Raw genomic sequence first — 288358 nt, 5'->3', positions numbered from 1 at the left:
ATCTAATGATGTTATAATATAGTGTCCCTTCAGGTTTTAACTTGATCTTTTCACATAGGTAAAAATAAATGTTAGTATATTGTATTTATGATTATAAGTTTTCCATTATATTTTTTGAGATAACTGTAGATTCACATGTAGTTTTAAGGAACAATATAGAGATTTATGCAGGGTTTACCCAGATTCCCCAATGGTAACCTTTAGCAAAACTGTAGTATGATATCATAACCATGATATTTACATTGATAGAATCCATGGAGCCTATCCTGCAATTATTATTTTAAATAAATTTAAGAGCTTAAAATTTAACCATTCTCCTTGAAGGATAACATAATCTGTCACTCCAAAATATACCATTTTGGCATAAGGAATCTTTTGAAGCAAAGGCAATTGAGAAGAAGCAGATACAAGAAAAGTTCTCTATGCCCATCCTCTATCTGCCTAAAAACAAGACTAAACTGTGCAAAACATAAGCAACAACCCTCGACCCTTATCAGCACCAAAGGACTCTATATAACAAACTACTGATTAGTCTTCATATTCCATCAACCACCCATATTTACCTTCCCACCATTTGCCACTCTAGACATTCAAAGTCCTTTTTTCCTTTGTCTTGTCACTTCTCTGAAAATTTACTGAATTTTGTTTGCTTGTCTAAGATGCTATATAAACTCAAATTCTACCCACACCTTTGAGTATTCATCCCTGAGGTTCCTCCATGACACATACACATTAATAAACTTCTGTTTTTCTCGTGTTAATCTTTTTTGTTACCGAGTCCAGATGAGAAACTAAAAGAATAGAAGAAAAAAATTTTTCCTCCCGTAGACCTTACTACTGGAAACTGAGATTGTTTCTAAAATTTTGCTATGATATCATCAGTGAATTTTTCAGAGACTGTGAATAATATGGTTAGGCAAGGGAAATGGATGCTAATTCAGTAATGGGTTGAAGAATTATATCAATGCAGTTATTCAACAAAAACTGAGTCATGAAAAATCAGAAGAGGATTTTTAATCATTCTTTTTATTTTCTGAGGGTTATTTTATTCTTTCCTTAGTTCCATTTGCTCTAATTACTTATATAATATATATACATTCTATATAACTTTTATAAAATTTCCCCTTCCATCTGAAACTTCAATTCCACTAATGCATGAATAACAAAATTGTGAAAGATCCTTTATTTCATCCTTATTGTACAGCAAACCAAAACAAGCAAGCATATCAAAAAAAGTAATTTGAGTCTAAGTTCTAAAACTTTTAAAAACACGGCTCGTGTGAAAAGCAGCATGGGAATGGGAAAATTTAAAAAAAGAAAAAATATGTTATCATTTTGTCTGTTCTGTATTCTATTCTTACTGCCTTTTTACTATGCTTTATAATTCAGATGGGGCTCTGGGTCATTCTGATGGGACTGTTAATCATTCGGCTTTGTCTCCCAGACACAGAGAAAGCACATAACCTTTTAAGCATAAAAATATGGACCACAGGAGATGTTGCCTAAAACGGATCCTGTACTTTTGAACTTATCAGAAGTCCATTTTTATGTGAAGAACATGTGCTTGAGAACAAAGCTAATATGATGAAAATGGAACGAAGAAATGGAAATAAGAGACAGACAAATTATTGCTTGAGCAACTGGAATCAGTTATGTTTGAAGGCATATAACCTCTAGACTTTTTAGTTATGAGAAAACAATAAATTATTCTTGTAAACTTCTCTTAAACTATTTTCAGATGGATTTCTAGTACTGATAACTCAAAGAGTTTGGACTTAGACTCAGAACTGAACTATAAAAATTAATTATGTTAATATACAAAAATCTAGCTATAGTTTTTATCTAACCAGCAGCATTCCTTCCTTAGGAAAATTGCATCTCCTGAATTCCAAATTGTTTTGATTGGGCTGTCAAAAACAGCACCTTCTCCTCACTCACTCTCACAAGTAGGCAAATGACCTAGGTCTGGCCAATCATAACGGCCTGTCCCTTTATCCACATGAATAGTTCAAGATGGACACATGACCCAAGTCTAGCCAATCAGTGCCTTTCTCTAGAACCTTTCATAAGTATGGTCACAGTAAAGGTAGGGGTCACAGTACAGGCAGGATGTGAATTTATAGTTGTCAGTGATCATATTCCTGCCACATGCGCCAAATCCATCTATAGTAAAAGAAGACCCAAGAGAAGCAGAACAGAATAAAGCGAAAGAGTCCTTTTACGTGGCCAAGGATCCCATAATGTTTAATTATGATCCTCTCTAGGATGATCCACCATATCCTAGAGAGTTAATGGTAAAAATAAATGTCTTTTTTTCCCCCTTAAGCTAGTATAAACTGGTCTCTGTTACTTATAATTTAAAAAGTCTGAACATGATGTTCTATTTATACAGTCCAATATGGCAGCCACTGGCCACATGGGGCTATTTAAACTAAGATGAAATAGAGAACTTCCCTGGTGGCCCACTGGTTTAAAATTCTGCCATTTTATTACAGGGGGTGTGGGTTCCACCCCTGGTGGGGGAACTAAGATTTCCCCATACTGCATGGTGTGGCAATAAATAAATAAGTAAAATGAAATAAAATTTAAAATTCAGTTACTTGGGTATACTAACCACATTTCAAGTACTCAACAGTCACATGTGGCTATTGACTATTATATCGGACAGTACAAATGTAGGACATTTCTATCAGTATAGAAAGCTCTATTTAGGCAACTCCATTCTAGCTAAATTTTTGTTAGCTTATTCAATGTGGAAAAACTAATTTCACAGTTGAAAGAATTACTATAGACAATAGCTATTCACACCTAAGTAAGATGTATGCAAGGATCAACTTAGAAAAAGGTCAGACAAAACTAACTTTGGGAAAGCAACATGACACATTACACAGTAAGAATAATACTGAATCAAATAGTGGGAGGGAAACCGGGAAATGAAAATATGCTAAGAGAATGTGTGCTAAAGTGATGTGAAGATATTTAAATTAGATGACTCAGTCAGCACAGAATAAAGAGTTGGAGGAAGAAGTTTGTCCCCAGTATTGTTCAGGCAGAGAATAACTAGTGGGGAAATACTACCAAAAGGGAAAGAGGAAAATAACATGAAAACATGAACGCTAGATTCAGAGTGTGCCACAGGATGTGCTGGTTGATGGAACACATGAAGTGGCTCTGGAGCATACCAGAACTCTAAAACAGATCACTACAGTCAAATCTAGATCCAAACTATGTATTTTTCATGGAAAAGAGGTTATTTTCAAGTAAGCAGGACAGATAAAAATAAACCCTTTGGTTAACACATGTTCCTTCTTTAAGTTTACTTTTTAATGTAGCCTGTGGTACATCAAAGCACCTTGATACAAAACACTCAATTCTTCTTCACTTAAGTTGTGAACCACAAAGAAAGTAAGAGGCCTAAAACCTGTATTCCTCTGAGAGTTGATTCCCTCTCTCCCTTTTTCTTTCTCTCCCTTCCTCCAGTATTTGAAGCAAACAACAATTCCAACAGGGGAATAGAAGAAGAAAAAAACTGAACAACTTTCTGCCTAATCTGAGTCAAGTTTTTACAGTACCATATATATCTGTTTCAAATACAAAAAACCTCACGTTTGAGGCACAGCCTTTAAGCTAATTATGATATGACTTGAATACAATATGAATGAAGGATAATTATTGTTAATCAATAAATCTGAGAGTACATGGCATTGCTACTAACATGCGATTTGAAGGGACTCCGTAGCTACAAGGGCAGTATAGATAGCTGAACACTGGCCTGGTAAGGAGAAGACCTAATTTCTAGTCCCAGGTCTGTCATTTTCTTGTTATATGACCTTAATCAAGGAAATTTACACATTTAGGATTCAGTTTACTTTCTGTAACAAGAGGAGACAGGGTTAGATGATTTCAAAGGTCTCTTCCCATTCAAAAGTTTTATGACTTATTTGGGAGATATTAAGCCAGGGGAAAAAAATTTTTTTTTCCCACAAAGCATCTTATAAACTTTGTGAGGCTTTGGCTTTGCTCTCTACAAAGGAAAACTTGGGAAAAACTTCACTTAGGAAGTTTTCTTAACTTTTCCAAGTCCGCAATTGACACCAGTACTGAATAGCTTTGCAAGTTATAATCCTACTAATTATAAGAATGAAAGGTGTTTCATCAAATCAGCAAAGGCTTAATGATACTTACTTGGAAGCAAAGTCAAAAAAAACCCCACAAACATCACATTGAAACGTCCTGTAGAGACAGCCCATGCAAACAGGTTTCTGATTTTTATTTGGCTCTCTAAGGTTTTTTCATGGGGTCGCAAAGAGATGGACATGACTTAGTGATGAACAACGGCAACAACAAGGTTTCTCAATCAAGGAGAAATTATACTGGCCAATGTTAAGTTTAGCTCACAGAGTGGTTACAGGTCTTCTTGAAAATTAATATCAACAGATCTTTGACATTTAACCAAGGTTTCAACTATACGCAAGCTTTACCAAGGACCATGACAAGAACATCATGCAGTTTTCCTGAGTTACATGTGAATCACTCAAAACATGAGGTTGAATTGTCAAGGGAATGGAGCTCAGCACCTGTAACTCGAGGTGGTGTGTTTTCCATCCTAACGTAACTAACACATTGGACCAAGGGACATGTCTCTTTGAGGGAAATGTTCCCTCAAAAGAAAAAAAACAACTATGTTGCTGATTAGAAAAGGAAGATGACTAGGAAATGGATGGTTTATTTGACTAACGGAATTCTCTTACTGATTTAAAATATGGAGTAGCTATAAAACATAGAATTAAAAAATTACACAATCGGCAAGGATCTGAAAGGGGTCCCTTTAATTTTTTTTCATTTATTCTTCTTATTTATGATGGATTATTTACTATAAGTTATAGTAATATTCTAGAATTTGAAGCTTTAGAAGTGCAACGTATCCCTAATAATATCTGGGTTTCTCATAATTAATATTCAGACTTAAATGAACTAAATTTAGATAGAATGAGTCAGTTAATAAATCTTTGGGCATCATCACCTCAGGTTTAGATATCCATCAAGATTTCAGATTTGTAGGCCTATGCAAACAAGCTTTGAGGGAAAGACTTTTAGTTAGAACTTCTTATCAAGTTAATACACATGTATTTCTAATTCTCAGCATAAATGAATACACTTAGTATATTCATAAATGAATATGCTAGTGTAAACATTTTGTCTGCAAATGTAAATTATTACCTTTTTGAAATGAGACATCCAGTTTGCCAAGGTAAGGTGGGAGTTCCTTTAAAAGATATGATTGAAAAAAGTTAACTCTCAAAAAATAAAAAGCATTTTAGCATCTTACATTAAGACATAAAGATTTGCTTCTTTGAAAAATACAAAAATGAAATCTACAAATGTTTATATAGTAAATTCTTTAGCAGAACAGCCCTGGCAGCAAATTGACCGTATAATTACTGACTTTCATGACCTACAGGAAATCTGTACTGATACAAACCATTTGTCAATAATAAATACACAAAGATCTCAGTAGAAAAATATCAGCAATAGACAATTCAAAGGGAAAAAAAATCACAAAGAAAAAATCTTCAAACTCATTAATACGGAAATGCTAATTAAATTTAATCTAGCAAATCAGGAAATTCTTTAATTATAGTGTCCCAAAATGGTAAGGGTGTGGCAAAATGGAAATTCTTTTAATATCAGATAGAAAAAGTCTTTTAAACACTTTTAAAAACCAAGCTGGCAACAGCAACTTTCAATATATTTTAAGAAACTATCGGGAATTCCCTGGTGCTCCCACTGGTTAGGACTCTGTGTTTCTGCCTCGAGGTCCTGGGTTCAATCATTGTTCAGGGAACTAAGATCTCACAAGTCACATGGCCAAAAAACCCACAACTATAATATTCCTAATTTTTTACCCAATAATTTCCCTGCTGAGAGTTAATTCGTGTGTGTGCATTAGTCGCTCAGCCATGTCTGACTCTCTGCAACCCCATGTACTACAGCCTGTCAGGTTCCTCTGTTCATGGAATTCTCCAGGCAAGTACACTAGAGTGGGTTGCCATTTCCTTCTCCAGGGGATCTTCCCGATCCAGGGATCAAACCCAGGTCTCCTGCACTGCAGGAGATTCTTTACTCTCTGAGCTGCCAGGGAAGCCTGAGAGCTAATTTGGTGAAATAATTTTATTTATTAAAAAAATTTTTTTTTTAATGTGGACTATTTTTAAAGTCTTTATTGATTTATTACAATATCAGTTCAATATCAGTTTATTTGGCTGCAAGGCATGTAGGATGCCAGCTTTCCAACCAGGGATTGAACCCACACTCTCTGCACTGGAAGCTGAAGTCTTAACCCCTGGACCACCAGCGAAGTACCAGGAAATAATTTTAAATATAGAGAAAACTTTATCTTTACAAAACTTTATCTTTACACACATATAAATAGATGTTCAGGGCAATGTTATTTCTAATGGTGAAAGCAGAACTAATTCAAATACCCAGCAAATTGGAATGGTTAAAAATAACAATATATCCACTCAGTATAATAACTTCAGTCCTTTGAAATGTTTATGAAAAATAAGCATAGAATCTGAAAAAGCTAAATAATGCATGATTCCAACTGTATGATACTTTGGAAAAAACAAAACTATAGAGACAATAAAACGACCAGTCATTGTCAGGAGTTGGGGAGCAGGAAGGATGAATAGCCAGAGGACAGATAATTTTTAGGACAGGGAAACTATGCTGTATAACATTATATTAGTGGATACAAGTTATTTTCATGCATGTCATATCAAGACCTATAGAATATACAACATGGAGAGTGAATCCTAGTGCAAGCTATGAACTCTGGGTGGTGATGACGTGTCAGTGTAGGCTCATCAACTGTAACAAATGTGCCACTAGGGAGCAGGATGCTGATAGTCGAGGGAGGCTGTACCTGTGCTAGGGCAGTAAGTATTTGGGAAATCTCTACATATTCTGTTTAGTTTTGTGTGGATATAACTCTTCTAAAGAACAAAAGTCTATTAAAAAAAGGGAAAAAACTTGTACTCACGCCATAATGTTAAAGTGTTTAAAAATACAATATAAATAATACACAATGAGAACACAACCATGTAAAAGACATTCAGAGTATATATACAGATAGTATCCTGTTGACATAAGTTTTCCTTAGGTGGTAGAATTAGGCATTGTTTTTCTTCCATTTATCAGTTTACTAAAATGACCATATAAACTACTAAAATCAGATTTTTTTAAGGGTTTTTTCCTATTCCCAAAGACTAAAACTAGTTCATATATATAATCTGAATCAAATAAATTGTAGATAGAATATTTGCAACATGTTGAACTTCAGTAGTTTTATATTTGAGCATTTCAGTAATTTTGTTGAAATATTTATCAAAATAAGTCTTCAAATGTACGCAATGAATACAAATTCTCACTGGAAATCAGAATAGTTTTTTAAGTTTCCTTTGACATTCATTAATCTTTAACTTTTCTTCTTATTTACTGAAGTGCTATCTGGCACTTACCATTTTAAAAAATCCTATTAAAATACCTATTAGTTATTAGTTTATCATGCATTTTTACTTACACAGTACTTGAGATCAGAGATGTTTACATTGATCCCTGTTGATCTCTTTAGGTTCTCATCATGTGACACTACAACTTGCTCATCTTTTGTGATATGGCAGTCCAATTCCAACATATCAGTTCCAATTGTAACTGCGCTGAAGAAATACAAAGAAAAATAATGACATTCTGAAACATAAGCAAATATTTAGGTTACATACATTAGATGAAAAAGATCAGAGTGACATCAAAATAGCAGAAAACCCCATAATACTAAAATTTCTCCTCAAGATTATTATTTATTATGAATAACTGATATGAAAATATTCTAAGTGAACTTAGAATAAATAAGAGACTCATGTTGCCTCCTTTCCATAACAAGCAATCCCTAATTTTGGCAACCCAAAATAAAGAAAATGTTTCCCTGGTGGCTCCTGGTAAAGAACCTGCCTGCCAATGCAGGAGATAGATGTTTGATCCCTAGGTTGGGAAGATTCCATGGAGAAGGAAATGGCAACCCACTCCAGTATTGTTGACTGGGAAATCCCATGGACAGAGGAGCTTGGTGAGCTACAGTTCATGGGGTCTCAAAAAAGTTGGACACGACTTAGTGACTAAACAGCAACACAAATATAAAGGAAAGAACGCTGGACCAGAAGTTGAGATTTGGGTACCAGTTCCTACTTGGCTAAGAACTTGCTGTGTAACTTTGGGTGAGTAAATGTCCCTCTCTGGGCCTATATTTCCACATCTATAAAATGAAAGCTTAAAGAACAAAAAAGGATGCCCACTTCAGCCACTTAAATTCAGCATAGGATCAGAAACTCTATTGGGGAAATTAAGCAAGGGAAAAAAAAAAGCACCAAAATTGGAAAAGAAGAAGTAAATTTATCACTATCTGCAGAGGACAAAGTCTCACATGTAGATACAAAGGTTCCACACACTACTGTCAGAACTTAAAAAAAAAAAACCCAGTGAATTTCAATACAAAAATCATTTTTATTTCTGTACACTAAGATAAAAATCTGAAAAAGAAATCATGAAACAATTTCATTTACAACAGCATCAAAAAGAATACAAACTTAGGAATTAACTAAAGAGGTGAAAAGCTTCTACAATGAAAACTACAAAACACTGTTGAAAGAAATTAAAGAAGATATAAATAAATGCACAGACACTCCATGTTCATGGACTGGAACACTTAATAGAGTTAAGATGTAAATACTATATTGATCTATAGATTTAATGCAACTCTTATCAAAATTTCAATGATTTTTTTGCCAAAATAGAAAATCCATCCTAAAATTCATACAGAAGCTCAAGGAAGCTCAAATAGCCAAAACAATCTTAAAATAGAACAAAGTTGGAAGACTCACACTTTCTAATTTCAAACGTACTACAAAGCTTCAGCACAATGTGGTACTAGCATAGAGACAACATACAGAGCAAAAGAAGACAAAGTCTAGAAATCTTTGCAGATATGGCCAAATGATTTTTGACAAGGATGCAAAGACTATTCAATAGGGAAAGGGCAGTCATTTCAACAAAGGTGTTGAGAAACCCAGATATTCAAACATGAAAGAATGAATTTGAATTCTTACCTAAAACCATATCCAAAAATAAACTTAAAATGAATCAAAGATCTAACTGTAAGACCTAAAGTGGAAAAAAAAAAAAAAAACTCAGAAGAAAACATACAGAAAAAGCTTCATTGAATTGGACTTGGCAATGACTTATTGGATATGACACCAAAAGCACAGGCAACAAAATTAGACAAATTGAGCTTCTTCAAAATTTTAAAAGTTTGTGCATCAAAGGACATTAATAAACAACTCACATCAAAAGGCAACTCACAGAATGGGAAAATCACCTATCTATTAACATCTACAATACACACAGAACTCCTAAAATGAAACAACAAGAAAAACAATCAGAGTGAAAAATGAATAGACATTCTGCAAAGAAGATGAGTCAATAAGCACATGAAAAAGATGCTCAATATCATTAGTCATTAGAGAAATGTAATCAAAATACTTCACTCCCATTCAGTTCAGTTCAGTCACTCAGTTGTGTCCGACTCTTTGCAACCCCATGAACCGCAGCACGCCAGGCCTCCCTGTCCATCACTAACTCCTGGAGTCCACCCAAACCCATGTCCATTGCATTGGTGATGCCATCCAACCATCTCATCCTCTCTCATTCCCTTCTCCTCCTGCCCTCAATCTTTCCCACAATCAGGGTTTTGTCAAATGAATCAGCTCTTCGCATGAGGTGGCCAAAGTATTGGAGTTTCAGTTTCAACATCAGTCCCTCCAATGAACACCAAGGACTGATCTCCTTTAGGATGGACTGGTTGGATCTCCCTGCAGTCCAAGGGACTCTCAAGAGTCTTCTCCAACACCACAGTTCAAGAGCATCAATTCTTCGGCACTCAGCTTTCTTTATAGGCCAGCTCTCACATCCATACATGACTACTGGAAAAACCACACCCTTGACTAGACGGACCTTTATTGACAAAATAATGTCTCTGCTTTTTAATATGCTGTCTAGGTTGGTCATAACTTTCCTTCCAAGGAGGAAGCGTCTTTTAATTTTATGGCTGCAATCACCATCTGCAGTGATTTTGGAGCCCCCAAAATAGTCAGCCACTGTTTCCACTGTTTCCCTATCTATTTCCCATGAAGTGATGGGACCAGATGCCATGATCTTAGTTTTCTGAAAGTTGAGCTTTAAACCAACTTTTTCACTCTCCTTTTTTACTTTCATCAAGAGTCTCTTTAGTTTTTCCTCACTTTCTGCCATAAGGGTGGTGTCATCTGCATATCTGAGGTTATTGATATTTCTCCTGGCAATCTTGATTCCATCTTGTGGTTCTTCCAGCCCAACGTTTCTCATGATGTACTCTGCATATAAGTTAAATAAGCAGGGTGACAATATACAGCCTTGATGTACTCCTTTTCCTATTCACTCCCATTCAAATGGCTATTAATAAAAAAGAAAAGAGGGAAGGAAGGAAGAGAAGAAAAGAAAAACAAATGCCACAATATTGACAATCCTTGCAGACACTATGCTAGGTGAACAAAAGCAAAACTACAAATATTTTTTTATTCTTCTTAAACAAGGTACCTAGGACAGTTTATTTAACAAAGTATAATGGTGGTTATTTCAAATGCTAAAAGATGATGTTCTTAAGTGCTACACTCAATATGCCAGAAAATTTGGAAAACTCAGCAATAACTACAGGACTGGGAAAGGTCAGTTTTCATTCCAATCCCAAAGAAGGGCAAAGCCAAAGAATGTTCAAACTACCACAGTTGCACTCATTTCACATGCTAGCACAGTAATGCTCAAAATCCTTCAAGCTAAGTTTCAGCAGTAGGTGAACCGGGACCTTCCAGACATCCAAGCTGGGTTTAGAAAAGGCAAAGGAACCAGAGATCAAATTGCCAACAACCACGGGATCATAGACAAAACAAGGAAATTCCAGAAAAATATCTACTTCTGCTTCAATGACTATGTTAAAGCCTTTGACTGTGTGGATCACAATAAATTGTGAAAAATTCTTGAAGAGATGGGAATCCCAGACCATCCTGCCTGTCTCCTGAAGCCTGTATTCAGGTCAAGAAGCATCAGTTAGACCTGGACATGGAACAATGGACTGGTTCAAAATTGGGAATGGAGTATGTCAAGGCTGTATACTGTCACCCTGCTTATTTAACATATTTAGAGTGTATCATGTGAAATGCCAGGCTGGATGACTCACAAAAGCTGGAATCAAGACTGCTGGGAGAAATATCAGTAACCCAGGGAGGCAGATGACACCACCCTAATGACAGAAAGCAGAAAGGAACTAAAGAGCTTCTTGATGAAGGTGAAAGAGGAGAGTGAAAAAGCTGGCTTAAAACTGAACATTCAAAAACAAAGATCATGGCATCCAGTCACATCACTTCATGGCAAACAGATGGGGAAAAAAATGGAAACAGTGACAGACTTTATTTTCTTGGGCTCCAAAATCACTGAGGACAGTGACTGCAGCCAGGAAATTAAGATGCCTGCTCCTTGGAAGAAAAGCTATGATAAACCTTAACAGCATATTGCAAACCAGAGAAATCACTTCGTTGACAAAGCTCTATATAGTCAAAGTTATGGTTTCTCCAGTAGTCATGTGCAGATGTGAGAGCTGGACCATAAGGAGGGCTGAGTGCCAAAGAAATGATGCCTACAAACTGTGGTGCTGGAGAAGACTCTTGAGAGTCCCTTGGACTGCATGCAAGGAGATCAAACCAGTCAATCCTAAGGGAAATCAACCCTGAATATTCATTGGAAGGATTGATGCTAAAGCTGAAGGAAGCTCCAATACTTTAGCCACCTGATGCAAAGAACTGACTCACTGGAAAAGACCCTAATGCTTGGAAAGATTGAGGGCAAGAGGAGAAGGGGGCGAAAGAGGATGAGATGGTTGGATGGCATCACTGACTCAGTGGTCATGAGTTTGAGCAAACTCTGAGAGAGAGTGAAGGACAGGGAAGCCTGGCGTGCTACAGTCCACGGGTTCTCAAAGAATCAGACACGACTGAGCAATTGAACAACAACAATGGTGGTTACCAGGCCTGTGGGGCGAGGAGGTTGGGAGTTATTTAATAGGTAGAGAGTTTTAATATGATATGATTAAAAAGTTCTGGAGACAAAAGCTACAAATTTCTAGATATAAGATAAATACATACTAGGGATGTAATGTATAGCATAATGAATACAGCTAACTATTGTGATGATATACAGCAAAACTGTCGAGAGTAAATCCTAAGAGTTCTTTTCACAAGGAGTTTTTCCTTTATTCTTTTTATTGTATCGATAAGAGAGGATGAAGGTTAGCTGAACCTATTGTACACAATATATGTAAATTAAACCATCATGTTGTATGCTTTAAACTTATACAGTGATTGTATGTCAATTATTTCTCAAAAAAACTGAAAAAAATTTTTGTAGAAATGAACAGTGGTGATGGTTGTATAACAATGTGATATACTTAATGCCACTGAACTGTACACTTAAAAATGGTTAAGATGGCAACTTTTACATTATGTACATTTTACCATAATAAAACAAAAATATTTTAATTGTCTTTCAAAAAAGAAACAACTTGCAAAGATCAGAACAGATAATTGCTAAGGTTTCTTTCCCCTTAAGATCTTATGACTGATACAGAAAGTATACCACAGTGGTTAAGAGAACAAACATTGAAAAGAAAAAATAAAAGGTAAATATGTGAGGTAATGGATGTGTTAATTAACTTGGTGAGAATCCTTTCACAATGTATACACACTTATCATTCATCACATTGTGACACTCTGAATACATTAAAATGTTGTCAATTATACTTCAATAGAGCTGAAAAAAAAAAAAAAAAGCACAGACATGGGAGCCTGTGTTCAAATCCTGGCTCTGTCACTTACTTGGGCGTTTATTTAGCTTCTCTAAGTTTATTTGCAAAACAGTGATAACATTAGCTCTCTACACCTCCTTCCTACCTTGCTCCTACACTCCAAGCAGCCCCATGCTCTAAATATTTATTTTGCCTGAAATGTCTTTCATAGAAAAACAACATACAATAAAATAACAGACACAAGCTTGAACAGGCACTTCTCGAGTGAGAATTTCTAACTGGCCAGTAAGTTTATGAACAGGTGTTCAACATAAAAATTCCCCAGGGAAACAGAAATTAAAACCACAATGAGACAGCACTATATACCCAACAGAATGCCTAAAATTAAAGGAATGATAATAAGTTAGCAAGACAGTGGTGCAATTGGAACTCTCATACATTGCTGATGGGAATGTAAGTTGGTAAAATCCTTTGAAAAATATCCACCTACCTTATGACACCTCTGGAGAAGGGAATAGCAATCCACTCCACTGTTCTTGCCTGGAGAATTCCATAGACAGGGAGGCCTGGTGGGCTATAGTCCATGGGGTCGCAAGGAGTCGGACACGACTGAACGACTTAACACACACACACCCTATGACATAGCCATTCAGCTTCTGCTAAGTGTGTATCTTCTGAGAGAGATGAACTCATTTGACCATTAAAAAACATGTACAAGATTATTTCACAACTCATGGATAAATTTTACAGATGTAAATTGAAAGAAAGAAAAGCCAAAGACAAAAGTATAAATACTGCATGGTTATATTTATGTTATCAGGAACAGAAAAAAGCCCATCGACTGTAATAGAAATTAAAATAATGGTTATCTAGGGGAAAGGAGCACAGACTGGGAGAGGCCACAAGGGTGCCCTCAGAGGTGCTAGAAATGCTCTATACTTTTATTTGGGTGGTGATCACAAGGGTGTATATATGTATATTAAAATTATTTGGGTTTGTGCATATTACCCAATGTGTATTATATTATATACATTATATTATACACACTACAGTAACAGTTTAAATAACAGTTTTTAAAAAATATTTATTTATTTGGCTGTGCCGGGTCTTATTAATACCTGCAGCTTGTGGAATCTAGTTTCCCCACCAGGGACTTAACCTGGGCCTCCTGCACTGGGAGCAGGGAGTCTTAACCAGCGGACCACCAGGGAAGTCCCACAATAACAGTCTTTAAAAAGTCTTTCTTCTTCCCCTTGTCTGCTAACTCTTACTTGTTCTCTAGGTGTAAACTAAGAAACTAGCACTCTAGGACACCTTTTCTAATCCTGCCCTGCCCCCAGCATCCCAGACTGGATTTTGTAGCCTATTTACCAATTATTTGCCAAATTGCCAGGACTTCCTGTACCACCTGTGTTTACTAAGTCAGAGCACCTACCACACTCTTTTGAATATACCTATTTATCTTCCCCTACTTGCCCAATTAGACAGAAAGGGTTTCTGGACCATGGCTCGTTTACTGTTGCATTCCTAGTGCCCTGGCACAGGGCGGCTCACAGCATGTACTGAATTAATAAATGAAAAGAGACAGCTCTCAGTATGTGTAAAAAGCCGACACAGCACTTTATGAATCAATTACCACAGATGACATTTTCAAGATGAAAAATAAAGTAAATGTAGGTGGGACAGGGAGAGAGTTTTAGGAAAAAAGAAACCTTTCCTTTTTTAAAAATTCAAGAATGGAAAGAGTAAGAGCTGAGTGAGCAGAGTGAGGAAGCAGGAAGGAAAAAACATAAAAGTAGGTAAATTACAGTTTGTATAATATATTCCCATACATTTAAATTGTTTCCCAGTGTTTGTGCATAAGGTCATGTCACTACAACTGGATACTAAATTCCTAGTGAGGAAGGGAATCTGTTCTATACTTTCCAATGTTCACAATGTTGGGTATGTTGCAGGTAACCACACATTTTTAAACAAGCAGAATGAAGCTATGTTTGGGTTATCAATATCCAACAAGTACCTAAATGTTCATCAGTGATGATCCATTGTTGTTGTTCAGTTGCCTAGTCGTGTCCAACTCTTCGTGACCCCACAGACTGCAGCAGGCCAGGCCTCCCTGTCCCTCACCATCTCCCAGAGTTTGTCCACGTTCATGTTCATTGCATTGGTGATGCCATCCAGCCACCTCATCCTCTGACGCCCTCTTCTCCTTCTACCCTCAATCTTTCCCAGCATCAAGGACCTTTCCAATGAGTTGTCTGTTAGCATCAGATGGCCAAAATACTGCAGCCTCAGCTTTAGCATCAGTCCATAGTGATGATCCAAAGCCACAATGAATTGCTTAGTTGCTAAGTTATGTCCGACTCTTTTTGCAACCCTATGGGCTGTAGCCCACCAGGCTCCTCTGTCCATGGGATTTCCCAAACAAGAATACTGGAGTGAATTGCCATTTCCTTCTCCAGGGAAATCTTCCCAACCCAGGGATCAAACCAGGGTCTCTTGCGTCTCCTGCACTGTCAGGCGGATTCTTTATCCCAGGGCCACCTGGGAAGCCCTAGTGAGCATCCTACTTCAAAGACTAAAGCATTCACATGGAATGGTATTGTGGATATCTAAATGAAAAAAGCAGGCATGGTATGATCCCTCTGATGTAAAATGAAGCGTGTGTGTGTGTATGTATATACTTTATATGCCTGACAGAATTTATCTTCAGAGCCAACTACTTGAGAATTATCTTACTTGACCTACCTCTGATAATCCAACCCCATCAGCACCCCACTCCAAAAGAACCAATGGCCACTTGCTGCTGTATGCCAAAGTCTCACACTGCTTTCCTATTTCTTAAATAATCTTTCCTTGTAGCGCTCTGATTATCACCAGCTGCTAAGAGAAACAAACCTGGCTCAAATATAATTCTTACCAAGACAGTAAATAACTGTTAACCATATGTGTCCTCTTCTAAAGAACATCCACCTTTGAAAAAGACTGTTTGCAATTGTGTGTTTGCTAGAACCACAGATGTGTAAAAATAAAATCTAAAAACAGGCAAAAATAGGTTTTAGGTTGGTAAAAGTATTTTTTTATATTTAAAATTTTCCTTAAATATTGTTATACTGTGTATAGCTTTTAGCTTTTTTTTTTTTTTTTTAAGAATAAAAGGGGACTTTCCTGGTGGTAGTGGATGGGAATCTGCCTGCCAGGGTAAAAGCAAGGGTTATCTATATTATCCTGTATTTAAATCTATATTTCCTTGTATTTAAAAATACCTATACATATTACCTAAGAAATCTTTCTAAGTATGAAGTTTGCCTTTAGCTGAAATGTTGGCTGTTTTTAGAAATGTTTAGGAATTATACAAAAAAAATTATTTATTTTATGCTTACCTCTTATTAAGAAGCTAATAATCAAAAATTTAGAATAACTGTAAGCGTATCTAGGACAATCTGTAAATTATTCTAATAAAGTCATCTCAAATTTGATACACAAATAGCTAGAACACAGAGAGAAAAGAAAACTATTTTTTAAAATCACTTTAGCCTTCAAACTTTTCCACAAATAACAATATGTATCTACTTAAACTGAAACACCAGACATTTTATAGCTGAATTTCTGATAAGCTGATGACAAACACAGAAAAAATTTAGGGAAGGCAAGGTTTCAATATTTTTGGAAAAAGAAAAGAAAAACTAGCTCTAAAAGAAGAAGTGAAATTACTTCAAACTCCACAAAAACTGTGTCAAAACTTACAACAGACTCTATGTTAAAGAATTCATTTGAATTTCATGTATTCCTCAAAACATTGAGGTTATAGTATTTCCACTTCAGAGATGAGATAATTAGTATTGTATTAATTAGACATTGTAAAAAATTTTACCATGAGAATCAGGTCACTGATTAATTAGTTTGACTGTCTGCCAACTTACGCTTCCAGCTATTGCTAATACAATTTGCTTCTTTCTTTTACCATTCATATTAATACCACAGGGATCAAACTGTCCTATGGGTATTCACAACAGCAGCCTGGTTTAATAACCTAGTTTTATTAGCTCTTAAGAACCACACTTTACATACTCAAGGGTTTATTGGCTCTGCGTGTGTGAGTGTGTGTGTCTTTGTGGTACAATTTTTCAGTTTTCGGTTCCATGCTTATTATAAATGGGGTTCTGCCTCTAACTTCTGTTAATAGTCAGCTTTGTTCCTGAGTGCTCCATTCCATGTGCCATTCAGTAATTGATTAGTGAGAGCCTATTAGTACCAGAGCTAGATCTAGGGACTGAGATCAATAAGGAAAATTCTTATTCTCAAAGAATCCCAGAAGAACCATATTCATAACTTAAGAAAGAAAGAAAGTGAAGTCACTCAGTTGTGTCTGACCCTTTGTGACTCCATGGACTGTAGCCTGTCAGGCTCCTCTGTCCATGGAATTTTCCAGGCAAGGATACTGGAGTGGGTTGCCATTTCCTTCTCTAATTCATAACTTAAGGTGTCTGTAAAATCATTTTTTAAATTTGTTTATTTACTTATTTTTTGGCTGCACTGGGTCTTCATTGCTGCATGTGGGCTTTCACTAGCTGTGGCAAGCGGGCTCAGTAGTTATGGCATGTGGGCTTAGGTGCCCTGTGGCATGTGGAGTCTTCCTGGACAGGGGATCGAATCTGTGTCCCCTGCACTGGCAGGCAGATTCTTAACCACTGGACCACCAGGGAAGTCCATGAAATTATTTTATAAGCCAGATTAAATAATTTTTTATAAACTGTGAAATAGAATTATTTCTCTTTGTCAGTACTAATTATTTCTTTAGCCCTACTATAATATAATAAATACATAATGAATTAATTTTCCATATACTCTTAAGGTCCTTTCAGTTTTCTAGATGTATCTTGTCCACATAACCTCATGTTTTAACCTCAAACATTTCACATTTTTAAAAGGAGCTTCTTCCTCTCCACCAAATGATAGCTTTTCTAGTCCTGATATCTTTTCAATTTTCTGATTAATTTTAACCAGGCTTCCCATACCAACTATTGATACTTTCTTTAATATCATCTTTACCTCCATGTCATAATATACATGCTTTTTCAATATACACAGATATTAATATATAAATAAGATTTAAATATATGTAACAAATAAGATCTAAGTTTTAGCTGCTCATTGTATTTTCAATATTTCTTCTTCAACTACTTACCCTATCAAGGATAAACTATACTTACGCACAGTGTCTGTCTTTTGCCAATTATAGATTATAACTGTTAATTTTTTTCATATACAATACTTTGAAAATAGTATGCGTAAAGTTTTTTCTTGTTATTCATGAAGTAGGTATATTTAAAAAAACCTTTCTAAGTGTCCTAGTGGTTAAATAAATATTTATAAATGAAAGTACAATTATAAAAAGTACTTATTGACAATATCCTGATGCATTAAACAAAACAAAAACCCAAATCATTACTATTACCACCACCATCAAAAATATTTTTTTAAGTTTAAAATTAAAGCCTATTTGGTTTAGGTTTTATATAAATTCCAAAGTCAGTTAGCAAACAGCCATACAATGAAAGAGTTACACAGCCTTAATATATGGAAGAGGTGCTTTCTTCTTTTAAAGTACCAGAAAAACCTCCAAAAAACTAAAGTTATAGAAAGCTACCACATGATAGAGAAGGCTGTGGTACTTTTCAATAGTTATTGCTTGAACAAAACAATATAAAAACAAACTGCTTTAAGACAGGAAATAAAATGTTGTATCCAGCAGGTAAAAATCATCTAAATTAGATATACTTTGAATATAAAAAATTTTTTCAGGGGATCAAAATCTTCAAAGATAAAAAAAATATTTAGGTACCATCCTTAGAAATAATGTATTATACAAATGCATCATCCTTAGAAATAGTTTATTATACAACTCAGTGTCTTAATTTCATAAATAAGAGTGGCTGGTAAAGATTTAGCAAAAATACATGAAGAAAAACTTATAAAATAACATATTTTTACATACAGAATGCTAAAACCACTCAGTCATGAGCAGTTTTTCCCCCAAGTAAAAATATATCACTACATCACAGGCAAAAAGGATCTGATAAATGATAGTCAATGTAGGTGTGTGTGGGTGTGTATATGTGTGTGTGAATCACAGTGAAAATTGTTCACATAAAATTAAATACATATTTTGTTACAGGAGCTAGCTATATAATCTCAGTAGAGAAGATAAAGTAATTTACATTACTCTGCTTCACCATCAGTGACAGGAGGAAAGAATTTGCATTTTAGAGCTATAAGAGACTTGAGATTACAGTCAAAAGGCATCATATTTTAGAGCAGGAAGAATAAGCAATGCCAAATATAGGAGGACAGGATTTAGACAAAATGACTATGGAAAAGCAGTACCTTGGGACCCGAAAACAGGAAAAAAACTCTCACGTGTCTTTGAATGATGAGAAATAGAACCAAACCTTAAGCCAAGTTATCCTGATTTATTAGCCCCAACTGTGTACATAAAAATGGCTAAAAATTATATAAGAAAATATTTTCCTTAGTAAATATGGATAGTAATGTTTTTCATGGGGGTTAACTTGCCAAGTTTCCTATCTTACTTTTCAGGGAAAAGAAAACAGTGTTCTCAGCATTACCACAGACTGATGATAAGCAATTACTTTAAGACCAAGAACAAGGTAGCAATCTGCTTTCGTTCTTGTCTCTCCTGCTGCTTCCCTGTGAGGTGCTCTAAAAGACCTCCATGGGAAAGATGAATAATTCAAAAACTGGAAAAAATAATTTACCTTTAAAAAAAAAAAAAAAAGATCAATTACTCCTAAGGCTTCAAAGAAGAAAGACCAGATAACAGGTCCAGGTCTGTGGAAGAATTACTGAGTAGACACATAATCCTACACATAAACAAGAGCCAATGTAGCAGTATTTTCCTTTTCTCTTTCTCTCTGAGACTAATTAGCATTATGCACAATATGTGCCTTGTTACAAACGTCTTCTTTCAGCTCTGGCACTATAGTGCCAAAACTCAAATCTAGTTTTTCAGTTAAGCAGAAGACAAACACTTGTTAGAACACTTGAGACTAACTAAAAAAAAAAAAAAAGATTTTAATAAAACAGAAACAACTATCACAAGCGGATGCTACATGTATACTATACTTACTCTGTGAATCATCACTTTAATGATAAACTGTAAAAGAATGCCTTTCTATATACTTACTGTTGAAAGGCTGCCATTGTATTCTCCAAATTTTCTCCAGCACCTGTGAAAACATTAAATTGAAGCTAATTTGAATATTTTATTTTTCCCCAAATTCACCTCATATAAGATATTTCAAGTAAATCATACATTTGGTACATATGAGATAGATATTACAAGTGTTTTAAAGAATGTAAAGGCATTTTGCATTGTTTCTAGGGGCACCAGGAAGAATCAGGGCTTCCCAGGTGGTTCGGTGGTAAAGAATCCACCTGCCAATGCAGGAGATGCAGGTTTGATCCCTGGGTCGGGAAGATCCCCTGGAGGAGGAAATGGCAACCCACTCCAGTATTCTTGCCTGGGAAAGCCCATGGACAGAGAAGCCTGGCTGGTTACAGTCCATGGGGTTGCAAAGAGTCGGACACACCAAGGGACTGAGCATAGCACCGCACCGCACAGGAAGAATCAAAGATCAAAACACAGTTACAGCAAGCAGCGGGTTAGAAGAACCTAAACGATTTTTAAATGCATTAAACAGTACATTAAAAATATGCATCCTTAAAATAAATTTATTTTTAAAATAGGCATCATAACTAATGGCATTAGATTCAATGAAACAGCGAATATTCAGTAAAACTAAAAGATTACTGCATTGTTATTCCACTCCAATCATATAGTAACTGGTACTTCCACTTACTGAAGTAATAAGTAATAGTGAAATTACAAAAAAGGGCACAGATAAGAAGTATCTAATTGCCTCTTTTAGCTAATATTAGAAACTAGTTAGAGTCAATTAGCATAAAATATGCAAGCCATAAGTTTTTAGATATTTTAAAACTAAAAGATTTTGGTATTATTAAATGATTAATGGAATGCACAGGAAAAATACTTTGGAAATATTTTTTCAAATATTTTGGAAAAACAGCCAGTTTTTTCCTAACAAAAATAAGCACTTCAAGTTTATGGTACTGTTCAAGTAACAGCATTACAATGTTTTATATACAATAACATCAGAACATAGTTGCAAGGGTATTCAATTTTTCTTCTTTTATATTGTTAGATTATATTTTTAACATAACCTAATTAATAATGAACAGAAACATAAAGTATGAAAAAATAAATATATTAACCAAATGTTCTAAAAATTCTATCAATTTGGTAGAGAGAAAGGGACACCCTTGTGAAAAAAGCCTCTTTGACTTTAGGTTCACTTTTGTAGAGTTGATGCATAACAAAAGACTGATGAAGCAAATATAGAAAATAAAGTTTTTTTCCAAAGTAAGTGGTCTTTTTGAGGTTAACTGATTTTTAAAAGTCAAGTCAGTGCCTATCTTAGTCAAGAACTATGGAAATATGTCATACACAGGTAATATTCAAGAACAAAGCACTCAAGAATACCACCAAAAAGAAAAAAGTACTAAAACGGTTATTCGTAGATTAGGTTAAACTACTGACTGATTGTTGTGACAGAAAGCAAGCAAGTTGATAGGACGCAGCAACCAATTTGAAAGAGCTCTCACTGGCCAAAGCTGAGACAATGTTAGAATCAAAATGATGACAATAACAGACTTTAAACCACTGAACAAAATAGGATATTCTGAACCCATTTTAAGAAATGGACTTAAAGTCTGATAAGGAGTGGGGTGTTTATGTAGGTTCAAAGTATCTTCCTACAAAAGTACTCATTACAAAGAGAAAAAGAGTAACTTCACAACCTTTAGTCTGGCATCTCCCACTTTCACTAAGTGATCAAAGTCATCATCATTAGTTCTTTCAAGCTGACTTCTGTGTCCTTTTAATTTCCTTGCCTTTGAGTACAATAAACAATCAGTATGGGAATTCCCTGGTGGTCCAGTGCTTAAGACACTGAGATTTCACTGCTGAGGGTACAGAACTAAGTTTCTGTAAGCTGCACATTGCAGCTTAAAAAAAAAAAAATTAACAAATCATTCAGTTATTTCCAGCAGCTGAGGTCAGAATACAAAAGATTTCTTTTCTAATGTACACTATTCTAGCCTTACAAACCCTTCATAATGACTGTGTATTACTTTTTTGGTCAATTTTTAAAAATGTATTTATTTTTAATTGAAGGATAATTGCTTTACAACATGATGTTGGTTTCTGCCATACATCAACATGAATCAGCCATAGGTTCCCTCCCCTCTTGAACCTCTGAGAGACTCAAAGCCTTAAACACATGCCATATCCCTCCAAAATTCTCTTCACCACAGCATCCCAATCTTCATCCTAGAATGCTAAATTCACTTCCCAACTCCTCCATGAAGCATTGTTTTTTATTCACTTAAGATTACAATAACTCTTTATTACAGTCAAGGGTTCATTCTTATATATTCAATGGAATATTACTCAGCCATGAAAAGAATGAAATAATGCCATTTGCAGCAACATGGATGGATCCAGAGATTGTTATATTGAGTGAAGTCAGAGAAAGACAAATATCATATGTCATTGCTTATATGTGGAATCTAAAAAAGGGGTACAAATGAACTTATTTACAAAACAGAAATAGAGTTACAGATGTAGAAAATAAACTTATGGTTATCAGGGGATTGGGGGGGTTTAAATTAGAAGACTTAAATATACACACTGTGTGTGTATGTGTTAGTCGCTTAGATGTGTCCAACTCTTTGCAACCCCATGGACTGTAGCCTGCCAGGCTCTTTGTCCATGGAATTCTTCAGGCAAGAATACTGGAGTGGGTTGCTATTTCCTTCTCCAAATATACATACTACTACGTATAAAATAGATAACTAATAAGGACTTGCTGTAGAGCTTAGGGAACTCTGTGCAATACTCTGTAATACTCTATATGGGAAAAGGATCTAAAAAAGAGTGGATATATATATATGTGTAACTGATTCACTTTACTATACAACTGATACAACACTGTAAATCAATTATACTCCAAAAAAATTTTTTTTTAAAGAGTTAATGCCTTAAACTAGCATTTCTTAACCATTTTGGTCTCAGGACTCTTACTGAGTACCTCAAAGAGCTTTTGATTATGTGGGTTATATCCATTAGAAAAGACCCTGATGCTGGGAAAGACTGAGGGCAGGAGGAGGAGGAGGTAAGAGAGGATGAGGTGGTTGGATGGTATCACTGACTTCATGGACATGAGTTTGACCAAGCTCTGGAATATGGTGAAGGACAGGGAAGCCTCGTGTGCTGCAGTCCATGGGGTCTCAAAGAGTCGGACACGAATGAGCAACTGAACAACAAATCCATTAATAACTACATATTAGAAGCTGACTTCCAAATTTTAAAAATTTATTTGAAAAAAAAATTTATTTGAAAATAATAATAAACCCATTACATGTTAATATAACATTTTATGATAAATAACTATCTGTCAAAAAAATTTAAGGAGTGGCATTTGTTTTACACTTTTGCAAATCTCTTTAACATCTGACAATAGAAGGTCGATTCTCATATCTGCTTCAAACATACATATCAACCTTCACATAGATAGTTGGAAAAGAAAGGTTCTTCTCTGATACTGTACCGAAATTCAACAAATGGTAGATTCTTAAAAGTTGGCTGTAACACGGAATCTGAACCATATCAATGACCTTTTCGTACTCCATTACATGAAAATCAATTAGTCCATCTTGAACTTTGAAATGATCTTTCACCCATGCATGGTTTTACAATAAAATGCATTGGTTTTTGGAAAATATTTTTTTTTAAATATTGATTTACTGAATCATGCCGATCTTCTAAATACTGACACATTTCATTTATACAATATTTTTTAAAAATCACATTTATTAATAACTGATATCAGGAAAATCAAATTGGAAAGCTACTAAGCTCACTATGGGTGACATAAGTTTTTCAAAAGTCTAATTCTTGCTTAAAAGTTCAAATGTAATCATTGGCACTGCCTTAATAGAAGGCAGCTAGATTATTTTTCTTCTAATGAAAGACTCACTTTATTAATTTTCAAGAACACAACTGTCCAATACTCAAGTCTAAATAACCAATGTGTCAGTTTTTTAAGTAAAAATGTTTGGCAGGGTTGGGGGGAAGGCTAATTCGGCTCAGAATTCAATCAACTTCGCAAGTGCTTTTCCTCAAGACAATCATGTACATACTTTAGTATGCAGCAAAAGTGTTTGTGTCATCCCCCACACACAAAAAAACATTTGTCACAGAATACTAAAAGTTACACATACTCAAGGATTGAACTTTAATAAAATTAATAACTTTCTAATACATCAAAGAAATTCTTATGTGAAACTGCCCTTTAAAAAAAAAATCTGAGTGCATGATGCTGAGGAATATAATGGCTACTAGTATATTTTGTACCAGTATTTTCATTTGTCCTAAAGCAACAGCAGTTTTACCCACTACGCCAATGTCACTAAGGTGAAAAAGGTAAGAAACGCCTTATAAAAATAGTGTTGACCTTGTAGGCCCATGAAAGGTCCTGGGGACTCCCAGAATTCCACAGACCACACGTTGAAAACCACTGTCTTAAACAGTCAACGATGAGGTAAGTCAGAGGAGTGGTCACCTCTGGCGATGGAGGAGGGTAGACGGGGAAGGGATTCTTATGGGATTCTAGAAATGTTCTATACTTTGATCTGAGTAATGGCTACTTGGATGTACACATACATTAAAGAAAATGAAGCTGTACACTTAAGGTCAGTGCTACTGTCGCTGTCGGTCAGTCGCTAGGTCGTGACTCTTTGCAACCCCATGGACTGCAGCACGCCAGGCTTTCCTGTCCTCCACCATCTCGTGGAGTTTGCACAAGTTCATGTCATTGAGTTGGTGATGCTATCTAACCATCTCACCCTCCATCGCCCCTTTCTCCTTTTGCCTTCAATCTTTCCCAGTATCAGGGTCTTTTCCAATGAGCTGGCTCTTTGCATCAGGTGGCCAAAGTATTGGAGTTCCAGCTTAGTGCTACTACATGTATGCCATTCCTAAAATTTTCTTAAAAGCTTTTACTAAAATTTATTTTCTTTAATTGGTGGATAACTGTTTTACAATGTTGGGCTTGTTTCTGCTGTACAACAACTTGAATCCGTCATAATTATAAACATATCCCCCTCCTCGGGAGCCCCCTCCCCCATCCTACCCCACTCCTTTAGGTCACCACAGAGTGCCAGACTGGGCTCCTTGTGTTATACAGCTGCTTCCCACTAATTATCTATTTTATCCATGAATATGTATATATGTCAATGCTACTTTCTCAATTCATCCTTCTCTCTCCTTCCTATGCTGTGTAAAAAGCTTTTACTCCTAAATCGTAATTTTTTAAAATTCTAGTACATTCACCTGAACCTGACAAGGCTTTTTGAAGGCAATTATCTTTTAAAATATTTATTTATTTATTTGGCTGTACTGGGTCTTACTTGCAGCATGAGCAATCTTTAGTTGTGGCATGCAGGGTCTTGTTCCCTGACCAGCGAGTGAACCCAGGGAAAAGGGCAGCTTTCATTCCAATCCCAAAGAACGGCAATGCCAAAGAATATTCAAACTATCATACAGCTGCACTCATTTCACATGCTAGCAAGGTAGTGCTCAAAATCCTTCAAGCTAGGCTTCAGCAGTACATGAACCAAGAACTTTTGGATGTACAAGTTGCCTTTAGAAAAGGCAGAGGAAGCAGAGATCAAATTGCCAACATTTGTTGGATCATAGAGAAAGCAAGGGAATGCCAGAAAAACATCTACTTCTGCTTCAAAACTGATCCATCACTTTGTGGTAAATGGAAGGGAAAAAAGCAGAAAAAGTCACAGATTTTATTTTCTTGGGTTCCAAAAGCACTGTGTACAGTGACTGCAGCCATGACATTTCCTTGGAAGGAAATCTATGGCAAACCTAGACAGCTTATTAAAAAAGCAGAGACCTTGGCTTCTGGTTCAAGACGGCCGAGCAGAAGGACGTGCACTCATCTCTTCCTGTGAGAGCACCAAAACTGAAACAAGCTGTTGAACCACCACTGACAGGAGGATGCTGGAACCCAACTAAAAAAAGATACCTCACGTCCAAAGACAAAGAAGCCGCAGCGAGACAGCAGGAGGGGCACAATCACAGTTAAATCAAATCCCATGCCCGCTGAGTGGGTGACCCATAGACTGGAGAACAATGATACCAAAGAAGTTCTCACACTATTGTGAAGGTTCTGAACTCCACGTCAGGCTTTCCCAGTTCCAACAAAGGAACTGGGAATTCTCAGGGAATCTGGCCTTGCGGGTTAGCAGGATTTGATTAGAGCTCTTCCAGGGGATGGAAGGAAACAGACTCCAGTCTTGGAGGGCACCAGGACCCAGAGGAGAGGAGCAGTGACCTCACAGGAGACTACTTTCTCATGTTGGGGGGCCCCCTGTGGAGGCGTGGGTCAGCAGGGGCTCACCACAGGGACAGAGGCACTGGAAGGTCCCCCTTGGCCTTCTTGGACTTCACCATTAATCCTCCCATAGAGCCTGTAGACCCCAGGTCTGGGTCACCTCAGACCAAAAAACTATCAGGGAGGGAGTGCAACCCCACCCACCCACCCCCACCATCACCAGAAAACTGGATTAAAGCTTTAGTGAGCAAGGTTCTGCCCACCAGAGCAAGACCCAGTTTTTCTCATGGCCAGACCCTCCCATCAAGAAGCTTACACAAGCCTCTTAGCCTCATGCAACAGAGGGTAGACAGAAGAAGCAAGAAGCACAGTCTCACAGCAGCTAAAACAAAAACTGTATTATAGAAAGTTAATCATGATGAAAAAGCAGAAAGTTATGTCCCAGATGAAGGGACAAGATAAAATCCCAGAAAAACAACTAAATGAAGTAAAGATAGGCAACCTTCCAGAAGAAGAATTCAGAATAATGATAGTGAAGATGATCCTGCTACTGCTACTGCTGCATGATCCAGGATCTCGTGAAAAGAATGGAGGCAAAGGTTGAGAGATGCAAGAAATGTTTACCAAAGACCTAGAAGAACTAAGAAACAAACAGGAATGAATAATACACTAGAAGGAATCCGTAGCAGAATAACTGAAGCAGAAGAACGCATAAATGACCTGGAAGACAGAATGGTGGAAATCACTGCCACAGAAGAGGATATAAACAATGAAAGGAAGTGAAGACAGAATGAGACCTCTGGGAGAGCATTAAATGCACCAACATTCACATTATAGGGGTCTCAGAAGGAGAAGAGAGTAAGGACCTGAGAAAATATTTGAAGAGATAATAGCTGAAAGCTCCCTGAACATGTAAAAGGAAATAGTCAACCAAGTCCAGGAAGCACAGAGAGTCCCAGGAAGGATAAACCCAAGGAGGAACACACCGAGACACATAATTAAACTGACAAAAATCAAAGGCAGATAAAATATTGAAAGCAACAGGGGAAAAACAACAAATAACATACAAGGAACTCCAATCAGGCTATGAGCTGATTTCTCAACAGAAACTCTCAAGCCAGAAGGGAATGGCATGATATATTTACTGTGATGAAAGGGAAGAAATTATAGTCAAGAATACTCTACGCAGCAAGACTCTCCTTCAGATTTGATGGAGAAATCCAAAGGTTTCCAGACAAACAAATTTAAGAGAATTCAGCACCACCAAACCAGCTTTACAACAAATGCTAAGGGAACTTTTCTAGGTGGGAAAAACAAGAGAAGAAAAAGACCTACAGAACAGAAAATAAACCCCAAACGATTAAGAAAAAAGTAATAGGTTCATACAGTTCAATGATTACCTTAAATGTAAATGGATTAAATGTGCCAACCAAAAGACATAGACTGACTGGGTGGATGAGAACATGTGTATGTATGCACCTCCACTTATCACATCACTCTGCCTGATCCCCCCAAATTGTATGTAATTATTTTATATTGTTAAATTAATCATGTTTCCATTATGGCTTGCAATTGTAATTATCTTTTATTTTTTGTCTGGCTATTGGTTGTAAAAACTGATAAAGCATCTTTTACTATTGTGATTATGTAACAATTAATACTGTATCATGATTGGGCAAGAGAAAAACAGAACTCTATATCACCAAACTAGGATCTAATAGAAAAACCTATAATCACTTTTAAAAATCCAGATACATATCAAAATTATCTTGAAATTTTTTGAAAAATACAAATGCTCACGTATTGCTTTTTTTCTCCAGAGTTCCAGATATGTTTCTAATGAGCAGTCATGTTTAAAAACAACTGGATTATATGATGATCTTTTACTTTTACCTAGTTTGTTTCACTTTTTCTATTTCATATTCAGTGCTCCCATTTCATTTAGTTTATGTTCTCCAATTTCTCCATCTTTTAATATTCTTTCTCAAGCCTTTATCAGGTGTAGTAGAAAAGCTTTTGTATACATATATATGTATAATATATATATATATATATTTTTTACAGAAATAAAAAGCAGAGACCTTCATACAGGTTTCTTAGGAGGCAGGTAAGGTGGTCTGATATACCCATCTCTTGAAGAATTTTCCAAAGTTTGTTGTGATCCACACAGTCAAAGGCTTTATGTAATCAACGAAGCAGATGTTTTTCTGGAATTCTGCTTTTTCTATGATCCAACACATGTTGGTAATTTGATCACTGGTTCTTCTGCCTTTTCTAAATCCAGCCTGTACACCTGGAAGTTAGTGGTTCATGTATTGCTGAAGCCTAGCTTGAAGGATTTTGATCATTACCTTGTTACCATGTGAAATGAGCACAATTGTACACTAGTTTGAACATTCTTTGGCATTGCCCATCTTTGGGATTAGAATGAAAACTGACCTTTTCCAGTCCTGTGGCCACTGCTGAGTTTTCCAAATCTGCTGGCATACGGAGTGCAGCAATAAATATGTGTACTTTGTCAGCATCATCTTTTAGGATTTGAAATAGCTCAGCTGGAATTTCATCACCTCTACTAGCTTTGTTCATAGTAATGCTTCCTAAGGCCCACTTGACTTCACATTCCAGGATGTCTGGCTCTAGTCATTTGTGATCACACCATCATGGTTATCCGGATCATGATAGAGCTTTTCTGTACAGTTCTTTTCTGTATTCTTGCCATCTCTTCTTAATCTCTTCTGCTTCTGTTAGGTCCTTGTCATTTCTATTTTCTATTGTGGCCATCTTTACATGAAATGTTCCCTTGTATCTCTAATTTTCTCAAAGAAATCACTAGTCTTTCCCATTCTATTGTTTTTTTCTATTTCTTTGCATTGATCACTGAAGAAGGCTTTCTTATCTCTCCTTGCTATTCTTTGGATTTAGATGGGTATTGGAAATGGCAACCCACTCCAGTAATCTTGCCTAGAAAATTCCATGGATGGAGGAGCCTGGCAGGCTACAGTCCATGGGGTCTCAAAGAGTCGAACATGACTGAGCGACTTCACTCATACTCACCCATGTTTCCTTTTCTCCTTTGCCTTTCACTTCTCTTCTTTTCTCTGCTATTTGTAAGGCCTCCTCAGACAACCATTTTGCCTTCTTACATTTCTTTTTCTTAGCGATAGTTTTGATCACTGCCTTCTCTACAATGTTACGAACCACCATCCATAGTTCTTCTTGGATCTAATCCCTTGAATCTATTTGTCACTTTCACTGTATGAAAGTGAAAGTGAAGTCGCTCAGTCGTGTCCGACTCTTTGTGACCCCATGGACTGTAGCCTATCAGGCTCCTCCACCCATGGGATTTTCCAGGCAAGAGTGTTGGAGTGGATTGCCATTTCCTTCTTCAGGGGATCTTCCTGACCCAGGAATCGAACCCAGGTCTCCCACATTGCGGGCAGATGCTTTACCGTCTGAGCCATAAGGAATTTGCTTTAGGTCATACCTGAATGGCCTCCTGGTTTTCCCTACTTTGTTCAGTTTAAACCTGAATTTTGCAAAGGGAGTTCATGATCTGAGCCAGCTGAAGATGAGCAGCTCTATGTAGGCAGCAAAAACAAGACCTGAAGCTGACTGTGGGTGCAATCGTGAGCTCCTTATAGCAAAAAAAACCTTAAGTGTGCAAACATTACTACTTAAGACCTCTGATCTACTTTATAAGTTTATGAAATAGCTGGTACTAAATAAAATATTAAAAAGGTGGTCAAGATATTAATAATTAAGAGAAGCTAGATACTGTGCTTAGTGCTCTCTACATTATTTCATTAAAATGCCCACAATCATGCCAAATATTACTATCTCTAGAAATAAGATTAGGTGAGGTCACATAAGCCAACAAGGGGAACTGAGATTCAAGCACAAGCAGTATGACTTCAGATCCCACTCTTTTTACTACTAACTATGCTGCAGTTTCTATGCTGGCAGTCATATACCTCTTTATTTCAGCTTTATAAATAAATTATTAATGTTGTCCCTTATTTCCATATTCTTATACTTGCTTGCAAAGCTTGAAGATAAATCCCACAACGATAATACCCACAAATTACTTGTTAGATTCATATGGTGAAAGCCTGGGGAATAACTAAGGGACTAATTTAAAAGTCTGCCACTCCTCTCTAAGGAATTATTTGGTGATAGCTCTTCTCTCATGAAGTTGTTTGAATTTCTTCTCTTGCCAATTATTGTAACATCATTCATAAGCATGCTTGCTATTAATTTTTCTTTTCCCTCAATAAGCAGGGGATGTCTGGCTTAATATCTGACTTTGCAAATAACCACTTTACATGGAAACAAGTTTAATTTTTAATTATGAAATGTAGCAGAGAATGAGTATATATTTTACATGCTGTTCTACTATAATTTGTTTATAATTTCTCTGCTCACATCCTCCTGCCTCCCTCTTCACCGGTTCATATTTTCTATTTCTTTGAGAAACCATCACTTTCCAACACTATACAAAGCTATACTTTCCAATATTTCATTCTATGTTAATTTTTCCTCTTATAGTGCTTCATAGTTGCTTTGTGAGTGGTTAATATCTGTTAGGATAGGAAAAGTAAAGGAAACTTTCTCTTTTGTATTTTTTGTTAGATGTAAATTCTGTAAAGGAAAGAAATATCTGTTCAGTTTCCTTTTTTACCTCCCAAATGTTTTATATACCAGTAAACATTCAACAAGGTTTCCCTGGTAGCTCACAGGTAAAGAATCTTCCTGCCAACTTAGGAGACGCAGGTTCGATCCCTGGGTTGGGAAAATTCCCTAGAAAAGGAAATGGCAAACCATTCCATTATTCCTGCCTGAGAAATTTCATGGACAGAGGAGCCTGGTGGGCTACAGTTCATGGGGTTGCAAAAGAGTCAGAGACAACTTAGCAACTAAACAACAACAACAACAAACATGCAGTAAATATTGTAGACCTGTTTAGATCTATTTTACAGTTAGCCTCCAATCACCACTACCATCAACATCTTTTGTATACATGCTATATGTGTGTGTATATGTGTGTGATGTTTATGAAACCGATGACAAACATGACAATGTGCTCCAGCCACAAAAGAATTTGCAAATTAAATATTTTTGGATACTGGAAAAGACAGTTTAGTGCAAATAAAACATTTTAATGTTGGAAGACATCATCCTATCTCAACTTAAAAAGGAGCTATTCAATAAATCAAGCAACAAAGCTGAGTTCCTCCACTTCTAAACTCACACATTAATTCAATATTTATAGTGCACCTTGGAAAGAGTACATATGATTTCTGTAAGAGTATAAAGAGCTTTTAAGGACTGCTGCTGCTGCTAAGTCACTTCAGTAGTGTCCAACTCTGTGTGACCCCAGAGACGGCAGCCCACCAGGCTCCGCCATCCCTGGGATTCTCCAGGCAAGAACACTGGAGTGGGTTGCCATTTTCTTCTCCAATGCATGAAAGTGAAAAGTCAAGTGAAGTCGCTCAGTCATGTCCGACTCTTTGCAACCCCATGGACTGCAGCCTACCAGGCTCTTCCGTCCATGGGATTTTCCAGGCAAGAGTACTGGAGTGGGTTGCCATTGCCTTCTCCATTTAAGGACTAGAGATGGTATATACAAAAGAACATTTCTCAATATGTGGGATCCCTGGAACACTGCAGAATTCTTTTTTTTAGAGAAAATATCAGCGAGATTTATATTTGCAGACGTAAGAAAAAATTTAAACACATCAGTAGCACAGAAGAATGATATTCAAAGTATATACTGATACAGTGGCAGCATTTACCAACTAATCACCTCACGTGTGCTCTTTTCAATGTGTTTTTTGCTATCTATCTGATTATACTTTCACATTTTTCTGTAACGACATTCAATTTTTCTAAGTTTGTATACAGTTTAAGATATATGTATACAGTTTAAGATATATGCACAGCCATTGCTGAAAATAACTGTGTACATTTTAGTCTACTTTATTAAGCAGGAAAATGTGTGCATGCTAAGTCACTTCAGTCATGTCCAACTCTTTGTTACCCTATGGACTGTAGCCTGCCAGGCTCCTCTATCCATGGGGATTCTTCAGCAAGAATACTGGAGTGGGTTACCGTCTCCTTCTCCAAGGGATCTTCCAGACCCAGGGATGGAACCCGCATCTCTTACATCTCCTCCTGCATTGGCAGGCGTGTTCTTTACCACTAATGCCACCTGGGAAGATAAAGGATGAATGATTCCACTGTTAGTAAGATATCAGTAGGAACAAGCGAGTTGGGAAAAAAGTCTTCACTGACAAGTAAGGAAGATTTCCCTGAAAATAGGAATGCAGAGAAATGAGAGAAGCTAAAAAGAACTGATACCATGCCGTGCAGAACATGTTTCAGGGTACAACTGCAGAATGTTACTTCTAGTGACACTCTGAGACTCAAACAGATGCTTCAGTTTCCTCCTTGAGGAATTATAGTTTAGGACTCAGAAGCAACCAGTGTCCCTCAGCAGTATTTACCCTCAGACTTATCACCTGCTAAATCAATCTGTGGCAAAATGCCCGATTTGGGCAGTACTTTGCCTTGTAACCATGGGTGAAAGATTAGAAGGTCAGGTGAGGATTTTATCAGTTGATTTTTTTAAAAATTCTTTCACCATTGAACCCTAGTAAACCCTATTGCTTAATTTAATTGGACCATAGAAATAGGTTAGGGAGTATGAGAAAGTTATTTCCATGCTATCCTAACTCTAGTTAACTTAGTGGGCATCTGAAATAAGTATATATATAGTATGATTCCAAGGGTAGTAAAATATGTACTTAAAATATGTACTTCAAAATGTTAACAGAGATTATGTCTACTGATGGTGAGTTTTAGGAACTACTTTTTTTCATTTCTATATTTTCTAAATTTTCTATTAATACAATGAACATGAATTACTTATGCAACTGTCAAAAATATTATTAAAATTCACAATTTCATTGAGAAACAATAAAAATAGCCTTTGAGAGTATGGCTTGCTCTTGATTTAATTCAAAGGGTATATCTTTGATCTTATTGATATTTCATTAATACACTGCTGCTGCTGCTGCTAAGTTGCTTCAGTTGTGTCCGACTCTGTGCGACCCCATAGACAGCAGCCCACCAGGCTCCTACGTCCCTGGGATTCTCCAGGCAAGAACACTGAAGTGGGTTCATCAATACACTGTAGTTACAAAAAGTATTCTTTGGACAAATAGATTAGGAAACACAGGGAAAGTACCTAGCACAAAGTAGATAATTAGCAGACAATAAGCTATTATTTTAAGTGTAGGTTACAATCTGTACTAGAGGCTAGAGACTCAAGCATTAGTAAAATCTAAAATCTGCTCTTGAGGAACTCATAGTCTAATAAGGGAAGCAGATAACCCATCACAATATAATGCAATACAACCTACGTGTTACGTAGGTAAGAACAAAGCAGGCCTATATCATTTAATTTTTAAAACAAAGCATTTTCTACTTTCAAGGACAATCAATCAGCAAAGAGCAAAAGTGTTCATTAAAACTTTGAAAACATTAAGTACACTGGTGATCTCTCTTTTTCCTCATTCAACTCAAAGTTCTATTGCAAAATATGAATGTGACCCCATGAATCCATGCTTACATTTCTAAACAATTTTATGGCATTCAAAGTGCTTTCTGTACACCTAATCCTCATAACAACCCAAAGGGAAGCAAGGTAAATGGTTTACATTTATAGATAAGGAAACTACAACTAAAGCTTATTCCCAAGGTTAACTAGTTACAGATCCAGAATCTGACTCAGGTGATAATGCTTTTATAGAGACATAACAGTATACATTAACAGTTTAAGTTAAAGCGATTCAGGTGTATATACTTTATACACCTATCATGATCAATGTTTCAGTCTTGGAGTGGTCATACACCTGGGTTACATGAAATACGTTATTTGCAGTTAAGATGATAGAGAATTAGACCAAATGTTGATGATACGCATGGAGAAATATGCACAGATAGCACCACTTGCTATTATCAGTGTCCAAGAGAAAAATAAAAAGCAAGTAGAAGCTGACTGCTTCCTAGTCTATTATTTTCCAGAAACTTACTATCTTGAGTTCCAAAGTGGTTTTTAGCAAATATATTCTATATCACTCTGATTCAACTGTATTCTTTGATATACATACTTAACAAAAAATATATTAAGCACTATCACGCAGGAACTTACTAAGTGCTTCAGGACTGTATACAGATTTCATATCCTACAGAGTTAACAAGATTATTTCTTCTGAAATAAAATCTAGATCACCCACAATGACAGTTTAGAAAGCTTTTTAAGACCTAGTTTTATTTTGTTTTGATTTGGGTTTTTAGTAAGCACACTTTTTTTTTAAATCAGTAAACACTGATTTACTGATTTAAAAATCAGTAGGTAATACTTATCTCCAGAGTAGGACTACTACCGGAGAAGGCAATGACACCCCACTCCAGTACTCCTGCCTGGAAAATGCCATGGACGGAGGAGCCTGGTGGGCTGCAGTCCATGGAGTCGCTGAGGGTCGGACATGACTGAGCGACTTCACTTTGACTTTTCACTTTCCTGCATTGGAGAAGGAAATGGCAACCCACTCCAATGTTCTTGCCTGGAGAATCCCAGGGACGGGGGAGGCTGGTGGGCTGCCATCTATGGGGTCGCACAGAGTCAGACATGACTGAAGTGACTTAGCAGTAGCAGGACTACTACCACTGAAAATACTTCTACAGGGACAACTCAAACACAAAAGTTGTTTTTTGGCTTTACCTACAGTTTACTTCTGTATCTATTAAAATATAGGTAAACCAAATAAGAACTAACATGTCGTTTAGCTGGTGATAGATCCCTTAAAATCTTTGACACTTTTCATGAATGGGAGACTAGCATAACCACTGAAGTCACTCTTTAGTACTCTGTTTATCTTCTTTTTCTCTTTTTTGGCACACCACAGGGCATATGAGATCTTAATTCCCCAACCAGGGCTTGAATCCACCCTCCCTGCATTGGAAGTGCAGAGTCCTAACCACTGGACCACCTGGGAAGTCCTATGTTTGTTTAACTGATAAAATTATACAGATTTTACAGCAGCGTGCAAATGTACTTCTGTGATATTTAAAACCTTATTCCTGGCCTGCAAGGAGATCCAATCAGTCCATCCTAAAGGGTGTTCCTTGGAGGGACTGATGTTGAAGCTGAAGCTCCAATACTTTGGCCACCTGATGCAAAGAGCTGACTCATTTGAAAAGACCCTGATGCTGGGAAAGATTGAGGGCGGGAGGAGAAGGGGACAACAGAGGATGAGATGGTTGGATGGTATCACTGACTCAATGGACAAGAGTTTGGGTAAACTCCGGGAGTTGGTGATGGACAGGGAGGCCTGGTGTGCTGCGGTTGAGGGGATCGCAAAGAGTCGGACAACAGTGAGCGACTGAACTGACTGACTATTCCTGGCCCATTTTTACTAAAAAAAGGAGTTATGGTATTAAATTAAAATTTTGACTGTAAACTCCTAGAATTTACCATTTCAAGTAAATTCCAAGCAATTTTAACCTAGTTCAACATTCGGCTCTAAAGAATAGCTAAAACTGAATGAAATAATCCAAACTTACAACATCTTATACATCATACTTGAAAATGAAAGCACATTATTACACAATAATGAAGAGGCAAAGATTTGGCCTGCTGTCTGAGAAACGAGAGGCTGAACTATCTAGGTTCCTTCTGGCAAGGCACTGTTTCAAAAGAAACTTCTTTGTCGTCTTCAAACAATACGGTCCTGTCACAAAACCCAATCTTTTTTTTGGGAAATCCACACGTCACTGCTGGGGTGCAAGGTGGAGTTGGGGAAAAAAAAAATAGGTGCGAGGTTTGAAGCCTTGGGAATCAGGACACCCCAGTTTCTTGTCCCAGTCCAGCTCAAACTCTAACTGTGACCTTGGGAAGTGTCCCCGGCTCGGGAACTTGGATTCCTCCTCTTCTCAGTTACCCTGCTCAGGAGGAGGGATGGAGGGGTGGAGAACTGGGACCGGCCCCCAGGGACTGCGGATGCCCGGGCTGCACCACGCTCCAGGTTCACGCAGCTCCTCAGCCCTGGAAGCAGTTCGCCCCATCTTCCCACAAGCTCCGCCACTGGCTAGTCTCGGAACAAGTCTGTTCCCGGGTTCCCCCGGCAGGGTACCCGCGGATCGGCCCGGGGCTCCCCACTGGTGCCTCCGCTGCTAGGAAGCGACCCGCGATTATCCTTCCCTTCGCCGAGAAGCCTCCCATCTACCGTTCATTCTCACCCCGGTCCTTCTTCCTTCGGAGAACCCTGGCTTCCCTGCCCCCAAGAGATCCCCACCTTGGCTCGGTTTCAAGACCCTCTCCTTCCTTCAGGCGACCGCCCCTTCACATTGTCTTCACCTTCAGGGGACCCTCAGTTCACACACGCCCATCCTTCCTCAGACTCGCACGTATTTCCACCCGCCTGCCTTTTGCCCAGGAGCCCCAGCTCCAGTCGCGGGGCCGGGGGGTAGGGTTGGGGGAGCCTCCCCCACTTCCGCCATCTGGTTCTGGGGACCCCTCTCACCTCCGCGGTGAGAGATGTGTTTACTGAGGAATCGTTGCTTCTTTCGCTGGTGCAGCAAGGTCGGGTATTTGAGCAACAAGAATGAAGTCACCAAGTACCCTCCCAGGGTGGAGAGGAGGTAAAAAGCCGCGGTGGACGACATCTCAGCCCCCGTGTGAGGAAGCCTCCCGCCGCCTGGCCCTCTGAACTCCGCTGATACGCTCGCAACGGCTGCGGCGCCGGCGGCTGCTCGAGGTCTGCTCGCCCCCAGCCGGCGCCCGCGGTGCAGCGCACTTGTCGGCGCCGGCCCACCGCGCACGCGCAGCCGGACTCGGGCCGCCGAGCAACAAAGGAGCTCCGGCACGCAGGCGCGCTCTGGTAGGAGCCTGCGGGGTCCCGGCGCGGGCATCTGTCACCTAGCTTTGCGGTCCGGCTCGCGGCCCTATAAAGGAGAAAGCTTGGAAACCCGCCAGTGCCTCTGCCGTCGTTCCCACACAAAAGGCTGTTCAAGGAGAGCCTTCAGGAAGGCCTGACGTAATTAGAAAGTCCACATCAGAAAAGAATCAGTCTGGGGCGCGTCGTTATCCTCTGCTCGAGGAAATGCAAAGAACTTTTACCGCAGGAGGAGTTAAGGCTTATTAAAGGAAATAATAAACATACCCATTTGTCTAGCCAAGAGAGAACTTTCTCTGTTGTCGCACATACCATGTGAGGTGCCAGTTTATCAGTCAAATATATGAGGGATGGCTCTTCTCACATTTCACTGTGAAATTGCAAACTTCGTGCCTCGGACATGGTCGACAGTCAAATATCTGTGGATTTTTGTTTGTTCAAAAATAAGGAAACGTTGACAGTGTTACAGGTTATCACTTCAGTCTTGGGAAGACTGGAAACTAAATTCCCTTTCATTCTACACATTCCAAACTATAATTCTAAGAGTCACATTTAAGTGCAAAAGAATTAACCCAGGGCTGAGGGAGAAAATTTGGTCATAAGAACAGATCTCCCACAGAAGTAGAAGGCAGAGTGATTATTTAAAATCACGTGACTCTGACCTGAAGCAAACTTCTCTGTTTTCTTATCTGAAAAATGAGGAACATTTTTACTAAATAACTTACAGCTCTTTCTGTTAATAATGACTTCCCAAAGATTCTTGTGTCCTTTAAGAGGAATTTAAATAAAATTTAATTTTATTTAATAAACTTAAACAAAATTTAGAGGATTCTTGAAAACAAAGGTCTTCTGTAGATTTTTACAAGTAGCAGAAAAAAGACTTTTACATCAGTTCACCATCATAGTGAGGCAGGAGGTAGATGGGCCCCAGGCTAGGTATTTACAACTGGTCCCCTGTTTACATGGGCTTCAGGCTAGACATTTAAAATTAGCCTCCAGTTTGCATTTCCTGAGACAGGAGATAGATGGGCTCCCATCTGCCCTCTGAAATGGAAGTAACATCACAAATAGAGTAAATAGCCAGGCTTTGTCTCCTGTGTCACCTTGATAGGCATGGCAGCAACAGAGAGGGGCTAAACCTTGAGTAAAGGGTCAGGACATCATATATTTCCCATCCCTGGGGCAAGGGAGACATTTCACAGGTGGAGAAAGGCTCCTTGGGGGTCGAAAAGAAGGGGGTACCACCCCATAATATGTGACGCTAAGGCTCCCACATAGGTCTCTGGGCTGGAATCCATCTTGGGAAAAAGTTGCATACACATGTTGGAGAGGGTGCTAAGGTAGGTCAGGTGTGGAAAAAGAAACCAGATAATTAGCCAAAGGTAAACAAAAACCCAGAACTGTCCTATAAAAATGACTTACCCACCTCTGTACTGCATGCCTCCGTGGGGAGGACACGCACACCCTTTCTCTCCAGGTGTGCATCTCTGCCTTGCCTCTATCTTAACTGTTCCTCTGTGTGCTCTCCCATTTGTTGTTGTGCTGTCTCTGATAATATACTTTGTACTGGCATTTACAGTTTTTGCCTCTGTGAGAAATGCATTTTTCACTGGGTACTAGAGCCAGGGAAATATATAGCTTCCAGCCTCTAGCCCTTGCTGGTCTGGTGGCTAGGATTTCTGGTTTTCACCCAGGCTACCCAGTTTCAATTCCTGGGCAGGGAATTAAGCTCTCACGTCATGCCACTGCTCACTACTGCTTCTCCGAGATCAATAGTAGTCTCATTTTTTGGTTTAACACCAGTATACCCAAAGAAATGATAAAGCCTTTATAGAAGAAAGAGAACTAAGTATAAAAAATTCCAAATACAAGCAAACTTAAAAACTTAAGGAAATGTTTTGAAGTATCGCATTTCACATTTAAGCCCTTGATACATCTGAAATTGACTTTGATGAAAGTTGTGAAGTAGGAATTTAATTTTTCCCCCCATATGAATAACTAGGTGTCCTCACATCAGTTTCTACGTTCTGTGAGTCAGTCCTTGGGCCCATACTACCTTGTCTTATTTAACGTGATCTTTATATATGTTATTGCAAGTTCCTTTTTTAAAATTATTATTTAGGAAACTCACAAGTTGAAAACTACTGCTTTGTTAGGAATTACGGAAAGTATCTGTTTAGGGCTGTCAAATTATATCCTATAGAGTAGCTGTGCTCATGTTTCTGTTTCCCTCTTCTAAAATGTCACTTGACACCAATTTTCTTTAAATTTGATGACTATTTTATGATTAGTACAGACATATGTACATGATTAGGGCTTCCCAGGTGGCTCAATGGTAAAGAATCTGCCACCAAACAGGAGATTCAGGTTCGAACCCTGGGTCTGGAAGATCCCCTGGAAGAGGAAATGGCAACCCACTCCAGTATTCCTGCCTGGAAAATCACATTGACAGAGAAGCCTGGCAGGTTACAGTCCATGGGGTCACAAAAGAGTCAGACATGACTTAGAGACTAAACAACAAGTATATGATAAATACTACCAGGAAAAAAATATGTAACTAAGACTAACCTTCAACTATAGAGGTACCAGTGGCTTAGCCAGATAGAGCTTTGAGCTTAGAACCTATAGACACAGCTATACCATTTACAAACTGAGTGGCCCTGGGCATATCACTTAGTTTTAGTCTCAGTTTCACATTTATAAAACTTGAGATAGTAACATCTAACCTCAAAGTAGTGTTTTGAGGATCTAAAGAAGTAAAATGAAAGTATTAAAAGTAACCTAGAGAGTTCCCTGGTGGCCTACTTGTTAGGATTCAATGCTTTCATTGTTGTGGCCCAGGTTCAATTCAGCAAGCTGCACAGCATAGCCAGTGTAAAAAAAAAAGGTGTGTGTGTGTGTGTGTGTGTGTGTGTGTGTGTGTGTGTGTATATCCTATATAAGTAAAGCATTATGTCAAAAGATAGAATTCTTTCCTTCTGTGGACTTAAAAAAAAATTCACAACATAAAAGTTGAAAGTTATGTTTTATTGGGGGTGGGGGATAGGGAGAAAGAATTTTAAGACTTCAAGCCTGGGAGATAACCCTGTGAGAATTGCTCTGAGGAGGGGAGGGTTAGAGCCAGGTTATATAGAAGTTTTGCCCCAAAGGGCAGGTAGTCTGAACCTCAAAAGAAAACCAGATATTCCAAGTTAAGGAATTCAGTGCCTTTCTATATATGGGAAGGTGCAAGAGTCTGGCTCACTGAAATCATTTCTTTGATATGTACCTCAGCTATCTGGGGCCAGTATCCAGTGTTTTCCAAACATCCTGAGTTTCCTCAGGGCTCACCATAAGCAGTGGCTGCAGACTGATGGCTGCTAGATGGAGGTATTCTTTCCTTCCTTTGTTCCCTCAGGGCTCACCAGCTCACCATCCACAGTGGCTACAACTGCCAATGACTGTTAACATCCTTTGTTTATTGATACGGCAGGAAATATTCCATTTCTCACTTCTCTAAAACATTACCAACAATTTGGAGACAGTATACAGAATTATTCAAAATAAGTAACCAAGCAGGAGTCCATATGCCTTATTGGAGGCCCAAAACTTCCAATGAAACATTAATGAAAGAACAAGCGAAGTATAACAGAAGAAAGGCATGTTTTAAAAATTGCACCAATATGACGAGAGAAGTCTTCCAAGACGATTGCTGTATTTTGATGGAAATTTATAAGGGGTGCCAAAATTAGTAAGACATCTTTTAAACCAAGAAAGGAAATGAGCACAAGAAATCAAGTGTCATGGGGGAAAATGTTGAAAAAGAAAAGAGTATCAGAAATCACTGACCTGTTTCACTGAGACGAGAAAACTGCTATGTGGATAGGTTAAGCAGTTTGCCCAAGACAATAAAGCTAGTGCTGATTGTTTAACAAGGTCACGAATCTTAACTCAGTTCAAGGGGCTGGATCTTCTAAAAGCATTGATTGTCTGAAAAATAAAAAGACTAGGAAAATAGTCTTGCCCTTTGAAGATAACATTAAGGAAATCCCCACTTAAAAAGTGTCTATTGAAGCATTTCAGAGGTAGCAGATCCAGGATGCAGAATAGTGAAAAGAACATTCATGCTAGTCAAATAACTCCTTAACTTGTCATTTCAACTCCACCTACAGATGCATTGCCCAAATTATTAGTGTTCTACAAGCAGATGCAATTGACTAGGAACATATATCATTGAGACCAGATGGCATTTACCCAAGTTCTAAAGGAACTGATAAATTAAAGTGTAATACTATTCTAAATAAGAAAACTGCCGAAACAAACAGCTAGCGTGCAAATGGGACACTGCCATTTGGATTCTCAACTCTGACAATGGGAATCTGATAGTACTAGGTTAGAGCATGGTTCAAATTTCTCCAGGGCAATTTAGCAATATACATCAAAATGTAAAATGTGTATATCCCTTGATGCATCAGTTCCAGTCCTAAGAGTTTACTCTGCCAAGAAAATTTCACAAGTATTAATAAAAGATGTATGCACCATGGTATTCCATGGTTCATAGAAATTCCAAATTTAAAAGAACCTAAATAAAGAACAAATTATATAAATCTTGATTAGAGAAAAGAAAGCATTCATTAATAATACTTTCATTTATTGACAAGAAAAAAGTCTACCACATACTGTAGAGTGAAAAAAAAAGTAAATTATAGAACAAGATATATTCTGATTGCAATTATATAAAACTGAATACACATCCAGGGAATTCCCTGTCAGTCCAGTGGTTAGAACTTCACACTCACTGCCAGGGACCTGGGGTAGACCCTTAGTGGGGGAACTACAATCTCACTACTGCATGACTTGGCCCCACCAAAAAAAAAAGAATACATATCCACAGGTACCTGTATATACGCAATGTTTAGAAGGATATTCATTAGAATGCTGCCAATGGTTAACAGAGCACTAGCAAAGCAGTGGAACTTCAGGTAACATATTCTTTGTTTAAAAAATAAATTCTTAATAACAGATACAATGACTACATATTACTTTTCCAAAAACAACAAAGGTATGTTCAAAAACAAAAATTTTTAAAGTGGGATTATAAACTAGTTTGGCACTAGTTTGGCTTACCAGGTATCACTAATGGTAAAGAGCCCACCTGACAAATAGATGGGGAAACAGTGGAAACACTGAGAGACTTTATTTTGTGGGCCTCCAAAATCACTGCAGATGGTGATTGCAGCCATGAAATTAAATGAAATTAAAAGACGCTTACTCCTTGGAAGGAAAGTTATGACCATCCTAGACAGCATATTAAAAACCAGAGACATTACTTTGCCAACAAAGGTCCGTCTAGTCAAGGCTATGGTTTTTCCAGTAGTCATGTATGGATGTGAGAGTTGGACTATAAAGAAAGCTGAGTGCCGAAGAACTGATGCTTTTGAACTGTGGTGTTGGAGAAGACTCTTGAGAGTCCCTTGGACTGCAGGGAGATCCAACCAGTCCATTCTAAAGGAGATCAGTCCTGGGTGTTCACTGGAGGGACTGATTTTGAAGTTAAAAATCCAATACTTTGGCCACCTAATGCAAAGAGCTGACTCATTTGAAAAGACCCTGATGCTGGGAAAGATTGAGGGCAGGAGAAGGGGATGACAGAGGATGAGATGGTTGGATGGCATCACCGACTTGATGGACATGAGTTTGGGTAGGCTCCGAGAGTTCGTGATGGACAGGGAGGCCTGGCGTGCTGCGGTTCATGGGGTCACAAAGAGTTGCACACGACTGAGTGACTGAACTGAACTGAACTGATGATGCAGAGATCTAAAGAGACATGGGTTTGATCTCTGGGTCAGGAAGATCCCCTGGAGGAGGGCATGGCAACCCACTCCAGTATTCTTACCTGGGAAATGTCATGGACAGAGGAACCTGGTAGGCCACAATGCATAGGATTGCAAAGAGTAGGACAGGACTGAAGAGATTCAGCAGTATGCACGTAAACAAGGTAATCTTGCTTTTATGCTGACAAAATAGCCAGGATAAAATAAAAGATAGAAGGCACTCAATACTCAAATAAGTACACATAACTTTGTAGTAGAAAGGAAGTAACAGGCAACTATGGTAACATAGTACTTTAAGAGTTTCTGGGGGGATTCCCTGATAGCTCAGTTGGTAAAGAATCCATCTGCAATGCAGGAGACCCCAGTTCAATTCCTGGGTTGGGAAGATCTGTTGGAAAAGGGAAGAAGTTACCCACTCCAGTATTCTGGCCTGGAGAACTCCATGGACTGTATAGTTCATGGGGTCGCAAAGAGTCAGACAGGACTGAGAGACTTTCATTTTGGGCTTCCCTTGTGGCTCAGGTAGTAAAGACTCCGCTTGTAATATGGGAGACCTGGGTTCGATCCTTAGGTTGGGAAGATCCTCTGGAGAAGGGAAAGGCTACCTACTCCAGTATTCTGGCCCAGAGAATTCCATAGACTGTATAGTCCATGGGGTCGCAAAGAGTTGGACACGACTGAGTGACTTTCACTTTCATGAGCGTCTGGAATAAAAAAGAACTATAGGATATAATTTACACTTCAGAAATCTTCCTTATAATTAGTCAAGCTGAAAATTATTACCATTGCTATACCTATGAATAGGATTATTTTCAGTATGGAAATGTTTTGGAAAAATTTTAAATCGTATTTAGGAAGATGATTAGATCAATACTATCAGCTACAAACAAGAAATAATAACCATCCCTTATACTTATGAAACAGTTCAGAGTTTGTAAAGGATTTCAATTAATGCATTCTTGAACTGTTTGAACCACAGTTCTTTGAGGTAGATAAGGGAATTATTTTGTCCATTTTACACATCAACACACTGAAGCTTTAGATGGGATACAATGTTAGGCAATGGAGTAAATTAAGATGCCAACCCAATGAGCTGCTGTGCCAATGTAGGAAAATAAATATTATTAAAGAGTATTAAAAGTTAAACAGACAATTAGCTGGCATTTGTGCAAAATTATGCAGTGTTCCAAAAACTGAGTGCAGTTCTATTTGCTACATCTTCAGTTCAGTCTCTTAGTCATGTCCGACTCTTTGCGACCCCATTAACTGCAGTACACCAGGCCTCCCTGTCCATCACCAACTTCCGGAGCTTGCTCAAACTCATGTCCATTGAGTCAGTGATGCTATCCAACCATCTCATCCATTGTCATCCCCTTCTCATCCTGCCTTCAGTCTTTCCCAGCATCAGGGTCTTTTCCAAGGAGTCAGTTCTTTCTATCAGGTGGCCAAACTATTGGAGTTCAGTTTCAGAATCAGTCCTTCCAGTGAATATTCAGGACTGATTTCCTTTAGGATGGACTGGTTGGATCTCCTTGCTGTCCAAGGGGCTCTCAAGAGTCTCCTCCAACACCACAGTTCAAAAGCATCAATTCCTTGGCACTCAGCTTTCATTATGGTCCAACTCTCACATCCATACATGACTACTAGAAAAACCATAGCTTTGACTAGACAGACCTTTGTTGGCAAAATGATGTCTCTGCTTTTTAATATGCTGTTTAGGCTGGTCATAGCTTTTCTTCCAAGGAGCAAGTGTCTTTAAATTTTACAGCTGCAGTCACCATCTGTGATTTTGGAGCCCCCCAAAATAAGTCTGTCACTGTTTCCATTGTTTCCCCATCTATTTGCCATGAAGTGATGGGACCAGATGATCTTAGTTTTTTTAATGTTGAGTTTCAAGCCAGCTTTTTCACTCTCCTTTTTCACTTTCAAGAGGCTCTTTAGTTCCTTGTTGCATCCTGCCATAAGGGTGGTGTCATCTGCCCATCTGCGGTTATTGATATTTTTCCTGGCAATCTTGATTCCAGCTTGGGCTTCATCTAGCCCAGCATTTCGCATGATGTATTCTGCATATAAGTCAAATAAGCAAGGTGACAATATACAGCCTTGACGTACCCCTTTCCCAATTTGGAAGCAGTCACTGTTCCATGTCCAGTTCTAAATGTTGCCTTTTGACCTGCATACAGATTTCTCAGGAGGCAGGTAAGCTGGTCCGGTATTCCCAACTCTTGAAGAATTTTGTAGTTTGTTGTGATCTACAGTCAAAGGCTTTGGCCTAATCAATAAAGCAGATGTTTTTCTGGAACTCTCTTGCTTTTTCTATGATCCAATGGATGTTGGCAAGTTGATTTCTGGTTCCTCTGCCTTTTCTAAATCCAGATTGAACATCTGGAAGTTCTTGGTTCATATACTTTTGAAGCCTCGCTTAGAGATTTTTGAGCATTACTTTTCTAGCGTGTGAGATGAGTGCAACTGTGTGGCAGTTTGAGCATTCTTTGGGATTGGAATGAAAACTGACCTTTTCCAGTCCTGTGGCCACTGCTATTTTCCAAATTTGCTGGCATATTGAGTGCAGCACTTTCATAGCATCATCTTCCAGGATTTGAAATAGCTTAGCTGTAATTCCATTGCCTCCACTAGCTTTGTTCGCAGTGATGCTTCCTAAGGCCCACTTGACTTCACACTCCAGGATGTCTGGCTCTAGGTGAGTGATCACACCATTGCGGTTATCTGGGTCATGAAGATCTTTTTTGTACAGTTCTTCTGTGTTTTCTTGCCACCTCTTCTTAATCTCTTCAGCTTCTGTTAGGTCCTTCTCATTTCTGTCCTTTATTGTGCCTATCCTTTCATGAAATGCTCCCTTGGTATCTCTAATTTTCTTGAAGAGATCTCTAGTCTTTCCCTTTCTATTGTTTTCCTCTATTTCTTTGCATTGATCACTGAGGTAGGCTTTCTTATCTCTCCTTGCTATTCTTTGAAACTCTGCATTCAAAAGGACATATCCTTCCTTTTCTCCTTTGCCTTTCACTTCTCTTCTCTTCTCAGCTATTTTAAGGCCTCCTCAGACAACCATTTTGCCTTTTTGCATTTCTTTTTCTTGGGGATGGACTTGATCACTGTCTTCTGTACAATGTCACAAACCTCCTTCTATAGTTCTTTAGGCTCTCTGTCTATTGGATCTAATCCCTTGAATCTATTTGTCACTTCTACAGTATAATCGTAAAGGATTTGATTTAGGTCATACCTGAATGGCCTAGTGGCTTTTCCTACTTTCTTTAAATTGAGTCTGAATTTGGGAATAAGGAGTTCATGATCTGAACCACAGTCAGCTCCTGGTCTTGTTTTTGCTGACTGTATAGAGCTTCTCCATCTTTGGCTGCAAAGAATATAATCAATCTGATTTCAGTATTGAACATCTGCTGATGTCCATGTGTAGAGCCATCTCTTCTGTTGTTGGAAGAAAGTTTTGCTATGACCAGTGCCACATTTTAGGACAGGCACAAAGTTGTGGGAGACAGCACAGAAAAGGGGCACTTAAATGGTCAAGGGGATTTGAGAGGATGCTTTATATAATAAAGGGCTTCGCTGGTAGCTCAGACAGTAAAGAATCAGCCTACAAAGCAGGAGACCTGGATTGGTTCCTGGGTCAGGAAGATCCCCTGGAAAAGGGAATGGCAACCCACTCCAGTGTTCTTGCTTCAGAATCCCACGGACAGAGGAGCCTGGTAGGCTATAGTCCATGGGGTTGCAAAGAGTCTGACATGACTGAGCAACTAACACTTTCACTTTATATAAACAGACTAACTAAAAAAAAAACCCCAAAGTCTATTTTAAAAAGACCGCAGAAAGATACAAGAGGAAAGGTGCAAGCCAAATCTACAAAGCTGCTGCATGTCCTAGTGTTTACCACAGGTAAACATACTACATGCGTGAGTGTAAGTCACTTCAGTGTGTGCAACCCTGTGACCCTATGGACTGTAGCCTGCCAGGCTCTTCTGTCCATGAGATTCTCCAGGCAAGAATACTGGAGTGGGTTGCTGTGCCCTCCTCCAGGGGGTCTTCCCCACCCAGGGATTGAACCCATGTCTCTTACGTCTACCTGCATTGGCAGGTGGATTCTACCTGGGAAGCCCAGTATGTATACTAGGCACTGTGTGAGTGAGTGAGTGAAGTCGCTCAGTCGTGTCCGACTCTTTGCGACCCCGTGGACTGTATGTAGCCCACCAGGCTCTTCTGTGCATGGATTCTCCAGGCAAGAATACTGGAGTGGGTTGCCATTTCCTTCTCCAGGGGATCTTCCCAACCCAGGGATCGAACCCAGGTCTCCTGCATTGTAGGCAGATGCTTTAACCTCTGAGCCACCAGGGAAGCCCCTGACTATAAAAGGTAGGACTAAAACTAACCAAGACTCCCAAACTATTAGTATTATGGGATACTTTTTAAAAATACGTTTAAGATAAATTATCATCAAGAATTCATCTATTAGGTGCTTTATGTATACTCCTTCAATCCTCATAACCACCTTTTGCGATAAATAATAATTATTACCATTCTCGAGAAAATAATACTCAAGGATAAGTAAACTGTCAGTTTTCTTTTAAGCGCTAAGAATTTCTTAAATTCTCAAGCCAATTCTTTTTGGCTTCAATCTACTATAGTGCTGTTTTATGCAGAAGAAAATATGGAACAAGAGAGGGTACAAGAATATAACGCTCAACAGTTTGAGAGAGAATCAAGATTTATACTCTTAAAATACACTAAGATGTTTAAGACTTTCCTGGTGGTCCAGTGGTTAAGAATCCACCTGTCAATGCTGGGGACACAGGTTTGATACCTGGTCTGGGTAGACTCCCCATACTTCAGAGCAACTAAGCCCATGAGCCACAGCTTTTAAGCCTGAATGTAGCAACTACTGAAGCTCATGGACCTAAAGCCTGTGCTCCGCAACGAGAGAAGCCCGTGCGCTGCAACTAGACAGCAGCCCCTGTTCACCACAACTAGAGAAAGCCTGCTTGCAGACTTACTTAATAATACATAATAAAACAAGTTTTATATAATACAAAAATATAATAAATAAGTTATATATAATAAATAAATAAGTTAAAAAAAAAAAGATGTTTGAAGAGTATCATACCTCATTTTTCTGACAGCAAAAACTCACCCATTCACAAGTCTTAAGACCAGAGTCAAATATTCAGTTGGAGAAATTGACATGCTATTTTTATTCTTACGTTTTCTACGAAGGCATAACATAGGAAGAGTACAACTTTGAAATCAGAGTTCTCAATTTCAATTCTGACTTTGCTACTCCCTAGGTATATGATCTTGAACAAAATTATTTAATCGCTTCAGGTTTTAATTTCCTGATAATATGGATGATATCTATCTTCAACACTTTGAGGATCAGAGGCAATGTATGCAAAATGCTTATTAAGTTACCTAATGAATGGATATTCACGAAATAGCTATTACATATCATTCAGTACACTGTTGCTGCTGCTGCTGCTAAGTCGCTTAAGTCATGTCCGACTCTGTGCGACCCTATAGATGGCAGCCCACCAGGCTCTCCTGTCCCTGGGATTCTCCAGGCAAGAATACTGGAGTGGGTTGCCATTTCCTTCTCCAACGCATGAAAAGTGAAAAATGAAAAGTCAAAGTGAAGTCGCCCAGTCGTGTCCGACTCTTAGCGACCCCAGGGATGGCAGCCCACCAGGCTCCTCTGTCCATGGGATTTTCCAAGCAAGAGTACTGGAGTGGGGTGCCATTGCCTTCTTCCATTCAGTACACAGTGGTTATTATTATTTTATTGTTATAAATCATGCTTCTCTAGTTCCATTTTTCTAATTTTATTTCCTGTTTCTTTATAGTCTTTTTTAGTCTTTAATTTTTTAACCTAAGAAACACATTCACTGCTTAAGTAGTGCAGGAGAATCTTAAAGTAAACAAACATGGGAAACCATTTAAAAATCAGATTAATTTACTTTATAGGCTTTATCATGCTGCTGCTAAGTCACTTCAGTCATGTCCGACTCTGTGCGACCCCATAGACAGGAACCCACCAGGCTCCCCGATCCCTGGGATTCTCCAGGCAAGAACACTGGAGTGGGTTGCCATTTCCTTCTCCAATGCATGAAAGTGAAAAGTGAAAGTGAAGTCACTCAGTCATGTCTGACTCTTAGTGACCCTATGGACTGCAGCCTACCAGGCTCCTCCATCCATGGGATTTTCCAGGCAAGAGTACAGGAGTGGGGTGTCATTGCCTTCTCCACAAGCTTTATCATGGTAGTCCTTTAAACAGTAAGCACTCTTGAATAAAATATGATTTACTTCCTAAAAATTTGAATCCTATACAACTTTTCAAGGACACACCAAAAGACATACAATAGGTTGAAGGATGCCCTTCTGTCCTAGTGAGTCTTAAAAAAAGGAATCAATTTGAAACATCTGCTGATATCTCAGAAAATCTACTAAGCAAAAGATAATGCAAATGCTGATACAGAAGAAATATAATTTCTTTAATAAAACGATAACTTTTGAAGTTTGCTGAAGTAAGGTTTGTATGACTAAAGAGAAAGGTAGTAAGCAATACAGATAGCATAGTCCACATTTCTCTAAGGCAACACCCTGTAAACCTATTTATGGACAAAAACAAGCATGAAAAAGTGCAGCAAATAAGCAAGTTATAAGTACAAACAGCATAAAAATCTTGCATTTACTAAGTGAAAGAGAAAGACAAATACCATATGATATCGCTTACAAGGCTTCCCTTTTGGCTCAGCTGGTAAAGAATCTGCCTGCAATGTGGGAGATCTGGGATTGATCGCTGGGTTGGGAAGATCCCCCGGAGAAGGGAAAGGCTACCCACTCCAGTATTCTGGCCTAGAGAATTCCATGGACTGTACAGTCCATAGGGTCACAAACAGTTGGACACGACTGAGTAACTTTCACTTTCATACTATACACACTATCACTTACAAATGGAATGCTTTCTATGCAGTACTTGGATGCAATCTCAAAAACGACAGAATGATCTCTGTTCTTTTCCGAGGCAAACCGTTCAGTATCACAGTAATCCAAGTCTATGCCTCAACCAGTAATGCTGAAGAAGCTGAACAGTTCTAATGAAGACCTACAAGACCTTCTAGAACTAACACCCAAAAACGATGTCCTTTTCATTATAGGGGACTGGAATGCAAAAGTAGGAAGTCAAACATGGACTGGCGATTCAATTCTTAGATGTTATGGGGAGGGAGGGGAGGGGGGCTCATGTTTGGGAACACATGTAAGAATTAAAGATTTTAAAATTTAAAAAAAAATTAAAAAATTAATAAAAAAAAAATTAGAAGGAAAAAAAAAAAAGTAGGAAGTCAAGAGATACCTGGAGTAACAGGCAAATTTGGCCTTGGAGTACAAAAAAAAGCAGGTCAAATGCTAAGAATTTTGCCAAGAGAACGCACTGGTCATAGCAAACACCTTTTTCCAACAACACAAGAGAAGACTCTACGTATGGACATCACCAGATGGTCAATACCAAAATCAGATTGATTATATTATTTGCAGCTGAAGATAGAGAAGCTTTATACAGTCAGCAAAAACAAGACCAGGAGCTGACTGGGGCTCAGATCATGAACTCGTTGCCAAATTCAGACTTAAATTGAAGAAAGTAGGGAAAACCATGAGACCGTTCAGGTATGACCTAAATCAAATCCCTTACGATTATACAGTGGAAATGATAAATAGATTCAAGGGATTAGATCTGATAAGAGTGCCTGAAGAACTATGGATGGAGGTTTGTGACATTGTACAAGAGGCAGTGATCAAGACCATCCCCAAGAAAAAGAAATGCAAAAAGGCAAAATGGTTGTCTGAGGGGGCCTTACAAGTAGCTGAGAAAAGAAGAGAAGTGAAAGGCAAAGGAGAAAAGGAAGGATATGTCCATTTGAATGCAGAGTTTCAAAGAATAGCAAGGAGAGATGAGACAGCCTTCCTCAGTGATCAAGGGAAAGAAATAGAGGAAAACAACAAAATGGGAGACTAGAGATCTCGTCAAGAAAATTAGAGATACCAAGGGAGCATTTCATGGAAAGATGGGCACAGTAAAGGACAGAAATGGTATGGACCTAACAGAAACAGAGGATATTAAGAAGAGGTGGCAACAATACACAGAAGAACTATACATGACCCAGATAACCATGATGGTGTGATCACCCACCTAGAACTAGATATCCTGGCATGTGATGTCAAGTGGGCCTTAGGAAGCATCACTATGAACAAATCCAGTTGAACTATTTCAAATCCTAAAAGATGATGCTGTTAAACTGCCACACTCAATATGCCAGCAAATTTGAAAAACTCAGCAGTGGCCACAGGACTGGAAAAGGTCAGTTTTCATTCCAGTCTTGCAGAAAGGCAATGCCGAAGAATGCTCAAACTACTGCACAATTGCACTCATCTCACATGCTAGCAAAGTAATGCTCAAAATTCTCCAAGCCAGACTTCAACAGTATGTGAACCATAAACTTCCAGATGTTCAAGCTGGATTTAGAAAAGGCAGAGGAACCAGAGATCAAATTGCCAACATCCGCTGGATCATAGAAAAAGCAAGAGTTTCAGAAAAACATCTATTTCTGCTTTATTGATTATGCCAAAGATCTTCATGACCCAAATAATCACGAAGGTGTGATCACTCACTCACCTAGAGCTGGACGTTCTGGAATGTGAAGTCAAGTGGGCCTTAGGAAGCATCACTACGAACAAAGCTAGTGGAGGTGATGGAATTCCAGTTGAGCTATTTCAAATCATGAAAGATGATGCTGTGAAAATGCTGCACTCAACATGTCAGCAAATTTGGAAAACGCAGCAGTGGCCACAGGACTGGAAAAGGTCAGTTTTCATTTCAATCCCAAAGAAAGGTAATGCCAAAGAATGTTCAAACTACCACACAATTGTACTCATCTCACACGCTATTAAAGTAATGCTCAAAATTCTCCAAGCCAGACTTCAGCAATGTGACTTCAGAATCGTGAACTTCCAGGATGTTCAAGCTATTTTTAGAAAAGGCAGAGGAACCAGAGATCAAATTGGCAACATCCATTGGATCGTAGAAAAAGCAAGAGAGTTCCAGAAAAACATCTATTTCTGCTTTCTTGACTATGCCAAAGCCTTTGACTGTGTGGATCACAATAAACTGCGGAAAATTCTGAGAGAGATGGGAATACCAGACCACCTGACCTGCCTCTTGAGAAACCTGTATACAGGTCAGGAAGCAACAGTTAGAACTGGACATGGAAAAACAGACTGGTTCCAAATAGGCAAAGAAGTACTTCAAGGCTGTATATTGTCACCCTGCTTATTTAACTTTTATGCAGAGTACATCATGAGAAACACTGGGCTGGAGGAAGCACAAGCTGGAATCAAGATTGCTGGGAGAAATATCAATAACCTCAGATATGTAGATGACACCACCCTTATGGCAGAAAGTGAAGAACTAAAGAGCCTTTTGATGAATGTGAAAGAGAAAAGTGAAAAAGTTGGCTTAAAGCTCAACATTCAGAAAACGAAGATCATGGCCTCTGGTGCCATCACTTCATGGCAAATAGATGGGGAAACAGTGGACACAGTGTCAGACTTTCTTTTTCTCGGCTCCCAAATCACTGCAGATGGTGACTGCAGCCATGAAAGTAAAAGATGCTTGCTCCTTGGAAGGAAAGTTATAACCAACCTAGATAGCATATTAAAAAGCAGAGACATTACTTTGCCAACAAAGGTTCATGTAGTGAAGGCTATGGTTTTTCCAGTAGTCATGTATGGATGTGAGAGTTGGACTAAAAAGAAAGCTGAGCGCCGAAGAATTGATGCTTTTGAACTGTGGTGTTGGAGAAAACTCTTGAGAGTCCCTTGGACTGCAAGGAGCTCCAACCAGTCCATCCTGAAGGAGATCAGTTCTGGGTGTTCTTAGGAGGGACTGATGTTGAAGTTAAAACTCCAATACTTTGGCCACCTCATGCAGAGAGTTGACTCATTTGAAAAGACCCTGATGCTGGGAAAGATTGAGGCTGGGAAGAGAAGGGGACGACAGATGATGAGATGGTTGGATGGCATCACTGACTCAATGGACATGAGTTTGAGCAAGCTCTGGGAGTTGGTGATGGACAGGGAGGCCTGGTGTGCTGCATGATGTTGCAAAGAGTCCATGGGGTCGCAAAGAGTGGGACACGACTAAGCAACTGAACTGAAATGAAGAAATGGAATCTAAAACATGATACAATGAACTTATTTACAAAACAGAAATAAACTCACAGATATAGAAAACAAATTTATGGTTACCAAAGAGGTAAGGGTGTACAAGAAGAATAAACTAGGAGTTTGGAATTAGCAGATACAAACTGCTATATATAAAATAGAGACTTCCCTGGAGGTGCAATGGTTAGGATTCTGCACCGGCTGCCGGGGTTCAATCTCTGGTCAGGGAACTAAGCAAAATCCCACAAGCCTTGTGGACAAACCTTGTGGTGCAGCCAAAAAAAAAAGCAACAACAGATAAACAAGAAGGCATAGCACCAAGGACTATTTCAATATCCTATAATAAACCATAATGGACAAGAATGCAAAAAAGAATATACACATACATTGACATATACACACATATATATAACTCTTTGCTGTACACCAGAATCTAACACATTATAAATACTTTAAATAAAGATTTGTATTTAAAAATGCTACAGAAATTCAAATTAGGGTTGCCTCTGTAACCAAATGTAATCAAGGAAAATCACTTTCTAATTTAAGCAGTAAAGTCGTTCAGTGTAGAATGACATTAGCAAGGAGACAAAGCAAAAAAGTCAGAGGTTTGCTCTTCTGAAACCTATTTGTTCTCATAAAGTACTTTTTTAAGTTCCTTTGACCTACAAGTTTACACAACCTAAGTAAAAGTCTTTTTTTAATAGCCTCTAAGTCAAGTCTTAGAACAATGGGCTTCCCTAGTGGTTTGGATGGCAAAGAATCTGCCTGCAATGAGGAGATCTGGGTTTGATCCCTGGGTTGGGAAGATCCCTGAGGGAAGGGAATCGCTACCCACTCCAGTATTCTTGTGTGAAGAATTCCATGGACAGAGGAGCCTGGCAGGTTACAGTCCATGGGGTTGCAGAGTCAGTCACGACAGAGTGACTAACACTTACTTACTTACAGAACAATCTAGCCATATTTCTCAAATGCAACAACCAAGAACTACAATTAATACAACAGTAGTTGGGATTTTTAAAACTGATATAAAAAGAATGAATGAATAAGGGAAAAGGATGAAAAATAAGGACGGGATGAAAAAATGTAGACTAACTTTCATATTGGCTCAGATTCTCCCCCTAACAAAACTACAGTAAAATAGGTATAAAAAGACACCTAATTAATTACAGTTTTAAATTGGCTGCTAGTTATATGTTTTTCTCTATAGGTTTGAAAATTTAAGATATAATCTAATCAAAACCTAAGTAACTGTTTTATGCTGGTCTGGTAGCAAGACGTGTTAATCAAATACTACACTTCATATACAGTATTAAAAACTCCAATTCTATTTGCTCAGTATTTCAAAACCAACGTGTCTAAGAAAATATAATCAATTACACTAGAATTTTGGTATACTAACTTATTTTGCACAACTTACCTAGTGATACGTCAGTGTCACTATTTTGATGGTGAAAGTTAATATTGATATGAACTGATAGAATTTGTATCACTTAGCAAACTGTTTCACAGTACAGCAATTTCCAATGAATAAAATGTGTACTAATGTTTTGGATAAACAGGTTTTAGTTATTTAAAACTTAATTTAAACATGGTATCTCAGACTTCCCTGGTGGCACAGTGGATAAGAATTCATCTGCCAGCACAGGGGACACTAATTTGATCCTGGTCGGGGAAAATCCCAAGTCACTGAACAACTAAGCCCGTGGCCACAACCACTAAGACCGTGTTCTGGAGCCCAAGAGCTGCAAACACTGAGCCCACAAGCCACAACTACTAAAGCCCACAGGCCTAGAGCCTGTGCTCCACAAGAGAAGCCACTGCAAGGAAGACTTGCCCCACCTCGCCACACGAGAGAAAGCTCTCGCAAAAGCACTAAAAACAAAGCACTAAAAAAGCCCAGCACAGCCAAAAATAAATAAATAAAACAAAAAAAAAATTTTTTTTTAAATATGGTATTTCATCAGTCCAAGAATAAAACGGTGAGAACAAAGCAATGTAACTCAGGCACCAAAACTATGAGCCAAACAATATAGGGAATTTTTTGCAATGAAGTACTCATACAATTACCAGATAACCTACTAGATCATCTTGTTCTGAAGATGATTTCAGGAGCAGTATTTTAACGAAAATCCCAGCTAAAACATCATTTTATTAAAAAAAAAAAAAAAAACTAAACAAAACAAACCTCTGGCTCAACATGATAATGCAATATTCAGTTATAACAGAAGTTATTTTTTATTATGGACAGTAAAACAGAAACAAGAAAATAGAGGTATCAACCATGTATTTTATGTCCTTTTCTAGAATAAACAATGTTTATTAAGAAGTTATACCCCCATTTACAATAAATATCAACAATATCACGAAACAGTGGAACAATTACTGTCCAAATACTGAACTTCTGTAACAAAACATATTTTGGGCTCAAGAAAACACAGTATTACACACCAAAAAAGATCCTGTACACACAAAAACCAAAACCCAGCTCAAATTCAAGACTGTACTGGCTGGAAAACACTTATTGTGTTACTGCTTTAAGAACCCCACGGAGCACCTTGTAACTCATCAATTGCACGTTTTCCTTCGGAGGGAAACAAGGTCCTCTCTCAGTCACGTAGGCGTAAGGAAACCTCAAAACCCAGAGGCCATCAGGTGGGAGAGTGATTTCTTGCTTTTCTGGGTAGAATACTGGACATGGTGGTGGGCCTGGCTGAACCTGAAAAACATAGGTTATATGATTATTTTAACATTTTTCAAGAAGAAACATCTGAAAGGGACTTCTCTGGTGACCCAGTGGTTAAGAATCTGCCTTGCAAAGCAGGGGATAAGGGCTGTATCCCTCACTGGGGAACTAAGATCTCACATGCCATGGGGCAATTAAACCCTTGTACTGCAACTAGGTAGACTATGAGCTGCAACCAAGACTCCATGCAGCTAAATAAATAAAAAAAAGAAAAAAAATCTTAAAAAAAAAAAAAAGACACCTGAAAGGTTAAGTGCCTAAACCAAGGATAGGTTCAAAGAGCACATAAGCAGGTACAACTCCTAACTTCAATCATATCTGATATTACATTAAATAACCACAAATATTATCCTGCTTTTCTACAGATTTTTAGTTTCAAGTTCTGCCTCTAACTAAATGATGTGAATTGATGGTGTGAACTGATTAACACACCTACAATTTATTTTTTAAGAAACAGAAATTAGTTATTAATGTAAGAGGTATTTAAAATTAAGACCTGTTTAATTAGTTTGATACCCTGTACTTTTTTTCAAACAATCAGAACAAACAACAAATATGACTGGCTAACAACACAAAAAGCTGTATTTCTTACCTGAGGCATTAAGATTATCTGCAAAGGAGCATCAGGAACCACAACAAAAAGCCTCATAAGTTGAGCATAATGTGGTTTTAGCCCTCTACCCTGAGAGGATGACAGAATATACAAGGGCATATCACTATTCAGGGCTTTTAAAGCTGATTCCTTGGGTCCACTTCCCATTACTTTCATTACTTTGTCAGGACCTGAGCACATAAATCTTCGACCTCGAGAGTCTTCGTATTCAAAGCCCACAAATGCTCGCGCTATGTCATCTCGCCGTCTTCCTCTGCCCATGACAACTGCACTTCTCTTACCAGGAACAGCCTTATTTGGAGCAGGCCAAGAATTCGTGTCTAAGTCTCCTTCATCTTCAGCTCTAGTCCTGATGACAATGTCCCAAGGCATAAGATAGTTTGTTCCTGGAATGAAGCCCTGTTGGTCCAAACCAGTATGAAAGTTGTAAGATTTAGCAGGGCCTAGTTTAACCAAAGACCAGCTGGAGAATTTGGGTAGGAGACCTTTGGGGCAATTTGAATGAAGCATGCCTGGGAGATATTCAACTGTGGATGCCTGCCGATCAACCAAGTTTGGTCTCTTCTCAGTTTTTACTTCACCTTGACCATGAACTTCTGGATTATCTCCTCCTGCTTGTGGATCAGCTGGATAGGTACCTAAACTATCGGTGGATTGGCCTAAACTCAAAGCTAAACTCAGGCTTGTGCTCTCTCCTTGGGTTTGAGGTTCTTTCTCTTTAAGTTTATCAGCATCAGCATCGGGGGGAGCAGGAGATGATTCGTTTTTGGCAGGAGCAGGATCTGGAGTACTTGGTTCAAATACTGGGAAATTGATGTGATCCAATTTTCCACAACATTTTTCTTCCAGAAGCTATAGAGGAAGGAAAAAAACAAATAAATCCTGTGAACCTTTCATCGAAAGCAAACATTCTTGGACTTCCCTGGTGGCACAGTGGATAAGAATCTACCTGCCAGTGTAGGGGATATGAGTTCAATCCCTGGTTTGGGAAGATTCCACATGCCGTGGAATCTAAGCCCGTGTGTCACAACTACTGAGTCCGTGTGCTGCAGTTACTGAAGCCTGTGTACCTACAGCCTGTGCACCGCAGCAAGAGAAGCCACCACAATGAGAAGCCCGAGCACCACAACGAAGCGTAGCAGCCACTCACTGCAACTAGAGAAAGCCTGCGCAAAGCAACGAAGATCCAGGGCAGCCAAAAATAAATAAAAGAAAACAACACATTCTTCACACTAAAAAGCAAGAATCAACAGTTAATGGGTAGGCAAATAAGTACATATATAAAGAATTTTCTCATCACATATCACACTGCAAGTGACACTGACTTATCTATTATTAGACATTTTGCTTCTGAAAAGATACATTTTACTCAGATGGTAGTTAGCAAAAGAGAGAGACAGAGAGAAGAGGAAGAAAAAAAAATGCAGAATCTACCTGATAAAAGTCATAGTTAGCTGCCTTGATATCAAAGGGATCGTCTCGGGGTGCCTGTTTCCTTCCACAGTTACAGGCACCAGTGGATCGAGCTCGGCTATTGTGATACAGCACAGGAGGATTTCTATCAGCCTCTGGTTTTTCTCCTGGAAAATATTAGTCACTATTAATTTTACACACAATGCAGACCCACATTTATTCTGCATTCAATTGTACCTAACCCTCAAATTTCTCCAGAGTTCTTTGGAAATAAGGAGGGGAAAAAACACCTCAACACCCACACACACCCACACCCACAAACACTTGATTAAACACACCTGACAGAAGAAGCAAGTGGAAATATATGGAAATAAAACATACTTTAAATATAACCTTCTAGAATTTCTAAGTAAAGTTTATCACCATCATAGTGACCATACAACTCATTCTGTTCATTTTAGTTAAACAAATGTTCCAAAGTAAAAACATTAAAATGAAATTCCTGAAACTCTGTATTATTTAACAGTTCTTTTTCACTAATACCTTAGGGTTCGTTCTTTAAATACAGTGTAATTAGCAGTCATAGCTGATTTTTCTTTTTCCAGCAGGTGAGGAAACTTAAATCTGATGCACCTAAATTTCTGTAGGGCTCTCTTTTTAAAATGTCAATACATAGGGAACAAACTGAAAACAAGAATACAAACACAGCCCCAAATTTTGACGTGAAATGCTAAGAAAACTTTAGCTACCTGATTTAGGTAAGGAGTGAAATTTATGTACACAGTGTTGATCAGTTAAACTCCTCTCCTCACAGAGCTGATGGCCATTGCTCCAAAACTTGTAGCAGTCTTCGTGTAACTGCATGGCATATTTGTGAAAGGCTGGACCCCTAGCATGTTGGCTGTACACTCGAAGAGCCTGGGCAAGCTGATTCTTGTGGACAGTCATTGTGTAATTATGAGGCAAATTTGACTGGTAGGCACTATGGGCCATCGGTAAAGCTTTTTGGCAACGGTTCTCTGAGAATTTTGTGTCAATATCCAAAAACCCTTCCAAGACTTTAATACTGCTTAGAATCTTAGATGTTAACTCCCCAGTGGGAGATGCTGGGTCCTCCTCTTTCCCATCAATAGCTACTTCATACAGTTTTGAAGCTGCTGAGATCCACTTCTGATAAGTAGGAAGTTCAAAATGGGAAGGCTGTGGGTTCCTGCCCACACTGTCATCAAAACCTTTCTTGCTTAGTACTAGCTCTACATGCTGCCATAGGAACTCTCGAAGCGTGAAATCCACTAGCTGCCCCGAAGAACTAGAACTGCCGGTGTCAGTGTGGAAAGAAAGCTGTTGTCTGCTGTGCTGCCTCATCACCTGGTATCGCCTGGACCCAGAAAGGGGTGCAGGGACCAACAAAGATTCAGGGTCTTTCACAGTACAATGACTCTTAAGTTGGTCCAGCAACATGCCTACTGGATCCTCCTCCTGGCTTCCGGGAACTATGTACACAAAAGCTTGATTGGCAGGTACAGTAAAGAGACAGTTGATACTCTGATTAGTCAAGACACGACTCTTCCGGAAGATTCTATAGATCTGGTCCTCCAGGGCATGCTGCAGTCTCCTTTTGGGAGAATGCTTCTTGGGCTTATCTGGATGAGCTGGGTCTTGGTTCCGAGGGGGTTCTACCTTGAGTGCTCCATTGAGTTGAAAAAGGAAAAGGAGTCTAGGTGGGCAAGGTCGGCAGTTTAGTTTCCAGTCTTTACCAACTGGACAATCCTTAATAGCTGTTTTGAGAAGGGGCAGTACTTTCTGTCTCAGTCCATCCAGGGCTCTGAATACTCGATCATAAGTGATGTCAAAGGAACAAGTGGGATGGACCAGAAGCAGTATGTGACAGACGGAGAAAAGGTAAAGGAGACTGAGGCACTGCAGCTTCTCTTGATGCTTCCAGAACTCGTGCGCTTCTGCATGAGGTAAAGAGAGGCCACCTCCAGCTTCCCCGCTCTGAAGGGCCCGACAAGCCCGCAGAAGCTGGGAATTGTCACAGATGGAAGTAAGAAGAAGGTACAGAACTTTGCTTTCCTGGTTGTAATAGGCTTGCAGAAGGCTATAATCCTGGGAACCTGGCTCAGTTCGGTTGCCTTCCGCGGCAGTTACACCTCCCCGAACTGGATCCCCGGCCCCGGTCCCAGCCCCAGGGTCTCCGGCTCCGCCAGCCTCCCCGACGGCCCCAGCCTCGGTCCTGATTCCAGGCCCCGAATCTCCAGGATCTTGGTGGCGAAAGAGGGGAAAGACCTGTCGGTCGCACACCGTGTTCACAAGTGAAAACTTCTCGGAATTCAGGCGCAGAGCCGTTTTGCCGAAGATTCCCACCACGCAGATCTCATCCTCCCGCCAAGGAGGCTCCGGTCCGCCAGCCGCGCTCCCACCACCCTCTGTAAGGGACCCCTCGGGACTCTCAGAGCTTGTCCAGGCTGAAGCGCCCATTAAAAGCTCTCTTAAGCTGACGGGACCCGCCATGGTGCTGAGGTAACTCGCGAGTTCTTCCGGTCCGTCCAGTAAACGCAACCGGCTCTCGTCCAGTGGTGAAATCCCTCCTCCGCGTCTTCAGTCCCTGCTTTCCTCTCACTTTAAGTTCCACCTCTTGCTTCTCCTGTCCTAGTTTTTCACCAAGGTTTTATCTAGTCCTACATCACTGCTGATTTAAGATTTTCCTTAATCGGAGACTCTAGGAATTGAAATGTCAGAAAAACACTTGTGAGCAATTAGGGTTTTTTGTTTGTTCTGCTTGATAGACAAAATGTTTAATGAGTTAAATGTTAGAAGTTGTAAAACACCTTAGTGAATAGAGTTGTGATTGTGACGATTCCAAACCGACAATAATTACATGTACGGTAAAGGCAGAAGCAGTGGTTTTGAAAGGGAATTATATTCATACTATGCTAGATTTATGTGAAATATTTATAAAGCATCTACAACAGTTTAATTGTTCTTACCATATTTAATCTCTTAATCGTTTTCTACATCATATTTTCTTTGACATACCACTACTCACCTCAAACTTTTTTTTTTCACTACCAGTAGTGGTTTTATTTTATTTTTATTGAAGTATAGTTGATTTCCAATGTTGCATTAGTTACAGGTTTACCGCAAAATGATTCAGTTTACATATTTTTTCTGATTCTTTTTCATTATAGCTTCCCTGGTGGCTCAGATGGTAGAGCATCTACCTATAATGCGAGAGACCCGAGTTTGATCCATCGAAGATCCTCTGGAGAAGGAAATGGCAACCCACTCCAGTACTCTTGCCTGGAAAATCCCATGGATGGAGGAGCCTGATGAGCTACAGTCCATGGGGTCGCAGAGTCGGAAAGGACTGAGCGACTTGTTTCACTTTTACATATTGTTTTCTGATTCTTTTCCATTATAGATTATTATAAGATATTGAATATAGTTCTCTGTGCTATACAGTAAATCCTTGTTTATCTACTTTACATATAGTAGTATCTGTTAATCCCATATTCCTAATTTATTCCCTCCCGCCCCCCACATCACCTTTGGTAACCATAGTTTGTTCTCTGTGTCTGTGAGGAGTCTGTTTCTGTTTTATAAATAAGGTCATTTGTATTATTTTTTAGATTCAACATATAAGTGTTAATGTTTGTCTTTTTCTGTCTGGCTTACTTCACTCAGTATGATAATCTCTAGATCTATCCATGTTACTGCAAATGACAATATTCCATTCTTTTTTATAGCCAAGTAATAGTCCATTTTATGTATGTATATATATACACACACACCTGATCTTTTTTATCCATTTCTCTGTTGATGGACTATTAGGTTGCTTGCATGTCTTGATAACTGCAAATAGTGCAGTTGGGGGTACATGTAACTTTTTGAATTAGTTTTGAATTAGAGTTTCCATCTTTTTCTGGATATGTGCCTAGAATTGGGATTACTGGGAGTTTTGTTTTTTTTTTAATCCCCACCCACCCTTCCTTCTTCCCCCTTGGAAATATTTTTAGTTTTTAAAGAAACTGCCATACTGATTTTCAATAGTAGCTGCACCAATTTTCATGTCTACCAATAGTGTAGGAGTATTCCCTACACACTCTAGTTTTTTTATTTTTATTTTTGGCCACACAGCATGTGGAATCTTAGTTCCCTGACCAGGGATCAAACCTGCATCCCCTGCAGTGGAAGCTCAGAATCTTAACCATTTGACTGCCAGGGAAGTCTCTATTATTTGTACACTCTTTGATGATGGCCATTCTGACTAGTGTGAGGCGATAACCTCATTGTAGTTTTGATTTGCATTTCTTTAATAATTAGCAATGTTGAGCATTTTGAAAGCAGTTAAATTTGTAGTTCACAAAATACAAAAATTCCACAGTGTCAAATGGCTCTATCAAAAGTAGACAAATAAGAATATTTTTCTTTAAGCTCTAGAACCTTGTTGTGCAAGGTGTAGTGCCAGTAGAGAGAGTGCATGCATGCTCAGCTGGGTCTGACTCTTTGCAACCCATGGATCATAGCCCACCAGGCTCTTCTGTCCATGGAATTTTCCAGGCAAGAATACTGGAGTGAGTTACCATTTCCTACTCTAGGAGATCTTCCCGACCTGGGATCGAACCACTGCTCCACCTGGGAAGCCCAGCAAAGTGTAGACTAAAGAAAGAACTTGTTAGAAATACAGACTCTTAGGTCCCACCCCAGACCTAGTAATCAGAACATGCATTTCAACTAAATCTAATAATTTGTACACAGTATAGTTTGAGAAGCACCACCTTAAAAACATCTTTCAAAGCAAGGTGAACAGATTTCTTTCTTGACTCATATCAGTGGAAAAAGAAAGCCAGTGATTTTGAAAGATTTGTGAGGTACAACAAAAAATTCTTAGGCTCAGAAGATTATACACCAAAATGTTTAAAACTTGTTGGGATTTATTGACTTTTAGAATTGATGCTTTTGAACTGTGGAGTTGGGGACGACTCTTGAGAGTCCCTTGGACTGCAAGGAGATCCAACCAGTCCATTCTAAAGGAGATCAGTCCTGGGTGTTCTTTGGAAGGAATGATGCTAAACCTGAAACTCCAGTACTTTGGCTACCTCATGCGAAGAGTTGACTCATTGGAAAAGACTGATGCTGGGAGGGATTGGGGGCAGGAGGAAAAGGGGACGACAGAGTATGAGATGGTTGGATGGCATCACTGACTCAATGGACATGAGTTTGAGTGAACTCCGGGAGCTGGTGATGGACAGGGAGGCCTGGGCGTGCTGCGATTCATGGGGTTGCACAATGAGTTGGACAATGAGCGACTGAACTGAACTGAACTGAGTGTTATAGCAAAAAATTTTAAAGCAGTTTTAGGGTTATAACAAAATTGAGCATAGAGAGCTTCCATATACCCTCTACACAGGCATATCTTTTTTACTATCAACACCAGGCTCCAGAGTGGTACATTTATTACAATATCTGAACCTACTTTGACAGATTATTATCACCCCCAAATCCATACATTAGGGTTTATTCTTGGTGTTGTACCTTCTGGGTTTGGACAAATGTAGGTTGTTTCTGCCATTTAAGAGTCTTATAGAAGTTTCAGTGCCCTAAAAATCCTATGTGCTCCACCTGTTCATCGCCCTCTTCCCCCAAACCCCTGATCTCTACTGTCTCCATAGTTTTGTCTTTCCCAGAATGTCATATAGCTGGAATCATACATACAGTGTGTAGCCTTTTCATATTGGCTTCCTCCACTTAGTAATATGCATCTAAGTTTATTCTATGTCTTTCATGATTTGCTAGCTCATTTCTTTTTAGTGCTGAATATTTCATTATTTGGATGTACCACAGTTTATCCATTCACCTACTGAAAGACATCTTAATTGCTTGCAAGTGTTGGAATTATGAATTAAGCTCCTGTAAATATTTGTATGCAGGTTTTTGGGTGAATATATTATTTATTGTTTTTTTATATTCTTATTTTTACATCTCTATTTTTGAATTTTTCTTTCTAATCTTAAAAGTTCTCTTGACAAGAAAAAAGCCTGTAACTATATGAGGTGACTGATGTTAACTAAATTTATTGTAGAAATCAGTTTGCAATAGATACATACATCAAACCATTATGTTGTATACCTTAAGCTAATATAAGGTCATATGTCAATTATATCTCAAGAAAACTAGGGGAAAAGAATTCTCAAAGCCCTTGGTCCTGGTGCTGATCTTTTTGATATATTAAGCTATATTGGGCTTCGGGAAATTCTTCTCAAGCAATACTTATTTGCTAACAAGAATTTAGAAAGGAGTGGAAGTGGGCTTTAAAAATTTTTGTCTGTTTGGTTTTTCACTTGTTTCCTTCTCTACTTCTATATGTCCAGATTCTCTCCCATTTCTAAAAGCCAACTAAAATAAGAAATTGTACATATTTATCCACATAAATTATGTTGTGATCCTCATCATGTACATTATTTGCTATGTTTAGTATGTGACTTTCCTGCTATAATATTAACAATTCTTTGACTTACAAATCCATAAAAAAATAGTATATATTAACCACATCACTTGTATAATTTCCCAAGTAAACAAAATGTTAAAAAACTAAGTTGAAAAGACTCCCTAGAAGGAGTTACAACTCTCATACTTTGCTGAAGGGACCATTGATTTGTACAACCACTTGGAATACTAGTTTGGCAGTATCTAGAAAACAGGCATGCTTTACCACCTAGCAGTTCCACTCCTAGACATACACATTCAAGTCACTCTTGCATAAATGTACATGTTCAAGAATGTTCAACGTGGCATGCATGGGGACTTCCCTGGTGGTCCAGTGGTTTAAGCCTCTGCATTTCCACTGCAGAGGGCATAGGTTCCACCCCTGGTCAAGGAAGTAAGATCCCACTTGTCTTGTGGCACAGCCAAATTTAAAGGAAAAAATTAAATAAATAAATCATAGCATTTAGGGATACATATTTAGGCCCAGCATATTTAGAGGGCAAAAGCAAAGAAAAACAAATAGATGAGTAGTTTTTTTTAAAAAGAACCCATTTTTGGCTTAAGCCTTTGGGTTTTTTTTGTTTGTTTGTTTTAATCAAAGAACATTTTTGGGTGCACTAGGTCTTCATTGCTGTGCCCAGGCTTCTCTTATTGTGGAGCACAGGCTCTAGATGTGCGGGCTTCAGAAGTTGCAGCGAATGGGTTGAGTAGCTGTGGCACCCAGCCTAAGTTGCTTTGCAGCACATGGGATTCCAGGGATGGAATCTGCGTAGCCTGCATTGGGAAGAGGATTCTCATCCACTGTACCACCAGGGAAGTCGAGTAGTAACTTCTTGAGGAAAGGTATTAACATAAGGGATGGAAACAGGTGGAACTTCTAGACACTTAAATGTCCCTTTCTTGGTGGTCCCATGAGTGTTTGATATTGTGTCTATTTATGTTTTATGTACTTCCCTGTATGTTATATTTCTAGTGAAAAATGTTAAAGAGAAAGACCAAAGTTTTGTATTGTTCTTTATTCAAAAACTGGATGCACCATGATTGTTCATATTCTCTGGTTGACATTCAGTCTCAAAATAAACAGTGGAAACATATGATCAGCAACAATTTAATGAAGCCGTAGCAGTTATTGGATTCTCAAATGGGTACAATATGAAACCTGTCATAAAAATTAGTAAAAGATACAAGATAGAACACATTTTAATACTGATACGATAGTAATAGCAGCTTTACAAATATTTAACCATAGGAGTCCTATAGCTTTTCAAAAAAATGAACCTTTATCTCACAAGAATGATAATCATTTAAATTGATACAGTACCCAATGGTTTATTAATATTATAAACATTATTAGATGTCCCATAGAATATTGTTACAAATACTCACCTGACTTCTCAGTGATCATTCCCTTTATTTTACTTAATATAAACATAGTAACAGGTTTAAAAAGTTTTTATTAGAAACAGATGTATTTCTTAACTTCAGTATCTGCTTAATTTTCATCCATAAATGTACTTGTGGGTCTCATCAAAACAAAACACTGTTTCCATATCTGCTTTCCGGCCTGGTGACTTTTCACAACCCTCTATTTGGTATCTCAAAGTTACATTTATCTGAGGGAATATAGGCATTTTGGCAAAATTAATAAAATATCTTTTTAGCCTAATCAGGGAATATTTCAGGGACATCATCTATGTAACTGCTTCCTGCCGGGTTAGAAAGTTCAGTGTAAAACTGACACTCCTTGATTCCCCTCTGTGAGGAGCCACTATCCGTATTTGGGAACTACAGTGGAAGTTATTAGCATCAGAGCTAATGCTGTGCCTTCAGAGTCTCACCCTAATGAGAGTTCCTCTTCTTTCGTGATATTTAGCACATTAGTGACAGGGATCTTGGCTGAAGCTACAGTAGTGTCTACTACTAAGCAGACATGACTGACAAAACCGGGGGCTCCCAGATATTGGCAACCTTGTAGGAGACTGACTGGTAGGGTTGCCAGATAAAACGTAGGATGTTCAGGTAAATTTGAAATTCAGAAAAACAATGATGTATTTTTTTAAGTATAAATATATAGAAGTGGTTTAGTTGCCAAGATGTGTCTGACTCTTGCAACCCCTTGGACTGTAGCCCCCCAGCTTCCTCTGTCCATGGGATTCTCCAGGCAAGAATACTGTAGTGGGTTGCCATTTTCTTCTCCAGGGGATCGTCCCGACCCAGGGATCGAACCTGGGTCTCCTGCATTACAGGCAGATTCTTTACCAACTGAGCTACAAGGGAAGCCCATGGCAATATTTAGGACATCGTTATACTTAAAAAATTACTCATCGTTTAATGGGTCATATATATGCTTAAGTTATTTGTTGTTTATCTGAAATTCAAATTTGATGGGGGTGTCATGTATTTATGGGCTTCCAAAGTGGCTTGAGTGGTAAAGAACTGCCTGCCAATGTAGAAGACAGGAGATGCAGGTTGGATCCCTGGGTTGGGAAGATCCCCTGGAGGAGGGCACGGCAACTTACTCTAGTATTTTTGCCTGGAGCATCCTATGGACATAGGAGTCTGGTGGGCTATGTTCATTGGGTCGCAAAAAGCTGGACACGACTGAAGTGACTTAGCAGGCATGTATTTATATTTGCTAAGTCTGGCAACCCTGAATTGGCAGGAAAAAGTAAAATCCTGTGATTGTGCAGAATTACTGTTATTGAATCGACAGGTGCTTGAGGACAGAGAATCAGGCCTCACAGTGAATCTGCTATGGACCTCAGAGAATCCCTGGTGGACCACTGTAGAAAACCCAAGGTTCATGTAGAGGTCTTCATGAAGTCTATGTTTAGCTTAGTACGAATTTGGATAGCAGATATCAAAGTAAGGAATATCCCAGACTTTAGCAAGCCTGATATTGTTACATACCTATGATACTAGAAATGAAATTCTAATTTTTAAGCTCATGTTGGAGCTTTTGCTTCAAATCCTTTTGGAATAGTTAGGTTTGGATGGGAGATGATCTTACCTAATTGCTTATAGGGAACGGAAACAAAATCTAGGGGGGGTCTTTCTGGGTTAAGTAGCACTTAATGAACGCATGAGCTTTACAGGATGAAATATTTTGCTGTTTAATTTCCTGAGAATACTCAAGATGAATGGGTACCAGGTTATTTTAATGTCATAACTGTACCTATAGACCACAAATTAGAGTTATCTAGTTAAATTGGAATAACCTTCCTAACTTAAATTGAGTAATTCCAGGATAAACATTACTTTGGGGATTACATTTTTCCATCTGTCCTGTGAACAATCTTGTAAACTAGAAAGTATTCTAATACCCACTTTTCATTACAGTATGCATGGGCTCCATACATATTTTAATTCTTCAAATGAATTATATATTAATATAATTATTTATACATATTATACTTCAAAAGGATTGGGGTCATTTTATCTGTACATTTAATGGATCATTGCTGGGAGTCAGGCAGAGGTGGCATCAGTTTTGTTCATCAAAGCTGCTTGTAGAAACCGGCAGAGTTTGAGTTGGGCTTCTAGGGTGAGCCAGCTACGCAAAAAACAAGAGGTCCCAATTATAACATGAATTATGTTCTTGTGGCCAGCATAGCTCTCCTTCCTCACTATCAGAACCCAGATTTTATGCAAGGCAGCAATGCGGCCAGATTCTAAAACTCACTTTTTCCAACTTTTCTGATATAATCAAAGTTCCTGGGTATCACCTGTTTTAAGAGATGAAGGGCAGTTTAGCTAGGATATCTTTTTGATCTTTCCCCTTCTTATCTTGCTTACAACGTAGACAAGAGGCTTTAGGAAGTGTAGACGTTCTGCACGGTAGGGATAAAAGCCAGGTATTAAGGTTGGAAGAGAGGTGGGGAATCTGCTATACCCTGTATCCACTGCCTATTTCCCAAGGCAATATGCAGAAAAGAAAAATAAGCCTCCATTTGCCTAAGCCACTATAGTCAGATTTCTTACCCACAGTCAAACGCAAAACCTAACTAATAGGAGTGGGGAAAGTTATTCCATGTCTAAAACAAGTTTTTACTAAATACCTTGTATCTTTGGCCACCTGATGCAAAGAGCCAACTCAGTGAAAAAGACCCTGATGCTAGGAAAGACTGAGGGCAGGAGAAGGGGGCAACAGAGGGCATCGCTGACTCAAGGGACGTGAGTTTGAGCAAATTCCAGGAGACAGTGAAGGGCAGAGAAGACTGGCGTGCTGCAGTTCAAGGGGTTGCAAAGAGTCAGACACAGCTTAGCAACTGAACCACCACCACCATCCTCTACTAAGTGGATTTTGGAGAGCACAACATATGGCAAAGGTCTCATCTGTGATATTTTTAAACTATTTATTTTTGGCTGAGCTGAGTCTGCGTTGCTTTGCGCAGGTGTTCTCGAGGTGTGGCTGGCGGGGGCTACTCTTCATTGCGTGTGCGGGCTTCCCACTGCGGCGGCTTCTCTTCTCGTGGAGCACTAGCTTTAGACCTTGGGCTCAGTAGTTGTGGTGCACCCTTCCGCGATTCCTTGGCATGTGCAATCTTCTTGGACCAGGGACTGAACCTGAGTTGTTCCCTGCATTGGCAGGTGGACTCCTATCCACTGCACCACCAGGAAAGACCTTCATCTGTGATTTTTGATGCCGTTGCTCAGTACAGGGGTTTGTTGCTCATTACATTTTTACATGCTTCCACATTAACCAATCCACTATAGTAGTTATAGGGTGGGGCAGGGACAAAAAAGACCTAGAGCTGAACAAAGAAGGGAAGGGTGGAGTTCCTTATGGTTAGGATTTGGTGCTTCCACTTCCAAGGCTTGAGTGCAATCCCTGGTCGGGGAAGCAGCACAGCCGAAATAAGAAAAAAAAGGAAAGGGCTTAGTTGTTAAATAATGCCTCTGCCTTCTGCCTCTGCTCTTCACAATTTACGGTATCACCAAGGAATGTGATCTGGGAGTGGACTCCTAGTGAAGGCTCCAAAGAAGGAACGGGGCATCAGGCCTCATCTGCAAAGAAGGCCACACAGTGCCCAGCAGGACAAGTTGATTGGCAAGAGGGAAACCAAGCTATCCTGCAAAAGGAACTGATTCCTTTTTTTGAAAACAATAATTGATTTACAATGTGTGTTAGTTTCAGGTATAAAACTTCAGATTCTTTTCATTAGAGGTTCCTATAAGATACTGAATATCGTTCCCTGTGCTACACAGTAGGTCCTTGGTTATTTATATTATAAAATAGTGTATATCTATCTACTAAATAGTGTATATCTAGTAGTGTATATCTGTTAATTCCAACCTCCTAATTTATCCCTCACCCCCCTACTTCTTTGGTAACCGTAAGTTTGTTTTCTATGTCTGTTAAGTCTGCTTCAGTTTTCTAAATAAGCTTATTTGTATTATTTTTTAGATTCCATATATGTGATATATAATATTGATCTTTCTCTGCCTAACTTCACTTAGTATGATAATCTCTAGGTCCATTTATGTTGTTGCAAATGGCATTATTTCATTATTTCTTATGGCTGAATAACATTCCATTTCATATATTCATATATATTCATATGAATTCATATATATTCATGTGTGTATACATATACATATACATATATATATGTGACATCTTTATCCATTCATCTGTTGATGGAAATTTAGGTCACTTCCATGCTTTGGCTATTATAAATAGTATTGCTATGAACACTGGTGTATGAATCTTTTTTATACAGTTTTCATCCTTTCTGGATATATGCTGGATCATATAGTAATTCTATTTTTAGTTTTTTGAGGAACCTCCATACTGTTTTCTATAGTGGCTACACCAATTCATATTCCCACTAACAGTGTATGAGGGTTTCCTTTTCTCTACACCCTCTCCAGCATTTATTATTTGTAGATTTTTAGATGATGGCCATTCTGACCAGCCTGAGGTGATACTTTATTAGGATTTTAATTTGCATTTCTCAATAGGTAGTGATGTGAATCTATTCATGTGCCTGCAAGCCATCTGTGTATCTTCTTTGGAGAAATGTTTGTGTAGGTCTTTTGCCAACTTTTTTATTGAGTGTTTATTTATTTGCTATTGAGTTGTATGAACTACTGGTATATTTTGGATATTAAGTCCTTGTCAGTCACATTATTCACACATATTCCCTCCCATTCAGTAGGTTGTTTTTGTTTTCTTTATGGCTTCCTTTGCTGTCTGAAAGCTTTTAAGTTTGATTAGGTCCCATTTGCTTATTTTTGCTTTTATTTCTTTCACAAAAGGCAAAAAATTCTCAACAAGGGAATGAACGAAGGGAGGACAGTGCTGGGGTGGGAAGAGTGTCTGCAGAGGAATTTGTGGTGAGTCTCCTGGGCCAGAGGGAGATGGAAATACAATCTTCACAGCCAAGAGGCCAGCAGCCCTGAGCCCCAGCACTCTAGCAGGAAGGGGCTGCTTCTTGAAGATCTGATGATAAAGGGGATGAGAGAGATGAGACAAATAGAGTTTGGAAGAAATCACACAAGAGCCAACTGATGCACTGGATTTTGGTGTGTGAGTCATACAGGCAGGTAACAAAGAAAGCTGCCAAGACCTTTTCCTATCAGCTCTGCATAGCTGACTCCTATCTCCATCTTCATCCCCGTCTCTCTGTTACAGCCTCACTGGCCACTTTCCAATTCCTCAGATAGACCCTGATCCCTCTCATCATGAGACCTTTGCCGATCTTATTCTTTTCGCCTGGGACTCTCCTCTGTGACATTCATGGTGGGCTCACGATACAGATACCCTCTCCAGTTAATGCCTATTCATCCTTCAAGTCTCACCTCATCACTTCCTAAGGGAATCTTTCCTAGATCATCCAGGTTGGGTCAACTTTCTCCAAGGATTCTCACTGAACCTTGTTACTTTCCTTCACAGAATTTACTTCAGTGCAAAATCACACAAATTGTGATTATTGATTACTGTCTACTTTTCCCATTAGACTGAAAGCTCCAAGACAGTAGATTTGTGTCTGTTTTTGCTTACCACTGTCTCCCTGGTATTCTGGCACAGTGTCTGGCATATAGGGACTGCTTAATAAATAGTTATGAATGAAATTAATAAAACCAGACATTCATTGCTAAAGTAGAGATGATAATCTTAGCTATTTCATAGCATTTCAGGAACCACAAACATGAAGTTCTTTATAAAGCATCAGTTCAGTTCAGTTCAGTTCAGTCCCTCAGTTGTGTCTGACTCTGCGACCCCATGGATTACAGCAATGCCTGGCCTCCCTGTCCGTCATCAACTCCTGGAGTTTACTCAAACTCATGTCCATTGAGTCAGTGATGCCATCCAACCATCTCATCCTGTCGTCCCTTTCTCCCGCCTTTAATCTTTCCCAGCATCAGAGTCTTTTCAAATAAGTCAGTTCTTCGCATCAGGTGGCCAAAGTATTGGAGTTTCAGATTGAGCATCAGTCCTTCCAATGAATATTCAGCACTGATTGCCTTTAGGATGGACTGGTATAAGGAACTGTTTAAAAATTACTACTATTATTAAGAAAGATGCTTTAGATTATGATTCTAAATTAAAGAGTTTGAAGAAAAGGAACCAAATGCTTTTCATAAAGGCTTACCTGAAATTTTCTCTTCAAGGCCCGGGTCATCACCGGGGTTAGACCAGTTCCTGTTTCCACATTTTCTTTATTAGTAAGTGGGGTTCCACCTGGGCTCCTGCAAAGGTAATGAAAATATTGTGAGCTGTGTTTTATGCCAACTTCTCAAATGAATTTAGAGAGCATAAAGATAGGAGAATGGATTACCTCTCCACATCGACTTTTCTAAGTAGTTTTCGTAGATCTAACTGACTTTTACCAGGAGTACTGATAAAATAAAAATCCAAAAGTTAGAGCTCACCAGACTGTATAATTTTTCTCAAAGTAAAGCAATCATTTCAAAATAGGCAACATCCTAGAAAGTAGTTTGTTACATTAAAAAATAGCAGTAGATGCTGATAGGAGCATAAAGTGATATAATGATTCTAATAATAATCAGAATCTAATACTTGAATAACTAATACTTTCATTTTATTATTTTTTTAAAATAAATTACTTTTTTGATGTTGTACTTACACTTGTAAGAATCCATCTTAGGGCAAAACTCAGTTATGCACACAGATGATGGACAAGGATGATTACTGAAGAGTTACAGAAATAAAAAAATCACAAACAACTAAATGTCTCAAAATAGGATTTTATCTATGAAGTTCACATATTAAAAAACTGCACCTATTGAAGAAGTCAACATGATTCTTTAAGCTAATTTTTAATGAGATAGGGGAAAGTTTATGACACAGTAATGGGAAAAGTTCTATTTGTATATATTGGGTTGGCCAAAGAGTTCATCCACATTTTTCTGTAACAGTGCACAGAAAAACCAAACAAATTTTTTGGCCAACTCAACATAATATAAATTACACATGGGTACAGACATGTGTATGTATGTATATACATATTTCATGCAATATGTATTTAATATACATATTTCATACACATATACCTGTAGTATGTATATTACATATACATATTTTATTGATTCCAAGACATTCTAGTTTTCGTATTATTTCTAAAACTGTGCTGATTTGAAAATTCCTGATGACATTTTATATTTTGCAATAAACAGTACCATGAACTGGAAATAATAGTGTATATGCCTAGAAAAAGACTAGAATGATAAACAACAGTATGTTAAGAGTGGCTGTCTCCAATGATATGATTATTTGATGATTTTTGTTTTCCTTAAACATGACTGTATATTTCAATTTTCCTATATGATCATATATAACTTTTAGAGTTAGAAATAAGCAAAATATTACTATTTTAAAGTAGCAGTAGAGTGTAATGCTGTGAGTTTCTTACATTAAGACATTTGTAACTCGAGTTGATAACACTTTGGACTTCGGTTTCAGGGTAACGCGTTGCAGGTCAGAGACAGTAACCAGTGGGTTCTGTGCCTTTGGTGATGGTACAAGCTTTAATCACAAAACGAGACATTATTAAAAACTGATTTAAAAGTATCATTCAAAATGTAAACATACCAAAACAACAAATCTTCGAGTGCTGAGTATATGTAAAATATATCTATTCAATTTTCATTCCAAAGCTTCAAAGTATATCTCTACCTTTTCAAGCTAATGGTTGGTGGATAAAACTGCTGAATTAAATAATTGGGGGATTTATATATTTTGTTGAGGAAATCAAAAATTACTCAAATAAAATATCAAATACTTTCCTCAGAACAGCTTTTATATCTAAGACTTATGCTTATTTTCTATTAAGAGACAATCAGATTAAAAAATGAAAGACCACATGTGTGGTCAATGATTTCTTACCTTCCTCCTTTCATCAAAACTCTGTGTCTTCTTTAATTTCACAGTCAGTAGATCTTTAACTGTTATCTGCATGGGTCCATTTTTTTTTAATGGTCCAGCCTTAAGATACAAGGAAAAATTAGAATTCAAACTGAAACCAGGACATCTAGTCAAATGCAAATCTAAATCTAGTTTTTAAAACCTCAGAGTTAAAAATGAACTCTTATTTCCCTGAGGAGCCAATCAAATTCTTTCCATGCCACCAAGAACTAATTCTGTTTTCAGTATCTATGGATGCTAAAGCTATTGAAAAATATTAATGAAAATGTAAGGCTTTGAAACTAAGTAAGAGCTAGGCTAGTTTTCTACAGCTACGCATCTTCCTTAGGAATTGTTGTAATAAGATGGAAGTAGAAAGAGTTCCTCTAATCAACGTGAAGTTTTGCCTAAATTACCTAAGAAAATGACACACTTGCCAGAAAGCAAGCACATATACTTGAAGAGGTATATATTAGGGCAACTATAACAGCTGACTCTGCATTTAATTCAGTCATTTTAAACCAAATGTATCTGCAGTAAAAAGTAATCAGCTTTTTAGATAGGGCTGTGTTAGTGGGCAGGTAAGTAGCTCTAGATAGCATATTGAAAAGCAAAGACATCACTTTGCCAACAAAGGTCTGTCTAGTCAAGGCTGTGGTTTTTCCAGTGGTCATGTATGGATATGAGAGTTGGACTGTGAAGAAAGCTGAGTGCCGAAGAATTGATGCTTTTGAACTGTGGTGTTGGAGAAGACTCTTGAGAGTCCCTTGGACTGCAAGGAGATCCAACCAGTCCATTCTGAAGGAGATCAGCCCTCGGATTGCTTTGGAAGGAATGATGCTAAAGCTGAAACTCCAGTACTTTGGCCACCTCACGCGAAGAGTTGACTCATTGGAAAAGACTCTGATGCTGGGAGGGACTGGGGGCAGGAGAAGAAGGGGACGACAGAGGATGAGATGGCTGGATGGCATCACGGACTCGACGGACGTGAGTCTGAATGAATTCTGGGAGTTGGTGATGGACAGGGAGGCCTGGCGTGTTGCGATTCATGGGGTCCCAAAGAGTCGGACACGACTGAGCGACTGAACTGAACTGAACTGAAGTAGCTCTAACGGAGACTGGTTCTCCAGTCCAATGGCATTACACTTTAGGATCTACTAGTTCTTTTTCTATTTTTTTTAATGTTTTTTTATTGTGATAAAAGTCACATACTAAATAATATAAAACATACTATCTTAGACATATTTAACTGTACAGTTCAGTGGCACTAAGTATATTCATATTGTGAAACACTGACCATCATCTATCTCCCGAATTTTTCACCTTCCTAAACTGAAACTCTGTCTCCATTAAGCACTAAATCCCTATTTCTCCTCCCAAAAAGAAAAAGGTAAGTCCCCATTCCCCCTCCCCACCTCACCCTTTGTGCTTTCTGACCCTATGAATTTGACTATTCTAGGTAATGGCGACCCACTCCAGTATTCTTGCCTGGCAAATCCCATGGACGGAGGAGCCTTGTGGGCTGCAGTCCATGGGGTTGCACAGTCGGACATGACTGAAGCGACTTAGCAGCAGCAGGTACCTCCTACAAGGGGAATCAGACAGCACTTTTCTGCACCTACTGTTGTTCTGACTTCACTCACTAAAGAGTCTGTTTTTAATTTGGTTTCCCAGAGAGATTTTCCTCTTGGTAAAAAAGGTATACCAAGAAGCCAACAGGAATCTCCCACCCTGCTGGGTTTCATTCATTTATCCTCTAAAAAATAAAAAAGCACTTTCATTTCTAATTCCAACTTCTGTGATTTCCCAGGGGACCATGTCTTTAAAAACAATAATTGCCATAAGCAGGAGATGGAATTAGAATAAAAGGTAGTCCTTTTGTTCTGTCAGAGCCCTTTGCCCAGCCTTAAGAAAGACACCTGGCTTGACTCCTTCCTTACCCACTGACCAAAACACACCTTTACTAGACTTTTTTTACCTGAAGTGCTTTCGTGAGAGCAGATTTTCTGAGCAGCAATGGTGCTGTTGGTGGTGCGGGTGGAGGCAGAGGAGGAGGAGGAGGGGGCGGAGGGGGCAGAGGGGGTGGAGGGCGACTGGCTGGCTGCGCTGGGGAGGGAGGACGGAGAGCTGCGGAGTCTGCAGGGCTGGCTGGAGCACCGGTGGGCACTTCTGGACGCTCAGGACCCGTGTGACACGCTTGACCACAGCTGGGACAGGAGGAGTTTTCTGAGATGGCCTGGAAGAGATTGCATTTGGCACCTGAAGAGCAGATTTATTTGCTTCTTTATTTATTTGAGCACTCATCCAAATCAGAGCTGCCACGTGTTGAATGTCTTCTCCGTACACCACGTGCGCTACAATATTCCCTCATTTGTCACAAGCTCATTCACTCATTCATCTATTTGTTCTGTGTGTGCTATATGCCAGGCACTGTGGCTACAACGTGAGTCCTGTCTGTCTTCCCATCCAGCTGACAGTCCGCCGAGAAACAGAGACCTCAAACATAATACAAAACACATTCGAAACAAGCCAAGTAATACTCTAACAAGAGCCAAGGCTTCCCTGGTGGCTCAGTGGTAAAGAATCTGCCTGCCGATGCAGGAGACACAGGTTTGATCCTTGATCTGGGAAGACGCCACATACCCCGGAGCAACTAAGCTTCTGTGCCACAACTATTGAGCCCATGCTCTAGAGTCTGAGAGACGCAACTACTGAGCCTGTGAACCCTAGAGCTTGTGCTTGCAAGGAGAGAAGCTATGGCAATGAGAACCGTATGCACCACACCTAGAGAGTAGCCCCTGCTCACTGCAAGTAGAGAAAAAGTCCTCCCAGCAATGAAGATCCAGTACAGTCATAAATAAATACACGATTATTTCAAAAGGGAAAAATAAGAGCCACAAAGTGTGCTGTGAGCGTGAATAGCTAGAAGTCTAGAGAGTATTATTTAGCCATGATCTCAAGGATGAATTTAGGCTTCTCAGGTGAAGAAAGGATATAAAGATTGAGGGAAGGGAGTTCCTGGCAGAGGGAAAAATACTTAATGCAGCCAAGAATATAGTCTGTTCAAGGAACTGAATAAAAAAAGAGTCAAAGGTTACAACCTGACTCTAATGGGCTGCATTGTCTTCCCCCAACCTGAACCCCTAGTACCTCAGTATGTGACTGTATTTGAAGACAGGGCCTTCAAAGAAGTGATTAAATTAAAAAGAGCCATTAGGGGGACTTCCCTGGTGGACCAGTGGCTAAGGCTCCGCACTCTCAATGCAGGGGGCCTGGGTTCAATCTCTGGTCAGGGAACTAGATCCCATATGCCACAACTAAGACCTAGCTCAGCGAAATAAATAGATATTAAACAATAATAATAAGGGGGCCATCAGGGTGGGATCTAATCCAATGTGACTTGTGTCCTTACATAAAGACAAAACTTGAACATATAAGAGAGACGCCAGGGATGCATGGGCACAGAGAAAAGACCAGCTAAAGACACAGAAGACATGCAGAGGAGAGAGGCATTAGAAGAAGCCAACCCTACCAGCACCTCGACCCTAGACTTCTAGCCTCCACAATTGTGAGAAAACAAATTTTGTTGAATAAGCCACTCAGTCTGTGCTACTTTGTCACGGCAGCCCTAGCAAATGAATACAACGACAGCCCTCCGGAAGTAAGAGGGCATAATAGTTCCTAGGGGCTGCTATAACAAAGTATTACAAAGTTGGTAGTTTACAACAAAGAAAAGTCATTCTCTCCCACTCCTGAAGGTTGGAAGCCTGAAATCAAGGCGTGCATTCCCTCTCAAGGCTCTGGAGAAGGGTCTGTTTCTTGTCTCTTCCAGCTTCCGCAATCTATTGGTGTGTCTTGGTTTGAGGTCCTATGACCCGAGTCTGTCCCTCGGTGGTCCCGTTGCTTCCCTTCCCTCTATGTGTTCTGCTCTGTGTGTCTTTTATAAGGACACGTCATTGGATTGAGGGTCCAACCAGATAATGAAGTATGATTTCCTCATCTCAAAACCCTTCACCTGATTATCTATCTACAAAGACCCTGGTAGATAAGATAATATCTACAGGCTTCCAGGGATTAAGACTTGGACCAACTTTTTGGAGGGCCATTACTCAGCCCACTACCGATGGTATCTTCCCCATTTTTATTGATGCAGAAACTAAGGTCCAGGTTGTGGGGTGATTTGCCTTTTCTCTTTAGGCTAGATCACCTTAAGGTACAAATTCTGGGAGTAGGGGTGTAGTCCCAGAAGTCTCTCTCCAAAACAATGAGCACAGTGTTTATTCTTTACATTTTAGACACTGAGAATAGGGGTCTTGCTTAGGGGAGTTTGGAGAGAGTGGATAGCTATAGTTTTTTTCCTGCCTATCTCTCAGTCAAGAAGTTAGAAACCCCGCTGAGTATTTAAAAGAGGGGACAGAAACTTCCCTGGCAGCCCACTGTTTAAGACTCTTGCCTTCCAATGCAGGGGGCATGAGTTCTGTTCCTGGTCAGGGAACGAAGATCCCACATGCCTCAGGGTGCAGTCAAAAATTAAAAAAAACCAACCTTCTTTGGAGAGGGAACATGTAATATGGGGAAGAGCTTCTATACTATATATGGAAGAGCTGAGAGGCACCCAAGGGACAGAGGCAGTGCAGTCATTAGCAACAGCAAAAGCCATAAACACCCTGAGACTGGAGGGTCAAAGGAAAGGGCAGTGTAACCAGATCTCTGGAGCTAGGCTAACCCAGAGAGTCAAGAAACATGGTGGACTTGACCTAGTGGGAGTGGGGCTGAGGCAGCAATGACAGCCATTGCTGGAGAAACAGCCCAACCCAGAGAACAAAGGGAAAAAACACCCCAGCTTCGCCTGTCTTCCTTGGGTCGGGAAGATCCCCTAGAGAAGAAATGGCTACCCACTCCAGAATTCTTGTCTGGGAGAATTTCATGGAGAGAGGAGCCTGGTGGGCTACAGCCCATAGGGTCACCAAGAACTGGACAAAGGCTCTGATGCTGGGAGGGATTGGGGGCAGGAGGAAAAGGGGATGACAGAGGATGGGATGGCTGGATGGCATCACCGACTCAATGGACATGAGTCTGAGTGAACTCCAGGAGATGGTGATGGACAGGGAGGCCTGGCGTGCTGCAATTCGTGGGGTTGCAAAGAGTTGGACATGACTGAGCAACTGAACTGAACTGAACTGAGGGGACTAACACACACACACACACACACACATATGTATATGTGGCACTAGTGGTAAAGAACCTGTCTGCCAATGCAGGAGATAAGAGATGTGAGTTCAATCTCTGGGTTGGGAAGATCCCCTGGAGGAAGACATGGCGACCCATCCCACTCCAATAATCTTGCCTGGAAAATCCCATGGACAGGGGAGCCTGGTGGGCTATAGTCCAGGGGCTACAAAGAGTTGGACATGACTGAGCAACTAACACTTTCATTTTTCTCACTCCTAGCCTCTCATCAGTGTTTCCCATGAGTGCACACTGGGAGCCAGGTGACACGGAGTTTAGGCAATGGCGCCTGCAGGGGTTAGCCCCCCTGCGATGCAGAGCAGAGCCTCTGCAGTTTAAGGAAGAAATCTGACAGCAAAAATGCCCAGAACTAGCACGAGCCTGTAGCCACTCCTCCTTCTAATGAAAGCACACTGGGGTTCCAATGCAGGACTAGCTCTTGCCCCCTTACCTAAATCTGGCTTTGTTTTTCATTTGATAATACTAACCTTCAGTGCTTCCTGGAGCTTGCATACTTCATTTTCCAAAATGCAAAACCGTTGTTTTAGACTACGAAGTTCTTGGTGGCAGAGACGGGATGGAAAGATGGTGTTTTTTAAAACTTCGAAACTCTGAAATTCACAAATAAAGAAGTCTGACTCCATTGAGCAATATGATAAGGACAATATGATAAAGAAAATGCTACAATGTATGTTTTATAGAAGTGAAGGCAACAACAAGGACCTGCTGTATAGCACAGGAAACTATATTCATTATCTTTTAATAATCTATAATGGAAAATAATGTGGAAAAGAATATGTATGTGTGTGTGTAACTGAATCACTTTGCTGTACACCTAAAGCTAACACAACATTGTAAATCAACCATATTTCAATATAAAAATTTTATTAAAAAAGTGAAGACAGACACAAACACCTGACTTCATATTATGTGAGCTAAGCTTGAGTGTCTACTTACCTGAGCACACACACGTGAACACACATACTAAGTGTGTAGAAAAACCATAATGCTGAAAAAATGTATGTCAAATCCATACCTGGGTCATACAGCTCCGGCACCAGCTGTATATAGACCATACTCTATTTGTCCAAAGCTTTATTGGATTTTTAAAACTGGGAAATCTGAAGTTCCAGGAGAGTCTTAGCCAGTTTCTACTAATGCGTATATCTGTTGAAGGAATAACCGCTCTGCAGGAAAGACAAAATCAAACAAAGCAAAAACTCCTGAGTTGGAATTAAAAGGCTCTAATTAAATAATTCTTAGTTTAGCACCTAAGAGTTGATGCTTTTGAACTGCGGTATTGAAAAAGACTCTTGAGAGTCTCTTGGATTGCAGGGAGATCGAATCAGTCCATCCTAAAGGAAACCAGTCCTGAATATTCATTGGAAGGACTGATGCTAAAGCTGAAACTCCAATACTTTGGCCACTTGATGCAAAGAACCAACTCATTGGAAAAGACTCTGATGATGGGAAAGATTGAAGGCAGGAGGAGAAGGGAATGAAAGAGGCTGAGATGGTTGAATGGCATCACCGACTTGATGTACATGAGTTTGAGCAAGCTCTGGGAGTTGGTGATGGACAGGGAAGCCTGGTGTGCAGCAGTCCATGGTGTTGCAAAGAGTTGGACACGACTGAATGACTGCACTGCACTGAACTGAATTAAATAGCAAGCTAGTTTTATAGTATGACTGAGAGGCAGAGATTACCAAAAGCCAAATTTTTCATTTACTTCTAGAATTCCCAGTTTGACTTGTATAACAAATATTTATTGAGTAAATAAATAATAATAAACCAAATAACACTAAATAAATATGTGTCAGAGATTCAGTAATGAACAAAATAGATAAAAATCCTGCCTTCATAGGCTTTACAAAGAGGACTAAAAGAAAAATATATGTAAGCTACTTGACGTTATGTGGCAGCCTGGATGGGAGGGCATTGTGAGTGAGAATGTGTACATGTGTATGTATAGCTGTGTCCCTTCACTGTTCACCCGAAGCTATCAGAACACTGTTAATCTGCTATATCCAAGTACAAACTGAAAAGTTTAAAAGAAAATAAATATATGTGGGTTGTTAGGTAGTGAACATTCATAACTGGACATTGTTTCTGCTTTGGCTCTGTCTCTTCATTCTTTCTGGAGTTATTTCTCCACTGATCTCTAGTAGCATATTGGGCACCTACTGACCTGGGGAATTCATCTTTCAGTTTCCTATCTTTTGGCCTTTTCATACTGTTTATGGGGTTCTCAAGGCAAGAGTACTGAAGTGGTTTGCCATTCCTTTTCCCAGAACAATACTGCATAGGAACCAGAGATTACCAAAAGCCAAATTTTTCATTTACTTCTAGAATTCCCAGTTTGACTTGTATAACAAATATTTATTGAGTAAACAAATAATAATAAGTCAAATAACACACTAAATAAATATGTGTCATGAATGATCCATGAATCAAGGTAAATTGGAAGTGGTCAAACAGGAGATGGCAAGAGTGAACATCAACATTTTGGGAATCAGGAAAATAAAATGGACTGGAATGGGTGAATTTAACTCAGACGACCATTATATCTACTTCTATGGGCAAGAATCCCTTAGAAGAAATGGAGTAGCCCTCATAGTCAGCAAGAGAGTCTGAAATGCAGTACTTGGGTGCAATATTAAAAACGACAGAGTGATCTGTTTCCAAGGCAAACCATTCACTATCCCAGTAATCCAAGTCTATGCCCTAACCAGTAATGCTGAAGAAGCTGAAGATGAATGGGTCTATGAAGATCTACAAGACCTTCTAGAACACACATGCAAAAGATGTCCTCTTCATTACAGGGGACTGGAATGCAAAAGTAGAAAGTCAAGAGACACCTGGAGTAACGGGCAAATTTGGCCTTGGAGTACAAAATGAAACAGGGCGAAGGCTAACAGAGTTTTGCCAAGAGAACACATTGGTCATAGTAAACACCCTCTTCCAACAACACAAGAGAAGACTCTACACATGGCCATCACCAGATGGCCAATACCAAAATCAGGTTGATTATATTCTTTGCAGCCAAAGATGGAGAAGCTCTATACAGTCAGCAAAAACAAGACCAGGAGCTGGCTGTGGCTCAGATCATGAACTCCTTATTGCCAAATTCAGACTTAAATTGAAGAAAGTAGGAAAAACCACGAGACCATTCAGGTATGACCTAAATCAAATCCCTTATGATTATACAGTGGAAGTGACAAATAGATTCAAGGGATTAGATCCAATAGACAGAGAGCCTGAAGAACTATAGAAGGAGGTTTGTGACATTGTATAGGAGACAGTGATCAAGACCATCCCCAAGAAAAAGAAATGCAAAAGGGCAAAATGGTTGTCTGAGGAGTCCTTACAAATAGCTGATAAAAGAAGAGAAATGAAAGGCAAAAGAGAAAAGGAACGATTTATCCATCTGAATGCAGAGTTCCAAAGAATAGCAAGGAGAGATAAGAAAGCCTTCCTCAGTGATCAGTGCAAAGAAATAGAGGTAAACAATAGAATGGGAAAGACTAGAGATCTCTTCAAGAAAATTAGAGGTACCAAGGGAACATTTCATGCAAAGATGGGCTTGATAAAGGACAGAAATGGTATGGACCTAATGGAAGCTGAAGATACTAGAAGAGTAAACAAGAATAAAGAGAAGAACTATACAAAAAAGATCTTCAGGACCCAGATAACCATGATGGTGTGATTACTCACCTAGAGCCAGACATCCTGGAATGTGAAGTCAAGTGGGCCTTAGAAAGCATCACTACGAACAAAGCTAGTGGAGGCAATGGAATTCCAGCTGAGCAATTTCAAATCCTAAAAGATGATGCTGTGAAAGTGCTGCACTCAATATGCCAGCAAATTTGGAAAACTCAGCAGTGGCCACAGGACTGGAAAAGGTCAGTTTTCATTCCAATCCCAAAGCAAGGCAATGCCAAAGAATGCTCAAACTATCACACAGTTGCACTCATCTCACACACTAGTAAACTAATACTCAAAATTCTCCAAGCCAGGCTTCAACAGTACATGAGCCATGAACTTCCAGATATTCAAGCTGGATTTAGAAAAGACAGAGGAATCAGAGATCAAATTGCTAACATACATCGGATCATCAAAAAAGCAAGAGCGTTCCAGGAAAACATCTACTTCTGCTTTATTGACTATGCCAAAGCCTATGACTGTGTGGATCACAACAAACTGTGGAAAATTCTTCAAGAGATGGAAATACTGGACCACCTTACCTGCCTCCTGAGAAATCTGTATGCAGATCAGGAAGCAACAGTTAGAACTGGACATGGAACAACAGAGTGGTTCCAAATTGGGAAAGGAGTACAACAAGGCTGTATATTTTCACCCTGCTTATTTAACGTATATGCAGAGTACATCATGAAAAATGCCAGGTTGGATGAAGCACAAGCTGGAATCAAGATTGCCGGGTAAAATATAAATAACCTCAGATACATAGATGACACCACCCTTATGGCAGAAAGCATAAAAGAACTAAAAAGCCTCTCAATGAAAGTGAAAGAGGAGACTGAAAAAGTTCGCTTAAAATTCAACATTCAGAAAAATAAGATCATGGCATCTGGTCCCATCACTTCATGCAGATAGATGGGGAAACAATGGAAACACTGGCAGACTTTATTTTTGGGGGCTCCAAAATCACTGCAAATGGTGACTGCAGCCGTGAAATTAAAAGAGGTTTGCTCCTTGGAAGAAAAGTTATGACCAACCTAGACAGCATATTAGAAAGCCGAGACACTACTTTGCCAGCAAAGGTCCATCTAGTCAAAGCTATAGCTTTTACCAGTAGTCATGTATGGATGTGAGAGTTGGAGTATAAAGAAAGCTGAGCACCAAAGAATTGATGCTTCTGAACTGTGGTGTTGGAGAAGACTTGAGAGTCCCTTGGACTGCAAGAAGATCAAACCAGTGCATCCTAAAGGAAATCAGTCCTGAATATTCATTGGAAGGACTGATGCTGAAGCTGAAGCTCCTATACTTTGGCCACCTGATGCAAAGAACTGACTCATTGGAAAAGACACTGATTCTGGGAAAGATTGAAGGCAGGAGAAGAAGGGGACGACAGAGGATGAAGACAGTTGGATGGCATCACTGACTCAATGTACATGAGTTTGCGCAAGCTCTGGGAGTTGGTGATGGACAGGGAGGCCTGGCATGCTGCAGTTCAGAGGGTCACAAAGAGTCAGACACGAGTGAGCAACTGAACTGAATTCAGGTAGTGAACAAATGCTAAGGAGAAAAAGATAAAACAAGATAGCGGGAATGTAAAATGTTGCCTATAGGTGAACATTTCAATAGGGTAATCACAGAATGTCTCACTGAGAAGGTGGCTTTTGAGAGCAAAGCTTAATGAAATAAACTAGCAAAGCAAATATTTGGGGAAAAGAACATTCCAGACAAGGGTAACAGTAAGTGCAAAGGCCCTGGGGTGGGTGCCTGTCTGAGGTGTTTGAGGAGTAGCAAGGAGGCTGGATGACTAGGGTAGAAAGAAGGAGGGAAGAGGATTAATGGATAATGCAAAGCAGACCATAAAGGGTTTGTGGATTATACAAAGAACTTTCATTGTAGAAGACCAATATGACATGATTTTAGTAGGCTCACTTTGAATGCTGTGTTGAAATACACTGCAGAGGGGGCAAGGGCAGAATAGGAAGGCCAGTTGGGGGACTTTTGCAACATTCAGGAGAGAGAGGAGTCAAGGATGTTATCATGCTTACTGATTTTTTGTCTGTTTGTTTCAAAATTTTTTCTGTAAAGAGACCTTTAAAAACAAAATGTGTAAAGTATGTTATTGTGAAAACTACCACCCTAGAGTTCTTAGACCTCAGAGTCTCTTTTAATAACACATTTAAGCCCTGAGTCCCAGAGAATAAACGACCAAACTTTATCAAAATGAAGGTTTAAGTTCCAGCTGTATACCCCTCTTTCATCACTTAGTTACCAGATTTATACAACTGAGTAGGAAAGTAGAAAATAGTTACTGTGCGAAGAGCCAGCTCATTACAAAAGACCCTGATGATGGGAAAGATTGAGGGCAGAAGAAGGGGACGACAGAAGATGAGATGGTTGGATGGCATCTACCTACTCAGTGGACATCAGTTTGAACAGACTCCGGAAGATAGTGAAGGACTTAGCAACAGAACAACAAAACCTCAAACACAATTCCTTGAGATGTTTTACTTCGTTTGAACTCTTTTTTTTTTTAAAAAAATTAATTTTTATTTATTTGGCTGTACCACGTCTTAGCTGCAGCACACAGGATCTTCCCTCTTCATCGCGATTTGTAGGTTATTTGCGGACTGTGAACTCAGTTGCCGCATGTGGGATCTAGTTCCCAGAACAGGGATTGAATCTAGGCCCCTGGAATCCTAGCCACTGGGCCACTGGGGTAGTCCCTCATTTGAACTCTTAAACTATGGTTGCCACATGAAAATCAGGATGCTCAGCTAAAATTTAATTTCAGATAAAAAATGAATAAGTACTAAAAAGTAATTTTTTGAGTGTATTTCAAATGTTACAGGGACAATACAAAAAAAATCCTTCATTGGTTATCTGAAATTCAAATTAAGTGGCGTTCTGTATTTTTCATTGATACATCTGGTGACTTGCTCCCAAACTGATCAGATTTTTAATACTTTCTCTGTTCCACATTATGCCTTACCTTTCTGGTGAGGGTGGCGGAGGAGGAGGTGTAACTAGCTTAGACTGGAAGTGAGAGGCTTCTTTTCCTTTGAATAATCTTTTCGCTTTGGCTTTTAGCTTTCTTCTTCGCTGTTTGAATTTGGGCATGGTTTCTGTAGAGAAAATATTTACATTTTTTGTTGAAGAATAATACACAGAAAAAAATATAATTTTTGACTCTATAGGTCAACGCATTATCACAAAATGAACACATCCCTGTAGCCACCATCGTGGTTAGCAAACCGTTCACCTCCAGCAACCCAGAAGTCTGCCTGAAGCAGGAGATAAAAGGACCCTAGGCTGAGCAGCTGGACTCTGCCCCCGGTAGACAGATATTACTTTTTTTTCCTTTTTGGCTGCACTGGGTGTTTGTTGTGGCACACGGGGGCTTCTCTATTTGCAGCAAGCAGGCTTAGTTGCCCTGCAGCATGTGAGATCTTAGTTCCCCAACCAGGGACTGAACCTGTGTGCCTTGCATTAGAAGACAGAGTCTCAACCACTGGATCACCAGGGGAGTCCTGACAGATGTTTCAAGATAAAGATAATGGCAAGAGCAAGGAAGAGTTGAGTCCTGTTTAGATAAAAGACAGAGACCACAGATTTCTCATTCTTGAGGTCTAGGAGGCTCCTAAGCTATGCGTGTGCAGAAAAGACTCTCAGGGGAAGGGGAGCCAGACCATATTATGCCCTGTAATGCAGTAAAGCACTAAATCCAAATTTGTAACTTCTCAGAGGCTCTTGCACTGGAATCCATTTTGGCTAAATGATGCACACACATACAAGGGAGGGCCCTGGTGTTGTTCATTCGCTAAGTTGTATCTGACTTTGTGACCCCATGGACTGCAGCACGCAGGGGATCCCTGTCCTTCACTATCTCCTGCAGTTTACTCAAACTCATGTCCATTGAGTCAGTCATGCCATCCAACCATCTCATCCTCTGTCTCCCCCTTCTCCTGTCCTCAATCTTTCCCAGCATCAGGGTCTTTTCCAACGAAGGGAGGGCCCTGACCCAGACTAAATAGGGACTCAAAGTCAAAGCAAGATGATTGGCCAGAGGACACCAGGAAGAACTGACCCTGTATAAGCAATTTAATCCACCTCGAAAGTGTGCAGCTTTCTCTCTCTGAGCCTGCCTGTGCTTTCTCTACATGTATCTTCTCTCCTAATAAGCACGTTACTTGCCTCACTGCTTTTCACCTCTTTGCTGAAATCTTTCTTCAAAGCAGACAAGTGCCAAGCTGAGCGCTGCGGCCCAGGTTCAGTCCTTGGTCAGGGAACTGAGGTCCCACTTCAAGGCATCATAGACTGTGGCAACCCCACGGCCACCTGAGACCACCCTGAACTGGGGGAAAAGTTAAACTCAGATCTAAACTATCTCTGAAAATACCTTGGCTTTGGTATTATGTTACTCTAATTTTGTTTTGGTTTTGTTTTGCTATTCTTTGTTCAGTCAAGTAAATTTCTTCATAATGAAATCAAGCAGGACCTTGCAGGGCCTTCCCAATGCAAAAGGCCTTTTTTGTCTCCTTTGTCTCATTTGTAGAAAAAAGGCTTCAGTCTCCCAGATGTCCCTCAAGTTCCAAAGAGCAGACTCAAATAGCTACTAATTAGAGAAGTGAGGGAATGCAGAATCAAAGGAAAAGCAGTCAAGCAAAAAAAGTAATAAGAGCTTAAACAATAGTTCAGAGATAAAACAGTCACAAAACTAATTCTTCCTCATGGGATATATGTAACAACTGATGCATATCTTTATGTTGTCTTGCAGAAACTAAGGACACCCCTGCACCCCGCCAACCCAGGTGAAAGATGGTGACTATATGCTGGCCACAAGCACTTAGACCCCAAACTGGTGAGAAGCATAAATGTTGATGATTAAGATTCCCTAAACATCACCTTATTACCTTACCACCAAGCAAACAGAAGAAAGTCCATCAGCTGAGCAGGAACCCTACGACCCTCAGCCTTAATGCTGCCTTGACAAATCTTTGCCTGGGTTTCCCTGGATGTTCAGTAGTTAAAGACTTTGCACTGCAGGGTGTGTGGTTTTGTTCCCTGGTCAGGGAATTCCCACATGCCATGTGCAGTAAGACCAAAAAAAAAAAAAATCCTTGCCTGAAAGCCAGTGAGGAGTTCAGATCTTTTGAGCATTAGCTGCCCTTTCTCCTTGTTTGGTATCCTGGAATGAACACTGTAGTTTCCTTCATCACAATGTAGGGTCAGTTGATGAGCTGGGCTCTGAGTTGGGCAAGTGGATCTCAATTTGGTTTGGTAACAATAACAGAGAAGATAAGAAGGCAACAGTTGGGCAGTGTCAGTTTTTAAAAGGAAGTAAATTTCTTTGCTGGTAACATTTACTGAGCATCCATGGAACTTGGCGGAGTTGGTAGTGAAAGAAAAACAAAACTAACCTTTTATTGGATGCCCGTTTACTTTTAGGCACCTTCACATACAATTTTTCAGTGAATCTTCATTGTTGTGCAAGGTATTTTCCCTGAGTAAGAGAATTTTCGTTACCATTTAAATCCGAATAAATCAAGGCTTAGAAAGATGAAATGATGTATCCAATGGAATGCACTGAAGCATTAAGTTCAAATCTGTACGTCTCCAAAGACCATGTTTGTCCTAGGTGATATACAAGATAATAACTACCCCAAATCTAAGATATGGGTGTTTCAAAACATTTATTTTAAAACACTTTTAAACACTCATATATTGATATCGGTGAGTGTTATCCCTGGTGGCTCAGTGGTAAAGAATCTGCCTGCAATGCAGGAGATGCAGATTCGATCCCTGAGTCGGAAGATCCCCTGGAGGAGGGCATGGCAACACACTCCAGTATTCTTGCCTGGAGAATCCCAGACAGAGGAGCCTGGCAGGCTGCAATCAATAGGGTCATATAGAGTTGGATACAGCTTAGGCGACTTCTCAGCACCGCATATTGATATCAAGGGGCGAAAGAGGGGTGGGAGATGAATTGAGAGATTGGGATTGACATATATACACTACCATGCATAAAACTGATAACTAATGAGAACTTTAGTTCCTCTAAAGGAACTCTACTCAAGGCTCTGTGGTCACCTAAATGGGAAGGAAATCCAAAAAAAGAGGGGATCTATGTATATGTATAGCTGATTCACTTTGCTGTACAGCAGACAGTAAGACAACATTGTAAAACAACTATACTACACCAAATTAATTAGAAAATAAACCCTAACTAGTATATTTAGATTTCAATCCAAATCCTTTTCTGAAGAAAATTAAGTCAGAGCTGGCCTGACGTGAAGAAGGGCTTCGCTGGTTTTAGCTGTTGCTACCTGAGGAACAAAGATGTCCTTATTCAAGCAGCAGAACTAAAAATGGTCTCAAGGGCTGGGCCTCCTTCTCTTCGAACTCACATTTGAATAGGAACAATTGGTCTTTAAAATACACATTCATTCCACATTTGTTCACCCTGTAACCCTCCAGCACTTGGTATGCAGCTCTAGGCTTGCTAAACTCCCAGATTCCAAGGACTGAAGAACCTCCCCCAGCCCCACTGTGGGTATTCAAGACTAAGAAATGCTTTAGCTCCCAAGAACGCTGGACTTACAGAGGCCACCCTTCATGGCAACAGGTGACAGGGTGTGTATCAACAACCGTTATAGGAGTAAAGATTCTTGATAGCATCTTATTTAACTAATTGCCAGGCCTCAGATTAACAACATTTTCCTTAATTGTTCTTAAAGGCTTGGGAGACATACCTCAAGATAGCTGATTTCACATTTATTATATCACTTTTCCTTTTCACTGAAGTAATGAAGGAAGGCTAAACAGGGATTGTTAAGCACAAGGGATGTCTAAAAGATTGATTAAAAAAAACCATAAAGCAAAAATACTCTAAATGAAGATATTTAGGAAAGCCTCAGGAAGCAACAAAAAACTTATGGTTGTTAGAAAAGAAGTTAAACCTCATCAAATCCATGGCCGAGACTATTATATGAAGAAACCTCTATCCAAGGCAGAGTTCACTGACTAGGATTCCCCTGGATCTGAGATTTCCATAGTAACCTCCCCTCGCTGTCTTTCAGCTGCTCTTCACAGCCCTCCCTCCTCTGTTCCTGTTCCCTCTCTCGCCTTGATGTCTTTCGTTAGGGATCAAACTGACAAAGAGAACTGGCCTCCTGCTTCCCTTTTTCCTATATTCACCAATCCCTCAGTTATGAAAACAGACTTTAAAAGGAGCTGGACATCCTGGTTAAACTCGGTGGATTGACTCTCTACCTCAAACTGTGCTTTAATGATGTGCTGGGATTGGTACTTGCTGTTACATTTTTAGAAAGTCTGTGAGCCAGTTGTTAAATCTACCATTTAAATTATATAAACATAATTAGGTAATTTAGATTTTAGATAATTTAGATCTTAAAAGGTATTTATAAGTATACAAAACTCAGCATTTCATAAAGGTTTTACTAATATGTATGCTCTTCATGTTTTTAACTTATTTTATCTATATAGTGAAAATGCTTTAGATATATTACTGCTCATTTCCTCCCAATGCCACATTCAAGGACTTCACAATGGAAACTTAAAAACTGGCCATGATGGGAGAATTTATACCATGGTTATCATAAAAAGTGAAGTCACTTAGTCGTGTCCGACTCTTTGCGAGCCCATCAGGCTCCTCCATCCTTGGAATTTTCTAGGCAAGAGTACTGTAGTGGGTTGCCATTTCCTTCTCCAGGGGATCTTCCTGACCTGGGATCAAACCCATCTGCATTGCAGGCAGATGCTTTACCATCTGAGTCACCAGGGAATCCCTATTATAAAACACTACAAATGTGGGAATCCCCTGGCAGCCCAATGGTTAGGATTCCACATTTCCACTGTAGGGAGCATGGCTTTGATACCCGGTAGGGGAACTAAGATCCCTCGAGCTTCAGGGTCAAAAAAAAAAAAAACAAACACAAACCCCTACAAATGAGGTCTTGATTTATTATTTTGTTCTTAACAGTAAGAAAGTGATGAGGACTTCTCAGGCAGCCCAGTGTTTAAGGCTGTGTTCCAATGCAGGGGGTATGGGTTTGACGCCTGGTCAGGGAACTAAGATCCCACATGCTGTGCAACATGGCCAATAAATAAATAAGTAAATGAGTAAAAAAAGTGATAAAGAACGTTAATAGGTCAGATTAAACTTAAGAGTATATCTTGTCTGTAGTCATTACATTTTGAACGGCAGAAAAATTGAGGAGTATTACTCCAGTATTTGAAAATGATTATTTATCAGAAATTGCTTACTGAAATGGAACTTCCACCATAAATCTTTGTGTTTCACGTTTGTCTTAGTTCACAGAGTAAATGAAAATATTAACCAAGATTCCTATCAGGACTAAGCTTGTTCACAGACTGCAACCATAGGTTGATTACAAATGAAGTCTATAAAAAAAATTCATAATAGCATTTTGTGAGACTCAACTGGCTATATAAAATTTATAAGAAAAGGTGTACTCCCTTCTGAAACATCATGAAAAAGACAGTAAAGGAATAAAAAAGGCATAAACTCATAGGACGAAGAATAGGAACAGATACTATAATAGATGATACGTGTGAACTGAATCTTAGAAAATGGAACAGTGGTAACTGACTTGGCAGAACAGAGGAAAGCTGAGGCTTGACTGGATGGTAGAGAAGCCAAAAGGAAGCAAGACAAGCCCAGAACTCAGAGAAGTTTCAGACTTGAAAGCACCAAGTCCCTTTGGGTAGGTTTGGCTGCTAAGTCACTTCAGTCGTGTCCGACTCTGTGCGACCCCATAGACGGCAGCCCACCAGGCTCTGCCGTCCCTGGATTCTCCAGGCAAGAACACTAGAGTGAGTTGCCATTTCCTTCTCCAGTGAATGAAAAGTGAAAAGTGAAAGTGAAAGTGAAAGTGAAGTCGTGTCCGACCCTCAGCGACCCCATGGACTGCAGCCCACCAGGCTCCTCCATCCATGGGATTTTCCAGGCAAGAGTACTGGAGTGGGGTGCCATTGGGCTTAATTGGATTAATTAAAAGTCTTAACGACTGGATAGGCCTTTGACGTCTTCCCTCCAGTCCATGCAGCTAGGCAGTGTCCTGGTTTTCATTTTATGGGCAAGTCTATTCTCTGGAGAAGTTAGAGTTGCTGAATTTGGGTCACCAGGCATAGTAGGGTCATGTCTACGTCACTATTCAGAAGACAGGGGATGGTCCTGAACTAAAAAGTGAGACACTCAATTCCTTTCCTCAGCTCAGCTCCCCAAATACAAGCCACCCAAGTTTAATTCCTGTCCTTAAAACCCCACACTTCTCATTCCTCCTGGAGGAGAATAGATTCTTCTCCAGGGAAACTGGCTGTAGCTTGACAATATCCACATCCGGTACTTTGAGCTGCCAACCAACTATCTTTTTTGTGTCTTCATTTGACATATAACAGCCAAGGATCATCAATCATTTTAGGAAGAGTCTTAAATATGAAGAACAGAGACCAAAATGAACAGAGAGGGAAATGGAAAGAATGTAGAAAGTAGAAGAAAACTTAAAAAAAAACAAAAAACACAAAACTTCAGAAAATGATATGGACAAGGATGGGGGAAAGGAAGGAGAGGGTGAGATGAATGGAGAGAGTAGCATGGAAGCATATATACTAACATATGTAAAATATACAGCCAAAGAAAATTTGCTGTATGACTCAGGGAACTCAAACTAGGGCTTTGTAACAACCTAGCGGGAAGGGACACATGTATACCTATGGCTAATTCATGTTGATATATGACAGATATCAAACCAGTATTGTAAAGCAATCATCAATCAATTAAAAATAAATTTTAAAAAGGATCAAGGCCAAAAAAAAAAATTGAGATCTTGCATCCTTGAAAAAGGAAAAGAAAAAGTTTTTTAAATTAAAAATAGTAGAAATTTTAAAAATGTAATAGAACAGTTTGAAGATTAAAGTTTTAGATGAGAACAGGAAAAAATGGAGAGAATTTTATCAAATAAACAATACAAAAATATTCCCTAGAACTGAAGGACTTGAATTTCCAGATTGAAATTATACTGAAATTACCCAGCATAATTTGAATAAAGATGCACATTGAGGCACGCCATCATTTAGAACACCAAAAGTAAAGAGGATATTCTAAAAGCTTCCAGAGAAAACACTGCCTAGATACAGAGGCCTGAGAATAGAATGACATCAGAGTTCAACAGCCATCCTGCGGTTCTGATGGAGAATGTTTACAATCCCATACCTGGCCAAAATTTCAGTCAAGTGTGAGAGCAGAAGTGAGATAATAATAAGAATTTCCAGGATAATGGTGACCATAAGTCCTTGGAAGACAGTTTTGCAGCGGGCCCAGGGCAGGGGTCAGCGAACCTTTCCTGTGAAGGGCTAGATAATAAATATTTTAGGCTTTACAAGCCATCAACCACTCAACTCTGCTACAGCCACTCAATTCTGCATCAAAACAGCCATGAACAATGACTACGGCTGTAATCCAATAAATGTTATTTATGGCTATTGAAATTTGAATTTCGTAGAGTTTTCATATGTCACAAAGTATTCTTCTTCTTTTGATTTTTTTCCCACCTACTACAAATTCTAAAAACCATTTTTAGCTCATGAGACCTATAAAAATACTAGTTTACTGACCCTTAGCCAGTGAAATAAGCAAGTGTAACAGAGGGCTTCAGCAGGAAAAAAAAAAAAAAAAGGAAATAGATAAATTACCTAGTGCATTTGAATATTCTGAGTGGAGTTTATTATTTTTCTGTAAAGTTTGGCCCAGGTTACTGAGAAGTGCTTAAAAAAATAAACATATAAACAATGACTAGGAAAAATTTGTCTAAGAAAATAAGTGAAATCATAGTTAACATGTAATCATCAGCTGTTACACAATATTTTATAGTATAAACATTGAGTATTTAATTAAAAATTATGACACAGGACACTATGAAACTCTTAGAGGAACACATAGGCAGAACACTCTTGACACAAATGACACCCAAAAATTATGACACAGTTACATTGGGAAGACAGAAGAAAGTAGCAATTAGCAATTCTCTAAATTTATACCGAGTTTAACCTGGGGGGGTTGGGGGGGAGAATTAGTACAATATTATAAACATATTACTTAGAAACATGGAGGTAAACACCAGAAAACAATCACAAAAGTGGATACTGTTGCCTTTGGGCAAATGGGAACCAAGATTACAGACAGAGGACTCAGAGGACTACCATTTCTTGTTTGTGTATTTCTTTCTAATAAGCCTTGGAGTAGTATTGGACACTTTACGTTTGCCATATACTATTAGCTGGAAAAATACCACCCTTCTGAAAGTGGGTCATCTCTTTCTAGCCATTTCCTGGTGGTTGTTCCAGTGCCTCTGCGTTCAGATTTGTAAAGAATTCTACATATTCCAATGTATATCATTTGGGAAATTATCTTTTGATGAAAAAAAAAAAATCTAGGAATGAAATAATATTTTCTCTTATCTCTTCCGTATGTGTGTGTCCTGGGCCCTGGGTCATTATTACTATCTAATAGCCTTCTAATTAAATATAGTAATTGACACAAGTAGAGAATGAAAAGAATATGTCTTATCTGTCAGGATAGAAAGATGCAGTCTGAGATATTTTCTAGATTAACATTGTATTAAAAAATCATCATAGCTTTTCCAAAATTAAAAGATAATGAATTCTCACCTCACATAGGACAGAGGATTCAGCAAGCTAAGGTTTCTTTTACCATCATTGCTTTATTAAAAGCTTTCGATACTCTGTAGAGGATAACTGTTCAATTAATAGCGCATATAGCAATCTTTATCTAGATGAGACATGTACTGTCCCCTTTCCAAAAGCGTAATGAGCCTTACAAATTCTTTTTGATAGATTAGGTGGGATTCCAACTGCTAACACTAGAGAGAAACTCATTCTTTCCTGATGACTCAAAGCATTTTTCTTATTTTTGTAAATTGAAAAATACACTTCCATTTTACTTACTTTGCTTTGAAAATAATTTAAGGTCAATTAAAAAAAACAAACAGCCTGTACCACAACATGATAAAAAAAAAAGTGAGGAAATAAGAATATTCCATTATAGAATAGACTATATTAAAAAAGTACTCATATACACGAATCAGAAATATTTCTCTAAGTCATTCTGTCCCTTCTCCTTAGCATTACTCCCCTTTCTGTCTTCTGTCTTCAGTTGATGTCACTATTCTCCCCTGGGCTCCCCCTTGTTTTTGTCTTTTGATATAGTCTATTTTCCCCTACTCTTTTTTATTTTTTGGCTTGTACTGGGTCTTTGTTGCTGCATAGGATTTTCGCTAGTTACAGACAGCGGAGGCTACTCTTGAGTTGAGAGTGAGGGCTTCTCATGGTGGTGGCTTCTCTTGTTGCAGAGCGCAGGTTCTAGGCACATGGGCTTCAGTAGCTGCAGCACAGGGCTCAGTAGTTGCTGCTCCCGGGCTCTGGAGCACAGGCTGAACAGTTGTGGTGCATGGACTCAGCTGCTCCTTTGCATGTGGGTTCTTCCCAATTAGAGATTGAACCCGTGTCTCCTGCATTGGCAGGTGGATTCTTTACCACTGAGCCACCTGGGAAACCCTCCTCTACTCTTTTTTTTTATATTAAAAAAATTTTTTTTTTACTTTACAATATTGTATTGGTTTTGCCATACATCAACATGAATCTCTACTCTTAACTTTGAAAAATTTCAAACCTTGAGAAAATTTATAAGAATAGCATAATTAACATTCATATCACTCACACAGATTCACCAATTGTTACTGGTTAGCTATTTCTCTTTATAGGGGTATATGTGTAATGTATAATGTATACTATAGAATATATATATATATATAACCACGTGCATGTGTGCTAAGCCGCTTCAGTTGTGTCCAACTCTTTTCGACCCTATGAACCGTAGCCTGCCAGGCTTCTCTGTCCATGGGATTCTGCAGGCAAGAATACTGCAGTGGGTTGCCATGCCCTCCTCCAGGAGATCTTCCTGACCCAGGGGTCAAGCCTGCTTCTCTTATGTCTCCTGCATTGGCAGGTGGGTTCTTTACCACTAGTGCCACCTGTGAAGCCCCATCTAACCATGTATTTATATATAATTTATGTAACTTTTATCTATTATATTACACACACACCCCTATACAGAAAAATAACAGTTGGTGTATCTAGGTGCATGATATATGACTGTTTATGATCCACTAGGTACTGTGGTAGGTAGGGGATACAATTGTGAAGAAGACCAACATTTCTTGTCCTTATGGAATGTTTACTAGATGTTTACATCACCTCTTCTGTGCCTCCATAGCACTCCTTTTCACACACCCTTATTGTGACATTTCCCAAAGAAAGGCAATGCCAAAGAATGCTCAAACTACCACACAATTGCACTCATCTCACATGCTAGTAAAGTAATGCTCAAAATTCTCCAAGCCAGGCTTCAGCAATACGTGAACTGTGAACTCCCTGATGTTCAAGCTGGTTTTAGAAAAGGCAGAGGAACCAGAGATCAAATTGCCAACATCCGCTGGATCATGGAAAAAGCAAGAGCGTTCCAGAAAAACATCTATTTCTGCTTTCTTGACTATGCCAAAGCCTTTGACTGTGTGGATCACAATAAACGGCGGAAAATTCTGAAAGAGATGGGATTACCAGACCACCTGACCTGCCTCTTGAGAAACCTATATGCAGGTCAGGAAGCAACAGTTAGAACTGGACATGGAACAACAGACTGGTTCCAAATAGGAAAAGGAGTACGTCAAGGCTGTATATTGTCACCCTGCTTATTTAACTTCTATGCAGAGTACATCATGAGAAATGCTTGGCTGGAAGAAGCACAAGCTGGAATCAAGATTGCCGGGAGAAATATCAACAACCTCAGATATGCAGATGACACCACCCTTATGGCAGAAAGTGAAGAGGAACTAAAAAGCCTCTTAATGAAAGTGAAAGAGGAGAGTGAAAAAGTTGGCTTAAAGCTCAACATTCAGAAAATTAAGATCATGGCATCTGGTGCCATCACTTCATGGGAGATAGATGGGGAAACAGTGGAAACAGTGTCAGACTTTATTTTTTTGGGCTCCAGAATCACTGCAGATGGTGACTGCAGCCATGAAATTAAGACGCTTACTCCTTGGAAGAAAAGTTATGACCAACCTAGACAGCATATTCAAAAGCAGAGACATTACTTTGCCAACAAACGTCCGTCTAGTCAGGGCTATGGTTTTCCCAGTGGTCACGTATGGATGTGAGAGTTGGACTGTGAAGAAAGCTGAGTGCCGAAGAATTGATGCTTTTGAACTGTGGTGTTGGAGAAGACTCTTCAGAGTCCCTTGGACTGCAAGGAGATCCAACCAGTCCATTCTGAGGGAGATCAGCCCTGGGATTCCTTTGGAGGGAATGATGCTAAAGCTGAAACTCTAGTAGTTTGGCCGCCTCATGTGAAGAGTTGACTCATTGGAAAAGACTCTGATGCTGGGGGGGATTGGGGGCAGGAGGACAAGGGGACGACAGAGGATGAGATGGCTGGATGGCATCACAGACTTGATGGACGTGAGTCTGAGTGAACTCCGGGAGTTGGTGATGGACAGGGAGGCCTGGCGTGCTGCGATTCACGGGGTCGCAGAGTTGGATACGACTGAGCGACTGAACTGAACTGAACTGATTGTGACAATTACCCCACTCCAGTACTCTTGTCTGGAAAATCACATGGACGGAGGAGCCTTTAAGGCTGCAGTCCATGGAGTCTCTGAGGGTCAGACACGACTTCACTTTCACTTTCACTTTTCACTTTCATGCATTCGAGAAGGAAATGGCAATCCCCTCCAGTGTTCTTGCCTGGAGAATCCCAGGGACGGGGGGAGGCTGGTGGGCTGCCGTGTATGGGGTCGCACAGAGTCGGACACGACTGAAGTGACTTAGCAGCACCGTAGTTTTTGCTTACACGTTTGTCATCCCACTGGACTGTGAGATATTTCAAGGGTAGGATAAATTTTATTCATCTCTTTCCTCAGGATTTAAAGTATAGCAGGCATTAAGTAATGTTTCATTCAATAAATGAATGGAAGAAATCATTCCCGCTGTGTTATCTAGCAAGTGTTCTCTATTTTGATTAAGAATATACTTTATCCTGCATCGAACCTAGACTGGCGATTAGTTTCTTACATGATATTATACATGTTTCAACGCCATTCTCCCAAATCATCCCACCCTCTCCCTCTCCCACAGAGTCCAAAAGTCTGTTCTATACATCTGTGTCTCTTTTGCTGTCTCGCATACAGGGTTATCGTTACCATCTTTGTAAATTCCATATATATGTGTTAGTATATATACAGGATACAGGATGCTTGGGGCTGGTGCACTGGGATGACCCAGAGAGATGGTATGGGGAGGGAGGTGGGAGGGGAGTTCAGGATTGGGAACTCATGTACACCCGTGGTGGATTCATGTTGATGTATGGCAAAACCAATGCAGTATTGTAAAATAAAATAAAGTTAAAAAAATAATAAAATAAAATTACATTATGGTGTATCAAGCACCCACTGTTAGCCACCAGCCAAAAAAAAAAATAGAATATACTTTAATACAATTCTGAAAAATCTCTTGGTGAAGGAGTTTTTTAGTTCTTCAAATCATACCACCTTCATATGGTTAAAGGATGGGTCCAAAAGTATTTCCAGTACAAAGATGGAATCAGTAGTAGAGAAAGAATTACTCTCTTCCACAAGAGCTGCTGCTGCTGCTGCTAAGTTACTTCAGTCGTGTTTGACTCTGTGCGACCCCATAGACGGCAGCCCACCAGGCTCCGTTGACCCTGGGATTTTCCAGGCAAGAATACTGGAGTGGGTTGCCATTGCCTTCTCTGCCACAAGAGCAGGCACTGCTATTAAAACTCCACCCTGTGATACAAAAGAATGCTTTTGGTCTGGGGGTACTTTTAAAGCATGGCAGCAACGGAAATGGAAATAAAGTACTATGTCTAATTTATAATGAAAACGAATGTCTGGTTTTTTGTTCTTTTTCTTGTTTCTCTTTTGGTCTAGCCCAACAATAAGTAATGAAAGTCAGGTTCCTTGAGGCACAACTTTTCAGATAAACACCACTGTTCATCTGCTGTTCTGAATTATCTTCCAAGGTAAAATGACTTTTACAGATTGTATTGATACAGACCCCAGGGACCACAGACGACTAAAGACCCCTAGACTGCAGACAATTAAGATGATTAATCTCAGCTCCTTTGTTCTTCCCCTTTAAAAACCCAGAACTCAGAGACCGAGTTGGAGTGAATCTGAGACTTGTCTCCCACTTCCATGCTCGGCTCCCTACAATAAAACCCTTACTTTGCGGCAAACTCACCCAGTTAGAGTTTGGCTTTCTGCGCTGTAGACACAGGAGCCCTTCGTTCGGTTTAAAAATGACAATTGCGTTTCTTTAACATCTTCCTAAAACACATTTTAAAGGGAAAATGTGTTTACACTCCCATAAACAACTTGTAGTCAATCACTTTCCATTATCAGTTCAATTGATTCCTCTTGAGAATCCACAGGGCTATTTTTGGTACTTGCTTATTTATGTTGTGCAGCATTGCTATTTGTTAGCTTCCAGTCTTGTTTTTCTAAAGAGGGTGCGGCTCCCTAAAGCTTAGCCCGCACATTACTAGGCACATAGAAAACAGGATACACTTTTAAAGCCGATACTCTCACAGAACATAGGGCGATATTAAGACTATATCGAGGAACACCGTATCATTCCTTGTCAAAAAATGTACTTTCTCAAAGTGCATAGGAATCAGGGGTCTTGTTACAATGTATATTCTGATTCAGTAGGTCTGGGCGGAGCCAGGTAATCTGCATTTTAAATAAGAACCGAAGTGATGCCCATGCAGTTGGTCCGCGAACTACATTTTGAGCAGCAAATACATGCACAGGAATGTGCAAAAGGAAGGCGGATACTTTGCTCCAAAACATATTTTTGCAGAGCGTTAATTAAATATAATTGTGATTAGAGCCGAGCCAGGTGGAGCACTTCTTACCCAGCCTTAACCCTCCTCTTTTCCAATTCATCTCCTCTCTGAGTCCAGCCAAAGTTCCCACCTCTGCAAACCGTTACGAACGCCAGCAGCAACAGATCTAGCTACAAGAGAAGCGAGCCCAGGTAACGTAGGAAAACAACCCTGCACTTACTAGTTTTAAGAGTCCGGGGATACGATGGAGTCACCTCAGTGGCCTCTCCCTTGCCATAAAGGAAAATTCAAAATTAAAACCATATCGCGGAGAGACCAATCGTAGCCTTGGTCTTTCCACCATTCGCTCTCTATTTAGTGCCGGGAGCACAGTCTGGCTTGTGATTGGCTGAAGCATCACGAAGCTTGGGCCAATCAGGAATGAGGCGCTTCTTGTATGAATAAGGGGAAGGCGGGAGCGAAGTGGAGGGGAAGTCAGAGAAAAGGCGTGTCACGTCCCCTTTGCTGTTTGTGGAAGCTTTGGTGTAATTGGTTGGCTCTTCTTCCGACTGCACCAATCGCAAGCTCTCCTCTGCAGAACCCTCGCTGTGAAATTAAATGCCGAGATACGGCTGCAGCCAATGGGAAAAAAAAAGATGTAGGAGCCAATCCTCCTGCGGCGTTTTGTGTCCTTGCCCAACAGGAAAAGGTGTTTCATGCGGAGGGGCGTTTCCCAGCCTCCAATGGGCGGGCGCCGGTGAAGCGGAGGGACCAATCAGAACGAGACGTTGAATGACAGCTGTCCAATAGGGACCCTCAGTGCTGGTAAGGTTTGCGGCTTAAGCGCCGCAGCGGTCTGAGGAATGTCAACTATTCAACATGGAGGCGGAGGTCGATAAGCTGGAACTGATGGTGAGTGTGAAGTGAAGGAGGTCTACTGGGCCGTTTATTTTTTCCCCGATGGCCTCCAAGTTGGAACGCGATTTGGAGTCGCCGGAAACCCTAGGCGGAGGAGGCTGGACTAGGGCTCGAGCTCCCTCCTCCTGCACCAAAGGGAGTCGCCGCCGCCTGGTCTCTTTTTAACCGCCGCGAGGGAAGGGGTTACATCCGGGAAACTCGTGAGGGAAATGGCGGGAGATGCTGAGGGTGCGGGGCCTTTGGAATTCCTTTTTCCTTGCCCTCAGCTTTGCGCCCCTCGAGGAGCTGTGGTTGATGCAGACAGCGTTCTGTGTATTTCCACCGAAAAGACCTGACAGAAATGGTCTCTAAACGCCCCTAGAAGGGGAGAGGTCGTTCACCCTCCGAGAAAGAGGGGATAGAGGGTGGGGTGGGAAATACACCGAGAGGGGCGGAGAGAAATCCCTTTAGGGCTGAAGCGTTCAGCAGGCTGAACAAGTCTGAGAAAGGATGCTCTACTCGCGTGGACAACTTCTTGGCGGCTGAAGAAGCTCCTAGACCAGTTTGGCCCTTCGGTTGGGGAGAGGTGTGAGCCTTGGGAATCTGAACCACGAGTTCCTTTGCTGGAACGCGGGCGGGATTGGGATGTGGATTGCACTAGTGCTCTGGAGTTGCCTAGCTTCATTCATTGTGAATGTAGGGGGCGGGGGCGAATAATTGGAAAGGACTCCCGCTGCTGCTAGGCTTCTTCGAGGGCGCCAAACTGGAGGGCTTGTCCTAGTTTTTTCTTTTGGCTCCTTCCCTCTCTTGTCCTATTTATTCTCTCCCTCCCGTTCGTTGACTAGTGGCTAGATCGCCCGCGCTTTTTCCTTAGTTCTCTTGTTCTGTCTACCCCCCAACCCTCCACCCCCTACTGCATTACGAGTGTTCGGATTGGGCTGGTTTCCTTTAAAATGTGGAATTTGGAGGACGCACCCAGCATTGATTGATCTCCTGTTCGTTTTTTGTTGTTGTTGTTGTTGTTGTTGTTGTTGTTAAAAATAACAAGGTTAAGTAAAAAAGCCAAAATCTCCATCACAATCCGCTCCTCTTCTCCCTGCCATTCCCTGGCGTTATCCTAAAGTATCGTTTGTACCTGTGCTACCCTCCCCGAGCTCAACCTTGGTCTCCTTAATATCCGCAACATGTAGTGGTCTTTTAAGAAAAACTGTACGATCCTCACCCCCATTCCCACCTCCAGAAAATGGGAGACCTTGATAGATCTTATTTTCGTTTTCTTCTGATGTATTAATGAATTGAAGTGCCTCTAATATATTAATACAAAACCGACTTTCATTTGCTTTCAGTTGCTTCTAACGTTTTCAATTTCGATTTTCTTTGTGGGGTGTGTATGGAAATTGGGAAGGCGAGAACTGGCAGCAAAGAAGGTAGAATTTAATGCAGCTTTCAAAATCTGTAATAAATGAACTTTTAGTTAAAAGTTTGTTATTGTTATTGTTAACCGTCTTTTAAAAAAATCCTAGGTTTTTCCTCCATTATGAATTCCTACCTCCAGATGGATATTTCTGCCTAATTGTAAGGAGCTAGATGATACTAATTATGCTTTTAACAGTTTTTTTTCCCCTTCAAGTTGGCTTTTAATTCTGAGGTACCAATGAAGTTTTTTCTGACTTTGCATTGGAGTCAATAGTCTCACAGGACATGGTTTAGATTGAACACATTTTAAGGGGAAAACAATGATGTGTACAACTTGAAAAAAAATAGGTTTTAGAAAACTATGAGGTAGCCAGACTCTTAATTTAAACTTTAGATGTTTGAATGATGAGGTAGTTTTTTAAAGTTCTTTTTATGAGAGAAAGAGAAGAAAGCAAGTCTTCTAGAATTCCTTTTAACTGAGTCATAACTTTTTTTGCTGTTCAAATTCTTTGTTTCCATAATCACAGAAAAAAAATTGTTTAAAAATTGTATTTGAACTATTACAGTTGTATTATTATTGCTTTGTATTGATTGGGTAGTATAAAATAGGATAGCTCATCTTTAGATTTGCCATGTGCTTTTAGAAAAAAATGTTTTATCTGTGAATGGTTTATTTTCTAAGATTCCAAAGGTAAATGATTTCCTGTGCAATCCTCTGATTTTTGGTTTTATAATGTATTTGTTGAGGAATCAATGTTGACTATTTAATAAATGAAATAGAATACATATTATCTAACTTTGAAAAAGAAGTACTTAAGTTTTTAAGACAAATATCCTCATCTTTTTTTTTCCCCCCCAGGGGTTTTAACTCCTGATTCAGGAAATTAAACATTTGTTTTTAAATACCTTTTTTAAAAGCCTGATGCTTGGCTAGCAGAGTTGAAATACTCCAATATCTGAGATATGTGACCTAGGATTTGAGGTCAAGACACTCATGTTCCAGCTGTCCTAAATTTAAGTTCCTTTCTTAGGCCCATCCAACCAAGTAGCTGACCTGGATCACTTAAGGGAAGGTTGGTTAAAAATAATGGAAAGTGTTTTTGCATCAATCCTCATTATTAATGGAGGAATAAGCTCATTGTAGGGTAATCTTTGTTCTCTAACTTTCTTCCCTTCACTTTTTGCTTTAGTATTATTTGTCTAGGGTCCTTCTTTTGTGATAAGGCTAGTGATTATGCACAAAAGGTATTATAATACTATGATATTATTCTATTTCTGGGTGGACATCTGACTTCAGAATGGTTTCTTACCATTTTAAAGGTTAGGATGTTAATTGGCTTGAATACAAGGAAATCTGATTCTTAAATCTCAAGAGTCTTCTCCTCCCATTACTATTTTCTCTTTGGTTTTTCTCAGCTTGAAGGAAATCTTATATTTAAGATGTTTTAGGGGTTTACTGAAATGTTAAAATTCCCTTTCATAGCATTCAGTTAAGTAGTGCTAATAGTATCCTGTTTATGACATAATGATTTCCTGAAAGCCTGTAAACTCTTGAGATAGGCAAATGCTTTTTGTATTGTAGTTTAGATTCCAGAGAGATAGATTGGGTTTATAGAAATTGGGAAACTTATTTTACTTTTCATTTGTTTTCTTTGGTAATCTTATTGTTTCATGTGGCAGTTCATCAGTCAGTTGCTATGGGGGCACTAACCAATACCTCTCAGCAGAACAGAAATATTTTCACAACTTTGCCTTAGTAGTAACTATAAGCTGTTCTGTTAATACCAGTTCTAAGGTATTAACAACACTCATGTTAATAACTTACACAGGTTATGACTTATTTACAAAATCCCTTTCTATATCTGTGCATGTTTCAGTTTGAGTATTAATCATAGGTTAGTTGTAAAAAAAATACCACTTTGATATTTAAATCCTAGTCTTTTTTTTTTTGACATTGATATAAATGTTCTTAGGTTTTAGATATCTTCTGTCCAAAGTGGCAACCCTTGTTTGTATTCTCACACTGAAGCTTCAACTGATGCAAGATGCTTTTATGTCTTTCCTACCTATTACTGCTAACGAATGCTCTGACTTTATTGCACTACTGTACTTTACAGCTAGCAGTGCAATAGTATTGTCAAAGCATCTGAAAGCAGAACATACACCAGAATTTTGATTCTTGCCTTACATCTTTCTTCAGTGTCTGTGAGTAATTTACCACAACCTGTGTTGCTGAAAACTATAACTTTATTACCAAGAGTATATGTTTTAGAAAGTAATACTTTGAAAAAATAAATTTTCAAATAATTAAAAATTCACCACTGTAATGCATTATGAACCACATCGAGAAAATACATTTTACAGCTAATGTCGTTATGACTTGTCTAAACACGCAGTACTTTGTTATTTGATTCTTTCTGTTATAGATTTGGATAGGTTCTGCCCAGTCTCAGGTTTTATTGAGTTTGAAGGTGAATTAGTAAGCGATGAAAACAATCTCCATTGTATATTTCCTCTGGTAACCTGCCTCATCTTAATTGGTGTTAATTTTGTGTATTGTTTAATAAATGCTTGAGTTTAAAACTTTAGAATGCATGTTTTAAGGTTCTTTTTGTAATTGTGAGATACAATAAAATGTGAATCTATCACTTCTTTTTTTGTAATCAGTTTGAGATATAATTACATAGAGTAAAACTCAACAGTTCTAGTTGTACAGTTTGATGAGTTTTGACACATGTATAGTCATGTAACCACCACCACAGTTATGATATGCCATAAAAATTACTCTTATAACCCTTTGCAATAAACCTCCTCCCAAACTCTCTGGCAACCACCTATCTCTAGTTTTGTCTTTCCTAGAAGTTCATAAAAATGAAATTATATACACAAAGCGTCTTTTGTGTCTGGCTTTTTGCACTTAGCATAATGCTTTTAAGAATCACCCATATTGTATGTATGTGTTAGTAGTTGCACCATTTTTATTGATGAGTAGTGTTCTGTTGTTTAGAATATCAGAAATTATTTATCTGTTCACCAGATTATGCCCGTGATTTTATTTCCAGATTTTGCCTATTATGAATAAAGTTGTTTAAACATTATAATACAAGTCTTTTATGGACATAATGTTTTTGTTTCTGTTGGGCAGCATCATAAAAGTATGATCTTATAAGAAACTGCTAAAATCTTTTTCAAAGCTCTGTCTTAGGGTTCTAGTTTCTCCGAATCCTCACCAACATTTAGTTAATATTGTCAGCCTTCATTTTAGCCGTCCTAGTAAGTGTGTAGTGGTAACTCATCGTAGTCCTAATTTGCATTTCCTTAATGATGTTGAACATCTTTTCATGTGCTTATTCAAAAGTTGGTATATCTTTAGTGAATATATGTTAAAATCTTTTGTCTATTTTTAAATTGTTTTGTCTTTGTATTAATACAAAGTTCCTTTAATTTTATCTATTTGCTTTCTCGCTGTCTTAACAATATTGAATCTTCTGATACATGAACATTCTTCTGATACCCTTCTGATACAGGTCTTACTTAATTTCTTTTATAGCCTAGTGTGATTTCTATTGGTGTTCTGTATCTTAAAAGTAGAAGAAGAACAGTAATTATATAATGTGTGTTGTAAATACATTGACTTTCAGAAAAAAATTAAGCTGTTTGTTAAGCAAATATCCTTAAAAGATGGCTAGGAGAATAGATACCAGGAAAGAAAGATACCTGAGATGTTAGGAGTGAATACAAGGACATTATTTGTAGGAAATGAAGAACATGATTGCTCACATAAAATCACTTTATTCTAAATTTTATTTATAAAATCTCTTTCTGAATTACCTTACCTGGCTTCAGGTGTAGCTGTTTTCCTCTTCTTTGGCTTTAATTTCCTGCTGGTCACTCGTGGGCTCTTCGAGCAGTGGGTGGAAGTGTGTGCTTTGTTTGTCTTGGCCATGCTGCGTGGCATGTGGGACTGAACCTGTGCCCCTGCAGTGGAAGTGCAGAGGCTTAACCAGCAGACCTCCAGGGAAGTCCTAGAATTTTGTATATTTTAATAATGAAAGATATTACATGGGGAGGGACTAAAAGACAAAACTGCTAATTTGAAGACTTTTCTTCTTCCTTGGAGCAAAGTAAAAGTTTTAAAACATACTAAAAACTTTGTTAGTCAAACATAAGCAAAGATTCATCGTTAAGAATATCCCAGATACGGACTTCCCTGGTGGTCCAGAGTCAACGGTTCTGCACTCTCACTGCAGGGGGCCTGAGTTTGGTCCCTGGTCAGGGAACTAAATCCCACATGCTGAAATTAAAGACCGCAACAAGGACTGATGAATCTATGCCTTGTGACTAAGACCTGGTACAGCCAAATGAATAAATAAATATTTTTTAAAAAGAATATCCTAGATAAAATGTATTCTTAATTATTTCACAAGGTTATACTTCTAATTTATCTTAATGTATAGCATTTAAAAGTTTAAATACGTTAGTCCTTGGTTCATTGTTTTGTTCTCATTTTTCCAAATTTTTATTTGTCTTTATTATTGACTGTACTGGTCTCCATTGCTTTGCATGCACTTTCTCTCTGGTGCCACGAGTGGTGGCTTCTCACGGTTGTGGAACATAGGGGTGTAGGCTACAGTAGTTGCAGCACGTGGGCTCAGTAGTTCTAGTTCCAGGAGGTACATTGGAAAGAGGCACCTAACCTGGTATCTTGTTAGAGGTGAGATATAATCTGAGATTGGAAGGATGAGTAGGGATTAGCCAGTGAAGGGAACGGGAAATGTTCCAGGCAGAGGAAACAGTGCATGTTCAAGTCCAGAGGTGCTACCCACGTGAGGGAGACTGCACATGGGTCAGTACAGTGTTGAGATGGTTGAAATGGGGAGCAAGAGGGTTGAGATGAGGAACCAGTAAAATAAATTGTAGCTATTAAGTTGAAAACCTTCACCACGCTCTATAACATTCCTAAACATCTAAAATTATTAAATATTCATGTTCTGTGGTAATCATGAACCTGTGTTCCTTAATTTTAAAAAAATTTCCATATAAACATCTCCGGTTTTGGGTAAATTATAGGGAAATTTAGTGCCTTCTGACCGAATCATTATATATTGATTTTTGTGTTCTATAGTCTTTATTGCCCTATTTATTTATAAGGCTTGTTCAAGGTGGATGTATGACCTGGAGTGAAATCTTACCAGGCAACTCACAGAACTACAGTCAGGAAGAGAGTCATCAACTTAGCCCAGCCTAGAGCACTTGAACCCAGTCAAGCGGCAGATTCATGAGAATAGATGATTTGTCGTTTTTAAGCCACTGAGTTTCAGGTTCCAGTTTTGAAGTATGCTCCTTTAATCTAGGCCGCCAAAACTTATATCCTTTTGCTAGCATGTTGTCTCATCCATTTTTAGCAGTGTAGTCTGCTGCTGCTGCTAAGTCGCTTCAGTCGTGTCCGACTCCGTGCAACCCCATAGACGGCAGCCTACCAGGCTCCGCCGTCCCTGGGATGCTCCAGGCAAGAACGCTGGAGTGGGTTGCCATTTCCTTCTCCAATGCATGAAAATGAAAAGTGAAAGTGAAGTTACTCAGTCGTGTCCGACTCTTAGCGACCCCATGGACTGCAGCCTACCAGGCTCCTCCATCCATGGGATTTTCCAGGCAAGAGTACTGGAGTGGGGTGCCATTGCCTTCTCCGCAGTGCAGTCTAGTTGTGTGTTAATATTATCTCACAAGTAAAAGAAGCATTGTGTTTGACCTTAATGAGTAACCAAGGGTAAAGCATGTAAAGGGATGGTTCTGTGCAAGTTTCTCTTTCTGGTCCTGAGCTTGATGACCTTTAGGGATACCTCAATTTAGGGTTGTCAGACTTAGTAAATGAAAATATAAATTGTCTGGGAATTCCCTGGTGGGCCAGTGGTTAAGATTCCATGCTTTCCAAATGAAACAACTGACAAAGGATTAATTTCCAAAATATATAATAAGCAGCTTATACAACTATTACCAGAAAAACAAACAACCCAGTCAAAAACTGGGAAAAAGACCTAAACAGACATTTCTCCAAAGAAGACATACAGATGACTAACAAACACATGAAACGATGCTCAACATTGCTCATTATTAGATAAATGCAAATCAAAACTACAATGAGATATTACCTCACATAGGTCAGAATGGCCATCATCCAAAAGTCTACAAACAATAAATGCTAGAGAGGGTTGGAGAAAAGGGAACACTTTTGCACTGATGGTGGGAATGTAAATTGATACAGTCACTATGGAAGACAGTATGGAGATTCCTTAAAAAACGAGGAATAAAAGCACCATATGATGCAGCAATCCCATTCCTAGGCATATACCCTGAGGAAACCAAAATTAAGAGACATATGTATCCCATTGTTCATTGCAGCACTGTTGACAATAGCTAGAACATGGAAGAAACCTAGATGTCCATCGACAGATGAATGGATAAAGAAGTTGTACATATACAACTGGAATATTACTCAGCCATAAAAAAGAATGCACTTGAGTCAGTTCTAATGAAGTGGATGAACCTAGAACCTATTATACAGAGTGAAGTAAGTCAGAAAGAGAAAGATAAATATTGTATTCTAACACATATATACGGAATCTAGAAAAATGATACTGAAGAATTTATTTGCAGGGCAGCAATGGAGAAACAGACATAGAGAATAGACTTATGGACATGGGGAGAGAGGAGGAGAGGGTGAGATGCATGGAGAGAGTAACATGGAAACATTACTATATGGAAAATAGATAGCCAACAGGAATTTGCTGTATGGCTCAGGAAACTCAAACAGGAGCTCTATATTAACATAGAGGGGTGGGATGGGGAGGGATATGGGAGGGAAGTTCAAAAGGGAGGGGATATTTGTACACCTATGGCTGATTCATGTTTTGGTTTGACAGAAAACAACAAAATTCTGTAAAGTAATTATCCTTCAATAAATAAATAAATTAAAAAAAAAAAGATTCTGTGCTCTCACTACCAAGGTCCTGGGTTCAATCCCTGGTTGAAAACTGAGATCCCACAAGCTGTCTGGCCAAAGAAAAAAGAAAAAATGCCCAGTTAAATTTGAATTTCAAATACGCAATAGGAAATTTTTTAGTATAGTTATGTTCAAATATTGCATGGGATGTACTTAGAAAATTTTTTTTATTGTTTATCTGAGATTCAGGTTTAACTGAGTGTCCTGTATTTTATGTATCAAACGCCCTTTCAGAATGCATTCTCGTACAGTTATGAACAGAGTACATTAGATTGTCATATTTATTGGTCAAATAATTACCAGTTATGACTTCTTATACCTACTGTGCATGAGGAACTGTGCTAAGCAAAGTTTAATATATGAGCCATGAGGAGAGACACATAAATCACAAAAAATCTACATGAAGCAAGAAGCACAAGGTGCTGTGTCTGAACAAATATAATCTTTGTCTTCTATAGTCTTTTAGCCTAGTACATAGATAATTCAGATAAATACATATATTTATGTATGGTGGGTGAGTGGGAGGAGGTAGAAGATAACTTCAAAAGAGATTCCTCTCATATAAAAGCATATTTGTTATGAAAACTTGCAGAAATCCAGATTTAATCTTTGTTTTATTCCCTGGGGAAGGGACAATTTATGACTACAATTTACTAGAAGTCGGCACAGATGTAGCTGACAAACTTATGGTTACCAGGGGATAAGGGTAGAGGGAAGCAATAAATTGAGAGATTGGGATTGTCATATACACACTATAATATATAAGATAGATAACTAATAAGAATTTGTTGTATAGCAGAGGGAACTCTACTCAATACTTTGTAATGGCCTAGATGGGAAAATAATCTAAAAAAAAAAGTGAATATAGTATAACTGATTCACTTTGCTGTACACCTGAAACTACTGTAACATTGTAAATCAGCTATACTTATGATAAAAGTTTTTAAAAAAGGACTTTGTAAATCAAAGTTAAAAAGAAAGAGAAAAGGGACAGTTCTCTTGCTTTTTATATGTTCAGGCAATATGCTTAGCATTTGGATCTCAAAAGCAATGACTTTTTTTTTTAAATTAAAGCAGATTATCTCTAGGAACTTAGATACATACTGTACTCAGCCCCTCAGCCCCAATCTTTAGGAGTTCACAGGTTCCGTTTAGTTGGCAATCTACTTTGTTGCTTTATCGTTGACACTAAGACAAGCTACAATTTTACAGTGACAGTTATTCATTTTTTTTTTTTTCTTTAGGCTATGGATCCTTAAAGGAGCTTCATCTCACCAGAATAATGTAGACAGATACATAAAATTGCCAAATATCAAGAGGGGATTTATAGAACCTTGCTTCAATAAGATCACGGGATATCTGCTATTTAGAGGTTGAAGTGATTTGACATTAAATGATGAGACATCATTAATCTTGCATCCTTTTATACAGATTGTGTAAAAATTGCTACCAAAGATATATTCCCTCAAGATTATACTAAGTTTTTGCCATAGGTATTTACATTATTCTAACTATGGTCTGCAATTTAGGAATGTACCTGTTTTGTCATATTTGATGACATTCTGACTTTATACTCTGAAGACAGTATATCATGAATATTTGATATATACATATTATATGTATATATCATGTATATATATATTATAACCCATTACACAGTATTATTCTCTATATATTACATATAAATATATATTTAAGACATCACCAACTCGATGGACATGAGTTTGAGTAAGCGCCGGGAATTGGTGATGGAGAGGGAAGCCTGGTGTGCTGCAGTCCATGGGGTCGCAAAGAGTCAGACACGACTGAGCTACTGAACTGAACTGAAGAGCATGCTATTTACCAGGCGCTGCTAGAGAGTAATGATTTTTAAAAATAAGTGAGGCAACTTTCAGGCAGACCAGTGGTTAAGAATCTGCCTTCCAATGCAGGAGACGCAGGTTCCATCCCTGGTCAGGGAACTAAGATCCTACATGCTGAGGGACAACTAAGGCATCCTGCCCACAGCAACCAGAGAAGCCTACAAGCTCTAGAACCCTTGTTCCACAAGGAAGACCCAGAGCAGCCAAAGTAAAACAACATAAAGTGATTGAAAAACGTAAATTACCAAAAAAAAAAGCAGTGAAATTTAGTGTGGCTGCGGTGTAAAATGGGAAGTTTCAGTGAGAAAATTTAAATTTTTTAAAATTTTATTGGAGTATTTACTGATTTACAATGTTGCATTAGTTTCCCCTGTACAGCAAAGTGAATCAGTTATACATGTACATATGGAGAGTGTTAATTTTTGCTAAGAATCAAACTAAGAGTTGAAAGTAATTTCACAGGCATTGAGAAACTAATAATCTTTAAGAATGACAGTATGCAGAATGTGAGTGCGTGCATGTTTAGTCACTCCATCGTGTCCAACTCTTTGTGTCTGCAAGGACTCTAAGCCAGGCTCCTCTGTCCACCGGATTTTCCAGGCAAGAATACTGGAGTGGGTTGCCACTGTTTTCTCCCGGGGATCTTCCTAATCCAGGGATCCAACCCTACACCTTCTGCCTTGGCAGGCGGATTCTTTACCACTGAGCTAACTGTTACACTTAAAAAAATAGTTATTATACATGTAATACATATTCATTGTAATTTAATTAGAAGACAGATATGCAAAAGGAGAGAAAGACCCGACAATTCCAAGACAATTAAGACTATGTTGTAGGGGCTTCCTTGGTGATCCTGTGGTTTAAGAATCCACAGGGGACTAGGGTTTGAGCCCTGGTCTGGGAAGATTCCGCATGCCGAGGAGCAGCTAAGCCTGTGTGCCACAACTTCTGAGCCCACGTGCTGCAACTGCTGAAGCCTGTGTGCCTAGGGCCTGTGCCCTGCAGCAAGAGAAGCCAGCACCCTGCAAGGAAGGGTCGTCCCCACTTGCCTCAACTAGAGAAAGCCCGCGTAGAAGAACAAAAGACCCAGCATAGCCAAACAATAAATAATTCTTAAAAAAGACTATGTTGTTTATTATTCTGTTGTAGGTATATTTTTAACTGTTTTTTTTCTAAACCAGGTTCATTCTATATATTATGAAAATCTGTTCCTTGTAGTCCAGTATATGTCCATAGCACAGTTAACATAAATAACCTAAGATCCTAAAAACTTAAAAAAAAAGTTCAGTAGACTACTTTAACTGATAAAATCAGCCTTATGTGTACTACCCTTATAACTGTCCCATAAAAGCGTGCAGATCAGGAACTGATGCGCCTGAAACTTCATGCTTGCTTCTGCTTTGATGTTATTTGCCTGAAACAACATGTAACTGGGTGCTTGTGCATACTGCTGCTTCTCTGTTTCAGACAAGCATAGACATGTGTTTGTTCTGTCTGGAAGAGACTGGATAATAGCTCTCTAGCAGAAATAGACAACAAAACAATTGTGATTGTGTAGACATTAGAAGTGGCCCTCAACTTGTTACGAGCTTGAAATATTTCTTCTTAAAACAGGCTTTAGAGGGTGGTTGGATTCCCTGGCTATTCTTTCAAGTGAGTGAACTTTAATCTGTTCCCTTTTGTCATTGAACATTGGTCTGTATGTTAAAAACTCGGCATATAAAAGTGGAAAGACAAGGGTCTTGCCAGCAAGAGACTTGAAATCAAAATGGGGACACTGCCATGCAAACAAATGATTGTAATACAAGACATGAAACGAGAAGCCTCAGCCGTGAAAAGAAAAATGAAAGTAGATAAAGGTGTTTCTAAATCTACTGGAGAGAGGAGAATGCAAGGAAAGGCGTGCTTTAAGCAGATTCTTTGGTTGATAATACAGCTAACCTACATCTAGGAGTATTAAGATACCTAATTCTCCCTTAAAACGTGTCTAAGGAAAATGTATTTCTAAGCTTAGCTGCTGAGTCCAGAATATACCTCTACCAACTCCTCTCATCATAGGCAAGACCCTTTGTTTTCCTGTGTTTTGATGATGTTGAGACAGGCTTTCTCACAAGAGGATGTGTTTGGAGCTGGTCCTTCTGAAAGGAAGCATTATTGTGGCAGTGGGAATCTGTGGGTTGTTTGTAAAGAGGAAATATTTTTTAAACTGTACTGCAATTATATCCTGCTGTCAAATATTTTAGTGGTATGTAATATAGTGTGCCTTTTAACTAAAGCCTTAAGCTGGACATAAAAACCAGTGCTACAGAATGTTATATACTTGTGAAATACAGGGCATGCTCTTTAAAACTCTAAATTATTTCCTAAATTGTTCTTTTACTCGTTCATATGGTTTCTTCTGTACAACTACAGTCTGTTTCCAAGGATATCCAGTTGTCAGGATGTAATTTGGTTGTCTTTGGGGCTTAACATTGATTTCCATGGACTTTTCCCAGCTAAATTGCCTTTTTTATTTACCACTTTTGGGACTGATATAAAACTTTTCCCATTTATTTTTATTACTGAGTTAGAGGAAAACTGTGAATATGAAATATGAATGTCTTGGGCTTTAAAAAAATTCATGTTTTATTTTAAATATTCTAATATGCCTAAAAATAAGGCAGATAGCTAAAACTAATTAAATAGCAACTACACTGTTTTTCAAGACTTCCCAGAATATAATTTATAATTGAGGAGGGTTGTGAATGAAGTTCAGCAATATCATTTTGTTCTATTAATCAGACACTAATGAGTTTTGGAGGCTGTCATAATTGGTTAGTAAATTTCCTACAGTGTAACTGAAAATTTTCCTGTTTATTACCAGATCCTAGAACCCTATCGATATTGTCTCTGCTGTGTAAATAGCTCTGAGTAGTGCAATATTGCTTATAGGGTTTTGGTGTTTGGAAAGAACAATGGGCAGGTTGCAGAAACAATGTAGCTGAAACTGAAGCAACAGTTGTTTTCGTTTAGGAATAAAATAGTAGAAGCTAGTTTTTAATACAGACATTAAAATCTGAAACTAAAATGTTGAATTTTTATATATTAGAAGAAACACTTCTCTTGATTTTAACATTTTGATAAACCTTGTTTTATTGTAGTATAATGAAATAATAGAATTTTATTGTTGGAAGAGAGTAGATTTCCAACTCTCTCATTTAACAGGAGAGACTCAAAGCGACAGAAGATACTGGAGACCACATAACTGTTAATGAGACCAGGGCTAGAATTTCTGCCATGTATCTCAATCCTCTTATTTTCTTTTTTTCAGTACCATACTAGCAGGTTGTATTTAGAGAGATTTTTTTTAATGGACTAAGTGCAGATTTAAAACAAAAAACCCAACTTTCCATTTAATGTTGGGTAGTCTTTACATTTCCCCCCATCTATGTGATTCTCTTTGGCTTTGATGTCATGTATAACTTTGGTCTAACTACATAAAAACAAGAGTAATGAAAATAGAAGTAGAGGGAAGTCACTTAGACTGTTTTCTTTGTTTATAAAATGAAGGGTTCAGGTGAGAGAATCTTCACTGTTTTTCTGTTTCTCAACATTGCTTTGACATACTTTTTCCTTTTTTGTCCCTGCTTAATCTATAGCCTGGGCTTTCCTTGTGGCTCAGCTGGTAAAGAATCTGCCTGCAAGGCGGGAGACGTGGGTTTGATCCCTGGGTTGGGAAGATTCCCTGGAGAAGGGAAAGGCTACCCATTCCAGTATTCTGGCCTAGAGAATTTCATGGACTGTATAGTCCATGGGATTGCAAAGAGTTGGACATGACTGAGCGACTTTCACTTCACCAGCCATAGTCCACTGACTTGCTAATAAGTAAATACTTCCCCTAGGTATTGTCACAAAATATTCTCTTCAGTTCTTCAAGGAGGGTAACATTCTACTCTCAAACCATTGTTTTTCCTGTATTTTAAAAAGAGGTTTTGGACTTAGCTGGTAGTCCAGTGGTGAAGGTCCACGCTTCCAATGCAGGGGGCACTGGTTCTATCCCTGGTCTAGGAAGACCCCACATCCACGTGCCATAAAGCACGACCAAAAACCAAAACAAAAGTTTTAAAATTGTGGTTAAATACATATAACATAAAATTTACCATTTTAACCACTTAAAATGTGGACTCAAAATAGAACTCAGCAGCCTTATGTACATTCTCGTTGTGCAACCATTGCCACCATCCATCTCCAGAACTTCATCATTGTTAAACAAACTCTGCGTATGTTAAACAATTCCCCCTATTCCCTGCACCCCCTGTATTTAAAAATCTGTTTAAAATTCCTTTTGTTCTCTGAAATATTTTCCAAAGAGAAGTATGGGCATATTACTTAAAGGGGAAACGGAAAAAAAATTTAAAGACTCTTTGGAAGCAGTGATGTACGTATAAATGCAGCACTTGTGTGAAAGTGGGAAGTCCTGAATTTCAGCATTTGCCAGTTTTCCTGTTGTGTGTTTTTCCACCCTGTCTGATTCCAGGTTACCAGCATGATGTCAGAGAAAATGGAGCTGGAAAGACATGCAGTAGTCGCATGTGATATACTCCTCCTGTATAGATATGATAGGCCTCAAGAGCATAGATGAGTAAAATATAGTAAAACTAGGAAATTGTGGGGTTTGTGTATATATTTTTTTCAATAATTTAATTGTACATTTAATAATTTAATTTTTAGTGATGCTCTTGTTTAACAATTGGCTTACAAGAATTCCTAAAAATTTAGCTGGCTCCATCGTGCCGTTGATTGGAAGCGTACTCTTTGGTATCTTATTAAAATATGAATTACTTAAAAGAAGGAACACTTCTTTTAGGTACTATTTGGTGGTTTTTAGTACCTTGTGGACCCCCAGGCATTACATGAAGCCATAGCTGAAACCACTCTTGAGGAGAAGACTTTGTAAAATGGACTATGGGATTATGCCAGTTAAATTTAAGCAGAGCTAAACTGTCAAGTTGAAAAACATATAGGCTTAAGAATATCAGGTTAAGGGCTCCTAGAATAGAGATTCTATTTTAAGGTAGCCCTGGAGTAACAAATCCCATAATCCTAAGAATTTTGTAGTAACTATTAGGTTAGTTTAAAACAGTTAAAAAAACTTTTATTTAAAGTTATGCTTTAGAATGTTGTATAAGACCTCAAATTATACATAAAGCTACAGAACTGTGGTCTATTGCAGCAATTAGATCAGGTCTTCAGTGCTTAGAGCCTTTGCTTAGTTGATGTGTCCTCCTCCCACTTCCCCTACTCTCCATCCACATGTGAAGGAAAAGTTAATTCTTGAGCATATTTTAATATGGGAAATTATACCAACAGGAATTTCTTTACATATATACATATATTAATACATATATAGTAATAGTATGCTTAAAGAAGTCTAATTATTGATTTAATCATGGCAGCTAATGTAACAAGTATATAAGACAAATGAAATGCCTCCACTTTTGGAAAATATTTTAAATACTTTTTAGGCAAAGAACTAATACATTGGTTTTTCTGACTCAGCAACTCCTTGATGTTAGAGATGCAAATCAGACTGATTCCTGGGAAATTTTTTAAAACAAAAACTAACTTTTTTCCCTTCTATTTCTACCCTAAAAGTTTTTGGTTGTAAAAATAGAATGTTATTAATTGAAAAGTTTTCCGATCAAATTTAGGCCAACGATGAGAAATTATTAGTGATGGAAGATTTAGTTTATCTCTTTCTGAACTTTGTTCAATAATGAAAGCTTCTGACTTTCAAAGCATTTTAACTTCTGAGAACCTTTTTTTCTTATTCTACATTCCAAAGTAGAACCCTTGGTTTACTTTTTGTGTAATAAAAATATCTGTATAGCACTTCTCATTAGATCTGAGAATTACTTTTTGTTGGTTTTACCCTTCCCATTAAGGCTTTACATTTTCAAGAAGCAATCTTTAGTCCAGAGCTTAAGTTGACAGAAAGGTCTCCCTGTCTCCCTAAAGCAGTCTCCTCAGCTGTGTGCTAGGAATGGAAGACCTTCCCTGAGGAAATCACGTTTTACCTTTCAGAGTAAACTCAAAACCGTTGTTTCCCTGATAAATTCAAGGCAGTACATGCTTTAAGATCTTGTAAAAGATGTAGAATTCCCCCAAATTAAGAATAATTTGGAGACTGTGTCACATTCAGAGATAAACCACTTTTAACAATGATATATATGCTTCCCAACTTTTCCATGTGAACACACATGTATTTTACAGCCTATGGCAGTTTTCCCCCCTTTTCTCCCTTAGAAGTTTATTGCAGATCAAGGTTCCACGCTAGTACCCAGGTTAAATAAATTGTGGTCATTTGGCCTGCTGTGCCATTATGTCATATGTAGCTTTTCTTGTATAATTTATGGCTCTTTAAGCCTTCTAGTTTTGGCCTGTGTGGCACATATTTATAGTTCTTTGGTTAATAGGATTGCAGATTGTGTTAACAGCCTGAGCATCCCTAAAAATAAATTTGTTCTGTGCTTTGCCTTGAAACCACATATCCTTCCAGAGGTAGAAAAACTGCCTAATTGATGAGTGTGGTGGTAATTCCTGAAGCCATTGTTAGTTCTTAATAGAGCATGGGTATTCTAGATGATGGAAGTTTAATATACTTTACTATTTTCCTATTTTCAAAATTAGTATATATAATATTAAAAATATAAAGAGAAAAGAAAGAATAGCTATAGTATCATGTTTTGTGAAATGTCTTTTGGTTCGTGAACTAATGATCTATGCTGATCTTTAGTTCCAGAAAGCTGACTCTGATCTGGACTACATTCAGTACAGGCTGGAATATGAAATCAAGACTAATTATCCTGATTCAGCAGGCAAGGTAATCTGCAAAAGAAATATCTTTTTAACAGAATATTTTATTAAAAGATTTTCTGATAGTATTTCTAATAGTAGAGTATAACAGTTACATTATTAAGGATTACATTCTTAGAATCCTTTTGTGTTGGAAGTTTGGTCACAGAATATTGGAGAGATTATACTCATAGTAAAGGAAATTTGTGGCTCCTCTTTTTTTTTAACCTGTAACCAAGAATTATTGAGTCTAGATGTGTAAACAACTGTGGAAGCCTCTGAAATTGTGAAAGAATATAGATACCTTTAGGGCAGTGGTTAACTAAGAGGAGAAATCCTAGCAGTCATGATATTCTCTGAGGAAGATGATGATACACTATTAAATTTGTTACATGGACTGTTTGTATAAAATTATGTACTTAGTTATTCTAAGTTTAGATTGATTAGAAATACTGTCTGTTTATAAGTCATAGTACATGTACACATGCCTATAGAGATAAAGCAATTTTTAAGCCTTGTTTGTTAACATTAATTTAGCATGTAAAACATTAATTTATCACTTTATGGTACTCTTTTTTTCTCATAGCACTTGCTAGCAGATAAGAAATATCATATTTTACTCTTTCTTAAAAAAATTATACAATTAAAATTTCGGGGGAATTGTGTAAACTTTCAAATTAAAATGAGATTTTAAATAAAATTGGGAAAGCACTGTGAATGTTCAGTTTTTACCGCTTAACGTGAAATAATGGAATGCCAGGATTGTATAGGAGTATAGTTTTAACTATTCTACCTCCTTAACTGTCTTGACTTTGTCCTTCCCTCTTTTTGCTCTTACTAAAGAAAACCAACCCATTCTGGTCAAGTGGTACCCCAAGTAATTGGCCAAAGCACTCATCTCAGTCAGTATATTTCAAGTACTATCTGGAATACATTTCGTGTGGGGCTTCCACGTTTCTCCCACCTTCTATCTCTCATTTTTATCACATTTCCGGTTGTTTTATTCTTCTACAACTTAAAAAAAAAAAACAGCTTTACTGAGCTATAATTCACATACCACAGAATTCACTCTTTTAAAGTAGATAATTTAGTGGGTTTTAGTATGTTTAGTTTATTTTAATTTTTAGCAGTTTAGTATATTGTATGGCCATCATCACAATAAATATTTGAGTATTTTCATAACCTCAAAAAGAAACCCATACCTATTAGCTGTTTCTCCCCATTAACAACCACTTCCCCCTCCCCTGGCCAGCTTCCAGCAACTACTAATCTACTTCCTGTCGCTATACTCTACAGATTTGCTCTCTGAACATTTCATATAAATGGAATCACACAATATGTGGCCTTTTATATCTGGTTTAGTATTTTTTTTAAAAAATTGAAATATAGTTGATTTACAGTTTTTCAGATGGAGAGCAAAGTGATTCAGTTATACATACACGCATATATATACACACAAAAATATGTGTCTGTGTGTATATATTTTTCAAATTCTTTTCTTTATAGGTTATTACAAGATACCGAGTATAGTTCCCTGTGCTATACAGTTGATCCTGTTGTTTATCTATTTTATACATAATAGTCAGTCAGTGAGTTCAGTCGCTCAGTCGTGTCTGACTCTTTGTGACCCCATGGACTGCAGCACGCCAGGCTTCCCTGTCCATCACCAGCTCCTGGAACTAGCTCAAACTCATGTCCATAGAGTCAATGATGCCATCCAACCACCTTATCTTCTGTCATCTCCTTTTCCTCCTCCTGCCTTCTATTTTTTCCAGCATCAGGGTCTTATCCAGTGAGTCAGTTCTTCACATCAGGTGATCACAGTACTGGAGTTTCAGCTTGAGCATCAATCAGTCCCTTTCAATGAATATTCAGGACTGATTTCCTTAAAGATTGACTGGTTTGATCTTGCAGTCCAAGGGACTCTCAAGAGTCTTCTCCAACGCCACAGTTCAAAAACATCAATTCTTTGGCATTCAGCTTTCTTTATAGTCCAGCTCTCACATCCGTACGTGACTGGAAAAACCATAGCTTTGACTAGAGGACTTTGTCAGCAAAGTGATGCCTCTGCTATTTAATACACTGTCTAGGTTGGTCATAGCTTTTCTTTCAAGGAGCAAGCGTCTTTTAATTTTGTGGCTGCAGTCACCATCTGCAGTGATTTTGGAGCCCCCCCAAATAAAGTCTTTTACTGTTTCCATTGTTTCCCCATCTATTTCCCATAAAGTGATGGCACTGGATGCCATGATTTTAGTTTTTTGAATGTTTTAAACCAACTTTTTCACTCTCCTCTTTCACTTTTGTCAAGAGGCTCTTTAGTTCTTCATTTTCTGCCATAAGGGTGGTGTCATCTGCATATCTGAGGTTATTGGTATTTCTGCCTGCTATCTTGATTCCAGCTTGTGCTTCATCCAGCCCAGCATTTCTCATGATGTACTCTACATGTAAGTTAAATAAGCAGGGTGACAATATACAGCCATGAAGTACTCCTTTTCCGATTTGGAACCAGTCTGTTCCATGTCCGGTTCTAACTGTTGCTTCTTGACCTGCATACAGATTTCTCAGGAGGCAGGTAAGGTGGTCTCGTATTCCCATCTCTGTAAGAATTTCCCACAGTTTGTTGTGATCCACACAGTCAAAGGCTTTGACATAGTCAGTAAAGCAGAAGTAGATGTTTTCCTGGAACTCTCTTGCTTTTTCAATGATCCAACGGTTTTGATCTCTGATTCCTCTGCCTTTTCTAAATCCAGCTTGAACATCTGGAAGTTCACGGTTCACGTACTGTTGAATACATAATACATACATAATAGTATATATCTGTTAATCCCAGATTCCCAGTTTATCCCTCTCTCACCCCATTTCGCCTTTGGTAAGCATAAATTGACTTTCCACATCTGTGAGTCTGTTTTTGTTTTGTAAATAACTTCATTTGTATTGTTTTTCTATAAGATTCCACATGTAAGTGATATTGTATGATGTTTGTCTTTCTCTTTCTGACTTCACTTGGTGTGAAAATCTATAGATGCATCCATGTTGCTGCAGATGGCATTATTTCATTCTGTTTTATAGATGAGTGGTATACATATACCACATTTTTATCCATTCACCTGTGGATGGACATTTAGGTTGCTTTTATGTCTTGGCTATTGTAAATAGTCAGTGAATATTGGGGTGCATTTATCTTTTCAAATTGGAGTTTTCTCCAGATATATGCCTAGGAGTGGGATTGCTGGATTATGTAGTAACTCTATTTTTAGTTCTTTGAGGAACTTCCATACTGTTCTCCATAGTGGCTACACCAATTTACATTCCTATGAACACTGTAGGAGGGTCTTTTCTCTCCACATCCTCTCCAGCATTATTTATACACTTTTTAATGATGGCCATTCTGACCAGTGTGAGGTGATACCTCGTTGTAGTTTTGATTTGCATTTCTCTAATAATTAGCGATGTGGAGCATCTTTTTATGTGCCCCTTGGCCATCTGTATGTCTTCTATAAAGAAATGTTTATTTAAGTCTTCTGCCTATTTTTTGACTGGGTTTTTGTTTGATATTGAGTTGTATGAGTTGTTTATGTATTTTGGCAATAATTAAGCCCTTGTTGGTCCCATTGTTTGCAAATATTTTCTCCCATCCTATAGAATGTCTTTTTGTTTATGATTTCCTTTGCTGTACAAAAGCTAAGAAGTTTGAGTAGGTACCATTTGTTTATTTTTGCTTTTATTTCCACTGCCCTGGGAGACTGACCTTGGAGAAGGCAATGGGAACCCACTCCAGTACTCTTGCCTGGAAAATCCCATGGACGAAGGAGCCCGGTAGGCTGCAGTCCATGGGGTTGCTAAGAGTCGGGCACGACTGAGCGACTTCACTTTCACTTTTCACTTTAATGCACTGGAGAAGGAAATGGCAACCCACTCCAGTGTTCTTGCCTGGAGAATCCCAGGGACGGCGGAACCTGGTGGGCTGCTATCTATGGGGTCGCACAGAGTCGGACACAACTGAAGCGACTTAGCAGCAACAGCAGGGAGACTGACCTAAGGAAACAGTGGTATGATTTATGGCAGAGAATGGTTTGCCTCTATTCTCTTCTAGGAGTTTTATGGAGTCATGTCTTATATTTAAGTCTTTAAGCCATTTTGAGTTTATTTTTGTGTATGGTGTGAGGGAGTGTTCTAAGTTCATTGATTTACATGCAGCTGTCCAGCTTTCCCAACACCACTTGCTGAAGGGACTGTCTTTTCTCCCTTATATACCACATCTGTATCAATTCATCTACTGATGGACATTTAAGTTGCTTCCATGTCTTGACTATTGTAAATAGTGCTGCTGTGAACATTGGGGTGCATGTATCTTTTCAAATTAGAGTTTTCATCTTTTCTGGATATCACTTAGCATGTTTTAAAGGTTCATCCTGGTTGTAGCATGAATCAATACTTCATTCCTTTTTACTGCTGAATAATATTTCATTGTATGGCCATACCACGTTTTCTTATTTATTTGATCAGTTAATAGTTTGGTTGTTTCCTTTTGGCTGTTATGATCATATTCCCATAAGCATTCATGTACAAGTTTTTGTATGGATGTTTGCTTTCATTTCACTTGGGTATATACCTAAGAGTGGAATTCCTGGGCACATGGTAACCCTATGTTTAATATTTTGAGGAACAACTACATTGTTATCCAAAGCAGTTGTACTATTACACATTCTCAGTTTTGGGTTTTTTTTTTTTAAGTTGTAAAATATGTAAGATAAAATTCATCATTTTTTTCAGTTTAAAGTGTGCAATTCTGTGGTTTTAGTACATTTATATCATTGTGTAGCTATCACCACCATCAATCTCCAGAACTCGATTTCATCTTTCCAAATTGAAACTGCATCCATTAAATAATAACTCCCCATTTCCCCCTCTTCCCAAGCCCTGGCAACAACCATTCTACCTTCTGTCTCTATGAACTTTACTACTCTAGTGACCTCATATACACAATTTTCCAGACTACACATTTGGTGTCATCTATTATTTCTTTGCCCCTATCAAACGTACTACTAAGTTTTCTTAACTTTTCTTTAATACTATCTCTTTTCTGTCCTTTTCCTACTTCTACTGCTCATGCTGTAGTCTTGATCACTATCTGTAGAATTAACAGTTTTTAAATTAGATTTTTTGTTCTGATTCATTCCTGTTAGAATTATCTTTATTTATCATTTCCATCATCAAAAGCTTAGCAAAAAATCTCCAAGGAAGAAAGGAGCAGAGGGCCATGAACTGAGCCTCTGCCTGTAGCCATAAGGTAGGGTCCACAAAGGAAATATTTGAATAGTGAGACAATAATCAAGATAGTATAGTTCTGTGCAAATCAAGAGTTCATTTTAAGATTAGAATAGGAAGGAAATAAAGAGAGTCAAAAAGAGGGATATCAAAATTACAGGGCAAGTCTGACTTTTTGATTGTTATAGGGTGTGGAAAGAAGGTAACCCTCCTAACTATTGGTGGGAATGTAAATTGGTACAGTCACTGTAGAGAACAGTATGGAGTTTCCTTAATAAACTAAGAATAGATCTCCCATATGACCCTGCAGTCCCACTCCAGGGCATATGTCCAGAGAGAAATATAATCCAAAAGGATACATGCACCCCAGGGTTCATTGCAGCACTGTTTACAACAGTCAAGAAAGAAGCAACCAAAATGCCCATGGACAGAGGAATGGATAAAGAAGATATGGTACATATATACAAGAGAATATTACTCGGCCGTCAAGAAGAATGAAATAGTGCTGTTTGCAGCAACAGGGATGGACCTAGAGATTGTCATATTGAGGGAAGTAAGTCAGAGAAGAAACATCCGACGACATCCCCTATCTGTGGACTCTAAAAAGACATGATATAGGTGAACTTATTTACAAAACTTAAACAGATACACAGACTAGAGAACAAACTTATGGTTGCCAAGGGGAAGGATGGGCGGAAGGGTTAGGGAGTTGGGAATGGACTTGTATATACTGCTATGTGTAAAATGCATAACCAAAAAGGACCTACTGTATAGTACATGAAACTCTCCTCAGCGTTATGTGTCAGACTGGATGGGTCAGGGGCGTTTGGGGGGAGAATGGATACATGTATGACTGTTCACCTGAAATTATCACAACATTGTTAATTGGCTGTACCCCAATAGAAAATAAAACATTTAAAAAATTTATAGGACAGGTCTGACTTTTTGATTGTCTAAAATAATTTGGCAAAGGATTAGTCTATGGGCTATTAAACTGAGGAAGTATATTATTATAGGACCTAGAAAGTTGGTGGCAAATGGAGTGAGAAAAATGACATTGGTTTTCAAACAAGAGTCAACAGGAGTTATTTTCCCCTCAGGGTAGGGACAATCTATGTATAGTTGAAGTCTGTATAAAGGGAGATATGAAAAGGTTATTGAAATATAGGAATGTTGCGGTTCTGGAGGATTTGGGGAGGAGACAATAATAGTAGTAGTGTTAGGAGCTGAGTAAGGATCAGGGTAGATGTTTTCATTTTCAGGTGAAAAGGCAGGAATAGAAACTCCCAGGTGTTTTCTGTCTTCTCAGTAAAGTAGTTGGGGTGAGATATTCTGCCAAGAATGAGTGGATGGGTACTGGTAGGAATGGAGAAAGTTTGGAATACCTAGTATTGGAGAGTTTGCTAAAGAACCACGAAGGAATGAGAAGAATCATTAAGTGGCAGAAATGTCACTTTTGAACTCACAGTTGAAATGTCTTTCATGGAATAGTGGTTATTTACATTGAAAATTAATTTGAAAAACTAATATAATTTATAAATACAGTTGCTTGAGTTGGCATGCATTTTGTATAGTGAGGTATGCCTTGAATTGGTACTCATACATACCTTAGCCCCATGACAGTGTATTTAAGAATTTTATGATAAGTGGTTTCAAGTTGTCTTTTCTATAAGAACAAGTCAAAATATTTCCTTCAATACCTTCTGAATAACATTTAGGATTATGTCTTAGAAGTACTGTGTAATTATTATGAACTATACATCAAATATTATGTATCTAATGTAACATTATCTGCTGTTTAATATTGCTATTTTGTGTGTGCTGCTACTGCTGCTAAGTCGCTTCAGTTGTGTCCGACTCTATGCGACCCCATAGACAGCAGCCCACCAGGCTCCCCCATCCCTGGGATTCTCCAGGCAAGAACACTGGAGTGGGTTGCCATTTCCTTCTCCAATGCAGGAAACTGAAAAGTGAAAGTGAAGTCGCTCAGTCATGTCCGACTCTTCGCGACCCCATGGACTGCAGCCCATGAGGCTCCTTCGTCCATGGGATTTTCCAGGCAAGAGTACTGCAGTGGGGTGCCATTGCCTTCTTCGATTTTGTGTGTGAGAAGGGTTATTTCTGTACCTAGGCTTTAAATTCCTTGAGAATAGTATCTAGGTCTTATACTTCTCTCTTTCTTCCCCTCCTCCCATTCTGTCACATAGTTGTGTAATTGTTTATAGTGTTCTATTAAATGGATGGTAGTATGTGTTGTATACATTTTAATTCTTAAAAGAAGCTTTATTTTTCCTTTCCAGATTTAATATATATTAATTTTTTTCCTAATGTAGAAAAATCCAGTTACACTTGTAAAGGAATTGTCAGCAATAAAGTCTCGATATCAAACTTTGCAAGTTCGCTTTAAACCAATTGCTGTGGAGCAGAAAGAGACTAGGAGCCGCATTTGTGCTACTTTCAATAAGACTATGACCTTGATACAGGAACTGCAGAAGCAAACAGACCTGGAGGTAATGCTTTCTGTTGATTGGCTGCATTTGTAGAATTTTAATTCTGAATTTCTTACTGAAAGATAAATCCCCAGTAACTCTCATTTTGAAATTCAGCAGTGTGAACTATTGATAAAGAATGAGATTTTCTTGATTCCCTGAAGTACAAGATCTCTTATCTCCTTTTATTTTAAAATGAGCATGTGGAATTGACATGGTTAGTGAAGAGGCATGCTTTCTTGGATTACCTAGAACAGCAGAAGAAAAAACTTGCTAACACTTATTGTATCTACCAGTTCTGCTGGTTCCTATGAGAACTAATGAGACTGAGAAATCTAGAAAGCATCTATACCAGTGACTGTTTTCATTCTCCTTTTCTTCAGTTGGGATGATTAGCTTGGGTAGGCCTAACCTTCATTCCTGGTCCTTCATTCTCCAGCCTCTTCTCATCTAGTATAAGGATCTTTCTAATTGTGAGCCTCTGTCACTGATGTTTAAACTCTACAGATATGTTAGAGTAGGAAAAAGAATATGAGCTGTTAACCTAGGCACGAAGATCTTGAACAGCCAATTGAAGAGATTGGCAGCATTTTCATTTACTGTTAAGCAAAGTTGGGGGCTTTTGAAAGAAAAGATAGCTTAATGTAGATGAAATCATAGAGTTGAATTTAATTATCTGGACAAAAAATGTCCAGTAGGTTTTAATTTCTGGTGCTTACTCCAGTCAGTTAACTGGTAATAACTACTTAGAGTGCTGTTTAAGGAGCTGTGTTTGGGCATGGCCAAAAAGTTATCTGCTGTGGAGTGTTGATGGGGCAGCATACGTGGTATTTATTTGCCAAGTCTGAAGTAAATTATGGCTTAAGATATTTGAATTATGGGATCTAATCATAGGTTGATTAGATCAAGAATTCTTTGTATTACCAATGGAAGAAAAGAGAACAGTGCCTGGTTAAAATCATAAAATGAGATCATAAATGTATCTGTCATGGAGAAATGAATAGTGCAAGAGGGGAGAACAGTGAAAAGGGGCACAGAGGGAATAGAGAGCAGGCATTTAAACAGTATGGGTGGTGTTTCGTCACCTGCTAATTAATAAAATGCTAAAAGGAAGTATGTATGTGATAACCTTTTATAAATAAAACCAAGTCACACATTCTTCATTGTATGTGATCAGAACTTGACAATAGAAGTCCATAAATTTGTTCCTAGGAAACAGATCTTGAAGAGAGATTAAGTGTAGTTCTGAATGTACACATCAACATGTATATATAGAAATTCATGAATTAATTGAAGCATGGTAAATTTGGGTGACTGAACAAAGAGAAAAATGATTTTTTGAACACTTACTAAAAATCGTCATTGGATACAATAAATAGATGGCATATTTCTGAGATTTAAAAAAGTGGTACAGAAAAGTAGTAATGATATTGATGTATATTAGTCACTCGGTTGTGTCCAACTCTTTGCAACCCCATGGACAATAGCCTGCCAGGCTCCTCTGTCCATGGAATTCTTCAGGTAAGAACTGGAGTGGGTTCCCATTTCCTTCTCCAGGGGATTTTCCCAACCCAGGAATCAAACCCCCTTCTCCTACACTGCAGGCAGATTCTTTACCTTCTGAGTCAGGGATGTCAAATCATTTGAATATCTGTAAAGGTTTTCATTTAGTTATCTGAAATGAGCAATAATTATATCAAAGGTAGAAAGCTAAGGGAACTTTTTCATTTTGGATCAGATAATGACAAAAAGGAGAAATGGAGACTTCCTGGCAGTCCAGTGGTTAAGACTCTTCACTTCCAATACAGGGGCTGCAGGTTCAGTTCTTGGTTGAGGAGTTAAGATCTCATGTGCCTCTTGGCTTCTCAGCCAAAAAACCAAAACATAAAACAGAAACAATACTGTAACAAATTCAATAAAGTCTTAAAAAAAATGATCCACATTAAAAAAATAAAGGAGAAATGGCTAAAGGTAAAGGAGGTCATGTTTTAGAATCAATGATAGCCAAGCTGGAAAATGTTGGATATGATTGGTCTTGGGCCTACTAGTTTAAAAATGAGATAGTATTAATAGTAGAAAGTTCAGAGAAAAGTTTTATGATTGAAATGTGGAAGAAAAGGGAAGGGCATCTATAAAGAGTTATATAACGATAATTATATGGCTCAAATAGGTCTATGAGCCCAGAGTTTAAAGAACATGTAAAGGAATTTCATGTATAAAAGAGGTATATTAAACATAGGGTCAGAACTGTGAGAATAGTTAAGAAAGCCAAAGGATTTTCAGCTGAGGATTCTGAAAATTTCTAGAGTAACGGAATGGGCTTTTACAATTATTTGGGGAACATGAAGAATAAGAAAGAGATGTTTACTTAGAGCAAATGGTCCATTGTTTATAAACAACAGAATGCAAACAGAAAGTAAAATGGTTCTGTTATTATCTTGCAATGATTTTTATCAAGGTGAGTGGTTTTTCATTTGGAAGGGTAGAAAATATATATTTGAATTGATAATACTAAAAAAAACCAACTTGAATTGATAATAATAAATAGGGAGATGAGAACAGAAAAGGAGGTGGATGGTAGGGAATACATATTAATTTCCTGATCTTTTTAGTCGCCATTAAGACACTGACATTTAAATATAGTTAGTTGTAAAGGTGACTATCAAAAGAAGGACCAAATTTGTTCCAAATAGAAAATAGCAAAACAGTCCCCCCACCAAACAAAAATATAGCAATAAATAGAAAATTCAAAAGGCATTAAACATAGAATGTATGTTATTCCATCAAAGCTCTGAAACATTTGTATTAAAGAAGAAAAATTTCTGTGTATTTTAGAATAGTTAATTCCTGGAAAAACTCTTTGAAGTCTTATTAAACAGATGGTCTGAAATCTCTTGAATTTCAGAGATCACAAAGAGAAACATGGAATCATGGAGAACAAAGTCTTGCCAGAATAATATCATTTCCTGTTTTTCAGATAGAAGAGGGAAATTTTGTCACTATTTGAGTTGCAGTGTTTTTGTTTTATCCATGTGAAGATTTTGGACAAATGGTTGGCTTGAGGAGCCAAACCAGGTGGGGTCTCCAATACAATATGTGGCTATATATTAATGAATTAAAATTAAAAGTAACTAAATTAATACAGTCCTTCATCAGTGCAGATACAGAATATACCCAGGATCACAGAAAGGTCTATTGGACAGCGTTGTGTTGGAGATTCTGATTCTGTGGGTATGAGGTGTTCCCGATTTGACAATCTCTCTAGAGATGACCTATATAGTTAGGCAGATTTGTAACCATGTGAGTGATTCTTCAAGTCCTATCTCCTGTTACTTCCTCATTAACTCTTTGTTTCAGCTAGCCTATTTGTGGGTGCTCTGTGAAAGCCCCTTCCAACTTCCCTTCAGCTTCTCTTCTCCCGTTTGGTTTTGCTGCTCTTACCCCCTTTTGTGGATTCGGTTCGCTGGTTGTTTTCTCAGCATGTTCTCCCTTTCTGTGTAAGAGATTACTGATTCTCTTGAGATGTGTGCCATTCCTCACAGATGCATGCCTGAGGTAAAAGTGGCACTATCCTTAGCTTCAGGGATGTGCCTGATGGGCAAGGGGAACGGATTTTCCTTTAACTAATATTGGGTCAGGAATGGGTTTGTAACCCAAATGGTATGTGAGGAGGGGGAGTCTGGAAATAGGAAGTGAGAGAGTTTCCTCACTGCTGAGAGACCCCTGGGAAGAGAAAGCTTTACTTGTTCTAAACATTGTGTATAGATGTGATACCTGGAGCCACTTTCCTGTCAGCCTGAGAATAAAGGATATCAGAGCTGTTAGATGGAAGAAACCTGAGTCCTTACATTGTTGAGCTGCTTCATAAACCAGCCCTGAAACCTGCCCTTCTTAGGTACTTATTGTGCAGTGATAATGCATTTTATTTATCCATTTTCATATGCATCTCTGTTACTTGCAGATAAAAGCATCTTAATTATCCTTCAAAATTTAACCCAAGTCTCTACTTCTGAAGAAACTTCCAGACTATTTTTTTTCACACTTCTTTTTCAAAATACTTTTTGAATATATTCAGATGTGACTTCTCTGGTTCTGTTACAGTCCTTAAATTGTTTGATTTCGTTGTCTTGTTTCTTCAATTTAATTGTGAGTTCCTTGGAAACTCAAATATCAAAGTAACTTGTATGTACGTAGCTAATATGTATTTTTTCCTTGCCTTTATAAATTTGTCATTATATACCTAGTGTGAACTTGTGGAAACATTTACTGGTGTTACAAAGCAGAAATTAGTATAACAGCCTTTAAAGATTTATTTAACTTTTAAAAAATTTATCTTATTGAAGTATAGTTGATTTACAGTGTGTTAATTTTTGCTGTGCAGCAAAGTGATTCAGTTATACATCTATATATATTTTTTTCATATTCTTTTCCATGATTTACCACAGGATACCAAATATAGTTCCCTGTGCTATATAGTAGGACCTTGTTCTTTTAAGCTGTTCTGAAATACAGATTCTGTCTTTTCTAGTTGTTACCACTGACTGAAGAAGAGAAAACTGCGGCAGAGCAATTAAGAGCTCACCTGTCAGACTTATGAGGAAGAAATGGACTTGCAAAAAGGAACTCTGATGGGGAAGAAATCAATCCCATACATTTGGGAAGATGTCTTATTAACATTGATGACTATTGGTCGGGAGATGACAAAGGAGATTTGGTTTGGGTGACTGGATAGTGATGCCTTCCACAGAAGAGGGGGATACAAGAGAAGGGCAGATATTGTATTAATAAAGTTCACCCAAAGGGGCAGAATGGAAATAAAGAGATTTTTAAAATATATGCACACATGCTTAGTAATTTCAGGCAAGGAAATCCCAACACCATTTTGTATCTGTTTTTGTGTAACTGGGATAACACAGATGTCCTGACTGACCTATTGCAAAAGAATATTACATACTATCAGTCAGTCAGATGTGAATGAACATGCTTGGGAAATTAAAGGTTAGAAAAATATTTGTACTATATTATACATATGTAAATAATTTTATTGTTGAAAATTCTGATCGCAGATGTGGTCACCTTATGGTGAGACTGGTAATATGTGACTTAACAGTCTCCCACAATACCTAACTTAGTAGAAAGCTGGCTTTTCTGTGACAGCTCACTTTTATTTTTGTCCTGTTCCTTCTGCCTGCCAATGTTGAGCATGAGCTCTGCTTTCTAATGCTGTTTCTGATTGTCCCTGTCACATTTCAGGGACCTGAAATATACCTTTGTTCTCCTCTAGTCTGCATTACTGTACTTGTTCAGTTCATTCATTGGAGAAGGAAATGGCCAGTACTATTGCCTGCAAAATCCCATGGACAGAGGAGCCTGGTAGGCTACAGTCCCTGGGGTCACAAAGAGTTGGACACGACTGAGCGACTTCACTCAGTTCATTCTACTGTAAATCTCTATATATGAACCTTCAAGTTGTGAACGTTCGAAGACGTAAGCATGTGTTTTCCCCTAATCACGTGAGTTAGCTCTGTTTGAGGAGGCACTGTTAGATTTTGAGGCACAGGACCCGAATGTAGGATGGAACATGAAGGCTGCAGCAGCCATTCAGAATGTAATCCAGTGCTACTGTGGCGTCTATGATGAGAAAAAAAGAGCCACCACTCAGACATTACTGGATTGTTCTTTCAAGAAGATAGACAGAATTGAATCCAGCAAGGAACCAGAGCCTGTGCCATTAACTGCAGGTATGAAATCGCAGCTTGCCCTGTCTCCTGTTGCTGATGCCCCTTCAGCTCTACCATCTCCCACCTCCCCTCCCTCTCTAGTCAGTCACTCTTGCCTGTTCACTCGATGCCAGCCCCTGTTGTCCTGTCCTACTGTGCTTTTCAAGATACTGTACTTTCAGATTAAAAATGTTTCATTTCTTTGTGTTTGTTTCATATGTATTATTTGTGTGAAAACTATTATAAACCTATTACAGTACAGTACTATATAGCTGACTGTTAGCTGGGCACCTAGGCTAACTTTGTTGAACTTAACAAAAGAAGCTGGACTTAAGGGACATACTCTCAGAATGGAACTTGTTCATATGTGGGGGACTTACTGTATGTGAAAGCTAAGAAACTGAAATGAGAGGATTGTTGCAACTACTGTTTGCCAGTTTTGTGTATATGTGTGTGTGTGCACCAATATCCTTATTTTATTTTTTTATTAAATGGCAAGTATGGTATATACTAGGAGGTCAAGTTACCAATAAATTATCACTGGTAATATTCTGGGAAATGCTGAAGCTATGCTAAAAAGTTGAGAGGAGAAGCAGATATTGGAGATGTTAAAGCAGGTTTTAAATTCTAGCTGTACAAGCCTGAGCAAATCACTTAACTTGTGTGTGTCAGGATGATTGGAAGTACAATGAGATGGTGAAGTATTAAGGTTTGATATTTGGTAATTCAATAAATATTTCCATATATGTAATAAAAACAAGATACTGAAAGACCAGGAAAAGTAAATCAAATGTTAATTTGCAGGATACAGAATTATACTTTTATGTAAATAAGAATTTTTTCTGTTATGTTATTAACAAACTTATAATAGCTGACAAACAGGGTTGGAAGAGTAGCTTCAGTTAAACTTGTCTATTCTGAATATTTGGAGAACAGAAACTACCCTAACCTTTAAATTACAAGTAAGTCACACTTTAGTAATATATACTACTCTTCTTCAGTACTCAGGCAAGTAATATTGAGGAAGTTCCTGTCATGATATGTCTCTGGGATGCGATGTTGATTGGTGGGATTGAAAAATGGTGGTATCACAAAGAGGTCTTAACAAGTTACTGGAGTTAAAGTGTTTTGTTTGCAATTAGGGAAAAAAAAACACGATGTTTTTCTTTTGACTTCCTTCACAAGTTACCTTAAAATATTGGTTCTTCCCCTCATCCCTCTTAAAATTGTTCTTTCTGCACTTTGTATATTCACTTATTTCCTAGGGTTCATTTATTGCCTCTTTGGGGAATGATTTCCAAGTATAACTTACTCCACTAGAAGTGAAAGTGTTAGTTGCTCAGTCTTGACTCTTTGCAACCCCATGGACTGTAGTCAGCTAGACTCCTCTGTCCATGGAATTCTCCAGGCAAGAATACTGGAGTGGGTAGCCATTCCCTTCCCCAGGGGATCTTCCTGACCTAAGGATCAAACCTGAGTCTCCTATATTGCAGGTGGATTCTTTACTGTCTGAGCCACCACGGAGGCAAACAATAAAAACCTTGACCTGAATATTCAAACTGAATGTGTCCAGAATACATAACTGATTTTATTTTGTTACTAGCCACTACTCTGTTAGCTGGAATTAAGGTTTGCATCCATTTCTTTATATTGTTAGTTAATAAAATCTGTACCTTTTGAAATGTTTATTGTATACAACATTCATTTTCCCTTCACTCTTCTACCTAGTTTAGACCATTTTTATTTCTCATCTGGATGATTGTTTTCTCTTATGTGACTGTTCTCTTAGGGCTTCCTTGGTGGCTCAGACAGTAAAGTTTTCACCCGCAGTGCGTGAGACCTGGATTCGATCCGTGGGTTGGGAAGACCTGGAGAAAGGCATGGCCACCCACTCCAGTATTCTTGCCTGGGGAATCCTCATGGACAGAGGAGCCTGGCGGGCTACAGTCCACGGGATCACAAAGAGTAGGACATGACTGAGCAACTGAGAACAGCACACATGTAACTATTAGTCTTTTTATGTCCTTAGTATTAGGTTGTATTTTAAATACAACTTTAAGAAATTAAAAAAATAAAAGTATGCCTATTCTCCCAAACAACTGCAACTTTTTCAGATGTTTCTATTATATATACAAATAAAAAATCATTTTTAAACAAAAATAGGCTAACAGCTTACATTGTACTATAGCTGCACTTTTTTTTTTCATTTAAAATATAGCTTCATGTCACACATCTGTTGTTCTTTTGAGCAGCTGTATGTATGAATTTACCATAATTTTTTTCACCAGTTCCTCACTGATAGGCATTTAAGCTGGCCCCGGTAAAGAATCCGCTTGCAGTGTAGGAGACACTGGGGACTTGCGTTCCATCCCTGGGTTGGGAAGATCCCCTGGAGGAGGAAATGGCAACCCATTCAAGTATTCTTGCCTGGAAAACCCCATAGACAGGAGTCTGACAAACTACAGTCCATGGGGGTCACGAAGAGTCAGATTTGACTGAGCATGCACACTCCAATAGACAAATTAGGAGATGGGGGAAAGCGGAAAAGAGGATGGCAAAGTATGCCCTTAAGGAATTCTAATAGGGCTGACCACAGGTTTCCCAACCACACAGGGTAGTTGAGCATCCTCCCAACGAAGTTTTCTTCTTGCTTAAGTGCGCCAGTATCTGACTGCCGACAAGCAATGACCCCTCATTAGTTGTTCAGGTTTTCTAATTTTCCACTATTGCGAACTATTACAATTAATCTTAGACAGTTTGGGGCTCTTGGGCAGATACATCTATTAGTACAAGAACCTATTTTAATATTTATCACAGATTGTAATTTGTCTTTTTTGCTTTCTGCTCTACAGGGTTGCAAAGACCTTTTCTCATTACTCTGAATCCCGAGTAATTTAGTACTGTGTCCTACAAGTTTTTTCCCCCACAGGTGCACATATAGTTTATTAACGATTACATTTTGAAGCCAGCCATTTTGATCCAGTATTTAAATAAGCTGTTTAATATTAAAGTATTTTTAAAATTTGAGATAAAAATTAACCGTTATTAAAATGTACAATTGAAGGCATTTTAGTATAAAAGATGTACAACTATCACCTCTATGTAGTTCCAAGGCCATAAATAATTTTTGGTGAAAGGATTTTTCAGGCATAATTATTCCTAAATTATATCTTTGTCCATGGCTCCTGCCATTAAAGAAAAAATTGTTATGCCCACTACTTACGAGAAAGTCCAAATGCCTTGATATTTAACAACTTCCCAAATTATTACTGATTCTGTTCAGGTGCTTTCAGTTAAGTGTAACAATTTGCAAGAAATTGGAAAGGAACATTTTAGTTCAAATGAAGGAATTTATATCCTTTGTCTCGTACCTTCAATTCCTGCATTTTTTCAACATTTTTTTTACCTAGGAAACTGTAGAAAGGAGACGCCGATACAGGAAAGCTGAACGCAGGTGAAACCGTTGCACTTTCCAGTCTTAAGGCGCTAGCTCACCTTAAGCCCCAGGCAATGTAGGGCGGCAGTGGTTGTATGGGGGAGTCTGCCGGCTACACAATACAAGGGCCCATCTTCCCACGCCCGACAGTGCAATTACCGCTCCGGGCTTCACAATCTGGAGCTTTGCTTCAGTAGTTGGGGCGGAAGTCCTAAAAATCAGAATCTGGGTTTGCTTCTCGAGCAAGAATCACCAGCCTCTACACCACAGTTTTGCAAAATGCGGGCTACAAGCCACCTGCAGCCCAATCAGCAGGAGTAGAAAAACGCTGATTTCCTGGAGCCCTACCCTAGAATCCGAATAAGTAGGGGTGTGGCTCCAGAGTCTGCATTTCCCCCAAGCCCTCCAGGTGGCTCCCGCCTTTGGCGCTCAGGAGTTTGAGACGAGTGGAGCCCCGCCCCTTCCCGAGAGGGGCGGGGTGCCGCGCTCTCCTCCGCCTGCGCTAACCCAGACCGAAGGCACGCAACCCGGCGGCCTCGAACGGCCAAATCTCGTGTGCGCTCCCGCACCGCGGGAACTAAGCGCCTGCTTCTGGCCCGCTCCCTCGGCGCAGCGGCCTGCGCGCATGCGTGCGCGCGCGCCGCGCCTTTCCTCACGCCGCGCCTTCCGCTGCCCTGGTTACCGTTAGTGTTTGCGAATTCCCTGCAGCACCTTCTTCGCGGGAGACCAGCGCCGCTGGACTCCGGCAGCGGTTCGATACGCGCGCCCCTGCGTCACGTGGGCCGAGGCTCCCTCGCGGTCGCTGGCGAGCTGCTGAGCCGGGAGGAGAGGAGCTGCGGGCTACCGCTCACCCTCCCACCGCGCCCAGGGGCTGGCGCCCGGATGAAAATGGCGAAGTGGGGGTAGCTGGCGCGGAGCTTGAAGCTATGGGGCGCGCAGGTGTGGCGGCCGTCGGAGCCCCCTGAGGCGGGCGCCTGGCGGTTCTCCGGGGCAGTTTGACCTGGCGACCTCGGGCTGGCGCCTAATCGGTCAGATCACGGGCTCCGCGGGTCTCCGAGGGCCCCACCGAGAGAAGGGGGCAATGGATGAACAGAGTGTGGAGGTGAGGGGGCTTGAGGAGGGTGGTGGCTTAGTCTCCCTCGTCACCTTCTGAGCGTTGTGTATTCGGGGCGCCCCGTCCTAGTCCACCCTCTCGTGGGGCACCCCCACCCCACTGCTGCTGCTGTGGAGGGGCTGACCCAGTGCGGGGGACGCGGTGCTCGTCGTTCCGCAGCCCTCAAGGGCGCCGTGTGCTCGGACAGTTCCTGCAGTCAGGTGGTGCGTATTCGGGCGTTTTCAGGATGTCTTGGCACTGGTGCTCATCCCCACGGGGTTTTTGCAAACTACAGCCTTTTCAGCGCAAAACTGCAAATTCTTTACATGGTCCTGCCCTTGCGACTCGCGACCAGCTCTCAACGAGTTTCTGAGCGAATCCGAATCTCCCTCCGAATGGGTATTCATTCCCTTCTCCGCGGTACATTCTGTAGACATCTGCCCTTCCCAGACTGAATGAGGATATACTATCCTGTTTGATTGTAGTGTTCTAGAGCAGCCTGTTCTTTTTATCTGAGTCTTGTAAACGATGTTTTCAAATGTTTGGGATACTGACTTTAAGGCTAGGAACATAAAAAAAGATTGCTTATTGGACATAATTATATAATATTAATAGTTGTCAAAATTTGAACCTTCCAATTACTAAAATAATAAATCCTTGATTTTAATTAGGGACAACTATATTAGTTGGGTACTCCACTTGAAACTAGTTCATCCAATGGTCGTTTTGTGTCCCATCTCCCCACCCCCCAGCGTCTTCATCTCACAGATTCTGGTCCTGCAGAGTCATGGTTAGACCCATGAGTAATTTTCTCCTTAATTCCTCTTGTAAAGTATTATAAAGGTTTTGTAACCGCACCTTGGTTTTTAGAAGCGTTTTAATTCCTCTGGAATGGAGTAAAAATAAATGTGAGTACTGTAAAAATAAATTTACAATATGTAATAATCTACATTTAATTATATCTGTTTTCTTGCCAGATACTTCCTAAATTGATTCATCTGAAACTAGCAAACATAATATTGTTCCTTCTATTTATGTAACTTTTTTTTTTCTTCCCAAAGCCTTCATAGAGCTGCCACCAAAATTCTCAGTACAGGCAGAATTTCAGGCTCAAATAAATTGCTAGTTGGTTTGAACATCATGGCAGAAATTCAGATTTCTGGATTCTGAATTACATAGGTTCCCTCTTGATCAAAGTATGCTGCCATTAATGGATCTTTTTATACTTAAAAAACTTATAAACACAATCCACTCCCCTTGGGAAATTTGCAGAAAAAGCTACAAGTTCATAGTGTTCATTCAGTCATACAGTTTGCCTTTTTTTGTTACTGTTATACGTCATAAGGATTTTTTTTACCATAAACTTCAAAAATATTTCTAGTAGCTATCATACTCTATGTTAACTCCTGTGATTTAATATTTTGGCCTTAGCCAGATTCTTGCCATTATTATTGTTTCAGTGAGAATGTTTGTGCAGAAGTCTATGTCTGAATTCCATGTTCTTTACTTATGCTAAGATCATTGTGAAGCTTAGAAAAATGGAGGCATTTTTTCCCTCAGGAGATAGATGTTCTGAGGTACCTGGACCTTGAATATAGTTGAAACGGAGATGTTGTGAATCCAAAATAAATGTAAATGTTGAATGAATTATTGCAGACATGCTTTATACTCTTGATTCAGTAGCCTAATCTGGTGAGCTTTAACATCTTTTTACTGTTTTCAGAGCATTGCTGAGGTTTTCCGGTGTTTTATTTGCATGGAGAAATTGCGGGATGCGCGCTTGTGTCCCCATTGCTCCAAGCTCTGTTGTTTCAGCTGCATTAGGGTAAGTGACTCTTTTTACATGCATTTAGCATATATAGGGTATATTGTAAAAATTAACCATTTTTTGTATCTTTTTAAAATTTGATATTGCGTGCCCTTTAAAAAATGTCTTAAATGAATGTTCCTTAATGGAAGATTGTCAATGTATATTGTTAAGCTCTGTGGAGATGAGTAATCAAATGATAACTGCCTTGAAATGTCTGGAAACCAAAGCCCTGTGTAACTGTAGTATATTTACATTATTAAATCATTGCACATTTAACAAGTACTTATGAAGTGCTTACCTGCATTGTATTTGGGGTTGAGGATGCCAAGATAAGTGATGGAAGCGCTTTCCCTGCAGGAGTTTAAATCTAATTAAGAGAATGGACTTTGTGTTTATATTCAGGAATGTGTAGTGTCATAAAGAGGCACTTACAAAGTGCTGTGAGACTCAAGAGGGAGAGTTTATACTTGTTTGATGGGTAAGATAGAGAAAAAGCTAGTAATGGGTTCAAAGGCATAGAATAAAGTCATATAATCTTATAGTTTAAAGAGACCTTAAAGGTGAATATAATCTGGTGGCTTTAAAAAATTAATGTCGGTGAACCCCACAACAAAATTATGAGAAAGCCTAAGATGTAAAGCAGAAGAACTTATTTTGGTTGTATGTGGCGATTCAGTGCACATCTGTAGGCCATAGCTGAAAACTGCCCTGCCCACATTAGTCTTAGTAGATAATTTCCTTTATTGAGAAAGTCAAAGTCATCTAACATGCTCTTCATCTCTAACTTTCTCTGTGATTCCTTGTTCCTGTCCGAGGAAGGAATATCCCTTTGTCAAGAGTAATATCTGAAACACTTAGATCATTTGCTTCTAGTCACACAGTCAGTAAATGATAGAGCTGGATTTGAACCCAGGTAGTCTGGCTCTGGAGCCTGTGATCTTTGGTACTGCACTAATGTGCAGAAGGCCTAGGTTACATACCATGCTGGTTCTCCCACTCATAAACTGAGACACTTGATCTTTGCATTGTTTTCTCAAATAATAGAATGTGGATAACAAGATCTGTCCCACAAGATGGTTGTGGCATTAAATGAGATAAGTAATCTAAAAGGTTTAATTTAGAAACTAAAATATACTCTCCACTTGTGCAATTCTATGGTATTCTAAGAATAGCAACTCATACACATATAATGTTTTATAAATGGTGTAGCTGAAGTGAGATAGATCTAAGTGGCCTCTGTCACTGTAGTTAATTGATAAAGTGGATCTGGATTCACCTCTTTTGATGAAGGTCTAGTGTACATGGACATTTCAAGTGGCGCAGCGGTAAAGAATCCGCCTGCCAATGCAGGAGAAGCAGGAGACAGGGATTTGATCCCTGGGAAGGGAAGATCCCTTGGAGTAGGAAATGGCAACCGTCTCCAGTATTCTTGCCTGCAAATTCCATGAACAGAGGAGCAAAAAGTCAGACACGACTGAGCACAAAAATACAAAGATACAAATACCACTATATAGATGACCTCTGGTTATTATCTTATACTTCACTGGTCCTTCATTTCTTCATTTTTTCCTCATCTTGTTCCTTAGAAGAGTGTATTTCTTAAATATTGTACTGGCATTTTCTTTTATGAAGTGTCTGGGAATTTTTCATCTACTTTGAGAAATTTGGTTTACTTTTGCATGGCTTCTAAATCTTCCTTCAACGTTGCCTTATAAATGTCATACCTGATTGTCCTTCCAGCATCTTGAGACTTGCTTCAAATCAAATTCTTCCTGTTATTTTCTCAAGTTGACTCTCTTGAACTTTTTTCTTTGTTTCTTCTTTTCTACCAGGAGCTCAAACTTGAAACCTCTTGACACCAATGTTTTTAAGTTATTATCTCCTAGTGTCATTTATATTTGTCCTGCCTTTCCATTCTTTTTATTACCATCCTAATGGGGCTTCCCTGGTAGCTCAGACGGTAAAGCGTCTGCCTACAATGCCGGAGACCAGGTTCAGTCCCTGGGTCAGAAAGATCCCCTGGAGAAGGAAATGGCAACCCACTCCAGTATTCTTGCCTGGAAAATCCCATGGAGAGAGGAGCCCTGGTGGGCTACAGTCCATGGGGTCGCAAAGAATTGGACACTACTGAATGACTTTACTTCACTTAATAGAGAATTGCAAATACTTATTACCTCATGCTTCGATAATTACAATTACCATCTAACTGGTCTGTCTTAAGTGTTTAATCTGTAGTCCATTTCGTATCCTGCTGTTGTGTTGATGTTTTCCAGTAATGCCCATTCTTTTTTTTTCCTCCCAGAAGCCTCAGATTTATTGCCTGAAGGAAAGTTCAAGAACATTAACCTTGTATTCAGACCATCTGGATAATTTGGTTCTAACCTTTTTCTCAGAGTTATCTTGGTTCCCAAGTACACCATCCATTTGTTCATTCATTCAACAGCTATTAATTGTATGCCTACTTGGAGTTAGGCATTGACTTCTCAAGGAGTTGGCTTGTTTCCTAGTTAGGATATATACAAAAAAGTAAATAGCTATGTTGGATATCCTTCATAGCATAAAGAAAAATGAAATTGGTTAAGGGTTTAGAGTAGGGACTTTGAGAGGACACAGGCAGGTTGATAGCTACTTCAGGTTCGGTAATCTGGGAATGTCTCTAGGTATATGACATTTGAGCACGGACCAGGATGAAATGGAAGAGTGATGGAAATATCTGAGAAAGAAGGTACCAGGCAGAGGAATCACAAGGGGCAAAGGCCTTGAGAAAGAAATATGTTTAGTGTGCTGAGAAATAGCAAAGAAACGAGTGTGGTTGGAGCAAAGTGGACAGAGGGAGAGAGGGAAGGGAAATGAGCCTTGGTAAAGACCTTGGATTTTATTTTAAGTGTGCTGCTATCCATGGAAAGCTTTTGAGTGATTTGAAGGAGCTGATGCTCTGAAGGCTTTCACTCTGGCTACTGTGTGGAAAGTAGACTATTGGCAGGTGGTTGAGTGAAGAGAACAGTCAGGATGGGCTTCATTAATGAAAGGTGAGTGGTCGTTTAGACCGGGATCGGAACACCAGAGGTGGTGAAAAATAGGGCTTTTCTGTTGTTCTGAATGTAGAATCAGTGAGTTTTCATACAGATGGGATGTGAGAATAGTTTTTTGTAGCATCTGGATGAATGGTTTTCCATTCTAAAGCAGAAAAAATGGGAGGAACAGATTTGGGTAGGCTATAAAAGTTGTGGGTTTTTTTTTTTTTAACTTTTAAATTGTTTTAGTAACAGTACAAAAAACATTGTTTTTGCTAGTGAGAGTGATATAACTAAATATAGTTCTGTCTTAAACCAATTTGTGACCATGGTACTACTGTTCAAAAGTTTGGACTAAGTTCAGTTTATTATAATATTTGTATTTTTTAAATCTTAAAAAAACTGAGATATAATTCACATACCATAAAATTCACCCTTTTAATGTCTAAATAAAGTTTTTCTTTTAGTATGTGAAGTTCAAGGTGGTTATACATCTAATTGGAGATGTTGACAGTTGGAAGTATGAATCTGGATTTGAGGAATGGATTGAATTATTGGCATATAGTTAATATTTAAAGGCAGGGGACTAGATGAGATCACCAGATTACTTCCAATGGGAAGAGATTTTTAGGTCTGAACTCTGGGTCGCTCAACGTTCAAATGTCAGGGGAAGGAGGATTCAGCAGAGTGTATTAAAAAGGAGCCAGGAGTGAGACATCACAGAATTCAGGTGAGAAACATGTTTCAAAAAGGAGCAATTTAGCCGTGTCATATGGTTGTAGCCTGGGAATTGACTGTTGGATTTGAGAATAAGTAGGTTTTTGATGACCCTAATAAGTAATTTCAGTGGAACAGTGGGGGAAAATTTGATGTCAGAGTGGGAGGAGAAAGACACAGCAAGTATAAAAACTGTCAGAATCTTACTGTAAAGGGGAGAAATAAGGCAATGAATTGAAGGGGGATGTTGAGAGTCACCTTTTGGGAGAAGGTTTTAGCTTGCTGGGACTAAACCAGTAGAAATAAATAATGATACTAGAGAGACGAGGATAATTACAGAAGCAAAGTCCTTGAGATGTTGAGAACTCCACACAACCAAGTTGTAATATTATTTATTTGAATGCCTTCCCTTCTTTTCCATCCCATCTCTGTTCTTTTGAACAGAACTTGAACTGTCTCTGACAGTCCAGATACTGGTGTCATTTTAACAAACGAGCATTCAGGTGCATGAATAAACTTGTCCGAAGTCAGCTGGTAGTCGGTGAAGGACTGAGAGTAAACTTCCTCCCAGGCCAGCACTCTGCCTAGGACTATCTGGGGCCTCCACACATGCACCAGACGGCAGGAACATTGGCTGTGTTTTCATTTATCTCCTTGCACTCAGCTGATTTTTTCTCAATGTCTGTTTCTATTTTGTATTTTCTCCCCCCCACTTTTTTTTTTACTGACATCTTCCTCAACTAATTTTTAAAATTTATTTTTAATCCCCTCTTGATTTTTCAGCATTGGTAGCAATTTGTTTGCCTATAATTTTGACATACAGTAAACAGCACATATTTAAAATATGCAATTTGATAAGTTTTGGCAAATGTTTACATTGAAAAGCCATGCCTGCAATCAAGATAATGAATATGTCTGTAATCCCCCAAAACTTCTTTTTGCCTCTTGGTAATGCCTCCTTTTGCTTGTTTTGTTCTCAAGCAACCAGGAATCTGCTTTCTATCACTTTAGATAAGTTTGCATTTTCTAGAATCTCATACAAATGGTACCTTACAAAATGTACTCTTAAGGGTTTGGCTTTTTTCACTCAGCAAAAATTATTTTGAGATTCATCCGTGGTGTTTTAACAGTACTGTTCCTTTTTATTGCTGTAAAGTGGCATTCCATTGTATGCACAGCCATAATTTGTTTATCCATTCACCTATTGATGGACATAAGAGTTGCTTCTAGTTTTTGGTGTTTACAAAGAAAACTTCTATGAACATTTGTATACAAGTCCTTGAATGGACTTAAGCTTTCTTTTCTCTTGGGTAAATAGAAATGAAATGGCTCAATCATATGGTTGGTGTATGTTTAACAAATTGTCAAACTATTTTCTAAAATAGCTGTATCATTTTACATTCTTACCAGCAGTGTATGAAAGTTCCAGATCTTCCATGTTAATGCCAACACTTAGTATATTCAGTCTTGAATTTTAGCCATTCTTACAGGTACGTAGTAGTAACTTAACTTTTCCCTTGAGATCAAGAAAAAGACAAGGATGTGCACTTTTATTACTTTGGACCATTATACTCTCCCCAAACCTTTGGTAACCACTATTCCTTCTTCTCTGGAATCCGGCTAGTCTAAGTACCCCATATAAATGGAATCAAAGAATATCTGTTCCTTGCTGTTTATCTCTGAGCTCTCTATTCTGTTTCATTGTCCTTACGTCAGAACCAGACTGTTTTGATTTACTGTAACTTTGTAGTAAACATTGAAATCAGGAAATGTGAGTCCTCTTAACTTTGTGAGAAGTTTTCAGGTTTTCACCATGGAGTATCATGTTTGTTGTGGGTTTTTTATGTATTGTTGTTGTTCGGTTGCTCAGTCGTGTCCAACTCTTTGCCACCCCATAGACTGTAGGAGGCCAGGCTTCCCTGTCCTTCAGTATATCTCATTATTTGCTCAAACTAATATCCATTGAGTCGATGCCATCCAACCATCTCGTCCTCTTTTGCCCCCTTTTCTTCCTCCCCTCAATCTGTCCAAGCAGCAGGGCCTTCTCCAATGAGTTGGCTCTTTGCAGCAGGTGCCAGAGTATTGGAGCTTCAGCTTCAGCATCAGGCCTTGAAATGAATATTCTGGGTTGATTTCCTTAATGATTGACTGCCTTGATCTCCAAGGGACTCTCAAGAGTCTTTTTTCCATCACCACAGCTCAAAAGCATCAATTCTTCAGCGTTCAGATGAGGCTAGAGAGGTGTGGGTTGAGACTACCTCTGGAGGAGTGCTGTGACTTTAGCAGAGCATTGTTTGGGGGAAAGAAACGTGACCTAAATCTGGCTTTGCTCAGGGACCAAAGAAATAATGTTCAAGGTTTTTAAGAATGGAATCCTTTACCATCTATTTTCTTTTTCTTACAGCTTTATTTTCTGTTCTGTGAAGTAGATTTTCCCCCTATTTATCTTCTGTTGTTCTTCAAGGATTCCTTGGGAATTTTATTTCTGAGTTATTTGACTTTAAAAAACTTAGATTCTTTCATAGAAACAGGAAAGAATAAACAGAAATAGCGGATATTGGGGAGTATATAGCTATTGGATTATATATTTATTTACCTCAGAACCTATTAACCAGGTAAGTAAAACGATATATTTAACCACGAAGCTATTGTTTTTGGAAATGTATTCAGGAAATCTTAGCATCTTCTTTGTAGATGGTGTAAAACTGCTCCCTATCCAGTAATAATTAAAATGGTATAGTAATAGAATTTGAGATTTAGTAGAGATATTATTCTTTTATAAAACCTTTTTATAATCATGAGGAAACCAGGATATGTAGATGTTCAAATTGTTGAACTGTAGAACTCTTAAGACAGTTTTGCTGTATTGCTTATTTTATATTTTTCTAATTTTATATTCATAGTGCATATACTGTACTATTTTGCTTTTCAAAAAGGAATTTAGTAGTACCTTAAAATTCCTTGGAGATTTTATGATGAGTCAATTAGAAGTAAATCATCATAGTGGCTTGTTTTGGGGTGTGGAAGTGACAGTGTTGTTATTATTTTTGTGGAGATTATTTTATCATCCCTGTGAGATCCAGACTCCTAGGATCACTTTCTTTTCCTTGAGAGAATAGCTTCTTAATAATTATTTTGGGATGAGTTCTGTCCCTTTGAAAATTTATTCTTGTCACGATGATAATGAGGAGACAGATTGCCTGCTATTCTGTAAGTATCTCTATAATTAATGCAGACACTAGAGAGGTAAACTCATTAATTTTGGTATGTAAGTACTCAAAATGTACAAATTAATGGTGTTTCTGCAATCAAAATCTAATTCTTTTGCCTCCTTAGCGCTGGCTGACAGAGCAAAGAGCCCAGTGTCCTCATTGCCGGTAAGCATTTTACTATGATTGTGAATTTGGAAAGTAGTGAGGTGATGGGGTCAGAGTGTGCCCTGATACTCATAAAGTTCTTTCTGCAATCTGCTACATTTATTCTCTTTTTGAATACAGTTGAAAAGAATATAAGCAGTCTATCTGTCTGAAGAAGTGCAGACCAATTTATCTGACATAGAATTATATAGAATATATTACATTGTTTACCTTCTTTTGGAAAATCATTGTGTAACTTCTAAACTTGCCTTTTGTAACTATAAAAAATAATAAAGTTTCTGTTAAAAAAAATCCATAGCTGAATAAAAAGGCTTCTGATTCTGATACTCCCCAGCTAATCTTTTCATAAATTAACACTTTGAGAAGAAACTGTTAGGTTTGGTTGGTTTGTTTGTTCTTTTAGACATCTATCTATGTATACTGATATGTGTACCTAATAATTTTTTCTTAAAACACAAAAATGATATTTTGTTGTTTGCTTCTTTTTTCCATGTAAAATATAGTGGTGCCTTTATTGATGGTATGTACACATATGTCATTTAAAATCAATGTTTGAATAATAATCCACTATAAGATTATATATTTATTTGAGCTTATACTGGAAGAAATTTAGTTTGTTTCCATTTTTGGTTATTTCAGATGATGCCAGATTCCACTGAAGGAAAAGGCTTTTTACCATTTTATGTTACTAATAATAGATATTGAAAGTACCTTTTCATTACATCCTTGCTAACACTGAGTTACTAGTCTTTTTTTCTTTTTTGTTATTCTGCTAAGTGAAAAATGGTTTCTTGTTTTTAATCTGCTTTAAAAAAAATAATTGGAACTGAACATCTGTTAATATTTTTAGCCATTTATAATTAATTTTTTCTTAAACTGTCTCTTTATATCTTTTGCCCATTTTTCTTCATGTGTTCTTATTTTTCTTATTAACTTTTAAGAAGATCGGGACTATCAAATAGAACTTTCAATGTGATGGGAATGTTCTCTAGTGTTGCTGTCAAATGTGGTAGTTGAGCATTTATAATAAGTCTAGTATAACTATGTAATGAAATTTTTTAAGATTAATTTGAATTTTAATTTAAAGACATATGACTAGTGGCTACTATTTTGGACAGTAAAGCTTTAGGCTAAGGAATTGAGAATTAAATTTGTAATCTAAAATTTTTTTATTCCTTTTTAAAAAAATAAATAGTACATTATTATAAAAATAGGCTGCAAACCATACTTTTTATTATGTCTTTGTTACTATTTTGATAGTAATTGGTATCAATATGATTGTGAGCTCTACTTTGAGGAAAGTGTTTATTTTTTCTTGATTGATAATTAATTTTTCCAGCTTTCCAGCTGAGATATTAATTGACAAAATTTAAGCTATACAATTCTGAAAGGATTCCTCCCCATTGAGTTAACACATCTGCCACCTCAGTGTTTACCTTTGAAATGTGTTTTAGAAAATGATCTTAAATTCCTGAATGAGAGTATATGTATGTGTATATATATATATTTTTTTCCCTCCAGTGCTCCACTCCAGTTACGAGAACTAGTAAACTGTCGTTGGGCAGAAGAAGTAACGCAGCAACTTGATACTCTTCAACTCTGCAGTCTCACCAAACATGAAGAAAATGAAAAGGACAAGTATGTCCTCAGTTTCTTTGTTCAGGTGTTTCATAGGTTGTGCTACATGCCTTTTTAAATGTCATTACTGAAAGATTGCTTTCAGTTTCATAGGTGAACATTAGGTCGGTTTTCTTCTGGTGTGGGGATCTCTGTTTGGAAAGACCCTCTGACAAGCAGGGGCTCCTCTGGGTGCAGCGCACAGGCTTTTCATTGTGTTGGCTTCCCTGCTGTGGAGCAGGGCTCTAGGGTGCGCGGCTCAGTGGTTGCCGCTCATGGGCTCTAGAGCTCGGGTTTAGTAGTTGTGCGCCGGCTTAGGTGCTTCACAGCATGTGCAGTCCCCTCAGTTCAGGGATTAAACCTTTGTCCCCTGCACTGGCAGGTGATTCCTATCCACTGTGCCACTAGGAAAGTCCTTTTTTTTTTATGATGGCCATGCTAATCAGTGTGAGGTAATATTGTGGTTTTGATTTGCATTTTCCTTATGAGGATGTTGAGCACCTTTACATATCCATTTGGCCATTTGTGTATATTCTTTGGAGAAGTTTCTGTTTTGTATTTTGCCCGTATTTTAATTGTTTCTGTTTGTTTGCTTGGCTAGTGCTAAGTCACTGCAGTCATGTCTGACTCCTTGTGACCACATGACTGTAGCCCACCAGGCTCCTCTGTCCATGGGATTCTCCAGGCAAGAATACTGGAGTGGATTGCCATGCCTTTCTCCTGCTTGGCTAGGGTATTTGTTTAATTATAGGAATTCTTTATATAATTTGGATATTAACTCCTTACCAGCTACAGAATTTGCAGCTATTTTCTTTCCTTCCATAGGTTGCCCTTTTACTCTGTTTATTATGTTGTCTGGTATACAGAGGTTAATTTCATGTAGTCTGATTTACACACGAGCCATGGGAGTTCATTCTATATTTCCTGATATAGTCGTTTAAAATTGACTGACTTATTTGCCCAAACTTAAGTATTTGTTGTGGTAACTGTGTTCCAATTTTAATTAATTTATAGCTGTACTTTTTTCTATAACATATAGGTGTGAAAATCACCACGAAAAACTTAGTGTATTTTGCTGGACTTGTAAGAAGTGTATCTGCCACCAGTGTGCACTTTGGGGAGGAATGGTAAGAGGAGCAAATTCAGCATATTACTTTTAGTTAGAGTCTTGAAAGCACTGACATTTTTGTTTGATTTAGAAAGTAATATCATTTTACTCTGTTTATAGAATAAAATTAAATGTATCTGCTTCATAGCAGAATGTATTGTATCTTTTGTTATTCCAGAAAATTTTCTTTTGTGGGAGATTTTGATGTTGATGTTCATTCCTTACATACATATTTTAATTGAAAACCTGTAAAATGTATATTTATTTGCAAATCTTCTGCTGTAAGATCAAGGTCTTTTCCTTAATCTGATACACTGGTCAGTTGATCTGGTATCCTGGCTGTGATTTCCAAATCTAGTTTCTTTAAAATGGAACAACAACTTTATAGGCATTTGTGAAATAATATGAATGTAGACATTTAGATCTTATGATTTTTTTTTTAAATCTTCTTTTCTCAAGTACCTTTCTAATTTATTCATTTGTTTTAGAGACTGGGGGTTCAGTGATGAACGCAACAGATATCAAACAGCTAGTTCTACACTCACTTGCTGTTGTGAAAAATATTAGAAATAAGTATACAGTGCTAATGAGAGTGAGTGACCATGGGACCTAACACTGTAAGCCTGAGCTAAGTTCCAAAGGATGAGTAGGAGTTAAGTGGGTGGAGAAGTTGGAGAGGGTGGAGGAAAGAGAATTATTTTTGGACGAGGAGTTTCTTTGGCAAAGGGCTGGCGGGAAGAAGTTTGAGGACATAGAAGAAGGCTAGTACTGACCAAGAGAAGAGTAATAAATCAGGTTGTGTCAGGTGGTTTTGGCCATGATTAAGGATTTTGTTTCTTTAATGAGTGAAGATTTCTAGATAAATAAACGTTTTGCTAAAGTCCATTATCTAAAATCTTGAAGGATTTTTTTCCTGCATGGGCCAAGTGATTTTAAGCAAACTCTGGCCTGTTGTAACAAACAGGCAGAAGATAAAATTCAGTTGAAATTATTTACTAGTTTATAGTATCTGTAGAATGTTAAGAAAGGAATGTAAATGTAGATGAGATACATGAAAATGTTCTAAAACTACTCATTAATTTAAATAGCATAGTGGACATACCTTTAAACCTTTGGCGGAAATTTATGAGCAGCATGTTACTAAAGTGAATGAAGAAGTAGCCAAACTTCGTCGACGTCTCATGGAACTGATCAGCTTAGTTCAAGAAGTGGTAAGACTACTACTACTAAAAGATCATTATTTCTTTTATAGTTTATAATATGTGTACGTATATATTTTTCTTTTCTTTTTATTTTTTTGCCGCACCATGTGGCATCTTAGTTCACCAGCCAGGGATCCAGCCTTTGCCCCCTGCATTGAAACAGCATTCTTAAACCACTGGACCACCAGGGAAGTCCCTATGCTAAGATATATATTTTTTATAATATAGATCAATCATATGTTGAACTCAAGATTTGAAAATTTGATAAGATGTATTTATAGTTTCTCTCACTAACTTCAAACCAGCTGAGGAATTGCATCCAAAATTCCTTGCCTCTTCTGAAGTTGGAGCCAGAGAATTGCCTGTTCTTACACAAAAATAGGGAATCAATGAATAAATTCAGTGAGCCTATTTGTTACAGAGTCAATTACTGACTTCTGAATAGAATCAGTATTGACATTTTATAGTCATTAAGTCATTTATTCTTTGGTAGAGTTTCTGCTACCACAGAATGAACTGTTTCTGATCTTCTGAATTAGAACTGCAAAATTGAAAGAGTAATATTTAACACTACTCTTTAGATATTGTCTGGGTCAAGAGCTGTGGTGACTGACTTACCATTTGTGATAATATTTCTATGGGAAAATATAATAAGCATCAAACATTTAAGTAGAAAATACACTTTTGGAGTTTATTTTGTTTAAAGTTACCAGAATGACAGTTATTAGTGAGGTTTGTGGACCATTCCTAACGTAAAGATGTTTTTATTTTACTCATGCACGAATCAAGATAGAGATTATCATTTTTATAACATTCTTTATAGAGAAAATGTTTTTCAGTTACATGTATGCTGCACAAAGTCATTTTGGACTATAAACAAGTTGCATGTCTTCCATTTGGCTTTTATTTGTCTACGTTTTTTTCTATTGTTTTCTTTTGATGACATTTTAATTTGAGCATTAAAGAAGGTACTTTGTTGGTAGTTTGACATTCTTACTGCTTTTGCTTATAATAGTAAATGTAGGAAGGATTACTTTTTATTTTTGGTGGTATGCTATTTTAAAAAGCTATACTATGCAGTCTTTAAAAACCTTATTTTTTTCTTTCTGAGCTTAGTTGTGAAAAAAATTTAAAACTTTGTAAACTAGAGTAGATACGGTTTTTCAAATTTTTCATTTGTTTTAGGGTGATGTGAACTGACCTCAGTGTACTTTTTGTTTTTGAACAGTGATTTCCTATATGGTTAGGTTTTGTGCTTTGTATGTGTTACCTAAAGCAGTTTTTTGTAATTACATATCTTTTCTGTTTAACTGCTAAAATATTATGTACTTTATTATGTTTTAATTGTTTAAAAATTTTTTGAGTTTCCTGTTGTATTTGAACAATTAAAAAGTGTTATTGGCTTATAGTTTTTAAAGAGGAAATTAAATGACTTTAAGAATTGCAGTGATTATATTAAAGTCCATTTACTTCTGTTTGAATAATTCAATTAAAAGTTTTTACCTGTTTATTTTCTAGGAAAGAAATGTAGAAGCTGTAAGAAATGCAAAAGATGAGCGTGTTCGGGAAATCAGAAATGCAGTGGAGATGATGATTGCACGGTTAGACACACAGCTGAAGAATAAGCTAATAACACTGATGGGTGAGTTTTCTTGTGTACGTGGGGCTTTGAACCTCCTTGAGATTTGTCTTAGAAGAGCAAAAGTTGATAAGTTATAGGTTGGGGAAAGATCGCTTTAAAAAAGAATTCTTCTATTAATTGTTCCCTTGTGTCAGTTAACATTACACCAAATTGATATGATTTCTGCTAACATCATGGGATATGCTTCCAGCTCCTCAGACTTTGTGATTTACAAAGAAAATGGTCTGATTTGGCAAGTATGCCTGTACTATTATCTTTTTTTTCCTTAATCATGTAAAGCAGTTTCTTTCTTCCTTTACTATAATAATAATTCATTTATCCCTCCATGTTTCCAGCTTCTTTGAGACTGTTTTCCTCTCTGGGCATTCTTTTTCATAGGTTTCTTTTTATTCAGAGAACATACCTCTTGCTGACATTTAATATATAAATGGTCCACTTACTACATTCTTTTTAGGCTGCTCTTAAATTTGGGGGGAGGAATTATTTCAGAATGGTTGATTGATTAAATACTTTTGTACATCTTTATATTCCTTAAGAAGCAATAACATTAATTTCATTACAGAGTATTTGTCGTCATATATTTCTTAGAAGGATTTAATAGAATTACATTGCATTTTGTCTGTTACTGTAGTTAGTGTTGGTTCTGAAATCCTCTTTTCAAAAATACTGTAGTTAAAATTCTGAGAAATTTTTTAAGATAGCTATAATGAAGATGTTTTGCTTACTTGAGATTGATTTCTTATTGAATATGTTCAATTAAAGTTAATTTCATTTTCGAACCAATAATGAGCCTGAATGTACATCTTTTGCTGTTTTTAAATAGGTCAGAAGACATCTCTGACACAAGAAACAGAACTGTTGGAATCCTTAGTTCAGGAAGTAGAGCATCAGGTAATGGAATATTAAATGACATGAGATAAAGTCTTTATCCTTTTTTTGTTCATGTAGTTGAAAAGTTTTTTGGTTTTGTTGTTTTTTGACAGTTTATATAAGGTCAAAGATCTGTGGATCTGTGTGCTATACTAGGGATTTTTATGAAATAAGAATCAGCTGATTCAGTTTCTGCATCATGTTTGGGAACTAGGTAAAAAAGATTTTTTTTTTAAATACTTATGTGTTGGTTGTGTTGAGTCTTAGTTGCATTGTGTGGGATCTGGTCACATAGATTCTCTAGTTGTGGTGTGCAGAGTCAGTAGTCTGGCCGGCAGGTTGGTTACTCTGTGGCATGTGGAATCTTAGTTCCTAAGACAGGAATCAAACCTGTGTTCCCTGTACTGCGAGGCAGATTATTAACCACTGCACCACCAGGGAAGTCCCAGTAAAATAAGATTTATTTTGTTTTTGCAAAAATGGAATTATTTTTACGGAGAATAGTCGATATGAATCAAAATCTATAGATTAAAGTCTTCTGACATTGACTTAATTGGTGACTTCAAGATACAAAATTATTGCCAATTACTAACATGTTGTGATCCTTAGGCTAAAATTAGCATTTTTATTTATGAAGAAAATTTTTATTCAATACCAAATAGGTAGTAGGCGTTGTTTTAGATGCTTAGAACACAGCAGTGAACAAAATGGCAAAAAGAAAAAAAAGTCTGTCCTCAAAGACTTTATAATTTTAGATTCAGGGTAAGTGGGGATAAAGTCTATAGTGAATGAATAAATAAAATGAATTAAATGTATAGACATTTGATATATTTATCTGTCTTGAATTTGGTTTTTAACATTCTTTAATTCTTGTGATACACAGCTGTCTCATGCAATTGTTCTCTTAATTATCATCCTGGGGATTCCCTTCATTTCTGTTTTAGGTTAAACCCTGTGTTTCCTGATTTCCATGGCTTCCTGCTCCTGATTTACACATTTGTTTTGGAATCACACTTCCTCTGTGGCTTTTATGAAAGAGTAATCAGAATAAATTTTTTGAGACTACATATCTGAAAATGTTTATTCAATCTTTACACTTGATTGACAGTTTGGTAGAATTCAGTACATAAATATTTATTTATATATTCTTGTTTTTCTCTTCAGTGTTTCATGCTGCATCGTTTGCGGAGTCTTACTTTACTGAGCAGGGATTGAATGTGGGATGTTGGCAGTGAAAGCATGGTGTCTTAACTACTGTAACTACTGGCCTGCCAGGAAATTCCCCAGTATTCCAGTTCTTAATTGTGCATGTTGTTCTAGAGAACAGAGATTTTTCTCTCCAGAGAATAGTCAAATAGCCATCTGCTGGAATGATGGGACAAATTTTTTAAACCACATGTAGTGAAGTAGGGGTGGGATCTGAGATCTGTGCACTTTTTTTTTTTTCTTTTAACAGTGTTGTTGAAGGATAATTGACCAAAAAAATAAGCTGCATGTATTTAAAGTGTGCAATTTGGTAAGTTTTGACAAATGTATACCCCTGTGAAACCATTACCATAGTCACAATAGTAAGTTTATTCCTCCAAAATTCTTTGTGCCTCTTTATAAACTCTGGTTCTGCTTCTTCCAATACTTCCCTCTCCAGGTAACCCCCAATCTACTTTCTGTCATAGATAAATTTGCCTTTTCTAGTGTTTAATATAATTGGAATCTGACCTAGGCTCGATCGTTGGGTTGGGAACATCCCCTGGAGGAGGGCGTGGTAACCCACTCCAGTATTCTTGCCCAGAGAATCCCATGGACTGAGGAGCCTGGCAGGCTGCAGTCCATGTGGGCACAAAGAGTTGGACACGACTAAGTGACAAAGCACAGCACACACGTTTGATGTTTGATTTTTTTACTCAGCATTATTTTACAGTTCATTCATGTATCAATCAGTCAGTTCAGTTCGGTCACTCAGTCGTGTCCAACTCTTTGTGACCCCGTGGATCGCAGTAGGCCCGGCCTCCCTGTCCATCGCCAACACCTGGAATCCACCCAAGCCCATGTCCATTGTGTCGGTGATGCCATCTAACCATCTTGTCCTCTGTCATCCCCTTCTCTTCCTGCCCTCAATCTTTCCCAGCATCAGGGTCTTTTCAAATGAGTCAACTCTTTGCATCAGGTGGCCAAAGTATTGGAGTTTCAGTTTCAACATCAGTCCCTCCAATGAACACCCAGGACTGATCACCTTTAGGATGGACTGGTTGGATCTCCTTGCAGTCCAAGGGACTCTCAAGAGTCTTCTCCAACGCCACAGTTCAAAAGCATCAATTCTTCGGCGCTCAGCTTTCTTTATAGTCCACCGTCACATCCATACATGACTACTGGAAAAACCATAGCCTTGACTAGACGGACCTTTTTTGACAAAGTAACGTCTCTGCTTTTTAATATGCTGTCTAGGTTGGTTATAACTTTCCTTCCAAAGAGCAAGCGTCTTAATTTCATGGCTGCAGTCAGCATCTGCAGTGATTTTGGAGCCCAGAAAAATAAAAGTCAGCCACTGTTTCCACTGTTTGCCCATCTATTTCCCATGAAGTGATGGGACCAGGTGCCATGATCTTAGTTTTCTGAATATTGAGCTTTAAGCCAACTTTTTCTCTCTCCTCTTTCACTTTCATCAAGAGGCTCTTTAGTTCTTCCCTTTCTGCCATAAGGGTGGTATCATCTGCAGATCTAAGGTTATTGATATTTCTTCTGGCAATCTTGAGTCCAGCTTGTGCTTCTTCCAGCCTAGTGTTTCTCATGATGTACTCTGCATATAAGTTAAATAAGCAGGGTGACAATATACAGCCTTGACGTATTCCTTTTCCTATTTGGGACCAGTCTGTTGTTCCATGTCCAGTTCTAACTGTTGCTTCCTGACGTGTATACAGGTTTCTCAAGAGGCAGATCAGGTGGTCTGGTATTCCCATCTGTTTTTATTGACTATGCTAAAGCCTTTGACTGTGTGGATCACATGTATCAATAGTTCTTTCCTTTTTAATTGCTAGGTAGTATTCCATTGTATGTGTATGCCACAATTTGTTTTTCCATTCAACTATTTATGGTCATTTGTTTTGCTTCTTCTTTTTTTTTTTCCTATTGGCATATAGCCAGTTAACAATGTTGTGATAGTTTCAGGCGAATAGCAAAGAGATTCAGTCATAGATAGACGTGTATCCATTTTCCTTGATTTGCTTTCTGGTTTTGACTTTTACAAATAAAGTGGCAATGAAGATTCATTTACAAATCTACATGGACATATATTTCCTTTTCTCTTGGGTCCGCCTAAGATAGAATGGTAGATATATGATTCAGGTTTTAATAAAGGCCATCTATTTTCTTGAAGAAATTGTATCATTTATATTTCTGTCAGTAGTCTTTGAGAGTACTAGTTTCTTTACATTCTTGTTAACGTGTGATATAGTCAGTCTTTAATTTGAGGTGTTCTCATAGAAATGTAATAATATTTCATTATTGTTTTATTAGGTTGGGGCAAAGGTAATTGCAGTTTCAGACCGTGATTTTTAAATCATTATAACTAGGTTCAAACACGTTTTTATTAATTAAAATAGAAACCATTACAATCAGCACATTTTTGCCAACAAGAAATAAGTTTATTTCTGTAGTGTAAAAATCTGTGCTTCAGTATTCAATGAACTCCTGAAAAGCATTTTCTGCCTCCTGTTGGTTGAGGAAGCATTTTCCCTGCAAAAAGTTGTCAAGATGTTTGAAGAAGTGGTAGTTGGTTGGCAAGAGGTCAGGTGAATATGGTGGATGAGGCAAAACTTCATAGCCCAGTTCATTCGACTTTTGAAGCGTTGGTTTTGTGATCTGCAGTCAGCATTGTTCTGGAGAAGAATTGGACCCATTCTGTTAACCAGTGCTGGCTGTATCATTGCAGTTTTTGGTGCTTCTCATCATTTTGCTGAGCATACATCTCAGATGTAGTGGTTTTGTTGGGATTCAGAAAGTTGTGGTGAGTCAGACTGGGAGCAGACCGCCAAACAAGTGACCGTGATCTTATTTTGGTGCAAGTTTGACTTTGGAAAGTCCTTTGGAGCTTCTCAGTCCACCCACTGAGCTGGTCATTGCCAGTTGTATAAAATCTACTTTTCGTCGCACATTGCAATCTGAGAAGTGGTTCGTTGTTACATAGAATAAGAGAGAATGACACTTCAAAAATGACCATTATTTTGATTTAAGGTCAGTTCATGAGGCACGCAGTTATCAAGCTTTTTCACCTTTCCAATTTGCTTCAAATGCCAAATGACTATAGACTAGTAAACGCTGAATTCTTTAGCAACTTCTCTTGTAGCTGTAAGATCAGCTTTGGTGGTTGCTCTCAATTGATTGTTGTCACCTTCCGATCGCTGGCCACCCATGCTCCTCATCTTCAAAGCTCTCATCTCCTTTGCAAAACTTCTTGAACCACTGCTGCTCTGTACATTCGTTAGCAGTTCCTTGGCCAAATGTATTGTTGACTTTGCAAATTGTCTCTGATGCTTTATAACACAACCCATTTTGAACTCGAATAAAAAAATCACTCAAATTTGCTTTTTGTCTGACATCATTTCTGTAGTTTAAAATAAATATAAATTGCAATAAGTCATTAGCAAAAAAAAAAAAAACCAGAAAATGAGAAATGAGCATTAAAGTGATGTGTAGCATAATGACATTTATTTAAGAATGTATTCCAATATCAGATGATAAAGTTTAACAGTACAAAACCACAATTACTTTTGCACCAACCTAAAAATTCTCCAAGCCAGGCTTCAGCAATACGTGAACTGTGAACTTCCAGATGTTCAAGCTGGTTTTAGAAAAGGCAGAGGAACCAGAGATCAAATTGCCAACATCCGCTGGATCATCGAAAAAGGAAGAGAGTTCCAGAAAAACATCTCTGCTTAATTGACTATGCCAAAGCCTTTGACTGTGTGGATCGCAGTAAACTGTGGAAAATTCTGAAAGATGGGAATACCAGACCACCTGATCTGCCTCTTGAGAAATCTGTGTGCAGGTCAGGAAGCAACAGTTAGAACTGGACATGGAACAACAGACTTGTTCCAAATAGGAAAAGGAGTACGTCAAGGCTGTATATTGTCACTCTGCTTATTTAACTTATATGCAGAGTACATCGTGAGAAATGCTGGTCTAGAAGAAGCACAAGCTGGAATCAAGATTGCCAGGAGAAATATCAATAACCTCAGATATGCAGATGCACCGAAGAATTGATGCTTTTGAACTGTGGTGTTGGAGAGGACTCTTGAGAGTCCCTTGGGACTACAAGGAGATCCAACCAGTCCATTCTAAAGGAGATCAGTGCTGGGTGTTCTTTGGAAGGAATGATGCTAAAGCTGAAACTCCAATACTTTGGCCACCTCATGCAAAGAGTTGACTCATTGGAAAAGACTCTGATGCTGGGAGGGATTGGGGGCAGGAGGAAAAGGGGATGACAGAGGATGAGATGGCTGGATGGCATCACCAATTCGATGGACGTGAGTTTGGGTGAACTCCAGGAGTTGGTGATGGACAGGGAGGCCTGACGGGCTCCAGTTCATGGGGTTGTAAAGAGTCGGACATAACTGAGCGAGTGAACTGAACTGAACTGAATAATGTACAGTTGGCTTGTGACTAATGATGCTAAGCATCGTTTCTTAAATTTATGTGTCATGTATCTTCTTTGTTGAGGTATCTGTTCAGATCTTTTTGTTGTTATTCAGATCTTTTGGCCATCATTTTATTGCCTTGTTTGTTTTCTTACTGAGTTTTGAGACCTCTTTATATAGAAAACAAGATCTAAGTTCTTTATTAGATAGGTGCTTTGCAAAGATTTCCTTCAAGTCTATGGCTTGTCTTTTCATTCTCTTAGAAGTGTCTTTTGAAGGGAAGTTTTAAATTTTAATGAAATATAATTTATCAGTTTCTTCTTCTGCTGTAATAGCTAAGAAATCTTTACCTAGCCCAAGATCACAAATGTTTTCTCATATGTTTTCTTCCAGAAGTTTTATAATTTTGGGCTTCATATTGAGGACTGTGATCCATTTGGATCTATTTTTTGTGTATGAGGTATGGATCCAAGGTAGTGTTTTTGTTTTAATTTGTACATGTATGTGACCATCCAGTTGTTCTAGCACCATTTGTTGAAGGCCAGACTTTCTTTACTGAATTGCCTTTGCATCTTTTTCAAAAATTAATCCATATATATGTTACTTACTCATTTGTTTTATGCCACCACTGCACTGTTGCTTTTGCTTTTTATAATAGTGTTGTAAAAAGTAAAAAGATTAAGAAGATTACTGTTGCTTTTTATAATAAAATAAAGTAATAATTAAATAATAAAGTAATTAAATAAAAATAAAAGTAAATAAAAAGTAAGTAAAAGTAATAAAAAATAAAGGAATAAATAACAAAATAAAAAGTAAAAAGATATGAAAAGATTACTGTTGCTTTTTATAATAAAATCAACCCTGAATATTCATTGGAAGGACTGGTGCTGAAGCTGAAGCTCCAATATTTTGGCCAGCTGCTGTGAAGTGCCAACTCATTGAAAGACACCCTGATGCTGGGAAAGATTGTGAGCAGAACGAGAAGAAGGTGACAGAGGATGAGATGGTTGGATGGTATCCCTGACTTGATGGAGGCGAGTTTGAGCAAACTCTGGGAGATAGTGAAAAACAGGGAAGTCTGGCATGCTAACAGTCCATGGGCTTGCAGAGTCAGATATGACTTAGAACTGAACCACAACAAAAAGTGTTAACTCTCTAACTTTGCGCTTCCTTTAAAAAAAAATTTTTTTTTAATCATCATATGAACTTTAGATTCAACTTTATAGAGATTAACATTTCTACCAAAAAATTTTTTTTTCTTTAAAACTTATTTTTTTAGCTGTTTTGAGTCTTAGTTGCTGCAGGTGGGCTCAGTAGTTGCCGAGTGTGGGCTTATGGCACATGGGATCTTAGTTTCCTGACTAGGGTTAGAACTTGAGCCCCCTCTATTGGCAGGCAGATTCTTAACCCCTGGGCAACCAGGAAGTCCCATGTTTTGGGGTTTGGTTGGAATTACAGTGGATCTATATAGCAACTTGGGGAGATGTGGCATTTTAACAATACTGAGTCTGTTTCATGAAGGAGGCTCCATTTATTTCAGCAGTGTTTTGTAACTTCTCAGGGCACAAGATTTTCACATTGTTGGATTTTTTGGTATTTCAGAATTTTTGAAGATAAAAGATGAGTTTTTTCCCCCATTATTCTTATTATTTAGGGGATATAGTTGCTGTACAGTGTTGCATTAGATTCTGCTGCACAGCGAGGTGAGTCCACTATATGTACACATATACCCCTTCCCTCTTGGACCTCCTTCCCATCTGGGTCACCACAGAGCGTGGAGCAGAGCTCCCTGCGCTATGTACCAGGTTCCCAGCTGTTATACAGACACATGTATCAGTCCTAATCTCCTGCCTCGTGTCCCCTGCCACTGGTGTTCACACATCTGTTCTCTATGTCTGTCTCTATTTTTGCCCGCAGCAAGGTCCATCTGCACCATTTCTTTAGATTCCACATATATGGGTGATACCTCATTGTGGTTTTCACTTGCATTTCTCTAATAATTACTGATGTTGAGGATCTTTTCTCATGCCTGTTGGCCACCTCCTATGTTGTTTTTGGAGAAATGACTGTTAGGGTCTTGCACTGATGTTTTGGTTGGTTGTTTTTTTAATATTGAGCTCCACAAGCTGTTTGTATATTTTGGAGATTGGTGAGTTTTAAATTATGCCCTCTTCAGTGTTTTGGAAGAAGTTGTGTAGAACTGGTAATGTTTGTTTCTTAGGTGTTTGCTAGAATACACCAGTGAAGCCATTTGAATCTTGTTTTCTTTGTGGAAAGAAAGAAAACAGGAAGTTTTCAGTTTCTTTATAGATACAAGGCAGTTTTTGTGACTTCCCTAGCAGTCCAGTGTTTAAGATCCCCATGCTTCCACTGCAGGGAGTACAAATTTGATCCCTGGTTGGGAAAGTAAGATCATGCATTCCTCACAATATGGCCAAAAAAAAAAAAAAAATAGGGCAGTTCATGTTGCCTTCAGCTTGAATGAGCTTTCATAGTTTGTGTCTTTCAGGGAATTATTCCCTTTCATTTGAATTTGCTGAATTTATTGGCATAAAATTAATAATAGTCTCTTATTATCCTTCAACTACGTAGTGGTTTTGTTTTTTCTCTGTTGTCTTTTTGCTTTAAATTCTGTTGATTTTTATTTTGATCCAGTTATTATCTTTCTTTTGCTTCAGTTCAGTTCAGTTCAATCGCTCAGTCATGTCTGACTCTTTGTGACCCCATCAACTGCAGCACACCAGGCCTCCCTGTCCATCCAAACTCATGTCCATTTAGTCGGTGATGCCCTCCAACCATCTCATTCTCTGTTGTCCCCCTCTCCTCCTGGAGTCCTTCAGTCTTTCCCAACATCAACTCTTTTCCAGTGAGTCAGTTCTTCGCATTAGGTGACCAAACTATTGGAGTTTCAGCTTTAGCATCAGTCCTTCCAATGAATATTCAGGACTGATTTCCTTTAGGATGGACTGGTTGGATCTCCTTGCAGTCCAAGGGACTCTCAAGAGTCTTCCCCAACACCACAGTTCAAGAGCATCAGTTCTTCAGTGCTCAACTTTCTTTATGGTCCAAGTCTCACATCCATACATGACTACTGGAAAAACCATAGGCTTGACTGAATGGACCTTTGTTGGCAAAGTAATGTCTCTGCTTTTTAATATGCTGTCTAGGTTGGTTATAGCTTTTCCTCCAAAGACCAAGTGTCTTTTAATTGCATAGCTGCAGTCCCCATCTGCAGTGATTTTGGAGCCCCCCAAATAAAGTCTGACACTGTTTGCACTGTTTCTCCATTTATTTGCTGTGAAGTGATGGGACCAGGTGCCATGATCTTTGTTTTCTGAATGTTGAGCTTTAAGCCAACTTTTTCACTCTCTTTCACTTTTATCAAGAGACTCTTTAGTTCTTCTTCACTTTCTGCCATAAGGGTCGTGTCATCTGCATATCTGAAGTTATTGATATTTCTTCCAGCAATCTTGATTCCAGCTTGTGCTTCATTCAGCCCAGTGTTTCTCATGATGTAGTCTGCGTATAAGTCAAGTAAGCACAATGACAATATGCAGCCTTGCCTTTCCCGATTTGGCACCAGTCTGTTGTTCCATGTCTAGTTCTGATTGTTGCTTCCTGATTTCTCAAGAGACAGGTCAGGTGGTCTGGTATTCCCATCTCTTGAAGAATTTTCCACAGTTCCTTGTGGTCCACACAGTCAAAGGCTTTGACATAGTCAGTAAAGCAGAAATAGATGTTTTTCTGGACATCTCTTGCTTTTTCTATGATCCGGCGGATGTTGGCAATTTGATGTCTGGTTCCTCTGCCTTTTTTAAAACCAGCTTGAGCATCTGGAAGTTCACGGTTCACATACTGTTCAAGCCTGGCTTGGAGAATTTTGAGCATTACTTTGCTCGCGTGTGAGATGAGTGCAATTGTGTGGTAGTTTGAGCATTGTTTAGCATTGCGTTTCTTAGGGATTGGAATGAAAACTGACCTTTTCCAGTCCTGTGGCCACTGCTGAGTTTTCCAAATTTGCTGGCATATTGAGTGCAGCACTTTCACAGCATCATCTTTCAGGATTTGAAATAGCTCAGCTGGAATTCCATTGCCTCCAGTAGCTTTGTTCCTAGTGATACTTCCTAAGGCCCACTTGACATCACATTCCAGGATGTCTGGCTCTAGGTGGGTGATCACATCATCGTGATTATCTGGGTTTTGAAGATCTTTTTTGTACAGTTCTCCTGTGTATTCTTGCCATCTCTTCTTAATATCTTCTGCTTCTGTTAGGTCCACCATTTCTGTCCTTTATCGAGCCTTTGTTTGCATGAAATGTTCCCTTGGTATCTGATTTTCTTGAAGAGATCTGTAGTCTTTCCCATTCTGTTGTTTTCCTCTATTTCTTTGCTCTGATCACTGAGGAAGGCTTTCTTATCTCTCCATGCTATTCTTTGAAACTCTGCATTCAAATGGGAATATCTTTCCTTTTCTCCTTTGCTTTTGCCTTCTCTTTTCACAGATATTTGTAAGGTCTCAGACAGCCATTTTGCTTTTTTGCATTTCTTTTTCTTGGGGATAGTCTTGCTCTGTGTCTCCTGTACAGTGTCATGAACCTCTGTCCATAGTTTATCAGGCACTCTATCAGATCTAGTCCCTTAAATCTATTTCTCACTTCCACTGTTAGGAATAATAATCGTTAGGGATTTGCTTTAGGTCATACCTGAATGGTCTAGTTGTTTCCTGCCGGGGTCCAGCCCCGGTGGATCCAGGGAATTCGAAGGGTGGACGGCGTTGGCGTGGAAAGACTTGTTTATTTATTAATATAAGATTAGATTAAGAAACTGTAGTGCAGTAGGAAGATTAAGTGGAGAAAGAGGGCTGAATAGCTTGGTTTACGCGGAAGACCAATAAAATTCCAGACAAGGAATTTGCACCATCTACGTTGGGCCACCGGTGCCCGCTTGAATATCTAAGGGTGCCTCGCCTTAAGCTCCCTTTCTCGCGGATCTTAATAACCAGGGCAAATAAGTAGACCTGGCGAGCCTCCGCGCCCCAGATGGAAATTCAGCCTGAAATTAAAGTAAAGAGCAGAGGGAAGAAAAGGGAGAGAAAAAGAGAGAGAGAGAGAGACACGGGGGGAGCCAGATTCCCAAGAAACCAGGCCGAGACTAGTCCGAGAAACTGGTCTGAGAATCTGGTCCGAGAATCTGGTCCCGTCCTTTATTGTTCAGAAGGCCTTTTATACTTTTGATAAAACATGGAGATCAATGGGTAACACAAAGTTATGCAGCGTTAGCAGTCCAGACTCTTATCAAAACCAGGCTTTTCTCTCTGCATACCTAATTGTATACACAAGTCTTAGGTAATTTACATCATCTTCCAACCAAAAGGGCCAATTAACATTTTACAGCCTTTTTTCTGATAAGGGTTTGTCAACCACAAGACTTATTTGTGTTGATCTTCCCAAGGTCTGGTGCCACTCTCGGAAAGCACTAAAGAAAGTTACATTCTTAGACAGCAAGGATACAGCAACTTATAACAAGTAGAGGGAGTGCAGTGATTTACAGCAAAAGAGAAGCAATTAACTCAAAAGTCTAGTGTTGCTAACATCAAAACTACTATGTATCTTTTTCTACATCCTGCTTACATTAACATCCTTCCAGGTGCCTAAAAGATAAAGAATAAGGAGGTCTGGCAGCAATCCTTGAGTCAACAGTGAAAACCCTCTACCAATATAATTTTTAACTCTTTAGAAAAGGCTCTGTATCTTTAAGATGCTTTTAAGCTTTGTGCCTCCCGCGGTTGGGGGGCTGTAAGCAATTCACAAGCTGTAAGAGGTCTGGGGAACCTGTTAGGCAGGCTAGAGAGCTATCAGAGGGGTTTAACTGAAACATCCCTTTCAAATGCAGAAGACTAAAACCCTGAATTGACTTTTTCCCAGAGAATACCAGAAAAGCAGAAAAGCAGAGCACAAAAGCCGGCAGATTTTTGTTGGGGTACATGCTTAGGAATTTCCAGAGGGGTCCCTGAAGTCTGAGCACGCCTTGCGTATGTCAGCTTCCTTCCTCATGACCTTGTCACGGGCGGGATTCCTCACACTGGCTCCCGGCAGTTTCCCCTACTTTCTTCAATTTAAGTCTGAATTTGGCAATAAGGAGTTCATGATCTGAGCCACAGTCAGCTCCTGGTCTTGTTTTTGCTGACTGTATAGAGCTCCATCTTTGGCTGCAAAGAATATATAATCAGTCTGTTTCGGTGTTGACCATCTGGTGATGTCCATGTGTAGAGTCTTCAGTTTAATTTGCCCTTTCTCCCCTAAAATGTTAGGATTGAAGCTGGAGTTACTGATTTGAGATCTTTTCTGCTTGAAGCACATTCTTAAATCCTTTGTGACTTCTTTGACACATGGGTTCTGCAGAAGTATGTTACTTAGGTTCCAAATGTTGGGGATTTTTCTGATAGTCTATAATGTCAGGTAAAGTTGGTTGATACTCATGTTCTAGTGTACTATATCCTTGCAGAGTTTTTGTCTCCCCTGTTTGATAAAAACAGTTATTGAGAGGGGGGTATTCAAATTTTTAGCAATAATCCCAGAATTTGTCTGTTATCTCAGTTCTGTTGTATTTTGAAGCCATATTAGTAGAAGCATAAACAACTAAGATTGTTATATTCCCCTGATGAACTGTTTCCATTATCACTGTGAAAGACCTGTTTGCTTTCAAATCTAGTTTATTTGATATAAAAAAGTCTTAGCTTTCTTTTAACCAGTGTTACCATGTGATATCTTATTCCATCGGTTTTCTTTTAATGTATTTGTTCCTAAATGTGTCTTGTAGGCAATATACAATTGGGTCTAATTTTTTAACCCTTTCTGACAGTCTTTGACTTTTAGCTGGGATGTTTTGTGTGCTCATTGATTTGGTAAAGTTTGAATCTGCTATCTTGCTGTTTTCTTTGTTTTGCCTGTTCTTTGTTCCTTTGTTTGATTTTTTTTTTAATTTTTTGGTAATTTTTGGGTTGAGTATTTATTTTATCCTGTGTATTGTCATTAGTTGATGACACTGTTATCCGTAATAATAAATGTAAATGGATTGGACTTCCTTGGTCGTCCAATGGTTATGAATCTACTTGCCAGTGAAGGGGATATGGGTTTAGTCCCTGGTCTAGGAAGGTTCCACATGCCATGGGGCAGCTAAGCCTGCGTGCCACAATTACTGAGCCTGTGCTCTGGAGCCCACGTGCCGCAGCTCCTGAAGCCTGCCCACCCTGGCACCCGTGCTCCTTGACAAGAGAAGCAGTGCGAAGCCTGTGCACTGCGACTAGAGACTAGATCTGCTCGCTGCAGGTAGACAAGGCCCGCACCCGGCATCCAGCGTCCCAGTGCAGCCAGAAGGACGTGAACGGAAAAGGAACTTCATAACCAGTCAGCCTAGGAACAGTGTGAGAAAACACAGTTAAAGCCCACCTCTGTTGCAAACAGAAATGCCAGAGTCTTAAAGTGCTTGCAAATCAAAACCAGTAGGATATGTAGTAAAAGAAAGCAAGACTTGGTAGAGTTAATCAAAGGAATGTTGCATTATCAGAAAAGTCACTTGATTGTAACTCAAGGGACTGGAGGCGTTCCACAAGAACATGTAAGTAAAAATAATTAGAATGTTATATTTGATCCTCATTCGTTGCCAAATTATTCAGGAAACTAAGAGTAGAAGGAACTGCCTTAACCTTATGAAAAATGTCTGTTTAAAAGTCTGACTTTGGGGAAAATGAGGTCAAAGGGCTACACATAGTATACATTCAATAAATAGTTGAATAAAAGTTATGAATTTTGGTATTTGATATCAATTATATAATATCATTATTCTTAGTGAACTGTAAGCAACTACCTTTTAAAAGACATAACCCAGTTGTAGTGGGTTTTGTGAATATCATCCATTTGGCACTTGATAGTGTATTAGTTTGCTGCTGCTACGTCGCTTCAGTCGTGTCCGACTCTGTGCGACCCCATAGACAGCAGCTCCCCCGTCTCTGGGATTCTCCAGGCAAGAACACTGGAGTGGGTTGCCATTTCCTTCTCCAGTGCATGAAAGTGAAAGTGAAGTCGCCCAGTTGCGTCCAGCTCTTTGCGACCCCTGTGACCCCATGGACTGCAGTCTATCAGGCTCCTCCATCCATGGGATTTTCCAGGCAAGAGTACTGGAGTGGGGTGCCATTACCTTCTCCGATTAGTTTGCTAGGGCTTCCATAACAAAGACTAGGAGGCTTAAACAACAAATTTATTTTCTCAGTGTTCTGGAGGCTGGTAGTTCAAGATTAAGATATGGGCAGGTTTGGTTTTCCTTGAGACCTCTCTCTTTGGTTTGCAGATGGCTGCCTTCTCTTTATGTCCTCTGAAGGACTTTTTTCCAACTATAGTTACATTCTGAGGTACTAGTGGTTGGGGCTGCAACCCCTTCAGCCCATAGCAGGTATTTACAGAGCTGTCTCACAGCTTCATGGTTGATGTAACAAACCTAGCAAAGCAAGCAGCAGTAGATACGACTCCAGTTTTACACAACAGACTCTTAAGCCACAAAGCTGATGTGTGGCAGGACTGGGAGTTTAAACTGGTGGCTTGAGTACAAAATCAGTATCTTTTAACTACCGTGCTGATTTTGCTAAAGTTGAATGTCTCACTTTTTACCTTTAGTTTGACTTAATCTTTCCCAAATTGATAGAGGTTAAGACTTTTTATTTCTCAGTTTCCTGGAGTGTGATTTGAGAAATCCTTGTTTGAAGGTCATTGACTTCTAGGGGTTTGTTCATTTATATACATAATGGCTTCACTGTACCACTCTAAAATATACATATATAAGATACACAGATATATTGTAGTTGCTTAGAATTGGATTTATGCCAGTATACAGAGAGAGAAAAATACATTAAAGTCAAATACATTTACTGAATAACTTTACTATTATAATGGGAATCAATAAACCTAGATCCTTTACTTATTCTTAACTTTCAAACCCACTTTGAAAGAATCATTGTATTTTTGTTCATGTCATTTTTTTCAGTGTATAACCAAAATAACTTCCATTTCCTTTAAGGATCTTGGGTGTGCCAGTGCATAATAATTTTGTTTATTCAGACATTTTTTTTCCCCTCACACAGTTGCGGTCTTGTAGTAAGAGTGAATTGATATCTAAGAGCTCAGAGATCCTCATGATGTTTCAGCAAGTTCATCGAAAGCCTATGGCATCCTTTGTTACCACTCCTGTTCCACCAGACTTTACGAGGTACAACACTTTTTTTTTTTAAACTTTATATGCAAATGAATATACTTAGTTTCAGAAGAATGCTATTACTGGGGACTTGCTGGCAGTCTAATGGTTAAAACTTCCTCCTTCCACTGCAGGGGTGTAGGTTCCATCTCTGGTTAGGGAACTAAGATGCTGCATGCTATACAGCCAAAAAGTTAAAAACAAAGAAAGAATGCCATTGCGGACAACTTGAACTCAGATAGTTCTCCTTGGCCGATAAGTCTCCATTTCTTTGTGAATTAACAAATCAGATATAACATTTATATACTGTTCAAGCACTGAATATTATTAAAAGGACTAGGTATTTACTATTGTAAAATAGATTTGAGTCAACTAAGAATGTTCATTAATATTCTAAGGCTAACTCTTTGATAGTGTGGTCAGCCATTTCGGTTTTGAAGATTCCTTTTCTGAAGTGTTCCCCCATTACCAGTGGAAGATAACAAGTGTTGGCATAAATATCACATATTAGGAAAACGCTCTTGCAGTTCGAAGTCGGGTACATGGATCTCCTATATCAGAGCCAGCTGAAGTGTTTCTCCAAAATGCAAATTCCTAGGCTTGTTCCCTGATAGTCTGGAGACAATATTTAGGAAATAATCTTGAGCACCCTGAGTAATTCTCCACTAAAGTTTAGGAACCATTGATGGAGGTAAACTCCTATGGTAATACCACTTAGGCAAGCAACTCTGTTTGACTTCTTGAGTTTCAGTCTCTATCACATCTAGTGATTGTTTTGATTTCTTTTTCCTTTCTAATTGCCCAAGGAACTCAGAACCCCAATAATCTCTTCCTTTCACTACCTTCTTTTTTGGGTAATGATAGAAGGAACCGACATTGGGGTTAGGTGGGGGAGGTAGGACAGGCATTTATAAAGAGAAAACCACCAAGAAGTTTTTTTTTTTTTTTAAAGTCTGATAATTAAGGAGTTTTCCCTGCGGAAAGGTCAGTTTAGAGTCCTCTCTCTCGCCAATAAACTTTACTGTCATACTGGAAAATTTGGCTTTTAACTCTTATTTTTATTAGAAACTCAATTTATGATTTACAGTATAAAAGAAGCAGGTGTTCATCTGTTGCAGAATAGGTCAGCAATGAAGAGAGAGCCAAATAAGAAAGTCTAGCATTTATGGATATTAAGTTATGGAGGAAAGTTTAGGTATGCAAAGCATTGGTGCTTGTTTCTAAGCTTTGAGCTCAGGGGACTGATTACGTCCCATTGGTTGATGATTTGTGATAAAGCCACAATGTAGAGTAAAAGGTCATTAAACAGTTAATGTTGTTTATAATATTAAAGATCATCTCTGCTCAGCACTGTTGTAAGTGCAACATAGGAGACATGGAATAGGAAGTAATAATCTTACTGGATATATATTCCATATTAAATGGTAGAGATTGTATATTAAAATCAAGTATTTGTTACTCAATTATGTCAGAAATTCTAAGATGAAGTCTAGTTAGATACTGATGTGGTTAAGATGACTTCATAGCCTGGAAAGGAATTGTGTAACAACTTGACAGATACTTAGAATTTCATTGGGCAGATGAGAATAGGATATGTGTGCATAAAGAAAAATATGAGGCTGTGAGAAGCGCTGCTGTATTTCGAAGTCAGCAGAGAAATCATTTCAACCGGAATTTGAATGGCTGTATTGTTTTGGGGCATTTAAGTCCTCTCTGAGCAGGGAAAATACAGTTCTCAGTCCATAAAGAGTTTTAGTTTCTGGGGGAAATGGTCAACTTAGGATGGAAAACTAGTTTTTATGTAGCTGACCAGTATGTTTTCTTAAGGGAACAATGGATACTAATACTGTTCTTCCCTTTGTTTATTAAGTTATGATGAAGCTTCTGGGCTAAAGGTTTGCAAATCAATATTTTTCAGATTATTAGATTAGAGGTGTTTTGAGGCTAGCCTCTCCATATTCCATGAACTTTCACTGATATCATCGTGAGACACATCTAGTCATCATAAAGACCAGAATAGAAGAGGTATAGAAATAAAAGCTTGAGAAGATAAACCTGTGCCTAATTTGCAGGCAGAATGGTAACACCAGTATGATTGTAGATAACCTCTGAATGAGTGAACATAATGTGAAAATACTAATAGTTAAAGGTGGTAGAATTGATAGATGGTTTAGCAGTCACTGTGACTTTGTGTGTTTGTATAAAGAATGCAAAAATTAATTTTTGAGCCAATATTTCTACCAAATTACAAAATTTTTTCAGCAAATATTTATAAATATTTCATCTATTCAGTGAATATTTGAATGCCAGCTATGTCCCAGGCATGTGCTGGGTACAAGTAGAGAGCACAGTCGAGAGTTCTTATTTCTTCACTTATGATTTAGTGAAAAAGATAGGTGATTGAGGCAGGAATAAAATAAAATGTGATCACTGTTGACAGGGGAAGTGTATGTGTCCTGTTTTAATGCTTCCCTGTAGCGCTAATGTTACATGTGTCTGAAAAGTTTTCAGTGAAAAACTGTATGTATGTAGGAGTACATCACAGTACCCAGGATTGATCATTATTCCCTGTGCTCTGAATGGTATTTTTTTCTCCACAAGTGAGAGCCATACTGTACCCTCTTGGTCAGTAAGCTGTAGCGACCTATATGCTTTAACTTGTGGATCAGGGGTAGAGAATCTTCTTGCAATGCAGGAGACCTGGCTTCGATCCCTGGGTCTGGAAGATCCCCTGGAGAAGGGAGTGGCTACCCAGTATTCTTACCTAGAGAATTCTGTGGACTGAGGAGGCTGGTGGGCTACAGTTTATGGTGTCACAAAAAGTTGGACACAACTGAATGACTGACATGCTTTAACTTGGTCTTCCCTGGTGACTGAGACGGTAAAGAATCCGCCTGCAATGTTGGAGACCCAGATCCTATCCCTAGGTTGGGAAGATCCTCTGGAGAAGGGAGTGGCTACCCACTCCAATATTCTTACCTGGAAAATGCTATGGACATAGGAGCCTGGTGGGCTACAGTCCATGGGGTTGCAAAGAGTTGAATATGACTGAGCAGCTTTCAGTTTCTTGTTTTAGCTTGTAAGCTTTCTGCCTCACACGACTGCAAGTTAACTGTGTCATCTCCATCCTCTATTTTGTGTTTTGGCGAGCCCTTTGGCTATTATAGACTGATTAAAAGTATGACAGCATCAGTCTGGTCTGAGAACAAAACAATAATAACAAAAACAAAATATATCACAGTGGATATTAAGGATATGGTGGAAGAAAAGTATGAAGATCAGCAGGCAACTGGGAATTGGTTGAAGTCTGTAAACATTATAAAGGATTTTTTTTTTTGTTGTTATAAAGGATGTTTAGTGGGAGAACTGACCAATATTTGTGTGATCAGAAGTTGCACAAAATTACAGCCAAAAACATATTATTAATATAGTTAGTAGTTAGTGTTAGTTGCTCAGTAAGGATTAACTAGACAAAAGAATCTAGGAGTGAGGATTGTGAGTCTTCTAACCGAGAACTGCCTAGGGCTCTGATTAGGCATGCTTAACAGTAGGATACTAGCTATACAGTTTCCAGTTTCAAGGCAAACTATATCTTATATCTGCTTATGAAAAAGATGTGAGCTGTTTAGCTGTACATACTTATCATAAAATAAAGCCTGGTGGGCTACAGTCCATAGTGTTGCAAAGAGTCAGACATGACTGAAGCGACTGAGCAAAGCAGGAGAATGGACTGTCCCTTTGCCTATCTCCTGTAGATATAGTTTAGTTCTCTTTGGGGGAGACTATGGAACTAAAGTTCCCTAGGTAACCTTGCCTTGCCAAGAAACTGTTAATTTCATCATCTTGCTTGATCCCTATGTGATTATGTATTCATATAACATTATATACTGGAGACGGGAATGGCAAACCACTTCAGTATTCTTGCCTTGAGAACCCCATGAACAGTATGAAAAGGCAAAAAGACAGGACACTGAAAGATGGACTCCCCAGGTCAGTAGGTGCCCAATATGCTACTGGAGATCAGTGGAGAAATAACTCTAGAAAGAATGAAGAAACAGAGCCAAAGCAAAAACAACACCCAGTTGTGGATGTGAATGGTGATAGAAGTCAAGTCCAATGCTATAAAGAGCAGTGTTGCATAGGGGCCTGGAACATCAGGTCCACGAGTCAAGGCAAATTGGAAATGGTCAAATTGGAAATGGTCAAACAGGAGATGGCAAGAGTGAACATCGACATTTTAGGCCTCAGAGAACTAAAATGGACTGGAATGGGTGAATTTAAAAGATGAAATTAAAAGATGCTTGCTCCTTGGAAGAAAAGTTATGACCAACTTAGCATATTAAAAAGCAGGGACATTACTTGGCCAGCAAAGGTCTGTCTAGTCAAAGCTATGGTTTTTCCAGTAGTCATGTATGGATGTGAGAGTCGGACCATAAAGAAAGCTTAGTGCTGAAGGATTGATGCTTTTGATCTGTAGTGTTGGAGAAGACTCTTGAGAGTCCCTTGGACAGCAAGGAGATCCAACCAGTCCATCCTAAAGGAAATCAGTCCTGAATATTCATTGGAAAGACTGATGCTGAAGCTGAAACTCTAATACTTCATTCACCTGATGCAAAGAACTGACTCATTTGTAAAGACCCTGATGCTGGGAAAGATTGAAGGCAGTAGGAGAAGGGGACGACAGAGGATGAGATGGTTGGATGGCATCACTGACTCAATGGACATGAGTTTGAGTAAACTCTGGGAGTTGGTGATGGACAAGGAGGTCTGGCGTGCTGCAGTCCATGGGGTTGCAAAGAGCTGGACACGACTGAGCGACTGAACTGAACTGATAACATTATATAGCTTTATTTTCTAGTCAGTTCAGTTCAGTTCAGTCGCTCAGTTGTGTCCGACTCTTTGTGACCCCGTGGATTGCAGCACGCCAGGCCTCCCTGTCCATCACCAACTCTAGCAAATATTTATTTTCTAGTAAATAATATCAAAGTATTTAGGGTCTGTCAGTATTCCTCATAATTTGTTCTGAAGGAGGAAGTTTGGGGATTTAGTATAAAATTGTTTCCTTTTGTTTCTTTTTGATTTTTTAAAACTATTTACATGTTTCATACTTCAGGTTCCCAGCCTAAGCACCAATTTTTTTCTTCTCCTATTTCCATGTATGTGTTGTGCTTAGTCGCAGTTGTGTCTGACTCTGCCACCCCATGGACGGTAATCTGCCAGACTCCTCTGTCCACAGGGATTCTCCAGGCAAGAATATTGGCGTGGGTTGCTATTTCCTTCTCCAGGGGATCTTCCCGACCCAGGGATTGAACCTGTGTCTCCTGCTTCTCCAGCACTGGCAGATTCTATACCACTTAGCCACCTGGGAAGCTCTTAAGGACTGATTTTAGATTAATAAAATTTTCAAGATACTATTGAGAGACTTGACTGTTTTAACTAAATGAAATGTTAAACTTTAATAAGCCAAATAATTTATTTAGTTTTTGTTCCTTTTTAGTGAATTGGTACCATCTTATGATTCGGCTACTTTTGTTTTAGAGAATTTCAGGTAAGAGTTTTCGACAACTTTAGTGTTTTTTTATGTGTATGTAAGTGAGAGCCAGGAAGGTGTTATTCCTTGGTTGGATACAGACCTAATGAACTCCTGTTGCTCAGTGTGTAGTCTTAGGAGAAACATGGTTTCTGTTAGTTTCAGAGGTCATTTGTCAGAATTGTTTTATATCTTCTGGATAGCTTGCTTCTCTAGTGTTGGAAATGGAACCCTTTTTTTAAAAGAAGAGAGTCGACTTAGCTTTTGTTAATAAAGTGAGGTGAATGGGATCACAGAGATTGATGAGTCCTACCCATCCTCAGAAACAAGAATGGTGGGAAGAAGTCCATTTGGGCCCATTTATCTCAGTCCTAAGTGAGACATTATGGATGAGAGGACATTAGTGTAAGAAATTTGTAAGTTTTGTAACTTGCATGCTAAGTCTGTTAGCTTTTACTGCTTTTTCTGTAAGATTAAAAGCCAAGATCTTAAAACACAAAGATCCAAAGGGACTTGGCTTAAAGGGCGTCATGGAAGTGGGGAACAGAAAATATGAAGTCTTGCCTGGGGAAGAGAAAATGCCAAGGGGGTGGTAACACAACAGACTAAGGCCAGACTGAGAATTTATACCACTTCCAGCTTAATTTGTTTTTTCTTATGTAATAATTTTGTTGCTAAAATATAAACAGATTTTCCCCACATTTCTTTACCCCTTTAAAGGTGAAAAACTGCTTGTTGAAGTGGTATTTAATTCAAGACATATTGAGAAGTTTTTTTTTTTAATGTGAAACTTAAAAGATACTGCTGAATATTTCTATATCATTAAAATTTCTTATATTTCAGAATGTTTGTATATATACACAAGTAGTGGACCTTGATTTCTTCAGTCACCTTCATTTACTTGTCTAGGACATCAAATAAGGAACATAAATGGTTTGGTTTTGGTTTTGCATGTTGAAACTTCACAACAGTTTTGATCTGGGGATTTGGTTGGTTTTCTTTTACTCTAGTACTCTGCGCCAGCGAGCAGATCCTGTTTACAGTCCGCCTCTTCAAGTTTCAGGACTTTGTTGGAGGTTAAAAGTTTACCCAGTAAGTTTTTCATTATTTCTCATAAATTTTGAAGTCAAGATGTTTCTTGCAGGGTTCTGTCATACACTGGTTCAACTTTTTTAGTGGAGAAAAGAAGAAAATAAGTAAAATTTTATGCTTCAGTAAGTTTTTCATTATTTCTCATGAATTTTGAAGTCAAGATGGTTTTTTCAGGGTTATGTCATACACTGGTTCACTTTCTAAGTGGAGAAAGGAATTAAAGGAATGAAACATTTATATTTCTTTATAGGATATATTGCTAAACTATAAAAAAAGAATTAAGTATAAACAGTGTAAACATTGGCATATTATTGAATCTTATTTCAGTAAAAATATTTAGAAAAAGTTTTAAGTTCTTACTTAGAAAATGATTACAAAGAAACCACATGTATGCTGATTGCATTCTCTTGGTGCTTTCCAGTATGTTTTTTTGACCTGTGTATTTTCTGCAGATTGGCAGGTTGGTCCAGTGATACAATGAAATGTGTACTCAGTTCCTATAGCAGGAATATAAGCAGTAGTGTATGCTTTCATCACATTATATCCAGTTGCATCTCTTTTTGTGATATTGGTGCACATTGCATATATGTTAATTCTTTGGAAGTTGCGAAATAGTGATTCTCATTTTACCGATTAGTTATCAGTATTACAGTTCATATAGAAGAGGCAAGATTCTTTCTTGTTATTTAGCAATTTCCCTTATTCTCTGAAAGTTATTAATTAGATTTTTAAAAATATTATGAACTCATGTATTTATACTTATTTAGTCTTTACTATGCCTTCTGTGTCACGTTGCTCTGACCTTAATAAATAGTCTACTAGTGACTATAGTAGTGAGCTTTCTTGTTGTCTTCTGTGGTAAGATGTTCTAGTCTCATATATTTCCTACTTAAAATTGGACTTTTTATCCAAAAAGCCCTGATTTCTTTTAGTGGCAGAACTGTATTTCAGGACCAAACTGAGTGCGAGGGGTGCTCATTTCTACCAGGTTGGTCACTGTTTAGAGGCTTTCTTCATGAACAGAACTAGAAAATAACCTAAGTAAATGTATGTGGAGGTTTGTGAAGGGGGGTTAATATGTATGTATGTATTTTAAAATTTATTTAATAGACTTTATTTTTTAGAGCAATTTTAGGTTTAACAACAAAATTGAGTTTTAGGTTCACGTGAGTTTTAGCAGTTTTAGGTTCAACAGCAAAACTGAGTGGAAAATACAGAGAATTCTACACACACCTTCTGACCCCATGCATGTGCAGTCTCCCCAACTATCAACATATTCTGTACAGAGTGGCGTGTTTGTTGCATTTGATGAACTTATACTGACACGTTATCACCAAAAGTCCTGCTTCATTCTTGATGTTATACATTTTATAGGTTTTGTTTGTTGTTCTTTTTTGGCTGCGTTGCTTCTTTGTTGTGGTGCATGGGTTTCTCTAGCTGGGGATGCAGGTTTAGTTGTCCTGAAGCATGGACAGCTAAGTTGTCTTAGTTCCCTGGCCAGGGACCAAACCCATGACGCCTGCATTGAAAGGTGGATTCTTAAGCACTGGACCACAAGGGAGGTCCCTGGTGTGTTTCTTTATAAGTTTATTTTTTAATTGAAAGATAATTGCTTTATAGAATTTTATTGTTTTCTGTTAAACCTCAACATGAATCAGCCATAGGCATACATATATCCCCTCCCTTTTGAACCTCCCCCTCATCTCCCTCCCCATCCCATCCCTCTGGGTTGCTATAGAGCCCTATTTGGGTTTCCTGAGACATACAGTAAATTCCTGTTGGGTATCTATTTTACATATGGTAATATAAGTGTTTCCATGTTACTCTCATCATACATCTCACCCTCTTCTTCCCTCTCCCCATGTCCGTAAGTCAGTTATCTATGCCTGTTTCTCCATTGCTTTGAATTCTTCAGTACCATTTTTCTAAATTCTGTATATATGCATTAGTATATGATATTTATCTATCTATCTGACTTACATCACTCCGTATAATAACGCTCTAGGTTTATCCACCTCATCAGAACTGACTCAAATGCATTCCTTTTTATGGCTGAATAATATTCCATTGTGTATATATACCACAACTTCTTTGTCCATTTATCTGTCAGTGGACATCTAGGTTTCTTCCATGTTCTAGCTATTTTAAATACAGCTGCAATAAACAGTGGGATACATGTGTCTCTTTCAATTTGGTTTCCTCAGGGTATATGCCTAGGAGTAGGATTGCTGGCTCATATGGTGGTTTTAATGGAGAAGGAAATGGCAGCCCACTCCAGTATTCTTGCCTGGAGAATCCCATGGACAGAGGAGCTTGACAGGCCACAGTCCCCGGGATCGCAAGAGTTGGACACAACTTAGCAACTAAACCACTAAACCACCATGTTGGTTTTATTCCTAGTTTTTTAAGGAATCTTCATACCATCTTCCATAGTGGCTGTATCAATTTACATTCCCACCAACAGTGCAAGAGCATTCCCTTTTCTCCACCCCCTCTCCAGCATTTGTTTGTAGACTTTTTGATGATGCCCATTCTGACTGGTGTGAGGTGATATCTCATTGTAGTTTTGATTTGTATTTCTCTTCAGTTCAGTCACTCAGTTGTGTCCAACTCTTTGTGACCCCATGAACTGCAGCATGCCAGGCTTTCCTGTCCATCAGCAACTTCCGGAGCTTACTCAAACTCATGTCTATTGAGTCGGTGAAGCCATCCAACCATCTCATCCTCTGTCATCCCCTTCTCCTCCTGCCTTCAATCTTTCCCAGCGTCAGGGAAAATTCTCTAATAATGAGCTGCGTTGAGCATCTTTTCATGTGTTTGATAGCCATCTGTATGTCTTCTTTGGAGAAATGTCTGTTTAGGCCTTTTTCCCACTTTTTGATTGGGTTGGTTTTTTTCTGGCATTGAGTTATATGAGCTGCTTGTATATTTTGGAAGTTAATCCTTTGTCAGTTTCATTTGCTATTTTCTCCCATTCTGAGGGTTGTCTTTTCACCTTGCATATAGTTTCCTTTGCTGTGCAAAAGCTTTTAAGTTTAATCAGGTCCCACTTGTTTACTTTTGTTTTTATTTCTATTACTCTAGGAGGTGGGTCATAGAGGATCTTGCTTTGATTTATGTCGAGTGTTGTGCCTATGTTTTCCTCTAAGAGTTTTATAGTTTCCTGTCTTACATTTAGGTCTTTAATCCATTTTGAGTTTATCTTTGTGTAAGATGTTAAGTGCTCTAATTTCATTTTTTTACATGTAGCTGTTCCGTTTTCCCAGCACTGTTTATTGAAGAGGCTGTCTTTGCTGCATTGTATATTCTTGCTTCCTTTGTCAAAAATAAGGTACCCAAAGGTGCATGGGTTTATTTCTGGGCTTTCTATCTTATTCCATTGGTCTATATTTTTCTTTTTTGTGTGAGTACCAGACTGTTCTGATGACTGTAGCTTTGTAGTATAATCTGAAATCAGGAAGGTTGATTCCTCCAGCTCCATTCTTCTTTCTCAAGATGACTTTGAATATTCGGGGTCTTTTGTGTTTCCATATGAATTGTGAAATTTTTTGTTTGAGTTCTGTGAAAAATGCCATTGGTAATTTGATAGGGATCGCACTGAATCTGTAGATTGCTTTTGGTAGTATAGTCATTTTCACAACATTGATTCTTCCTACCCAGGAACATGGAATATCTCTCCATCTGTTTATGTCATCTTTGATTTGTTTCATCAGTGTCTTATAATTTTCTGTGTACATTTCTTTTGTCTCCTTAGGTATGTTTATTCCTAGATATTTAATTCTTTTTCTTGCAGTGGTAAATGGGCTTGACTCCTTAATTTCTCTTTCTGATTTTTCGTTGTTAGTATATAGAAATGCAAGTGATTTCTGTGTATGGATTTTGTATCCTGTGACTTGTATCCTCGTTAAATTCTCTGATCAGCTCAGGTAATTTTCTGATAGTATCTTTAGGATTTTCTGTGTACAGTATTATGTCCTCTGCAAACAGTGAGGGCTTTACTGCTTTTATGATCTGGATTCCTTTTATTTCTTTTTCTTCTCTGATGGCTGTAGCTAGGATTTCCGAAACTATGTTGAATAATAGTGGTGAAAGTGGACACCCGTGTCTTGTTCATGATATTTGGGGGAATGCTTTCAGTTTTTTTGACAATGATGTATACTGCAGGCTTATCATATATGGCCTTTACCATGTTGAGGTAGGTTTCTTCTGTGGCCAGTGTTTGAAGAGTTTTAATCATAAATGGGTGCTGAATTTTGTCAAAGGCTTTTTCTGCATCTATTGAGATGATCATATGATTTTTATCTTTCAGTTTTTTAATATGGTTCACATTGATTTGCATATATTGAAGAATCCTTGTATCCCTGGAATAAACCCAACTTGATCATGGTGTATGAGCTTTTGATGTGTTGCTGAATTCTGTTTGCTAAGATTTTGTTGAGGATTTTTACATCTATGTTCATCAGTGATATTGTCCTGTAGTTTTTTTGTGTGTGTTGTCTTTTCTGGTTTTGGTATCAGGGTGATGGTGGCCTCACCTAATGAGTTTGGAAGTGTTCCTTCCTCTGTAATTTTTTGAAAGAGTTTTAGGATAGGCATTATCTCTTCTCTGAATGTTTGGTAGAATTCTCCTATGAAGCCATCTGGTCCTGGACCTTTGTTTTTTGTGAGATTTTTGATCCCAGCTTCAATTTCAGTGCTTGTAATTGGGTTGTTCTGTGATGATGGTTTCAATGTGTCTGCCCTCTGATGCCCTCTTGTAACACCTACTGTCTTACTTGGGTTTCTCTTACCTTGGACGTGGGGTATCTCTTCACGGCTGCTCCAGCAAAGCGCAGCCGCTGCTCCTTAACTTGGACGAGGGGTATCTCCTCACCGCTGCCCCTCCTGACCTTGAACATGGAATAGCTCCTCGCCTTTGACTGTGTGGATCACAATAAACTGTGGAACATTCTGAAAGAGATGGGAATACCAGACCACCTGACCTGTCGCTTGAGAAATCTGTATGCAGGTCAGGAAGCAACTGTTAGAACTGGACGTGGAACAACAGACTGGTTCCAAATAGGAAAAGGAGTATGTCAAGGCCATATATTGTCACCCTTCTTATTTAACTTCTATGCAGAGTACATCATGAGAAACGCTGGACTGGAAGAATCACAAGCTGGAATCAAGATTGCCGGGAGAAATATCAATAACCTCAGATCTGCAGATGACACCACCCTTATGGCAGAAAATGAAGAGGAGCTAAAAAGCCTCTTGATGAAAGTGAAAGAGGAGAGTAAAAAAGTTGGCTTAAAGCTCAATATTCAGAAAATTAAGATCATGGCATCTGGTCCCATCGCTTCATGGGAAATAGATGGGGAAACAGTGGAAACAGTGTCAGACTTTATTTTTTTGGGCTCCAGAATCACTGCAAACGGTGATTGCAGCCATAAAATTAAAAGACACTTACTCCTTGGAAGAAAAGTTATGACCAACCTAGATAGTATATTCAAAAGCAGAGACATTACGTTGCGAACAAAGGTCCATCTAGTCAAGGCTATAGTTTTTCCAGTGGTCATGTATGGATGTGAGAGTTGGACTGTGAAGAAAGCTGAGCACCGAAAAATTGATGCTTTTGAACTGTGGTGTTGGAGAAGACTCTTGAGAGTCCCTTGGACTGCAAGGAGATCCAGCCAATCCATTCTGAAGGAGATCAGCCCTGGGATTTCTTTGGAAGGAATGATGCTGAAGCTGAAACTCCAGTACTTTGGCCACCTCATGCAAAGAGTTGACTCATTGGAAAAGACTCTGATGCTGGGGGGAATTGGGGGCAGGAGGAGAAGGGGATGACAGAGGATGAGATGGCTGGATGGCATCACTGACTTGATGGACGCGAGTCTGAGTGAACTCCGGGAGTTGGTGATGGACAGGGAGGCCTGGTGTGCTGTGATTCATGGGGTCACAGAGAGTCGGACACAGCTGAGTGACTGAACTGAACTGAATTGGGTTGTTCATAATTTTTATTTCTTCCTGATTCAGTCTTCAAAGATTGAACTTTTCTAAGAATCTGTCCATTTCTTCCAGGTTATCCATTTTATTGCCATATAGTCATTCATAATAGTCTCTCATAATCCTTTGCATTTCTGCATTGTCTGTTGTAACATCTCTGTTTTCATTTCTAATTTTGTCGATTTGATTCTTCTGTCTTTTTTTCCTTGATGAGTCTGGGCAAAGGTTTGTCAATTTATCTTCTCAAAGAACTAGCTTTACTTTTATTAATCTTTGCTGTTTTTGTTTCATTTCTTTTTCATTTATTTCTGCTCTGATCTGTTTGATTTCCTTCTTCTAATTTCTTCCCTGGTAGCTCAGATGGTAAAGCATCTGCCTGCAATGCAGGTGACTCAGGTTTGAGCCCTGAGTTGGGAAGATCCCCTGGAGAAGGAAATGGCAACCCACTCCAGTACTATTGCCTGGAAAATCCCATGGACAGAGGAGCCTGGTAGGCTACAGTCTCTGGGGTCGCTAAGAGCCAGATATGACTGAGCGACTTCACTTTTCTTCTAGTTTGGGGGTTTTTCTGTTTATTTTCCAGTTATTTTAGGTGTAAAGGTAGGTTGTCTATTCCGATGTTTTACTTGTTTCTTGAAATGGGATTGTATTGCTATAAACTTCCCTCTTAGAACTGTTTTTCCTGCATCCCATAGGTTTTGAATTGTCGTGTTTTCATTATCATTTGTTTCTAGAAATTTTTTGATTTCCCTCATGATTTCTTCAGTAACCTGTTGGTTATTTAGAAATGTATTGTTTAATCTCCATGTATGTGTTACAGTTTTTTTTCTTGTAATTGATCTCTAGTCTCATAGCATTGTGGTCTGAAAAGATGCTTGATATGCTTTCAGTTTTCTTAAATTTACTGAGATTTGATTTTTGACTCAAGATGTGGTCTATCCTGGAGAATGTTCCATGTGCACTTGAGAAGAAAGTGTATTCTTCTGCATTTGGATGGAATGTCCTGGAGATATCAGTGAGATCCATCTCATCTAATGTATCATTTAAGACTTGTGTTTCCTTATTGATTTTCTGTTTTGATGATCTGTCCATTGGTGTGAGAGGGCTGTTAAAGTCTCCTACTCTTACTGTGTTACTGTCAGTTTCTCCTTTTATGTCTGTTAGTGTTTGTCTTAGGTACTGAGGTGCACCTATGTTGGGTACATAGCTGTTTACAATTGTTAGGTCTTCCTCTTGGATTGATCCGTTGTTCATTATGTAGTGTCCTTCCTTATCTCTTGTAATCTTCTTTAAGGTCTAATTTGTCTGATACGAGGATTGCTACTCATTGCTACTCTTTTGCTTTTCATTTGCATGGAATATATTTTCCCATCTTCTCATGTCCCTTTTAGGTCTGAAGTGGGTTTCTTGTAGACAGAATGTATACGGATTTTGTTTTTGTATCCATTCAGCCAATCTGTGTCTTTTGGTTGGGGCATTTACTCCGTTTACATTTAAAGTAATTATTGATATATATGTTCCTATTGCCATTTTCTTTGGAGAAGGAAATGGCAACCCACTCCAGGTTGTTGCCTGCAGAATCCCATGGACAGAGGAATCTGGCAAGCCACAGTCCATGAGCTCACAAAGAGTTGGACAGGACTGGACAACTAACACACATACACATTGCCATTTTCTTAATTGTTTTGGGTTTGATTTTATAAATCTTTTTCTTCTCTTGTATTTCTTGACTATATAAGTCCCTTTAACATTTGTTGTAAAGCTGGTTTGGTGGTTAACTCTTGCTTGTCTGAAAAGCTTTTGATTTCTCCCATCAATTTTGAATGGGATCCTTCCTGGGTAGAATAATCGTGGTTGTAGATTTTTCCCCTTCAGTACTTTAAATATATCTTGCCATTCCCTTCTGGCCTGCAGAGTTTCTGCTGAAAAATCAGCTGAAACCTGTGGGGTTTCCCTTGTATGTTACTTTGTTGCTTCTATTTTCTCTTTGTTTTTAATCTTTGCTAGTTTGATTAGTATGTGTCTTTGGGTGTTTCTCCTTGGGTTTATCCTGTATGGGACTCTTTGAGCCTCTTGGACTTGACTATTTCCTTTTCCATATTGGGGAAATTTTCAACTATAATCTCTTCAAAAATTTTCTCATACCCTTTCTTTTTCACGTCTTCTTGGACCCCTATAATTCGAATGTTGGTGTGTGTGATATTCTCCCAGAGGTCTCTGAGACTATCCTTAGTTCTTTTCATTCTTTTTGCTTTATTTTGCCCTTCAGAAGTTATTTTCACCAGTTTATCTTCCAGCTCACTGATTTGTTCTTCTGCTTCAGATATTCTCCTATTGATTCCTTCTAGAGTATTTTTAATTTCAGTAATTGTGATGTTTGTATGTTTTTTCTTTAATTCTTCTAGGTCTTTGTTAATTGATTCTTGCCTTTTCTCCATTCTGTTTTCAAGGTTTTCGATCATCTTTACTATCATTATTCTGAATTCTTTTTCAGGTACTTTGCCTATTCTTCATTTATTTGGACTTCTGTGTTTCTAGTTTGTTCCTTCATTTGTGCAGTATTTCTCTGCCTTTTCATTTTTTTTAAAAAAAACTAACTGTGCTTGAGGTCTCCTTTTCCCAGGCTTCAAGGTTGAATTCAAGATTCCTTTTGGATTGCCCCTCTACAGTTGGTGCAGTGGTTTGTGTAAGCTTTGTATAGGGTGATATTTATGCTGTCGTTTTTGTTTTTCTTCAAGGCTGAGTGAGTTGGTAATTCTCTCTGTGGATGATTGGGTTTGTATTTTTGTTTTGTTTGTTATTTGCATGAGGTGCCCTGATCAGGGTGCTGCTGGCAGTTGGGTGTTGCCAGGTCTTGTATTCAAGTGGTTTCCTTTGTGGGAGTTCTCACTATTTGTTACTCCCTAGGATTAGTTCTCTGGTAGTCTAGGGTCTTGGAGTCAGTGTTCCCACTCCAAAGACTCAGGACTTGATCCCTGGTCAGGAACAAAGATTCCACAAGTGGTTTGTTATGGCATTAAATGAAATTTAAACACATACCCAACAACAAGAAACCAAAGATGATAAAATGATAAAAAATAATGGATTATACACATATACATACACATCCATAAGCAAAATCAAAACATTCGAACAAAAATAAAGTACAATAGATTGACCCAGCAAACAAAGGAAACAAAAAATTATATCTACCAGTTAGGAACAAAACTAACTGAAGCACAAAGTGGAAAACGAAAGTAAAGCAAGGTGCCCACTGGAGAATAAAGCAATGAAAACAAAACTATCAAATATGTTGAGAGGAAAGAAGGACTAGGTTTGCAAAGCTAAATAGAGGTAGATAAAGATTTATATACATTAAAGATCAAGTGCAAGGAGAAAAGAACAGTAGGAAAAGCAAACAAAGGAATAAATGTAGAAAAAATAATAATAGGTTTAAAAAATTAAAGATTAAGAAAAGAAAAGAAAAAATGGTAACTCCATAGAACTTCAAAAGCCCAACGCAGAGGCAGAGTTTTATAACATCTATAAAATGTGTGATTGAAAAGAGAAAGGAAAAAAAACTCAAAAGCTTGATTAGACTTCTTAGTGCCAATAAAATTTACAAGTACACGGAGGCCCGGGGTGGGGTGGGGTGGGGGAGCAGTGGTGGGTAGGGGTGGAGGGTGGAAGGAAGAAAGAAAAGAAAAAAAATCCAAAAGAAACCATAAAACAAGTTGAAATAAAAGAATGAATGTTTCTCTTGAGTCACTGCTGTCAGATTCCTTTCCCTCACTGGGAGTCACAGTCCACCTCTCCTCCCTAGGATGCCCTCCAACACTGCGCTGGTCTCTGGACCTGCTGTGGGGGCAGCTCAGATACTAATCTGGTCCTACTCCTGTGTGTTCTTGCCTCTGTTCTTGTCCACAGCGTCAGAACTAGGGCCTTTTCTTTTGTGGGACCTCTCAATATCCTTTTGTATATTCTGTAGTCACAGAGTCTGTGTAGTTGATCCACGTGGATTTAATCTGCAGCTTGCACAGCTGGTGGGAAGGTTTTGGATCTTCTTCCTTAGCCGAACTGCCCCTGGGTTTCAATTGTGGTTTTATTTCCACCTCTGCATGTGGGTCCTCCACTGAGCTTTGCTTCTGAGGCTGCCCTGGAGTACTTGGGTCTGCCCCAGTGAGGGCCAAGTGTGGAGGTGGTGCAGCTGCTTGGGTTGCAGGGATTCTGGCAGCATCAGGTACTCAGAGGAGTTGGCAGCTAGGGAAGAAGGGAATGTAGGGCTCTAGAAGGGCACGGCAACCAGTATTAGACAATACACTCCAGTATTCTTGCCTAGAGAACCCCTCCACCACCACCCCAGCCAACAGAGAAGCCTAGCAGACCACAGTCCACAGGGTCACAAAGAGTTGGACACGACCAAAGTGATCCCACATGTATAGACTCAAGACTTTTTTTTTTTTTGCCTGTGGCAGCTCTGCCCCACTGAGGGTTCAGCGTGAAGCTGGCGCAGCTGCTTGGCTTACAGGGAACCCGGTGGCACCAAGTGTGCAGGGACACGGACTGCCTCAGCCACTGGAGTTATGGCCCTATCAGTCTTTTTCCAAGCCTCCGAAAACTGGGGATCAGAAGGCCTGTTTGGCTAGTCTTTCTCTGTAGCTCTGCCCATTCAGGTGCTTAGAGGGCTCCCTTGCCTGGGGTCCTTCTCTGTTGTTGATCACGCACATCAGGCACATAGAGGGCCCCCCCTGGCTGGGGTCCTAATCTGTAGATTTGCGTGTCAGGCACTTAAAAGGACACCCTGGGTGTGGTCCTCCTCTGTAGTACAGTGTGTCAGGCAATTAATGGGCCAGCCTCTCTTTTGTTCATCTTCTCATGGTGGACGTGGGGAGAGAGAGGCTGTGGTGATGGCTCCATCCCCTACGCCTTGTTTCCATGGCTGCCCGCCTTTCCTCCAGGGGCATTTCCCACCACATCTCCTCCCTTACATCACCTCTGTCAGTCTTTCCACAGTCAACAGCAGCCCTTGTCCTGGGTTTGCGCCACAATCCCTAAGGTCCAGCTCCCAGCTGCTCGACCCTCTAGGGGACCTGCCTCCCTATCCAGGGTATGCATGGCTGCGGCAGGGACTGTCTGTATCTCATTCCATTTTAGCTGCCGCATATCAGCTGTTTCACTTACTGCCTTAAATGTGTCTCCTCTGACTCAGACAGTTACCCTGATGTGGGGATTGGACCCTTACTTCAGTTGCCCCACCCACCGATGGGAGGTCCAGTCCTAGTAACACTCCTGTTTTTCCTTCTTGAGCTTTGCGTGATTCTGTATATTCTTATCCACTGGTCAGGTACTCCTGTTTGCTCTCAGCTGGTGTTGTGTGTGCACCTCTGTGTCTGAAGGTGTATTCCTGATGGATCCATGGAGAGATGTACTCCACATCCACCTCCTCCTCCACCATCTTATTCTCCCTGTTTGGGTTTTTTTTTTTTTTTTGACACATGTATATATGTAATTTTTTTTTGAAGTTTTTTTCTTTAAATTCTACTTATTTTTGGCTGAGCTTTCTTCATCTTCATTGCTGTGCATGGTTTTCTCTCGTTGCCACGAGCAGGGACTCCTCATTGCCATGCTTGAGCTTCACATTGTGATGGCTTTTCTTGTTAGGAAGCACAGGCTCTAGGCACTGGTGGGTTTCATTAGTTGCGATACCTGGGCTCTAGAGCATGGGCTTAGTAGTTGTGGCAGTTGGGGCTAGTTGCTTCTCATCATGTGGCATCTTCCCAGATCAGGGAGTGAACCCATGTCCCCTGCGTTGACTGGTGGATTCCCAGCCACTGGATCACCATGGAAGTCCCCTGTATGTATTTTTTAAAAAATAAAATAACTCATGAGGTCACACTAACACTTATAATTCAAATTCAGAATTAGAGAATTTTTAAATTTTCAACTCATTTCTTCTATTCTAGGAACCTACTTTATGAAGCCATAGGAAATAAGAGAATTGTAATGTATCATAATGAATCATTCATTTGCTCTATAAAGAAAATTTCAGGAGGGGAACTCAATTCTACCATCAACTTGAGAAATTCTACCATCAGTTACTGAGAAAGCTTTAAAACTATTTTGCATATACTCTCATTTCCCTCTGCTGTGTCTAGACAGCTGTTAGGGTTCAGAGCTTGTTTTCTAGTAAATTCAACTGGAAAGGTTAATGGAAACAATATTTCCTGAATTTCTGTGTGTTGAAAATAATGTATATCCTTTACCACTCTTTTTTAAGAATTCCTTCCCTTTTAAGACACCCCAGAGCATTGAGTGGAGTTCCAATCCTTTTTAAATCCACTAGTTTACTACTATATGTGTTGGGTTTTTTGGGCCTGTATTCTGTTACATGCTGGGCTCTTTCAATATATAGTTTTAGATTTCGTAAAAGAAAATATTTCCTGAATTACAGTTTTAAATATCTCCTTTGTTTCTACTGTTGGTTTTCTCTTGGGACTTTTATTATCTGCATTTTGAATCTTCTTTGCCTTTGTCTTTAATACTTACCACTTTCTAATTTTTTTACCTCTTTCTTCATTTCTTTTTAACTTAAAAATTTTTCCTTGTTCACTTATTTTTTAAAAGATATCAGCTGTTGTGCTTATTTGCCCTTATGTTCTTTTAGTTCAGTCTTTATTTCTTAAATAACTTCCTTTTATTTCTGATTCTTCCCTTAGTTGTGTTACTTGATATCTGAGTTTTTCTAATACTGATTTCTGTTATTCTTTCATATCATATTTTCTTAGCTTTTCTTTTCTTCCTGCAGGCTCTCATTATTTTCTTAAGAGTCCTTTAGGTTATTTTGAAATAGGTTACAATTTTGATCTTTGAGTTTGTTTTTCTAGGGTGCTTTCATTGTCTGTAGGGATGTTATTTTACCCTTTATTTCTCTTTCATTTTGGTAAATAATGCATAACATAAAATTTACTATTTTAACTATTTCTAAGTGTACATTTAGTATTGTTAAGTATATTTACATTGTTGTGTAACTAACTTCCAGAATTTTTTCAACTTGCAAAACTGAAGTGCTCTGCCAGTTAAACAGTAATTCCCCATTTCCCCTTCTCCTCAGACACATCACTCTGCTTTTTCTGTGAATTTGACTACTCTAGATACCTCACATAAGTGGAATCTTAACACAGTAACATCTTCTTGTTACTGACTTCTTTCACTTAGCATATGTTCTTAAGATTCCTCCTCTTCATAGCTTATATCAGAATTCCCTTCCCTTTTCAGGCTGAGTAATATTCTGTTGTATGTATATACCACGTTTTATTTATCCGTCTGTCAGCAGACATCTGACTTGCTTCTGTCTTTTGTCTTTAGTGACTAATGCTGTTTTGAACATAGGTGTGTAACTATCTCTTCAGTATCCTGCTTTTGATTCTTTTGGATATATACCCAGAAAGGGTATTGCTGTACCACATGGTAGTTCTGTTTTTAGTGTCTTAAGGAACTATGCTGTTGCCTACAGTAGTTGCACCATTTTACATTCTCATCAGCAGTGCACAAGGGTCCAAATTTGTCCATATCTTCGTCAGTACTTTTTGTTTTCTGTTTCTTTGGTAATAACCATACTAATGGGGATGAGGTAATTCATTGTGCTTTCGATTTATATACCCTAGTGGTGTTTTTGAGCATTTTTTTCATGTGCTTGATAAGACATTTGTATATCCTATTTAGAGAAATGTGTATTCAAGTCCTTTGCTCATTTTTTAATCAAGTTTTTTGTTGTTGTGGAGTTGTTCAAGTGTATATATTCTAGATGTGAAAATGTTAGTTGCTCAGTCAAGTCCAACTCTTCACAACCCTGTGGACTGTAGCCCACCAGGCTCCTCTTTCCGTGGAATTTCCCAGGCAGGAGTGATAGAATGGTAGTCATTTCCTTCTCTGGGGAATCTTCTTGACCTAGAAATCAAACCCAGGTCTCCTGCATTGCAGGCAGATTCTTGACTATCTGAGCCACCAGGAAAGCCTCCATATTCTGGATATTGACCCCTTATTAGATATATGATTTACACATATTTTTCTAACTTTTAAGGTTTCTTTTTGCTCTGTTGATCATGACCTTTGAAGGACAGAAATTTTAAATTATGTTGTAGTATAGTTTGTCTGTTTTGGCTTATGGTTTCATATATAGGAAATTCTTACCAACTCCATTGTCATGGAGCTTTTCGGTTATATTTTCCTCTTAGACTTCTATAACTTTTAAGACTTATGTTTAGATCTTTAATATATTTTGAGTTAATTTTTGTATGATGGAGGGGTCTAGCTTCATTCTTTTGCATGTGTATAACCAATGTGATATGTCAATCAGAAATCCGGTGCTTTGCTTTCTGAGAGATTTCCTGGTTCTTCTGTCCTTGTAATCTGGACCTTTTCCTTCCTTTGCTTGTATTATTTCTATGCTATTTATCTTTTATTTTCCTCTTAGCAGTTCCTTTGCAGTCTTTAGACCTGTCCCCAAAGACCCTGGATACTCGTTTTTCAGAGTTTAGACTTACTAGACTGCATTTAGTTTTCATACTCGGTTGGTATTATATTGAGCAACTTTTTTGCATTTTCTAGTGTTCTGTGGCTTACCATGCTTTTCAGTGACTAACTCTTGGCCATTTGGTGGTTTTCCTTTTTTCTGGTCCGTTAGATGTCCCATTGCTTCTCTCTCCTTCCTCCCACAGTGTTGATACAAGGCAAGTCTTTGTGATTATAGTTGGTCTGTCTTTATCTGCTTATGTTTTGGGGGTTGTGGAGGTAACCTGTTACCTGGTTTTGTTGTAAATGTTGTTTGTGAACGTTTGGTTTTGATGTTCAATTGTTGTTTTACTTTCAGTTTTTGAGAGTTTTAAAAACTATGTGCCATTGTGGCAGTTTTTCCAGAATCCTCTGCCTATTGAAAATTCTTAAAGCAGGCATTTTGTTAGAGGTACACATGGTGCATCGATAAGAATTATAAAAATCTTGTTCCTTAAAATTAAAAATTAGGTCAGAGTTTCTAATATTATTATGTGATAGAATCAGAATAAAAAATGTTTGCTACCTTTTATTAATTGACTGTATTCCAGGGAAGTTGTTTTAGGACCAAATTTTAAAAGAAGAAAGAAACTCCAGTTATTTGCACAAGGATGTTGGTTGATTTTTAAAAATCAGTGTAATGTGTTATATAATTTATATTTCATTATATTGACTAAATTTAGCACATTTTGACAAATACATACAGTTGCACAGTCATTATCATAGTCATGAGTTTTGTCATCCTCAGAAGTTATCTGATTTACCTTTTTCAGCTAATCCTTTTTCCTCCCTTCCTGACCCCTCTCAACCACTGATCTGTTTTTGTCACTGTACTTTTACTTTTTCAGAATTTTATATAATGAGATGACGTATAATCTTTTGTGTCCAACTCTTTTCCCTTAAGTGATTATTCATGTTTCTGTACTATTGTGTTTACTGAATGATTACCATGTCAAACCCTGAATGCTGCATCAGGACCTTTGAGAGCAAAGTAGCCTATAAATGAACGGGTTCAGAAATAGCTGTAACCTTCTGTAGACATATCCCTGCGCTCAGCCCTCACAGTCTGGTTGGGCAAATGTGTTTATACATGTGGTTTTAACAAATGTAATCTCACACAGCCCTTGAGAAATAGAGAAGGGAATAATTTTATTCATAAAATCTCTGTAATAGAAATATGAGCAACTTTAAATCTCCAGACAGAATCTTATATGGAATCCTGACATATGAAACATAGAAATTATATTTAATTACTTTCAACATCAAGTGTTACCTTTTTCCAATTTACTCCTTTTTAATCTTAAATATTATCTCCTTTGTTTTTTTGTCTCCTTCCTCAACTTCCTAGTGAAGTTGAGACTTTTCATTTTTTGGGTATATTTCTTTGGGGATTTTGTTTTTCTTGGAGGCTCATTTTTAAGAGTTCTGTATGTGTTGAAACTCCTCTTTTCAAAGTAGTTGATATTTTCCTTTGTTTGTATGCTTTAATGCTTCTATCTTTATGTAGAAAAAAAAGTTTGTGGACTCTTGGTCTTTTTATCAGCTCTCTTACTGCTTTTAAACTTAAAACTACTTCTCTATCCAAATATCAGATACTGTTCTATATTTTGTTTCATTATGGCTTACATTTTTACATTTAAATTGACTGGAGTTTCTGTTTACATAACATCTTTTTCTTTTTTTTTTGAGGATGGAAATGGAGTTGTTCGTGGTTACTACTTATCTGTATTTCTGGAACTTTCAGCTGGCTTGCCAGAAACTTCCAAGTAAGACATGCAATTAAGTAACAAACTTTAGTGTGGGTTTACATACCTTCTTAGCATTTTTTTGTTAACTACTTTTGTTGACTAATATATTTCATGTCTGTTAAGATATTATACCAGTATGGAATCTCTGGCATAGTATGTTGGCATAGACTGTCAGTTCTTAAATTATATGGCATTAGGACTCTATAATGTTAAATTTTATTGGGAAATCCAAAGAATTTTTCTTTATATGGGTTTATCTGTTGGTATTTTCTGAATTGGAAATTAAAACAAAAAAATTTCAATTTTTGTTAATTCACTTTAAAGTAATAATAAACCTATTACATATTAGCATGAATAACATTTTCTTGGAGAATAACTTTTTCTAAAGCAAAGTAATACTTGGTGAGAAAACGTATTGTAAAAACCTCTTAATGTATGGCTATTCAGTTTACTGTAATAAGTTGTTTGGGTTGAAGTATATATTTAAAATCTGGCCTGATGGATTTTGAATTTCATACGTAGTTGGGGAGTCTTTTACAGTGCGATACAGTTCACATACCACATGAAAGTGAAAGTGTTAGTTGCGCTGCTGCTGCTAAGTTGTTTCAACTGTGTCCGACTCTGTGCGACCCCATAGGTGGCAGCCCACCAGGCTCCCCCATCCCTGGGATTCTCCAGGCAAGAACACTGGAGTGGGTTGCCATTTCCTTCTCCAGTGCATGAAAGTGGAAAGTGAAAGGGAAGTTGCTCAGTCATGTCCAACTCTTAGTGACCCAAGGACTGCAGCCCACCAGGCTCCTCTGTCCATGGGAGTTTCCAGGCAAGAGTACTGGAATGGGGTGCCATTGCCTTCTCCGAGTTAGCTAGGAGATGAGTTAGTTGCTCACTCATGTCCAGATCTTTGCGACCCCATGGACTGTAGCCCTATAGGCTCCTCTGTCCATGGAATTCTCCAGGCAAGATTGGAGTGGGTAGCCATGCCCTTCTCTAGGGGATCTTCCTGCCATCTGAGCCACCAGGGAACCATACCATAAAGTTCATCTTATAAATAAAAGTGTTGAATTCAGTAGATTTTCATATATTCATTGAGTTCTACAGCTATCACCATATCTAATTTCAGAATATTTTCTTTTTTTTTTCTCTTTAAAATTTTTTGGCCATGCCTCATGGCATGTGGAATCTTAGTTCCCCAACGAGGGAGCAAACCTGTGCTCCGACACTGCAAGCAAAGAATATTAACCACTGCTGCCAGGGAATTCTGCAGAACATTTTCATCACCCCACAAAGCAACACTGTACTTCTTAGCAATCACTTCCCCTTCCCACCCAGTTCCTGGCAGCCCTAATTTACTTTTTGTTAGGGAGGAACACTTTAAAAAGCAGTTTTAGATAATTGTGAATCATTTTTGATATTACCCCAAAACTGAACAAGTGCTTGTTTGTTAAATGTAATTTGTAGCATGAAATCTGGAACCATATCAGTGAATTTTATTTCACTCTGTTACACCATAATCTGTTGGTTTGAATTGAGATATGTGCTTCTAGTTATGGCATAATAGTGATAACCCTTTCGTCTATAACAACCAAAAAGAAAAACATTTTCTAGACACCAGGCCTGAGGCAACAAATGAAAGCAATCCCTGAGAGACAAGAAATAAATCATATCTATGATTGCCTCACTTAACCTTGAGAGAGTTTTCAGGCCATAATACATGGAAGCAGAAATGCAACAGAGTCTGGCTAACACCTTGAGTTGAGGAGACTGTGCTGAGGGTCCAGAAAGACCAGCATACCTACAGTGCAGTGGTCAGAACACCAGAAGAGAGATCTGTACAAAGAACTCCAGAGAAGGGCGTGGCAACCCACTCCAGTGTTCTTGCCTGGAGAATCCCATGGACAGGGGAGCTTGGTGGGCTGTAGTCCATGGGCTCGCAAAGAGTCAGACACAACTCAGTGACTAACACACACTCTTCAAATATTCTGCAGAGTATTGAGTAGGGCCTGCAGGTAAAGAAACCTACCTGAGGCTGGGGGAAGGACCATCTGGAAAGGTTTAGAGGGAGTGGTGCCTGGTGCCTGGTACAGGGCCAGTAATTGTGTGTATGCCTATCACCATAGTGGTAACTTATGATCCATGGGGCATTGAATGAAGTATACAAGATATTTTTGCCTCCCTAGTGGAGAACAGTCCTAGACTGGACATTACTGCAGACCCATCTAACAAATAAAAGCAAGACCTGAAAGAATTGAATTGTTTCCAGGTAACCTAGCAGCAGTCTAGAGCAGAGCTCAAGAAAACTGGTAAGATTACAAAAATATCCAGCACCCAACAAAGTTAAGGTTACATTATCTGTTATTCAGTCAAAGATTAATTGGCATGCAAAGAGGGAGGAAGACATAACCAATACTGAGGAGAGTAATCAGTTGATTTGAGCAAGAACTGTTTTCTGTTTTTTTCAATGTGAGTTATATCTATTGGTATTTTATGAATTAGAAATTAAAACATTTAAAAAATTAATTTACTTATGATAATAAACTAACCGCATTTTTATGAATAATAACTCTTTCTAAAACAAAATAATATTTGATGAGAAAATTTGTATTGTTTTGCATTTTTGGAAATCTTTGTATGGCTTAAAAAGACAACTAGGTTCTCATGTGAGAGTTAGGAGAAAATATTTTTCTCAGTTTTTATGACTACACTCCATCTGTTCAGAAGTTGAATAGAGATATGGAAGATACAGAAAATTAATACTGAACTTACTGAGAATGAACTAACTATATTTGAAATGAAGAACACTGGTTGGCATGAATGACAGATTAGATACTACAGAAGAAAGGATTAATTGATTAATTAAGAAAGGATTAATTAATGAATTAATGGATTTGAAGGCATTAGCTATAGAAACTATTCAAAATGTGAACATAGAGAATAGAATTCCAAAACTATAAAACAACTTTAAGTAGCTTAATGGACAAATATCTGGAGTCCTTGAAGAAGGGGATGGGAAGGAAATAGTAAATACTTTCCAGACTCGATAAAAGCTTCAAGCCCATGGGTCCAGAAGTTAGTGAACTATAAGCACATGAAGCATGAAGGAAACATCAAAGCACATCATAATCAAATTGCTTAAAACCAGTGGTAAACAAAATATCTTTAAACTGTCAGTGAAAAAAAAGTCGTTAAATTTAGAGGCACAGAGGTAAGGGTGAAATCAGGTTTCTCACTGGAAAGAATTCAAGTGAAATGATAATATAGCAACATTTTAAAAAGATTGAAAGAAACTAACATTAACCTAGAATTTTATAATCAGCAAGAATATATTTTAAAAAATACAGTGAAACTAAGACATTTTCAGATCTGAACTATAAGAAATGTTAAAGTACATGCTTCACACAGGGTAATTAATACCAGTTGAACCTCTGAATTTAAACAAAAAAATGAAGAGCACAAGAAATGGAAATTACTTGTGTAAATAAAGTCTTTTTTCTGTTGCTAAAGTAATTTTAAGTGATAATTGACAATATAATAAAAAACAGCATTATATTTTGGGGTTTTTAACATATTTAAAAGCAAAATTCACAACAAAAACAGCTGTATAAAGGCCGAAAGAGGAACTTCCTAGGTGGTCCAGTGGTTAAAATCTGCCTGCCAATCTTGGGGACATGGGTTTGATCCTTGGTCCTGGAAGGTCCTACATGCCACAGAGCAGCTGACCCAGTGCACCACCACCACTGAGCTTACGCTCTAGAGCCGATGAGCCGCAACTGCTGAAGCCTTCACACCTCGAGCACGTGCTCTGCAGCAAGAGAAGCCACCACACGGAGAAGCCTGTGCACAGGAGAAGCCTCTGCTCACTGCAGCTAGAGAGAGCCTGTGTGCAGCAGTGAAGACCCAGTGAAACCAGAAATAAATAATTGTTTTAAAAGGCCAAACGATTAAAGCATGGAAGTATAATGTAAGATTCTGACACTATATGTAAAGTGGTATAATAACAATTAAAGATAGACTGTGATATGTTAAAGATACATACTATCCTATTATTTTTTCTTGCCTCTTGTAACAAATTACCAGGAATTTGGCAGCTTAAAACAACAGAAAACATTTCCCTCACATTTCTGGATACCAGAAACCCAAAAACCATTGCTAGGCCAAAATCAGTTTCAGTAGAGTTGTGCACTAAGGGAGATCTGTTACTTGCTTTTCAGCTTATGCTTACTGCCAGCATTCTTGGGCTTATGACAGTGTCACCCCCATCTCTGCCTTTGGTCACGTTGCCTTACCTTTTATTGTCTGTCAGATCTTCCTCTGCTTTTCTCTTACAGTGACATGGTTACATTTAGGGTGTATGTGGATTTTCCAGGATAGTCCCCTCATCTCAGGATCCTTGGCTTAATTGCAGCTGTGTATTCCTATTCACAGGTTCCGAGAATTAAGATGTCAATACCTTGGGGACACTCTTCAGCCTTCCAAACTATAAATTATAAAGCCACTGCTAAAATGACAGAGATCTTTAGTTTATAAAGCAATGGTGGGGATAAAATTGAAGCAAATCCTAGTTTTAAAGCAGGCAGGAAAAGATAAGTGGTAACAAAACACATATGGGAGGAATACCAAGATGTAAGTGAAGATTGTCAGATTGGCTAGAAAAGCAAAACTCACGTGTATGCCAAACCCAAGAAATATGCATTAAATGTAAAGATATGCCATACTAATCAAAACCAAGTTGGAGATGTTACTTTAATATCCAAGTAGATTTCAAAGGAAAGCATATTACCAGAGATAAAGAAGTTTATTTCATAGTGATAAAAGGATCAGTTAATGAAGAGGACATACAATGATTATAAATATTTCTGTTTATACTCTGGTAACAGATTTTGAAAATGCACAAAGCAAAAACTGATAGAAGTATAAGAAGAAATAGAACTTCTTCTCTCAGTTGATACAGCAGGTAGGCAGAAAATCATCAAGGGTATAGTAAATCTGGATAGCCCTGTCACCCAGCCTGACTTGCTGGACATTTATAGACTCTTTGATCCAACGGTAGCAGAATGCAAATTATTCTTAAGTGTGCACAAAATATTTACCAAGAAAGACCATATTCTGGAATGTAAAATATGTCTGAAAAAATTCAAAAATTTTCAAATCATTCAGGTTTTTTTTTTTACTGTAATGAATTCAATTTAGATGTTTGTAATAGATATTTTAAAAATCTGACATAGTTTGAATAACATACTTCTAAATAACCCCTGGATCCAAGAGGAAATCATAATAGGGTTTTTAAAAGTTTTTTGAAGTGGAGTGAAAACACAGCATACCAGAATTTGTAGCATGTTGCTAAAGCAATAGGTAGGGGAAATTTTATATGACTAAATGCCCATATAAATGAAAAGCAGAAAGGCCTTAAATAAATGTCAGCGTCTCTTAATAAACTAGAAAAAACAAGTTAAATGAAAAGTAAACAGAATAAAAATAGTAACAAAGATAAAAAGTGCAATGAGATAAACACGCAGTAGAGAAAATCATTGAAATCGAAAGGATAACATTTAAAGTCTAACACTGTATAACTGAAGATATATAATAAAGCCATAGAGTATCAGCATAATACATCATATTAGCGTAAGAGACAGATGATCAATGGAATATACAGATCTCCTCCCTGATCCAAAAGTAGAGCAGTTCTCTGAAACCTTTTGTAAGATGAAATGGCATCAAGTGAAGAAACAATTACCTTGAGATATACCTTGCTAACAGATGCACAGAATATAAAAGGATGAAGTATATATGCTTACAGACACAGTTCAAAGCTATGGCAGCTTGATACTGAGATGCTGGGTATAGTTCCTTCCTGGAAGGAGGTTGGTGGTGACACTCTTGCTGCTTGGAGCATGCCTCTGTAATGGCTTGCTACAAGACAAGCACTGAATGCTAGTTTCACTTTTCAGCTGTTTTTTTTTTTTTAAGTGAAATTTTTCTTGGTTAGCAAAAGCAAGTACTAGCGTAGACCCTTTCGTAAAAAGTAAAATGGCGGAAAGAGAACTTTAAAAAAATAGGGGATACCTGTGAAAATTCTAGAAATAAATGCACTTTCATTAGGAAATTAGTGGTTGAAAAAGATGCAAAGACAGTGCTGTGGGGAAGGTGTAATCTTTTCAACAAATTGCTCTTGAATATTTGGATATTCCTATGCAAAAAAATGGAATTCAGATCCATACCTCACACTATATACCTAAACTAACTGAAAATTGATCCTAGACCTAGATTTAAGTTGTAAAATAATAAAACTTGCTGGAGATAGTATATATCTATACTATAGTATAGATAGTAGATATCTATATATCTATATATATATAGTAAAATAATAAAACTCATTGGTGATAACACAGAGGAAATGTACCTTTGTCTTGGGCATTGTTATTTTAGTTAAAATGCAAAAACACAGTCCATAAAAGAAACACATTTTAAAATTAGACTTCATGAGAATTATAAAGTTCTCTTCCTCAGATTACGTGGAATTGTACTGATAATAAATAAACAAGGTCCCTTCCCCATATTAGCAAAAAGTTTGTCCGACACCCATAAAGAAGGTATATACATGACACACTAAGCCTGTGTAAGGTGTTTATGGAATTAGTCATTAGGGAAACAAATTTATCTACAATACAATACTACATGGCCCATTAGAGGAGCTATAATTACAAAGATCATACCACGTGTTGGCAAGAATACAGAGAAATCTGAAGTCTTAGATGTTTCTGATGGGAATATAAAATGATACAATGACTTCTGTAAACAAGTTGGTGCAAACAAGTCATACACTTCTGTATGACTCAGTCAAACCACACTTAGATATTTACCTCAGAGAAAAGGAACTAGACATCCGACAAAGTCTTACAGAAATGTTCGTAGTAACTACATTTTGAATAGCCAAGTAAAATCAACGCTACTGGCCATCAACAGATAAGTAAGCAAATTTTGCTATGGCTAGACAATGAAATAAAACTTAGCAAGAAAAAATAATGAACTATTGACACGTGACAATAGGACTTTTAAATTATTTTAAATGAAAGGAGCCAGACTAAAAAGAGCACATGTAAATGATTCTATTATATAAACCTCTAGAAAAATGCAAACTAATCTGTAGTGATAGTGCAGATGTGTGGTTGCTGAGAGGTGGGGCAGGCTGGGCTGAGGTTGGTTGGACGGTGTAGGGAGAAAGTAAGAGAAGAATTACGCGAGGCAGAGGAGACTCTGGGAATAGTGGATATCTGTTTTGGTTGCTGTACTGGTGATGGTTTTATGGATATATATAAACGTGTCTGACTTACCAATTATACGCTTAAGTTCCACGGCATTAAAACTTTTTGTTTATGGCTGTGCTGTGGGAGGCCTTACAAATAGCTGTGAAAAGAAGAGAGGCGAAAAGCAAAGGAGAAAAGGAAAGATATAAGCATCTGAATGCAGAGTCCCAGAGAATAGCAAGAAGAGATAAGAAAGCCTTCTTCAGCGATCAGTGCAAAGAAATAGAGGAAAACAACAGAATGGGAAAGACTAGAGATCTCTTCAAGAAAATTAGAGATACCAAGGGAACATTTCATGCAAAGATGGTTGCAATAAAGGACAGAAATGGTCTGGACCTAACAGAAGCAGAAGATATTAAGAAGAGGTGGCAAGAATACACAGAAGAACTGTATAAAAAAGATCTTCATGACCCAGATAATCATGATGGTATGATCACTCATCTAGAGCCAGACATCCTGGAATGTGAAGTCAAGTGGGCTTTAGAAAGCATCACTACGAACAAAGCTAGTGGAGGTGATGGAATTCCAATTGAGCTGTTTCAAATCCTGAAAGATGATGCTGTGAAAGTGCTGCACTCAATATGCCAACACATTTGGAAAACTCAGCAGTGGCCACAGGACTGGAAAAGGTCAGTTTTTATTCCAGTCCCAAAGAAAGGCAATGCCAAAGAATGCTCAAACTACCACACAATTGCACTCATCTCACACGCTAGTAAAGTAATGCTCAAAATTCTCCAAGCCAGGCTTTAGCAATACGTGAACCGTGAACTTCCTGATGTTCAAGCTGGTTTTAGAAAAGGCAGAGGAACCAGAGATCGAATTGCCAACATCTGCTGGATCATTGAAAAAGCAAGAGAGTTCCAGAAAAACATCTATTCTGCTTTACTGACTATGCCAAAGCCTTTGACTGTGTGGATCACAATAAACTGGAAAATTCTGAGAGAGATGGGAATACCAGACCACCTGACCTGCCTCTTGAGAAATCTGTATGCAGGTCAGGAAGCAACAGTTAGAACTGGACATGGAACAACAGACTTGTTCCAAATAGGAAAAGGAGTATGTCAAGGCTGTATATTGTCACCCTTCTTATTTAACTTATATGCGTAGTACATCATGAGAAATGCTGGGCTGGAAGAAGCACAAGCTGGAATCAAGATTACCGGGAGAAATATCAATAACCTCAGATCTGCAGATGACACCACCCTTATGGCAGAAAGTGAAGAGGAACTCAAAAGCCTCTTGATGAAAGAGGAGAGTGAAAAAGTTGGCTTAAAGCTCAACATTCAGAAAGCAAAGATCATGGCATCTGGTCCCATCACTTCATGGGAAACAGATGGGGAAACAGTGGAAACAGTGTCAGACTTTATTTTTCTGGGCTCCAAAATCACTGCAGATGGTGACTGCAGCCATGAAATTAAAAGACGCTTACTTCATGGAAGAAAAGTTATGACCAACCTAGATAGCATATTCAAAAGCAGAGACATTACTTTGCCAACTAAGGTCCGTCTAGTCGAGGCCATGGTTTTTCCTGTGGTCATGTATGGATGTGAGACTTGGACTGTGAAAAAAGCTGAGTGCCGAAGAATTGATGCTTTTGAACTGTGGTGTTGGAGAAGACTCTTGCGAGTCCCTTGGCCTGCAAGGAGATCCAACCAGTCCATTCTGAAGGAGATCAGCCCTTGGATTTCTTTGGAAGGAATGATGCTAAAGCTGAAACTCCAGTACTTTGGCCACCTCATGTGAAGAGTTGACTCATTGGAAAAGACTCTGATGCTGGGAGGGATTGGGGGCAGGAGGAGAAGGAGACAACAGAGGATGAGATGGCTGGATGGCATCACTGACTCGATGAACGTGAATCTGAGTGAACTCTGGGAGTTGGTGATGGACAGGGAGACCTGGGGTGCTGCGATTCATGGGGTCGAAAAGAGTCGGACACGACTGAGCGACTGAACTGAACTGTGTCTTCGCTGCTGCGCAGGCTTTTTCTCTAGTTGTGGTGGGCGGGGCTCCTCTCTCTGTGCCTTGTGCAGGCTTCTCATTGTGGTGGTTTCTTTTGAGGTAGAGCCTGAGCTCTAGGGTGTGGGCTTCAATAGTTGCAGCTTGCGATCTCAGGCACTCAACAGTTGTGGCTCGCAGGTTTAGTTGCTCCGCCACATATGGTATCCTCCTGGACCAGGGACCGAACCTGTATCCTCTGCATTGCAAGTTGGATTCTCAACCACTGGACCACCAGAAAAGGCCCATTCCATTAAAACTTTTATTCAGAAAAACATTTAAAACTTTATTGGCCTGTCTTATACTTTGCATGGATCTTTTACTCATGTGTGACTTTGTAACACCATGGGTTAATCATTTAGAAAATAATGGTTTACTAAATACAGTTGATACATTTCATTATGCAGTATCAGTCACATTCATTGATACCACCGTTTTCATAATAAAAGTCTTAAAGTATTGAAAAGCTTTTAAGTTCATGTGGTGCATACAAGTTTTCCAAGATTATGGTTTTTTTTTTTTTTTAATTGAAAGTGTGTTTTATCACTGGCAGTTCTTTTCCTTATTTTGGTCCAGAACATGTCTGCTGGGTATCTACAACCGAATAACTATTGTTTATCAGTTTTTTCTGTTTGTTTCACAAAAATAGTGACTGATCTTGGAACTCAGTTGAACAAAGTGATGTTTTCCAAGGCATCCATTGTAGCATAAGTACTTAATGTATGTTTCCCATTTGTGACACCAAGTGTTGAAGTTTAATAACATTTGTCATTTTTACTACTTCTTCAAAGATATTTTTGAGAGACATTGAATTTTTTTTTCCCACCTGAAAATATGTAGCAGTGCATAATATGATTACTGGTACATTTTAACTACCATTGCTTTTGCACCATTAGTGAAAATGTCAAACACAGTGAAAAAGGCAAATAACATCTTAGCATTATTACAAAGATTGGTTTTGTCTTTTTGGATTGCTGAAAGAATCATAGGAACTGACCCCCAGTAGCACAACCTCCGACATAGACTACCTTAATGTAGAATATTCTTGCCACCACTCGTGAGTCAAGCTATGAATAAAGCTGGTAGTATAGAAAGGATTCTGGCCTCTGAGTTGTAACTATCAATATGTTTTAGTCGTAACTCTGTCCCAAATCTGTGATCTGAAGCAGTGGACTGTTGCTGTTGGACCTGTATTGTTGCTATAACAGCTGACATCTGCTGAGTATATACTCTGTGCTCTGCACTTTGCTTTCTATAACTCATTTTGCTTTACTCCCACCTCATGTGCTGTCACTGCTATTATCACTCCCATTTTACAGGTGGAAGTATAACAGCCAAGTTACTCACTTAAGTTCAGCATTGTTAAAATGATATCTGTTTAACATAGATTTTTCTCTCTCTTTGTTCTTAACCACCAAATTTGTCATTGGCAGGTGGTTGATCATGGACAGAATTATAAGAAGTTTAGTGATTATAGGATTTTGTTCATAACCCTGTTGCTACCATTAATCTTGGTTCTCTTCTTGTCTCTTGACTATTTTCTAATCTGTATATAGGCATAACTCAGATATTGCAGGTTTGGTTCTAGACCACTGCAATAAAGCAAGTCACATAAAAGTTAGGTTTATAGTCTATTAAGTGTGTGATAGTATTATGTCTCAGAAAACAGTATACATATCTAATTTAAAATACTTTATTTCTATAAAATGCAAACCATCACTGAGTCATCAGTGGGTCATAATTCTTTGCTGGTGGAAGGTTTTGCCTTGATATTTGGTGGCTGCTGTCTGATCAGGGTAGTCATTGCTAAAGGCTAGAGTGGGTGTAGCAACTTCCTTAAATAAGGTAACAGTGAAGTTTGCAGCATTGATTGACCTATCCTCTCATGTGTGGTTTCTCTGTAGAATGCAGTGCTGTTTGATAGCATTTTACTCACAGTAGAACTTGTTTCAGATTTGGAGTCAATCCTCTCAAATCCTGACTTGACTGCTTTATCAACTGTTGCTGCCTGACTTTGTTGTGACCCTGTGGATTATAGCCTGCCATGCTCCTCTGTGCATGGGATTTTCCTGGCAAGAATACTAGAGTGGATTGCCATTTCCTTCACCAGTGTTTTATCAACTAAATTTATGTAGTATTCTAAATCCTTTGTTATCATTTCAACAACCTTCACAGTATCTTTACCTGGAATAGGTTGTGTCTCAAGAAACCTTTTTATCCCCTCATTCATAGAAAGCAGCTCCTCATCCATTACGGGTTTATGGAGATGGTAGCAGTTCAGTCACATCTTCAGGCTCTACTTCTGACTCTAATTCTCTTGCTGTTTCTGCCATGTCTGCAGTTGCTTCCTCCACTGAGATCTTCAACCCCTTAAAGTCGTTTGTGAGGTTTGGAGTCAAGTTCTTTCAAAGTCCTCTTAATGTTGATTTTTCCAACCTCTTTCCACAAATCATGAATGGTCTTTTTGGCGTCTAGAATGGTTAATCCTTTCCAGGTTTTCAGTTTACTTTGCCTGGATCCATCAGAGCAATTACTACAGCAGTTATTGCCTTATGAAATATATTCCTTAATTAATAAGGGTGAAAGTGAAGTCACTCAGTCGTGTCTGACTCTTTGTGACCCCATGGACTGTAGCCTACCAAGCTCCTCTGTCCATGGGATTCTCCAGGCAAGAATACTGGAGTGTGTTGCCATTTCCTTCTCCAGGGGATCTTCCCGACCCAGGGATTGAACCAGGGTTTCCCACGTTGGAGCCAGACGCTTTAACCTCTGAGCCATCAGGTTGAAAGTCAAAATTACTCCTTATCTGTGGGCTGCAGAATGGATGTGTGTGAGCAGGCCTGAAAGCAACATTAATTTTGTACATCTCCATCGGAGCTCTTGGGTGGCCAGGTGCATTGTCAATGAGCAGTGATACTTTGCAAAAAGGTTTTTTTTTTTCTTTTTTTTTCCAGAGCAGTAAATCTCAACAGTGTATTTAAAATATTCAGTTAACCACAGGTAGAGAGATGGGTTGTCCTAAGGCTTTGTTCTTTTTATAGAGCAAAGGCAGAGTAAGTTTAGCATAGTTCTTAAGGGCTCTAGGGTTTTCAGAATGGTAAATGAGCATTAGCTTCAACTTAAAGTCACCAGCTACATTAGCTCCTGACAAAACTCAGCCTGTTCTTGGATACTTTGAAGCGAGACATTACTTCTGGATAGCTTGCTGCAGCTTCGATACCAGCTTCCGCTTTTATGCTATGAAGACAGCTTCGTTCCTTCAACCTCAGCAAGCAGCCTCTGGTAGCTTTAAACTTTTCTTCTACTGCTTCTTCGTCTCTCTCAGCCTTTGTGGAATTGAGACTTAGGACCTTGCTGTGGATTAGGCTTTGGCTTAGGGGAATGTTGTAGCTTGTTTGTTCTTCTATCTGGACCACTAAAACTTTCTCCATGTCATCAGTGATACTGTTTAGCTTTTTAAATTGTGTGTTCACTGGAGTAACGCTTTCAACTTCCTGTAAGAATTTTTCCTTTGCATTCGTAGCTTGGCCAACTGTTTGACACAAGTGGCCTAGCTTTCAGCCTCTCTTGGCTTTCAACATGTCTTCCTCACTAACCTTAATCATTTCTAGCTTTTGATTTAAAATAAGACGTGAGTTTTTCTTTCAGATGTGAGTTTTTCTTTCACTTGAACATTTAAAGGCCATTAATTTGTTTAATTTCAGTATTGTTATGTCTCAGGAATAGGGAGGCCTAAGAGAAGGAAAGAAATTGGGGAGGAGGGCAGGGAAGACAGATGCCAATAGGTAAAACAGTCAGAACATACTGTTTATCAGTTAAGTTTGTTGTTGGATATGGTTTGTGGCACCCCAAAACAATTCCATCAGAGGTCACTGGTCACAGATCATGATTACAGATATAACAATAATAATGTAAAAGTTTGAAAGATTGTGAGAATTACAAACTATGACATAGACATGAAGTGACTAAATGCTGTTGGAAAAGTGGAGCCAAATAGACTTGCTTGATGCAAGGTTGCCACAAACCTTCAATGTGTAACAGTGTTACACACTGAAGTACAAAAAACCAAAAGCACAATAAAACAAGGTGTGTCTGTACCTGTGTTTCTTACCTTCCTAAGATTCTCCTGTTGCTGATAGGTAGATTTTGTGACATTTCTGTTGCTTTTGGTGCTGGTTTTATTTTGGATGCTTTTATTGTTGATATAGTACTTTGGCCACCTCATGCGAAGAGTTGACTCATTGGAAAAGACTCTGATACTGGGAGGGATTGGGGGCAAGAGGAGAAGGGGACAACAGAGGATGAGATGGCTGGATGGCATCACGGACTCGATGGACATGAGTTTGAGTGAACTCTGGGAGATGGTGATGAACAGAGAGGCCTGGCGTGCTGTGATCATGGGGTCGCAGAGAGTGACATGACTGAGCAACTGAACTGAACTGATTGTTGATATATACACTTAAGGAACTTTAAGTTTGCATTATAATTAGTAGTAATATTATCAGTGATAATGAAATACTATCATTCAGGATACTAAGGTTTAAGATTAGAATTGTGTATTTGCTAGATATTATCTGAATACCTTAATGAGAATGTTCTGTTTGGATAAAAACAGACATCTTATCATTGGGTTTTTTTTTTTTTTTTCTTTTCTTTTTTTGGCTGTGCTATGCAGCATGTGCTGCTGCACTCAATATGCCAGCAAATTTGGAAAACTCAAGTGGCCACAGGACTGGAAAAGGTCAGTTTGCATCTCAATCCCAAAGAAAAGCAATGCCAAAGAATGCTCAAACTACTGCATAATTGCCCTCATCTCACACACTAGCAAAATAATGCTCAAAATTTTCCAAGCCAGGCTTTAATAGTATGAGAACCGTGAACTTCCAGACGTTCAAGCTGGTTTTAGAAAAGGCAGAGGAACCAGAGATCAAATTGCCAACATCCGTTGGATCATCGAAAAAGTGAGAGAGTTCCAGAAAAACATCTACTTCTGCTTTATCGACTCTGCCAAAGCCTTTGACTTTGTGGATCACAAGAAACTGCAAAATTCTTCAAGAGATGGGAATACCAGATCACCTTACCTACCTCCTGAGAAATCTTTATGCAGGTCAGGAAGCCACAGTTAGAACTGGACGTGGAACAAGAGACTCATTCCAAATCGGGAAAGGAGTACATCAAGGCTGTATATTGTCTCCCTGCTTATTTAACTTCTATGAGGAGTACATCATGAGAAATGCTGGGCTGGAAGAAGCACAAACTGGAATCAAGTTTGCTGGGAGAAATATCAGTAACCTCAGATATACAGATGACACCACCCTAGTGGCAGAAAGCAAAGAAGAACTAAAGAGCCTATTGATGAAAATGAAAGAGGAGAGTGAAGAAGCTGGCTTAAAGCTCAACATTCAGAAAACTAAGATCATGGCATCCGGTCCCATCACTTCATAGCAAGTAAATGGGAAACAACTGAAACAGAGACTTTATTTTTTGGGCTCCAAAATCACTTCAGATAGTGACTGCAGCCATGAAATTGAAAGACGCTTACTCCTTGGAAGAATCTAGACAGCATAGCTATGACCAATCTAGACAGCATATTAAAAAGTAGAGACATTACTTTGCCAACAAAGATCCGTCTAGTCAAAGCTGTGGTTTTCCCAGTGGTCATTTATGGTTGTGAGAGTCAGAGTATAAGGAAAACTGAGCGCCAAAGACTTGATGCTTTTGAACTGTGGTGCTGGAGAAAACTCTTGAGAGTCCCTTGGACTGCAAGGAGATCCAACCAGTCCATCCTAAAGGAAATCAGTCCTGAATATTCACTGGAAGGACTGATGCTGAAGCTGAAACTCCAATACTTTGGCCACCTGATGCGAAGAACTGACTCATTGGAAAAGACCCTGATGCTGGCAAAAATTGAAGGCAAAAGGAGAAGGGAATGACAGGATGAGATGGCTGGATGGCATCACTGCCTCAATGGACATGAGTTTGAGTAAGCTCTGGGAGTTGGTGATAGACAGGGAGGCCTGGCGTGCTGCAGTCGAAGGGGTTGCAAAGAGTCGGACATGATTGAGCAACCAAACTGACTAACTGATGCAGCGTATAGGTTCTTAGTTCCCCGAAGAGGGATTGAACCTGCTTCCTCATCCGTGAAAGCGCAGAGTCCTAACCCGGGCCACTAGGAATTTCCCTTATCTGTTAATTCTCTTTAACAGTCCAGTAAGCCTAGAGAAAAGTTTTGAATACTTTTTAAATTAATTATTGAAACATCATTCAATTATGGGATTGAGAGTTTAGCAGTGAGGTAGTTTAACTGTCAGAATATGAAGTAAAAATATAAATCATTGTATTATCTAGTAGATTTTAATAACACCTAGGATGCTGTAGAAGTACCTTGATAATTTCATTGTATGTAAATATCTCTTTTCCTGTGTGTGTTTTCATAAACCTGTCTTGGCTTTAGAGGAAATTTACATGTGAGTGACACCCTCAAATTGGCTGTTAAACAGTATTTACTGAGCTGACTTGTCTTAGAGAAGGAAATTTCTTTGAGTTGCTTAAGAAAAGAATAGAACTTTCCCTTGGGGAGTAATACTAATGAGACTAAAATTTTAAGTTAATGATTGTTCAGTTCACTCAGACTTTCAATTTGATAAAAGAAAGGAATTTAAGGTGGAATATTCAAATTTGAGGTTTTAGTTTTATCTAAGATTAATGTTGAGTTGCTTTATAAATAATATAGCTTGGATTAATTGCTATATATAAGAGAAACATAGGTGTATATCTGTCATAATTTTAAATAACTAATACAAGGACTTCCCTGGTGATCTAGTGGCCAAGACTCTGCTGCCATGCAGGGGACCCAGGGTCAATCCCTGGTTAGGGAACTATAGTAGATCCTACATCCTGCAACTAAAACCTGCCCACCCAAATAAATACTCTTTTTTTTAAAGAGAGAACTAATGCAGATAAAAGAATGATCTTTTTTAAAATACTATATGCTTTTTCACATAATAAACTAATTTTTCAAAACTTGTTTTATATTGATTTTAAACTTAACACCTGTCTTGATCCTGGATGTATTTAACCATCTGCATGAATGTCTTTCTCCCTAGATTGTCAATGTTCTTGGTTGTTTCGCTATGAATTTTGAGGTTTTAACTACTCATTTTAAAAGTAGAAGTAAATTTTACTTTTTGAGATGAAATTCATATATAAAGCATTTTTAAATACACAGTTCAGTCACCACCTCTCTCTAATTTCAGAATGTTTTCATCATCTCAGAACACCTTGTACCCATCCTTTCCTTCTCTCAATCCTAGATAAGTACTATTCTGGATATTTCATATAAAACTTCATACAATTTGGGATCTTTTATATTTGATGTCTATTTAGTTATTATTAGCATAGTGTTTACAGGGTTCACCCAGTGTTTAAGCATCAAAACTTCGTTCTTTATATGGCTGAACAATATTCCATTGTATGTATATACTTCAATTTGTTTATACATGCATCTGTTAATAGACACATGGATTGTTTCCGTCTTTTGGCTATTATGAGTAATCCTGCTATAAATATTTCAGGTGCAAGTTTTTATATGGTCATAGGTTTTCATTTCTTTTGAATATATAGCAATAGTGGAATTGCTAGGTTATATGGTAATTCTGTATTTTTATTTTATTTTTAAATTTAATTTATTTTTTTGTTTTTAATATAAATTTATTTATTTTAATTGGAGGCTAATTACTTTACAATATTGTCTTGATTTTACCACACATCAGCATGAATCCGCCATGGGTATACATGTGTTCCCCATCCTGAACCCCTCTCCCTCCCCGTACCATCCCTCTGGGTCGTCCCAGTGCATCAGCCCCAAGCATCCTGTATCCTGCATTGAACCTGGACTGGTGATTCATTTCATATGTGATATTATACATGTTTCAATGCCATTCTCCCAAATCATCCCACCCTCTCCCTCTCCCACAGCGTCCAAAAGACTGTTCTATACATCTGTGTCTCTTTTGCTGTCTCGCATACAGGGTTATCGTTACCATCTTTCTAAATTCCATATATATGCGTTAGTATACTGTATTGGTGTTTTTCTTTCTGGCTTACAGCACTCTGTATAATAAGGCTCTAGTTTCATCCACCTCATTAGAACTGATTCAAATGTATTCTTTTTAATGGCTAAGTAATACTCCATTGTGTATGTATACCACAGCTTTCTTATCCATTCATCTGCTGATGGACATGTAGGTTGCTTCCATGTCCTGGCTATTATAAACAGTGCTGCGATGAACACTGGGGTACACGTGTCTCTTTCAATTCTGGTTTCCTCAGTGTGTATGCCCAGCAGTGGGCTTGCTGGGTCATAAGGCAATTCTATTTCCAGTTTTTTAAGGAATCTCCACACTGTTCTCCATAGTGGCTGTACTAGTTTGCATTCCCACCAACAGTGTAAGAGGGTTCCCTTTTTTTCACACCCTCTCCAGCATTTATTGCTTGTAGACTTTTGGATCGCAGCCATTCTGACTGGTGTGAAATGGTACCTCACTGTGGTTTTGATTTGCCTTTCTCTGATAATGAGTGATGTTGAGCATCTTTTCATGTGTTTGTTAGCCATCTGTATGTCTTCTTTGGAGAAATGTATATTTAGTTCTTTGGCCCATTTTTTAATTGAGTTGTTTATTTTTCTGGAATTAAGTTTCAGGAGTTGCTTGTATATTTTTGAGATTAGTTGTTTGTCGGTTGCTTCATTTGCTATTATGTTCTCCCATCTGAAGACTGTCTTTTCACCTTGCTTATAGTTTCCTTTGTTGTGCAGAAGCTTTTAATTTTAATTAGGTCCCATTTGTTTATTTTTGCTCTTATTTCCAGTATTCTGGGAGGTGGGTCATAGAGGATCTTGCTGTGATTTATAATTCTATAGTTTTAACATTTTGAGGAATTGCCAAACTGTTTTTTACAGTGGCTGCATTATTTCCCATTTTTAGATTATATTTTATAGGCATCCTAGTGAATTTGAAGTGGTATCTCATTGTGATTTTGACCTGCATTTCCTTAATGACTGGTGAGATTGAGCATCTTTTCATGTTTTGTTTTGTTTTTTCCATTTGTATATATTCTTTGGAGATGTCTATTCAAGTTCATTGTTCATTTTTAAAATAGGTTGCTTCTCTCTTAATTGCTGAGTTCCAAGAATCCTCTATGTATTTTTATACTAAATCCTTATCAGACATGTGATCTGAAAACTTTCTTCCATTCTGTGAGTTGTCTTTTCAGTTTCTTGATAATGTTCTCTGATGCACAAAAATTTTAAATTTTTGTGGAGTCCAAGTTACCTATTTGTTGCTCACGCTTTGGAGTCAAGTCCCCGAATCCATTGCCATTCGAATTCATGAGTATTTACCCCTGTATTTTCTTCTCTAAGAGTTTTATATTAGCCCTCGTATTTGGGTCATTGATCTGTTTGGAGTTCATTTTTGTGTATGAAATTAGAAAGTTGTATATGAAATATATATAAAATTTGCCTGTAACAATCAGATTTCTTAATGCCATTTGTTTTTTTGTTGTTATTGTTTTTGATTTGTGGGGGAGTTGTTTGTTTTGTTTCTTGGCTTCACTGAGCAATTTTTGGGATCCCAGTTCCCTGGCCAGGGACTGAACCCAGCAAAAGCCTCGTCTCCCAACCACTGGACCACCAAGGAAATCCGTCAACATGATCTGTTGAGGAAGCTTTCCTTTCCCTATTGAATCATCATAGAACCTTTATAAAATATCAGTTGCACATAGGTATTGGAGTTTATTTTTAGACATTTAGTGTCAACCCTTGTTGGTGAGAGCTGGCCTCACAGCTGCAATATCTAGACAGACAAAATAGCACAGCTTTTGCATTAGTTTGTGCCATCAATCTGTTAATAATACACTGTGAGAGATACTAATATAAAAGTCATTTGACAGTACTTAAGTACAGTTGACCATTGAACAACGCAGGGGTTAGGGTTACCAGTCCTCTGCAGAGTCAAACATCTGCATGTAACTTTTAATTGGTCCTTCCTTTCCTGGGTTCCTCTGTATCCACAGTTCCACATTCTCGGATTCAAACAACCACAGGTGGAATAGTGCTGTAGTATTTACTATTAAAAAAAATTCACATTTAAGTGGACCAGTACAGTTCAAACCTGTGTTGTTCAAGGGTCAACTGTATTTACATTGCTTTGTAGGTAAAGAACTGTGATTTTTTCTTTTGCCCTTTGCAAGCAGAAATAGCAGACTAAGGTATTGGGTTTTGTTTTAAAAGTTTATCTCCACCAAAAAGGAGAAGCTTTGTGGCTACTGTTGGATGTTCCTTCTGATGATCTTTTTTCACTTTTTGCTCTTGCAATAACAGTACTTTTGGAGTAAAAGTGAGTTTGAAGACTTGAAAGTTTTGTGCTATTTAAGATATGGAAGTCTAAATGTACTGGCTTTCCCCCGTAATACTATTTTCTACTAGAAAATTGTATAGGCTTGAGTTTCTCAATGTACAGCTAATTTATGATAAATTAAATTAGGAAAATACAGTATTCAAATTTTATTGTTTATTTTAAAACTGTTTTGTGATACATGTCAAAGAAAGGTAGAATATTGTGAGGAAGCAGTAGGTATTGGATATATGGAAAAATACATAGTGTTGCTAAAATGTGTAACTTTTAAAGTACTGTTTTATACAAAGTTTACTCATTTTCTAAGGTGGTACCTGCTGTAACGGTAAACACTTTGAAAGAGGGGGAAAGGACCTAGTGCCAGTTATGTTGTCATAATTCCATTCATAATACTGTCATCATGATCCTTTATATATACATGCAGCTGTGTACCTAAGTTTCTTCTTAGGTACTTAATGACCTTGATGTTTTTATGTCTCTTATTCTTGCTTTAGTAACTCTATATTAATAGTCTGTTTTCAATTTTAGATATGAGTATCGTGTAGAGATGGTTCATCAATCCTGCAATGATCCTACCAAAAATATCATTCGAGAATTTGCATCTGACTTTGAAGTTGGAGAATGCTGGGGTTATAATAGATTTTTCCGTTTGGACTTACTTGCAAATGAAGGATACTTGAATCGACAGAATGATACAGTGATTTTAAGGTAATAGGAAGCATTTGTATTTTGGCATGTATCACAGGGAATAATGTCATCAGAACTTTAAAGTCTTCACTTAACCAAGATGAATATTGTAATCTACACTAACTGTAACCCTACCATGTTCTTACCCATTTAATTTCAGAAGTCCTGTGTGGTCAGTGAATAAGCTAGTGAGAAATAACCTTTAGTTAGTAATTCCATAAAAGATGGACTTACCGGGCGGCTCAGCAGTAAAGAATCTGCCTGTAATGCAGGAGACCTGGGTTCAGTCCCTGGGTCGGAAAGATCCTGAGGAGGAGGGAATGGCAACCCACTCTAGTATTCTTGCCTGGAGAATCCCATGCACTGAGGAGCCTGGCAGGCTACAGTCCATAGGGTTGCAGAGTTACACACGTCTGAAGCAACGGAGCTTGCTCACTCTCCATAAAGAGTAAACTACTATTTCCAATAAACATGGTAATGTCCCATCTATCTGTTGAAATTCTCGCAGCCTCACCATTTGGAAATTCAAGAATAGCATGAGATCAAGTAATTCCCCCACCCCCCCACTGGAAATTGTATATTGCGTTTGGATGGCAGGCTTTGTAAGCTTAGTTTCACAAAAACAGTTTCAGTTTCTAGATGATAGCAAATTAAAAGTAAGGGAATACAGATGAAAATAAGCTAAGAGTTGGTAGTTGATGTGTCATTTACAATAAAGGACAGAATATAAGCAGGGACTGTAGAATTACAACAGCCCTGTTTAATATTGAGGTACTTTTATAATTCAGTTTTGGGGCATCATTATACCCAATTTTAATTTGATGATCAAAATGAGAGCTGCTGCTGCTGCTGCTGCTAAGTCGCTTCAGTCGTGTCTGACTCTGTGCGACCCCATAGACGGCAGCCCACCAGGCTCCCCTGTCCCTGGGATTCTCCAGGCAAGAACACTGGAGTGGGTTGCCATTTCCTTCTCCAATGCATGAAAGTGAAAAGTGAAAGTGAAGTCGCTCAGTCGTGTCCGACTCTTCGCGACTCCATGGACTGCAGCCTACCAGGCTCCTCCGTCCATGGAATTTTCCAGGCAAGAGTACTGGAGTTTGAGTAGTAAAAAAAGAAATTCAAATATGTTTTGAACTGAGATGTTTCAGAGTGTTTAACAGTTTAAGTTTCCATCAAATAATTTTAAAAGCTCTTTTTTCCTTAAAAGAGATTCAATAAGTTCTTAAATTTTATTTCTTTTGATTTCTTTTCCTTGAGTATGCTGGATGAGTTGCTGTTATAGCAGCCTTTACTATTATGTGTTCTTCATAACTTTTTTAGAAGAATAAGAAACTGAAAAAAAGGATTACATTTTGAATATAGAAAATAATTCATGTTTTTGTCATCTTTTCTTTGGGGAGATGAGTTTACTACCATTTTATAACTTTTAGGTTCTCTTATTCACCAAAAGGAATAATTCGTTGCTGTTTCATAATTTAACCAGAAAGACTGCACAATTACTCAAATATCAATTTTAGTAGCCTCCAAAACAGCTGTTATTTATGACCTTAGTCATCTTATTGGAATCCTAGTAATATTGACTCTTTCTGATGATATGTATGAGAGTTTCCTTTCTTCAGTGCAGTTTAGCACAACCTCTGGGTCTTTATTTTGGCCATTCCTGTTTATAGCAGAACTTAAAGACTTGAATGTTAGTATAGCAACAAATTCTTGTTGTGATGTTTAATTATCATTAATTCAGCAACGTTTCCTGAGTCTATGCCTGGCACTGAGCCAATATATGTATATTAATATATATAAATATATATATTAATATTTATTTTAAAATTTTTATTGTAATAAAATTAATATTTACTTTTGGTCTTAGTTGTGGCATGTGGGATCTTCATTGGGCTTGGCAGGCTTTTTATCTCGTTTTGGCGCGCAAGCTCCAGAGTGCAGGGCCCTGTAGTTTGCAGCATGCAGGCTTTCTTGTTGACGCACCTGGGCTCAGTCGTTGTGGTGCTTAGTAGCCCTGCAGCCTGTAGGATCCCTTGCACTGGAAGGTGAATTTAGTTGAAGCTGAGAAAAGAAGAGAAGCTAAAGGCAAAGGAGAAAAGGAAAAATATACCCATTTGAATGCAGAATTCCAAAGAATAGCACGGAGAGATAAGAAAGCCTTACTTAGCGATCAATGCAAAGAAATAGAGGCAAAACAGTAGACTGGGAAAGACCAGAGATCTCGTCAAGAAAATTAGAGATACTAAGGGAACATTTCATGCAAAGATGGGCTCAATAAAGGACAGAAATGGTATGAACCTAATGGAAGCAGAAGATATTAAGAAGAGGTGGCAAGAATACACCGAAGAACTGTACAAAAAAGATCTTCATGACACACATAACCACGATGGTGTGATCACCCACCTAGAGCCAGACATCCTGGAGTGTGAAGTCAAGTGGGCCTTAGGAAGCATCACTACGAACAAAGCTAGTGGAGGCAATGGAATTCCAGCTGAGCTGTTTCAAATCCCAGAATATGATAGCTGTGAAAGTGCTGCACTCAATATGCCAGCAAATTTGGAAAACTCAGCAGTGGCCACAGGACTGGAAAAGGTCAGTTTTCATTCCAGTCGCAAAGAAAGACAATGCCAAAGAATGCTCAAACTACCACACAATTGCACTCATCTCACATGCTAGTAAAGTAATGCTCAAAATTCTCCAAGCCAAGCTTGAACAGTACATGAACCATGAACTTCCAGATGTTGAAGCTGGATTTAGAAAAAGCAGAGGAACCAGAGATCAAATTGCGAACATCTGTTGGATCATAGGAAAAGTGAGAGAGTTCCAGAGAAACATCTACTTCTGCTTTATTGACTATGCCAAAGCCTATGACTGTGTGGATCACAATAAACTGTGCAAAATTCTTAACCAGATAGGAATACCAGACCACCTGACCTGCCTCCTGAGAAATCTGTATGCAAGTCAAAAGCAACAGTTAGAACTGGACATGGAACAACAGACTGGTTCCAAATCAGGAAAGGAGTACATCAAGGTGGTATATTGTCACCTTGCTTACTTAACTTATATGCAGAGTATATCATGTGAAATGCCAGGCTGGATGAAGCACAAGCTGGAATCAAGATTGCCGGGAGAGGTATCAATAACCTCAGATAGGCAGACGACACCACCCTTATGGCAGAAAACACAGAAGAACTAAAGAGCTTCTTGATGAAAGTGAAAGAGGAGAGCGAAAAAGTTGGCTTAAAACTCAACATTTCAGAAAACTAAGATTATGAAATCTGGTTCCCATCACTTCATGACAGACAGATGGAAAACAATGGAAGCAGTAAGAGACTTTATATTTTTTTGCTCCAGAATCACTACAGATGGTTAACTGCAGCCAAGCAATTAAAAGACACTTGCTGTTTGGAGGAAAAGCTATAACCAACCTAGTCAATATATTAAAAGGCAGAGATATTACTTTGCTGACACACTCTGTCTAGTCAAAGCTCTGTTTTTTCCAGTAGTCATGTATGGATGTGAGATTTGGACTATAAAGAAAGCTGAGAGCTGCAGAATTGATGCTTTTGAACTGTGGTGTTGGAGAAGACTCTTGAGAGTCCCTTGGACTGCAAGGAGATCCAACCAGTCCATCCTAAAGGAGATCAGTCCTGAATATTCATTGGAAGGACTGATGCTGAAGCTGAAACTCCAATGGTTTGGCCACCTGATTCAAAGAACTGAGTCATTGGAAATGACCCTGATTCTGGGAAAGATTGAGGGCAGGAGCAGAATGGGACGACAGAGGATGAGATGGTTGGATGGCATCATCAACTTGATGGACATGGGTTTGGGTGAACTCTGGAAGTTGGTGATGGACAGGGAGGCCTGGTGTTCTGTGGTTCATGGGGTCGCAAAGAGTCAGACATGACTGAGGGATTGAACTGAAATGAACCCATGCACTGTAAGGTGAATTCTCCACTGTTGTCCCTCCGGGGAAGTCCCTGGGCTAATATTAGTAAAGAAATTAAGAATCTGTTGCCTGATTTTAGTCCTTTGGAAACTCAAGATGAAATGGGCAGGTTGAAAACAGTTGTTATGCCGTAATAGCAGTATAAATAAATAGCTGTGGGTTCATGGAGAGAGGGCTTTTCATTATAGTTTATAACATTTATAATTTAATGAAGGCTTTTTCAAAATTTAAAACCTTAATATAAGATTTTGATGGAATTTTATATTTATTAGAAAGTTATTTAAGTCTATGCTATATATGGAAATTCTTTCATTAAAAGAGATAGTTAAGGAATTTTACCTGCTGCTTGCTTTTATTTTAATGGCACAGGTAGTAAAAGTAATGTGCAGGGTTAGTCAGTTCCACTAGTCATTTAAAGATAACACGCTTCAGATAGTCTCACCAGTGTCCAACCTATGTATGCTGTCTGGCAGTAGCCACTTAGAATAGTGGTTGAGTGAATCATTTCTACCCTTTGATGCATGAGTATCCTTAACTAAAAAAAGTTATTTGCTGCAGATAGCTGTTAGGTGGTCAGTAGATTCCTACACTAGCTCTAAAGTCCTAGGAAAAACAGGATGGTCGTTCACATAAGGGTGGCAAGACTAGAAGAGGAATTTTGTGTGTGTGCTCAGTCGCTGATTCATGTCCAGCCCTTTGTGACTCCATGGACTGTAGCCCACCAGGCTCCTCTGTCCATGGAATTTTCCAAGCAAGAATACTGGAGAAAGTCGCCATTTCCTACTCCAGGGGATCTTCATGTCTCCTGCATAGGCAGGCAAATTCTTTACCACTGAGCCACACGGGAAGCCCACAGGGGGATTTGCAAGCTTCCAAACTAGCTTTGCATCCTTTGGCTCTTCCTTTCTTCAGAATCATCTTTATGCATTACTGTAATTTTTTCACTATAAATGGAGTCATGTTTATCTAATAAGGTAGGTGTGGGGTTTTTTAATTTTTTTGCTTTAAAAAGTGTTAGTTTTTTTACAGTACAGATAACTCCGAAGAGATCAAGATCCTGTCTTATATCCAATTTTATGTTTTAATACATAGAGATAGCTGTTTTTTCCTCTAACCCTAACTTTTCTTTTTTACTAATGAGTAGGAAATATGGGAACATGAGATGGAAGAGGGAATGAAAAAGGGCAGTGCCTAAAATAAACTTTGCTTGTTTTGCTCGGGTCTGACCTAGACAAGAAGGGAGAATGAAGCATTAGTTATCTCTTTCCTGCATAGTAGGATCCTCTTTCCAGCTTATGATCAGCAGTGTATTTGAGGCAGATTCTTATAGTAAATGTATTTTAAGTAGGTTAGTTTAGAAGCTTAACCGTGATGTGTAATGTTACTTCTTTAGAAAAATACAGTTTGAATTTAGCAGCTGACTTAGATATAAATTCAGAACCATATGTCATTATAATCAGTGGACTACATGTGTAAACGGCAAGTGCGAGGAGCTCCGAGTTCTGCATTTTGGCCTCATTTGTGTACTCAGTGCTCAGTCACGTCCAACTCTTTACAACCTCATGGACTGTAGCCCGCCAGGCTCCTCTGTCCATGGTACTTCCCAGGCAAGAATACTGGAGTGGGCTGCCATCTCCTTCTCCAGGAGATCTTCCTGGCCCAGGGATTGAGCCCACATTTCCTGCATCTTCTGCATTGGCAGGAGAGGTTTTCTTAACCACTGCACTACCTGGGAAGATCTTGGCCTCTTAATCAAGTAAATTTAAAATTGTAGAATTTAATAGTTACAGTTTTAAGGCTTAGTTGGGAATATTTTACTGTTTGGATTAGTTTTCATGTGCAGCTATTCTTTTAAGGTTTCAGGTTCGTTCACCAACTTTCTTTCAAAAATGCCGAGACCAGCATTGGTATATCAGTCAGTTGGAAGCTGCACAAACTAGCTACATCCAACAGATAAATAACCTTAAAGAGGTAAGCAAAAAACATATTTTAGGTTTTGTGTTTCATATTGTCTTTTAGGCCTGTTAAATTTGCAATTAGAGTTTGGATATTATTGGTGTTCGTAACTTTGTAGATAAATCCACTTGTTCTGTATTCTCATTACCTTTGAGTCTCATTCTGGACTGTCCAGTTCAGTAGCCACCAGCACATGTGGTTGTCTAGGCTTAAAAATCTGGTTCCTTTGTTCTACTAGCTAGCTTGTACTGGGAATCGCAATACAGAACATTTCCATCACTGCCTAAGGTCATATTGCACAGTGCTGCTCTAGTTGGAGGCAGACTCTTGAGTTTCTCTCAGTGACTTGGGTATTTCTCTTCCCTGACAATTAAATTTTGCCCATCTTGAATTCTCATTGTTGTTGAACTGAGTGCTGGGGAGGATCAGTTAATGAACTTTTATTTTAAACTAAATTATGTGAGGAATGTTTCTTTCTGCCAATGGATATTAGGATGGGATGAGAAATTTGAAGTGTTGGAAGTGGCTTAATATACCAGGGAGGAAAACATGACTATTTAAAAAATTTTTCATGTCAAGTATACTATCTAAAACTGCCTATATTTACGATGCAGTTTGCTAATTGTATGTGTAGCATGGGCTATAGATGAGAAGAAAGATGAGAATAAATTGGGCAGTTTTTCTTCATATAGATTTTTCCATTGGTAGAAGTCAAGTAGATATGTGATAGATGGTTCAAGAACTATATTTATGAATATCTGGGTATGTGGGGCGGTTTTTTTTTTTTGGTCTTGATTTTGCTTGAAACAATTTTACTAGTGACAGACTGCTTATGACACATCTTTGTGTTGTTCTTTTTTTTAAAAGAGACTTACTATTGAGTTGTCTCGAACTCAGAAATCAAGAGATTTGTCACCACCAGATAATCATCTTAGCCCCCAAAATGATGACACTCCTGAGACACGAGCTAAGAAGTCTGGATCATGTGCTGACATGCTTCTCCAGGATGGTCCTACGACAGCTTCTGTACGGGAGGTCAAGGAGGATGAAGAAGATGAGGAGAAGATTCAGAATGAAGATTATCATGTAATAACTAGACCTGCTTTAGATTCATTTCATATCTGAAGAGAGAAATAATATCATGGTTTTCAGCATATGATGTAGAGGGATCAGTGTGCCAAAAATCTTGTCCATTTATGTTTTCGTTACTAATATATGCCCTGTTGTGACTATTAACATGTCAGAAGTTGAATCAAAAGTGTTTCAAGTTTCTAAAAATTAATTATAGGAAACTGTACAGTCTACACAAGAAACTGTGGTATACATTCTAGAAGCTGTGTAAGGTGTAGATTTTAAAAATGTGTCTTATTTCCATTCACTGCATCTAGTTGAAATACCTTGTCATTGCATATGTAGATAGGATGATTTAGGATTTGGGAAGAAGCCGGGTTTTGTCCCAGCTAAACTACAGCTAGAATGAGATTTCAAGAAGTGGTTGTTACAATTTAAGGTAAGAGAGAAATGAAGAGATAAGCCTTTTTTATTATATTTGTTTAAGATGGGCACTGGGTGTAGCAGTGCATGCCTGGTACCTTTTGAAGGAGGTCGCCACTATCTTTATTACCTCCACCATAGTTTGGCCCCAGGTAAATAACAGGGGTCACTGCAGATAGTGACTGCATCCACGAAATTAAAAGACGCTTACTCCTTGGAAGAAAAGTTATGACCAACCTAGATAGCATATTGAAAAGCAGAGACATTACTTTGCCAGCAAAGGTCCGTCTAGTCAAGGCTATGGTTTTTCCAGTGGTCATGTATGAATGTGAGAGTTGGACTATGAAGAAGGCTGAGCGCCGAAGAATTGATGCTTTTGAACTGTGGTGTTGGAGAAGACTCTTGAGAGTCCTTTGGACTGCAAGGAGATCCAACCAGTCCATTCTGAAGGAGATCAACCCTGGAATTTCTTTGGAAGGAATGATGCTAAAGCTGAAACTGCAGTACTTTGGCCACCTCATACGAAGAGTTGACTCATTGGAAAAGACTCTGATGCTGGGAGGGATTGGGGGCAGGAGGAGAAGGAGACAACAGAGGATGAGATGGCTGGATGGCATCACGGACTTGATGGACGTGAGTCTGAGTGAACTCCGCGAGTTGGTGATGGACAGGGAGGCCTGGGGTGCTGCGATTCATGGGTTCACAAAGAGTCGGACACAACTGAGCAACTGAACTGAACTGACTGAACTGAAATAACAGGGAGAGAACCTAGCTCCACCCGTCAACAGAAAATTGGGTTGAAGATTTACTGAGCATGGCCCCGCCCATCAGAACAAGACCCAGTTTTCCCCTCAGTCAGTCTCTCCTATCAGGACGTTTCCATAAGCGTGTTATCTTTCTCCATCAGAGGGCAGACAGACTGAAATACAGCAAACTAACCAATTTGATCACATGGACCACAGCCTTGTCTAACTCATGAAACTTTGAGCCATGCCACGTAGGGACACCCAAGATGGACAGGTCATGGTGGAGAGATCTGACAAAATGTGGTCCACTGGAGAAGGGAATGGCAAACCACTTCACTATTCTTGCCTTGAGAACCCCAGGAACAGTAGGAAAAGGCAAAAAGATAGGACACTGAAAGATGAACTCCCAGGTCGGTAGGTGCCCAGTATGCTACTGGAGATCCATGGAGAAATAACTCCAGAAAGAATGAAGAGACGGAGCCAAAGCAAAAACAACACCCAGCTGTGGATGTGACTGGTGATGGAAGTAAAGGCCGACGCTGTAAAGGACAATATTGCATAGAAACCTGGAATATTAGTTCCATGAATCAAGGCAAATTGAAAGTGGTCAAACAGGAGATGGCAAGAATGAACATCGACATTTTAGAACTCGGCAAACTAAAATGGAACGGAATGGGTGAATTTAACTCAGATAACCATTACATCTACTGCTGTGGGCAAGAATCCCTTAGAAGGAATGAAGTAACTCTCATAATCAACGAAAGAGTCTGAAATGCAGTACTTGGAAGCAGTCTTAAGATGACAGAATGATTTCTGTTTGTTTCCAAGGCAAACCATTCAGTATCATAGTAATCCAAGTCTGTGCCCTGACCAGTAATGCTTAAGAAGCTGAAATTGAACAGTTCTATGAAGACTTACAAGACCTTCCAAGTGAAGTGAAGTGAAGTCGCTCAGTCGTGTCCGACTCTTTGCGACTCCATGGACTGTAGCCCACCAGGCTTCTCTGTCCATGGGATTCTCCAGGCAAGAATACTGGAGTGGGTTGCCATTTCCTTCTCCAGGGGATCTTCCTGACCCAGGGATCGAACCCAGGCCTCTTGCATTGCAGGCAGACACTAACCTCTGACAAGACCTTCTAAAACTAACACCAAAAAAAGATGTCCTTTTCATTGTAGGGGATAGGAATGCAAAAGTAGGAAGAGATACCTGGAGTAACAGGCAGATTTGGCCTTGGACTACAGAATGAAGCAGGGCAAAGGCTAATAAAGAGTTTTGCCAAAAGAACGCACTCACTGGTCATGGCAAACACCCTCTTCCAACAACACAAGAGAAGACTCTACAAATGAGCATCACCAAATGGTCAATACTGAAATCAGATTGATTGTATTCTTTGCAGCCAAAGATGGAGAAGCTCTATACAGTCAGCAAAAACAAGACCGGGAGTTGACTGTGGCTCAGATCATGAACTCCTTATTGCCAAATTCAGACTTAAATTGAAAAAAGTAGGGAAAACCACTATACCATTCAGGTATGACCTAAATGAAATCCCTTAAGTGGAAGTGACAAATAGATTTTCAAGGGGTTAGATCTGATAGTGTGCCTGCAGAACTATGGACAGAGGTTCGTGACATGGTATAAGAGGCAGGGATCAAGACCATCTCCAAGAAAAAGAAATGCAAAAAGGCAAAATGGTTGTCTGAGGATGCCTTACAAATAGCTGAGAAAAGAAGAGAAGCGAAAGGCAAAGGAGAAAAGGAAAGATATACCCATTTGAATGCAGAGTTCTAAAGAATAGCAAGGAGAGATAAGAAAGCCTTCTCAGTGATCAGTGCAAAGAAATAGAGGAAAACAATAGGATGGGAAAGACTAGAGATAAGTGAACTTTTCATGTAAAGATAGGCAACTAAAAGATAGAAATGGAATGGACCTAACAAAAGCAGAAGATATTAAGAAGAGATGGCAAGAATACACAGAACTATACAAAAAAAATCTTCAAAACCTAGATAATCACAATTGTATGATCACCTAGAGCCAGACATCTTGGAGTGCGAAGTTAAGTGGACCTTAGGAAGCATCACTATGAGCAAAGCTAGTGGAGGTGATGGAATTCAAGTTGAGCTATTTCACATCCTAAAGGATGCTGTTGTGAAAGTGCTGCACTCAGTATGCTAGCAAATTTGGAAAACTCAGCAGGACTGGAAAACGTTAATTTCATTCCACTCCCAAAGAAAGGCAATGCCAAATAATGCTCAAACTAATGCACAATTGCACTCATCTCACATACTAGTAAAGTAGTGCTCAAAATTCTCCAAGCCAGGCTTCAACAGTACATGAACTATGAACTTCCAGATGTTCAAGCTGGATTTAGAAAAGGCAGAGGAACCAGAGCTCAAATTGCCAACATCCGTTGGATCATGGAAAAAGCAAGAGAGTTCCAGAAAAACATCTACTTCTGCTTTATTGACTATGTCAAAGCCTTTTACTGTAGATCAGAAAAAACTGTGAAAAATTCCTCAGGAGATGGGAATACCAGCGCACCTACCCTGCCTCTTGAGAAATCAGTATGCAGGTCAAGAAGCAACAGTTAGAAGTGGACATGGAACAACAGACTGGTTCCACATCGGGAAAGGAGTATGTCAAGGCTGTATATTGTCATCCTACTTATTTAACTTATATGCACAGTACATCATGAGAAATGCTGGGCTGGAGAAAGCACAAGCTGGAATCAAGATTGCCGGGAGAAATATCAATAACCTCAGATCTGCAGATGACACCACCCTTATTGCAGAACATGAAGAGGAGCTAAAAAGCTCTGGGAGTTGGCGATGAACAGGGAGGCCTGGCGTGCTGAAGTCCATGGGGTCACAGAGTTGGACACGACTGAGCGACTGAACTGAAGTAAAAAAGGGAAGCTTCAGGTGTATGTCATAATTGATGGAGTCAATGGGGAGAAAGATTGAAAATTAAGGTACATATATTGACATAACAGACTCTTAGGAGTATTAGATATTGGAATGGAGAACTCAGGAATAGCAGTTAACCTTTGATAGAATGAATTAAAGGAAAGATGGAGTTTGTAGGTCAGGCAGCTGACAGTTGGAGGCACGCTAACTAGCCATAGCCAGTTGGAGAAGGAAATGGCAACCCACTCCAGTGTTCTTGCCTGGAGAATACCAGGGACAGAGGATCCTGGTGGGCTGCCGTCTGTGGGGTCACACAGAGTTGGACAAAACGGAAGCGACGCAGCAGCAGCAGCAGCAGCAGCAGCAGCAGTAGCAGCCATAGCCAGTATGTTTTTCTGTATAGAAAGGTGACAGGGTTTTATAATCTCATTGAGGATAACAGAGGTTACGTAGACCTTGAGGAGTGATGAATTTAAATGTTACTCTGTGAGGAAGTTGGTGTGGACTGTATGAACCATTTCCAGTCAGACTGAAAGCCCAGGTGCAATTGGCAGAAATGACTTACTGGTGGTCCCGGGTAATGTGGTTGTGTGATTTATCTCTACAGGGCTCAGCAGTGTAGGCCCTGCAGCAGCGAATTCTGATGAGTACCTTATTGGTGCTTAGTCCAGGCTGAGTGGAAACACGTGAGATGGAAATCTTGTTCCTTTGCCTTAATCTAGCATGAGCTTTCCGATGGAGACCTGGACCTGGATCTCGTTGGGGAAGATGAAGCGAATCAGCTCGATGGCAGCAGCTCCTCTGCCAGTTCCACAGCCACAAGCAACACCGAAGAGAATGACATTGACGAAGAGACAATGTGAGTGTCGTACACTAACCGCAGCTCCAAATCATCTGAGTGACAATTACTAGAAGCACGGTAGCTAAGTTAGGCCTAAAACTGGGTGGTGGCTCAGACGGTAAAACGTCTGCCTGCAGTGCCGCAGACCCGGTTCCATCCCTGGGTCGAGAAGATCCCTTGGAGAAGGCAATGGCACCCCACTCCAGAATTGCCTGGAAAATCACGTGGACGGAGGAGCCTGGCAGGCTATAGTCCATGGGTCGCAAAGAATTGGACATGATTGAGCGACTTCAGTTTCTTTATTTCTTTCACTTTCTTTTTCTTTCTAAAATGGGATATTAAGCATTTTTTCCCCTTGATTTACCCTATCTTATATAAATGAAGGAAGAAAGAGTGAGTTCCCTCCCTCTCATCTCTGGGATCCAAATAGAGTTTTAGTTGTAGCTTTAACTTTTAATTTTGTTATTTCATATTTAAAAAATGTTGCAAAAATAGTAACAGATTAATTCCCCAAATGTTAATGTTTTGCTTTGTTATGTTTCTCTCTTTTCTCTCTCCACATAAAATTTTTTGAGAGACATTTGAGATAAAGTAAATATAGTTCTTATTGTATTAACTCCTCAAAATAGACCTTTTGCACTTAAAGTTCCCTCTTTAGAATACTTGGCAAGTTGTCTTAAAGGGTTAGTTAAAATGTGACCCCTTTAACTTACCAAATCAGAAATCATTATTACTAACATTTTTAAACATATAAAATAAAACTTATTCATTTGAACTAGAAGTGGAATCACCTTGATAAGTAGCTTACATATATGGTTCTACCTGAATTAATTCCTTTGACTGTTAGATCTCTTGACTTTTTTCAGGGTAGTTTTGAGGGCATTGTATTTTCCATTAAGCTTAATTCATTATATTGACTTTTTAAAAATAAATATTTATTTTAATGCTTCTTGCACTTCTATTTTTTTCTAAGTGCTCAGCCCAAATTCTTTTTTTTTAATATAAATTTTTTATTTTAATTGGAGCCTACTTACTTTAGAATATTGTATTGGTTTTGCCATACATCAACATGAATCCACCATGGTTATACACGTGTTCCCCCATCCTGAACCCACCTCCCTCCCCATACCATCCCTCTGGGTCGTCCCAGTGCACCAGCCCCAAGCACCCAGTATCATGCATCAAACCTGGACTGGCGATTCGTTTCATATATGATATTATACATGTTTCAATGTCATTCTCCCAAATCATCCCACCCTTTCCCTCTCCCACAGTGTCCAAAACACTGTTCTATACATCTGTGTCTCTTTTGCTGTCTCGCATACAGGGTTATCATTACCATCTTTCTAAATTCCATATATATGCGTTAGTATACTGTATTGGTGTTTTTCTTTCTGGCTTACATCACTCTGTATAATAGGCTCCAGTTTCATCCATCTCATTAGAGCTGATTCAAATGTATTCTTTTTAATGGCTGAGTAATACTCCATTGTGTATATATACCACTGCTTTCTTATCCATTCGTCTGCTGATGGACATGTAGGTTGCTTCCATGTCCTGGCTATTATAAACAGTGCTGCGATGAACATTGGGGTACACGTGTCTCTTTCATTTCTGGTTTCCTCAGTGTGTATGCCCAGCAGTGGCATTGCTGGGTCATAAGGCAATTCTATTTCCAGTTTTTTAAGGATCTCCACACCGTTCTCCATAGTGGCTGTACTAGTTTGCATTCCCACCAGCAGTGTAAGAGGGTTCCCTTTTCTCCACACCCTCTCCAGCATTTATTGCTTGTAGACTTTTGGATTGCAACCATTCTGACTGGCATGAAATGGTACCTCATTGTAAGAAATATTTATTCATCTCTGCTGGCTCTCTTAGTTATGGCACTCAGTATCTTAGATCTTTGTTGTAGCATGCAGGATCCTTTGTTGTGGCAGGATCTTTAGTTCAGGCATGCAGACTCTTCTTTGCAGCATGTGGGATCTCGTTCCCTGATCAGTAATTGAACCCAGGTCCCTGCATTGGAAGTGCAGAGTAATAATCCCCAGACCACCAGGGAAGTCCCTAGAGTGGTTTTTAAGGTTTTTTTCTGCTCGAAAGTGTTTGATTATGTTCTCTTTACTTGCATGCACCTACATTAATAGCTTGATTCAAAGTATTTTGTATAATTCATAGAAGTAGTACAGTTAAGCCAATTTGAACGTCTGTACTGTGCTCAGTCACTTTAGTTGTGTCTTTGCGACCCCATGGACTGTAGCCCTGCAGGCTCCTCTGTCCATGGGATTCTCCTGGCAGGAATACTGGAGTGGGTAGCCATGCCATCCTCCAGGGGAATCTTCCTGGACCACGGCTGGACCTGCATCTCCTGCACTGCAGGCATTTTCTTTACTGCTGAGCCACTGGCAGGCCCAGTTTGACCATCTCAGGAGCATACATTGTTAGCTTTTACAAATTAAGGTCGGTTCCTTCCTTTAATAGATGGGGAAATAGGAACATAGTTGATTTGGATAATGATTATTATAAATTACTTTCAGTTAGCTAGAGCACGTTTCTCAAACAGGCCTTCTTCTCTCCCTCCACCTCAGTCTTTTATGATAGCTGTATGCATTTTCTTCTTGCTGTTTTTTTTTTCTTTTTTTTTTTTGAGGTAATTGTAAATTCACTTGCAGTTGTGAGAAATAATATAAGATTCCACATCCCCTTTGCCCAGTTTTCCCGAGTAGTAAGCAACAGACACCACAGCCAGGATATTGATGTGACATAAGCAAGATAGAGAACGTTCCCATCACCGCAGGTGCCCCACATGTCGCTGTTCTGTCACATACCTACTTCCCCACGTAACCTCTTCCTTTGCAACCTCCCACGTGTTCCTTGTTTCTGTAATTTTGTTATTTAAAGGATGTTATGTAAATGGAACCATACAGTATGTAACATTTCGGGCACTGGCGTTTTTCCCTGTCTGATTCTCCGGGGACTCATCCACGGTATTGTGTGCACAGGTAGTTTGTTCGCTCTAATGCTGATAAGTGGTTTGTGTTGTGGATACACTACAATTTGTTCAGTTGTTCACTTGTTGAAGAACATCTGTATTTTCAGTTTGGGGCTACTATAAATAAAACTACTAGAAACATTCATGTACAGAATTTTGTGTGAATGTAAATCTCCATTTCTCTTGGATAAGTGTAACTGCTGGATTGTATGGTAATTGAAAGTTTAGTTTTTGAAGCAACTGCCAAGTACTTGTCTAGTTTTTGCATTCCTATGAGCAGTGTATGTATGGTCCGCTTTCGCAGCACTTAGTATTGCCACTAGTTTTTATTAGTCATTGTGATATCTCATTGTGGTGTTAATTTACTTCTCCATGTTAGCTAACGATGTTGAACATCTTTTCATCTTAATTTCCTATAGGCATATCCTCACTGGTAAAATTTCTTTTCGTGTCTTTTTTGTTGTTGTTGTTATTTCCTCCTTTCTTTCTTTTCGTGTCTTTTACCTGTTTTCTAATTGGAAGTTTTTTTAATGATAAAATATACATAACCACAGGAGAAGGAAATAGCAACCCACTTCAGTACTTTGCCTGAAAAATCCCAGACTGGCCTGGCAGACTACAGCCCATGGGGTTGCATAGAGTTGGACAAGACTGAGTGACTGAGCCTGCATGCTTGCATGCATATATAATAATTTCTAAGGGCAGTTCACTGGCATTAAATATTCATGTTGTTGCACAACCATTACCACCATCTATCCCCACAGCCTTTTTCTCATCTTCCCAGACTAAAGTCTGTACCCATAAAACAATAATGCCCTCTTTCTTCCTAGCAACTACTGTTGAGTTTTGAGGATTCTTTGTATATTAGATTCTGGAGAAGGGAATGGCAGCCCACTCCAGTACTCTTGCCTGGAAAATCTCAAGGGCAGAGGAGCCTGGTAGGCTATAGTCCATGGGGTCAGAAAGAGTCTACAGGACTGAGCAACTTCACTTTCACTTTCACTTGCAAATTAGGTACTAGTCCTTTGCTGAATTTGGAACATGCTTTGAAGATAACTTTCATTCTCTAGCTTATCTTTTTGTTGGTTCTTTTGCCAATCAGAAATTTTTAATATTTCAAGTCTTTTGTAGTTTTCAGAGTATATGTTTTATACATTTTTGAAATCATTCATCAGTATCTTAACTCTTTTCCATGCTATTGTAAATGTAATTGAATTTTCTTTTTTAAGTTTCTTTTGTGGGTTGTTCTTTGATCTTACTCTTTTTCATGCTGTTGTAAATGCAATTGAATTTTCTTTTAAAATTTCTTTTGTGGGTTGTTCTTTGTAAGTACATGAAAATGCAGATTTTTGTATCCTGCAACCTTGTTATGAATTCAAATCGTTTTTTAAATGGATTCTTTAGATTTTTCTATGTGTAATATTATACCTGTAAATAGATACAGTTTTACTTATTCTTTTCCAATTTTGGTGCCTTCTATCTCTTTTTCTCTCCTAAGTTTACCCGATAGAACATCATATAGATTTGGTGGGAGTGAACATTCTTTCTTATCTTGTTCCTGATCTTACAGGGAAAGTTCACTAAATGTGTTGTTAGCTGTGAGTTTTCCATAGATGCTCTTCTGGTTTATTGAGTGTTTTTATTATGAAAGGATATTGGTTTTTTCAAAGTCTCTTTCTGCATCTCTTCAGATGATCATGTAGCTTTTGTTTTTTATTCAATTAATATGGTGTATTACATTAGTTCATTTTAAGATTCTAAGCCAACTTTGCATTCCTTGGATAATTTATCTTTTTTTTTGGCTGGATTCCTATTTTTCTTTTTTTGCTGGATTCCATTTGAGAGGTTTTTTTTTAATGTTCTTAATAGTGTTATACCTTTTTCTGTGGCTCTGTTTTCATAGCCTGCTTCTTCTCACAGGCAACATTTCTCAGCCAGAGTTCTGAAGCTACAGTGAGGACAGAGGTGTGCTTATTTCTCCCACTTTAGAAGCTGAGCCAGTGGGAGTGGGCGAGTTGGGGGCTGTAGCCTCAGATCTTTTCAGTTGGTCTTCTGAGGCCTGGAACTTCAGCTTTATGAGTGACTTGCGGCAAGGGTGATCTGGGCCCCAGTTTCTTCACATGCTGCATCAAAGGTAGAGCCTTGGGTCTGGATGGAAGAAGGGAATCCCTGCTTCTTGGCCACATATACCTGATTTTAGCCTAGCCACAGGTATCTGGGAGGAGGATGAGAAATGCTGGGGTCTTGTTCCTCTTGGGAATACAGCCCTTCTCCTGGGAGCTGTGGGAAATGGGAGCTTTAAGTGCTTGAGTGCATCAGTCAGAAGTGGAATTGATATATCACTGCTCTTGGTTCAGGTACCACAGACTCATTGTCATTACCAAATTTCATTACTGTTTTTCATTAGCTATATGCTCTTAGAATCATTTCCAGAGTCTATAAACTGTTGCCTTAAAAAATAATGTTCACAGTGTTACTGGAGAGCAGATCTGCAGAGCTCCTCATTCTGTCAACCTGGGAATTGATTTTCAGACTCCTTTGGGCTTCCTGCCGGCTCAGTTGGTAAAGAATCCACCAGCAATGCAGGAGACCCTGGTTCGATTCCTGGATTGGGAAGATCCCCTGGAGAAGGGAAAGGCTACCCACTCCAGTATTTTGGCCTGGAGAATTTCATGTACTGTATAGTCCATTGGTTGCAAAGAGTAGGACACGACTGAGTGACTTTAATTTTAAATACCCAAAACTAGCACTGATTTGTGCTATTCCATATAGTACTTTGTCATTTAAAATAATTGTGTTTTGATAAACAATACCCTCTTTCTGAAATGATATCTTAAGAAACTAGTTTTTAGTCATATATAGTAATTTGAACATCCTTGTTAACCTTAAAATGTACAGTTTTAAGCCTAATTTACTACCATTAAATTACAAATTCTTTGAAGCTATAATCTCTTCTGCTTACATGGTTCTCAAATTTTCTCTTTTGAAAATTAAATGTCGTCAACCTATTTTAGTACTTTAAAAAGGTAGATTTAACATTAATAATACTGCGCATACATGTGATAATGACAAAAGTCTTTCTTCTCAGTTTTCTGTTTAGAAATATAGTGTTACTTCATAGGAGAAAGCTATAGACTATTGTTGTAAAATTCATTAAGATATGACAGATAACGTTAATTTTACTTACTATGTGGAAAAATGAATTCTGTATATTCTTAGGTCTGGAGAGAATGACGTGGAATACAACAACATGGAATTGGAAGAGGGAGAACTCATGGAAGATGCAGCTGCAGCAGGACCTCCAGGTACGCGAGCCGAGCCCCACAGCCGCCCTGTCTGCTCTTTCCTCTTCTCTGAATGTATCATATTTTAATATGTGGCAGCCACTGCATGACATTGTTCACGGTGTTAGAAGGGCTGCATTTTACGTATGGATTTTGGAATATTACTAATAGTATTTAGAATGGTAATAGCTGAAATTTGATGCATTCTTACATAGCAGGCACTATGCAGAAGCACTTAATGTGTACCTGACCTCATTTACCTATAAAATTCTTGGAGGCAGATTTTAATATTATCTTCTTTTTGTAGCTGTAGAAACTGATGTGTAAAGGAATTAAGCAACTTGTTGTTTTACACTTAAGTAAATGAAAGAGGAGTTAGAGTTTTCTGTTTATTTGAATCCAAAGCTCATGATCTTATCTACTATTACAGACTTACTTTTTATGATACATAAGTCTTGTTTATATATCTACCACAACTATAGATTAATTTGAATAGAATCACTGAATCTTTGAGTTACAGAAGACATTTTGAGAACTCAGTTTATATCGAAAAAGCTCAGAGATTTAGTTGGTATAGCTAGACTAGAACCTCACGTCGTCGTCTTGAACCTAGCTTTTTACCAAAGTACACGGCCCCTCCTGGGATAACCAGTTTTAAATAGTAAGTTTCTTTTGTTTTCTTGGACCTATTCAATTAAGCATGGGGATTTTGGCTAGAACAATTATCAACTAGTGTTTTGCTGCTTCTATTTTACCTGCGTCGCCCTTGGTATGAACACTGGCATATTCTGTAGCATGCTTGAATATCTAAAGACCTCTTTAATACTGCTTAGCATTTCAACTTCCACTTCCGCACTGTACTTCTGTCTCACTTTATTTCTAGGTGATCTCAGTCACACCTGTATGTCAGTTCTCTCTGTATGCTGATTACTGCCTGCTCCATCTCTAGCCTTTATTTTCTCATGACTTCCAGATTGATGTAGCAGTTTGGTTTTGATGTCTCAGTCTTAGATCTCCCAAACAGAAATCATTACCTTTTCATTTGCAGGCTTACCCATCAGTGATGGCCACCATCTTGATAATGAGCAGAGCTGTATATTCTTCACCTTTTCCTCTCCTTCCACTCTCCCTTTAATACTTCACCAAAATCTGTTGATTCTTCCTCCTAGATAGTGAGTGAATACATTTGTTACTTCACATTCCATTGCCATTTCTGGTGTAGGCTAGTGTCTTTCAACCTGAATGAGAGGCTATTTGGGTTCTTTGTATCCATTATTGCTCCCATCCATTCTGTTTCCTATGGCATGAGTTCCGAATGAAATGACTTTTTATTCCCTTCAGAATAATATCTGATTGTATCCCTTCGCTCCTTAAAAACCCTTTATTTCATTCCATTTACTTATAGAATGAAATCCAAACTCATTAATATGGTATACAATGGCCTTCATGTGCTGACTCCTGCTCATTTTTTCCCCAGCTTTAAAAGGTATAATTGACAAAACTTGTATATGTTTTTTTTCCCCAAGTATTAATACCTTTTTATTTTTTTATTTTTTTTTTAAATTTTAAAATCTTTAATTCTTACATGTGTTCCCAAACATGAACCCCCCTCCCACCTCCCTCCCCATAACATCTCAGTGGGTCATCCCCATGCACCAACCCCAAGCATGCTGTATCCTGCATCAGACATAGACTGGCGATTCAATTCTTACATGATAGTATACATGATAGAATGCCATTCTCCAAAATCATCCCACCCTCTCCCTCTCCCTCTGAGTCCAAAAGTCCATTATACACAGCTGTGTCTTTTTTCCTGTCTTGCATACAGAGTCGTCATTGCCATCTTTCTAAATTCCATATATATGTGTTAGTATACTGTATTGGTGTTTTTCTTTCTGGCTTACTTCACTCTGTATAATCGGCTCCAGTTTCATCCATCTCATCAGAACTGATTCAAATGAATTCTTTTTAACGGCTGAGTAATACTCCATTGTGTATATGTACCACAGCTTTCTTATCCATTCATCTGCTGATGGACATCTAGGTTGTTTCCATGTCCTGGCTATTGTAAACAGTGCTGCGATGAACATTGGGGTACATGTGTCTCTTTCAATTCTGGTTTCCTTGGTGTGTATGCCCAGCAGTGGGATTGCTGGCTCATAAGGTAGTTCTATTTGCAATTTTTTAAGGAATCTCCACACTGTTCTCCATAGTGGCTGAACTAGTTTGCATTCCCACCAACAGTGTAGGAGGGTTCCCTTTTCTCTACACCCTCTCCAGCATTTATTGCTTGCAGATTTTTGGATCGCAGCCATTCTAACTGGTGTGAAGTGGTACCTCATTATGATTTTGATTTGCATTTCTCTAATAATGAGTGATGTTGAGCATCTTTTCATGTGTTTGTTAGCCATCTGTATGTCTTCTTTGGAGAAATGTCTATTTAGTTCTTTGGCCCATTTTTTTATTGGGTCATTTATTTTTCTGGAATTGAGCTGCATAAGTTGCTTGTATATTTTTGAGATTAGTTGTTTGTCTGTTGTTTCATTTGCTATTATTTTTTCCCATTCAGAAGGCTGTCTTTTCACCTTGCTTATATTTTCCTTTGTTGTGCAGAAGCTTTTAATTTTAATTAGATCCCATTTGTTTATTTTTGCTTTTATTTCCAGAATTCTGGGAGGTGGATCATAGAGGATCCTGCTGTGATTTATGTCTGAGAGTGTTTTGCCTATGTTCTCCTCTAGGAGTTTTATAGTTTCTGGTCTTACATTTAGATCTTTAATCCATTTTGAGTTTATTTTTGTGTGTGGTGTTAGAAAGTGATCTAGTTTCATTCTTTTACAAGTGGTTGACCAGTTTTCCCAGCACCACTTGTTAAAGAGATTGTCTTTACTCCATTGTATATTCTTGCCTCCTTTGTCAAAGATAAGCTGTCCATATGTGTGTGGATTTATCTCTGGGCTTTCTATTTTGTTCCATTGATCTATATGTCTGTCTTTGTGCCAGTACCATACTGTTTTGATGACTGTGGCTTTGTAGTAGAGCCTGAAGTCAGGCAAGTTGATTCCTCCAGTTCCATTCTTCTTTCTCAAGATTGCTTTGGCAATTCGAGGTTTTTTGTATTTCCATACAAATCTTGAAATTATTTGTTCTAGTTCTGTGAAAAATATGGCTGGTAGCTTGATAGGGATTGCATTGAATTTGTAAATTGCTTTGGGTAATATACTCATTTTCACTATATTGATTCTTCCGATCCATGAACATGGTATATTTCTCCATCTATTAGTGTCCTCTTTGATTTCTTTCATCAGTGTTTTATAGTTTTCTATATATAGGTCTTTAGTTTCTTTGGGTAGATACATTCCTACGTATTTTATTCTTTCCGTTGCAATGGTGAATGGAATTGTTTCCTTAATTTCTTTTTCTACTTTCTCATTATTAGTGTATAGGAATGCAAGGGATTTCTGTGTGTTGATTTTATATCCTGCAACTTTACTATATTCATTGATGAGCTCTAGTAATTTTCTGGTGGAGTCTTTAGGGTTTTCCATGTAGAGGATCATGTCGTCTGCAAACAGTGAGAGTTTTACTTCTTCTTTTCCAATTTGGATTCCTTTTATTTCTTTTTCTGCTCTGATTGCTGTGGCCAAAACTTCCAGAACTATGTTGAATAGTAGCAGTGAAAGTGGACACCCTTGTCTTGTTCCTGACTTTAGGGGAAATGCTTTCAATTTTTCACCATTGAGGATAATGTTTGCTGTGGGTTTGTCATATATAGCTTTTATTATGTTGAGGTATGTTCCTTCTATTCCTGCTTTCTGGAGAGTTTTTATCATAAATGGATGTTGAATTTTGTCAAAGGCCTTCTCTGCATCTATTGAGATAATCATATGGTTTTTATTTTTCAATTTGTTAATGTGGTGAATTACATTGATTGATTTGCGGATATTGAAGAATCCTTGCATCCCTGGGATAAAGCCCACTTGGTCATGGTGTATGATCTTTTTAATGTGTTGTTGGATTCTGATTGCTAGAATTTTGTTGAGGATTTTTGCATCTATGTTCATCAGTGATACTGGCCTGTAGTTTTCTTTTTTTGTGACATCTTTGTCAGGTTTTGGTATTAGGGTGATGGTGGCCTCATAGAATGAGTTTGGAAGTTTACCTTCCTCTGCAATTTTCTGGAAGAGTTTGAGTAGGATAGGTGTTAGCTCTTCTCGAAATTTTTGGTAGAATTCAGCTGTGAAGCCGTCTGGACCTGGGCTTTTGTTTGCTGGAAGATTTCTGATTACAGTTTCAATTTCCGTGCTTGTGATGGGTCTGTTAAGATTTTCTATTTCTTCCTGGTTCAGTTTTGGAAAATTGTACTTTTCTAAGAATTTGTCCATTTCTTCCACGTTGTCCATTTTATTGGCATACAACTGCTGATAGTAGTCTCTTATGATCCTTTGTATTTCTGTGTTGTCTGTTGTGATCTCTCCATTTTCATTTCTAATTTTATTGATTTGATTTTTCTCTCTTTGCTTCTTGATGAGTCTGGCTAGTGGTCTGTCAGTTTTATTTATCCTTTCAAAGAACCAGCTTTTGGCTTTGTTGATTTTTGCTATGGTCTCTTTTGTTTCTTTAGCATTTATTTCTGCCCTAATTTTTAAGATTTCTTTCCTTCTACTAACTCTGGGGTTCTCCAATTCTTCCTTTTCTAGTTGCTTTAGTTGTAGAGTTAGGTTATTTATTTGACTTTTTTCTTGTTTCTTGAGGTATGCCTGTATTGCTATGAACTTTCCTCTTAGCACTGCTTTTATAGTGTCCCACAGGTTTTGGGTTGTTGTGTTTTCATTTTCATTAGTTTCTATGCATATTTTGATTTCTTTTTTGATTTCTTCTGTGATTTGTTGGTTATTCAGAAGTGTGTTGTTCAACCTCCATATGTTGGAATTTTTAGTAGTTTTTCTCCTGTAATTGAGATCTAATCTTAATGCATTATGGTCAGAAAAGATACTTGGAATGATTTCGATTTTTTTGAATTTATCAAGTTTAGATTTATGGCCCAGGATGTGATCTATCCTGGAGAAGGTTCCCTGAGCACTTGAAGAAAAGGTGAAATTCATTGTTTTGGGGTGAAATGTCCTATAGATATCAATTAGGTCTAACTGATCTAATGTATCATTTAAAGTTTGCGTTTCTTTGTTAATTTTCTGTTTAGTTGATCTGTCCATAGGTGTGAGTGGGGTATTAAAGTCTCCCACTATTATTGTGTTATTGTTGATTTCCCCTTTTATACTTGTTAGCATTTGTCTTATATATTGCGGTGCTCCTATATTGGGTGCATATATATTTATAATTGTTATATCTTCTTCTTGGATTGATCCTTTGATCATTATGTAGTGGCCTTCTTTGTCTCTTTTCACAGCCTTTGTTTTAAAGTCTGTTTTATCGGATATGAGTATTGCCACTCCTGCTTTCTTTTGGTCTCTATTTGCGTGGTATATCTTTTTCCAGCCCTTCACTTTCAGTCTGTATGTGTCCCTTGTTTTGAGGTGGGTCTCTTGTAAGCAGCATATAGAGGGGTCTTGTTTTTGTATCCATTCGGCCAGTCTTTGCCTTTTAGTTGGGGCGTTCAACCCATTTACGTTTAAGGTAATTATTGATAAGTATGATCCAGTTACCATTTACTTTATTGTTTCGGGTTCGGGTTTATACACCCTTTTCGTGTTTCCTGTCTAGAGAATATCCTTTAGAATTTGTTGGAGAGCTGGTTTGGTGGTGCTGAATTCTCTCAGCTTTTGCTTGTCTGTAAAGCTTTTGATTTCTCCTTCGTATTTGAATGAGATCCTTGCTGGGTACAGTAATCTGGGCTGTAGGTTATTGTCTTTCATCACTTTAAGTATGTCTTGCCATTCCCTCCTGGCCTGAAGAGTTTCTATTGAAAGATCAGCTGTTATCCTTATGGGAATCCCCTTGTGTGTTACTTGTTGTTTTTCCCTTGCTGCTTTTAATATTTGTTCTTTGTGTTTGATCTTTGTTAATTTGATTAATATGTGTCTTGGGGTGTTTCGCCTTGGGTTTATCCTATTTGGAACTCTCTGTGTTTCTTGGACTTGGGTGATTATTTCCTTCCCCATTTAAGGGAAGTTTTCAACTATTATCTCCTCAAGGATTTTCTCATGATCTTTCTTTCTGTCTTCTTCTTCTGGGACTCCTATAATTCGAATGTTGGAGCATTTCATATTGTCCTGGAGGTCTCTGAGATTGTCTTCGTTTGTTTTAATTCGTTTTTCTTGTTTCCTCTCTGATTCATTTATTTCTACCATTCTATCTTCTATTTCACTAATCCTATCTTCTGCCTCCGTTATTCTACTATTTGTTGCCTCCAGAGTGTTTCTGATCTCATTTATTGCGTTATTCATTATATTTTGACTCTTTTTTATTTCTTCTAGGTCCTTGTTAAACCTTTCTTGCATCTTCTCAATCCTTGTCTCTAGGCTATTTATCTGTGATTCCATTTTGATTTCAAGATTTTGGATCATTTTCACCATCAATATTCGGAATTCCTTCTCAGGTAGATTCCCTCCTACTTCCTCTTTTGTTTGGTTTGGTGGGCAACTCTCCTGTTCCTTTACCTGTTGAGTATTCCTCTGTCTCTTCATCTTGGTTATATTGCTGCGTTTGGGGTGGGCTTTTTATATTCTGGTAATTTGTGGAGTTCTCTTTATTATGGAGCTTCCTCACTGTGGGTTGGGTTCTATCAGTGGCTTGTCAAGGTTTCCTGGTTAGGGAGGCTTGTGTTGGAGTTCTGGCGGGTAGAGCTGGGTTTCTTCTCTCTGGAGTGCAGTGGAGTGACCAGTAATGGGTTATGAGACATCAAAGGTTTTGGAATAATTTTGAGCTGCCTGTATATTGAAGCTCAGGGGAGTGTTCCTGTGTTGCTGGAGAATTTGAGTGGTATGTCTTGTTTTGGAACTTGTTGGCCCTTGGGTGGAGCTTGGTTTCAGTGTAGGTATGAAGGCATTTGATGAGCTCCTATTGCTTAATGTTCCCTGAATTCAAGAGTTCTCTAATGTTTTCAGGCTTTGGATTTAAGCCTCCTGCTTCTGGTTTTCAGTTTTATTTTTACAGTAGCCTCTAGACTTCTCCATCTATACAGCACTGATGATAAAACATCTAGGTTAAAGATGAAAAGTTTCTCCACATTGAGGGACACTCAGAGAGGTTCACCGAGTTACAAGGAGAAGAGAAGATGGAGGGGGTAGTTAGAGGTAACTGGAATGAGATGCGGTGAGATCAAAAGAGGAGAGAGCAAGCTAGCCAGTAGTCAGTTCCTAATGTGCGCTCTATAGTCTGGACCGCTCAGAGGTATTTACGGAGTTATACGGGGAAGAGGAGAGGGAGGAAGTAGACAGAGGTGACCAGGAGGATAAGAGAGAGGAATGAGAAGGAGAGAGACAAATCCTGCCAGTAACCAGTTCCTTAGGTGTTCTCCACCGTCTGGAACACACAGAGATTCACAGAGTTGGATAGAGAAGAGATGGGGGAGAAAAGAGACAGAGGCCACCTGGTGGAGAAAGAGGAGAGTCCAAAGGAGAAGAGAGTGGTCAAGCCAGTAATCTTGCTCTCAGGTAAACTTGGGTAGTGAAGTTTGGGTTTTTAAATGTACACAATTGACAACAAAAACCCTAAGAGCAAAGATTAAAAATGTAGAGTAGAGGTTGGATTTTCAAAAATACAATATTAAAGAAAAGAAGCAGAAGGAAAAAGGAGGAAAGAAAGAAAGAAAAAAAAAACAAGAATTATTAAAAAAACAAACAAACAAAGCAAAACAAAAAAAAAGCCAAAAAACAAAAAACCACCAACAACCATCCAAAGGCTATATATTGTGTTTGCCTTAAAAAAAAAAAAAAAATTTTTTTTCAAATAGTATTAGTAGGTTATAGTAATAAAAATTAGAGGAGAAATGACTTAACAATTAAAAAAAGTTAGAAAAAAGAAAAAAGAGAAAAAAAAAAAAAGGAATGATTTTAAAAATAGTAAAAATATATCTGGCCCTTCTCTGATGTTTTGGGCCGTGTGGGATCACTTCCAAGGTGGTTCCCTCTGTTTAACTTCTTCCGCTTGCTGGTTTTTTAGGTTCACTAGTTGAGTCGCGCTGTGGGGAAGGGGGAGGGGGGATGCTGCAAACAAATAGCACTGTCGTGTGCACACAGTGTCTACGCCCCGCTTGACCTGTCCCTTCTCGCGGCGCACAAACCACTCCGGCTCTACGATGCTCAGCCGGGAACCGTCTGGGGCCGGCCCTAGGCTGCGTGCACTTCCCCGGTCCAAGCTGCTCAGGTTCGGCGCTCAGGCAGCCCTCAGAGGCTCAGATTCGGCTGGGACTGTGCTTTGTGCCCTTCCCAGGTCCGAGTAGCTCAGGAGTTTGGCGAGCGCGGTCGCCGAGGCTTGTCACCTTTTCTGCCGCTGCTGCTCAGCTTTCTGGGTGGACCGCTGGCGTCCCCCGTGAGGCAGATTGTGACTGTCCAGCACCCCCAGAAGTCTTAGCAAAGAAGCCTGCTTGCAGTTAGGTAAGTAAAGTCTCTCCGGGTCTGCAATTGCCCCTTTCCAGCCCTTACGGCTCTGGCTGCCTATCCCCGGTAGGGGATGGTCTGCAGCCGGCTTTTTCCATTCCGTCCTTTGTTCTGTGCTCGCTCCTGGCGGTGTCTTATGTTCGAATTTTTTGTGTGGTAGCTATCCCACAGTCTGGTTTGCTAGCCCAAGTTAGATCGTTCTGGTTGCGCGTGGGGCGTTCCTGCCCGATTCTTACAAAGCACTGTAGCCCGCGCCTCCCGTGTGTCCCTTCCCTGCCCCACTTCCCAATGGCGGATGCAGGCGTCTCTGCTGCTTTTCCGCTGGGGGAGTTACTGTTGGGCTTGTAATCTCTTGGTTTTAATTATTTCTTTATTTTTTCTTCCTGTTATGTTGCCCTCTGTGTTTCCAAGGCTCGCCACAGACTCAGCAGGGAGAGTGTTTCCTGGTGTTTGGAAACCTCTCTTCTTAAAATTCCCTTCCCGGGACGGAGCTCCCTCCCCACCTCCTTTGTCTCCTTTTTCGTCTTTTATATTTTTTCCCTACCTGTTTTTGAAGACAATGGTCTGCTTTTCTGGTTGCCTGATGTCCTCTGCCAGCCTACAGAAGCTGTTTTGTGGAGTTTGCCCGGCGTTGAAATGTTCTTTTGAGGAATTTGTGAGGGAGAAAGTGGTCTTCCCGACCTATTCCTCCGCCATCTTTATGCTCCTCCAAAACTTGTATATGTTTAAGGTGTACAGCATGATGGCTTCAGATAAATACACATTGTGAAATGGTCAGCATGATCAAGCCAGTTAGCATTCATTGCCTCACATAGTTACCTTTTTTTTTTTCTTTCCTCTTCTCTACCCCACTCCCCTCTGATAACAGCCTGTTTGTTTTCTGTGTATGACTGTTTCTGGTTTTGTTATGTTTGTCCATTTGTTGTGTTTCTTAGATTTTACATATAGGTATTACATATAAGTGAAGTCATATTTCTTTATCTTTGTCTTACTTAATTTCATTTAGCATAATACTCTCCAGGTCCATCATGTTACAAGATCAGGTAATGGAAAGTCTTATTTGCCTGGCTAAGGAGCTTGGCCATTTATTCTGTGGAACCATTAAAGGTCTTTAAGAGTGAACGTGATCAGATTTGTATATATAGTGAAAAATGGGTTAAAGGTGGATGAGATGAGATTGGATACTACTGTGAAAATTCTCTGGGAGTCCAGTGGTTAGAACTCCGTGCTTTCACTGATGGGAGGATGGGTTTGACCCCTGGTTGGGAAACTAAGATCCCACAAGCTGCACGCTGTAGCCAAAAAAATAAAAGGAAACTACCTCAATATTCCAGGAGGGACAGTTTGAGGGCCCAAAATAAGGCAAGAATACTGGAGGCAGAGAAGAAGAAACCTTTTGAGAGATGTTAAACAGTAAGACTCTGTATGACTTGGGAGTGTCTTACTGGATGGGTTGGAGTCGGTAGTGGTGTGGGGGTGATTTCTTAAGGTCTCTTGTTTGGGCTTTATTCCATAAGCTAATGAGTCTTGGAGCAGAGGATAATATATTCAGTGTGATCCATGCTGATATTGATGGGCCAGTGGGACTGGGTCCCGTGTTATGATCTCCAGACCCATGTAACTGGCTGCTTGGAAGACCACAGATGTGCATTCTGGGTAGCAATATGCATTGTTTTTTTTTTTTTTTTTTAAATAAGCATCATCAGGGCTTCCCTGGTGGTTCAGTGATAAAGAATTGCCCGCCAGTGTAGGAGACATGGGTTCAGTCCCTGGTCTTTGGTGAATTACTAAGCCCATGCTCCACAACTATGGAACCTGTGCTCTAGAGCCCAGGAACTGCAGCTGCTGAGCCCATGTGCCACAGCTGCTGAAGCCTGTGTGCCCTGGAGTCCCTGCCCTGCAGGAGAAGCCACCACAAGTAGAAGCCTGTGCGCTACAAAATAGAGAGGAACTCCTCGCCACAGCCAGAAAAAAGCCCTCACAGCAGCGAAGACCCAGCACAGCCCCCAAAGTAAAAAGTTATTTTAAAAGAATGTTAAAAATAGGAGTCATAGTTTTTATTCATTGACGTTAATAAACTAATTAAAATGTTATTTACAAGATTCACCCATAATATGTAAAGAATTTCTACAAATCAATAAGAAAAAGATGACAGCCTCTTTAGTTAAAAAAAAAAAGGCAAAAGATACAAATAGACACTTCACAAAGGAGTCTATCTGATGACCAGTACACATTTTTAAAGATACCCACTGCTTTTGTCAGAGAAATGCAAGTTGTGGTGCTATTGAGTTTGTTTATCCTACATGAAGTTTCTTCAGTTTTTTGGGTTGAAGTTTTGAGTTAATGAATAGTTTTCATTATATGTAGGGAATTTTTATTTTCTTTGAATAATATTCTTTCTCCTCTTTTCTAACTCCCATTACGTGTATGTTGTTACACTTGGTGGGGTTTCACAGGTCTCTGAGACGCTGTTCATTTTTCTTCATTCTTTTTCAGGAAATGACAGATAAAATCCATATTATGATACCATTGAATACCCACTGTAATGGCTAATACTTTTTAAATTGGCAGTACTGAATGTTGAAAGCATGTGGAGAGATGGAAACTCTCATAGCCTGCTGGTAGGAATGAAAATGATAACTCTGCTTTAGAAAACTGTTGGGCAGTATAGGCTAAAGCGAAATATACGCATCCTATGACTTTTCCACTTCCAACAGAGTGGGAGCTGGTATTTGCCAGTTGAGTTTTACAAGATAATTTAGAGGAGTATTGTTCTTTTTTAGGTGGTTTTGTTTTCTGGTGTTTTTAAATTTTGAAAAGTAAATGTAATTTTTAACAAAGTAAAGAATGAAAAACTAGAGAAGAACTGGAAAGGTAGTTTGAGTGTAGACTGTAGGACCTCAAATTTTTGCTAATACATACAAGCATTGTAGTAAAATCAAGAGCTCAGATAGATTAGTGTGACATTTTAGCAGGCTTAATCTGGCTTGGCTTAGGAAGAGAGCATCCATTTGCTTTTTATGAGTTTTTTTTTTCCCATGTGAAGTTCAGGAGCAGTTTTCTGCTTATAAGTTCAGTAGCTTTATTTCTAGTAGCAAAAAGCAACCCAAATTCTTTCCTAATAGAAATAAAGTAGTTGTATATATTCATATGTTATAGCGCTGCACAGAAATAATGAAAATGAATAAGCTGCTATATATAGCAATTTAGATGAATCTCATGAATATAATATCAAGCAAAGAAGCAGAATATAAGAATATAGCTGTATCATTGCATTTTAAAAAGATTCAGAAACAGGCAGACTAATCTATGGTGTTTTACTCTGGATGGAAGTTGCCTTTGGGGAGGAGGGTAAGTGAGCAGTTTTAGGAGGCATAGAGGCATCTTGGGGTGCTATTAATTTGTGATCATTTTCTAGGCTTTATGAACTTCCCTGGTGGCTCAGCAGTAAAGAATCCTCCTGTGGTGCTGGAAATGCGGGTTCATTCCCTGGGTTAGGAAAATCCCCTGGACAGAGGAGCCTAGTGGACTACAGTTCATGGGGTTGCAAACAGTCAGACACGACTAAACCAACTGAGCACGTGCTCATGCAACTAGGCTGTATGAGACAGACGTCCACACACTCCCCCATGTTAATGGCAGTGTTAACTCTTGGAGTGGGGAAGTGAAACAGATGCTGAAATCTCTGATGCCTTCGGATGAAATGTGGTACTGTGTGGAAGGATGGGAACCTGGGAGGGATGGAGTAGCCAAAGGACATTACAGAAAGGAGTTTTGCTCATTGGTGAGAGTAGTGAGTGACCTGGAAGAGTGGTTAGAAACAGAATTCTGTTAACACTCGTTTCTGTACTTGGAGGTCCATTTAACATGAGATAGAAACAACTTTTGTTTTTGAAGAACCAGATAGTTGGGCAATTGATACCATAATCTGGATGAACCTATTTACTGTATAATCAGAACCACCTGAGTAGCTTTTTGAAAAAGTCCTGGATCCCACTCCAATATCCTCATTCAGGACATCTAGAGTAGGGCCAGGAACCTGTCATTTTAAAAACTCCTCCAACTGACTTATATGCAGCCTGATTTGGGAACTTCCTAGTAAAGGAAAAGAGCTAAGGAACAGTTTCAAGGGGAGAGGGAATAGTTTTCTGTCTTTTAAAGTAGGAGTTGCAAAAAAAAAAACAACAAATAATAGGAGTTGCAGTGGCGTGTACAGAGGCTAAAAGAGAAATTGGCAATGAGATAATCCTTAGAAGAGGAAGAACAAACAAGTAGAAGGTAAGGATGCGAGGATGTGAATGTAGATGAAAAACATATAAGTAAATAACTGGCCTGAAGCTTCTGAATAATAAACTTTTCTCCTAAGTACCCCCCATCCATCTCCATCTCTTTAGAAACAGCCTCATGAATAGTTGGGACCTGATTACTTCATGTTATTTTTATATTATCTACTTTAAGACTTCACATGTAACATTTTTCAATGTTGTGGTTTTTTTTAAAGAATATATTTAAATAACTTTATTTAAGGAGGTAAGTTTTAACCAACATTTCCATACCTAATACTTGCTAGGCGTTGTACTAGGCACTGGAGAAAAGTCAGATGGTTTCCTTGGGTTAAGGAGCTTTTTTAGTTCAATATGGGTAATACAGAATGACCATGTTCTCAGATGTCATATTATTTATCAGTCATTAACAGATTAAGTCTGAAATATTCAAATTGTACTTTAGTATTTAATCAAACTAGAAAAAATGTCTTGCCAGACAGTCATGACCTGAGTATTTTACTGTTCTAGACCTGCAGAGGATTCCATTTTGGTGTCTAGATCCTTGGAATCTGTTATACCAGGGGGCTTGACTTTCCTCCAAGACCACTGGGTTATAAAATACATTCTCCTTTTCCTTAACCCTCATCCCCCAATTGTATATATTGTACATGCTCTCACCTTTTTATTTCTGGAGTTTAGGATAGGGCTTCCCAGGTGGTGATAGTGGTAAAGAATCCACCTGCCAATGCAGGAGATGCAAGAGACATGGGTTTGATCCCTGGGTCAGGAAGATTCCCCTGAAGGAGGAAATAGCAACCTACTCCAGTATCCAGTATTCTTGCCTGAAAATTTTCATGGACAGAGGCTCCTGGCAGGCTATAGTCCATGGAATCATGAAGAGTCTGACGTGACTGAGCATGCACGTAGAATGGGGTTGTGGGTAACTCCTGAATTTTGAGTAGTAATGAGGCCAGTGGTCATTCACTGTTCTTTGTACACTTCTCTGGCGATAGGTTTCTTTGTGCTTCTCATCATTAACACCAGCTCCTAACAGATGGGCCCATAGACAAGTATTCAAACAACATTAGCCAGTTCACTTTTTTCTTTTAAGTCCAGTTGGATTTTTCCAGTTACAGGTAGCTCTCATTCTCTGTGTCTCTCTGTTGCAGGGGGTGACCATGGCTATGTGGGTGCCAGCAGCAGAATGTCACGACGAGCACACTTGTGCTCTGCTGCCGCCAGTAGTTTATTAGACATCGACCCTTTAATTTTAATACATCTCTTGGACCTTAAGGACCGGAGCAGTATGGAAAATTTGTGGGGCTTACAGCCTCGGCCCCCTGCTTCACTTCAGCCCACAGGTAAAATATGAACAGTAATTTTCCTTTTTTCTGTGCTTCTCCAGAAGAATTCTTAACTTTAAATTCAGATATCTTAAGTGTTGGAACATGGTATGTTTCTGTCACAAATTGATTTTTCATTGTATTTTATAAAAATATATCAATTAAATCAGTTTTTTGTTATTGTTCAAAGGCATTTTGTACAAAAATAATGTCAAAGTACCTGTAAGAAGGTTCTTATATGATTTGCCTTTTAGATTGTGACTGCTGGGCAGTTTGATCCGTGTGAATTACAGTTGTCCTTTTTGGGAATGGACTTAGAGTTTCTCAGGCCTCATGAGTACCCTGATGTCTAAGTGGGACTGTGTGTTAATTAAAAATAGAGAAAGGAGGTTTACTCATGCTTTGATGTTCAGTAGCCTAAAAATGTATACCAGTTAGCAGCAGTATTTTTTAAAAATTATTTGTTAGAAAAACTACATTTGTGTTACTGTAATATGATGTATAACTGACACAAATTTAGATGTATAGTCAAATGTGGGCTTTTTAAACTTTAGACACAGGCTTTTCTCTTTTTTAAACTTACACCTGTTAACTCTATTTTTATAGTTTGGTTGTATTGGATCTTTGTTGCTGTGCGCAGGCTTTCTCTAGTTGTGGACATCAGGGGCTACTTTCTAGGTGCAGAGAGTGGAGGCTACTCTCTAGTTGTGGCGCACAGGTTGTAGGCACACAGGCTTCAGTAGTTGCAGCAAGCAGGCTCAGTAGTGTGGCGTGCGGGCTCAGTTGCTCCACAGCCTGTGGAATCCTCCCAAACCAGGAGTTAAACCCATGTCTTCTGCATTGGCAGGCGGATTCCTAGCCACTGTGCCACCAGGGAAGTGCTAGACGTTTACTTTTAAATGGCATACTTTGAAACCATTTTTGTTGGAAAGCTTCCTAGAATAAACTGAACATTTTTCCTACCTTCCTAAAAAAAAAAAAAAAGTAGTACTTTACAAATCAAATCAGTGATTTAGAACAGTGACTTTGATGCTTCTTTATAGCAGCAGAACTCACTTTTCAAGTAGAGTTTAAGGCAGAGCCTCAGTGTAGAAAACAGAGAAATAGAGCTGCTCTAGTGGAAGATAGATCAGAACTTGGATTATTTAGTTCTCTTTGTTCCTAAAGTATTCTTCCTGAAAGCCTGGGTCCTCAGTTTGAAAGACTGTCTCTAATCAGGTTAAGAAACAGTTGCCTTTTTCTGTCATTCAAGTACATTTTGTATTATGCTCTTATAAAATAGCACTTATCACATTGTATATGATTTCTTTCTGAGGCATTTTTATTGTAGAAAGTTAAAATGTAGAAAATTATAAAGAGAAAATTTACATTACACATAGTTCTTGTGATCAACAAACAAATACCCTTAAAAATAAAACTTATTAGCAAAGATTTTGCTTAAATTATAACCATTGTTGTTTGCAAAGACTTAGTGAAACAAGTAAGTTCTGGATCTCCAGGTGGATGTATACGTTGTTTTAACCTTTTTGAAGGAAAATTTTGTAGTAGATGTAAAATACCTCTATCCTTTAATCCTGTAACTTCATTTTTAGGAGTATATTCCAAAGAGAAAATAACCAGAGTTCTTTGAAAATATCCAACAATACAATTATGGTTGAAAAGTTACAGTTGTCAAGGAGTAGCATATTTTATAGACAAGTAAAATCCTGTTTTTGAAAAATTCAGTGTCAGAGAAAAGAATGTAAACTACATAAACAGAATAAGATCTCTGTTTTCTGAAAGTTTTCTATTAAAATGGATAATATAAATGAATTGAGTTTTAGATCAAAATGATTAAAAAGTCAGTGACAAGGAGGTTGGGGTATGAAAGAGAGAGGAAGAACAAGGTTTGGATTTAAGCATATTGAGTTTGACATACCAGTGGGATATCACAGTAGAGATGTTCAGCAGATAGGTAAAAATTAAGACTGAAATACAGGCAGTTATCTGCCGAGAGGTGATGCTGAGTAATTAAAATGAAGGGAGTAAGATTGCAGAAGAATGAGTTTCAAGAGATCCTTTAAAAGGGCTAGGGAGATAGTTATGGTGACCATCTGTTGCTGCGTGTGTGGGAGATGAGCCAGATGAGGAGCCTTGGGAGAGGAGAGAGGAGAGAGTCACGGAAGCCAAGTGAAAAACAACCTTTCTGTGAGAGGACGTTTAAGGCTGACGTTGCAGAAAGATCCAGGTTTCTTTTTATTAAAATGCTTGCTTGAATTTCAGTGTTCATTTTGTATTCTTTTTGTATTTTTTCCTTCTCAATCTGTGTACTTTCATTTCCTTTTCTTGTCTTATCGCATTAGCGAGAACTTCGGTAGCAATCGGAAAGGAGTGGTGGAAAGGTGTCCCTGATCTTGATGGGAAAGCGTTTAAGTTTCTCACCAGAAAGTATATTCTAGCTGTGAGTTTTCCATAGATACTCTTTATCAAGTTGAGAAAGTTCTCCTCTGTTCTGAGGTTTTATTGTGAATGGTTGCTAGATTTTGTGAAAAGCTTTTTTTTTTTTTGCATCAACTGATATGATGTAAATAGATTACATTAAGTGATTTTTGAATATTGAACAAGCCTTGCATACCTGGGATAAATCCCATTTGGTTGTCATGTATGGTTTTTTAAATTTATTGTTTAATTCAGTCTGCTAATATTTTATTGAGGGTTTTTGGTATCTGTGTTTGTCAGAGATACTGGTCTGTAGTTTTCTTGTAATGTCTGTCTGACTTTGATATTAGAGTAATGCTGGTCTCATAGATTCAGTAAAAAAGTATTCCCTCTGCTTCTTGTGGAGACTGTAGAGAATTTTACAGTTTCCTCTTTAAATGTTTGGTAGACTTCACCAGTGGATCCATTCGGGCCAGATGCTTTCTGTTTTGGAAAGGTGTTGTTACTGACTGAATTTCTTTAATATATACAGGCCTATTCATATAGTCTGTTTTTTCTTCTGTGAGTTTGGCAGATTGCTTTTCAAGGAGTTGGTCTGTTACATCTAGGTTATCAAATTTGTTGGCATAGAGTTGTTCATGGTGAACGCCTATCATGTATCTGGCTCACTCTAGGTTTTTGTTCTTAACCACTGTTTCATAAAAGGGACATCATAAGGGGCATCAGGGTATGAACAGCTGATAGTGTGGCTGAACCTGATTTTGAGGTATGCGCTGTGGTAAATAGAAAGGCAAGTTGGATCTGTTCTGTGAAAGGCTTGCCTGAGGAATTTATTTGTAGTGAACAGTGGGTAACCATTGTTTCAGTTTAGGAATAGTTTGATTCAAACTATATTTTAGAAAGCTTGCAGTGTTAAAATGATCAGAAAGGAAAATTTAATCAGGATATAGTTGTAGATGTTTATTTGTCATTCCCAGTATAAGAGGACAGATTGATACATTTCTGTGTATTTTCTCAGTCGTTATGATGTGTGGAGCTGGGGTAAGATCTTCAGGATTTTTTGACATTATAAAAATTCTTTTAAACCTGTAGGGAGCAGATTAACCTGGGCAATGGAGAAGTAGTTTACTTAGAGCAGAGTTATGCTTGTGGAGTAGAGCTTATGGGGCTTGTCAACTAATTGTAATATGGTAAAGAGGACTTCCCAGATGGCTCAGTGGTAAAGAATCCACCCACCAACACAGGAGGTGAGTTCGATCCTGAATCGAGAAGATCCCCTGGAGGAGGAAATGGTAGCCCACTCACTCTTGCCTAGGAAATCCCTTGGACAGAGAGCCTGGCGCTCTACAGTCGCAAAAGAGTCGGACACAACTTAGTAACTAAACAACAACAGAGCACTCTTAAGTGGCTTAGATTACCATAAGGGGGGGTGACAGGGACAGACACTGAAGTCTGGAGGAAGAGCTGTGGATACCTGTCCTTCTTGGAAGAGGTGAGGGAGTGTCATAGATGAGCCTCTTAATTCTTAACCTATAATTTGACAGATTCAGAAAGGCCTCTCCTCCTCAGTGCGGTGAGTATCCTTTTCAGGTTCCCGTGGTACAAGATTCCATAGCACTTTTACGCTCTCCTGCCTTGGCACTTACCACACAGTCCTGGAATGGATTTTCATTTTTTCTCAGCTGGACTGTGAGCTTTGTGAGGGCAAAGACTGGGTGTTTGTCCTGTTCACTCTTGAATCCCCTGCCTAGCCCAGTGCTTAGCATTTGAAACAAACATGCAACCCACTCCATTGTTCTTGCCTGGAGAATCCCAGGGACGGGGGAGCCTGGTGGGCTGCTGTCTATGGGGTCACACAGAGTCGGACACGACTGAAGTGACTTAGCAGCAGCAGCAGCAGTAATTGTTTATTGACTGATTATCAGGTAATGGAGGTTTGTTTAAATCTATTTTGTATTTTCCCATTTGGGCTTCTTCTGAAAATTCTTGTCAGTTTCTAGTAATAATAAACTAAACCATGTGGATTAATACACGTTTTCTTATTTAAGTCCAGGTAGATGTAGGATGGGAGATGACAGCCACAAAGATTTTATTTAGCAAAACATTTTGAGTATTTTGTGCCGTGTAATCTCAGCCTCTAAGTTATTCACATTCTACTTGTCTGTCTTCCTTACTGTAATATAATGTGCTCTACAAAATTCGGTAAGAATTGATTTGAAAGGAGGGGAGCAATTGGTGGGTTTAGGTGCTTGAAGAAGGAGACATTTCCGATCAGACCTGGTAAGTTTGAGTTGGCAGCGAGAGCAGAGGGAAGAGGATGTGTGTAAAGGGTGAGGACAGAGCATGGCTGCAGGGCAGAGCTGCAGGACTGGGGGCACTGAGCCCCCGGGAGGCAGAGCGGAAAGCCACAGAAGTGGGGGTGGCATCAGATCATGCCGGGCCTCTGTGCTCTACTGATATTTCCTCAGTGATTCTAAGCAGGAATGTAACATCTGATTTGAGTTTTAAAAACTGCTGTGATACTTTAGTGCTTTCATAGACATTGGATCTCCTGAGCCTCAGGACAGCCCTGTTACAATATATATTATTGTCTTCATTTCACAAATAAATAAATGGACTCAGAAGTTGGAAGATGTAAAGAAAGTTACAGCAATTAAATGGTTGATCTGAGACCAAATCCTGGGTTTCTAACATCTCTCCTAATAGTCTATTGTGAATGCTTTCAACTGCAAGTAGCAAAATCATGCTAATCGTGGCTTAACTAATAGTAATAAAGGCACTTTGTTATACATATTACATCTGGAGGTTAGTGACTCTGTGCGCATCAGCTTTTAAAGGCAGGGCAAGGGATGGGCTTCCTGCAGTTCTCTGGCCTCTTCTGGCATGGTGTTAAGATGACTGCCACAGTTTCAGACATCATTTATTCACAGGAATGTGTCACTAGCAGGAAGGGAAAGATGGGATGTAAAAGACCTATTCCTGTGATGCTGGAGAGCAGAGTTATTAAGATCACAAAGTTATTAAGACTCTGGAGGCAGGCTCCTTGGTTTGAATTCAGGCTTCTCTACTTTTAGCTGTATCCCCAACATAATAAAATCTCCCAGTCAGAATGGAGGCTCTCTCTCCCCTCCCCACAACTTTGGCTGAAATTCTTAGTCATGTGCCCACTCTAAATGCTCCAAGAGGAATAAGCTTAGACCAGTCGTAGGCTCATACCCTCTGGGGCCAAGCAAGGGACACCTCTCACTGCCCTGAGCAGTGCTGGCCTGCCTAACACCTAAACACAGTCTGGGTTCTGCGGGCATGGTAGAAATGAGGGAGTGGCTGTTGAATACACTGTGGTGTCTGCCTTTTCCCTCTCGTATGGCATAGATTGTTGCAGTGTGTGAGCAGGGTCAGCTGTCATTCTTGCTAGGAAAGGACTTGTTCCTCTGTCTAGTTAGGGTACCTCTTAAGGAGTTTAGGGGGTGTTTTTTGGGGTAAGGAACTTGATTTCTTCTTGCTTTGAGTCAGTCATAATGTTCTTTGATTTCCAGAATCCCTACTTCCTTTCTCTCCTGCATAGAAATTGTGTGTTTTTCCTTGCTTGTTTCTCTCTTTTTAATGTTTGAGTTGGGGAAAAGAAGTTAAAAACTTCAACTACTTTCTCTTAGAAGAAACAAAGTATTGTTAGTTTAATGACTGCAAAGACTCAAGTGACAGGGAAGTAATTTTTAATGATATTCCGTGGCACTTAATAGCTGCATCTGCATTGGATTACAGTTCAGTAAATTACCTTTTTAAAATGAGTTAGACTGTATATTTTATATACTATGTATAACATATTTGACTAAGTGTTTGGCTTCTAGGTTTATGCTTTTTCTGGTTTTTTTTTTTTTTTAATTGTGGACATAGTATTGAAATTTTGAGAAAAGTGAATAAATATAAAGAAGAAAACACAGGCAGTGTGGCAGCTTTTAAATTTTTTAGAGTTAAATGTATAATTCAGATTTGAGTAATTATAATGTGAAGAAATAGAGAAAAACAATAGAATGGGAAAGACTACAGATCTCTTCAAGAAAATTAGAGATCCCAAGGGAAAATGTTATGCAAAGATGGGCACAGATGAAGAACAGAAATGGCAAGGACCTAACAGAAGCAGACGAGATTAAGAGGAGGTGGCAAGAATACACAGAAGATCTATACAGAAAAGGCCTTAATGACCCAGATAACCATGATGGTGTGGTCATTCACCTAGTTTCAGACATCCTGGAATGTGAAGGCAAGTTGGCCTTAGGAAGCATTACTACAAACAAAGCTAGTGGAGGTGATAGAATTCCAGTTGAACTATTTCAAATTCTAAAAGATGATACTGACAAAGTGCTGCACTCAATATGCCAGCAAATTTGGAAAACTCAACAGAGGCCACAGGACTGGAAAATATCAGTTTTCATTCCAATCCCAAAGAAAGGCAATGCCAAAGAATGTTCAGACTACCATACAGTTGCACTCATTTCACTTGCTAGCAAGATAATGCTCAAAGTTCTTCAAAGTAGTCTTCAACAATACATGAACCAAGAAGTTCCAGATGTACAGGATGGAACCAGAGATCAAAGGCAGGGGAACCAGAAATCAAATTGCCAACATCTATTCAATCATAAAAAAAGCAAGAGAATTCCATTAAAACATCTACTTCTGCTTCATTTTTTTTAATATAAATTTATTTTAATTGGAGGTTAATTACTTTACAATATTGTATTGGTTTTGCTATATATCAACATGAATCTGCCACAGGTATACACGTGCTCCCCATCCTGAATCCCCCTCCTTCCTCCCTCCCCGTACCATCCCTCTGGGTTGTCCCAGTGCACCAGCCCCAAGCACCCAGTATCATGCATCAAACCTGGACTGCCAATTCGTTTCATATATGATATCGTACATTTCAATGCCAGTCTCCCAAATCATCCCACCCTCTCCCTCTCCCACAGAGTCCAAAAGCCTGTTCTATACATCTGTGTCTCTTTTGCTGTCTTGCATACAGGGTTATCGTTACCATCTTTCTAAATTCCATATATATGCATTAGTATACTGTACTGGTGTTTTTCTTTCTGGCTTACATCACTCTGTATAATAGGCTCCAGTTTCATCCACCTCATTAGAACGGATTCAAATGTATTCTTTTTAATGGCTGAGTAATACTCCATTATGTATATGCACCACAGCTTTCTTATCCATTCGTCTGCCGATGGACATGTAGGTTGCTTCCATGTCCTGGATATTATAAACAGTGCTGTGATGAACATTAGCGTACACGTGTCTCTTTCAATTCTCGTTTCCTCAGTGTGTATGCCCAGCAATGGGCTTGCTGGGTCATAAGGCAATTCTATTTCCAGTTTTTTAAGGAATCTCCACACTGTTCTCCATACTGGCTGCACTAGTTTGCATTCCCACCAACAGTGTAAGAGTGTTCCCTTTTCTCCACACCCTCTCCAGCATTTATTGCTTGTAGACTTTTGGATTGCAGCCATTCTGACTGGTGTGAAATGGTACCTCATTGTGGTTTTGATTTGCATTTCTCTGATAATGAGTGATGTTGAGCATCTTTTCATGTGTTTGTTAGCCATCTACTTCTGCTTCATTGAGTAGGCTAAAGCCTTTTGCTGTGTGGATCACAACAAACTGTGCAAAGTTCTTCAGGAGATAGGTATACCAGATTACCTTACCTGCCTCCTGAGAAACCTGTATGCAGGTCAGGAAGCAACAGTTAGAACTGGATATGAAACAACAGACTGGTTCCAGATTGGGAAAGAGTATGTCACGGGTGCATGTTGTCACCCTACTTATTTAACTTACATGCAGAGTACTTCATGTGCATTGCCAAACTGGATGACTCACAAGCTGGAATCAAGATTGCTGGGGGAAATATCAATAACTATGGATATGCAGATGATACCACTCTACTGGCAGAAAGTGAAGAGGAACTAAAGAGCCTCTTGATGAGGATGATAGAAGAGAGTGAAAAAACTGGCTTAAAACTAAGATCGTGGCATCTGATTCCATCACTTCATGGCAAATAGATAGGCAAAAAATAGAAACAGATTTTATTTTCTTGGGCTTCAAAATCAGTACAGACAGTGACTGCAGCCATGGAATTAAAAGACACTCCTTGGAAGTAAAGCTTTGACAAATCTAGATAGTATATTTAGAAAGCAAAGACATCACTTTGCCAACAAAGGTATGTGTAGTCAGAACTATGGTTTTCCAGTAGTCATGTATGGATGTGAGAGTTGGACTGTGAAGAAAGCTGAGTGCCAAAGAATTGATGCTTTTGAGCTGTGGTGTTGGAGAAGATTCTTGAGAGTCTCTTGGACTGCAAGGAGATTCAACCAGTCAGTCCTACAGGAGATCAACCCTGAATATTCATTGGAAGGACTGATACTGAAGCTGAAGCTCCAATACTTTGGCCACCTGATTGGAAGAGCCGACTCGTTGGAAAAGATCCTGATACTGGGAAAGATTGAAAGTGGAAGGAGAAGGGGACGACAGAGGATGAGATGGTTGGATGGCATCACCAACTTGATGGACATGAGTTTGAGTAAACTCCGGGAGTTGATGATGGACAGGGAGGCCTGCTGTGCTGCAGTCCATGGGGTCGCAGAGAGCTGGACAAGACTGAATGACTGAACAACAACTAAATGTGACCCAGATTTTAACTTCGTAGGTGTGAATAGAGTTATGACACTTGTATCTGTTTTCATTAATTGAATTTAATGCATGCTTTTAATGTTGGTACCACCTAAAGAGCTTCAGTGACTTGCACCTCAGATTTGCGTGTATGCACAGTACAGAATGGTTTCATGAATGTTAAGGTCTGTGTTAACATGACTTGTTACTTCCTCTCTGCAGCATCGTATTCTCGAAAAGATAAAGACCAAAGGAAGCAGCAGGCAATGTGGCGAGTTCCCTCTGATTTAAAGATGCTGAAAAGACTCAAAACTCAAATGGCTGAAGTTCGATGTAAAACTGATATAAAGAACACACTTTCAGAAATAAAAAGCAACAGTGCTGCATCTGGAGACATGCCAGCAAGCCTCCTTTCTGCTGACCAGGCAGCTCTGGCCGCATGTGGGACAGAAAACTCCAGCAGGTTACAGGAATTGGGAATGGAGCTCTTGGCAAAGTCCTCAGTTGCCAGTTGTTACATACGAAACTGTAAGTGAAAAAGATCCTCTTAGTTTTATTTCTCCATATGTCATTTGGGAAACTCGGGGAGAGGTTATTTTCAGAATAATAATATTTAAATATCTCCCTCAGTGTTACTTAGGACTACAAATACCTACAGCTTTTTCTTCCATCCAAAACTGACTTTGTATATTTTCTGCTATATAGCAGAGTTAACATTTCTTGATTGCTTATTCTGTACTGGGCAATAAATAAGACAAAATCTTTACTCTCATGAATCCTGCATGCATTACTCATGTGATAGGAATTGGACATTAAAATGTGTAGACAGGTAAAGATTATTTCAGTAGATAAAAAAAGTCCTGTGAAGTCCACAGCAGAGGAGTCGGGTGGGCAGAGCAAGTGAAAGAAAGTCCCTCAGGAGGCAAGCGTTGAACTGATACCTGAAGGTTGAGGAGTGGGGAGCTAGCTGTGCGGAGGTCTGGGGGAAGCCTTTTTCAGGGTAAAGAGAACGGAAAATGCAAAGTCACTATCAGGATTCACTCTTCATGTCTGAAGGCTGCAGGAAGGCCAGTTTGGCTGAACATGGTGAACTAAGCAGAAGCAAGGGTAACAGGAGATACGTCAGAGAGACAGGATCTGGATCAGGCACGGGCTCAGTCGCTAAGTTGTGCCTTGACACTTTGCGACCCCATGGGCTGTAGTCCGCCAGGCTCCTCTGTGGGATTTCCCAGGCAAGAATACTGGAGTGGGTAGCTGTTTCCCTTCTCTATTAGATCACGTGGGTCTTATAAGACCTCAGTAAGCAGTTTGAGCTTTATTCTGATTTTGGGGGGAAGTCTCTAGACAATAAAAATCAGAGGGGTGTTTATGATCTAATATACTTCTAAAACAAAGATTGCTTTGTTGTGTGGAGAGGGTCTGAGAAGGATTGAGAGTGGAAGTTGTGAGACCAGTTTGCAACCTATAACAATAGCTTGTATGAAATACTGTGACTTATTCTGGAGTTTCTGCACTGAGTAGGTGGACTTGCTCATAGTCTAGCAGCCTTCCTTTACTGAGGTTCCAGTCTTTTTTTAAGTCTCCCAAGGATCATATATAACTAGTGCTACTCTAGATACACAGGAGAGAAGTTCATCTGTTACATACAGTGGATATTTTAAACCACGAGGGCTCAGTTTTTTCCCACAAACCTGGTAAGAAAGGGTTTAGGAAAAGAGAAAGACTAAGAATGATGTTTAAGTGTTTGGTCTAAGCAACTTAGTGACTGGTGGTATCATTAATTGAGATGCAAGTTAAATAGGAAGCAGCAGGTGTAGGATGGTGGGCCATAGGGGCATCATGTCAGGAATTTTTTACAAACCATGTTTGGTTTGAGATGTCTGCTAGATGTAGTAAAATATCTTATAGGCAGTTGAATGCTTTCGTAAATCTGAAGTATATGAGGGTAAAGCTGGATATAAACAGTTGGGAGTCAGCAGTGTCAGGTGTTTAAAACCAGGGATCAAGTATGAAGGGAGTTTAAATGGAAAAGAGAAGTTTTGGTTCTGTGCACTTAAACATTTAAAAGCCTGTTAGGGAAGCTAGCAAAGGAAATTGAAAAGAGCAATCATTAGGGTAGAGAACAACAAAAGAAATGAAATCTCAAAAAAAATATTTTTTTTAATGCATCTCAAAAAAGGTGGAGTGATTGTCTGTTATTCAGAGGCATCAAGATGAAGGTTGGGTGAGCCTTTCTGGAACCATTCCCATGGAGGGTTATAGCAGAAGTGAATGAGGTGGGAAACCAGAGCCTGACTGCTCGGCTCCTTAGAGAAGCGTCACAAGAAATCGGGTGGTTCCTGGAGGAGTGGTGGAATCAGGAAGGAGTTTGACATCTGTGTCTTGTTTTCCTTCTCTTAAACATATCTGCTTTTTTTTAACCTCGATTTTTTTGGTGGTAAAATATATATATTAATAACATAAAGTTTACTATCAACTTTTTTTTTTTGAGAAAAAAAAAAGACTGCTTCATTTTTATCATTTTTCTCTCCTTTTTTCTTCTAGTTTTATTGAGATGTAATTAACCTACAGAACTGTATAAATTTAAGGTGCATAGAATAGTGATTTGGCTTACATACATCAAGAAGTGATTACCACGATGAGTTGAGTGAACATCCGTCCCCTCATAGATACAAAATTTTAAAAATGGTTTTTTCTTGTGAAAACACTTTTATCTTAGGATTTATTCTGTTGACAGTTTTCATATATGTATCTTAATTATTGTTAGCTGTATAATTCAGTGGCATTAGATACATGTATGCTGTTGTGCTGCTGTAACCACCGTTCATCATTTTATATACTTTGAGTAGGAACTCGGTGTTCCCAGTTTCGTACTCTTCGGTAACCACAATTATACTTTCTGTTTCTATAAACTTGGTTATTCTAGATATCTCATATAAGTGGGACATACAGTACTTGTCTTTTTGTGTCTGACTTATTTCACTTCAGCATAATTTCTTCAGTCTTCATATTGTAGCAAGTGTCAGAATTTCATTTCTTTTTAAGGCTGAGTAATACTCCCTTTTATGTCTGTGTATGCTATAGTATGTTTATCCTTTGATCTCTTGATGGACGTTTGGATTTTTCCCACTTTTTGGCTATTATAAATAATGCAGATATGAACATGTATGTGCAGCATCTGTTCAGGTGTCTGCTTTCATTTTTTCGGAGGGTATTTACCTAGAGTGTGATTGCTGATTCATGTTGTAATTCTGTGTTTAATTAAAAAACAAATTATTTTAATCATGATAAATTTTACCACATTTTATTAAAATTTACTATCTTAACCTTTTTAAGTTTAGTTATCAATGGCATTGAATATTACATGCATATTGTGCTACCAATGCCAACATCCACCCACAGAACTTTTTTTTAATCTTGCGAAACTGTCTCCATACCTGTTAAATGCTTGCTGTCTCTTCTTTCTCTCTCGATCCCCTCGCAGCCACCATTTTGCTTTCCGTCTATGAATTTGATTACTCTGGATACCTCATATAAGTGGAAACTTATTTTATTTGTGATTGGCTTATTTCACTTAGCATAAGCTTCTCAAGGTTCATCCATGTTCTAGCGTATGCCAACATTTTCTTCTCTTTTATGAATGCATAATATTCCACTGTGCATTTGTTTTGATGGATACTTGTGTTAATCATATATGTGAGGGTTTACTTCTGAGCTTTCCATATGTGTGTTTATTAAAATGAGATATATTAATGCTGGATACTGATGGCAATAATATAGCAGAGATGAATAGGACGGGGTAACTGCCAAATACATAGAATTCTTTTGAATAGAGGTGATAATTTAGTAGAAAAATGAGTAAAGGTTATGATTATTAAGGTAAGAAGAAATACGCAACCTTAACTAGTTGTCAAGGAAATGACAATTTTAAACCAAGAGAAGTAAAGCTTTTTGGATGGACTTTTGCAGAAAACGTTTGTTACATATTTCTTCAGGCACTTCCCTTGTTGTCACTTGTTTTTGTTTTCTGCTAAACATTAAGTTTAAAAGTTTTTGTTTTCAACATCTATTAATAGTATTCATTCTTTGAGGGTTTAATGTTTTAATTTGAAGGCCTTTTCAGCTCTAAAACAACACTTAACTTTCTTGGTTCTGTTTTTATTTTTTAACTTTTTTACATTTAGTTCATTATTCCATATGTAACTTGTTTTCCATGACAGTGTGTAAATTCAGTGACCACCCTGCCCAACCCATCCACCAAAATGAAACATGTTTTTTGAAGAGTCTCTTCTGTTCAACAAAATGAAATTCATTTTTTATATTATATAGACCACATAGTTCTGTTTTTAAATTCATTCATACAGTTGGACCAGGTGGAATTGGCAGTGGGACACTTCTTTAAAACATACGAAACAGCAGTCTGGTATTGTTAAGCCAGTGTCTGTTCCGTTGTCTACCAGACCCACATTCCTTTCTGTTAGCCATTGTAGCTTTGTAGTTTATGATGCCGTGATGTGTTTGCCTTCACTTTGTTTTCAAGATGTCTTTGATGGTTCTTACATGTTTACTTTTCCAGAAAAACATTTTGACCTGAATTATGTTACATTTAATGCATTAATTAACATTTAATTTGATGAATTGACATCTTTTAAGTATTAAAACATTCAAATTGAGTAATGTGGTGTTTCCATTTATTCAAGTCATCCCTGGTGGTTCAGATGGTAAAGCGTCCACCTGCAGTGCAGGAGACCTGGAAAGGTAGTTTTTATCGAGTTGAAAAAGATACCCTTTCCCTAACCACAATAATGGTTAACATTTATAAAGTGTTTATTATTTAACAGATACTATTCTAAGTAGTCTAAGTCACATGTATTAACTCACTCAATCCCAACAATAACTCTGTGAGGCAAGTTGTTTTTATCCCCACCTTACAGAAAAAGAAACTGAGGCACAGGGCATTAAAGGTTCCTGGAGTTTCACAGTGGTAATTGCAGAGCCAAGAACTTGAACCTTAGAACCTGTGACTTTCACCATTTCACCAAGTACTTCTTTGCCTGTTGTGAATGAAAGAGTGGGCGCCATAGCAGTAAGCAGAGCATGTCACAGCCTTCAAGCCCCTACACCTTCCTGAGGGAACTGAGAATGAGAGTCTTAAAGGAACTGTGAATGAGAAAGAACAGGATACTGGCCCTAGATTGCTGAGTGAAGTGAAAGTGAGAGTCTCTCAGCTGTGGCCGACTCTTTGCAACCCCATGGACTATACAGTCCGTGGAATTCTCCAGGCCAGAATACTGGAGTGGGTAGCCTCTCCCTTCTTCAGGGGATCTTCCTGACCCAGGAATCGAACCAGGGTCTCCTGCATTGCAGGTGGATTCTTTACCACCTGAGCTGTCAGGAAGCTGAAGTGCATATTAAAGGAATGATTTCAGTGAGCTCAGACTCTGGCATCTTCCCTTATGTAGAAAAGTGCTGAATTTGTTAACTTGTGATATCTTGTGTTTTTTTAATTAACTGTCATCTTTTGGTGTTCCAGTTACCTGGTGTTTGTTGCAAAAACCCTTACATTTTTCCTCCCTTGACTCTTCAGAGTGGTCCCTCAGAAGTCCTCAGAAACTCTGCCAAATAAGACATAATTCTCAACTTTTAGGTTGTACTTTTTTTTTTCAGTCAGCACTAGTTACTAAGTTTTTCTAAGTCAAGAAGTTGTATAGAATAATATCAGATGCTTGTTTGTCCTCTGTCAAAATATTCATATTTTGCCCTTTTACTCTCTGAACACAGAGAATTGCGTTATTTAATGCTGACCACGCCTGGAATTCTAGGATGAGTCTGTCTACTTGGTTGTGGTTTGTAATTTTTTAGTGCATGGTTTTTGACTCTGAGCAACATGGGTTTGCACTGCATGGTCCTCCTAGCCACAGTGTTTTCAGTAAATCCACAGTTGGTTGAGTCTTTGGATGCTGAATTACTGGTAAGGAGGACTGACTATAAAGTTATCCCCTTGTTCTTTGCACATGTGGGATCTTAGTTCTTCTTCAACCAGGGATCAAACCTGTGCTCCCTGCAGTGGAAATGTGGAGTCTTAAAGCCACTGGATCACCAGGAAGTCCCAGCTAATTCTTAGGATTCTTGAATATGTAGTAAATAAGTAAAATTGAGCTGTGGTTTCATTATTCTATCATTAACATATTTTAGTTGTGATTTTATGCCAATTGCATAGAATAAATTCAGAAGCCTTTGTTCTTTTCGATGCTGAGAAATTATTTTAACATGACATCTGTTTGTTAAAAGTGTAATGAAATTCATCTATAAAACTATTGAGTAATTCTTTGGGGAATAAAACTTCAAACAGCCTTTTTCATTTCTATGTGTTTACTGGTGTCCTCATATTTCTTTTGCTTCTTATATCAATTTTCATAATTAATAGCAAATTCATTTTATTAGATAAATGTATTGGCATGCAGTCATTTACTCTGTTCCTTAAATTTTAAAAACTCCCTCTGCATATGGGATGCTAACTTTTTGTTATATCATTGCTTATTTGTGTTTTCTTATTTTTTCCCTTGACTTGCTAGAAGCTTGTCCATTTTATTCATCTCTTCAGAGACCTAGTTCTTAGATTCATTTCATCTTCTTATTGTTGTTGCTCAGTCACTCAGTCGTGTCTGAGTCTTTGTGACCCCATGGACTGTAGAACGCCAGGCTTTCCTGTCCTTCACCATCTCCCGGAGCTTGCTCAAACTCATATCCGTCGAGTTGGTGATGCCATCTAACCATCTCGTCCTCTCTCATCGCCTTCTCCTCCTGCCTTCAATATTTCCCAGCATCAGGGCCTTTTCCAGTGAGTCAGTTCTTTGCATCAGGTGACCAGAGTATTGGAGCTTCAGCTTTAGCATCAGTCCTTCCAGTGAATATTCAGAATTGATTTCCTTTAGGATTGACTGGTTGGATCATCTTGCAGTCTGAGGGACTCTCAAGAGTCTTCTCCAACACCACAGTTCAAAAGCATCAATTTTTCAGCACTCAGCCTTCTTTATGATCCAGCTCTCACGTCCATACATGACTACTGGAAAAACCCCATTACTGTGACTAGACGGACCTTAGTTGGCAAAATAATGTCTCTGCTTTTTAATATGCTCTCTAGGTTGGTCATAACTTTCTTCCAAGGAGCAAACATCTTAATTTCATGGCTGCAGTCACCATCTGCAGTGATTTTGGAGCCCAGGAAAATAAAGTTTGTCACTGTTTCCATTGTTTCCCCATCTACTTGCCAGGAAGTGATGAGATCAGATGCCATGATCTTAGTGTTTTGAATGTTGAGTTTTAAGCCAACTTTTTCACTCTCCTCTTTGACTTTCATCAAGAAGCTCTTTAGTTGCTCTTCACTTTCTGCCATAAGGTGGTGTCTGTCTGTCTATTATGTTAATTTCTGCCTTCACTTCTGTTAATGCATCTCTTCATTTTCTTTCCTTAACCAGTAGTTCATGTTTACTTTTCAGTGAAGAAATTGGTCATAATTTTTTCTCACAGTATCTTTTTTCCCCCCTAAATGTACAGTTCATCAGTTTTTTATTACAGAGTTTTGTGACAGTCACCATTATCCAACTATAGGACATTTTCATCATTCCTCTTATTATTGAACTTAGGTTTGGCTGCTCACTGCTTAAAAGCCAATAATTTGAGAGGCAAGTGTCAGTAGAAAGAAAAGATAGCTTTAGTCAGAAAAACCAGCAGCTTGAGGAGTTGGTGGACTTATGTCCAAAGACCAAGCCCAAGGCATGTGCTCAGCTGGACAGTTTTTTTAAAGGGAAAAATGTGGCTGTTGGGAGGAGAATCTCAGTGAATTGAGGCAGGAGGTTGGGTTCTACATTGTTTTCACAGCATGCAAATTGGCTGCCTCTCCCTTCAGATTTATCAATTATCTTGCCCAAGTGATCAAGGATTGCTTGGGGGCGCCATTGGAAGTAGCTTGCTTTAGGTCTCTCAGTTGACTCTTTGCTACCCCATGGACTGTAGCCCGCCCAGGCTCCTCTGTCCATGAGGATTCTCCAGGCAGGAATACTGCCCTTGCCCTCCTCCAGGGGTTGGAAGTAGAGAGCTAGTCAGTTTTTTCGACTGCTTAATTCTTCATTCTTCTTTTTATCTAGGAAAAGAATCAGCAAGGCAAGGTGTGCATTCAGGAGAGGAAGAGTCAGAAGGTGGATTAAATTGCCTCATGATCTCATTCCTATGATTAGGTTCTTTCAAGGTTAGAGGAGAATAGATGGGCAGACAGGAAAGGGGCAAAGAGCTGCATTTACTTTCCCCATAAACTCCATACCCAGGAGCCCCTACTTCCCATCTTCCCCTTCCCTTTATATCCTGCTAATTGCTTGTCTATTTAGCCAGTATGGATTCGCTTCTTCTGGACTTGGCGTATGAATGGAGTCACACAACATGAAGCCTTTTGTATCTGACTGCTCTGACTTAGCATAGTGTTTTCAAGGGCCATCTGTGTTGTAACATGTCTTTTTGCATTTTGTTTTAAGGCTGAATGATACCTCATTGTTTGTGGGCACCACTCTTTGTTTGATCTGCTCCTCAGTTGTTGAGGACTTCAATTTTTTATTTCTATTTTTTTGTCTGTAATGAATGATGATGCTGTGACTATTCGTGTGTGAGTTTTTGTGTGAATCTGTGTTTCTATTCACCTTAAGTATATGCTTAGGAATGGGATTGCTGGATTATATGAGAACTAAGTTTAATTTTTGGAGACATGGCCTTACTGTTTTGTGGGCTTTTCTGATGACTCGGTGGTAAAGAATCCTCCTGCAACACAGGAGACTCGGGTTTGATCCCTGGGTTGGGAAGATCCCCTGGAGGAAGAAATGGCAACCCACTCCAGTTTTCTTGCCTGGGAAATCCCAAGGACAGGGGACCCTGGTGGGCTACTGCCCATAGGATCGCAAGTAGTCAGATATGACTGGGCGTAGCACAGCAGGAGCATACGGTTTTCATAGCAGTTGCACCATTTTACTTTCTCCAGCAGTGTATAAGGATTCCAGTTCCACCGTATTCTTATCAGCACTTGTTTTTATCTATCTTTTCTCCCTTTGTCCAGCTTGGATTATCTTGGTTTCCTTGTCAAAAATTAATTGACCATAAATATAATGTTTTCTTTCTGAACTCTGAATTCTGTTCCATTGATCTTTTTTTTTTTCTTTACCACAGTCTTGAATACTGTACTTTTACAGCAGAGTTGTGAAATCATATAAGTGAGTCCTCAATTCAAGATTGCTTTGAAGTATTCTGGATCTTTTTCATTTTTCTATGAATTTTAGGATCAGCTTGTCAATATCTGCAACATCAACAATGAAAAGACAGCTGAAATTTTTACAGGGATTGTGTTGAATCTGTATTGTAGACCAAGTTTGGGAATAATGCTATGTTAGCAGTATTGAGTTAATGAACACAGTATTTTCCCTTTTGTCTTTATTTCAACAATGTGTGACAGTTTTCCATGTTTGAGTCTTACATTTCTTTGTTAAAATTTTCCCTAAGTATTTTATTCTATTTGATGCTGTTGTTAATGGAATTGTTTTCTTAATTTCGTTCTCAGATTATTCTTTACTGCTGTGTAAAAAGTCAGTTGGTTATTGATCTTATATCCTGCTACCTTATTGAACCTGTTCATTACCTTTTAATGCATCTCTTCTGCATTCTTATTTCTTTTTGTTTCAGGTTGCTTTTTTTATTTTAATTCATTTTAAGGCTATACATTTTCCTCTAATTACTGTTTTAGCCACAGACATCTTAAAGTATTATAATTGTGGTTTGTTTCTAATTCAGCATTGATTTATTTTTAACCCAGTAATGTTTTATAGTTTCCAAGTGTTTTGTTGGTTATTGTTTTGTTCTTGGTACTTGGTTTAATTGAATTGAGATTGGAGTTTGTGTTTGGTATGATTTTTCTTTTGGAGTTCACTGATAATTTTCTACTTTTGTAAGAACACGAGCAATGAAATAGGAATGTTTTTGGCATAAAACCTCAAATAAAGCAATTGGGACCAGAATGTTCTGTTTATTTTTGGACACAGTAGATGGGAATTCCTTCCATGTATGGTAAGATAAAACCTTTCTCTGGTTGCCTAGGTAGTAAGTTTTGTGCCATTTTATCATAATCAGAAATGTTTTAAAATGTCTTTGCAGCCACAAATAAGAAGAGTCATTCACCCAAGCCTGCTCGGTCCAGTATAGCAGGGAGTCTGTCTCTTCGAAGAGCAATAGACTCTGGGGAAAATAACCGTTCAAAGGGGGACTGTCAGACTCTAGCTGAAGGTGAGTTTGGAGAGTTCAAAATGTAATTTTGGTAGATAGATGTCTGTTGAAACTGACCTTATGGTATAGCTGCTTTAAAGGCACCAAATGCTGGAACTCAGGTTGAAAACCCCTTGATCACATGACAGAACAGACCGTCAGTAAGAAAGTGCGGCTATCAGGCTTCATATTCTGGACTCCTGAGATTTAAATACCTGGCATCAAAAAGTTGTTTTTGATTTTTCCTGCAGTTTAAAAATGTACGTATAATGAGATCTCCTGAGTGGAAACTGCAGTGTGGGACACCAGGGTTTGATCCCTGGGTTGGGAAGATCCCCTGGAGAAGGAAATGGCAATCCATTCCAGTACTCTTGCCTGGAGAATCCCATGGACAGAGGAGCCTGGTGGGCTGCAGTTAGTGGGGTTGCAAATTGTCAGACATGACTTAGTGACTAACTAAGTGGAAACTAGAGAGAGAACCTTTTTTTGTTTGCCTTCCTTCTGAATATACTCTTCCTTTTTTGTAGTCTCCCCAGGAAGCTCTCAGTCTGGGAGCAGGCACAGTTCTCCCCGAACCTTGACCCATGTCAGTATCAGTGACATTCTGCCGAAGTCTGAAGATCGGCAGTGTCAAGCTTTGGATTCAGATGCTGTCGTCGTTGCAGTTTTCAATGGCATACCTGTTGTTGAAAAAAGAAGAAAAATGGTCACCTTGGGGTAAATGAAGTTCTTTTGTTTATATAATAGAATAATAGCTAATAGCTTTGGTTGGCACTTATAAATCTATAATGTAATAAACAATAAATTTCTACTATGTTAATTTTTTAGCAGATTATTTATTTATTGTATTAAAATGGAACTTTTAAAGTATCAGAGACCTTCCTTTTTTCTTTAACTGAATGAGATAGTAGCAGAAGTTCAGTTTGGGTAAGTTAGAGCTCATTTTCACTGAAGTTAGGATAATAATGTATAACCTTGTGTGACCTGTTTATTGTGAGGTTTTGTGTCAACTTTTTTTCCCATCTGTCCCATGCTTTTCAAACACATTTGTGCTGGACTTTATTGTGGCCATAGGTCTTTACAGGAATTTTGTGTGGAACAGAGACCTTCTGGCAATTTTATTTTACCACTGCTTTTCTGCTTTCATCTCACCCTTTTTTCCTTTTATGAAAGTGTCCTCAAAATAACATGGTTGGAATTTCCTGAAAAGGTATATATACATGGTCATTAGTACCTTTATTTCTCTCCCAGGAAGCATGAACTCAAATCCCAGTCATGTCAACTAAACTTCCGTCCGCCTAAGAGAGTGACTGTGGAGCGTATTGTCTGTGGATGTGCAGATGAGTCTTTAATATCCATCTGCTGATCTATTTTATGGCTATTAAATCTCATTTCTAATTTTAAACAATGGAATAGTTTTACCTTGGAGACTTTGAAGAGAACTTTGGATTAAATTTAGAGGAAGATTAATATCCCTTAAGTTTGCTGTATTTCATAGAGTTTTTAGATCTGAATAATTACCAAATCTAAAAGGTCACTGGTGGCTTTGCTTTCTGCTTTAGCTCAGGTTTAAGCAGGGGAAACATGTGATAATCACTGGAGATTGTCTTGTTCTTCCCATTTCCTAGTCTGCTTTTACACAGGTTCCTTTTAAGATGAAAGCTGTAACTAGCTTTTATATTTTGTTACAGAGGTTTATATCTGCCGTTAGTCATAAAGATTAAATACGTACAAATGTATAGTTTTTGTAGACTGTAAAATCCTTTATAATTGTGTAAAGCTCATAGCTGTAACCCCCATCATTTTATGGTTAATTATACTGCCAGCCTGGCTCATGTGATGTTTTCTAGCTTGTGTCTTTTTTTCCTTGCCTGATTTAAGGTAGCATAAGCAAAAGTTTTAAATACTAATAATAAATGGTTCAAAATGGAAGTTAAAAAAAGAATATTGTTTCCCCATCTTTCTCCCATCTGCTTTGTTTTCCATCTCCTGCCCACACACATTCCTGCTGTTCTTAATTTTTTATATATGCTGCGTCTTCTCAGTTTTCATGCATATTTAAATAACTGTGGTCATATAGTTTTTTTTTTTCTAATAAAAATGGTACACCTTATTTTCTCATTCAGTATACTTTAAAAGTCTTTCCATATTGGTGAGAACATGTTATTATTATTATTTTATTTATTTTTAAATGAAGGATAATTTCTTTATAGTATTGTGTTGGTTTCTACCAAGCATCAACATAAATCAGCCCATATTTACCCATGTCCCCTCCCACTACACCATCCCTTCCACCTCTCTCCCCATCCCATCCATCTAGGTTGTCACTGAGCCCCAGTTTGAGTTCCCTGAGTCATATAGCAAATTCCTGTTGGCTGTCTCTTATATTGGAGAAGGCAGTGGCACCCCACTCCAGTACTCTTGCCTGGAAAATCCCACGGACACAGGAGCCTGGTGGGCTGCAGTCCGTGGGGTCGCTGAGAGTCGGACATGACTGAGTGACGTCACTTTCACTTTTCACTTTCATGCATTGGAGAAGGAAATGGCAACCCACTCCAGTGTTCTTGCCTGGAGAATCCCAGGGACGGGGGAGCCTAGTGGGCTGCTGTCTGTGGGGTCGCGCAGAGTCAGACACGACTGAAGCGACTTAGCAGCAGCAGCAGCAGCAGCAGTCTCTTATATATGGTAATGTTTGTTTCCATGTTACTCTCTCCATCTTCCCACCTTTTCTCTCCTCCCCTGCCAGTCATGTCCATAAGTCTGTTCTGTATGTCTGTGTTGGTAAGGACGTATTATTAAGGACTTTCATTTCTATTTATTTTTAGGAATTCTTGAGATAATTGTAGGCTCACATGCAGTTATAAGAAAGGATAGAGAGAGCCTGTGTACCTTACATTATTTCCCCTAATGATAACATTTTGCAAAATGCTGATATATTGTCACAGCCAGGATATTGACATTGATGCAAGCTACCACTTTCTAACCTTTCCTTGTAAGCGAATCTTTTAAAACTAAAACTTGAAATTTAGTATTATACCCCGGCGCTCCATACCCTATTAGTTTGCTCAGAAGGAAAGAAATCTAGATTATCATATCACTGACTGGTTATACCAAAATATAAGGTCATTTCTCCCTCTTTGAGGACTAATACTAAAGGAAGTCGTCTGGAAGGAATGCAAATGACTGATTTGGAAAATAACTCGGAAACTGGGGAGCTACAGCCTGTTCTACCTGAAGGAGCTTCTGCTGCCCCAGAGGACGGTAAGGCATGAGAAAGTCATAACTGGTGGGAAGCGGAATAATCGTCTCTTTGGTGGTGGTGAGGAGTGGTTGGTTTAATGAAACAGTTACTGAGGTGTTACCTACTATTTGACATGCTTCATTTGAAAATAGCATTCATTGTGCTACTGAGTTTGATTCAGGAGGACATTAATTACAGGGGAAGGCAAAATAGTTGACTACATAAAAGGATATATCTTACTAGAAGGGGCAGTTTTGAGGGGAATATCTGCAGATACTTCATTTGCTCATTCACTAAATGTGCTATGCTACCTACATGAGGAGGCATTGAAGTTTTTCCAGATACGAAAGATGACATTGGATATATTCTGTGTCTTACGGGAAAAACATGCTTCGTCTTTTTAAGTCAGTCTTGATAAATGTTTGTAGGTTGCTTTGCTCTTTTAGAAGAGTTGCAAACTTTAAGCACTTGAAAAATCCTTTATCTGTTCTGCCAGTTCATTCTCAGTTACGTTTCTAATATTTGTCTACAACTTCTTCGAGGTTCATTATTCTTTATCTTAAAGCATAGGAGACTTTGTAATTTTGAGTTAACAGATGGTGCTTGAAACAAGGCTGTGTGTGTTGCCCTTGCTTGTCCTTTATATGTGAGCAGAAAAGCATGTCAACTTTATTAATGATACTTGACACTGAAATTTTTTTCGTTTCTCTGTGAAACTCCCATGTACAACCCCTGCATTCATTTGAATTTCAGTGATTGATGAATTATAGCTCAAAGCATGTGATAAGAGATGCCAGCATCTGCCTCTGACTGCCCTGTGAGAGGGAGTGTGGGTGTTAGCATTTTCAGGCTTTTCAGTTTTAAAGAACACTAATCGTTGTGGTCTTCTATCTTGGTGCTCCTGTGGTAGGCAGCGTTATTTCAGTAGAAGAGATTAAATAGAAAGGATTTTTAGAGTGAAGTGTTGATTTGAAAACAATAGGAAAAATAAATTATGTTGATCTTTATGGAAAGGACCTATAGTGATTTGCCAGTAGGGATTAGCTGGTTTCCATGTGTTTTTGCATACTGGTTATAAATTGTGATGACTTAAATTGTTAACAGCATATGCTTTAATTATAGGCTCCTGTTTATGCAGCTTTTGTGAAATGCTTCTAATTTGTCTGGAATTGTTTTGATGCTGGTGATAAAGTAATTCCTGAACCTACTGCTGAGTCACGGTTTCTGCGCCTTGATGCCATTGACATTCTGAGATAGGTGATTCTTTGTATTCGGGGCCTGCCATTTGCATTATAGTCTCTTTAGCAGTTTTCTTGGCTTTTAACCACTAGGTGCCAGTAGTACCTCCCCTGAATTACAGTAGCCAAACAATGTCTCCAGACATTGCCACATGTCCCCTAGGAGGCAGAATCTTCCCCAGTTGAGAACCACTGATTGAGGTGAAAACTTGAACCAGGGGTGACAGTTCCCTAAGAATCACTTGCCAGAGTGGGTTATACTTATACATGGGAGTGGGTTAGTTACACGTCCCGCATCTCAGGGGTGCTGGGTATGTGTTGGTGGTGGTAGAGGGGAGCAGAAAGAGTAGTTGAAAACCCCTGGTCAGGTGTTAAGAGACTAGTTAACAGCCAATTATAATGTGAAATGGTGAGTGCTGTGATAGCATATATAGGGAGCTCAGCTAATGCATGGGCTTCCCCCGTGGCTCAGGGGTAAAAAATCCACCTGCATGTGCGGAAGATGCGGGTTCAATTGCTGGATTGGGAAGACCCCTGGAGAAGGAAATAGCAACCCACTCCAGTATTCTTGCCTGGAAAATCCCATGGAAATAGGAGCCTGGCGGGCTGCAGTCTATGAGGTCAAGAGTCAGACACGACTTAGCGGTTAAACAACTACTCACCGGTATGTAATAATAAAAACAATAGACAATATTTCCAAGCCTTCATTGGGATGAGACTGCTCAGTGCAGACCTACATGGTGGTTATTTTTATTATCTTGATCTTACAGGTGACTAGGCTAAGGCCTAAAGATGTATCTTACCTTACTTAGTCACAGAGCCAGTGCTCTTAACTGTCACCTGTCTACTAATCTAGTTCATCCTCAGGGATGACTGTGAATTAGTACAAGTTAGGTGGAGACTGATGACGATGAGGCCAGACCAGAGTGGAGGCAGAGGTCAGATCATGAAGAGTTACACTGTGTGTCTAGCCAAAATCTGGACTTTGTCCTTTGAATGGGATCTAAGCAAGAAGTGACATAATAAAATTTTGTTTCAAAATTCCTACTCTGGTTGTGCTGGAGACTGGGAATGGGGTGTGGAACTTGGGACAGAAAGACTGGTAAGAAGCCTGTCAAGTTAACCTCAGTGAGAGATGACTTGCACTTTTAAATTTCAGCCTTCATCTTATAACTTCACATTTCTCAATTTTTCTATATAAATAGCTAGCCAGCCCCAAAAAACCCCATAAGTTTTGACATTAGCTTCATTTCATTTCTTTTTTTAAAGGTGGTTGTTAGCAGCGTATCCTAAACTGGAGCAAGTCATTTGCTTGGCCACATTTAGAGTCGCCTGTGCACTTTCATCCCGGGGCTCAGAAGTAGAGAATCCACCTGCCATGCAGGAGGCGCCGGATTCGGGTTTGATCCCTGGGGTGGGAAGATTCCCTCGGAGAAGGAAATGGCAACCCACTCCAGTGTTCTTGCCTGGAAAAAATTCCCTGGACAGAGGAGCCTGTTGCTTACAGTCCAGTGTCAAAAAAGAGGCAGACACACCTGAGCAGCCGGGAGCGCATGCACTTTCACGTCCCTGAACCTGAGGGTTCGTGCTGTCATTGCCACTCAGGAGCTCATTCTTCTTGTGTAGGGAGTGTTGCAGGGATGCAGAGCACCTAGAACTCAGTAAGAAAAGCTGCTGCAAACATGCAGATCAATAGTGCCAGGAAAATCTACCAGTGCAGTTTGCTGGTGAACAGTTTATTTACCACTGGAGTCCCAGGCCAGGCGGTGAGGAGACTGGAGGAAGGGGTTAGGCAGACTGAAGGAGCTCTGTGCCTTTTGGAATTTGCTTTATGAGAGAAGAATGGGGCCTTACTTACTGCGGTGGGTATTATTCTATCAGCAGCAGGAGCCAGTTTTCAAGAAACCTTTATTTTTCACACCAGTAAGCCTTGGTGAAAAGTTGAGTGAGGTAGTCTTGTGTCTGTGCTTAGGAAAAACAGGGCTCTTTATTCTTGAGCAGAATGCCTAAAAGAACATTCTCTGTGCCGGGTCACTGTAAATTGGTGTCTCTCTCCTCCTCTTTCTCCTCCCTACTGCCAAGCTGTTTGAAGAAACTTTAAATAAGGCATTCTTTTTGTTACTAGTTGGGAATTTGGGACAACTAAAGCAGTCTTTTAAATGTTCCTGAGGGTCAATAAAACGTGACATTTCTTAGACATGACAGACATCAGCAGGCCTTTTCCTTTCTAACTGAGATCATATGGGACACCCTTGTATAATCTCCTGGTTAAAGCCTACATTCCAGAAGTCTTGGCCCTCCCAGTTGATACCCCACAGAATTCTATAGGTAGACCAATTTCTTCTAATGTAAGTTGCAAAACCCTAGTGTAACTTTCTTCCTACAGTATAAGCAGTAGGAAGATTGACTGTCTTGTATTAACAGGAAGTCTCACCTAACTCTTGTCGGACAGTATCAAGGCTGGAAAATTTAGCTGTTTAATGTCATCAGAGCTTCCCTGGTGGCTCAGATGGTAAAAAATCTGCCTGCAATGTGGGAGACCTGGGTTTGATCCCTGGGTTGGGAAGATCTCCTAGAGAAGGGAATAGCAACTCACTCCAGTATTCTTGCCTGGGAAATCCCATGGACAGGGGAGCCTGGTGGGCTATAGCCCACGGGGTTGCAACGAGTCTTTTAGACTCACTTTCAGTGAGAGTCTATGTCATCAAGAACCTGTTTTCTCCCACCACCTCCATTCGCCTTTCTTTTGCTCTGCAATTCTAAGCAAGTTGACTTTGTTCCCCTCAGGATGCCAGGGTGGTTGCTGCAGTTCCAAACTTCATACTGAATCAGAATAATGTTCTGGGTTTAGTGATTTCATTTTATATGTCTCTGTTTATCAGTGAGGGGAACCTTTCTTAGAGTTCATCTGATTAGTCACTAGCCAAAGAAAAGGAAGCTTGACCAAGTCTAAACATTTGTGGTTCCCCTCCCTGATCCACTCTACCTGGACACAAGAAACTTTGACTAAATGGACCTTTGTCGGCAAAGTAATTTGTCTCTGCTTTTTAATATGCTGTCTACATTGGTCATAGCTTTTCTTCCAAGGAGCAGGTGTCTTTTAATTTCATGGCTGCAGTCACCATCTGCAGTGATTTTGGAGCCCCCCAAAATTAAGTCTCTCACTGTTTCCATTGTTACCCCATCTATTTGCCATGAAGTGATGGGACCAGATGCCATGATCTTCGTTTTCTGAATGTTGAGTTTTAAGCTAACTTTCTTAGTCTCCTCTTTCACTTTCATCAAGAGGCTTTTTAGTTCTTCTTCACTTTCTGCCATAAGGGTGGTGTCATTTGCATATCTGAGGTTATTGATATTTCTCCTGGCACTCTTGATTCCAGCTTGTGCTTCATCCAGCCCAGCGTTTCTCATGATGTACTCTGCATATAAGTTAAATAAGCTGGGTGACAGTATACAGCCTTGACGTACTCCTTTTCCTATTTGGAACCAGTCTATTGTTCCATGTCCAGTTCTGACTGTTGCTTTCTGACCTGCATACAGGTTTCTCAGGAGGCAGGTAACCTGGTCTGGTATTTCCATTTCTTAATTTAAGAATTTTCCAGTTTGTTGTGATCCACACATTTAATGGTATCTTAAAATTATTATCATTGACAGCCAGTTGTGTGAAAACTTGTTGACACCTTCTGGTAGGCTTAAGAAAAGTCCTGTATTCAAATTTTCTTACAGTTGGTGAAATATCACTAGTTTGCTTTACCCTTTAGTGCAGTTGATACACATTGTAACGTGGGGCAAAGCACATAGCAGTAGGCTGTGATCTGTTGCTTGACAGTAGCTGCTTTCATTTATTTGACCTTATGTTGTGTTTACTTGCTCTCACTGATGGCAGTGGGTTGTACAGGACCCAGGACCTGTGACCTAGAGGTCAAGAGACCAATTTGGTTTTCTCATTCACAGAACTAGGGAACTTCAGATCTTAGGACTTGATAAAAGACCAAAAAGTATTTTCATGCAGGAATTCCTTTCCAACATTTCTTGGGAAATGCATGTTTTTCTGAATCCTGAGAAAAATGAGTCAAGAAATTTAAAAAATGAAAAGATTATTCTTATTCTGTTAGAGTTAATCTTTAACTGTCAACACAGAATCATGGGGACTTTTCTGGTGGTCCAGTGGTTAAGACTCCATGCTTCCATTGCAGGGGGCGTGGGTTCAGTCCCTAGGCAGGAAACTAAGATCCCACATGCTGTGTGGGATTGAGATTAAACTAGAAAGCAACAGCAGCAGCACAGAAACATACGACTCTTCTGGAAGAATCCTCTTATGGCAAGTTGAACATATAAACTGGAAATGCTGATACCTAGAATCAAAGGTTAGTAAGATCATAGGAGCATCTTGGAAAGAAGCAGTTGCTGTCCAGTCGGTCCTGGCTATAGCTGTTGCCATATTATGTGTTCATGGCCCTCTCTGCTGCTATGTAAATATTAATGAGTCTATCCTATCTTATCCTATACGGCAGGGGTCCCCAACTTGTTAGGAATAGGACCGCACAGCAGGAAGTGAGCAACAGGCAGTCATACCCCCATCCCACTCCGTCCATCTGTGAAAGAGTACTCCCCGCTGCCAGAAAGGTGGGGGCCTACTGCTGTACAGGGACCCTCTGTGTGTGCTCCAGGAAGTAGGGAGTTTCGGAAGCAAAGGGTTCTCATACTGGCATTTTTGACATGTGATTCCATGTAGTGCTCTAAACCTTGCTGAGAGTTTAGGTGTTACGTTTTCAACTATTACCTAATAACATTCACAGAATGTTCCAGTATTTGAATATTTAGTGTCGGCCACAGTTCTTGTAAATACTACAAACTAACCAAAAAATTTTAAAGATATATAATAAAGAATTTGAAAACTATTTTAAGTAGTTAAAGAATAACTTAAGATTTTGGGGATTCCTGAGGATTCCAGTTCCTCGTTTGTGAATCCTGGAGGTTAATATGTCTCGGAATTCAGAAATACTGGTACCAAGAGGTCAGGTTTGTGCTTGGAGTTTGACCGTGCTGTGCTTAGTCGCTCAGTTGTGCCTGACTCTTTGTGACCCCATAGACTGTGTAGCCTGCCAGGCTCGTCCGTCCGTGGAGATTCTCCCAGGCCAGAATACTCGAGTGGGTCGCCATGCCCTCCTCCAGGGAATCTTCCCAACACAGGTATAAACCCAGGTCTCCCTCATTGCAGGTGGATTCTTCATTCTCTGAGCCACCAGGAAGGCCCAAGAATACGTTGTTGTTGTGCTAGTCACTTAGTCGTGGCCGACTCTTTGTGACCGTGGACTTCCCACTTCGAGGAGCGGGGACACGAGTTCTGTCCTCCCCACCTCATTGTCAGTTGTTGAATGAAGCCTGCTCAGGGCGGCGTGTGTGTGTGCCTAGTCGCTCAGTCATGTCCAGCTCTTTGCGACCCTATGGACTGCAGCCCACCAGGCTCCTCTGGTCCATGAGATTCTCCAGGGAAGAATACTGCAGTGGGTTGCCCTCCCTTCTCCAGGGGATCTTCCCAACCCAGGGTTTGAACCTGGAGGAAGCCACTAGAAGAGCTCGCCTGTCGGTTTCAGTTTTCGGCAACAGTTCTGTGAAGGGCCACAAGGTGGAGGTAGCGCTTCATGCAAGTAGCTAGCTGTTCAGGCTCTAAACAGTCTTGCTCTTGAGAATGTGGGTTGGATCCCTGGGAGGGGAAGATCCCCTGGAGAAGGAAATGGCAACCACTCCAGCATTCTTGCCTGGGAAGTCCCATGGACAGAGGAACCTCCTGGGCTGCAGTTCATGGGATCACAAAGAGTCACAACTGAGCGCACATATACTTGACTCTTTAAAGCAGGAAGGTTTTTTCATTTGCTGAGAAAGGAGATTTCAGAAACATCCAGCCTGTATCTTCAAAATGTTTAAGGGAGAAATAATACTATACAAACTCTTCTTAGAAACAGAAGAAGAGGAATTCACCGGTAAAGCCATCTGGGGCTACAGTTTTCTTTGGTGATAGTTTTTTTAAACTACCAAGTTTCATTTCTTTTAATGCTTAACATACCTATTCAGGTTATCTATTTTTACCTGAATGAAATTTGGCAGTTTGTGTCTGTCAGAGGATTTGTCCATTTCATCGGTGTTCTTGACTTCATGAACATAGAAGTTTTTTATACTGATCCCTTATTATCCTTTTACTGTCTTGTAGACTGTGTAGTGGTGTTCCCTTTTATTTCTGATATTGCTGATTTTGTTTGCTCTTTTTTACCTTAGTCTGCCTGAAAGCTTTTGAGTTTTGTGTGCTTGTTTTTGCCATGCAAGCATGTGGCACGATCTTAGTTCTCTGACCAGGGAGAACTAGGTTCTGTGACCCAGGGTTCTCCCAGGGTTCTGTGACCAGAACCCACACCCGCTGTGGTTGCAGCATGGGGTCTTGACCACTGGACCACCAGGGAGGGAGCTGTTCCCTTTCTATCCTCCTGTTTGTTAACCTCTTTTTTATAATGCTCATTTCATTGTTCTTAACACTCTGATTAATTTCCTCTTTCACTCTTGCTTAAATTCATCGATTAATAGTTTAATTTTAACAATATCTTAGTAATTCTTTAAAAATCTATTTTTTCCCACATTAAACAGAATTATGTAGTCTCTTCCCTGTTATTTTATGAACAGTTTGTGGTCGTGTCCTATCTGTATACCTGCTGACTCTCACTTTAGGCAGATGGAACATGTCTTTTTGAGACTTTTACTATCCTTTGTAGAAAATTTGAGTATTCATTTTTTTTTTTCCCCTCCTGTGATAATAATTGTGACCTGGATTACGGAAGTTTCCTACCACAGAGGTCTTTTAAATGTTTCAAAAGTGTTCGTGAGTGTTTCTTAGATCTGCTTCTGTTAGATAATTTCAACATGATTTCTGTCATCTCAGCATTGGTATGTGTTGCTTATCTTTACCTGGTTTTTCACATGCTGAAATCCTTTTGGAATGATTTCTGGATCTTTTCTTAAAAAATAACTTTCTGTATTTTCTGGTTGTGCTGGATCTTCTTGCCACGTGGGCTTTGCTCCAGTTTGGTGAGCGGAGGCCACCCTGGGCCTGGTGCTCCGGCCTCTCTTTGGAGGAGCCGTGGGCTGCAGCAGTTGCAGCTCCTGGCCTCTAGAGCGCAGGCTCGGTGGTGGCTGCACCCTGTGCGATCTGCCTTGACCAGGGAGGGAACCCGTGTCTCCTGCATTGGCAGGGGGATTCTCTACCACAAGCCACCAGGGAAGCCCCCGAGACATTTTTAATATGATTTGTGTGAGACCCTGGGTCTTCTCTAAATGTCAGTTTGTTGGTACTTCAGGTTCTTATCTACTCCAGTATCCGTGATTACAGAGTCCTCAAGTTCTGTCAAGGTTCTATAACTACCTTCAGTGGAAAAGATGGGGTGGAATGTGTTTGCTTCATCTTACCTAGAATCTTCCCTCCAGAGGATTTTTACATTTGCTTTATTCAAAAACACTAGCTCCTGACCAATTTTTATGTTCCTTTCCTGAGATTTGAACTGAAACCTTAAATCTCAAACCTAAATTAGGCACACTGCCCTTTGTTTGAATTCTGAGGTGAACTGAGCACAGAAACCAGATAAATTTCCCTACTGTCTTCTGTGACAGTAGGCATACTTAATTACTCTTTCAGTGAGAGTTTTAGTTTTATGCATGGAGTGCAGATTTAGCCTCAGTTTCATCTCCCTTTCTGTGGTGGATCCACTGTTTTTTTGCCTATCCCCAACAGAGGATTCCCTGGTGACTCAGACGGTAAAGTGTTGGCCTGCAGTGCGGAAGACCCGGGTTCGATCCCTGGGTCTGGAAGATCAGGAAATGGCAGCCCACTCCAGTGTTCTTGCCTAGAGAATCCCATGGATGGAGAAGCCTAGTAGACTACAGTCCCTGAAGTAGCAGAAAGTCGGTCACAACTGAGCGACTTCACTTTGAACAGAGGATTAAAGATTTTCTGGGACTTCCTGGTAGTCCAGTGGTTAAGACTCTGTACTTACACCGCAGGGGGCCTGGGTTCCATCCTGCACACAGTAGTGCCGCGAAAACAAAGAAACTTGCACAGCAAGCCCTCTGGGGTGATGTCATCTACCTATTTTTTCTTACCCTTTTTTCTGCTGTACCATGGATTTCCCTTTTTTCTTTTAAATATAGCTGTTCATTAAAACTTCAAGATTTTATTTTATCTAGCATTTATAACAGTTTATAGCAGAGAGATATTTTAGATTTTCTTGATCTCTGTCTTGTTGAACTAGAAAAATTCTATAGAACTTGTCTTTTAAAAATCAACTCATGCATGAAAACAAAATTGGAGGTCCACATGGGATAGTATCTCATTGCTAAAATTACTGGAATTTGGTATACCCACATGTGGATATAAGTGTAAATGTATATTTGTGTTTATGCGTGTTTATATTTGTGTATATTTTAGGCTAGAAACGACACTGAATTAGGATTAAAAGAGCTCCTGTTATCTCGTGATTATCAAGGGAAAAAAAACTATTTGCTTTGGAAAAGATACTTTCAGTATAATGAAACTAACATTGGCTTTCAGTTAAAACTTTTCAGACACTTGAGAACAAAAATAAACCCAGTTCTAAATAACTAAAGAGCACTGAGTTTTGTGTAGTTACTTTTTCTTTGTTTTGTATTATCTTGGCATTCAGTGTAAAATTCCGAAGAATCTCAGGTTAGGATAAGGAGGCTGCCTTCTTCTTGACGTGGTTTCCTGTCAGACACGTTCTCTGCTTCTTCCCTGCCAGGAATGAGTAGTGACAGCGACATCGAGTGTGACACCGGGAGCGGGAGCGAGGAGCGGGAGGAGCGCGCCGGCCTGGGCGGCTTCAGCGACGCTTTCCTGGTGCAGCCCCCAGATGAAGGTGCGGCACGCCGTGTCGTCGCAGGGCTTAGGAAAACCATCTCTGCTGCTGCTGCTGTTTCCTTTGCTTCTGTTTCTGCTTCGCTGCTTCTGCTTTTGTTCTTTTTTAAATTATTGTCATTTGTGAGACGACATTCTGTGGGGTAGACTAAATGATGAGTACGGGAAAAATTTGGTAGGCTTTATCTGCCTGGTCAGACACCTGATGCTGTGTGCTACCTAATGGGCGAGGCTGATGTTGACAGCCTGCTTCGGTACAGCCTATGGCCTGAGAATAGCTTCTACATTTTACAGAGTTGTTTGGGAAAAAAAAAGCAAAACAGAGAATTCCCAGCAGAGACTGATAGTGGCCTGTAGTGCCTAAGTGTTAGCCAGCCCCCTTGGGAGGTTTCAGATACTTGATTTTCTTTTTTCTTTTCAGAGATATTTGTAACCTGGCTAATAAAGTAAGTTTTTAAAAGACAGCCTTTTCCAGGGACTTCCCTGGTGATTCAGCGGTTAAGAATCCGCTTCCAACGCAGGGGATGCAGGTTCGGTCCCTGGTCAGGGCGCTAAGATCCCACGTACATCAGGGCAACTAAGCCTGTGTACAACTCAAGAGAAACCTACAGGCTGCCGCTAGGGAAGCCTGCACGCTGCAGCGGAGATCTCGCAGGCTGCGTGAGGATCTTCTGTGCTGCGGCTAAGACCCAGTGCAGCCGAATAAATAAATATTAAAAAAAAGACAACCTTTTCTGATTCTAGAAATTTGTGCAGATTATAGAATCACTGATTTACCTCTTCCTTCCAAAAAATAAAAAAGTCTTAGGAAAAAACTGAGAGAAATCCGTTGTTACTAGTTTTAGTTTAGATGTACAACCTAATGATTCAGTATATTGCAGAATGATCACCACGATAAGTTTAGTTAACATGCGTCGCCCATTGTTAGGATTTTATCCAGAGACCTTAATGGTTAATCTGAGCATTCCTCTGTAAGCGCTCCTGGAATGACGACATTGTCAGGCTGATGTTAATTGTCATCTTGTATTTTACAGATTTCCCTGATATCCTAGTGTCTTTTTCAATACAGAGCCAAGTGTTTGATGATTTTTAAGTATTAAGGTACTCTTAGTAATTTTCTCTGCTTCTAAAAGAAGCAGCCAAATTTGAGGCAAAGTTATTTTGAGTGTTGGTGGGTTTTTATAGTGATGTTTGCATGCTCAGTTTAATTGACGTGGAAATACATTTTATATTTACAAAATCATCCTTTGAGTGTCCATCATCATCATTCCTTATTCGTTCTTCAGCTGCTCCCATGGTGTCCCCAGGGGACAAAGTCAGGCAGTGCCTTTCGTCTTCTAATTATGGGCATCTATTAACACATTTTGGTTTTTTCTCCTTTATTTTCCTTTTGTGTTTGTTTACGCTTGACTCTGATAAAGAATTCTCTAAGAATAGAGATTTGTTTACAACCCAGCACATCTTTCTTTATCACTTAAATAACACACTTGCTAAGATCACTTAGAGATATGGGAAAGAAGATACGTGTCTTTAAAAATTGTTAACCGTTTTTTATTGTTTTCTCCTAGATACACATTCCAGTTTTCCTGATGGTGAACAAATAGGCCCTGAAGATCTCAGCTTCAGTACTGATGAAAACAGTGGAAGGTAATTTCCAAATCAAGAGAACTGACTTGCAAGCCTCCTTGACCCTGAAATTGGCTGTCGTTGGTGCTCAAATTTGTCAACAGTCAGATAATCAGATTTTTTCACCATCTCTACTTGAAATAGTAATTGACACAATCCTAGTATAAAACATTAGTACAAAGGAAAAAATTAAATGTGGGAAGAATTCTGTGTAATGCAATGAAATAACAGTGTAGGGCTCAATTAATTTAGTAAATTAGTGTATTCCTTAAAGGCAGTGTGTCTGCTACAACAGAAGGGCGGTTAACCGCCAGGAGATGTGCCTAGAGACGGTGCGTGCACTTAGTAAGCTGCCCAGCATCGGTGCCCTCCTGTCTTGGCGAGAGCCTCAGCTCTGTTGAAATGACTGCCTTTATAGTTTGGGTTGTAATTACAGTTTCTAGTTTCATTAGTGCCTATAGACTAGTGAGCAGAAATATCACTTCTGTGTGGATTCTGCCCTGAAGACACTTTATGTGAATGACTGAAGTGGCACTAGACTGAACGTGCTCTTTGGAATATGTCGGCTGACTGAGGTTACTTTTTCTTTTCTTACTTGTTCGGGTGCAGGCAGGCACGCTGATTAATGGCACGTTCGCTTTCTTTTGTGTGACTTTTACAAATGCAGTTTTAAATGAATTAAGTTAATGTGGATTGGTTATGTTCTTGGTCATATAAACACATATAAGAACATTTTAAATTATTTCACTTTTTTTCTGCTTCTTACCAAACAACTACAGAGCAACAAGTATTTTAAAGCCCTGTTTTTTCCTTTGTTTTCATTAGCTGGACATTGATTTCAGTGTCAATACATTTAAAGATTCCTACATATTATACATGAAAGTGTGCTATAACATTCACTTTAATACTCAGAATTAGTCCAAAATTATTGCCGAACTTTACCATTGTGCTCCTGCATTTGTTTTTGAGCTGCTATACCATTTGTGAAAAGTACACTGAAAGCTGACTAAGAGACTATTGAAAAGCAAGAGTGTGTATACATTTGAGAGGCATTTCATCTGCTTATTTTTTACTTAATGAATATTGTTCCCTTTTCCATGTCTAGTGTCTTGCCGAACGCTGTGATTCATGGTTTGCTTTTGTTCAGAACAGTTTGCACTTTTTGTTAATAAAATGAACTTAAGAAAATGTTATGTCTCTGCAATTTATTAAAACTGGGACAGGAAGCCCTCCTTTTCCTGTTCCTATTGCCTGTGTATAGTAGATGCTTTTGAGCTGTTAATAGATGCATAGGGACGTTAGAAGACTTTAATCTTATTCTCCTTAAATTAGTTGGAAATATTTAAGTAGTATAATCATATGAGAAGTAAAAATTTAGCATTTACTTACTGTCATGATAGCACTGATGTGCCATTATATAGTTATTAAGTAGCTTATTGTACAGTGGTCTAAAATATTACTAATAAGTTCTTCACATTTCATTTTCTGTTAGCTAGAGATGTATTTGTGTTTAGTACATTTTGATGAGATCATATTTTAAATCCAGCTTTGTCTTATTTCTACACTACATTGTAATGGGTACAGCTGTTATGTAAGAATTTTGTCCCATTAGTGTTGAGAGCAAGTCATTTTAAGCATTGACATTGTAGGGTTTCTTTTTTTTTGAGCAAGTCTTACCAGAATTCATAAACACATATGTGATTGACTCTACTTTGAAACTCATTGTTGCATAGCTGTTTCTTGACCTGTATTTGATATAGAACTGAGTGCTTTCCCGTGTACCTTTGTAAGTTATTTTCAAAATATGGAAAACCACATGTGGTTAAGCATTAAGAGAAACCTGAGAACAGACTGTTCGTTTGGGGAAATTTGCAAGAGCTTTTAGCACAAGTGATTTAATCGTGAGACTCTTGGGTCATTACTCTGTATGACAGCATCCTGAGGTATCCTCTTTTCCTTTCTTAGGGGGAGATGTCCAGTTTTGTTTGTTTTCAAATCGTAAATGTCCTTAACCTTTACTCTTATTTTTCATGACCTTAAAGTGGATTCCCCAGAATGGCACGATGATAAATGGATCACAGAACCTCTGGCTCTTGAATATTTGGGGTCTTTGCTTACGCTCTCCGGTGGTGTATAAGAGCATTGAGGAGTGCTGCTCTTGTTTCATACAAACTGAGGACTGGTTGAGACCCTTTTACATTGGTAGAGTTTGAGTTTACTATGTCAGCAAGACTGTTTTTGCTGTTACAGCTATATGAAGTTTTGAAGGTATTTTTTATGCATGACAAAAATTTTGTAGGGAAAATTACTTGAATTTAATTGGTATATTATCTTCTTGTGTATTTTAAAAACCCAGGCCATTTGTACCGTATTCTGATTCCATATTAATAATAAAGTCTATACCTTGAAAAGCTTAAAAAGTGAGCTTCTAAAGAAATGATTTGTAACTGCCCTCCTGGCATGAAATTCTCTGTTTTTATAATTAAAGTTGACAGAGGGTTTCATGGGGAAAAAAAACAAAAACCAACAAACTTGTAGGTCTCTAAAGGATGTTCTCAAAAACGGTTCTCCTGTGATGAGGAAGATCGTGTCATGTCGGTTTTGTTGGTTATAGCTCACCTCCAGGATTGTTGTTTGTAAATTTAAAAATAGTAAGAAGTATGTGGCGTATATGAATTCACACCATCCATTGAGGAAAACTTCTGGGGCATAAATTAACAAGTGTCTATCTGGCATTTCCTCTCGGGGTCAAACAAACTTCTAGCCTTGAGCCAAATCCCTACCGCTCTCTGTTGTAAATAAAGTTTTGTTGGAACATAGTCACATCCATTCATTTACAGATTGTCCACAGATGCTTTTGCCCTGCAAAGTCAGAGTTGAGTAGCTGCTTAAGCAACCTAATGGCCCTTGAGCCTAAAATATTTACACTCTTACCCTTTGCAGATAAAATTTGCTAAGTTCTACTTTGTCATTGATATTAATAGGAGGTTCACTTTGAGGGAGGTAGATTTGAGAAAAGGCGTGATTTTTAACTCAAAAAGATCAAACATTTGATTTGTTGTTTTGTGCTTAGTTTTTGTGATATGGGGTGTTGGGCATCTGCTATCTGATTCAGTCTGGGATCCTGATAAGACTGAAAGACCTAAAGATTTCCTCAAAAAATGGAAGGACCTATTAGCTTTTAGTAGTGGGATCTTTGGAAAAAAAGAGTTCCTTCCCCAATTTCCAGCCATGTCACCTACTAAGTCTGCAGCCAACTCTACATGCTGCCAGGAGCCCTCCTCCGTCGTCCCTACGGTCGTCTCACGCCAGCCTCACCTCCGCTAGATGTTAGGTAGCAGTGAGGGAGCAGAGAGGCCCAGAAGACAGCAGTTCTTCCCCCCTCCCTGTTGGTGGTTCCTGAGCTAGTCTGCAAGAGCTCTGATGAAAGAGCTTCCCCCATCTTCCCACTTGCCACTGTCATCACCCGCAGTCTCCGAAAGTCATGATAGTCAACCCAGATTTCCAGTCAGTTGCTCTACGTGTCCTGCTCTCTGGTACTTTCTATTCCTTCACAGAATCCCAACTTAAAAAAACTTTTTTTCCCTCCTTTTGTTGAAAGGCATAGTTTTTCTTGGTTTCATCATTTAGTTTTTTTTTTTAATATGTATTTCTTGGGTTGCGCTGGACCTTAGTTGCGGCACATGGGATCTTCATTGCAACATGGGGGGGTCTTCAGTTTTGCTGCCCGCGAGCTCTTAGTTGTTGCACGTGGGACTTAGTTCCCTGACCAGGGATTGAACCTGCACTGGGAGTGCAGAGTCTTAGCCACTGGGCTGCCAGGGAAGTCGCATCGTTTGGTGTTTTCAGTCTCAAGTTTGGTCCTGGAAAACTGTCCAGAAGAGTATTTTCTCCTAGACTTAAGATGTAAGTGGGATGCGTGCACTGTGCCCAGGCATACTGCTTCTGTACAGCTGGGACCGGCTGTGTCATTGAGTCTGTAGGGAACCTTTGAGGTCGATGAGCTCTGTGTTGCGCCCATTTGACAGAGAAATAGGAGATTCAGGGAGGTTGTTCAGCACCACTGGCAGGGGTGCAGTGAGGTACTGGTTGAGTACTTCTTCCAGTTTGTCACAGTTGGGCCAAATCCAGCATTTGATACCTAATAATTAAAACCCTAAATATTGTCTATTTTTAAAAAAAACTTTTTATTTTGAGCTAATTTTAGATGCAGAAACCTTGAGAGTGTTCCTGTGAACCCAGCTTCTCTTTTTTAAAAAAATTTGTTTATTTTAATTGGAGGCTAACTACTTTACAGTATTGTAGTGGTTTTGCTATACATTGACATGGATCAGCCACGGGTGTACATGTGTCCCCCATCCTGAACCCTCCTCCCACCTCCCTCCCCATCCCATCCCTCAGTGTTGTCCCAACGCACCGGCTTTGAGTGCCCTGTTTCATGCATCGAACTTGGACTGTTGATCTAACTTTACGCCAAACGCGACTAGAAAAAGAAGAAATGAAGAACCCCAGGGTTAGTAGAAGGAAAGAAATCATAAAAATTAGGGCAGAAATAAATGAAAAAGAAACAGGAGACTACAGCAAAATCCAACAAAACTAAAAGCTGGTTCTTTGAGAAGATAAATAGACCAAATAGATAAATAGATAAAACCATTAGCCAGACTCATCAAGAAAAAAAGGGAGAAGAATCAACAAAATTAGAAATGAAAATGGAGAAATCACAGCAGACAACACAGAAAGTCATCAAAGACTACTATCAGCAACTCTGTGACAATAAAATGGACAGCTTGGAAGAAATGGATGAATTCTTAGAAAAGTGTAACCTTCCAGAACCGAAACCGCTTCTCTGTGAACAGAGGACACGACCATAGAGTGACCCCAAGGAGGGTGCCGGTCTTATGCACAAACTAGTGCCCAGACCACCAACAGCTTCGTTCCGACTGGACCAGTTGCCTCACGCACGCCTCCTCCTTCCAGGGCCCACGTCGCCGTGAGCGGTCCTGTCGCGGTGCCCCCAGCTCAGGCTCCTTCCTTGGCCTTCCCTTGTCTTTCATGACCTTGACGTTCTTGAAGTGGACCAGTTATTTTCAAGTGTTATTAATTGATGGCTCCACTGGGTCTTCCTAGCAGGGGCCGCTCTCTAGTTGTGCTCGGGCCTCCCACGGCAGTGGCTTCTCGTTGTGCAGCGCGGGCTTCAGTACTTGCCACGCACTGGCTCAGTGCTTGCTGCACATGGGCTTGGTTGCCCGGCAGCATATGGACTCATCCTGGACCAGGGATTGAACCCGTGTCCCTGGCATTGGCAGGCAGATTCTTAACCACTGGACCGCCGGAAAAGCCCCCAGGTGTTTTCTAGTGTTTTTCTGCCTGGGCTCATCTGATGTTTTTTCATCTTAAGTTGGAATTCTGCCTTATTAGAGGTGATACGCCTGCCTCAGTGCATTGTGTCAGGGGCTCTGTGCTGCAGATGTTTATTATTGGTATTGTTGACCTTAATTACTTGGTTAAAGTATCTGCCAGGATTCCCCACTATTTACTGTTTTTTCCCTTTGAATTACTAAATATTTAGGGTGAATACTTTAAGGATATGCAAATATGCTGTTTCTGCTTAAACTCTCACCCACTCACTCTAGCGCCCAGCAGCTCTAGGTCTGATGGGTCTTGCCTACAGCAGTTAGCACTGCTTATGGTGGTCTTACGGGAGTTCTCCAGTCCCCTAGTTTCTTTGCCATTTATTATGAGAATTCTGCTTGACAGGTTGTCTTTTCTTCTCCATTTAGTTTATTCAGCTGTTCGTATCTGTGTGGACATTGACTTTACTCTTTGGAGCTATGATCCAGTATTGCGCTTGTCTACAGTTCCATGTTCTAGTTCTGGCTGTTCAAAGCTCTTGCAGCTTGGCCCCTTTACTCTCTTGATCTTGATCTTGTATCCTTCTCCCTCCTTCCCTTTCCATCCTTCCTCTCAACAAGATGCTCCAGGCTCATCTTGAGTTTTCCTGGCCTTTTGGAGGGACAGTGATACCTAGAAACACAAATCTGGGCACTGATTTGCTTACTGTTACTAGAGGGTTGTTGGGTAGAAGAGGAAACATACTTACTCCTTCTAAAGCACATACTTGAATGCATCATGTATGTATACATAAACAATGTGTTTTAAGGAGGAAAAGCATGAGTCCGTCAAAGCACTTTTCCAGAGTTGTTTAGATCCTGAACTGTGACATAATGGCCGTACAGGATCATAACTCAAAGAACAAAATAAATATCTATGCGTCCACACAGATACACGTGAACAGCTGAATAAACTAAACGGGGAAGAAAGGACAACTTGTCAGACAGAATTCTAATGATAAATGTCAAAGAAATTAGGGGAATCTAAACCTAATGCACTGGTGCCTTTCTTTCCTGCTCTCTTCGGGCTGGTTGTGTGATTCACTTGTAATACAGTCAGGTATCTGTTAGAGTCTATATTCTGTCCTCCCCACACATCCTAGTTGATTTTAAAATTTACATACATTAAAATTTAACCTTTGTGGTTGGTATATGCAGTTGTTTGGAAAACAGTTCAGTCACCCCCCCCCCCCCCCCCCCCGCCGATTCCCCTGTGCTGGCTCTGTCTAGGTAGAGCCCCCCTTCTACCCCCTCACCCTTGGCAACTGTCCTTTCAGTTTTCCCTTTTCCAGAGTGTCATAAATAGAATCACACAATATGTAACCTTTCACTTAGCAAAATGGTAAGTTTCATCTACGTAGTTGTGTGAATCAGAACTTTATTCCTTTTTAACTGCTGAGTAGTATTTCACTGTATGAATGTATGCAATTTATCCATTGAAGGACATTTTGGGTTTTTCCTAGTTTTGAGTGATTATGAACTTTACAAACATTTGTGTGTAGATTTTTGTATGAACATAAGTTGTTTGTCTCTAGGATAGTATTTGCCTTGGAGTGGGATATGTAATAAAGAATTTGGCCTTTGTCCCTAGTTCCTGGGATACAGCCTCTTAAGTCCTTGGAATTTCCTGAGTGATTGGAGTGTTTGTTGTCAATTATGGTGGATTCTGGTAGCTTATGCTCATGAGATAACTCAAGACAGGGACTGGCCTTGCCAGAAAGACCAACCACCATGTGACTAGAGGATTGGGCCTCTGAGTCATGTAATATTAGCCTGAATAGTTCAGCCTTATTGCCAGTGAGTTAGTCACACTTACATAATGAAACCACAGTAAGGACTCTGGACACTGAAGCTCAGCTGGACTTCCCTTGTTGGCAGCACCCTTCACACATGGCTGTTTTGGGAGGGTGAGCTCCTGATCACAAGAAAGCCCCACATTTGGGCCCCCCTCCACCTCACTCCGGTCTGTCCTTTTGCCTGTTCTGATTGGTGTCCTTTGGCTGTAATAAAACTGGAATTGTAAGTATTTTCCTGGGTTTATGAGTTATTCTAGTGAATTGTCAAAGCTAGGGGAAGGATAGTGGGAGCCCTAAACGTGGTATCTGCAGTGAGAGCAGTCTTGTGGAGGACTCCGCCCTTACCCTGTGAAGTCTGGCCTAACCCGATAGCTGCTGTCAGAGCGCACTGCACTGCCATGCAGTAGGTTTCTGCTGAACTTTGTAAGAAGAGTGCCAAACTTCCAGAAGGCACTGCTATTGCATTCCACCAGCAACACAGGAGGGTTTCCAGTGACGCATATGTTAAACTGATAATAGTTGCGCAGCTCTTTATTTGTTCTATTCTAGATTTAATTTGCTTTCATTTTTCCTTTTTTTCTTCTCGTGTTTCATTAGGTCTTTTTTAAGTGTTCTGTTTCCTCTGTGGCCACTCCCTTTTTTTTTTTTTTAGTAATTGACCTGGCTGCATTGGGCCTCAGCTGCAGCACAGGCTTCTCTAGTGGTGGTGCGGGGGCTCTAGAGCATGCCAGCTCAGCAGTTGCAGCATTTAGTTCTCCCACCAGGGATCTAACCCACCAGGGATGCCCTGCACTGGAAGGTGGATTCCTAACCACTGGACCACCAGGGAAATCCCATCAGTTAGGGTGCTTTTTATGGACTTACCTTTAAATTTACTTAATCTCTTCTCAGCAGTGGTAGATCTATTGATTAGGCAGTCAGAGATGCCCATCCTCTTTGCTACAGTATTTCCAGTTTCTGGCATTTCTGTTTATTATAGTTTCTCTTTGCTGAAATCACCTGTATGATCTTCCATTATTTCCACAACATATTAACCAAGGGTATGTGCACACTCAGTCATCTCCAGCTCTTTGTGACCCCATGGCCTGTAGCCCACCAGGCTCCTCTGTCCATGGCATTTTCCAGGCAACAATAGTGGAGTGGGTTGCCATTTCCTCCTCCAGGGGATCTTCTGCACTGGCAGGCAGATGCTTTCCCATGCGCCACCTGGGAAGCCACAGTTGTTTTAATTTCTGTCAGTTCCGAAATCCTTGTCAAGTCAGTCTGAAGTTATTAAGGAGAGTTCCCTGTGTGTATAATAGATCCTTATTAGTTATCAACTTTATATATTTCAGTGTGTATATCAATCCCAGTCTCCCAACTTATCTTGTAACTTTTCTACATCTGAGACTGTTTTTGTAGTAAATTCATTTGTACCGTTTTTTTAGGTTCCACATATAAGCGATACATGTGCCCTCCTCTCTCACTCAGTGTGGCGTCTCTAGACCCATCCCTGTCGCTGCAGATGGCGTTCTTTGTTCTTTCGATGGCTGCGTAGTATTCCGTGGTATCTGTGCGCCGCATCTTCTTCAGCCGCTCCTTTGTCAGTGGACATTGAGATTTCATGTCCTGGCTTTTGTAGACAGTGCTGCAGTGAGCATTGGGGTGCACTGTATGTTTTCAAATTATGTTTTCCTCCAGATACATGCCCAGGAGTGAGATAGCTAGATCATAATGGCAGTTCTGTATTGAGTTTTTTAAGGAACTTCCATACTGTTCTCCACAATGGTTGTACCAGTTTACAGTCCCACCCACAGTGACTCAAATCACAACGGCTCAAGCTCAACGGGCTCAAATTACAAAGGTCCCCACGGGCGCCCCGGGAGGGGAGGCCACCTGGACAGAACCTGGAAGAGGCAGGCTCCCTGCCAGCACCCACCACCCTGGTTACTTCACCCAGAAGAATACATTTTTTATTTCTTTCAGATGCCTCTCTGTATTTTGTTGAAAGGAACACATTTTGCGTAGAACAGTAGCTAGTTTGGTGAATGATTTGTATGCCTAAAAATGGGCAGGCCTGCTTAGATCTGTACCACAAGAGTTTGAATCTGGTTAGGCGTTGCGTTTGGTTTGAGGTTCGTCCCTGCTATGATTAACCTTAGTGGCACTGCATTCTAGACAGGACATGGCTCTGGTAATCCACTCCCCGTCAGAAATGCAGTCTCCTCTGACCCTGCATTTTGTACTGTGCCTCCGAGTTACGTCTCTGCAGACTTTTGTTGCTCTGCCGTCTGCCCAGAACTGTTGTGTTCTTTGAAGCCCGACTGCATGTGGGTCGGGACTGGCATTCTTGGATTAAGGTGCAGCGTTCCTCACTGTGTGTAGATTCACTTACTCCTCCACAGCTATTTACAGGCCTGGTGATACTCCTCCTCCCCAGGAGCAGGGTTTTGCTCCCGTTCCCTTCCATCAGCTTGTCACAGGTGCCCTCGGGGCAGCGTCTGTGGCCCTTCCTCCACAGAACGACGCTTGTGTGGGCGAGCTGAGGGAAGGGTGATGGCCCCCATGGCCCTCCACATCCCACTGCTGGACCTGCTCCGCCCCGGACCTTTTCTCTGAGTCCTGGTAGGGTTTGCAAGGGAGGGCGGACTCCGCTGGTTTGCGCAGCTCCCAGGACGGCCCCCACTCTGCCTGTATCGGTCAGCCAGCACTCTCTCTCGCTGAACGACTGGCTTCCAGAGCTGCACTCCTCTAAACCAGTGCTAAGCGGTGCCAGCCCCTTTTACACTTGGGCCAGTTGCAACCTCAACTCTGATGAGTGTGAAAAAAGTCATAATTTGAAGTAAATCTGGCTTTTATTTAGAAGAGTGGAAGCAGTATTCCCTTTAGCTCTACATTTTAGAATTGGAAGCTAGAAGTACCGTGGTTCTTATATATTTTTTAATTAAAAACGTAAGTAGTTCAGATTCACAGTTCAGAAAGTAATGGGCCATTTTTAGTTTTCTATCCCAAAATATTTTTAATTATAAAAGTGATGAGATTATAAAAAACCTAGGAAATAGAAAACTGAAAGAGCCATGTGTGTCTGTGTGCTGCTGCTTCAGAAAAAGATGTTCTGTTCCTTTTGAACCTAGAATACCAATAGGGGATTTTTTTCAAGTATAAAGAATACTTACTAAAATATTGCTTTTCTTTCATTCCCTACTGTAGCAAACTCTTGCAAATAAGGTTCTTTCAGCCCTTCATTTTTTTCTCAATTCTTATTTCTTTGAGTTTATATAAAATCACACTTAAGTACTGAATGAATTTCAGTGATTAGGAGTTAAAGGTTGAAATTAATCTCCTAGGACTTAATGGTGGTAAGAGGCGGGTACGAATACAGGGTACTGACTGCATTAGGACTGCGTTGTCCTATCTCCTGTTACTCTCTTAAAGCATTCCTCTGGACAGACTTTCAGCCACAGTTCACCTGATTATTTCCCTTCTTCCAGTTTGAAACTAAAAGGAGAAAGACCAAGGGAGAGGGAAGAACTCTGGCTGGATGCAGAGTTTGAAGAATAAAGTAATTGGGAGGTCTGAGGAGTCAGCACTTAGCCATTCGCAGGTCCTGTTCCTCATTCATCTGTTTCAGGATGAACCCCCAGCATTAAACTGATGGGGGAAATGTGTGAAAGATGAGAAAGATCTCTTCTGGTTTTTCTGGGGAGGGACTAACAAACTGTAGCAGCACTTAGCAAACTTTTTTCAATGTCCCCACTTTAAAGTTTAGAAACCGCCACCTCAGGATTTTATTTTCAGTTCTGAGAAAATCAACTTAAATCCTAGAACTAAGTAACCTTCCTTTGAACAAAACGACAAATGACCAATGTTTTTAAATTGCTGGGTTTTATTAAGATATTGGCAAAATTTCAACATACTTCTTACCTGAATGAACAGTTTTAAATAAAATATGAAGGATCACTCATGATTACAACTGAACTCAAAAGTGAGCTGTATAAATTGGTAAGTTTGCTTGGTAAGAAATGATTCACTTCACTTGCTTGACTCCATAGAGAATTCTTTGCAGGGAAATATGAACAAGAGAACAAAGCGTGTCTCTCACCAAAGAGCACCTGGAGTAAGAGTTAGCAATAATGTATCGATAGCTTAGTTACTACATCAAAGTTCATTATTTTCCTTTTCCAGAACAACTGCTGTGTCAGTCTGGAGTTCCCTATCTTATTTCATATTTTCTAATTAGTACAACAAATAGTCTTTACAATGGAAGATAAAATGCTGCTAGAGGAAGTAACAGTTATTTTTTAACACAGTACCATTTGTCTCAGAAAATAGTCATAATACTGGCAGTACTTTGTTTTTTGGGGGAAAAAACCATTTAAGTTATTCACAGGTCAGAAGGGAAGAGTGGGTACTTGTCCTTTAACATCACGTGATTTTAAAAGGTGAAAAAAAAGTATGTTCTTTAGCTAACTGACAATCCAAAGAGTAATTCTCCTAAATTGTAGGGTCAAAACTGCAGTATTCCTTTTTATGGCCTTGTTTCCATGAGAATGATCACTGAGTTAACAAATTATGTTTAAAAATTAAAATAATAATTTAGATCACTTTCTCACAAAGCCTCAGCAAGCCTTTGCTGGGGAAGGAAGTACCTGAACCCCAGCAGTTTTATCTGTAAACACTTAACTTCTTTATGCATCATCTGCCCATCGGATGTTGCGCTTCTTCCTGGCACAGTGTCCAGCAAAGGCGCACTGGTGTCGTGAGCTGCAGTGACACTATGCCACCACGCCAACCATGGCCACTATAAATGTGGTCAGAAGCAGACTCAGGGTTGACACTGACATTGTTGACATTGTCCTTGGTAAAGGTGTTACTTTCGAGGATCCTCCTAGTTAAATTAAATGCAACAGTAACTTTATATTAATTCAAGGACAATGGATGGCAC

General features: G+C 39.0%; 5 protein-coding genes across 8 annotated transcripts in view; 2 read left to right on the top strand and 3 right to left on the bottom strand.

The window, feature by feature from the left end:
* Window positions 1-37185, bottom strand: part of GDPD1 (glycerophosphodiester phosphodiesterase domain containing 1) — a 48320-nt gene extending 11135 nt beyond the window's left edge. The window contains exons 1-4 of the mRNA XM_068978591.1: window positions 37044-37185; window positions 20154-20196; window positions 7586-7721; window positions 5221-5266 (exon numbers count right to left, since the gene is read on the bottom strand). Of these exons, the coding sequence (XP_068834692.1) occupies window positions 5221-5266; window positions 7586-7721; window positions 20154-20196; window positions 37044-37185 (367 nt within the window). The remainder of the gene's footprint in view (window positions 1-5220; window positions 5267-7585; window positions 7722-20153; window positions 20197-37043) is intronic.
* An 18592-nt stretch (window positions 37186-55777) lies between these two features.
* Window positions 55778-60753, bottom strand: SMG8 (SMG8 nonsense mediated mRNA decay factor). Its single transcript, XM_068978552.1, has 4 exons — window positions 58989-60753; window positions 58261-58406; window positions 56806-57678; window positions 55778-56186 (listed from the first exon to the last, which is right to left on the bottom strand). The coding sequence occupies exons 1-4, from the start codon at window positions 60751-60753 to the stop codon at window positions 55989-55991; spliced, it is 2982 nt and encodes a 993-aa protein (XP_068834653.1). The 3' UTR covers window positions 55778-55988.
* A 7413-nt stretch (window positions 60754-68166) lies between these two features.
* PRR11 (proline rich 11) lies at window positions 68167-86143 on the bottom strand. Its single transcript, XM_068979149.1, has 9 exons — window positions 86016-86143; window positions 80364-80514; window positions 79816-79938; window positions 76077-76334; window positions 74081-74179; window positions 73608-73720; window positions 72513-72572; window positions 72327-72423; window positions 68167-68281 (listed from the first exon to the last, which is right to left on the bottom strand). The coding sequence occupies exons 1-9, from the start codon at window positions 86141-86143 to the stop codon at window positions 68213-68215; spliced, it is 1098 nt and encodes a 365-aa protein (XP_068835250.1). The 3' UTR covers window positions 68167-68212.
* Window positions 86144-100949: 14806 nt separating this feature from the next.
* SKA2 (spindle and kinetochore associated complex subunit 2) lies at window positions 100950-131567 on the top strand. The gene is given in 6 exon segments (XM_068978508.1): window positions 100950-101015; window positions 101017-101077; window positions 107970-107973; window positions 117940-118026; window positions 125600-125776; window positions 130284-131567. Coding segments are annotated over 5 exon segments (240 nt in total). The 3' UTR covers window positions 125622-125776; window positions 130284-131567.
* Window positions 131568-135992: 4425 nt separating this feature from the next.
* Window positions 135993-277250, top strand: TRIM37 (tripartite motif containing 37). Of its 4 annotated transcripts, none has more exons than XM_068976306.1 (24): window positions 135993-136013; window positions 137728-137829; window positions 144882-144922; window positions 146444-146560; window positions 147579-147666; window positions 148736-148858; window positions 150368-150491; window positions 151315-151382; window positions 166124-166248; window positions 171731-171781; window positions 172774-172855; window positions 189062-189138; window positions 209360-209539; window positions 215327-215441; window positions 216294-216512; window positions 221292-221428; window positions 227619-227704; window positions 241676-241867; window positions 251153-251458; window positions 261119-261247; window positions 261754-261943; window positions 264369-264487; window positions 274507-274623; window positions 276191-277250. In XM_068976306.1, exons 1-24 carry the CDS (start codon window positions 135993-135995, stop codon window positions 276271-276273), a joined length of 2892 nt encoding a protein of 963 aa, XP_068832407.1. In that variant the 3' UTR covers window positions 276274-277250. The 4 variants fall into 4 exon arrangements, with proteins under 4 accessions (XP_068832407.1, XP_068832406.1, XP_068832408.1 ...); XM_068976305.1 differs by having other exon boundaries at window positions 274480-274623; XM_068976307.1 differs by lacking the exon at window positions 171731-171781.
* The last annotated feature ends 11108 nt before the right edge of the window (window positions 277251-288358 follow it).

This window comes from Capricornis sumatraensis, chromosome 8, assembly GCF_032405125.1.
Source record: "Capricornis sumatraensis isolate serow.1 chromosome 8, serow.2, whole genome shotgun sequence".
Taxonomy (NCBI): Eukaryota; Metazoa; Chordata; class Mammalia; order Artiodactyla; family Bovidae; genus Capricornis; species Capricornis sumatraensis.
The sequence above is the reverse complement of the archived record's forward strand: the minus strand, read 5'-3'. Positions and strand labels throughout refer to the sequence as shown.

What these genes read in the sequence shown, in the direction of transcription:
- SMG8 (XM_068978552.1), bottom strand. Translation starts at nt 60,753, where the DNA reads ATGGCGGGTCCCGTCAGCTTAAGAGAGCTTTTAATGGGCGCTTCAGCC. An exon ending in CTAACTATGACTTTTATCAG is followed by an intron (nt 57,679 to 58,260) that starts GTAGATTCTGCA and finishes CTTCCTCTATAG; the next exon opens with CTTCTGGAAGAAAAATGTTG. An exon ending in AGATAATCTTAATGCCTCAG is followed by an intron (nt 56,187 to 56,805) that starts GTAAGAAATACA and finishes TATGTTTTTCAG; the next exon opens with GTTCAGCCAGGCCCACCACC.
- PRR11 (XM_068979149.1), bottom strand. Translation starts at nt 86,143, where the DNA reads ATGCCCAAATTCAAACAGCGAAGAAGAAAGCTAAAAGCCAAAGCGAAA. An exon ending in CCGCCACCCTCACCAGAAAG is followed by an intron (nt 80,515 to 86,015) that starts GTAAGGCATAAT and finishes TCTTTCCTGCAG; the next exon opens with AGCGGTTATTCCTTCAACAG. An exon ending in GTTTTGATGAAAGGAGGAAG is followed by an intron (nt 73,721 to 74,080) that starts GTAAGAAATCAT and finishes TTGTGATTAAAG; the next exon opens with CTTGTACCATCACCAAAGGC.
- TRIM37 (XM_068976305.1), top strand. Translation starts at nt 135,993, where the DNA reads ATGGATGAACAGAGTGTGGAG. An exon ending in TTCAGGAAGTAGAGCATCAG is followed by an intron (nt 151,383 to 166,123) that starts GTAATGGAATAT and finishes CCCCTCACACAG; the next exon opens with TTGCGGTCTTGTAGTAAGAG. An exon ending in TTTGTTTTAGAGAATTTCAG is followed by an intron (nt 171,782 to 172,773) that starts GTAAGAGTTTTC and finishes CTTTTACTCTAG; the next exon opens with TACTCTGCGCCAGCGAGCAG.